The 274,945-nt window shown below is 42.3% G+C and overlaps 10 protein-coding genes across 16 annotated transcripts; 5 read left to right on the forward strand and 5 right to left on the reverse strand.

The window, feature by feature from the left end:
- Positions 1-45,892: 45,892 nt before the first annotated feature.
- Positions 45,893-64,117, reverse strand: trhr2 (thyrotropin releasing hormone receptor 2; the record flags this gene model as incomplete). Its single annotated transcript, XM_079163573.1, has 7 exons — positions 45,893-46,574; positions 47,042-47,150; positions 48,885-49,377; positions 56,436-56,559; positions 57,155-57,306; positions 58,045-58,177; positions 63,735-64,117. 7 exons carry the CDS (start codon positions 64,115-64,117, stop codon positions 45,893-45,895), a joined length of 2,076 nt encoding a protein of 691 aa, XP_079019699.1.
- An 11,923-nt stretch (positions 64,118-76,040) lies between these two features.
- Positions 76,041-113,930, forward strand: zc3h18 (zinc finger CCCH-type containing 18). 5 transcript variants are annotated; one of them, XM_079162374.1, is made up of 18 exons: positions 76,041-76,186; positions 77,326-78,315; positions 79,911-79,995; positions 82,190-82,338; positions 82,512-82,607; positions 83,829-83,971; positions 84,417-84,446; positions 85,463-85,577; positions 87,233-87,498; positions 95,464-95,646; positions 97,161-97,286; positions 98,338-98,430; positions 98,761-99,039; positions 108,696-108,901; positions 109,623-109,837; positions 110,137-110,236; positions 111,740-111,836; positions 112,809-113,930. In XM_079162374.1, exons 2-18 carry the CDS (start codon positions 77,362-77,364, stop codon positions 113,035-113,037), a joined length of 3,366 nt encoding a protein of 1,121 aa, XP_079018500.1. In that variant the 5' UTR covers positions 76,041-76,186; positions 77,326-77,361; the 3' UTR covers positions 113,038-113,930. The 5 variants fall into 5 exon arrangements, with proteins under 5 accessions (XP_079018500.1, XP_079018502.1, XP_079018503.1 ...); XM_079162376.1 differs by having other exon boundaries at positions 110,140-110,236; XM_079162377.1 differs by having other exon boundaries at positions 95,467-95,646.
- A 9,764-nt stretch (positions 113,931-123,694) lies between these two features.
- Positions 123,695-125,721, forward strand: il17c (interleukin 17c; the record flags this gene model as incomplete). The annotated part of the gene is made up of 3 exons (XM_079163576.1): positions 123,695-123,703; positions 123,818-124,053; positions 125,472-125,721. 3 exons carry the CDS (start codon positions 123,695-123,697, stop codon positions 125,719-125,721), a joined length of 495 nt encoding a protein of 164 aa, XP_079019702.1.
- Positions 125,722-127,820: 2,099 nt separating this feature from the next.
- utp4 (UTP4 small subunit processome component) lies at positions 127,821-136,514 on the reverse strand. The gene is made up of 16 exons (XM_079163586.1): positions 136,106-136,514; positions 135,309-135,491; positions 135,104-135,188; positions 134,618-134,707; positions 134,233-134,444; positions 133,967-134,138; positions 133,352-133,443; positions 132,566-132,662; positions 132,347-132,411; positions 131,053-131,169; positions 130,673-130,829; positions 130,084-130,190; positions 129,904-129,999; positions 129,510-129,695; positions 129,302-129,412; positions 127,821-128,077 (listed from the first exon to the last, which is right to left on the reverse strand). Exons 1-16 carry the CDS (start codon positions 136,262-136,264, stop codon positions 127,961-127,963), a joined length of 2,046 nt encoding a protein of 681 aa, XP_079019712.1. The 5' UTR covers positions 136,265-136,514; the 3' UTR covers positions 127,821-127,960.
- Positions 136,515-136,560: 46 nt separating this feature from the next.
- chtf8 (CTF8, chromosome transmission fidelity factor 8 homolog) lies at positions 136,561-139,482 on the forward strand. The gene is made up of 3 exons (XM_079162508.1): positions 136,561-136,698; positions 137,290-137,413; positions 138,861-139,482. Exons 1-3 carry the CDS (start codon positions 136,679-136,681, stop codon positions 139,140-139,142), a joined length of 426 nt encoding a protein of 141 aa, XP_079018634.1. The 5' UTR covers positions 136,561-136,678; the 3' UTR covers positions 139,143-139,482.
- A 7,600-nt stretch (positions 139,483-147,082) lies between these two features.
- Positions 147,083-152,494, reverse strand: has3 (hyaluronan synthase 3; the record flags this gene model as incomplete). Its single annotated transcript, XM_079163379.1, has 4 exons — positions 152,383-152,494; positions 151,676-152,226; positions 148,146-148,247; positions 147,083-148,012 (listed from the first exon to the last, which is right to left on the reverse strand). Exons 1-4 carry the CDS (start codon positions 152,474-152,476, stop codon positions 147,083-147,085), a joined length of 1,677 nt encoding a protein of 558 aa, XP_079019505.1. The 5' UTR covers positions 152,477-152,494.
- A 15,116-nt stretch (positions 152,495-167,610) lies between these two features.
- On the reverse strand, positions 167,611-191,664 carry tango6 (transport and golgi organization 6 homolog). Of its 2 annotated transcripts, none has more exons than XM_079163108.1 (18): positions 191,544-191,664; positions 188,924-189,582; positions 188,710-188,832; positions 186,820-186,979; positions 186,438-186,544; positions 186,125-186,287; positions 184,604-184,671; positions 183,949-184,061; positions 182,655-182,831; positions 182,296-182,422; positions 181,785-181,988; positions 178,093-178,236; positions 177,276-177,809; positions 175,673-175,730; positions 175,376-175,534; positions 172,186-172,337; positions 169,975-170,088; positions 167,611-167,984 (listed from the first exon to the last, which is right to left on the reverse strand). In XM_079163108.1, the coding sequence occupies exons 2-18, from the start codon at positions 189,443-189,445 to the stop codon at positions 167,808-167,810; spliced, it is 3,102 nt and encodes a 1,033-aa protein (XP_079019234.1). In that variant the 5' UTR covers positions 189,446-189,582; positions 191,544-191,664; the 3' UTR covers positions 167,611-167,807. The 2 variants fall into 2 exon arrangements, with proteins under 2 accessions (XP_079019234.1, XP_079019233.1); XM_079163107.1 differs by lacking the exon at positions 191,544-191,664 and adding an exon at positions 189,828-189,978.
- Positions 191,665-194,199: 2,535 nt separating this feature from the next.
- Positions 194,200-210,059, reverse strand: LOC306698677 (protein NLRC3-like). Its single transcript, XM_079163109.1, has 10 exons — positions 209,978-210,059; positions 209,768-209,902; positions 206,776-206,872; positions 206,176-206,254; positions 205,792-206,020; positions 203,825-205,628; positions 203,555-203,728; positions 202,979-203,152; positions 195,183-195,229; positions 194,200-195,043 (listed from the first exon to the last, which is right to left on the reverse strand). Exons 2-10 carry the CDS (start codon positions 209,790-209,792, stop codon positions 194,415-194,417), a joined length of 3,258 nt encoding a protein of 1,085 aa, XP_079019235.1. The 5' UTR covers positions 209,793-209,902; positions 209,978-210,059; the 3' UTR covers positions 194,200-194,414.
- Positions 210,060-224,332: 14,273 nt separating this feature from the next.
- On the forward strand, positions 224,333-249,525 carry LOC306698753 (cryptochrome-2-like). Of its 2 annotated transcripts, none has more exons than XM_079163222.1 (13): positions 224,333-224,632; positions 226,473-226,581; positions 230,042-230,184; positions 234,122-234,303; positions 235,845-235,933; positions 236,357-236,497; positions 236,676-236,801; positions 238,154-238,339; positions 238,471-238,622; positions 243,283-243,485; positions 243,706-243,786; positions 243,924-244,492; positions 247,092-249,525. In XM_079163222.1, the coding sequence occupies exons 1-12, from the start codon at positions 224,475-224,477 to the stop codon at positions 244,484-244,486; spliced, it is 2,133 nt and encodes a 710-aa protein (XP_079019348.1). In that variant the 5' UTR covers positions 224,333-224,474; the 3' UTR covers positions 244,487-244,492; positions 247,092-249,525. The 2 variants fall into 2 exon arrangements, with proteins under 2 accessions (XP_079019348.1, XP_079019349.1); XM_079163223.1 differs by having other exon boundaries at positions 243,939-244,492.
- Positions 249,526-254,820: 5,295 nt separating this feature from the next.
- Positions 254,821-260,532, forward strand: LOC306699264 (uncharacterized protein). Its single transcript, XM_079163825.1, has 2 exons — positions 254,821-255,051; positions 258,804-260,532. The coding sequence occupies exons 1-2, from the start codon at positions 254,859-254,861 to the stop codon at positions 259,988-259,990; spliced, it is 1,380 nt and encodes a 459-aa protein (XP_079019951.1). The 5' UTR covers positions 254,821-254,858; the 3' UTR covers positions 259,991-260,532.
- The last annotated feature ends 14,413 nt before the right edge of the window (positions 260,533-274,945 follow it).

Genomic DNA, 274,945 nt, shown 5'->3' on the forward strand with positions numbered 1-274,945 from the left:
CAGACTTAGTGGTAATGTTTCTGAGAGGATATGCAGCTGGATAGCGTGTAGCCTGACACATCACTGTGAACAAAAAGTTACTACCAGCTTTGGAGCGTGGCAAGGGACCAACACAGTCAATGATCAGATGCTCAAATGGTTGCTCAGCAACTGGAATATGATACAAAGGAGCAGGCTTTATTGTTTTATTTGGTTTTCCAGTCAACTGACATACATCGCAGGTTTTAATGAAAGCAGAAATGTCTCTTTTCAACAGAGGCCAGTAAAAGTGTCGCTTAACTCTACAATAGGTTTTTCTTACTGTTGAGGCTGAAGTTTCCCAAACAGAGGAGAAGCAGACCACAGAGGAGAAGAAGCAGCCCCCCCCCCTGCTCTCTTTGTTCCATCAGCAAGCAGGGCCAGAATCAAATGGTTCAGAAGTATTTAATATTCTTAACAGAAGCTAAAACAAATGCAAACTGAATTACACTATCGACAGTAAAACAAACATAATATTCCATGAAATATGAGGCCCCGTTCACACCACAGGACAGAATGGTGTGTCTGTCCCATGATGCGGAGGAGGTCTGAGGATCTTCTGCAATTCGAAGATCCTTTGTTCCTGCTGAGTCTCTCAAAAGTATCATGTTTCACATTCCACAGCCAATCGATAACCTCAGTGATTGGCCGAACCCTTCGGACTTCCGTCGGCCATCTTCTTGACCCATTCCATCAGAAGGTCACTGCGGACATTCAGACAAACAGACACTTTTTTTCTCTGAATGTTCAGAACTGGACTCACCACTAGCTTGGCTCATAGCACGTGTCACTGTACAGATGGGATGTATAGTAAAAGGTGTTTTGGAGGACTCAGACTTCTACCTGGGAGACTAGAGTATCCACTGACAGATCAGGCCACACCCGATTGCCAGCCAGGTCATTTCCTAAGATGACCTGTACTCTCCTCATAGGCAACGAAGGGCACACTCCCATGATCACATCACCTTGGACCAGATTGATACTAGCGTCAAATTATGCTGTGGCGCAGAAAAGACTGTCAAACCCATCCCTTGGACCGCAACCAACGTCTGTTTCAGAAGAGAAATTCAAAAGTTTGGGGTCACCCAGACAATTTTGTGTCAATTTTCAGTTTCTTCGCAATGTCTCGCATGGAATAGCCTTTATTTCTAAGAACAAGAATAGACTGGCGAGTTTCACATGAAAGTTTCTGGCCATGTTGAGAGTATAATCGAACCCACAAATGTGATGCTCCAGATACTCCTATGTAGATATTTCATTAAAAACCAGACGTTTCCACCTAGAATAGTCATTAACCACATTAACAATGTATAGAGTGTATTTCTGATTAATTTAATGTTATCTTCATTGAAAGAAACAGTGCTTTTCTTTGAGAAATAAGGACATTTCTAAGTGACCCCAAACTTTTGAACGGTAGTGTAATTGGTTGAACACTGACAATCAACAATATTGTCCTGTTACCACCTGGCTCAAGGCTGGCAACAAAAAGGGAGGCCACACAGAGATCTTAACCAGAAAATAGTTTATTTAGCTGCACAACTGCCACATAACGAACAACGCGTGAGGCTGGTGCAGCAGGCCCTGCTGTGAGAGAGAGACCTAGCCTCCCAGAAGGGCTGTCTTTTATGCCTTCCTGGAGGCTCCAATCAGCTGGGCTGGCTGGTACAGGTGATTGTCCCAGCTCCTCCCACCAGGAAACCATCAGCGAGCCGGCCCACGTCACAGTCCCCATTCACTTAATTAAACTGCAAAGGGATTCACTTGTGAAAATGAAGGCCTCGGGCCTCTCTTCTTACCTAGAGACACAGAGGTGAAATCTGATTGGATAAAAGCTCTACTTAAAACAATCTGCACTGGAAGCAGAGCAACTGAGGAAGACAGTAGCTGTGCAATGAGAAAATAAGATAATGGAAAAAATATTTTTATAAATCATAATACATTTATGAAAAATTATAAAATAGCTATAACTTGGTGATTCTGTTGAGGCCAGCAGAGAAGGCCTTGCTGGCCCTGACGGCCCACCACTGTGTAATATCCATATATAATAGTAAAACACTGACAGGGATCATGTTTCTTTTAGCACTATTGTTTGTAGTCCAATTACCTCATTTTCTGTTTGTCAGTTCAGTGAATGAGTGCACTGAAGTCAGGTTGAATGTGTGAGGTGATATGTGAAGGACAGCTGATCGTCAGTGAGAGAGGATCTGGATTGTTAAACTTCATCACAGAGAATATTTGTTCACATATGTAGGTCGATCCAAAGAGAACGAACATCTTCTGAGCATGTTGCTTTTGCAGCTTAGCTAGCAAAGCCTCAGAGGTCCGTGCCCGCTCTGAATCGCCAACACATTGCAGTGTGTTGCTGCTCGCACACATTCACGGACGTACTAACGTAAGTAAATTGAGAAAAATAAAACAGTTGCCTTCAAAATAAAAGCAATGCAGCTGTATTCCGTGCATGATGTACACTTATTTACGTTCAATTCCTGATTAACCATTGACGTCCCGCGGGCCAAAGACAGCCAAAGGGCCGGGTCTGAATTTGAGTGTTTTACTGACGTTGATCAGCAGGTTTTTCTCTGAGCACCACTCAGCAAGTTTGTAGATTTCCTCTCTATGAAGTCCCATTATCACTTGTAATCTGGCCAATGAAGCTAGTGTCATCTGCTAAGCTTCCCAACAGAGTTCTCTTCATGTTGGGGTAGAGGCCAGTTAAACGTTCCTCACAGTAACTTTAATAATCTAGGTAGGGCTTTGGTGAAAGTTAAAGGTAAAAGTTTAACCAAATGTTACCTGGGGTATATTATTCCCTGGTTTCATTTTCCTCTGCCCCCTCATTTTCATCTCTTTTTATCTCATTTATTCCCACCCGACTGCAGAGAAAGAGTATGTGGGAGCAGGCTGTTCCTCTGTGGAGGAAGACACTTGGCTGTCAACAGGATTTAGTTTTGGTAAAATATTAATGCCAGAGGAGCAGGAAGACGGATGTTTAATGTCCTGAGCCCCTACAGTATATCTGCCTAAAGGCCACTGCACATCATTTTATCAACAGCCACGCCGACTCTGATAATACAATGTGCTTTCAGAAATAATAAAATAGTTGTATTTGTGAGGAGAAAAAAAAATAAGCCACACAAAATATGGAAATGATAGATGATAAAATAACTGAAGGACAAAGCACAATAATAACAGCCTGAGTTAAAGCCCCAACCTGTCACTTTTGGACCATACATTTCAGGTCTGTTGACAAACATTATTGAAGGTGTCAGGATCCCTGTTGGACCGTGTGTGTAACCTCTGTTTTCCCCCAATCTCCTCTCATGTGGCTGTCATTTCCCTGTGTGTTGTGCCATGTGCTCGGGGATTTTTCCTCTGCCTCCAGTCACTCCCATGGCCACACCCCTGACTGGTGCAGGGCTGCAGCCACTCAGCCAATTACCTCTCGCAGGCTGACACACCAGACTCTAATTACACTAATCCTTTCCCCTGCCACTATAATAACCCTGGTCCTGCAGTCTGGGGTTGTCAGTTCGTCCCGTCTTTCACCCGCTTCAACCCCGTATCGCCTGCTGTCTCGAGCGTCCGCTCTCCGGTGTCCTACGGTCCGGGAATCCCCCGTTCCTCTGTTGTGTCCCAACAGTTCTTCTCGCGGACGCTCTGCCTGCCTACGGTATCTGCCTCCGGTGTCCTACGGTCCGGGAATCCCCCGAGCCCCTGTTGTGTCCCCACTGGATTGTTCGCCGACGCTCTGCCTGCCTCCGGGGTCTGCTGATCCGGGAATCCCCCGTGTCCTCCGGTGTCGTGCCACGGGACACACACCGTCAATCTGCCTGCTCTCCGTCGATCCAGCCTGCACGCTGTGTCGGACCACGGGCTCCACACAGCCTTTCCTGTCTGTAATCAGCTGTGTTAAATAAAGACTGTTTTCCTGACTCTATCTCCTGTGGTTTTGCAATTGAGTCCTAGTCCTTGCATTCCCGTGACAGAAGGGTGAAATAAAAAATCTGCCAATCATAAATCAGGATTCATTAGCTAGGACCCCGCCTCAGCCGAGGGCAAACCATCAATTATTTGGAGCGTTGAGGGAGATTAAGCCTGAGCGGTTTAGGGAAGGCTTAGTTGAGGATCCACTGCGGCTCCCGGCCTTGCAGATCCTCAAAAGAAGCCCTCCTAAGAAAGCAGGGCATCCTGCCTGTTGCACAGGTTGTTGAAGCTGTGGCAAGTGTAAAGTTGGTAGGCATGGGAAGATTGAGGTAGGATTTATTGGTTTAATGACAGTGTTGATGGCGAAACCGATGTTGGACAGGTGTCTGCAAGAGGGCGGAACTTCTGGAATGAAAAACAAGAAAGTAATAGCGTTGCAGTGGCCCAGACATGAGCTGCATCGAGAACGCACTGGTAAGTAGGAGGGTGCTGGCGCTGCCCAATCCAGCACCCTTGACGGATGGGTGTTGCAGCGTCCTTTGATGATTGGGTAAACGATTGCTAGGTTGTTAGGAGTTAAGAGCGGAAGAGGAGAGAGGGGACTTTGTTTTCGTTGTCTACATCTGGGGGGTCTCCCTCTGCCACTGAGATGTGAGTTATTGGAGGACAGCCGTTGATCTGAATCTTCGTAGACTCTTGTAGGATTGAATGGAGAGCGGGATTCTGGTGGGTGGATGCGGCTGTTCGGCTTGTTGGAGATCGGCGGGTTTGGCTGCGTTGAGCTGCCTGGGCACTCCCGGTGGCGGTTGCCGGCGTCTCATGGGAATCCCTGTGGTTTTTGGAGAGGGCAGCAGATCGAGGGCTTCCCTGGAATGCATGGGTGGCCTCTGTGGAGGCAAAAGGATTGTCGTCGTCAGATGGGCTGAGGAACAGGAGATCCGTGTCTAAGGCAAGGGAAGATAGTTTTGTTTTTTGTTTTTATCTGTGTGGCGTTCTGGTTCCGAATGCAGAAAGCGCGAACAGGCCGAGTCTTAGAGTGGGTCAATATTTATAGAAGTGTGGCCGGAAGTGGGGGAGTGGTTGAGGCGTGGTCCTGCTCCTGAAATTCAGCTAAAATGATCTCCAATAAAAAGAAGTTTTTACTGTGATGTCTGCAAACATTTCGGATGTAAACAGACCTTTAACAACATGAAGAAACACCACTAGCTCTATTTGTTATCTTCTGCCAGTCTGTGTATGAAAAGTCCTGTAAATGAATTTAGTCAGCGTCAATGTTTTTCTATTTGGATGAGGGGTTGGGCCTCTAAAATACTGCTCATCTAGTCTTCCTCTTAACAAATTCCTAAGTCGAAGCGTAAATGTGAATTCTGGAACCTTTTATATGTTTGGAAGTTTATTCATGATTCTAGGAGTATTCAGGAAAAATAATCCAAGTCTAAATGTCTATATTTAGTTATTCAAAATAAAAAAAGCTTGGCACAACATGAGATGTTCAGGAGATGTAAAATAGTCTCTTATACCCTATGACGTATCAAACAGGAACAGATTTATTTGTTTTGCAAATTAAGGCACAAGGACAAAGTTATTTGCATGTATATTAATAAATGTTGCTTCATTTTGATAAGACAAAAAGTAATACATAGGATTACTATTGGAAATATTCCTTTCTCATTAACCAACCACAGACCAGGCAAAGGATTGCTATTCATTCTGTTAATTAGACTGGACTATTTTGTTTTGCTTTCATTAGATGCAGCAGAGAGGCTCAATTGCAGAATATCAAAGCTTCAAATAAATATATTAACCTGAAAAAGACCTTAACAGGATATTGTTACGTCTTGATTACTTCCTGCAGTGTGTGTGGATTACTGAACAGCCATTGAGATGTTGTTATCCATCTAAAATGCCACCTCATTTTTGTTTCTGTTCTAGGGTTTATTCCACCCAAATGAGAGTGTTTGTGTAAGCAGGCTGTCCCTCTGTGGAGGAACACTCTTGGCTGTCAACAGGATTTAAAACAGACACACCAAGGGCTTTCTGGTCTGCCTCTGAACTGTTAAAGCATTTTAGTAAAGTTCAAGGGTGTAGTGCAACCAATTATTTTGGAGGGGGAACCTTTTTTTACTGCTGGACATAAATAGCTTGAACACATTTCAATTCGTTAAACAGATTAAGCCAACTAATGTTGATTTGGGAGGTACATATTGGTTTATTGGGTCTACATTTCTAAACATTTCAGGTTTCCTGCAGCTGATACAATTATACATTATAGAAACACCTATAATGACCTGAGAACCTCCACGCGTCTCTGTTCAGCTAGTGTTACTGTTTTATTCAGAAACAAATCAGTCAGGCGTCACTCGCTACTTTGCATATGTTAATTCTTTAACAAAATTACTTATCAGTAATGAGCTGCTTTAGCTGCTATGTTTATCAACAGATCTCACTCCTATCAGTAGCTGGAACAATAATTGCAACATGAATATGTGAAATGCCGTCACATCAGGGCTAGAAAGCTCACATTCTCGACACATTTCTTACTGAGGACTACACTATTTCACTGCTGTCTAAAATAAAAAGAAGAGTTAGAAATGCTCGAAGGCATTCAGCGCTGTGATATCATGAAAACAATAATATGGGCAAAAGACTAACTTTGCAATTAGACTGAATTGCCATTTCACAAACCAGTGAACCAATCAGATATGTGGCAATTAAGTGTTCTGGAACCATCTAGCCGAGCCTATCCACTTACCAAGTGAATTCACTTGTGTTTTACACTAGCATTATCGTGTAATAAGTGTATGAGTATGTTAGTTATGTTTTATGGTGATATAACCAAGTATATGCTATGTGAGTGTATGTAACTGTTGAAGTAAAGCTTACTATTTACAGTTATGCTGTGATGTAATGCTTGTGCTTTGTGCTGTATGCTATGAATGTATTAGCTCAATATGCTTCCTAGTGTATAGCTATAGGGCAGTGATGAGTCTTTTCACCGAATCGGTACCTTTGATTTGTAAATAAGTCAAACCTTTAAAGTTTTGATAGTTTTTGCAAAATATGGACAGTAGGGCTGCAACTAACGATTAATCTGTCGATTATTTCTTCGATTGATCGATGAATTGGATAAAAAAACAAAGCATTAATTTCCAACCGAAAAAATCGCGTGACGCTGTGGCGCGATAGCCTATCAGCGTTGAGATGTTTCTCCTGTCATCACTGACGTCCTGCCGTTGTTGAATCAGGAAATTAATACTGTATCCGTCTGTGTTCACCCAGAGCTCTACGATCCCTCATATCAATAGAGACCGGACCAAACTATGTGTATAAATGTGTGTATAAACCATATAGTGCAAACAATGAAATAGACACTGCCGTATTTACGTCTAGATGACGTTATTATGAGTGTTGATGGAGCTGCTATAATGTTAGCATAGAACAGCACCGATCGATCCGAGCTCCATTGAGAAAACAAGTACAAATGGGCATCATTACGTAGTTATTTCGGAGTCCATTTTTGTCAGTTTATTGCCGTTAAATCACAGCCAAATCAGTTTATTTTGTGTTCATACAGCTGTAGTAAACAGCCGACGTGTGGCTCGCTAGACACAGTGAGCTCGATGAAATCCACGGAGCTCCTCTGGACTATGTTATGAACCAGACATGATGGTGTTTAGTTTCCCGTGATATCTGGGTCTTCCACAACACGTACTGAGCAGAAATAGAGGTGATTTTTTCCATGGTTGATGGTGGACAGTTGAACGGCCCTCTCTGGCGCGTCCAGCGCGATTCACGCGAATGAACACAAATAGTCCCCGGCGAGACCGGTGACGCGAATGACGCTATTAACGCCGTGTTCATCGCGTTTGGCGTAAACACAGCATTATTGAGTGGCATAATAATCGCGCAACACAACGAATCGATAATGCAATTCGTTGCCAACTCTTTTAATAATCAATTATTATCGATTTTATCGATTCGTTGTTGCAGCCCTAATGGACAGCTTCTCTTTGACATGTTATAGCACTTGCACATTTGACAGCAAATGCTTCCCACCCCAGAAAAATGTCTTTCAACCCAAAATCACAGATTTGCCTCGGAGGGCTTTACAATCTGTACACATTCAATATCCTCTGTCCCAGGACCCTCACATCGGAACAGGAAAAAACTCCCCCCCAAAAAACACTTGAATGGGTAGAAAAAATGGAAGAGAGAGCAACAGAGGAGGATCCCTCTATCAGGATGGACAGAAGTAATAGATGTCATGTATACAGAATGAACCTCACCAGTGTATCATGTATACGTTAACATGAATAAAGATAAATCAATAAATGTGTCACAGCTCTGCATGCCCAGTCACCCAGCTCCCATTCAGTACTTTTCCATTGACCCCGCCTCCTCTCCACTCTGCCTGCTAGCCACTCCCACATACATCATTAGCAACTCGTTCACCTGCTCATGCAGCTGCTACCCATCTCCAATCAAGTTGCATGCTGTCAATTGTGACAGGTGCTGGAGAATGGACGGACTCTAACGTCGTGATGTGGGTTCTCAGGAAAGATGGCGGCGACATCTGCAGGACGTGAACGAGGAAAATCTAGTCTGCAAAATGCGCGACATTTAAATCAAAAAAGAGCAACTTCTTTGGAGGCGGTTGAGCATGACTGCTTCGTGAATGGATCAGACATAGGCAGTTGGGCAGAAATGGATTGTTGTCATGGGAGTGAAGAATGAGGGGGAATTAAGGGGGGGAAATGAAAATCGAGGCAATCGTGTAAATACTAATAAACGAACAAGAACTGACAATAATGAGAGTTCGGAAAGTGAGAGAGGACATGAGCAAAGGCAGAGAGAAAGACCTGATAAATGTATTGTCATAGTAAGGTTCCATGAAAAGGCTAAAGAGAACATGAAGAAAATCAGTCCGTTTGTGCTAACAACAGCTCTGGCAAGTAAGATAGGGGAGATAATCTATGCGAAGGTCCTAAATGATGGCAACCTACTGGTGAAGTGTGCAAATGAAGAACAACTTGAGAAAGCACTCAATCTAAAAGAAATAGGAAAAATTAAGGTGTTGAACACAGGGAGGGTGGGAGCACAAAATGGTGGATGTAAAGGAGTTATCACAGGAGGGCCAGTGAGTGTTGGTATGGAAGATCTAAAGAGAAATTTCAAAGGAGGAACATTAGTGAATGCTCAAAGACAAACAATGACAAGAGAAGGAGTAAAAATGGACATTGAATCAGTACTGATTGAGTTTGAAGAAAAGAATGTGCCAAAGAAGGTATTCCTGGGTTATCTGAGTTACCCAGTGAGAGTGTATGTGCCAAAGCTTTAATTACCAGAGGTTTGGGCACACAGCCAAAAACTGTAAAGAGAAGAGGAGATGTGCTAGATGTGGTGGCGACCATGAGTATGGAAAGTGTGGAACAGGGACACAACCAAAATGTTGTAACTGTGGAGGAGCCCATAATGTAGCATATGGAGGGTGTGAAGTGATGAGGCGGGAGAATGAAATCCAAAAAGTAAGAGTGGAAAGAAGGATCACTTATGCAGAAGCTGTAAGAGAAACAAAAGTAAGGAACAATGTTACCAGGATTCAAGCAACAATGGGGGACCAAGAGCTACAAAAAACAAATGACAGGATATATGTGGACAAAAAGCTAGGAATTCAAGCATTTCATTAAAGAAATGGATGTAAAACCGGATGTAATGTGTGTACAGGAGACTTGGTTGAAACCTACTTTAGATTTTGTAATACATGGATATTCAGTGATAAGGAAAGACAGAGATCATGGGGCAGGAGGAGGTTGTGCTACATTCATCAAGCAAGATATTCTATATAGGGTACTGGAAAAGGGAGAAAGTCAAGAGTATATAGTGGTGGAAGTATGGGAAAAAGCAGAGCAGGTGGTTACAATGAACTACTACAATCTATGCAAACGGTTGGATTTGGATAGCCTACTAAAAATACAAGGACAACATGGATATAAAGTAGTATGGTGTGCTGATTTCAATGCTCACAGTACAATGTGGGGGGGGGGGGGGGGGGTCTGCAAAACAGATTCAAATGGAAGGATAATTGAAGATTTGATAGATGATAGGGATTTGATCTGTATGAATGATGGTAGAGGAACAAGGATAAACATAACTACAGGTACAGAGTCAGCATTATATATCACATCAGTGTCTAATGCTTTGGCTGCTGTCAGTAAATGGGAAGTTTGGACAGATACAACAATAGGCAGTGATCATTACCCAGTATCATGTTTGATAGGAGAACGAGTGGAAGTCAGACCAGGAGGTGGAATCCCAAAGTGGATCTTTCAAAAAGCAAATTGGGAAGAGAGAACAATGACAAAGATTGCCTTTGCTGGAGATATAGATGACATAAACAAGCAGGTAACTTCAGCAATTATTATGGCCGCCAATGCATCTATAGCCAGGAGTAAAAATAGGATAAATAAGAAACTTGTTCCATGGTGGACAGAGGAGTGCTGCCAGGCTGTTAAAAATAGGAACAAAGCATTCAGACAAGTCAGAAGAACCCATAACATGCAGCATTTGATTCAATACAAAAAAGGCACAAGCAGTGGTGAGAAGAACAGTACGACAAGCTAAGAGAGATAGTTGGAGACATTTTTGCAATAAAATAGGAAGAACTACTCCTGTGGGAGAGGTATGGGGAATGATAGAGGATGGGAGGAGACAGAAGGGAATGGGATTACCCAGTCTTGACATCTGACAAGGAAACAGCGGTCTCCAACAGGGAAAAGGCAGAGATGATGGCCAAGGCATTTGTAAAGATTCATGGCTCCGATAAGTTGTCGAAAGAAGGAGAAAGGAAAGAAGAATGAATCAGCATCCAGATGTGTTAGACAGGAGGGAGAAAACACATGATAAAATTGATGAACCTTTTACTTTGGCAGAGATAGTGAGATGGCAAAGATCCATCTAAACCTACCAGCTACAGACCAATAGCATTAACATCTAATATGTGTAAGATAATGGTAAAGATGATAACAGAAAGATTTTCATATGAGCTTGAGAAGAGAGGAATGCTGGCAAGTTTTCAGAGTGGTTTTAGGAATGGAAGGACCACCATGGACTCTGTGATAAGGCCAGAGACTGAAATAAGAAAGGCCCAGACAAATAAAGAGTCAGTCATTGCAGTGTTTTTTGACATAGAAAAAGCCTATGACATGATGTTCTAATTAAGATGCACAAAATGGGAATTGGTGGGAGAGTTTAAAACTGGGTAAAGGATTTTCTGTTTGGAAGAAAAATTAAAGTACGGATTGGGTCAGACATGTCAAATCAATACTTAGTTGATATTGGTACGCCTCAAGATAGTGTGATTAGCCCACTACTCTTCATCATTATGATTAATGACATATTCACAAAGGTACCAGTAGATATAGGAAGGTCTCTGTTTGCTGATGATTGGGCCTTGTGGAAGAAAGGAAGGAACATGGAACGTGCAGTCAGAAAAGTACAAGAAGCAATAGATGAGGTGGTATGAGTGGGGGTTCAGGTTCTCAGTTGAAAAAACACAAATGGTCTTTTTCACCAGGAAAAGAATGAAGGATGGGATGAAACTAAGGATGTATGGGAAAGATTTAAAGGGTTGGAACATTTACATTTCTGGAAGTTCTTTTTGATGCACGGTTAACATGGGCAGACCATATCAGGAGAATAGAGGAAAAATGCAAAAATGTAATAAATGTGATGAGATGTGTGACTGGTAGGGAGTGGGGAGCCAGTTGTTAAAAACCATGTATGTGGCCTTGATTAGATCTGTGTTGGATTACGGCAGCATAGCATACGGATCAGCAGCCAAATCTGTAATTGGTAAATTAGATGTGGTTCAGGCACAGGCATTAAGAGTATGCAGTGGAGCATTTAAAACATCGCCAATACCTGCCCTGCAGGTAGAAATGGGAGAAATGCCGCTGGATTTAAGGAGAACGCAACTAATGGCAAACTACTGCGCTAATTTACAGGGACACAATGACTGTCACCCTGCAAAAGGAGTATTGCAGGTGGTCTGGGAGAATGGGAGGAGTCAGAGGGATCACTTTGGTCGGGTCGGTAATGAGCTTGCTAGGACTGAAGATGAGTCCAAGCATATCAACACCTTTTCCTGTCTTGCTTTTTCCACCCAACGTAGTGCAACCAGCACTGCCACCATCTCCACTGTGTAAACCCCTAGACTATCAGTTGTTCTTCTGTTGATTTGAATTCCTTTAGCTGGTATTGCCACCCCAAATCCTGTCACTCCTGTCTCAGGTTTCTTAGCCCCGTCCGTATAAATCTGTGTATAATCATTGTATTCTTTCATTGCATGATATTCAAATGCACTTACCAAATCAACTATACCTTTTTCTTTTCTTTTGACATCTAACAAATACCAGTCTATATCAGGCCACACGAGTGTCCATGGAGCCATCACCAAACTACAGAGGGTCTTATACTCAGATCAAATACTTTTAATTCCCTTGCTGCCTTTAGGTCCACTGGGGCCCCGCTCTGCCATTTTAATGGCCTGGATCCATAATCAGCTGTTTAGAGCTATGCTACATTAATAACCTGAGGTGGCTAACCAAGGCAACAACACAAAACCATAGCACGGTAGGGACACTTACAAGCTACGGTGCTTTTGAAAACCTTTGCTGAGACCCGAACTAAACCGAACCGATGTTCTGTACAACCGCGGTATTAAACTCTGTGTTAACAAAGAAAGGAGGATGGACTTTGTCTTTAAGTGAACAGCAGCTTTGGTATGTGAAATGCTTTTGTGTTTTTAAATCTGCAGTAGAGTTACCACTGTGTTCATTTGTCTATGGTGTCGTTTTTGTGATATGGTTAATATTGTTCCCTCTGTTGTGAATAATATTTGAATGGCTCGTGCTCTTCAGTGTGTGGATGAATGCGTGTTTTAGCGCTGCAGTGTTGCTGGATTGATTTGTTGTTTTGTTGTCATAAATATATGTGACTGGTTCTTGTGAGTTTGTTCTTGTCATTGTGTTGATTTTGACTATATGCATTGTCCGTTAATGATCAAGCATCCCGTCATGCGCGTATTCATGTATCTGTTTTCTTTAACAAAGCAAGAATTATGGTCCGTAGAAATGGGGATTGTGTGGCGATTGCTTTAGCCCTGTTTGAATCAGTACAGTAAGGAACAGAGTTTGTAGCTTGTGTGCTGCTGTTGGTTTTCCTGCTAAACTAGTTTAGCATAGTGTGCCTCCCAGAACACACGCGCCTCACAAGGGTACAATGTTTTGTTTGCGGGGTCAGTGTCTCTTACAAGATGGGTTGCCAGTTTGAGCGAAGTCCACCGAAAAACATTATATTTCCCACAATTTAAGCTTCTGCATTTTCCAAATGCACTAGTATTATTCAAACGTATTGTTCGGTTTGTAAGCCTCGTACAGAACGGTTTAATACGTATATAGTTACAGCGCTGGAAACGAATAATAACCCTAGCTGTGGCGCTATCATGAGTTTATAAGGTGGTATTTCAGCTGCAGAACAGCAGTGAAGGCCCAGGTATAAAATGCACGGCCCGCCACTGCAAATACGAGTCCTGCAGAAATGCCCAAAGACATGTAAAAACACATTTATGCAAGGTAAGTATGCAAAACAGCACTATCTAAGGAGACTTTAATTTATTACATATTGTACTATATTATCGCCGCTAGTAATAACAAAGATGAGTGCATCTCCGACCCCATACGCTACTCTGTGCCCACAGTGAGGGGATGAAGGCTAACAGAATGGACAGTGTGTTTGGCTAATGGCTAACTGAACTACCATACATACACTGCTGTGGACCTTTCTGATGCTCATTTTTATTGTTTTGGACGGTGGGTTTGGCAAACCACTAACAGCTGACAGAACTACCAGTAGTGGGTGTCTTGAAGCGGGATTATATGAGTCAGTGTGGTGAGGACTCTCTCTGCCCTGTCTACCTGTTACTCCGTTTGTGTGGCTACTTTCCCTGCAGGTATTGGAGGTGGGCGTGGCAGAGTGGAAACACCTGAGCTCAACAGCAACACAACTTTTAAAAACCCTCTTTGAGCTCAGTTGGCTTCTCTCTCCTTCCCGAGACACCCATTTGGTTTTTGGTTGACGTTATGGTTTGTTTCTAAACTATACAACATTGCACACAAACTTTCTACTCATGCACTGACCTACATTGTGTTGAGGCTGAAGTTTCTCTAACAGAGGAGAAGAAGAGCACAGAGGAGAAGAAGCAGCCCCCCCCCCCCCCTTGCTCTCTTTGTTCCATCAGCAAGCAGGGCCGGAATCAAATGGTTCAGGTTAAAATCAAAAGTATTTAATATTCTTAACAGAAGCCAAAACAAATGCAAACTGAATTACACTATCGACAGTAAAACAAACATATTCCATGAAATATGAGGCCCCGTTCACACCACAGGACAGAATGGTGTGTCTGTCCCATGATGCGGAGGAGGTCTGAGGATCTTCTGCAATTCGAAGATCCTTTGTCCCTGCTGAGTCTCTCAAAAGTATCATGCTTCACATTTCTCAGCCAATCGATCAGCTCAGTGATTGGCCGGATTCCAATCAGCCCCTCCTGGGCCGATGACCCATTGTTCTGTTCTTCACACCTAGGTCAGCCAGCTTCGTTCCAACCCCCGCTGGCAGACACCTCCTTACATTCTTGGGGCCAGTTCCTTTGTTTGATTCGCCAAACCCCCGCTTCCAGTACACTCCTCACACCTTCCTCTTACAGTATGAAATTACCTCTGATGATGAAATGACTTCTTGGTCTAAACTCTTACAAGTAAACACACTGTAACATATAATATCCAGCACTAGGAATGCTCTAAAACTTCCGAAAATCCCTCACAATTGCTGAACTTACTGACTCCACACACCGCTGTTAGTTTAAGGTTGTGTCGTGTAGACAAGTTAACGAATTGAGTTTGAGGCATTTACTTAGATTCAAGGTTCCTCTCCGATTGAGAGCAACGTGAAAAGGCGCTTGGACACGGCAGCGCGGTAAGTTTTGTAGGTTCTCCTTAAAGGAGCCATTGGTCAAAGTCAAGGTGCAGGCGGGATCGATTTTAGCAGAGCGACGGCCTGGTTAGAGCACTGAGCATATCCGCTCGCACCGGCTCTCGTCCGGGAGCCTCCTCGATGCGTCTTCAGTGTGTGTGTATGTTGTGAAAGCCTAGCCTAACAGGCTCCAAAGTGTGTAGTCTACGTTTTGCTATCTCAAGCTGTGGTACGTACTGTTCTCAGCTGGCAGTTTACTCCAAGATTTGATATCAGTGTATAGTTGCCCAAGCGTGTCCTTCAGAGCTACAGTTTTCTCATTCCTTTGTACAGGCGAGTGCTAGAACGCCCCGCCTGGAGTTTTAAACCCTTCATAACCTGTAACTCGCAACTCCGCTAATTAGCACATAACGCTCTGATTAAGTGTATTTACATAACAGTTGCCTCTTATGTTGCTTTTTGAGTGAATAAATAATTTGGTAATTTGCTTGGTTGTGTGCATCTCACTCTTTTGTCATGGCCGTGTTTGTGACAGTGTGTTACCTAAAGTAGACGGCAGTCGGAACAACCCCAGTTTGGAGAAACAGACAGAAGATCCAGCACTGGAGCAAAGTAATGTACTACTGTGGACGAGTGCAGCACCAAAACGTATTTTAACATGGAACTGAACTGAAAGTGAAACTTATCTAAACTTATTTTTTCATGGTGTAACGGATTGTTGCTGATCCCTGATCCATACGGATCCCCCTCACGGTTCAGCACACATGTGAACCACACCACTGACTTCAGAGTGGTTGAAATGATTTTTGGGACGGTGGCACAAAAGCCTGGATCCTTGTAGACCAGCTGCTATAATCAAACAACAAACTGCCAATATTGATCATCAATATTCTGCAATTAGTATCAGAGGCAAAATAAACAGGATCAGGGATCTCTAAGAGTTCATTTTCTCGCTTTTTTCTTTTGTGCTGATCAATGGAGTAGAAACTTTGAAGAGAGCATAGATAAGTTTCACTTTATGCCGACCACGCCTTTCTGTGGCCACTGTCTTTTTTTTGTCACTGTGTTAAGCCGTCTGACTTTACCTGGTCTTTACGTTTATGTTGGCCAACACCCAGACCATTATTTAAACAACACATTTTACATGATCATTTGCCATATATATACACACTTATACCTCTTTAGCAACATAAATGTATTTGAAAAGAATCAGCAGGAAGAAAAAATAAGAAAAAGAAATGTTTGGGGTCTGACACGGACCTCAGGGCCTGTACAAGGCCCTCGCACAAGGCCCCATGTGCTTTCAAACAAAGGAAAATACCCTGGCCTTTCAACAAAAGGCCTGATCTGGGTGTTGATAAGGCCAGGCTCCAAGGAAGGTGACCACACCTAACAGCTCCAGCCAAACTTAAATGCTGGCCCCTCATTGGCCAAAAGGGACCCCCCACCGGGTTTATGACCTGAGGACAGGCATCTGATAAAACCAAGCGCGAGTTTCAAATCTCCCCTTTCCGTCCGAGCTCGCTTTGTGCCAGGAGGTCCCCAAGGAAACGTTTGCCTCTCTATAAATCCTATTAGGTCTCAAGTCAAATTCGCTGGATGAACATAGACAGTGTTTTTATATTTTTGTTTTTGGATCCTCCAGTGAGAGAACGGATAACTTCTACGACCTGTTCTCTCACCATTAATGTATACAGTGCCGGCCAAAGGACGACAATTCCCTTTTTCTTCACTGAAGAGCCCTCTCTCTGCAGAGACGGAGGCTGATATCGCCCACGCTTGGAGCTGCGCAACCGAGTGGAGTTCCCCACTCGAAGGACCGATCCAACCAAAAGAAATCTTCTCATAGTAAGAGTTTATCTGGTGTCTGGGCTTAATTTAGGTAATTGAGTGTGTTATTCCTTTAGCTTGTTTTGTTTAAGTTACTGTAGTGTTTAGAACGTGTTATTGTGCAAGCATCGCGGACCAAGTCCTGTTATACTATGTGTTTTCTGCTGCTGTAACCGTGTTGCATTAGATCAGTCACTGCTAGTGGATTTGGAAATTGAGATTTTATTACTTTATAGACCAGAACCACGGCAGCCGAACCTCGATTCACCAACCGGGTTCCGGGGTGATAAGAAATCAATATTTGTATTTCACTGCGGTGATAAAGGTGATCTGCTTTGTTTTGGGGATTATCTTGTTTTGTATGTTTTTGTTTTCTCTTCTTTTAATCAGCTCCGTGAGAAGGATTTAGAACCATGAATATCACTGTATAAACGTGGCTGACCGGATCCGAATCCGACCGCAGAGTTTTTCGTGATCGAGAAGCTGTTCTCACATCTTATGGCAGCGCTAAGTGCCTTGCTTTAGAGTTTGGCTTTCCTTTCTTTCTCTCTCTCTTTCATCTAACACGCACAGACATAGTTAGACACATTTAGCAAACCATCTCAGACACGTAGGTACGTCGTCTATTGTCTCAACCCACATTGTGCGTCGATCCATGTGGTTTCCACGTGGTTACGTGCGTAGCCACCTCCTTCTTTCTTCTTTTACCTCCGCCATCTTGTTTGTAGGCCTGCTTGAGATTACATTCTACCACTGTCTGAGTAGTTCACTCCTCCCCTACACACATACACCCCCCATATACATACATGCACATACACATATATATATATTTAGTATATACTCTCACCAGTTTTTTCACTTGATGTTAGGTATTAGACATGCATGATAGTGTTTTTTTGGCTTTTGATATTTATTATTTGGATTTAATAAACTGTTATATTTTAAAGAGCAGTCTTCTGTGATTACTTGTGCATGTGTGTGACAACAGCTGGATGTAGTGGCTTGTTCTCGAATTCAACCTTCACTGTTCGCTCTGAGTGTAGAACAGTACTTTGACTGTGGACATTCTGAGTGAATACTCATTTTGAGACTCAATTTATAGTTTGGTTATCGGTCCCTGTTCGCAGGGTGGTTCCCCATTATTATTATTAGTAATTGTTAATGAACTTATTGATGTTAATAACTCCATTGATATTGATAGCTTAGTTTCATATTTGCTGATACCCAAACACGCTCCTTTTTGTTCCCAACAGAAACATCCATAGCATTATACTAAAATATAATAATTTTTTTTATTACGGCAGCTGTTTACGTTTGATGTTCCCCAAACTGCAGGTCAAAGTTGGTCACGCTCTTTTTCCAGCTGCAATGCCCTTGGTACAAACAAGCGTTGACTATGGATAAAAAAATACCATGATGAAAATAGTGGCCAAATTGGAGCCATGAGGTAGAAGCACAATGCACTCACACCAAAGTACTCCAGTCTAATTGAGCCCTGTGTTTTCAGCATTTACGTGACTCCTTCAGCTTGTGTATTGACATGGAAACTGTGGTGAAGCCACGGTTGTTTCCCATGCATTCAGCGGAGTGGACATCGTTAGATGGATAACACTGTCAGCCATGGTAGTAACAAACGAGTCGGAGGAACAAAGAGGTGCTCAAGGCCTTCTCTGCCTTCCTGTCCTACACTGAAGTGGAATCTGTTTATGCTGAGATTATGGTTCTCAGCACACTTCACTACACTGCATTTCTGCTCAGAGAGAAGACTTGTGTACTTCCATTTTACAGAGAACAAATTCTCTTGAAACCACCAAGAGGGAGTCTTGTGTTTTGGACATTATTATAATACAGTCTGTCAGTGATGTGTAGGTGTTTTTGTTCCAGTGTTCTGACCAGATCTGATACCTGCCCTCCCGTCTGCTCTCACCCCTGGCTGTCTGAGGCTCTTTGTGTCGCATTACCTGGAGACACTGTTGACTGCACGGAGGTCCCTGGGGACCGCCGGTAGACAATAAACTTATATGAATCATGAATATGGTTAGTTTCCGCAAATTGTTAATCTATATCAAGCAGTCAATCAAGTTGCTAACTGTTAGTGACTGGTCTCCCTCAAAAGAATTACGTTAGTGAGTTGTACCTCCTTAGTTAGACTACCTACTACGGCAGTAGCTCAGACATACAGCGGATTGACGATTCGATCCCCGGCTCATTTATTCCATGTCGATGTGTTCTTGGGTAAGTGCCTTCGGTATATGAATGGGTATGAATAATTAGTTAGAGTGGTACCTTGCATGGCAGCCCTGCCATCAGTGTATGAATAAGTGTGAATGGGTGAATGATGACATGTAGTGTTAAAAGAGCTTTGAGTGGTCGGAACAATAGAAAAGAGATATACAAGTACAGTTCATTTACCATTTACTATAACGATAACACAATGGTTTGCCTGTACTGCAGACGATGGCACCAGATGTTGGCGGGGCAGGAAAAGGAAGGCCGGGGAGGGAGATAGTCAGTTCGGCCCCATTCACAAGCGGATAATCCATGAATCTCAATAAAATGAATCAATAAAATGTTCACTGCAGAGGTGGAAGTTGGTGGTGAGCCTCAGCTCTTGAGCAAGGAGGCTCCTCACAAAATGACTACCTTTTATGTCATCATATGTCGTTAATTTGAATAAAGTGACCAAGCATTTTTTCTATATCCTGGCATCCAGGGAATATGCATTTGTGGGAAGTTCAGAAAGGCATAGATAGCTAACTGTAGGCTGTAGTAAGTTTGTAGTTGTAACTCACGACTGAGCAGTAGATCCACTGATGGTACACGCTCTAGTTAATGTATAGTGTTAGGGGTAGGGGCCTGGCTAAGAAAATAAAGCACAGATAGACTCAGATCACAACACACACAGTAGAAGAGTGACTTCATTGTCTGCTCAGGTAGACACAGGGGCGTTTCTAGGATTCAAAGAAAGGGGTGGCTTAGCCCCAAGGAGAGAGACATGGTTGCGGGCGCAACGTGCGGCAATTTATTTTGGGGCCCTTTTGGGGTCGCGGATATCCATTGTTTCAGACAGTTCATAGATTGGTTCAATCAGAAAGAGTGCAATGTTTCCCTGTCGGCTAGTTGCCTGGTAGCTTTGCCATGGAACAACACTGTCCCTGTGTGTTTGTGCCATCTCGTGCTTGCCAGTTCTTGCAACCACTACTGACCAAAGCATAATTTTTTACAATATACAGTGGGTACGGAAAGTATTCAGACCCCTTTAAATTTTTCACTCTTTGTTTCATTGCAGCCATTTGCTAAAATCAAAAAAGTTCATTTTATTTCTCATTAATATACACTCAGCACCCCATCTTGACAAAAAAAAACTGAAATGTAGAAATTTTTACAAATTTATTAAAAAAGAAAAACTGAAATATCACATGGTCATAAGTATTCAGACCCTTTGCTGTGACACTCATATTTAACTCACATGCTGTCCATTTCTTCTGATCCTCCTTGAGATGGTTCTACTCCTTCATTGGAGTCCAGCTGTGTTTAATTAAACTGATTGGACTTGATTAGGAAAGGCACACAGCTGTCTATATAAGACCTTACAGCTCACAGTGCATGTCAGAGCAAATGAGAATCATGAGGTGGAAGGAACTGCCCAAGGAGCTCAGAGACAGAATTGTGGCAAGGCACAGATCTGGCCAAGGTTACAAAAGAATTTCTGCAGCACTCAAGGTTCCTAACAGCACAGTGGCCTCCATAATCCTTAAATGGAAGAAGTTTGGGACGACCAGAACTCTTCCTAGACCTGGCCGTCCAGCCAAACTGAGCAATCGTGGGAGAAGAGCCTTGGTGAGAGAGGTAAAGAAGAACCCAAAGATCACTGTGGCTGAACTCCAGAGATGCAGTCGGGAGATGAGAGAAAGTTCCACAAATTCAACTATCACTGCAGCCCTCCACCAGTCGGGGCTTTATGGCAGAGTGGCCCGACGGAAGCCTCTCCTCAGTGCAAGACATATGAAAGCCCGCATAGAGTTTGCCAAAAAACACATGAAGGACTCCCAGACTATGAGAAATAAGATTCTCTGGTCTGATGAGACCAAGATTGAACTTTTTGGCGTTAATTCTAAGCGGTGTGTGTGGAGAAAACCAGGCACTGCTCATCACCTGCCCAATACAATCCCAACAGTGAAACATGATGGTGGCAGCATCATGCTATGGGGGTGTTTTTCAGCTGCAGAGACAGGACGACTGGTTGCAATTGAAGGAAAGATGAATGCGGCCAAGTACAGAGATATCCTGGAAGAAAACCTCTTCCAGAGTGCTCTGGGCCTAAGGTTCACCTTCCAACAAGACAATGACCCTAAGCACACAGCTAAAATAACAAAGGAGTGGCTTCGGAACAACTCTGTGACCATTCTTGACTGGCCCAGCCAGAGCCCTGACCTAAACCCAATTGAGCATCTCTGGAGAGACCTGAAACTGGCTGTCCACCAACGTTCACCATCCAACCTGACGGAACTGGAGAGGATCTGCAAGGAAGAATGGCAGAAGATCCCCAAATCCAGGTGTGAACAACTTGTTGCATCATTCCCAAGAAGACTCATGGCTGTACTAGCTCAAAAGGGTGCTTCTACTCAATACTGAGCAAAGGGTCTGAATACTTATGACCATGTGATATTTGTTTTTCTTTTTTAATAAATTTGCAAAAATGTCTACATTTCTGTTTTTTTCTGTCAAGATGGGGTGCTGAGTTAATGAGTAATAAAATGAACTTTTTTGATTTTAGCAAATGGCTGCAATGAAACAAAGAGTGAAAAATTTAAAGGGGTCTGAATACTTTCCGTACCCACTGTACATGGAAAGCAGAAAGTGTCATTATGGTTGACTGAATATTCCAACCAACTCAAACCAGCTGTGGTGAAATGACCTGTTCTGAGCACCAAAGCTGTCCTGTGGGTAGCTCTTTAGCTTCACCTCTCTGGGCCCTGTGTCTTTTTCACCTAAATCATTAGTTGCTGCAGCTGCTTGGTCTGTCTCTTCCTCTCTCTGACTTGAAAAGCTTCCCATTTCTGCCTCAACCTCTCCTTCTGCATGACTCTTTAAGATAAGTTCAAACATTGAAACATTAACTGATCGAATTCCCGAAGCCAATTTTAGGAGAATTTTATTTTGAATATGAGCTTTAGCATTCTGGTGTACTCTGAGAAGAAAATTAAGTGATAAGATGATTTACTTTAAGCAAAAAACTAATTTATTATTCAGTTATTAATCAGTATTTCAGCTCTATTATTATTAACCTTGAACATTTTTAGTCATATAAAAACAAAGATAGCAAGAGTAGTGAGAACCATCGCCTGTACAAATAAAGTGATTAGTTTTCATTACTGTATGGCTTAATACAGGGGTATTCAATTAAAATCCCGAAAGGTCCAGATTGAGAAAATCTCCTTGTGCAAAGGTCCGGAACATTACAATAATATCTAACTTGCGCTATTTAGTGTCATATATATATATATATATATATATATATATATATATATTTAAGAAGCCTAGTAGTAGTAACAAAGTGTCTGTGTAGTCAACAACTGTCAAATCAAATAAAGAAAGTACATCAATTACATTTTAAAATCTAATATATAATTACGTTTTCAAATTTAACTGGATGGATACATAGAAATACATAAATAAATGTTGTTCTCTCATTTCAAGTAAAATAAGTGATCAATCTAAAAATAAAATACACAAAAATGAATATTTGAAAAGCTTGCATCAGAAATTGCTTGATTTTAGAAAAATGTATGAAAAGGAAAGTGTGGCTGGAGTGAACTCTTTTCTTCTCTTTTGTTAAATCCATTTCACATCATAACGGTCTCAGTGAACTTTATAATAAACAATCTCTACACATTTCAACATCTTGCCCTCAGTTCAGACTGGAGTGTTTGTAAAGATGTGTGTTTGGTCTCGTAGTGGCGTTTCACATCGGCGCATTTAATAATGCCCACGGTATCTGAACATACGAGTCGTTTAGTAGCGCCAGCAGGAAGAATGAACAAATAAGAGTTTGTCCATTCTTTGTTAAAAGCTCTGTTTTCGTGGTCCACTTATCTTTTTAGAGCACGTCATGTAAAATTATCCAACTTACTTCTCGCCTTCTCTCCATCTCTTGTCAAACTAAAGATCTGATTGGTTGAACACTATGACAATCAACAATATCGTCCCCATTCACTTAAACTGCACAGGGATTCACTTGTGAGTCTGCAGGCCTCGGGCCTCTCTCCTACCTAGAGACACAGAGGTGAAAAAAGTGCAAACTGAGACTGTCATCAAATGATTATATCAATAACAACATTCTTATGGATTTAGCATTACTTTGTTGTATTTCATGTTGTCATGTAGATAGACAGGACCGTGTTTGTGTGTATATAATATATATTACTCAAGTTTGTTTCATCTTGTTAAATTGTCATTGCCTCTACTCCTCTCCCCTCACTTCTCTTCCTCGCCTCCTCTGCTTGCATCTCCCGCGGGCGGGACTGAGACTGGAGAAGAAGAAGAAAGAAGGCGAGGAAAGGAATTGAGGATGAAAAGACTGGGAAATGAGAAAGGGCCAATCACACAGCCGGGAAGTTGTCTGCAACAAAAAAGTAGGAGAGAATGGAGAATGGTTATCTCTATCTTTCAATAACTTTTGACTATTGTACCGAGGACTGAGACAATTACAGGGATGAGGACTGAGCGCCACGCCGCTCGTTGTGTTTGTGTCAGAGAAGGATAGAGAAGGTGGACTGTACTCACTGTTTGTTATTCTATTAAGTTATTGATGGTAATAATTTGAGAGTCAACAGTATAAATAATGCTTCAAAACTTCTAACTATTCGGCACATGGTAAACAAGTGAAACGCAAAATAAGCGGGGATTCTCTACCGTCAAAGTCTGAATGTGTCCATTTATCAAATTGTGTCCACCAATCAAAAGAATCAAAACGTTTCTGCAGATAAATGAATTCAAGTTGTGAATATTGTCATTTCAAGTCCACTGCTCACTGTCTACCGCAGTTTAAGTTTCTCTTCTTTCTGCACCATGTTTTTGGTTAAGAAATCCCTATTTTCATACAATATTCATACTAGTTTAAATCAACAAATGTACTTTGCTGAGCAAAGACACCTGTTCCAAATATACGCTGGTTGAGTTCAGTAATTGAAGCAAATAAAAGCTGGGGCTATTAACAGGCTAATTATACAGTAGTTTCGCCAAAATGAGCAGCAGGAAGGCCATCTAACTGCATTGCTAACTATTCATAGTGTCAAAATGTATCTCTGCTTCTCTATGGCTTTATCCACTAAGCCCCGTCTGCAAGCCAGTGATAGCACAGGGAGAGCAGAAATCAGGGACACTTCTCAATCCCCCGTTTTTTTCTCCTTTCTCTGCTACTGCTGCTCTCCTGATGTTAAGATTGCTGCTCTCCCGATGTTAAGATTGGGTGGCTCTCATCTGCTCAGCAGTTGGCTGGATGGTTGCTTGGTAATCGACAGTAGGGGATCGTAGGGCTTGCTTTGTCTGGAGATTTATGTAAGCTCAAGAGCGAAGATTTTTCTGAGAGCGACCTCAGGCTATCACGTTCATCGCGTCTTATGATGGGAACACAGAAAGAGGGTGAAAGAGGGAAGAAAAATGATTTGTTCCTCTTTCATTGGATTTGAGCCTTGTAAGGGGTGTTTGAAGCCAACGACAAATGCTCCCACCACGATCAGTTGCTCCACCTTAATAGCACCCAGACTAGCCCCTGCTGTTGTACTGTATGTTTCAAAAAAGTAGCTACCGCATGTGGGTAGGAGGAGTAGGGATAATGTTCCTGGCACTGTGATGAATGGCTTTAAGACTTTGAAAGAAACTGAGAATCAATCGAAGCATTGGCTTTTTATCTGTCCACCAGGGTAGCAAAAGATCTCCATTAATTGAGTAACATGTGACGTGGTCGGACTGTTTTTGTTCTTCTGCTTTTGTTGCTAAGGTGGGTGGGACAGTGCAGCGGCGTTTGTGTGCAATTTTGGTGATTTTTTTTTTTTTCAAATTGTGTCTTTTTTCTGCCTGCTTAATAGTATGTAGTAGCTTTGTATGGCAGAGGGACACACAACAAATTTAGAAGTGCGAGTTTTATGCGTTCTCTTCACTCATTTTTCATAGTGCACATTTTAATGCACAACACAACTCCTAAAGGATGGGCTTAGGTCGGTCCACCCCTTTGGTACGGACTGATTTATCTCAACAACTCTGATTGATTAAGTAGCATTTTTTACAGACATTCATTGTCCCCTGAGGATGGACCCTACTGACTGGTGGCAACTGTAAGTGGGTCATTCCTCAATCAGAAGATCAGCGGTTCTATCCTCAGCTCCTCCAGTCCATGTCGATGTGTCCTCTGGCTTAGCAGTAATCAGTAATGTCAGCATGTGTGGAATTGTCTGGCGGGTTCCAGACACCGTTGTATCTGGACCCTGTACCTACAACCAATAGATAATTATTTAATTTTGACGGAGTGCTGCTATTATAACCGGCACAGCTTTTCTAGACTTCTGGACCTCGTTGAATTTTAATTGAATACCCCTGTTCTAGGACAGGCAATTGGCCCATTCAATTGGCCCATTCAAAATAGACACACGCTCCTAACAGCTATGCCCCAAAACGAGCACTGCACTAGTTACAAGATAGCAGCAGTGTCACAGGAGTTCAGGATCAGGACCCAATAGCAACCACAGGACACAGAATCCGGTACAAAACAGATTGTATTGCTACCGGACAGATGACAGGAATCGCTGTGTGGTACCCGTGGTCCGACACAAGATTGCAGGCCGGATCGACGGTGTGATTTCCCGTGGATCGACGCCAGAGGGCAGGCAGATTAGCAGGCACTATAACCCGTAGCAGAGAGGAGAGCGATCAGAACAGGCATTGTCAAACGGGAAACTTACAGATGGCGGTAACGGAATACCGTGGCAGAATACGGTACGGACTGACAACCCGGGCCTGCAGGACCAGGTTTGATATACTGCCAGGAGGTGATCAGTGGGATTAGGATCCAGTATGTCAGACTGCAGGTGGTAATGAGCTGGATTGTCGGCAGCTGTGCACCAATCAGGGGTGTGGCCATGGGAGGTGTCTGGAGGCAGGCCGAGAAAACAAACACAGAGCACATGGCATACAAAAACAGTGTCCAATGACAGACACATGAGGAGAGGAGATCAGGGGAAACAGAGGTAACACACAACGGGTCAGACAGGGATCCTGACAAGCAGGTCCCCACCGATAACATTATATTTCCTCAGCTAGCCCTTCATCTAGCTATTAATATAGCACAGTTATTTTGAAATGAACCTTAAACAATATCAGCCATAATTGGCTAGCTAGTCAGCTAATGTCAATGAGAAGTCTGTTGCAGTGTATATGTCACTATTTGGGTGTAGTGAATACTATGCCGATAGCTAAAGCCATAGGTAAATTTACTTTAGTTCTTTTGCAGTTACAGGTCACTTTACATGTCCCACATTCACCTCATTACTTTACAACGATAGTATAGACATGCTTTCCTTATGAAAATAGACTGAACAAATCAAATCTGCTTCTGTAAGCCACATATAACAGTATTGTAGTTCTACTATACCTATAATCTGAGAAATAATGTTTTGCGTGTTCGTACTGTAGTTGTTATAATTATTATATTCCCAGCCTTATTACTGTTTTTCTTGAGCTTTTCCTCTGTTCATCCCTGGAGGATCAACAAAGTTTCACCTTATCATATTAAACCCAGGTCTCTGGCCATTACTGTCATTTCTCTGACAATGCAAAGTCACAGATAAAGAAGGAAATAACAGAGTTTCTGTATTCTCCAAGTGTTGGCTGGAGTTTTCTTTTTGTTTAGATCACAGAGCCCTTCAGCTGCCTTGTTGACCCCCAGTGAGAAACGCTGTCAGAGAAACAGCTCGTTACCATCATGGCCTTGATGTTGCGTCCTGAACTGACTGACTCAGGGCCCAGAGAAGGAGCAGTGTTTATACTCAGTAGGACAGAAAATCAAGTTCTAATCCAAAATGAACCAGAAACATTTGCTATTTGCTAATACCCTCACAGCAATTGTCCACTCAGAGCTAAGCAGCTTTGGATCTCTTACTTGCATGTCTTCAACATGTTTCTACATTACTTTTTGCCTGGGACCTGTTACCTTTAGTCCCAGACTTTTTTGGCATCATTCTATGGCACTGAATTAGCATAATCTCATATGTAGCCCAGGGGGCGCCAGAGTAGGGCTGACAGCTCTTAAGCCCCAAATGTTTTCATCGCACACGTGTGCCTTAATACATAAATTACCCAATTTGTTCATTCAGTCGCGGTGATAATAACTGTTCATTTATTAACATTTTGTTGTATTGCCATCAAATTTGGTACATGTTTATTTTAATTGCTCTAATGTGTAGCCTACCTTGATGGCTTTTTTAAATGATGTTGATTTTACTTATTGAATTTATTGTTCCTAAAGGCAAGCCACATGAGGTCGGCTTTTACACTGAAGTGAAATGGAATGAAAATTCAGTCACGTTACAGGCCGACTCTCTAATGATGGCATAGTGAGAAGTGTGCTAACCCAGTATGTGACTCAACTGTTGGTCACTCTTTCTGAAATGCCATGTGACAGAATTTAGGGCTCAATGTTTTTGTTGTCAGGGTCTAAAGCTTGAAGTTTTGAATACAAGATATGGGCTGCAATAATAGTAACAGCAACAGTAGAAGAATAACAATGTAAACAACATGGATGTACGGCATTGGGTTAATAATGTTATAGTGTAATATGAAATATGCTGTTCATTATCATTACCAATGAACATGGCACTGACCCCTGTCAGAATAAAGTCCCAATAACTGTAACAATAAGCGAAAATTATATTTCAAAATGCTCACGATGGCCTTGTAAGTCACATCAGATCTGGCCAGCTGGCTGTATTTTGCCAGGTCTACCTCAACTGACATTGACATTTTAACCAAATTAAGATTTTTATTTGTGTAATAAGAGCTGTAGAATTGATAAAACCCCAGATGAGAGGGTCATGTACAGCTAATGTGTCAGGTGATAGTTTGCAAAGCCAACAATGCATTGATGTTCTCTCTGGAGTTGGAGCCTCCAAGGCTATGTCCTCTTTCAGATCCGCAAAGACGTCAGCAGAGTGAAATCACTCTGAATTTGCGGCTGTGACTCCAAAGACCTTGGCAGTGGGAGTGAGTGACAGGTGGGCGACACAGTGAGAAATTCTGCCTGATGCAGAGCGTCTAATGCAACCTACACAGTGTGACACACACAATAGTGTACTGTGAGTCGCATTGAGCACAGGCTGGTCTACTGGCTCCACCAGGACCGAGCCATGATAAGATATACATTATTACTGCTGCATCACACAATACATTGTGTACATTATTGTTGTTCCTTGTTGATTTCCCAAACATAAAATGTTACAAATGCAACGATTTATGGCAGATGAATGGTGAAATTCCGTCATAAGACATACATGAACATTCATCACCAGGAAGGACTCATAGATCACTCCTTGATTGAAACATTAACAAAAGTCTAGAATTAGGTCACTTTCATGAAAACCAGTGCTGATTTGTGTTTCTCTATGATGCAGGTGTTACATTAGGCAAGTCTGTGCAAGTTGATTTTGATAGCATACTAAAATGAAGCCAATGAGAAAAGGCATGTATAAACAGCACCACTAGCTCCTGAATTGGGAAAGGGTTGTGTTGTAATGGAGATAGAGTGTTGCAGCGTAAGTCATAAAACCCGGAAATGAGTCGACATCTTGTGCACTTCCGGTTTCCATGTGTCAAAGTCAATGTTTTTTTTTAATGGGTTTTTAGTTTGTCTGAAAAAAAGGTCTGTGGTTAAAACTAGATTAACATCTTTTTATGTTTTGGTAATATAAGTTGTAAGCACATACGATTTACTGGGCAAAACCACTGCTATGGTTCTTTAAGGATTCCGCAGTTGCCTTGGGCCAAGGTGACTCATTATTTAAGGAAAATTCAGTAATTAGTAATTCTGAATTTGCAGAATTGTCAAAGTTTGTTTGCCAAATGAGGTGCAACTCGCCACAACCTGCTGGCAGCCGCTGTCATTTGACCATGACCCTATCAATCTCATTCCGAGCCCGACAACCATCCAGGTTGTGTTCATATGCATGTTGCACACTTAGACTGTCCAAATATTTTTGACAGGGAAATATATGTCTGCATGTTAATTCCACTGACTGACTATAGTGCAAGACTAAGTTAGGTAACAATCTGCTAAAACATTGAAGCCAAACCCAACAAACAATCAGGATTGTTGTTTAAACAGAATTTCTGCAGCAGAATGTTGCTGTTCTTCGAGGGGTAAGGAATCCTGCCTGCTACACATAACAGCATGCAATATTCATAGCCTTGTACCATATGATGCATATAAATGATGCATCAGTTATGCTACAGTACCACCTGTAATTCTGGAGAGCCATCAAGGAAAAAAACCTTAAGTGTTAATCATTCCTCCTCACACTTCATGTATTAATACGTCTGTTTCACATGGTAGTATGTTCTGCATGTAATGTATGCTCTAATGATTTTTTTTATATCTGTACATTTTAGTTACACAAATGTATAAAGCTGATCTTAATATATTATTCATAGCATATGTTTTACTATTACATTATCATTGACTTCATTTCTATTCTTGAATCACTGCAAATCTAGTTTCAGTTTTTTTTTTTTTTTTTTTTTTCAAGCTTTATTGTCACATACACATTCATACAGCATAAAATGAAATTCATAGATGCCTAGCTCCCGAACACATCTAGCAAAAAAACGTGGCAGGCACAATGCCTGCCTTACTAACTAGTGCATACAACACACACGCTACAGTGCTATTCAATGTTTTATGAGTGCTTAAATGTGCATCAAAGTTGGCAACACATTACAAAGAACATTTAATAAGTATGAAAGAAAATGACATTGTACAAAATAAATGTGAACCAACACAACATATGCAATGTTGCTAGTGATCATGTGGTCTGATCACAGTGAACTGGGAGAGAGGTTAGGGATTCCCCCCAAATGTTTCTCTTTAATGTGACACTTTGAAAACACTTTACAAAGTGCTATATTATTTTCTTAAAAATAAATAAAAAGAGAACCAGCATTGCGATACATTATAAAAACGTATAAGGGATATTTGGAACTACTATGGAATTATCACTGTAATTATCATTAATGCATTCTGGACATTTTTGACATAAAAGAAATCCCCAAAGCTTTTTTTTTTCTGAGAAAATTGACATTGCCTCCTCTTTGGCTGGACTTAATCACTTAATGACAAGATAAAATGTGGTGTTGCTTTTTATTGAAATGTCTTGCAAAAGAAGTGGTTACATCATTCCTCTTAATAGAGCTCCTTTGTCCTGTATGCTCTTTAGGAAAGGAGAACATCTGTCTCATCAATGTATATTTTACCACATGGGCAACATATATAAAATAAAATACTATTACGTTTTGTAATAAAGCCCTCAGTGATGACAATATTCCCATATGACACATCCTATGTGTCAACAAGAGAACAATACTGTCTATAACGCCGACACTCTCTAAGCCATATTGAAGCTGAAGGAACGCTTCTCTGTCTTTGAACAGTGAATAAATTAAAACACGGCAGACATTAACGAGGTAAAAGGAGATGAAAATACTTGTATTTCAAGACAAAGGAGACTGAGGACAAGATGGAATCTGCGTTTCATCAGCCTCCGGGAAAAAGAGAATGTCTGAGATGAAACCTGATGGTACGGAGCAAGATTGCACTCTATATTTACATATATATATATTAGTGCTGGGTAACGATTACAATTATTAATCGCGATTAATCGCATGATTTTTTTTGCAATTAATTGCGATTATTCGCATTGTTATGCGCAAAGTTCAATACTGAATTCAAAAATAGTGTATTGCGCACTTTTATTTTAAAAGTACTGCTATATGAACAAAAGTGCAATAACATTTGGTTTGCAAACACTTTAAACAAATAAGGTTATTTTTAACAGCAGTATTCTCTTTACACAGTAGCAGTTATAACAGTTATAATGATTCTGATAATAGATTTTCTTAGAAATAACTTTATTTTCATGTGTAATAGATGCAATTTGAAATACACACCATGAAAACTGCAAACCTATCTACGTCATCTACGGCAGCAGCAGCAGGAAGTGACGCCACACAAACACAGCTGTTCACCGCACGCTGCCCAGTCCTTGTGTTAAAAATGGAAAAAAAAACTGCGTAAGATAATTGTTCGCATAATGAATGCGTTAACGCGATAATAACGCGTTATCTTGCCCAGCACTAATATATATACATATATATATATGTATATATATCAGTGGTGGGCCGTCAGGGCCTGCAAAGCCTTCTCTGCTGGCCTAAACAGAATCACAAAGTTATAGCTATTTTATAATGTAATAATTTTTCTTAAATACACTACATCTATCATAATTTAAAAAAACATTTTTCCCATTATCTCATTTTCTCATTGCACAGCTACTGTGTTCCTCAGTTGCTCTGCTTCCAGTGCAGCTTGTTTTAAGTAGAGCTTTTATCCAATCAGATTTCACCTCTGTGTCTCTAAGAGAGGCCTGCAGACTCACAAGTGAATCCATGTGCAGTTTAAGTGAATGGGGACGATATTGTTGATTGGCATAGTCTTCAACCAATCAGATCTTTAGTTTGACATGTTGGGCATATTATTTGACGTCAGAGCCTTCTAGCTGGCCTACTAGTACGTCAGCGTTAACGTGCAGCTCAGTTTTCAGGAGCAGCTCAGCAGTGAGGTGCAGCGTGTGCTGTGATTGGTCAGTGGGCGAGCACGTGACTATTGTGAAACAAGACTTAAGGTAGCCAGCAAAGCTTAGTTGAAGTAGTAAGAGTTCAAATTGAAAGCTGTGGAAGAAATTATAATTTCTTTTACCTAGCTTTGTTTTTTAACACTCAATGGCTGAAGGAGGAGAAACGGATTTGTGAGTTGGGATTTAACCGTGGGATTAAACTCTTTGTCAACAAAGAAAGGATGGATTTTGTTTTTAAGTGAACAGCATTTGGTAAGTCAATTGCATTTGTTTTTTTACATCTACATTTACATTTAGCCCATGAGTGTGTAGCAGAATGCGTGTTCCACTGCAGGTCTGCTGGATTGATTTGTTGCTCTGTTGTCATATGAATATATGTGACCGGTTCTTGTGAGTTTGTTGTTGTCATTGTGTTAATTATATTGATTTGTACTATATGCATTGTCCGTTAATTATGAAGCATACCGTCATGCGCAGAGTTATTGTCCAGACAATTGAATCTGTTTGGGGTTTTGTTTTCTTTAACAAAGCAAGAATTATGGTCTGGAGAAATGGGTATTGTGTGGCGATTGCTTTAGCCCTGTTTGAATCAGTAGGGAACAGCTAAACGCTGCGGGAGTTTGTAGCATGTGTGCTGCTGTTGTTCTCCCATTAAGCTAGTTTAGCGTAGCCTCCCAGAACACATGTGCGGTGCTTCAGCTGTGTTTTGTTTTGGTTTGTGATTCTGTTTAGGCCAGCAGAGAAGGCCTTGCTGGCCCTGACGGCCCACCACTGATACACAAGTGGTATTAAAGGAGAGGACTACAAAAGCAACAGCGTTACAACATGCACCAGCTATTGCTCTCACTGGAGACTACTGGACATCGCTGGGTAACAATCATCACCTCAGAGTTACAGCATTATATTGATAAACAGTAGAGCTGCATTCACATGCTCTGACTGTCATGAAGACACAAGACACACATTGTGATGAAACGTGCTGAAACGTGTTATTCATGTTGCACAGCAGTGGAACGTTTCACATAAAGTCACACACTGAGCACAGAGATATGATCACTACTGTGTAAAGGGAATACTGCTGTTAAAAATAACCTTATTTGTTTAAAGTGTTTGCAAACCAAATGTTATTGCACTTTTGTTCATATAGCAGTACTTTCAAAATATAAGTATGCAATACACTACTTTTGAATTAATTATTCAAAAGTAGTGTAGTGATTAATCGCAAAAAAAGAATGCGATTAATCGCGATTAAAAATTGTAATCGTGGCCCAGCACTAATATATATCTATATGTATTGTATTAATACATTTGTAACACAAACTTACATCTTGGTATTTAATATTACTGAGAGGGATAGTAATGCATTATAAATACACACTGAAAAAAATGTTGTGTTGGATTTACTTAATTTTTTTAGGTAAGTGGTTGCATGAAATGGAGCTCAAGCGCAAGTTCAGTCAGGAAGACACTAACTGGTAATCTCAGGGCCTTTCTCAATACCCAAGTTCACAAGTACGGACTTGTGAACTTTTGGAGTATGGACTTGAAGTCTGGACTCCAAGTCCAGACTTCAAGTACAGAGGACGCAGTATGGACAATTGGAACAGCAGCTTACTTGATGACATCACCACCTCAGCTAGTCTTGCTAATGAGTTTAATCCGTTTTTTACTGTAAAGTATTTTTACAATCGAACTAAATATGACAACCCTGCTTTTTTCGTTTTCATTTAAAATAAAATACAATATTTTTTAAATTATATTATATACATACATATACACATATATACATATATATATATATATCTATATATATACACATATATATATATATATATATATATATATATATATATATATATATATATATATATATATATATATATATATATATATTAGATCACAAAGTCTTGTTCAATATATATATATATATATATGTGTGTGTGTATGTGTATGTGGATCAGATCCGGATTGCTGTACTCTTTGCCGACGAGGAAAACGCTACAGAGACGTCAATACCAGCGGCAAGTTTCAAAAAGACTCGCCGAGATCAGGCTGTTCTAGGCGGGCACCGTGAGCGCGGAGCCCCCGGTGCTGGCGTGGTTTTACTGCCGAGATCAGGCAGTTCTAGGCGGGCATCGTGAGCGCGGAGCCCCCGGTGCTGACTGGGTTTTACTGCCGAGATCAAGCAGTTCTAGGCGGGTAACATGAGCGCTGAGCCACCGGTACAGGTTTACTGCCGGTCCCGCTAGCAACACCTCACATCTCCGAAATCGTCGGAGCAGATTTTTTAATCGGCTGAATCTTGACAAACCGACCACGGATTTGATGCTTAAACAACTAACTTCTCGCCTAAAAACATCCTCAAATTACTTTCTGTGACTTAACAACAGTAGTATTTCAAACATTTCAACTTCCAGTTGTGTGATTTCTCCTCCACCATTGTTTCCTGTTGCTGGTGCAAAATGCATTCTGGGATATTTGGCTGTCCCAAGTACACACAAGTCACCTCCGATGCATCCCCGGTAAAATGGGCGGAGCGAGCCACATCCGGGCATTTGGACCTGGCTTGGCTTGATGTGAACTTTGAATTGGAACAGTACTTGGGCTGAGACTGATGACGTTTCACAAGTCCACAAGTTCACAAGTACAGAGAAGTACGCATATTGAGAAAGGCCCTCTGTCTCTCCTCTCCTTGTAATTACTCTATCAGCTGATTGGGGGCGTGCACTTTTAACTATCCAACCAGATGCGGCACAGTTTCCTTAAGCCAATCATATCTGTGCGGTCAACTTTAAAAGTGTTCTCTCTGCTGCTGTCAGTTGTCATTTCAGGTAAGCAGACGCGACCCTCCTCCACCCCAGTCACCTCCAGTCAGCATCACAATCATGCTCCTGATTCATCATCAGATTGGAGCAACTCCCTTCACCACCACCACCAGTGTCTGGACTCCAGGGGGGATTAGGCCTATTGGACCGCAGTATCCCTACCCTCGGTGATAGTACTTCATGATGGAGTCCAATCGCCAAAGACTTTGCACTTTTCATATTTGCATGTGTAATAAATCATTGTTAAACTATAAAACAAGTCTCTCCTGATTGAAATAAATCTATCTAAATCCAGATATATATTTTAAGTTGACTTTACTTAATTTATATTCATAATTTTACCTAAACTATTTTGAGTAAAGTTTACTCACTATGTTCATGTTCAGTATACTAAAATGTATTATGTAACCTCAATTACTATTTACCGTTTTTGTAGATTCAGATCAATTTAATGGTTTAATTTCTACAAACTAAAATTAAGTTCGATTTAGTTAAACATTTTTAGCTATTACTAGTATCTTAACTTTCAATACATTCCATGTTTACACAAATGAAGCAAACAAAATACTCACTTTTTACAATTTATTATCTTCATTAACAGCAATGTAAATAAGTACATTTACTCAAGTATTGTACTTACATAAAAATATAAGGTACTTATACTTTAGTATTTCTATGTTCTGCTATACTTTCCACTTCTCCTCCCATACATCTCAGAGGGAAATATTGTATTTTAACATTCGTCTGAAAGCTTTAGTTTCTTTTCAGATGAAAAGAAACTAAAGTTCTATTGTGCATTTACTGCACAATACTTTTGATAGTGCAGTAAATGTAAAAGTACATTTTGATGCGAATACTTGCTGACAACACTTTTATTTAAGACTTTGAATGCAGGACATTCATGCTAACAAAAAAAAAACAATGCACCGGTACCATAGCTGCCAGACAGCGAACACGTACATCCAAAAGATGCATTGAGTGAATATAATACCCAATGTCTCACAAAAACAAGCCCCTATGTCCAGGGTTCACACTAGTGTTAATACAACAGTCCAACACATGTTTTTCAGCCTGCAACATCTTCTTAAGCTGTATTTCACATTATAGTAAATGTTCTCCGTCACCTCCAAACCAGAAATAATAATGCAGCTTAGAGTTCACATGAACGGCTGAAGAAATCCACCAGTCCAGCACTGACTTTGGTCAAAGTACTTTGAGGGAAACCAAGAGCACTTTTTGAATGAATTCACGTGTTCAGTGCATAGGTGACTCCTGGCCTCATTGTAAGGAGCTCGGGCTACGGATCCAATGTTGTCCAGAATGATTACTCCTTCAGCATTAATGTCACTGTCATCATAACGTCCAGCTTCTCCACCCTCTTGTGATTTCATGAATGCACATGGTGGATATCTTCAAGTCTCTCAGGATGTCATCTCCTTGATGTCCTGTATACTGAAAGAGAATATGAGAAAAAAGTGTTTATGTTATATATTTAATTACATACAGACAACAGTCGAGTGTGAGGTTAAATCAGCATTGTTTTTGTTACTCAAAATCACAGACATTTTCTATACCTATTCAACAGGTGTGAACTGAGTTATTTGTGCTGTCGCAATGACTTGTTGTAACTATTAGTGATATTAGGATGAGGGTTAGGGTTAGGGTCATTTTAAACAAGCGCAGAACATTTTGAGATTAATTAAAAAAGATTCGTAGGATTCAATTACACATTAAAATCGATGAAATAAACTAGATTAAGTCATGTAACATTTACAGGGGGGCCGAATCATTTTTTTCAGTGCATGAATTGGAACAAAGGATGATGTGATTGGTCAGAAAGGATCAGCATTTACACAGATAAACAGAATTTTACTTGTATTAAATACACCTCAGGGGCCCCCTAACTAATTAATTCTCAATAAATCTCAATCTAGAGGTTATGTAAACCCTTGACTGGTAACAATGACGGTAATACTTCATACACACAAACCATGTGATCAAATCCTTCATCAGTGAAATGTTCAAAGAACTACTAACTAAATGCAACGATGATTGACCCAATGAATACAGTGTTAGGCAATGAATGAATGATAACCACTGTACTCCAGATAAAGCAGTGAAGGATATCTTGGCAGATTGGAGTTACTTGTGAGAATAGCCACCAGGTGGAAAAAACTACAACATTCAATCTGAGCTTGGGTGGCCGTGGGGAAAGCAGATGATAAGCATTGACTCTGACGTGAACCAGTCCCTGGAGCTCTTGGGTTTCCTCTGGCTCCATCGGTCCAAAGGGGGCATCTCGGCCTGGTCGCTCTCTCTCCCTCTCTCAGCAGGTCTGTTGTAAAATCTGCCTCAGGGTTCAGATTTCTCACCAGTGGCTCTGTGAGTCCTGTGGAATCGTATTTTTTACCCTCGTGAACAGAAAGGTTAGGAAAAGTTGACTTGGTTCTCTGTGGAGGGAACTGGTCATCACTTGCTACAGTGACAGAAGCCAATTACATTGACAAAAACCTGCAGTCAGCCCTGCTACCAAGCAGGACCACGGCCCGGTTATCATTAATGTATTTGCTTTATCCTAAAGCTGTGCATCAATTAAACAGCTCAGCAGCTGACTGAGCAAGGTGCCAACCGGTATCCATGGTGAAGGATGTTCATGTTCATGTTCCAGGTTAAAAACATTTAACCTGTTCACGCGCTCCACGGCCATATGTGACTACATACGGTGACACTCCAAAGTTAATGGCCACTTGGAAAAGAGTTCATCAGAGATTCAAGATCTGTGTTAGACCTACACCACTCTCCGGTCCCCTCGGCCTTCAGGGGTCTGTGAACTAGACATTCAGTCACATTTTCACAAATAGAGGAATAAACTGACTAATTAGAGCAGAAATGGGCTAAGTCTTTTCATGTCCCAAATGAGATTACTGCTGCTCCACTTCAACCACAGAGTATGTGTGAATGTCAGCTGCAGTTCTGTCGCATTGAACAGATCATCTGTCAGTCCAAGTTCAAAGCTGATATTGAAGCCATAGCACAGGCGCTGAAGGGCCCTCTTCACCTTGCTACATTTTCTTATGCTAATTTGTCCTCATTGCTAATTCAAATATCCATAATTTAAATCCCCCCACTTCCCCTGTAATGAAAGGACAAAACAAAAAGTTTGCTATGAATTTACATTAATTGTTGAGTGTTGATTTAATGTTTACCATGGAGAATAATGACATCTATCACAAACTTCTTTCTTTTATTGTCTTTGTAGCACATCTTACTTATCTATTCAGAGACAATATAACAAGAGAAGTCAATGTTGGCCTTTAAAGCTACAGTTGGCAACTTCAATCAAAGCAAATTTCAACACAAGGTAAATCTGTTTGCATTTGTTGTAAATCAATATGATTGATGGTTCAGAAGGCTAATAAAGAATGTATCTTCATTATGGCTATATGTAATGGCTAGTTATGACCGTGAATCTATTTGGTCTCTAGTTATGATGTTCTTTAGTTAGCTTAGTTTTGCTCTCAAAATGCAAGAAAACATTACCATTATACGTGAGCGGTTAAAACTTGCAGTTCTGAAAGTTAAATTGCACAACTTCAAGGCAATGTGTATGTCTAACTTTTTCTTTTTAATTATATCTTACCCGATTACTTGATTATTTGATGGAATAATCTGTAAAATACTCGATTACTACAATAATCGACAGCTGCGGTCTTGTCACAGCTGACATTACAATACTCTTGTGAACTATATTGTGTCATTGTTTCAGAAAATCACCACTCAAAACAGTGTACCACTAGAAGTAACAGTCCAAAAGAGTTGTGACTGAGAGACACTTCAACAAATGGCTTTTATTGACTTTTTTCAAAATACTGAAAGAAATCCACTGCACTGCACGTACTATAAAATCACAGCCAATCATCAGAGCGCATTGCTTGTATCTGAAAACATCAACCAAAACATCATCTTGCTGCAGATAAAGCCACTTTAAAAAATCAATACATTTGAAAATCAGTGATTACAGATCATTTAAAACACAACAAACCAGCAGCTCTCCAGGGCTAAATAATGACAGAATTAGACACACACACTCACACTTGCAGGTCCACGAGAGATGTACAATGCTAGTATCAGCCAATTCACACACTGTAATCATCCAAGGCAATTATCCTTTATAACAGTCAAAGTCTTTTCAAAGTGTGTTTTCAAGTGTACAGAAATAAGTGGGTGAGTCACTGTGCTCTGTGCCAAGATTCTAGAACTAATTCAATATTGTCATTCAACTGTTGTCCCTCCAGTAGCTGTCAGAGACTTCTTAACCATAGAGGACGTTTCACTTGAATTGCATTTCCTTGTTTATGTGTACTCTTCTTTCATATAGATAACTCTCTGTAAGCAATGCATATCCATCCATACACATCCAGACGTATAGAAACTAAAGACTTTATAATTACTTCATCACCAAATGAATTGCTCCACTATATATATATATATATATATATATATGTATACATCTATATATCTATACATATATATACATCTTAATATATTTATAAATATGTACTGTATGTAACATTTGTACTCATGCTATAGCTCTGTACAAAACAAGGTTTTACCTTTTTGCATTTACATGATGTTATTCAGCTTTCCTTCCACCCTCTTACAGTCCCAGTCTAAAGCTTGTGAATCCAAAGGACAATTGTTGAGCATAAAGGGAACGTATTAGGAGAATGATGGGTGCTGAGGCAAGCAAAAGATATTTGTAGATGAAGAGCTTGTCATTAATACACAGGTAAAACAATTCCACTTTACGAATCTATCATCACTTCAATATCATGCAGTTTTGTAAGAAAATAAATTACAGTTAAAGAACTTTAAAGCTGCCCTAATCTTTTTTCCTTCCTTTCTTGTAATTGATCATATCATTATGTGCAGTTGGAAAAGAGGTTGCTCGTGACAAACCCACAGAGAATTATCTCCAACTCTGCACTTCCCCTCAATTCCATGGAGCGTTTTGAAATATTTCAGCTAATTGTTTTGATTCACCAACCACAAACTCAGCTTTTATCAACCTCATTTCCAGTCGGAGACGGATGCTGTTTTCAGCAAGACCGCTCTGATGAACCCACTGCACGCTACATATCCAGCACCACCAACAGACAGAAGAAAAGTTAGCAACTAGATGCTAAACCTATTGGAACATTTAAAGAACTTTAGATACCCTTTTACAGCCATGTCATGAAAAATATGCGCGCGTGTTTTCTACGGATGTGGTATTTTGCGCCAGCCAATCATACAAGTTTCAGCAAGTTTTAAACACTGAATTAAAACTATATGGTTGGTTGCATGTTCGGTTGTCAGAGCGGACTCAAGATCTACAGAATTCAGTCAGGATCACGATTCTTTAAACGTGCAAGCACGACGCATTCTGGTCACCAGTGAACACGGTCATTCATTCAACTGTTCTTAGCGCCCATATTAAAAGTGAATAAAGTCAAACCTCTGAGTCTCTGTCATGGTGTTGTTCTGCACATGACCACAGATAACAGAGTTGATCATCTAGTGACTTGTTTCTTCTTGTATATATGTGGACACTAAATATTGGACCACTTGCTAAGGTATTCTATCCACCCACTGATAGCACATGGATCTTTGGTGGTTTATGTGCTTGCAAAGCTATTGCACTCTGGCGTACTTTGGTTGCCAAACTGCGTGCGCACACTTACCCAAGTCATCATTGTTAACAGTGCAAAAGGCTTTATAGGATGATAATATGTCATTGTTGTGATTACAGCTTGTTATGCTCAAAACAATCATAACATTTTTCCTAAAATTATAGTAAATCTGCAAATGTTTTACACTATTTATTTTCATTTAACATCAGCACTGCTACATTCACATAGCACATCTTATAAAAGCTAAAGTGGCCTGTAAATAAACTAGAAGAATTTCTGCTTACTCAATAGTAATGAAGCAAACTTTTGGGAACATAAAAACACAAATACATTTTGTGTACTAATTACGTCAAAAGCCAACTAGGTCCAGCAAGATCAGTGTAGGCATGCAGTAACTTACATATACTTACATTCATCACTTACTATCATTTACAGTAACTATAATGACAGAGAAAGGAACAAAAACAGGTTTACATGCAGAGCTTCATTCGTAAAGTCAGACTTTTTTAACTTTTCCTAATTTCCCCTTGGAAATAATAGCTTCAGAGTTTACATTTAACGGACAAGCTGCTAACTAGATAAAAACAAAGTTATCTTAATATTAAATGAAGTTATTTACACTCACTTTCTTACATTGAAGATAATGCCAGGAAGCTAATACCGCTCAATACATCATATTCAAAGGTGTACAGTATGCTAAGGTTTTGGAATGAGAGTGATTCTTCGTTCACCGTGGATGCATGCATTCAATAACTGAAGGTAACACAAGGTCAGTTATTGGGTAAAGTATTCCTTTGAACTAAATAAAACATGCTAAGCTAGGGCTGGATTACTGTGCTGGCCTTATTGGTAAGATAGCAAAATCAATGTTCTTTTCAAGATGTGTTCCCTGTAATGAAATGCTATGAAGCATGCATATAAAGACCAACTCTCAATGCAGCGAAAAGGAACAGGTAGTTCAATGTAAATCTCTATGTCCTGAGATGAGGCTTTTATCCTTACTAAAGAACTGATAATAAGTTCTCTAGCTGCGCTAAGGTCAAAGGCAATGGAGTGCAAATGATATACAATGTCAAAAAAATGCACTCCTTAGCTGTACAATATATTTCTTAACATATACGTTGTCTTTGTCAGTGAGGATAAGCAGGGTGACTCAGGTTTATATGGAAAAATATCTCAGACCAAGTATCAGTTCTACAGTATCAGACAGATTGGATGTCTTTGGAATCCACGGGAGTTGAAGGCTCACTCATTAGAATTACATATCTGCGTTTAGCGCGTTAGCATTCTGACACAACAATACAGTTCAGGAGGAAACACCTAACATCTTTTTTATATTTTGGAAAAAGAAAAAAAGTTAAAATATCAAAGTCTTGTTTACACATGTCAGGTTTATCCATATAAAGGAGCAAATAAACAGCACGACACCAGTCAGTGTCTCCATGTTTTCCACACTCGTGAAATTTAATGATGTTGATGATGTTGATGATGATGATGATGATGATGACACTGATCATGATAATGATGATACACATAATGATTATGCTGATTATTTAATGTACTTTTATCAGCACATTTTATTCAACAGATCAGTATTTTAGATTTCTAAATCGCATATCTGGCTTAAGGCTAAAAAAACATTGCAATGTTTGTTAAAAATACTCCTGCGAAGGAAGACTATGTCTCCAAAAAGTTATATTATGTTCCTCTCAGGGGATTCAGAATTCACCAACAAAGTAACTTGGCAAATCATTTTGAACATGCAACAAAAAGGCAAATGTGCCCTTTGATTATAAAAGGTTTCATGCAAAGCCGTCTTAATGCATGGGCTTACCGCAGCCCGTGACATAAAAGGGCCCACAAGGCTTGGGGGAAACAGATAAAATAAAATTTGCACAGAGAAAAAAAATTCCTGCTTGATATGTGCGGTAGGTCTACTCCTGACTGAACAGGAACAGGACAGAGGGCGCTGGGCTACGAGTTTCTTTGCCCGACAACCTGCCAGCTGATTATTGGACTGAGATCTGTTTGTCATACTGTCTGACTGAATGAAGGGTGACACTCAACTCATTACCAATTGACAGCAACATCGCATGCAATAGTACGAAAGTTACGAATTAACTACGGTTCTATGAAACCTGGATGACCGCCAGAGGCAGTGCTTAACACTGGATATCTTCTGTCTCGCGCATGCGCAGGTCGAGTATTTATATCAACAAAGTCACCCCCGTCGTCTATAAGTTCCGGTGTCATCCTGAGATCAGTCCTACGGAATCTTCTCGCGAGTTCACAGGATTCCGAGTGACCAAGAACTCTGGCGGTCATCCAGGATTCATAGAACTGTAGTTACATTCATAACTTTCGTTCTATTTCATCCTTACTGACCGCCAGAGGCAGTGCTTAACCCTGGATGACTTATACCAAAAGAGTCACGAGGAATCACAAGTACCTACCTCGTATAGCTCAGGCAGAGGAACTCTGTAGTGTCTGGTGAATGTGCTCGGTGATGCCCATGAGGCCGCAGCACATATATCCTCCACAGTCACACCTCTCAGGGCTGCCCATGACGTGGACACACTCCTGGTAGAGTGGCCCTTCACTGCGGATGGTAGAGCATGGTCGCTCGCCTTGTATGCTTAGGCAATGGCCTCCACTATCCAGTGGGACAGGTGTTGTTTTGACAGCCCTTTTTAGGCCCACCATAACTGATAAAGAGCTGCTCCGACCGCCATATATATATATACTGGGCACAGCAGCCTTGACCTTTCCTCTCCCGATGGGGGGTCAAACTGCGCCAGCTGGGTAGGCTGGTTAACATGTGAGCGTGTCAGCACCTTTGGGAGAAACGCTGCATTAGGCCACAAAGTAACACCCGAGCCATCTGAGTTCCACCTCAGACATGATTCACTCACCGACAGGGCATGCAGTTCGCCTACACGTTTAGCTGAAGTGATGGCAAGGAGAAAAAACGTTTTGGTTGCCAGCTATCTCGGCTCCGCCTGTGCCAGGGGTTCAAAAGGAGGCAAGCATAGGGTGTCCAATACCAAATGTAGGTTCCATGTAGGGACCTTCGGCGCGTTCGGGGGACGCAATCGCTGAGCCCCTCTTAGGAAGAGGGACACCAGTCTGTGGCTCCCTACTGTGTCATTGTCGACCTTAGCATGGTGCCATGAAAGAGCGGCCACATATACCCTCAGGGTAGAGGGAGACCGGCCCTTATCTAGGAGGGATTGCAGAAACTCAAGTACAACAGGCACGGGGCACTGCACTGTCAGAAAACACACACCAGTCACACCAGTCAGAAAACAGCCTCCACCTGTTTTCGTACTGCAGACGGGTAGATGGTGCCCTGGCATTCAGGATAGTTCTTCTGACTGGTTCTATGCAGCCAGTCAGCAGCCGGTCGGGCCCTCCAGCGGCCAGACCCATAGTTGGAGGCGGCTGGGATCGGGATGCCAAATCCGACCTCGTAGTTGCGACAGGAGGTCCTTCCTGTCGGGGAGGCGCCAGAGTGTCCTGCAGCAGAGTCTGTGCAGTAGGGAGAACCAAGTCCTGGCTGGCCATAAGGGGGCCACTAGCAAGAGTCTGTGGCCCTGTTGAAGAACTCTGAGAAGCATTGGCAAGATCAGCGGGAATGATGGAAAGGCATAAAGAAGCCCTTCTGGCCACGTGTGAGCCAGGGCATCCTGACCCAGAGGACTGGTCCTCTCCGTCAGGGAGAACCAGTGGGGACAGTGGGTCGACATCTCCGAGGCAAAGAGATCCACCTCTGGCCTGCCGAAGAGACCCCAGATGTTCTGTACTACATCTGGATAAAGCCCCCACTCCCCTGGTGGAGGCTTGTGACGGGACAGGAAATCTGCGACCTGATTCTGTTCTCCTGGTAGGTACATTGCCCGAAGGCTGGTAAGGCGAGGGGCAGCCCAAGTCAGAAGGGCACGGGATACCCGTAGTAACTCTGCGGATCTGGTGCCCCCTTGATGGTTTATGTGAAACACAGCAGAGGTGTTGTCCGACCGGACAAGCACATGCTTTCCCCTCAAGTATGGCAGAAAATGTTTGAGGGCTACATGCACGGCCCATAGCTCTAGAACAGTGGTTCTCAAATGGGGGTACGTGTACCCCTGGGGGTACGTGAAGGCACTCCAGGGGGTACGTGAGATTTTTTTTTAATAGATTTAAAATGAGCATCCATTCAAAAATCCTTGAAAAATAGTTATTTAATAAATATTCAATAAAATATAAGTGTAAGTTCATAAACTGAATTTTATATTCAGTAGGCTATTCAATTTCACTATCCTAAACCAGGGGTTGGTAACCCGCGGCTCCGGAGCCGCATGCGGCTCTTAGGCCCTTCTGTTGCGGCTCCCTGAGTCCTCCGTCCACACGGCGTTTAAGCATCATTTTCGAGATGATCTCCGTCCAGACTTAAACGCCTGAAAACGAATATCACGTGACTATTCTCATACACCGGGCATGCAGTGGGTGCCGGTCCTACTGGTTTTCAAACCTACTGGTTTCCCTTCCGTGCGTGTTTTGTGTTCGCGTAACAGCAGCAGCTGTTTTCTGTCTCTGTTGCCAGATTCGTCAAACATTCACAAACATATTGCTGGAGATCTAAAAGCCACATTTCATATATATTGCAGGGATTACGATTGTATAAGTGAGCACTACATCACAGCCACATATGAAGAAATACATTGAAGAAAATATATTTATGGAAAGATCGCATCAACCTGGATTCGAACTCTGTCGAGCAAAATAGTAAAATATTCAAAAGCGGCTGCGCTATCTTACGTCGCTGTCAAGAGCCTTTCCCTGCAGCAGGTGGCTGATCATGATTTTCAGACCCCTGCCCTCGGTAAACTATCAATGGATAAATCCCAAAACAGAAAAGTCAAGGAGGAAAATAGAGAGTTTAATTCTGCGTGGACGTATTCATTTGCTTTCACTGCCAACAACGCTGGCTTACCTGTATGCTTGATATGTGGCGAGAAATTTGCAAACAACAAAAAATGTAATGGACTTGGAAAGTGGAGAGACGCTTCCAGAACAAGCACACAGCATTTGCTGGAAAGTATCCCGCTGGAGACGAGAGAAAAAGCAAAACTCTCTGCAGCAAACTCTCCTCTTCATAAGAGTTTGATATTGTTATAACAGGTAAAATAGCAATAAAATGTCAACAAGTGTCTTTATTCTTGTTCTATAATTTCATAAATACAACAAACTATAGTTTTTGTATATATAATATAACTAAATATAAAACTTTATAAACTGTGACATCAAATAGCTCCAGACGAATTTTATTTGGTGGAAAATAGGGCAAAATGGCTCTTTGGATAGTAAAGGTTGCCGACCCCTGTCCTAAACAATGCATTCTTCAGTGTTGACAGTTTAATAAATCAGACACTGATGATCTTTTTTTCAACCAACAATGCTTGCGGCGAGTCTGGACCAGGGTGGACATCAGCCGTCCAAGTTCCCTCGACATAAGCGCAAACGCCTGCAGTGAGGCATCACTGAGGCTGGTGGCAGAAGCGTCGGAAGTAGCCTGCTGCAGAGAAGCTGAAAGGGCAAGCATGAGGTGGGAGAGGGAGTTGCCAATACGGCCCATGCTGTGTCATAAGTCCTGGATAACATGTCATCTGTGACCCGACATTGGGGTTGAGGGCACCTGGCATCGGGCCTCAGGGTCTCCTCAGGGGAAACTATGAGGGATGCAATAGTCGGCTGGCATACGGGCGAGGCCAAATTTTGCAGCGTCTTGCATGGCCACAAGGGTTCGTCCATCCGATATAAGACGGGACAGAGTCCCGGTGTCTCTCCAGCATGCATGCAGCTCCCTCAGATATTCTTCGGAGGGAGAAACAGCAACGGTGGTGGGGGCAGTAATGCGCCTGAAGAAGGCACTCGCAGGCGGACGTTCTGGCTGCTGTGTATCCAACTGCAAGCGTGCCAGCGCCATGCGAATGACAGATTCCATGGAGCTATCGACTGCCCCTTCCGAAGAACTCTGGGCTGAGGAACGGGAGCCAGGCCCAGAAGCATGGGAGGGCCGCTCTTCACTGTACTCAGGAAAGAGATTGGCTGATGCTGCCAGTGAAATAACGTCCTCCTCTGGGCCAAGCTCAGCCATAGCTGGATCTGGTGCTTCGGCCCCCCCTGCACCTTGGTGGAGGGTCAGGAGAAGCGACTTCATTTGATCTAGCTCGGTGGTCAGCAGATCCACTCTAGAAGACAGCCTGCTGGACTTAGCCCTCTTGGGGGGAGCCCCTGCGGCTTCTGTGGCTCTGCGTTTGGAATGGGTAGGTTGGGCTGGATCTACCTGCCCTGACAGGGGAAGGTCGGCCACACCCATCAGGTGTTCCGCCTCGGCGAGCCTGGCAGTGAGAGGGGAGCGAGGACATTCTCTTCAGTAGGCTATTTACTGCAGATATTGGTGTCCCACCAGTTAGCTTGAGCGAGAGCACTCTGCCACTGTGGAAACAGTGAGGGGAGTTAGCCTGAGCGAGGATGCTCTGCTAACTGTGACAGCCGTAGTGTTTACCAAAATTAATCGACACAATCTGAGTATTAGCTTAGTCTAGTTAGCCTGAGCCAGGACGCTCTGCTAACTGTGACAGCCGTGTAAGGAATCAATAGACACAATGTCAACGTTGATCTAGTCCAACTAGTATCTCACCAAGTTTACTTGAGCGGGAACACTCTGTTAACTGTGAAGGGCGGCCCAACAGCGTAACTCTACGCTCACGTTAGCACACCACTCTATTAGCTAGAGCGGAAGCGCTCTGCCAACCGAGGAAAAAACGAACAATGGTTATAGACAAACAATGTTAGTCGATCTCACCGATTGCTGTCTTCACGGTTTTGGTGGCCCCTACAGACTGAGTGCGGGGCTCGATGGTCCGGACGGCGAAACACGCCGTTCCCTCCTAAGAGGGACAGCTTGTCGCAGCCTTTGGAGGGCGAAGATCCGTAACTCCGACCGGTGGTCACAAGGCTACCGCGACAAACTCTAATATGTCTTGATCGTAGACAAAAGAATTTCTTATTCTTGTTTAGTTTCTACTACCATGGTAGTTAACCTGCGTAGCGAGAAGATGAAAAAGGGACTGATCTCAGGATGACACCGGAACTTATAGACGATGGGGGTCATCCGAGGTCACAGGTGACTTTGTTGATATAAATACTCGGCCTGCGCATGCGCGAGACTGAAGATATCCCGTGTTAAGCACTGCCTCTGGCGGTCAGTAAGGATGAAATAGAACACCCTCTCTCTCGCGCACTCTCACACACACACACACACACACACACACAATAAGCGATGCAGCACTCAGTCCTTGTCCCAGTCCAAAAGTCAAGTTGTTATATAACGAAATATTCTACTTCAATCCCTATTTGTTGGCGTTTAGCCTAATGAAAAATTCTTCACAATTGGTTTATAATGATTATATGACTTGTATTTTGTGCAGCAACAGATATCCAATTTCACCAGTCATGACTGATTGTTGATCCAGTATTCAATGCTTTGCTGATGTTTGACGTGGCAATAGTTAAGTCCTGATGGTTCTTGGGGGAGGGCCTTGAAAAAGTCTTACCCCCGAAGCCCATGGTACTTTAATGAGGCCTTTACCTCAGGTTTGGACTCTTAGAGCAGTCCTTTGTAGTCATATATGATCACTATGTGTTCCAAATAAAACAGAAACATCACAATATACAGTGTATACTGTGGAGCACACAATGAATTACCCCTCTACCTAGCCTTTAACACTGTTTGGTAAACTACAAAATCTTCTAAACAGAATTGTCTTGATCTACGCTCAAGTATGAGTCAGTGACTGCTATTGTACTAGAGGAATAGAAGGTGTGTTTCTTTTGAAGCTGTCTTTACTCTGCCTTTTTTAAACTGTATCTCACTGTATCTGAACAATGAATCCTAGTTGACTGGAGCATGCGTAGTGGATTAGAAATTCATAGCATTTGTGCTTTAATTAGAAATGGTAATGTTAAAATATCATTATGCCTTCCTTTTTATCCATGTGTGTCGAGGCAAAGATATGTGATTGGACAAATTATTTAAATGACAGTATATACAGTCTTTTCAAAAAGCAAATTATTCATTTTTCATTGTATATACTTCAATTTAAAATATCTGAATTCTTTAAGGTCTTGGTTCAGAACGAGAACCTGTCGAGAACAGGTTATGTATTCTTGGAGAGTAAAATCAGCTTTTAACGAAACATATGCAGCCTCTCTTCTACAAACTCTAATTCATTTATGAGCCAACATTTTGACATGCAATTTAGTCACCGAACCGAAGAAATAATGTTTCCATACTACAGTATGACATGCCATTTACTTATGATCTTTCATCTATTTCCATGTGATCTCAGTGGTCAAGGTGAAATCTACCACTTTTAAATCATAAAATAAACGCTCATGTTTCTTGTCAGATTTAGTTTTGACCGAAATTGTATCCTGCCCATGAACAATCCACTGGATGGAATCAGATCAATTTTATAGTTTTTTAGTTTTCACATTGAATTTAAGTGGTGCTTACAAATCTATAGATATCCTACACTGTGGCCATACAGAAGTTTACATACTCTCCTGCTTATCGTGTGCTGTAAGTCTGTCTGCTAAATAAACTGTAGTATCATTTAATGAAGGCAAAACCAACTCGTCATCACCAGATGGCGTCGTCTCAGCTGGACCCACACCAAAGCTAGTAGCTGGGCTTATGTCGATGGGGTGGTCTGCTTTCTTGTCATTGGCTGTTGCTGTCTCCTGATGACCACTTCCATTCTGCTTTGTAGTTATATCAGTGTCAGTATTCAAGAGGTCTCTCCTTGCATTTTCATTGGTTCCATTGCTATTGGCCTGGGAGGCTCGGGGGTCTCGAATGGTGCCGAAGCCCGTCTGGATCATTGACAGCGTCCTCTGATTTCCCTCTGGCGGTTGGCAGCGGTAAAGCCCGCGAAATGCTGAGCGAAACTTCTGAGACATGGCATTGTATATCACAGGGTTTATAGCACTGTTGGCATAGATGCATGTCCGACAGAACAGGAGGAACCAGGCATCCAGATAGGGAGTGGACACAAAAGAGTTGATCAAAACTAAAGTCCGGTAGGGCATCCACAGTAGAGCAAATAGGATCACCACTACTGCCAGCATCTTTGTCATCTGTAGGGAAGAAAGAGAGATACAGCCCATTAAAACCACATCAAACAGATGTGATAGGAATTATTGTGTTAATAAAGCCTCTACGGCTGGGTTGCACCAACAAGGATTCATTTTAAACATGATTCAATTATGGTTTAACTTTAAACCAAACTTTAAAACAAGCTTCAAATTCGGAAATATTGAATATAAACCTAACCACTAAAACTTTAAACTCCAATTTAAAATGATATCCAGTATAAACCTACCCTTGAGGAGGTTTAACTTTTGAAAAAATGGTTGCCATTTTGAGAGGGCTTCAAGCTAAATAATCAAGTTCCTCGAGGAAAGTTAAGGGACTGACTCAACATTTGAGTTTGCCGACATGTTACCCACCATTGAGGTCCTGACCTCATTATTTTCGGACTCAAAATAACAACGCCAAGATAAAAAACTTGCTCATCTGATTGCTGTCATTGCTTGTGTGTGTGTGTGTGTGTGTGTGTGTGTGTGTGTGTGTGTGTGTGTGTGTGTGGGTGTGTGTGTGTGTGTGTGTGTGTGTGTGTGTTGCTTACATGTATGTGCTGTTTATAATTTTCAGATTTTTGCAGCAGAGACAAGTGAGGAGTCAGAGAAAGGGACAGGCAGTAAATACAGAGGGTACGCATACATGGCCAATAAAGCTGATTCTGATTCTGAACAGTAGTGTGAATTTGATTAAACATAGTCAACAATGATTTTCAGATGTTTTATTTTAGTTGGTGCAGGCCTGTCCACATTGACGCAGGGTCATTGGTTGAAAACCGGTTTTCCAACTTTTCAGTAAAGCTCATCTTTGATACCCTGATCTCTTTTGTCAGTGTGTTTCTGGTCTGGTTGTACAGGATCCTGTCCCCACTTCAGAATCAGAATCAGAACCATTTATTTTCAATGTATGTTGCACATACAAGGAATTTGACATGTCGGGTGGTGCCTAACATTAAACAATCAACAACAATCAACAATCAACACAGTGCAAAAAGTAGAAATATATTAAAATGTACAATAAAATATAAAATAAAGTAAGTGGGGGTCCCAGGCTTTGTTGATGTGCCCAACTAAAGACAGGAAAAAACTGTTCATGTGGCGTGAGGTCTTGGTCCTATGGACCTCAGCCTCCTGCCAGATGGAACGGGCATGAACAGTTTGTGTCCAGGGTGAGAGGGGTCGGCTACAATCTTTCTTGCTCGCTTCAGGGTCCTTGAAGCGAACAAGTCTTGGAGGGACGGCAGATTGCACCCTCTCAGCAGAGAGAATGATGTGCTGCAGTCTGCCCTTGTCCTTGGCAGTGGCTGCAGCGTACCAGATGCTGACGGAGGAGCAGAGGATGACTCAATGGCTGTGTAGAAGTGCACCATCATTGTCTTTGGCATGTTGAATTTCTTCAGCTGCCTCAGGAAGTACATCCTCTGCTGAGCCTTCTTGGTGATGGAGCTGATGTTAAGCTCCCACTTGAGGTCCTGGGTTATGATGGAGCCCAGGAAGAGGAAGGACTCCACAGCCTCGACAGGGGAGTCACACAGGGTGATAGGGGCTGGTGGGGCTGCATTCTTCCAGAAATCCACAACCATCTCCACTGTCTTTAGAGCGTTGAGCTCTAGGTTGTTCAGACCGCACGGTCACCAGATGGTCAGTCTCCCACCTGTAGGCGGACTCATCCCCACCAGAGATGAGTCCAATGAGGGTGGTGTCATCCGCAAACTTCAGGAGCTTGACGTACTGGTGACTAGAGGTGCAGCCGTTGATGTACAGGGAGAAGAGCAGAGGGGAAAGAACACAGCCATGGGGGGAACCGGTGCTGATGGTCCGGGAGGCTGAGACATGTTTTCCCAGCTTCACGTGCTGCTTCCTGTCAGACAGGAAGTCTGTGATCCACTTGCAGGTGGAGTCGGGCACGAGCAGCTGGGAGAGCTTGTCATGCAGCAGAGACGGGATGATGGTGTTGAAGGCAGAGCTGAAGTCCACAAACAGGATCCTGGCATAGGTTCCTGGGGAGTCCAGATGCTGGAGGATGAAATGAAGGGCCAAGTTGACTGCGTCGTCTACAGACCTGTTGGCTCTGTAGGTTAACTGCTGGGGGTCCAGGAGTGGGTCAGTGAGGGTTTTGAGGTGGGACAAAGCGCTCAAAAGACTTCATGACCACAGAGGTCAGGGCGACGGGCCTGCAGTCATTAAGTCTTGTGATCTTAGGTTTTTGGGGGACGGGGATGATGATGGAGGCCTTGAAGCAGGCTGGTATGTGGCATGTCTCCAGGGAGGTGTTGAAGATGTCTGTAAACACTGGAGACAGCTGATCAGCACAATGCTTCAGGGTGGAGGGGGAGACTGCTTTGCGGGGTTCTGTTTTTTAAAATGCCTATTGACGTCTCTCTCCAGTTTCTCAGAGTACAGTTGTTTAGCGTCTCTCACCGCCTTACTAAACCTGTATTTTGACTCTTTGTACAAGTCCTTGTCCCCACTCCTAAATGCCTGTTCCTTGTGCAGCCTTAGCTGTCTGAGTTCTGCTGTAAACCAGGGTTTGTCGTTGTTGTAACTCACCCTGGTGCTTGTTGGAACACAGCTGTCTTCAGAGAAGCTGATGTATGAAGTCACAGACTCTGTGTACTCATCCAGACTGTTAGTAGCAGTCCTGAAAACATCCCAGTCTGTACAGTCTAAACACGCCCGAAGATCCTCCATCGCTTCACTGGTCCACTGCTTGAATTTCCTCACCACAGGTTTACAGAGCTTTAATTTCTGCCTGTAAGCAGGAATCAGATGGACCATGACGTGGACTCAGTGCAGCACGAGGGACGGCGTGATAGGCCCCGCTGATTGTGGTGTAACAGTGGTCTAAAATGTTCTCCTGTCTGGTTGAGCATTTATTAAACTGTCTGTATCTCGGGAGTTCATGGCTGAGGTTTCCTTTGTTAAAGTCAACAAGGACAATAACTTCTGTAGGCCTCCTCCTTAGCCCAATGAAGCTGCCTGAGTTTTGCAGTAAACCAGGTTTATTGTTGTTATATGTGCAGAAGGTTTTAATCGGCACACATATGTCCTCACAAAAACTGATGTATGATGTCACAATGTCAGTGAACTCATCCAGGTCTGTAGCAGCAGCCTCAAAAACACTCCAATCAGTGCAGACAAAGCAGGACTGTAGCTCCAGCTTTGCCTCGTTGGTCCATCTCCTCACAGTCTTCACCACAGGCTTTGCAGATATTACTTCTTGCCTGTAGGTCGGGAGAAGATGAACTAGACAATGACCAGAGAGTCCCAAAGCTGCACGGGGGACTGAGTGATATGCATCCTTTATTCCAGTGTGTTTTTGTCCCTGGTGCTACATTTAATATGCGATCTGTATTTTGGCAGTTCTTTGCTGAGGTTTGCTCTGTTAAAGTCCCCAAGTACAATGCGCAGGGAGTCTGGGTGTGTGTGCTCCGTGTTGGTTCTCTGCTCAGCAGGTGTTGGAGCGCCTCACTAACAGCCCTGAGGTGGGATGTAAACACCGACCGGAATGAATTAGGAGAACTCCCTCTAAGTGAGGGCTGCATGATTTCTTTAACACTGTGACATCTGAACACCAAACGTCTTTAATGTAGAAGCAGATTCCGCCTCCCCTCATTTTTCCCGATAGCGCTGTTTTTAGCTAGATGGGAGTCACAGAGGCTCTGTCCATGTTTTATACAGTTTTATTGCTCCGATATTTTCTGAACTCCTTTGAGACAAGGGAGGGGAATAGACCGAGTCAGCCTGTAAGACTCAAGTGATTAGTCTTATCAGTGGCAAATAACACACCTACCCCCTCCCAGACCCAGCAGCCACGTTCACCAGGTATCAGGCCAACGCCTCCTCGCTGCAAAATGCTTTTTGAGATAAGGGTCCGTTAGCCAGTGACAGTCACATCCGCAGGTAGTTAAAAAGGATAAACTCATCAACAACAAGTGTTTAATTGAATACGAAGGAGGCGGGGAAGAGAGCTTTCTAATTATCTCTCCTCTGCCATAATGAGACAGAAAGCATCGGAGTGACATTTTGAATATGCATATTAAGACTGTAATTATGTGGCAGCAGGATACTTGACTCCGGCATTACAAACAAATCAGAGTTTTTTTAGCTCGCAGATCGATTCCAGATTCCAATGGATGCACTGTTCAGCCCACTGAGCCAAAGAACTCACATTTAGCTTCTCATGCTATCGACTCGCCTGGGGAAACAATGACCATGCTTCCCCATCTGTCCTCCTCAACATGCACTTGAGGAGATCACAGACATGAAGAGACTCTCAGAGATTAAAACTATACAATCTCACACCACACTGTATTAATATCTAATCATAAAAGTGCCATTCTTTGGCATACACAAGTTTATCAAACTCCTATCAGATTGAGTTTGCCTATCAAAAGAATAAAAGAGCATGAAGTGCCCATTGAAGAACTGAGAGAGCAAAACCATCTGCGGTATTAAGGAAACTTCAATGTAAATCCTAAATCCCATTATGCAAATCTTCTGCTCCTAGATGAAGCCCCTTGAACACACGAGATTAGGATCTTCTCTCTGCTCTCGCAAAAGAGTTCAGTTTCACCCAGGCCCGATTTCATGCAGAGACACTCACAACGAACACAGTGACACAGAAACAACCTCTGCTGAAGGTTGCATGGGAAGGTAAAGCATTCAAGACCCATTAAATTAAAGGGTTATCGTGTAATCTGGGATTTTGCACAACCTGCAGATGCAATAATTCTTAGGAGAAGTCCTTTTAAGGCATCCAGCAGGACAGAAGGAAACATGTTTTTCTGCAGAGACATTGTTTAAGTGACTATAGCAATTAGAGCACATTCACAGCTCAGATGGGCATAAAACAAAAGTACAAAACATGAACAACAGTGTTAGAACATATTATTTGATAAAAAGTCAAGATTACAAGCCTATACGTACATTAAGCTACTAAAACAAATTGTTTAAACAAGTGGATATAAACAGGACTCCAAGGGAAGGCCATCAAAGAAAACAATGATTTTCAGTCCATGGAAGTGATTCATTTCACTTAAGGGTTAATGATTGATGATTTCATTTTATACATTTTTAAATAAATAATGAAAAGCAAAATATTTCACAAAACAATGTATTGGTATTTACAATTTCCCAACATTTGTAAGAATTGTGTTGTTGTGCTGTAGCCTACAGACAAAGTTAATACAGTTAAAAGTCCAGTTACGAACATGAATTCAACATTTATTTTACTTCAAAATACAGTTTTAGTATTTTTTATGTTTGAGTAAAAAATACATGCGTCCTCATAATTATTTCTTATCTAAATGTCACATACAATGCCTGATAGCAGAAGGAGGATGCTCACTTGAGATATAAGCTGAAAACAGGTCATGTATGATATGAATACCACTTGAATGCTTGCTGCAAATGTATTCGTTCACCTGGACTGCAAAGGTTTACACCACATTTTCCAACCAAAGAATAAGTTGTTTGTTTTTGTTTTATGGAGTGGAGAATTATTTACTGGAGAAATTATCTTTGATGTATAGTCTGCATTGAAAAACATAAGTCAGCTGTATAACGATAGTTTGTAAAACATCTCATCTTCGCAGATCAATTTGCCGAAAAAAGTAGTTCAAAGTCGGCCAAAACGATTAATCGGTCAAACCTCTAATTCAGGGGTCCCCAAACTACGGCCCGCGGGCCGGATGCGGCCCGCCTCCACATTTGGTCCGGCCCCCTGAACAATACCAGAGACGCATTATGATTTTTTTTCAGTCTGCACAATTAATCGAATTTTAATCAGCCAACCACCAGAGGGCGAACGAGATGAGAGCTGTCATGCGCGCACCCTGTAGAAGTAGAAGAGTAGAAGAAGTAGAAGAGACGGGAGCTTGTATCGCGCACGGCGGTGTTCCGCCCCGATCCGCGTGCACGATGCAACGGTCGCTCACCTGCGAGTGGCACGCGAGTAGCACCCCCCCCCCCCCCCCCCCCCCCCCCCGCGCGTAAACTACTTTTGTATTGTTAATGCTAATTCTATTCTTATCAGTCTGTACTGTTGAGCTTCATTGTTACAGAACCACACACAGAAACTGTAATGGACTTTTGAATTTGACACTTTAGCATTAGGCTAATTTACGCCCCGTTATTTTGTACCTGCTTTGAACTGCATCTAGATAAAAAGCCTCAACTCTACATCTGAGTACATCTGTACATCTCTGCATCTCTCTTGTTCCCCTCTCACCTGAGGACAAAAATGGTGTCCTGATCTGACACCCGATCTGAAGTAATTGCTGCCCCACTTATCGATCCATAATAGACACTCTCTCAAACAAGTTCAAAACTGATACTTCTTTACACTCTTTTGATCATTTTAGTTATTTTCTAAATGTTTTAAAATAAAATTCTTCCCAGATCTTACACGTTGAACCTTTCAGAGGAACAAACCTTTACAGTGATTCAGTCATGACCTACCTGGGTACAGTTGAAGGAAATACAGTACATTTATAGGCCAATCTCTTGTTTATTTTTTTAGAATATGGGAATATTTTTATAGAAAAAATTGATGTCAATTTATTTCAATTACTTTGCCGTAACCTTTGTGAGTGGCTTATGAAGGTAGATACTTTCAAGACGGTAAAGCCTGAGAGAATGTATTCTACATCTGAGAGCACAGAGACAAAGCAGAAATGCAGCACGTGTGCAACCCAGGAGAGAGAGAGTTTTCTCAGTAAGAAGGCTCTTTGACTGCTCAGCCTGTGGAAAAGAAGCCATTACCACCACGATTGCCTTCAGGGTGTTGTAACAGCCAGGACAGCGGGCCGATAAGAGGCCACTTTTCTGAGGCAATGGGTAGCAGGGACATCATCACCATGCTGTAAAGAGGGAATCACGGCCTCTATATTCCCAGCAGATCACACACACAGCCAAAGACGTGACCGGGGTCAAATGTGACTAAAGCTATCACACGGCAATTACTTGATAGATAAGACAGCAAGAACAGCAAGAAAGGAGAGCGCAGAAGGGGTTAATGGGAAAGGGGGGTAAATGTTGAATAAGGTAAAAACCTGTTTCCTGGAGGAGAGCGCGCTCTTTGGCCGGGCCTGGCGACCTCCCTTCCCCGTCTCTGAGGTTTCCCTGCAGCTCCGACGCAGTGTGGTGGTGCTTGTGTCACAATGGTTGGACAGAGGGCTGGAGGGACACAAGTAGCATGTTAGATGTGTTGGTTGGTTTGGTTTCTTGATTAAATTAAGATGATAGGAGGTGCTTTTCATTTAACATGTGCTGTTTTCAACAGGTCTCGAAATCCTGCAAAAAGGCTTAACTAATATAGGGTTTTGAATGCAGGCCACAGACCTTTGAGTTAATACTGACCTTGATATTTCATGTCATAAACACTGTGTATTTCTATCAGTGTTGGTTAGTAAAGGTCATCAACCTTTCATCCAAAGCAAGTTTTCAACTCTGCAAGCCTAGTAACATTTTGTCCATAGCATGGTTCATTATCCAAAACCACTGGAACCTAAAGAGTCTATCATTTCACCTGTTAGGTACCGGTCTCTTGCAAGCTCCATGCCAGCAGTTTGTATTGCAGGCTTTTTGATATAAATGTTTAAGCTCCGAGGCCAAGCTGACATAAAAAATCATTAAGGTAATTCTCTCAGGCATGACAAAGCTCTTCCAGAGCCACAGAAGACATTGTACAACTCTTTTATGATGAATAAACGGATACATTAGATGCATGAAATTGGTAGAGAACCCTTATAGTTAGACCTTTTTACTGTACCTGAGGTAGAGGACCCGCGCTATCAAGCCATACAGCACGATGGCGAGAAGCAGCGGTATGACGTAGAAAATGGCAAAGTCGATGAGGTAGATAGGCAGGTAGAGCTCCCGTTTCACTCTGTAGCCGCACTGCACATGTCCGTCCTGGCTGACCTGAATGTCACACAGTTATCACAGAACACTGTAATATGGCTCTGGGCTGAAATGCTAAATAATGCATAATAATCTTTCACATCTCAACACAATGATGCTACTCTCAGAAATGTCACAGAGCTCTTAAAAAGCTTTTCACATTCCACCTGCAGTTGAACCAGCATACGGACAATAGAGGCTTGGTAATCACAAATGTTAATGACGCATGTACTTCTTGAAACACTATGCAGTCGCTTTGAAGGGCACTATTTATTATATATATAATAAGTGACGACCCTCCTCCTCCCATACACTAGGTGTCCCTGTTGTGTGTGTGTGATGATCTGTTACAGGTGCTGACTGGAGGGTCTTCAGCTGGATGAGCCACACCTGAGCCGTTGTGGTTCTGCGTTAAAAGCCCTCTTCATTCAGCAGCCCGGGGCTGGAAGGAAGAGCCTTGTTGTCACTGGTGTAACATTGTTGCTTCGGTTATTGTTTGAGTGCTGTTATATTAGTTTACTTATGTTTGCTACAAATAAATTGCTTTCTTTTAGCAGCCAGCTTGTTGTCACCCTGTTTTTGTCTCAGTCTCTGAGCTCAACAATTAATCTGACCTGCATGTCTTTAGACTGTGGTAGGAAGCCAGAGACCCCGGAGAAATAATACTCAATGCAGAAGGATCAATCAGCAGGTCAGCACGTCCCAGATTAAACCAGTAACAGACTAAATGTAATGCAAAATGCAGTGTATGTATCTAACCTGGATGTCCACCAGGAAAAACCACAGCATACAGTAGACACAGGTGAAGATCCAAACCACAGCAATGATCCGCTTGGCCCGGGACACTGTGCACACTGTCTGAGCCTTCATTGGATGGCAGATAGCTATGTACCTGCATGCAAAGAGGAAATGGAGGGTTCAAACACACCGTGACTGTCAATGTTTTAACTGCCAACAATCTGTTGGTAGGAAGATACCCATGTGTTATTTATGCAATGTTTTTCCTGTTTTTAGACAAACATCTTCACTAGAGCACTGACCAATGTAATGACAGCCAGACATTAAGCTGAGGAGTTTTGCTGAATATTGTTTTATTCATCCATAGAGTTGGCTTGATAATTGAAATTATAGGAAGAAACTATTGGTCAGATTATTTGTACGTGGGAGAAGAAAAAGGACTGATGTGATATATGAAGAATCACCTTAACAACTTAACATCGACTCTTTCACAATGTATCTTAGTTTAATAAACTGATTTTTTTCCCTCTATTCATAAGAGATCATAAGAGAATTGAGGTGATGTTGGGAGACTGAATAAGAGGCACATTTCTCTCTCTGATTGCATATTTTATTCGAGCCATTACGTTAATTTAACATTAAATTTGTGGCATTTTGAAAGTGATCAGAAATTCGTAATAGATTGGACCTAATACAACTGTTGTCATGACATTTACATAACGGAGCTCATTCAGAAATGAGACAGACATGTTAAATTGATGTAAAGAGGTACCACAGTGACCAGTCAGTTCAGACTTTTAGTTCATAGAGGTGTCCGAAACAAAATGGATTATGTGCAAGATTTTAAAGGACAAAACAAGTGTGTTTGTGTTGTTGAAGTTACACTTTCTATTACCGTCAACCTTTTTCCAAGTTGCATCATACTGTCTGTTTATGTCTGGTTTTATTACTTGTCATGCAGCTATAGGTTTACATTTATTTCAATACAGCATGAAAGGTTGTACAGTCTGATATCAACAGTTACGATATTGTAACCTTGGTTCTATAAGCACAGACGGAGACCTTTACTGGAGGTAGGTAATAATCTACTCTCTATTTAGAGCATGGATTTGCCCACTGAAAATTTGCATAAACGTAGCCAGCCAACGAGACAGGCCTACCTTGAATATGTGCTCCCACAATATACATGGCAGCGCGCCCCTCTGTTAAACTATCCCACACCCTCTTTAGCGAACAACTTAGGTGCAGCAGGGCCCCCTTGGAACAAGGCCCAGCCTGTGCTCATAGAATTAGCATTACAACATTCTAACCTTTTTTGGAACTCACATGTTTTGCCCTCTACTGGATTCTAATAATAGCTGGCCTGGGAACGCCTCGGGATCCCCCAGTATGAGCTGGAAAATGTTGCGGGCGAGAGGGAAGTCTGGGTCAGCCTGCTCGGCCTGCTGCCACCGCGACCCGACCCCGGATAAGCGGAGGAAAATGGATGGATGGATGGATGGATGAATTCTAATGCCATGTTCACACCAAATGCAGCCCACATTTTTCACGTGAGTAGATTACATACAAAGTCAATGCACAGACACGGATAGATGGGCGAACTCTGAGCGCTGTGTCGCGAAAGCCTATCAGCGTTGAGATGCTCCTCCTGTCATCACTGACGTCCTACCGTTGTTGAATCAGGAAAAAAATATTGTAGCTGTAGGTGGGCACCCAGATTATTAGTAGAGACCGGACCAAACTATGTGTATAAATCATATGGTACAAACAATGAAAAAGACGCTGCGGTTATTTTAAGTGTTGATGGAGCTGCTACAATGTTAGCATACCCTAGCACTAATCAAAGTATTTTAAAAGTTATTTGCTTGTTGTCTTGCAGAGAGAACTAACAAAACATGAATTCAGACTTTTTACAAATCTGCATCATTATGTAGTTTTTTTGGCATCCCTTTTTGTCCGTTTATTGCAATTAAATCAACAAAATCTGTTTATTTTGGGTTCATGCAGCTGTAGTAAAAGACACAGTGGATACAGCTCGATGAAATCCACGAAGCTCCTTCGGATGATGTTATGAACCCAGACAAGATGGCGTTTAGTTTCCCGGGATATCTGGGACTTCCACTGTAAGTACTAAGCAGAAATAGTGGTTATTTCTTCCATGGTTGATGGCGGAAATAAATGACTTAGTTGATAATAGCTTCCATGGACATAAACCAATGGAGCAAATTACCACAAATGGTCCCGCGAGTAAACTCCCGCGAGTAAACTGGTGCAGTGCAAATGACGCGAATTTGCGTCAATCCAGTCTCATCGCATCTGTGCGTAGACTTTGTAATCTACTCACGCGTTTGGTGTGAACGCAGAATTAGGTGGTATAGGTGGAAAAAATACATTGAGAAATCTAAAACACTACAGCATGGTTTGGGAAATGTTTGCAAATAAAGTATAATTTGTTGTACAGGAAGCAAATTTGGTGTTATCACTCTTGATTTCTGTGGCTACCTAGATACAGTGAAGGTGAATGGACTTTTGGTCTTGAAGGAACTACTTCCTTGATAGAGAACAGTTCCAATTAAAACTAGAAGGATTATCCTTAAGTTGTTTTGAGCGGCACAAAGTAAATTCCATTAACCTCCATTGCATTGGTGTGGAGAAAGACATTTTAGACACAGGTATCTCAAAACATAAATAAGTAAACACTAAATTATCTGCATGGATGGATTACTGCAGATATTTAAGAAAATTCTTTTTTTTTTTTAATTTTGGAGTGTCCCAACAGGTCCTAACTACTTGTTGAAAAGTCAAAAAGCTATTTTTTACCGCCCAGCTATCCAGGAGAGGGTTGCATCTACGAGAATACTGTTTCTATTGTGTTTAACTGTTAATGTCGGCACAGATGTCGGCTTCCCTGGAAGGGATGAAACCAAAATTGACATCCAATATTTTCAAGACTTTGTGACTCTACTCAGCAGACTTTAACACATGTTATTGCAGAGAAAAGGAGCAATTGGAGCAGCAGAGTACACAGTGCTGAGTTCCAACAAGTCCGTCAAGTTAAACAATAAATGCATTGTTTGTCCATGCCCTCCAGAACGATGCAAAGGACAGTTTCCTGTCTGAAACTACAGTGAACCTCAGAGAACAAATCGCTCTGTAAATTAAGAGTGCACATGCAAATAGACAAAAAACTGGCAAATGAAGAGAATGTCTTGATAATGCATGCGCGGCATTTAGACAAAACACTACAAATACAGAAAACAACCAAATACAGAAACAGTTAGGAATCAAGTTTTGTGAACCTGTTTCCCAGTTCTCCTTTGTCTCCCCCTCCCTCCTGTGTCTGTCTTCCTCTGTGTTGTCTGTGCGTGTGTGTGTGCGTTTGTGTGTGTGTGTGGATGTTGTTTTCCTTACTCAGATCTACTTTAACTCACCACATCAGTTCATCACTCCGCCCCGCCAACACACCTTCCATCGGCCTCATCAACCGAAGGCCAAATCCCAATGTCCCCCGTAGGGCCTTAAACCCTGAACCCTTTTGGGACTTACTGACATCACCTGGTAGATGGTTAAGTGTGAGAGGCTATAAGGGCATGACATGGTGTAAATACGAATGGGACAGCACTTTGCTGCAACATATCACGTTACCATGACAATGTCAAAATATTATGTTCAATTGTGGGTATTTATTTTATACTTTTTACTCCCAGATTTCAATGTGTTCCAGGCTCTTTCCTCTCAAGATGAGAGGTAAATTAAAATATTCTATTTACTTGTTTTTGTCAAAACAGCCTCAATAACAAAATGAAATGTTTGTTGAATAAATCTCTGTAATATAATCTCTGCTTCCATTCCTCTGATTTCATGTGTTTTTTTGTTCCATCTTTAATCCTTAATGATTCTGAGTAAAATGTTATATTCCAGGCTGAACACACATGTGCCGTCCACTTTGTTTACCTTTTTTTTACGTCTCCATGCTTCTACTTGTTACCCCGTGTTTCACGTCAAATTGCTATGAATTGTGGGTAATTCCCTTGGACAAAATCTGCAGAAATGTTGACTCACATAAAGTCTTCACAAAGGGCTCAAAATGTCTGAGAGTGCCCTCAAACACTCAGCGATTTGAAAGTGGGTTAGAACTAAACCCTCACAGACTTTACGGGAGCCTCAACGTGAGTGTTGGGATTGGGACTGGGCCACAGTATATAGCTCTTCACCCAGTCTGCCAGGTTGATAACAGCCCTCAGTGGAGTACTCTGGGCAAAGTCCTCATGCTGAACTTTTGCGTCGACATTTTGGATAATAACGCCATGTTAGTTTGCCTCACTTCTAACGACTCTCTGTGTAGGATCATTGCTCACCTGCCTGCTTCATTGCTCACACCATGAACTCTGTAAATCTACACTCCGCCTTGCTTGCCCTCTCCACCATTCCCTCCTGCCACACCAGACATTCATCGCCGTTCACCTGGCCACGCCAACTTGCCTGCCACTCTCCACCATCACCGCCACGTCATCCTACCCCGCCTGTTTTGGGGTTTTGCTCGTTCCTTGTTTTTTCCCTTGGCTTTATTTTTTGAGGATTTTAGAATAAAACAAAAAATGTCCGAAGTAAAACTTGCAGTGCAAGGAAGTCCAACAAACGTGTAACAAAAAAATCCAAGGGAAAAAACAAGGAACGGGAAAACTCAAAAACAGGATAACGATATCAAAAAACAATCATGAGGTAAACTTGACAAAACACAAAGCAGAGCTGCACAGGAAAAGGGGCAAAACAGGGAACATACCACGAATGATCATATCCGGGCACAACAGATGAACCGACACTAAGACAGGGGACACACAAGGCACACACAGGGGACACACAGGGGACACACACGGGACACACAGGGGACACACAGGGGACACACAAGGGATACACAGGGGACACACAGGGGACACACAGGGGACACACAGGGGACACACAGGGGACACACAAGGGATACACAGGGGACACACAGGGGACACACAGGGGACACAGGGTTTAAATACACTGGGAAGGTGCAGGTGATTAGACACAGGAGGATTCAATCAAGGGCGGGCAGACAAGGGCAGGAAGTGAAGTGAACACAGGACACAAGAGGCAGGGAAAATCTAAATAAAACGGAAGAAACAATTAAGCAAAACCCAAAATCATGACAGCTTAGGTTAGTGGAGTTAGAGTTAGTTAGTTTGTTGTCGTGGTTACAATAACAAACACATGGTTAGGTAAGGGAAGGGAATCCTGGTCAGTAGGAAACAGGTAAATAAACACCAGTCTCCATGTTTATTGACCTATTCATCCATCACAACCTCACTACACAGATTTTGTGCTCAACAACGATGTCTCACTACTTCCTTCTTGCTCCCGTCATACTTTCTACTGCCACTTGAGGGCTTTGTCACTTGAAATATATTGTTTTGGGGAACTTGCTGATAGTCCTTGAACAATGTGTTAGCATTGGCTTCTGTTTTAAAATTAAAATAAGCCGAGACCATTGGTTTGCATCAGATGACATCACTGACCCCCACATTGTTTACCTTGTTCACATGTAGAGCATTAGTTCAACACTTGTCCTCTGATACCGATGCAAATTAAAAGACAAAGCATTATCCTGTAAAAGTAAAATGAATGCCAATACCAACTCAAAACTACAATCTAGCAAAAGTTGTAGTTGGTTGTTTGTCCATCCTCACCTCTCCACAGTGAAGGCTGTGATGGAGCAGGAGGACACGTTGATGCCCAGGTACTGAAGGTAGGTGATCCCCAGACAGCCGGCGTGGCCAAAGATCCATGTGCCCGTCAGACTGTCCGACACGTTGGGCAGCCCTGCCGCCACCAGCACCGTCAGGTCGGCTATGGCCAGGCTGACCAGATAACAGTTGGTGGGTGTCCTCATGTGACGGGTGGTGAGGACCACGAGGACCACCATGATGTTCCCAACAATGCCCATGCCAGACACCAACAGCACCAGGAACACCGACACTGTCTTGTACTCCAACGACTCAGAGACGGCGTCGCTGGCACTCAGAGAGATGTTGGTTGGGGTGTCGATTCTGGAGCTCCCGTTGTCGGCCATATCTGCTCGCGGTTTGTCTTTTTATAACTCAAGTGTTGGTTAATCACAGGTGATGTTCACTTGACTAAAGTGATGAGGGGCATGACTCTGACATGTCGCCATGGTATCTCTCCTTCACTCTTATTTAAAGGTGGCATGATATTGACTGTTGTGAAGCTTTAGCAGCTCACACGTTTTATTGAGTTATCACTTCGGGGGACGTAACAGTTGAGAATTAGCTTTTTGACAAGTCTTTATATATAAGCATTGTGCTTGTTTTCTCATCTTTGATATTTCCTTCTGTCCTTCAGCTATAACGCCCCGCTCTCTATCGTCCTTTTAACTATTTAACTGTCAAAAAGAATACACGTTGAATAAGATCTCAAGACTTGCACTCAGGGCCCCATTGAGTCACCTAGAAATAGAAAGAGAGTTCAATTAATTGGACAAACAGGGAATTGAATTGACAATTGCCTTTGAATTGGCTTTGGATTTTTTTATATGGTAATGTCAAACATACTTTACCACAGTTTATCTCTCCCTCAGGATTTACCAGAATCAGTGGTTACAAAAGCATATGGTGGTTAAAACAAAGGGGGGGGGTGATAGAGCAAAGCAAGCTGGTGGTTTCAAATGGCAATGAGATGCAGTAATTGGATAATATAAGTAAAATAGAGAGCAGAAATAAGTTCATTTTTCTTTGGACATTTTTCGAGCTTATGAGATATCTTGTGAACAAAGTAAACATTTTGTCCAGAGGATGGTGCTAGAGTAAAGCTCAAAGGTGTCATCCTCTGGTGAGTACATATGGATGTTTTTATATTTCATGTGTTTGGCTGGATCAGGGTGCTAAAGAAAAGCACGTCACAGGGGATATTAGGATTAATTCTCTCCATCAATGTAAACTGTCATAATTGTCATGATAGCTTGCATTTATGAGGACATAATCATCTGTTCATGTCTGGTGACTACAGCTGATTGCAAATTTACAAAAGTGTCATCAACACAATACCGCTTGTTTTCCATTCACCGTCTATAGGCATTAACAGGCAATATTCAAATGAGCCATTCTGGTGCTGCTGAGCATGTAGTGTAACAAATAACCTCTAATACAGCACTCTAGGTGTAAACACACTCAATGAGTGCATAAAGATTATTTTAATAACACACCCCTCATAATGCACTTATGATACCTCCTAGTGCAAGTTACAGCCACAATCCTGAAATGAATTTGTGATTAAAGCCATTTTACAAACTTTAAATACGTCAACAGATTTTGAGGGTTATCAGGGGACAAAGTGTGAACCTTTTTTTCATCTAAAGAATCCTGAGGTTTGTTTTGAGGTTTCTCATTCTGCAAAAAGCTAATTAACCAGTGTGCAGCACTGTGAAACTCTGCGGGGCATCTGTTGCTCTTTCACTCACCTCCCAGCCCAGTCACACACACACATATTGGACCTCCTCTCCTGAGGGCTGCCTCTAGTAAATTGAGGGGCACACGAAATGAAAAGTAATTTAGTTTGACTATTCTGCCATCAGTCAGACTGCATCCACTCTCCATTCCATTGCACACGCACATCGACTGAGTGAAGCGGATCTTCTGCACATTTCTGACTCTCCATCATGCTTCACTGAGTGAGGTGCTCTACTGCAGTTTACATACATATATGCATAAAGGAGAAATGGGCAATTTATCAATTTAACATCTTACATAGAAATATACATATTGATGAATTTTGTCTTACAAAAATTGTCTAGCGTTCCTGGAAGTCTCAAGGACGTATCTGTACTATCGATATCATCACCTTGAGGTTGCCAGACAAGCAGCGGAACTCCACAAAGAGACAGTTCCAGGCCAGGAAACATTGTTCCTTCATAGCACAACCAGTCATTTTTACACTTCCATTTTGTACATATTAATAAACTTCTGCTGAACAAAAGTTGGCTCCAGCGAAATATTTTTCATACAGACATGAGAGTGATAACAATCTTCTAACTCGCTGCAAGAAAACATGTCAGGAACATTTTTGAAAATTGTTTTTTTTGGTTTAACTAAATCCACCTGCTATGCACATTATCTTGTTTATTTAATCTGTGCAAAGAAATGAAAAACCACACAATGTTACACTTCAGTTTTTGTACAGATCAAACGATACGTGTTAATTAGTGAATTTTAGATTTCCACTAAATTGTCGACACCATAAACACCCGACTGTCAGTAATAAGCCCCGTTGTTTCCTGCCTGAGTGGAATTCTTGTCCAGTATTTACTTTCAAGATCCAATGATTACAGATATCTGGCACTTAAACGTAGCAAACGCGAGGTGACCAGACAAGCTGAATGTCAGAGAACGTGAATGGGTTAACCCTCGGAGTTAAAGTTGGGCTGTTTGAGCCAGTGGCATATCCACACTTTTTCAACTTGGTTAGCCCAAGTGGGTGACTGACTGCAGGACGTGGCATAAAGCAGGTGTGTACATGAATTCACCATTTGTGTCTCCATTAATCATAGCTACTTTAACCACTAACAGTACAGTCTTACAGTGTCTTACATTCCTGTTTAAAAGATGATAGACCTACCAACACACCAAACAAATGTAATAGAAAGCTCTCATACTTTATTCTTTGAGTCCTCAAAAGGAAATAAACAGAAGAAAATAATAGACATTGAAGAAATACCATCACAGTACAAAGTACCTACAAAATTGAAATAAATAAGCCTGGGCAGATAGCCAATCATCATTTAAGATAACGAGGTGACACCTGGGCTGGCCAATCAGATTTCAGAGGGGCCGTGCCCCCCCACTGGACACGCCCCTGCTTTATGCAAGGCACCAAACCTACAAGTGTCCCCGTAGCCATTGGTACAGGACTGTGTGGCACAGGTGTAACAGCTTAGCTGACTCACAAAACAAATGTCAACAACATAAACAGCTTGATATTGCTCAGGAAATGTATTCGGTTCATAGTTCAAGGAAATATTTTGACAGGCGTTGGGAGAAATGGATATTGCCATGAAACAAGATGAGGAATAAGCAACTTAACTGTTCAAATATAAAAAGAATGAAATCAGAATGGACATGTTCTCAAAAACTTGTTCTATGTTATCTTGTAGCCTATTCGTGCTAATGTCACATTCTGTTGTTTCCAGATCAGAAATGATCTTTTTTAAAACATTACCATTTCTTTCTCCTTTCTTCATGTACACCTTTGTTACACAGTGGGCTAAATGATGGATGACATCTGTGTCAGAATGCCATGGCTTAGGCTAATGAAGACTGCAATAGAGATAAACAGATATAACTGATTGTAAACTTCTAATTATTCTTAAATAATGAATTACCTTTGCATCATGTCGGCTTCCTCCGGGATTCTCTTCCAGCCTGTTTCTCTCTTCACTAATTAAAATGCGTGATTTGTTCCCTCGAGTTTTGATGGTGTAGGTCGCTGGTTAAACGCAGGTCGTCAGCGTGGCCATGCTGTTGTCTACATACTGTACAACACAGCGCGCACACTGCTGAGCGCTGTCACACTCACACACATTAACGAGGAAACAGCACGTGTGCCTTCAAAATAAAAGCGCAATACTCATTTTGGAATTAGGCAATGTCTTTTCAGAAATAACTACATTTAAATCTGTGGTGGGCTGAATTTCACTCGGTTCTACATTTATTTTTGTTTAGGTGGATGTTTGCCTCATGTTCATCACTGAATGGAGGTTATCATCATCTCCCTTTTTAACAAAGGCTTGTTGGTGGGCAGCCACCAACAAACACATGACAAAGAAAACCAAACCAGTTTTACATTCCTGTAGAGCATCTTTTAAATGTTCATCATAAGGAAAGTAAACAGCAGCAACAGAAACAATTCTCTGACCAGATAATATGGCCGACATCTTCACATTCAAAACTCAACATGAGGAAAACATTGTCCATCAACTCTGACTGTGTTTGAGCACCAAGCATCATGATGTGAACACAGAGTCCTCCTCCTCTGGTCCACCAGAGTCCTGCTCTCTGTCCTGACCCGTCAAGTGCAGCTTGATCCTGGACCACGATGGATCCAGGTCTCTGTGAAGATGTGGGCTCAACAGTCACCGACCTCCCGCTGCTTTCATCCATCTTATTTTTCAGCGACTGAACATCAGAGAGCCAGGAGCATGCTGGGTAGAGGAGTAGCCTCAGGTCCTAGCTGGGTTAGCTTAGCTTCCATCTTGGCTCCCTCTCCTCTGGGGCATACAGATGCCATCTGTATTTGAACAAATGTGGTGTGGTCATTTGTGGTGAGAATGTCTTGTTTGTATACCTGTAATACAAATGTTTTGTAGAATGGTGGCTGCAAGAGGTTTCATGTAAATGGAAACTATAACCATGGCATAGCTTGTGTCATGATGTATATTTAGATCATGCTGATATTTCCATCTTATTGATACCATTTCTTTTGATGCTGTTATTCCACAAAACACAGATATTTATAGCTTGATCTGGCAAGAGAGAAATCATCATTGTTTGCAAGGCAGGGACTACTTCTATCCATTATGTCTGATAAAGCTCTTGTTACTTGTATCCAGAAGGTATTAACCCTCCGACATATTGTGAACATTATTGCAGTCTTGGAGTCAATTGGAGTTGGCAATGTTTTGTTGACTAAATAAAACCTTTGAATAAAAACATAATGTTGTGCCGTACAAAAGCCCTACATGATAGAGAACTTGATGTGCAGCTGGAGCCCCACTGCAGGCAGCTGGTGGCCTTTTTATGTCTCTGCCCCTCAGGGTCCACCACTGTCTCTCCATCATTGTTATGGATATCTGAAAGGTATGAATACCACAGGGTCGTATTTCTGGGAATTGTATTGATTTTTCACCAATTTGTATTATTTGACACATTGATCATTATTTTTTAATTGTATTAGAAGTTATGTTTAAATGTGGTGTTTTAAGTAGTGCAGTATTTTAAGCTCACTGTTAGTTGCTAAAATGTAGCCTTCCACATATGTTCTCAGTCAGGACAGAGATACTATAGGAATATTATAGGAATATTATGCAGGGCTTAAGATGATCAACTGTGGATCAGCTAATGTTCCTATTTTTTATGATTGAATAGGCATACTTTTGATAATCTGCCTGATGTTCCCTGAAGGAGAGGAATGAAGTGCAACACTATCCTTCACAATGACGCTCGGCCACCCTGACAGAAGAGGACAGAGCTATGGTAGTGGTCCCTCTTCCCCAGTCACTGTATAAAATAATCAGTTCATTTCCTTCCCTTTCAGTCAGTTCACTCGCAGGTCTGTATTCAGGGGTACGGTGCACGCCTCCCAAAAAACTGATGATTTCCCTGATGTAAATGTGTGGCTTTTGGAGATCAAAAATTAGATAACGATAGCTTTTCAACCAAATCATTGGGCAGTAATACAAAGAAATCTGGTTAAATGTTGCAATCAATCATTCACACAACAATCTGATATCCCATGCTATGTGTGGCACATCGACTGAGAGGGAAACCAAACTGTCAAAACTGGAATATGATATAGTTTTACTTTTTAAATTTGTGAGAGGAAGTCATGTGTCGTCTATCCTCCAGCTTGACAATTCACCCTCAAAGCTTCTGGTAGTGCTGAGTGTGTGCATGTCAGGGATTCGTGTGTTTAAGGGAAGCATCTCCGACAAACAGAACCATTCAGCTTAATCTTCAATGGGATCCAGAGACATCAAGAGGAAGACAAGAAGTCCAAGAAAATGTCAATTAGTTTCATTCACTATTTTCATTTATACAGCAAGATATTAATAATAATAATAATAATAATAATAATAATACAGCCTGAATTGAAAACCTGATTACTCCAAAACCCAAACTGTCATCTAAACATCACTGAACTTCAAATCATAGAAAACAGAACATACCAACATTACTGACATTGATATACTAATGACTGCAGTTACCTTATTGTTGTTTGCATGACAGTCACACTGCAGTTTACATGTTCTCTCTGTGATTGCCTGTTTCCATCTGCTGTCCAAAGATAAAACATATTATATAAGTATGAATATGAGTGAATAAATGTGAGATGTGAATCAGAGAAGATTTCACTCATAAAAAGTATTTATCGTGCTCTCTGCATTCAGTGTAGACAGTGACGTAACAAATATTCACTTCTATCACATTCACTTCTCGCTGAATGCAGCATGTGTGCGTGTATAGCATCAGTCAAAAGTTTGGAGATATCTTATTTAATGTTGTTTTGTTTTTTTCAAATGTTCTACATTGTAGATTAACGCTGAAGACATAAACTATTAAATAACACATTTGGAACCATGTAGTAAGCAACAGAAAAATGACGTCACTTTGCCTTGATGACAGCTTCGCACACACTCGACATTATCTTAACCAGGTTCATGAGATTGTCCCCTGGAATGTTTTCCATCAGTCTTGAAGGTGTTCCTTTCTATGCTGAGCACTTTCTTTCTCTTTGCATCCCAAACCATCTCAACTGGCTTCAGGTTGGCTGCTTGTGGAGGCCAAGTCATCCGATGCAGCACTCCATCACTCTCGTCAGCAAAGCACCATCACACCTGCCCTCCATGCCTCGTGGTGGGAACCACACATGCAGCTCCATCCGTTCATCTTTTCTGCGTCTTACAAAGACATGGAGTTTGGATCCAAAAATAATAGAATTATGACTCATTAGACCAAAGAATATCAATTCTTTGTGTTTCTTGGCCAAAATGATTCTCTTCTTGTTGTTGTCAGCAATTCGACCAGGAAGACCTGAGTCACACCGTCGCCCCCACGTTGAGATGTGTCTGTAACGTGACCCCTGTGAAGCATTTATGTGGCTCTGATCTGAGGCTAATTGGTGATTTCTGGGGCTGTTAAGTGTAAAGGACATATCCTTTGCAGCAGAGGCAAATTTCATCATAATGTTTGATGTTTTTTTAGCGACTGCACTTAAACATACATTGAAAGTTCTTGAAATGTTGCAGATGAACTGACCTTCATGTCTTAAAGTGATGATGGGCTGTCTTTAGATGAACAGTTCTTGCCATAATCTGGATCACTGCAGTGGTCAAATAGGGCTACTCACTGTATACCTACACTATCTCGGCACACAATAACTGATGGTCTCAAAGGCATTAAGAAGTAAAGAAATTCCACAAATTCACTTATGACAAGACACACGTGTTGATTGAAAATGATACCAGGTGACTATTCATGGAGCTGGTTAAGATAATGCCAAGAGTGTGCAAAGCTGTAGTCCAGGCGAACGCTGGTTACATCGAAGAATCTTGAAGATAAAACATACAGTGTTTCGGTTCGTTTAACGCTTTTTGATTTACTACTTGATTCCGTATGTGTTATGTCATAGTTCTTTAGTATTAATCTGCAATGTAAAGAAATAATAAACCAAAGAAAAACCATTGAATGAGAAGGTGTGTTCATACTGTATACAAACTAAACATCTCTGTCATTTGCTGTCATCATTAGATGTCAGGTGACTGCTGGCATCACCTGCTGGCTACAAGCTGAAAGACGCAGCCTTCCTGTGTGATGTAGAGATGCATGTCATCATGCGTTTGAAAATACTACTTTAACACAATCATTTGAAATGCTATGCAAACTGTAGTTACTCTTTAGACACCTTGTATGATACTGTATTTGCATTGTTAGCATATTTAAAGGAGAAAATGTGTTTTTATATTATAACATATTGTCACTTTTAAATAAAAATCTAGAAAGTCATGCACTAGTTTAGTCATTAGGTTGCTTGTGAGCCCAGCCTCTGAAGCATCTGTAGGCTGTCATCATTGGATGGAAGGTAACTGCTTCCATCTAGTGGCTAGAGGCTGAAAGCAGCCTTCCACAAATCAGATATGATCAGGGAAGAAAGAGACCAGAGAAACCAAAAGCTTTAAAAGTGCAAGAGTATGAACCATTTATTAAGGCTTAATGGATCGATAAAATGCCATTCATACAGTGGAAGAAAGGATAATATAATATATGATAGCATAATTCAGAAATATTGGAATAAATGAAAATGAAAAATTAAATAAACTAATTATAACTGACATCCATAAGATAAAATCATCCAGGAGAAATTCATGTTTCTATTATTTGGACCATTGAAGACATCATTTAATAACATTTTCAAATTGTACATTTTCTCTCAAACTTTGTTGATGAATGAAGAACACATTTAAAGTTATGCATTCAACACTCAATGTGAAAAAAAACACCACTACATTTGCAAGCGCTTGGGGGAATTGCTGGAAACAACAAACAATGGAGGAGAGAGTAACTCACAAGAGGGAGAAAAGAGAAAAACCAAGAGGGAGACATGGAAGATCCAGAAAGGTATGTCCAAAATGTTAAATATCTGGCAAGACATGTATCCAGAACGGTAAGTGACCGGAGAGTTCAGATGGATGGAAGTATCCACAAGAATAGGTTCTAACTCACACAGGCTCCGTCCTCTACTAGACGTTATGGGTAATACTCCATTCCAATCACGAGCATGCATTCACACACTGAAAGGTTGTATTACCATAGCCGTTGAGTCTGTATCATAGTTGGAAAAGTGTCTAATGGCGCAGTCGTTTGAACAGAGTGCTCAGAGGAATACAGGAGGAGTTGATGGGACACTGATCTGTTGATGGCTCGCACTAAAGGACAGTCTACAGAAGGATTGACACGTACCATCATCTGGATATTTCACTAGTTCATTTGGTTAACATTGGCAGGCGAGACTAGAGAAATGTACTGACGTGCAGACAGAATAATTAAGGTGTTGAAACCACAGATTTTGTTGTAGCCTGTCGTCAATCAGGGGCATATCAAAACATTAACAGATATTACCCATAATGGTTTACATATGCACATCATTAATCCATAAGGCAAAGGCATTAGCTGTGTTTTCAGATTGTAAGCAACTCTATGTTGTAGCAAGCGAGGGAATGTTCACATAAACATGGCAAGATAAGTCTCCTGAGATGAGGTGAAACACAGACGCTGGACCTCTCTGTTGAACTGTGTAAGAAGACATATCAGTGAGTTTCAACAATAATCAAACAACTTAAACAATCTGTAAGCAATTCTATCATATTACCATAATAAACATTCCGAATCAATTGTCAATTGAATTGATTCCTTTATCAAGTAAAAATAAAAGAAAGCACTAGCTGTTTTCTTAGATAGCAAGCTGAATCTAACAGCGAGGCCGTGGCTCAGTGGTGAGCAGGTCCTTCAATCAGAGGATCGGCGGTTCGATCCCCGGCTCCACTAGTCGCATGTCGATATTTCCTTGAACACGCTCCTGTAGCTGTGCCTACGGTGTAGAAATGTGATAGAATCTGAATTGTAAGTCGCTTTGGATAAAAGCGTCTGCTAAATGACTGTAATGTAATGTAACAATAAACAAAGGTATGACACAGAAATGTCACTTTCAAAGTCCTGCTCATCTGAAGGAGGAAAACAGTCGGGCATTGGAAACAAGTCAGATGTTGCAGGTTCGGCCTTTTTTGGCTAACGGCATGTCTAGGGCCCATTTAACTGAACTAAGTGTATTCATATCACATGTTATTCACTGTTTGGTTCAATGGTTTTACAAATCGTTTCTTTAATATGATGGTTGCTGGTTTTTGGTTCTATGTTATTTGGTTGCCATGGTTTCTCATATGATAGAAATACAATTATTATTGCACAGAAGAACAGAAAACACGTTTAACCTCTGAGGCCACACCACCCCGGGCCGCGGAATGGGTGCCATGCTGATGGAGATCTGCCTTCCATCGCCGTTACTTAGGTGCTCGATGCGTTGTTAGCAAACAATACATTTTCTACAAAATACAAAAGAAAACCTGTGCACTCTCTTGTGTCCTGAATTAATAAAATAACATACCATCATTTCTTTGCTTTGTTTCTACTGACCGTTACTTTAAGTCATAAAATCCTGAGATCTATGAATGATGCTATTCAGTTTATTCTGATAAATGCCTGCTGTGATATATCGTATTGTAATTCCTAAAACAATAACCTAATAAAATACAAATATTTATTGTTGCAGTTCTTTTACATTCCCTAATGTCAACTAACAACTAATTTGAATACAGTGATATTCATATTATTTACTGTAGAGGCCTACGTCATCTTGAGAGTTTGATATAGTATAAAATGTTAAACGTTAAAACTGGGGGGCCCAATACGTGGATCGCGGAGGCAGTGCCGGTAGATCGCATGCCATTCAAAAACAATGTGATGTCCTCATGGCATTTACCACTTGATTGACGTACAGTGCAGCCAGTCTGAGATCACGTCTTTTCTAACACACTGGTCACCACGTATGCGCGATCAACCGCGCGAGCTACTGCAAAACTCCGGTGAGCTAATTAGTTAGCCTTCCAATGTATTTCTACTAAAGAAGCTAAAGCTGCAGCGCCATGATTTGGGGAACTTCCAAAACCTCGCGCCAGAGCTGGAGACGCAACGGAAGGCGTGTGCGCAACTTGACAGTGCGCGCTACACAGAGCAGATTGACAAGTGTCTGTCAGAGTTTGGCAAACGCTTTCAAGACTTTGCTTTACTCGAGCCAGTCGCTACATTTATGTGCTGCACATTTCAGAAAGATATTGAGGTTGATTCACGCACATCAAAAATTGCAACGCTGTTTCACCTGAACTCGTCTGGAGTGGAGGATGAGATTCTGACACTAGGCTGACATTCAGCGGAAGTCCAGGGCTCATGGACGGTTTTACATCCCAAACATGAGGAAATGTGCCACCTTCCTGTCTGCATTATTCAGCTCTACTTATTTATGTGAGTCAGCCTTTTCCCACATGAAGAATATTAAGTCCAAATATCGTTCCACCATGACTGATGATCATAGAAGTCTGCTTGAGGCTGGTGACCAGCAGCTACTGTCTGGAATATGCAACCCTGGTTGATTCCATTCAGTACATCAGAGTAAGGTGATGACCAAACATGTACATTGTATTGTGCCATAAGGGTGATGAATAGATATTTAGCATTTTTAATGTAGGTAGATCATTTTGACTTGGTCATTTTAAAAGTAGCCTGCAAGCCGAAAAAGTGTGGGCACCCCTGCTCTAAAACATTTATACTAATTGTATTTTATTTTTTATTTATTTGATAAGGGACAGTGCACATAAATCAAAAACATTGCTGCAAATGGGCCAGTTATATTTTTCATCTGTAGTCTCAAGAGTCAGATTTGACAAAGTAAACCTAAAAACAGAATATTAGAATACATTTACAAGGTTATACAATATTGACCCTTTACAATGTGTGCACAAACAATGAAAGAAGTGAGAATATTAATGTAAGTAGAACTATCATTCAGGAGACTCTTATACTACATTGTCAAGTAAGACAACACAGAGGCTCTTAAATGTAACACACAAAGCAAAATAAAATGAGGGATAACTACGTTAAAATAGAAACATGGACTAAAGACAAAATGATGCTGCATTGTACACTAAAAAACATTCATGTCAGAAAATTGTAATTTTAGAGGTAATCTTGATGGTACATCAATATTTTGATGACCAGTTGAAAGGGATTATTAGTGTACTACTAGAAGAGAGCGCGTGGCAATTGTCTGGACCGTTCTGTACATCATTTTTGTAAACTACCAGATGAGGCCCAACACTTTCCCTCTGCAGGGGTAGCCAATGTTTGCAATCATTTGATATCATAAGTGAGGGATATTTCTGAGCTGGAAAGAGTAAGCCGAAGAAATCGCTTACTTAGTCGCAGCATCCGCTGCAGCATTTCCTGTTGAAATGGGATCAGAAGCGTTAGTGTGACATTACTAGGGTCAACAATCTGACCCACATAATGATCTCAGATCGGTCCTTATTCATTTCCGGGTTTTTTTTCTAATGGGTTGTCGTATGTTGATGACGTCGAGGTAATGGCCGCTCTCGCTGTGGCGTGAGGACTGTAATATTTTCTCCACCATAGCTGTTAAATTAACCCGTAAAATATTTATTGTACGCTGTAAAAAAACAATATCAGCAGGAGAGGGCAGTTCTTAACGCAGCAGCGCTGTCTTTGAAGAGCTCCGGGTCGGCAAGGTGAATGAATAAATGTGTGGTTGTTAGCAGCTAGCAGAGTGTAGCTGCGCGTTTAGCTTATAGTTAGCTACAGGGATGGATGCATTCTTTATTGAAAGACAGACGAGTGCGCTGCAATGACCGATCATTGTTCAAGTGGCGGTGTCCGGTTCGTTTTGCACCAAGGATTAGCGGGTTAGCTGTTTATATTCTTCTAGGACGATGTGCTGCTCGGTGTGGACAGTGTGCTCGGTGGTTAGCAAGCTCTCCGCGTTGACGTTGAAGTTATGGGCCTTGTTGCGACCCAGTTATTAGAAGTGTAATACCAGTCATTGTACGGCGCAGCTGAACTTCAGTATTTACAAACTTGGACATGTTGTGTCTGCATGTGCACGTTAGTAGGTAACGTGCACTTTCTCATGGAACCATGGAACCCTTACGAGACATTTGCAGTAACGTTTTATGAGGTTTTTAGCTCCTGCCATTTGCAGATAACGTTAACGATAGTTGTTAGCTAGCTTGCTATTGCTAAGATGTTCCTTTGCTGTTAAATTAGCAGCACTGGAATCTAACTTTCATTAAGAAACGGCTGTTGTCGATTTTACCTATATTATTATGGCTTACTGTCACATGAGAGGTTTTTAAAATGAACGTTATTGTCCTCTCAATTGATATGACGTTAGCCAGTTTGTTAGCAAGCTGGCTAGTTTTATTTGCTCAGGCAAATTCCAAAGCACACAAATACAAACCGTTAGTTTGCTTTCGTACACTGCTGTGTTATTTAGTCCAATATTTGAGTCTACTTTATTATGTAGAGTCTCACATGTACCAAACCCAATTTGAAGGTATGGCAATTATTTGCTCATTTGTGTAAGATACATACGATATTAAGTATCTGTAAATACTCGCATTATACATTCTGTTCATTCTGTCAGTATTTTTCCATCAACAAGTATGTATTATGTATACTCAGATTTTCTTTGGTTACATGATTTGTGTTTTGATAACTTTATTGGTTAGTTAATGATCTGAAATCCTATTCTACCTTGTATGTGACCTATGATATGGAGTATGGAATAATGTATTTTGATAATAGAAAAGTTTACTATCAAGAGTGTGGGCGCAGTTAGGATATTACATGTTTATTGTTTTTTTTACAGACTGCGGTTGTTCTGTTTACACCAGAATATTCCCTGATGGATACTCCTGAAAGCCCTACCCAGTCCCCTCAGTCTCCTGAGGAGGAGGAGAAGGGCCTTTCTGACAGTGAGCTGCTGGATTCTCCTGATGAAGAGGAGGACGGGCTCATCTCTGACAGTGAGATAGTCCATGAAGAGGAGAATGGGGGGCTTGTCGAGGAGGAGGAGGAGGAGGAGGAGGAGGAGGAGGTGTTGGAGAGCCAAGGAAGAAATTCAGAATTAGAGGAGGAGAGGGAAGAAGACGATGAGGTGGTCCCTGACTTTGTCTCTGACGCAGAGGATGAGGAGCTTGTAGCAGAAACAGAAAGGATGGGACAGGAGGATGGGACCATTGTGCTGATGGAGGGGGATGAAGATGGTCCACAGAAGGAAGGAGAGGAGCAAGAGGATGGAGTCATTGACACCCCACAGTCTCCAGACTCAGAACAGGGCAATAGCTTCACTCCTGAAGATGATGGAGAAGATGGGGAGGAAGGATACGGGGACTACAGAAAGAACAACTCTGCAGATCCTGAGACAGCTGAGGGGGATGATGAAGAGGAGGAAGACAAAAGCAAGGCTGAGGAGGAGGAAGGGATGCGAGCTGAGCAAGAGGAAAGGAGGAGAGCTGTCGTGGTGAGGCAGATGAAGGATGACCCAGCGTCTGTTTCCCGGGAGCTGGACGAGCATGAACTTGATTACGATGAGGAGGTCCCAGAGGAGCCCAGTATCCCTACACACGAGGAAGAGGAAGATGAGGAAGACACAAAAGTGGAGGGTGGGGAAGAGACTGTGGACAAAAGCAGCAGCAACAAGAAGAAGGAGAAGAAACCAATTCTCCCCCCATCTCCTAATGACAGTGAATTCAAGAGGTCAGGTGACTCCAAAGGGCCTGAGAGGATGCGCAGAGACTCCTTCAGAGACAAGAAGAAGGACGAGGATGATGGAGAGATTGATGAAGGAGAGATTGATGTAAGTGATCATAGTTTGGATTATATGTTGATTAGTGTGAGGTGAATGGGGGAAAAAGTGGCGTTCATATTCAGAAGTATCGGTCACTGTTCTCGCGTGTGGAATTCTTTTTTTTGTTTTGTTTAGTACAACATTTTAAAAACGATAAGCTTTTAAATGTATAGATTGCAGTTATGGCTTGACTATAGAGGTATTCAAATCCAGTCCAAAGTTGCAGCACTGCTCTCCTGCTCTGCAGCCTACGTTGTATTTCACTCTTACATTTAAGTGATAGGCACACTGTTGCAGGTGAGTCTGAATTCTGTCGTCCAGTCAGCGTTAGATCTCTCTTTCTCATTAGCAAAGCTTACAAAACATCCGGTAGCAGCTTCTGATTTGTAGCGGGCGCTGACCGTCTTAACCTTGTGAACTTTATAGTTTTGATATTTGGTATTTGGATTACCTTGTGAAATACAGGTGTGACAAAGTCAGTGGGCTACCCCTATTTTAGTGTGCCAGATACATATTTAATCACCACTGTATCCTGCTGTTATTTTGATATAAGTATTGGATCAGACCTTGTATCAGCAAATACTCATTATAAAATGACAGGTATTGGGATTTGATCCATACTGAACTTCATTTACAAACAGGTGCAGTTATATTTTGGCCAATACTTCATTCACAGTACATCCAATACTTTGAATTATAATTGACAAATGACCATCAGCCAGTGGCTGACTGTAGGTCAACTAATATCAATCTCTCTCACACATAATGCACTCTTGCACACACAGATGGAGAGAGAGAGAGCCTCCTCCACTTTGTAAGTGTCAGTAGCCCATCACCTTCCCCACAGTCACTCCGTCAGTATGAGAAACAGATCTCAGTCAGACATACAGCCCCTGGCTCGTTGTGTCAGAGTAAAAAACTCTGCTGCCGTTGTGTCTTAGCTCACGGAGCATCCCGCTTCTGAGGTCAGGCTTGAGCAATAAGACATATAGTCAAGAAATATGTGAACCGTATGTTTTCCTAAATATTGGTATTGTCGCTCTTTACAGAGGAACAGTATTTTCAAAAAAGGAGCTTTTTCTTTAACTTTGATAAAAACAAGACTCTTGTGGCAAGTGTGTCTTGTGGCAGCTTGCTAGTAAAACACGTTTGTAAGTAACTTCTTGCAATCTCAAATGATTAGAATCTGCCAAAACTGTACTTGGAAACGACCGCCTGCACGATTGGATTGCACACTCAAATCAGATTCTGCTCTTCTCCGATGTTGACTAGTAGACTGAGTAGAGCTATGAATTAGCTTTGTGTGCCATCACATCTTTTGTTGTCAATATGCTTCCATCTTTATTTCACCTGTGATGTTGTGTGACAGCGCAGTGTCACATACTGGTTATGGTTCCTGATTCAAAGAAACAGGCTGTTCCACTGTTTCATTTCTGAAAATGTCTTTGCTCATCCGTTTTATGTCGGATATAATGAATAGTGCTAAATGCACTGCAACCCTGCAACAGATTGTTGTTAATAACTTCTTTTTTAGTGTGATATCATGTTAGGATACAATGAGGTGCTCTAAGATGTCATGATTTCCCTTTTGAATGTGTGGGCAGGACGATGACCTGGAGGAGGGGGAGGTCAAAGATCCCTCAGACAGAAAGATCCGACCACGTCCCATCTGCAGGTTCTTCATCAAAGGTAGGTGGTGAAGAGCAGCTCTCACCCCAGCAAGGCTGATATTATCTGCCTCTTTTAGCTTATGACAAATGTATTGTTATATTTGTTTATGTAACAACAACTTGCACATAATTAGTGCAGCCATTACGATTGTTCACCAGAGTGCACTGAGTGGTTTATATTTCAACAGTGAAATGTCTTGCATAACACAATATGTGTGTGTGTGTATATGTGTGTGTGCAGTGCTGTGAAAAAGTATTTGCCCCTTCCTGATTTTTCACACTTAAATGTTTCAGATTATCAAACAAATTTTAATATTAGACATAGATAAATGATGATTTCATTTCTTAAGGGGGAAAAGCTATCCAAACCTACCTGGCCCTTTGTGAAACAGTAAACCTAATTGGTTGTGCCACCCTTGGCGGCAACAACTGCAATCAAGCGTTTGCGATAACTGGCAGTGAGTCTTTCACATCGCTGTGGAGGAGTTCTGGCCCACTCTTCTTTGCAGAATTGTTTTAATTCAGCCACATTGGATGGTTTTCGAGCAGAAACGGCTTGTTTAAGGTCATGCCACAGCATCTCAATCGGATTTAAGTCCGGACTTTGACTAGGCCACTCCAAAACCTTCATTGTGCTTTTGTTGAGCCATTCAGAGGTGGACTTGCTGGTGTGTTTCGGATCATTGTCCTGCTTCAGAACCCAAGTGCGCTTTATAGCTTGAGGTAACGAACTGATGGCCGGACATTCTCCTTCAGGATTTTCTGGTAGAGAGCAGAATTCATGGTTCCATCAATTATGGCAAGAAGTCCAGGTCCTGAAGCTGCAAAGCAGCTCCAGACCATCACACTACCACCACCATGTTTGACTGCTGGTATGATGTTGTTTCTTATGAAATGTAACGGGACGCACACCTTCCAAAATGTTCAACTTTTGCCCCGTCAGTCCACAGCAGTGGCAGGCCGTGCATTTTATACCTGGGCCTTCACTGCTGAAATACCACCTTATAACCACATGATGGCGCCACAGCTATAAATAACCTATATTTCTGCTTAGTCCGTGTTGTGGAAGTCCCAGATATCCCGGGAAAGTAAACGCCGTCATGTCTGGTTCATAACATAGTCCGGAGGAGCTCCGTGGATTGTATTGCGCTGTATTCACTGCGTCTAGCAAGCCACACGTCGGCTGTTTACTACAGTATGAACACAAAATAAACTGATTTGGCTGTGATTTAACTGCAATAAATGGACAAAAAGGGACTCCGAAATAACTATGTAATGATGCCGATTTGTAAAAAGTCTGAATTCATGTTTAGTTAGTTCTCTCCGCAAGGTTCACACACAAACACACACGTTTTGGCGTCACTCCAGTCTCATCGCGTCTGTGCATAGACTTTGTATGTAATCTACTCGCGCCGCGTTTGGTGTGAACGCACCTTTAGAAATGGCTTTGCAACCCTTTCCAGACTGATACATGTCAATTACTTTGTTTCTCATCTGTTCTTGAATTTCTTTAGATCGCGGCATGATGTGTTGCTTTTTGAGATCTTTAAGCCTACTTCACTTTGTCAGACAGGTTCTATTGAAGTGATTTCTTGATTCAACAGGTCTGGCAGTAATCAGATCTGGATGTGGCTCGTGAAAGTGAACTCAGCTTTCCAAAAAATGCTGTTAATCACAGGTCATTCATGATTTATCAAGGGGGGGGCAATTACTGTTTCACATAGGGCCAGGTAGGTTTGGATAGCTTTTTTCCCTTAATAAATGAAATCATCATTTAAAACCTGCATTTTGTATTTACTCTGGTTATCTTTGTTTAATATTAAAATTAGTTTGATGATCTGAAACATTTAAGTGTGACAAATATGCAAAACAATAAGAAACCAGGAAGGGGGCAAATACTTGTTCACAGCACTGTAAATGTATGTGTATGTGTATATACAGTACTAACATTCATGTCCGTATTGGTCCAATAGCTTTTTCACTGCTGGTAATTAGTACCAAGATTTATACAAGATGGTATGTTGATATCATTTAGGATATCTCGTTTGCAATTTTAAAAGCAGTAATGAAAATGTCTTCCTCTCATTTTGTGTTAACCCAAGAAAGTAAGACAAATAATACATTTTTGTTATTCTCTCTTGGTAACTGTGCCTGCGTCATCAACTGCCTGCAAATCATTTTTAAACCACACTGTAACATTTCTTCTTCTCCAGGAAATTGCACTTGGGGTATGAACTGTAGGTTCATCCACCCCGGAGTCAATGACAAAGGGAACTATTCCCTCATAAGTAAGCCGGACCCCTTCTCACCTAATGGAGCGCCTCCTGGAGGACCTCACCCACTCATACCCAATAATCCCTGGGTAGGTGTATAATACTGTCACAGTGTTACAGTACATGAGTCTAGATAAAAAAAACAAAAGGAGCTGAATCTACTCAGTCTGCAATTCTACTGATGGTATCACTGGACCTCTGCATCTCTCTGAGCATGTGTGTAATATAGGGAATCTAGTGAATTCATTTGTTGCTGTTTTAGGCTGGACCTGCAGTGGAGGAGCTCCCTCCACCACCTCCTCCAGTGGAGCCTCCTGTAGAGAGTGCCTGGGAGCGAGGTCTAAGGCATGCCAAAGAGGTAAACGCTTCCACTGCTTCTCACGGAAACCAAAATGAGCCTGTGCCAAATTGAACAGCTGTCATGCTGCTGTGAGTGTGTAAACGAACTATGACTGTAAACCTGTGTTTGACACTCCAGACACAATTGCAATGCAAAAAACTACCCTTTACTGTCACCTGTTTGGAAAGCTAAGATATTCCCTGAAGCCTATTGAAGCCAAATGGGTTTTGATCTTTACCTTGTCACAGAAGGTTTTCATGTAGAAGATGGGACCAGCATTACACAACATGTAGAGCAGGGGTGGCCAACCCGCGGCTCCCGAGCCGCATGCGGCTCTTTGCCCGGTTTCATGCGGCTCTTACGTTCATATCGAAGTTTGTATTTGTGTTTTTTTAATTTTTGTTTCGCTTGAGTTAAATACGGTATTTTCGTCAAACGCGCATGTGCGGCCACAGATTACGTTCCTCGTCGACCCATTTAACGCCGAGACGGACTGTTTGAAAGCCCCGCTAGTCACAGATGAGGCTGCGGCTGAGTTGGAGATGATCGATCTTTGTGAGGAGGACCAACTCAAACCTGCTTTAAGGGAAGGGACCATTGAGTTCTGGAAAAGTGTGCCAATGAAAAAATACCCCAATGTCAAACGGGCTGTGCTTAAGATACTGTCAATGTTTGGGTCAACATACGTCTGCGAGTCTGTGTTTTCTACCCTGAAACACGTGAAATCAAAGCATCGATCTGTTCTGACTGACACCCATGTGAAAGAATTGCTTCGAGTGGCAACAACGGAATACAAGCCAGATTTGAAGAGGATTGTTCAAGGCAAGGAATGCCAGAAGTCCCACTAAGTAACATGCATAGTAAAAGAAAAACACTATTGTAAATTATTATATTTTTGTTTGTGGACTTGGTTGAACTGAGAGTTTGTCTGTGTGAGACAATGCACACAATGTTCATTGTTGAAAATGACTGGCCTGTGGTCTTAGGTGTGTGTGTGTGTGTGTGTGTGTGTGTGTGTGTGTGTGTGTGTGTGTGTGTGTGTGTGTGGTAAAAAATGTGGCTCTTGGTCTCTGACTGGTTGGCCACCCCTGATGTAGAGCAACATAGCCATCAACGAGAACAGCAGCCATAGACCTGTTACCTATCTTCACATCAATGTAGAACTTGCAGACGTAAGCAAACTTCCCGTTTACCGTCATTCATAGCGGTGGTTTCATCAAGTTGTTGCGTGTCCCATAGGTGCTGAAGAAGGCCACCATCCGTAAGGAGCAGGAGCCGGACTTTGAGGAGAAGCGTTTCAATGTGACCATCGGAGAGGACGACAGAGAGTTTGACAAAGAGAATGACTTCCTCCGAGAACGCAGCTACCGCATCATCAGAGAGTAATACCACATTGTTTTTTAGTAAATGCAAAGCTTTTTTCTCTGTTACCTTTAGTTGATTTTAGTAAAGCTTGGTGAGATGACAGACGCACTACAGAATCATTCTCACAGGAATAATCTCTGATGCTCCCTGAAAGATTTGTATTATTTATTTTGTTATCAACTCTGTGCCTTTGTCAGTAGTTGTTTTTATATTGGATTATCCTCCTCATACTAGTCGCATCATCCCAGTATATCTGTAAATGCTGGTGTTCTTTAATTCAGTGAAATCTCCATTTAAGTATTCATAGTAAGGGCCATTTCTTTCCTACCCATAAGAAAAGATTTTACTTTCTAATGTTGCAGCAAAACACAAACGCATACTCACAATTAGTGTGTAGTAAATGTACCAAATATGATATGATTGATATTTCATTATTGATACTAATCTGTTTTCTTCTTTCAGTGACATAGACTTCAGAGATCCTGTTTATGGGTAAGTATAGACTACCATAGACAGCCTTCATACAACTCCTAACAAGTCCATAGTGTAGACCAGAGGTCACTTATCAGCGGACCCTGTCCCTTCTGGACAAGGACCTATAACTGACAGATTGTTGACAATTATTACATTTTGACAGAGCCTTTTTATTTTAACAAGCGTTAAACCTACCCACTGAAATCTGAACTGAGGACACAGAAAAAAAAGGATCTAAGCCGCTACGACAATATATATGGCACTGAATCAAAACGCAAGTTTAAGACATTATGATGTTCTGGACCTTTACTTGAAGAAATGTCCTCTAATTAGACCTCTTTGAATTGTATTATTATAACACCCCCTATTATTATTATTATTATTATTATTATTATTATTATTAATAATACTATTACTATTGTTACTATTATTATTATACCCCTGGTGTAGACAGATACAGATGTAACTTGAGTAGCACGAGGGTTGTCTTTTGTCGCAAGTACAATTTTGAGGTACTTTACTTTAGTATTTCAATGTTATGTAACTTTATAGTACTGTAGTCCACTGTATCTCATAGGGAAACATTGTATATACTTTTAACTTCACTATGTTTATTTGACAATATTAGTAGCTAGTTGGGCTACTTTGTAGATTCAGATTTTTAATTCAAAATATAAATTAACTATTAATCGATGACATTATTAAATTGTATATCAGAAAAATATTAAGTATATAACATAGTTAAAATGGGCTCAAGCTTTACCAGTTGCAAGTAAGTGACGAACACATTTAAATAATATAGGCCTACGGTAAAAGAAAGTGTTGAAGTGAGGGTGGTGTAGAGCTGACACGCCAAACTAGAGCCGGTCACTGCGCACCGATCTTGAGCCAGCCCACCCGTTGAGAAGTATTACGAAACTGTGGCGGGACAAAATAGACTTTGACGGGCAAAACAAACATGCCCTCTGTGCTGAATACACATGTAAGTAACTTTTATGAGGTATCGTACAATTGAAATGCGTTTCCCTCCACAGTGACCAATATGCTGATCCATACTATGACTATGAAATGGATGCCCTCTGGCGAGGTGGCCAGTATGAAAACTTCAGAGTGCAGTACACAGAAGCTCCGCTTCCTTACCACTTCACTGTGAGTATCCTCCACCGTCTGCTCACAATGTTCTCCCTAACGTTAAGGTTTTCATCGCCAAAGTGGCTTTTTCAACAGCACAAAGTAAAGCATAAGGTCCAAACAGGGAACAACAAATGAATGGTATAGTGCAGGGGCTGCCAACCCCTCCGGAGCCGCATGTGGCTCTTCGGCCCTTCTGTTGCGGCTCCCTGAGTCCTCCGTCCACACGGAGTTTAAGCATCGTTTTTGAGATGATCTCCGTCCAGACTTAAACGCCTGACAACTAATATCACGTGACTATTCACGTACACCGGGCATGCAGTGGGTGCCGGTCCTACTGGTTTCAAACCTCCTGGTTTCCTTCCGTGCGTGTGTTGTGTTCACGTAACAGCAGCAGCTGTTTTCTGTCTCTGTCGCCAGATTCGTCACACATTCACAAACATATTGCTGGAGATCTAAAAGCCACATCTCATATATATTGCGGGGATTATGATTGTATACGTGTAGCACTACATCACAGCCACGTATGAAGAAATACATTGAAGAAAATATATTTATGGAAAGATCGCATCAACCTGGATTCCAACTCTGTCGAGCAGAATAGTAAAATATTCAAAAGCGGCCACGCTACGCGATCCGCCACTTGCATCTTACATCGCTGTCGCCTTTCCCTGCAGATGGCTGATTATGATCTGCAGAGCCCCGCCCTCAGTAAACTATCAATGGATAAATCCAAAAACAGATAAGTCACGGAGGAAAATAGAGAGTTTAATTCTGCGTGGACGTATTAACTTGCTTTCACTGCGAACGATACTGGCTTACCTGTATGCTTGATATGTGGCGAGAAATTTGCAAACAACAAAAAATATAATGTTGAAAGATGCTTCCAGAACAAGCTAGGGCTGCACGATTATGGCCGAAATCATAATCACGATTATTTTTGCACAATATTGAGATCACGATTATTATTATTATTATTATTATTATTACTCGCAGGAGGGATCGGGGCGGAACAGCGCGATACAGAGAGCAGGGGAATTGTAAACGCGCGACCATGTAGTGACAGACGTGACATGCCGGCGTGTAAATAAATTAAACAAAATTAAGTCGTCCTTCAAGGGGGGCGGAATGAACAAGAACACTGCTTCCACTTCCATTGTTGTGCTACATTCTGGCAAATGTACAAATCTTTGCATCAGACTGGTCCTTATCACAGTGCATCTCGTAGAAGGAAAATATAAATAAAATAGTATCAACATTTTTTACCCAAAATTGTTGTTCTATAATTTCATAAATACAACAAACTATAGTTTTTGTATATATAATATATCTATATATAAAACTTTATAAACTGTGACATCAAATAGCTTTTGGGGCTCCAGACACATTTTATTTGGTGGAAAATAGAGCAAAATATCTCTTTGGATAGTAAAGGTTGCCGACCCCTGGTCTAGTGGATAGCACAAAGACATGAGGACAGTTATACAGACAGAAATAGTCCAAAATGAATTCACTATTTACTCCTGTTGGGAGTGACGCTAAAAACTACAATTTCCAGTTTTTTTTTTTTTTTGTTTCTAATTAGGAATGACACTATATATTTGTGAGTCATACGAATTGAATAGGAACAAAATAATTACCACGGACAAAAGTGTACATATCCCTCTGGACAGGAGCGTGAACGGGAGCGGGACCCTCGGGAGCGGCACCGGGACCGAGAGAGGGAGAGAGATCACCGGGAGAGGGAGCGCCGGCAGAGGGAGAGGGAGAGAGAGCGGGAGCGTGAGAAGGAGAGGATGAGGCGGAAAGAGGAGTGGGAGAGGGACCGGATGAAGCGGGACGAGAAGGAGAGGCCGAGGATGCGTCCCCCTCGAGAAGCCAGGGAGAAAAAAGACGAGGACAAACTGAAACCACGCTCTCCCCTCAGCCTGCCACCAAAGTGAGTGAACTTTCAGTTGGCTTTAGATTGATTGTTTTATTTTGCAAAAACATTTGTGGTCATGTCCTGCTACACCAGGAAGGAGTGAGGACAGTAAAACCCAGTCCTTGGGTCCTTTAGTTGTATTTGTCACAGTTATGTCTTTGTGATTATTGGGTGTAATGGACGCAGACGGGCATGCATCACTATTATAGCCCAGTCGACACTGGTATCACTGTTGGTTAGTCAACAATATGTCAGTGATGGCCAATGTGAATCGGATCCGTTAAATCCCTTTTATTTTAAGAATTGTGAACAAGATACATAAGCTACTAAGCACTAACATTTTACAGTTGAAACATCTTTTTGTCAAACTAATGTTGAACTATCAGCCTGGTTATTGGTCAAAGTCTGATCACTACCATATATGGTTTTGTCCGTCACAATGAAAACGTTTGTTCATTGTATAAATTATGTATTATATAATTATATAATTCTATTCTATTTTAGGTTAGAAAGGAAGTCTGCACACTACTTCTGGATATTTTGAAGAAGTTAACTTTGTTGACCTAGATTGTGTGTAGCCATCTGAAATCTGCTACAGAGATTCAATGATGATTGGTAGTGTGAGAGGTTGAAGAATAGAAGAAGGGAATGTGTGAAACCATTAGTGATTGTTTCCTTTTTTCCTTTGGATGTTTAAGCAGTTAGTACTACAAAGGTTGTCTGGCACGAGTAGTGTTACATGTTACAAGGTTGTTATTTGTCTTTGTTCGACGGGGTTGCACAGCAACATTTAGTTTGTAGTCCCAATTTGCTACATAGGAAAGAAAACAGACGAGAACAAAAACTATTATATGTGGAGGATGAATTTAGGAGTCTCAGAGCCTGAGGAAAGAAACTGTTCTGAAGTCTGCTGGTACGACAGCTTCTGTATCTCTTTCCAGACGGCAGCAGGGTGAACAGGTTGTTGCTGGGTGGGTTTTGTCTTTTAATATCCCTTTAGCTCTTCACAGGCTGCTCCTGTCACCAACATCACTGATGCTCAGTAGATGGTACCAATGATGTTCTGAGCGGTTCTAATCATCTACTTTAGAGCCTCCTGTCCTGGGACGTTGTTCTCTGAGCTCCACTCTGTAAGCGTGTTGGCTTCAGAGTTCACTTCATGTACAATATTTGGGAACATTACGATACCAGTGCTTATATATATATATATATATAGTATTAATTAATGTTCCCATACCCTGGGTTTCAATGAAGCGATGGAAAATTCGGTGAGTTCTTTCAGAAGAAGAAAGTTGTAAATGTTTGCTGTTAGAGTATCAGTTTTTTATTTCTGCACGTTTTTCTAAAGAATGGGTGTCTGTCTTCATATTGTATTGCTTTGTAGTCACTATTCTGCTTATTGCATCTGCATTGAGCCGACTATATGATGAAACGGCTGACCCCAATGACACGATGGAAAAGACCTTCTGTTGTACAGGAGTCTAGTGGTCTTCCTTGAGACAAATCCAATCTCCTGGCAAGTCAAAGATCCTCGTCTCAATGATGCTAAAACCATGAAAAATTGCAGTATTACCATAAATCAGCTGCGCCCATTTATTCGCAACATTGTCAGCAATGGTCTAAAATCTTCCAGAAATATTAAATGGATAGCCACAGTGTTGTTGACGTTTTGAAGTTGGATATCTTCACATACTGGAACCCAAACCTAGTTTTATTGTATGACTGCCACGGTTCCTAAACCAGGTTCCACAAAATGCAAATCATGCACCAACATTGTCTTGTTTATGTGCTCTTTTTAGAGACTTGGTTTTATATTTAGTGTTTGCTTTTCCCTGTCACAAAAGACATGAAAATTGGTAATTAGAAAATCTGCTTACTGCTAAAAGGTATTCTTCTCAATGTACCGGAAAAGTACTACAACTCGGTCCGGAAAAGTACTACAACTCGGTCTTTCAAGTCCTCTGTAAAGTCAATGGAAAACGCAGGAACCTTCCCTCCTTGTGATTTAGAATTGACTAATCTTAACACAGTCTACCAGATTATGACTGAAAACATATTCTTGGTTTCTGGTTATGAAATTGTGGAACTTCTTTTGTCAACAACTCCAAGCCAACACCCGTCTTTAGCTATTGTTCACTGATGAGTTACGTACAGAACTTAGGCAATATTACCCGCCAGAGGCGATGTAGAAATCCTTCCAGGTTGAACAACTCATTTCTGGGGGAATGCTTAGTCCTCTGAGGTCTACATGGTTGGACCTATCTGCACGTAGTACTTGGAAAATGTAGACATATTGAGCGTTATTTTTGTTACGTTACTGCAACACAGTATTGGAACATGACCTAATATTTTGTTTAATAGTATGGAGAAGTTCTGTATTTTCTCTTATTGTTACTTAGCAGTAATAATTGATATGCATACTAATTATATTAGTGCAACACCTGTGCCTTGCCAGAATAATGAATTCATCAAAAACTGGTCTTGTTGATTAAAAGAGTTAACCATAAATGTAAAGTATATTCCTAATTTCCCCTTTTCTCAGTTAATGCAAACTCAGTCAGTCACTTCCTTAGTGCAACAATCGGATCAACTCTTACACACTACTGTTGCTCTGAGTCTCTGGAACAGAAATACCGGCATGCGGAAAATATATCCACATTTTTATCAGTTTAGCTACCAATAGTGAATAATCGGTTTAGTTAAAAGATGTTGCCTTCCCACATGTGTAATTACATTTATTTTAAGACTATAAAAAGTTGTGAATTTGGAACGATTTGTATTTTACAATTAAAAACGGGTTAATGCAAGACGGTTGGTGTTAAATGTCATGTCTCAACGCCCTGAAGTCACTGTGTGTTTTTAAGCACCTGCTCTATAATAATGAACAAACCATGACGTTGGGTACAGAGGGAGTTCAACAGGTTGAAGCCTCCTTTCTCCAGAAGGCTCCTCAGGCGGAGTCACTAAACCTACAAAAGCTCTGCAAACATCCGATTACCTTTTGTTGTACTCTGTGGGCCTTATAGGTTTATTGGCTCCACTTCCTTTTTTCATTTCTTCCTCAAAGGAACCGTTCTGTTAATAAGAAAACATATTTGAGAGCTAAAAATAGCTCCTGTGTTGTGATTCTATTTTTAGCTCTGACATCACTCATTTGCTCTTGCATCACTCCTGTGGAATTTCTCATTCGCTGGGGGATATGTGCCTGTTATGTACTCGTGTACACTGAAGGACAGCCACTCTTTAATTGTGCTTAAGTAGAAGACTATATTATTCCCGTTACATGTGATATTAAGCTTCACACAGTTTATGCCGCACATTATCCGAAGGCAGTTTCTGTTTCATAGTCAACCAAACATACCAGTATTTCCCTTAGGGTTGAGCTAGTACCAACACTAACATCACAAAGTCCAGTCTCTAATGTAACGCTTTCTTTAAATATTAATCAGTCACTTTTCGAAATCCACATGAATCACTCTTCACGTTGACATAATGACAGGACTGCGAGTTTTTATTAAGACACAACTATGACTGGGGTTGTTGACTGCATGCCAAATTCATCAGAACACACTAGGCCACATTTTATAAGCCATATATATTGCAAATAGGAATGTCGGGATTTACCGTTTTTCCATAACCACAGTTCTATAAGTCACGTTTTCATAACCATAAGAAGAGGTTAGATATATATGGTGTCCTGATTACTGCATTGAGACATGTTGTTTTGTGTGTGCAGTGACATCTGTTGAGTCACTTTGTGCGTGTGCACACAACGTCAGTCCACAGTGTCCTTCCCCACTCGTCTTCTCCCGATTCCACCTCAGGCCGTCACAGCGTTCTTCCCCTGCGTTAGAAATCTCGCCCTACTCGTTTATCTACGTCATCCCTCTATCTTCAGCCGGGCTCCAAGGCCGCTATACTAGACTCCCTGTCTCAGTGGCGTGAACAACATATGATAATGATGCGGCCAATATCACAGTATGAATGTAGATATGCATGGATACATTTCGAATTATGGATATGATTGATTTTACACAAATATATTTCAAGACAAATACATTTTTCCTCCCACAGAGGTTAGTAATTGTGAAAAAGTGAAACTGATATTTCCTCTCATATAATTAACAATTAGTTAACAAAGGCTTTTCCAGTTCACTAGAGGGTGCTGGGTTTTTTCTGGTTCGGTCAAAGTCAGCGGGATTACACGATATAGACTGAAATACAAACACTTCAGTTTGGCATGATGCAGCATTTACGACAGTCTGTCTGCTTGACTCACAAAACCATTTTGCTGCCATAAAAATGGCTGAAGTGAGATGACCAGAGTGAAAACGTTATTTTATACGGTAAAACAGAAGTTGACAAACTTCATCATTTGCAGTGTAAATTTACCTGCAATTAATTAGCAGGTAATATATGTTGGAGCAAAATGTTTAGAATCGCAATAAGATCAGTTCATGACTCAATTATGGTGATAATATCGTAACATGGGGCCTTTGGTTGATTCCCAGCCTACAACCAACAGTGTTGTCATCACTTCACTTGTCCACCTGACTTTAGCAGTTTAGAGAGCAGACACTAGACCGTGCTGCTGTCGTCACACACGGGAGCTAAACCAACCGGTGCTCCGCTGCAGTGTATATCCTAACGCAGCAAATGCAATCTTAGTTCATTTCAAATATTTAGATACACCCTTGAAGATTAACTTGTTTTGCAAAAATAAACATCAGCCTCTCTACTAGGGAAAGTCCCATATATGTTGATTTGAAATGTCTTAGCTGGGAATATCCAGTGTTTCTTTGCAAATCAGCTCCCATGTGTATATGTGATTTATCGTATCAGCAGTTTGCTGCTTTTAATCATTTTCTCTAGGGTTGAGTCACCTGATGAAACACAAAGTAAGATTCTTATTGAATTGTCTGTTAAACAGTAGAAGCTGGTATCGATAAAATCCCAGCGATACCCATCCCTACCGCTGATACCGTCCCGACCCACGGAGTCATCGCGGAAAGAAGACTAGCAATTATCCAGGTTTCCAGTGCCAGCAAAAGGATGAAAGCCCTACTTGAACCCGACGAGTCACACCCATCTGGAGCTGTGGAGCTTCACTTGTCTCCCACAGTCCGATCACACTTGAGATGGGTGGTGCGAACCGAACCTGGAGTTCTGTGGTCTGTCTCCAAACCCAATGTCCTGACTGCTCACAGCTGGGCTTTGTTTAAGTTCATTACGATTAATCAATATCCACATTGCCCACCCCTACTTTGCAGTCCTTTTTGTTTCTATCCACATGCATTTTGGGCAGTTTCGGTTGTTGGTGGCGGAAAAATATCAATGTGTTGCGTTGCAATCCAATTTTCAGCATCATGGCACAAATTTCCTTATTGACAGTCAGAGAATTCACCGTGGAACTGGTGGCTTGATAGTCTGCTACTCGCTTTGGTCTGGCTGCTTTTATACACTGTATTGAAGTCACATTTTATGGAAGATGGGGTTCTAATCATCAACATTATTCATTTTAGAACTGGACCAAAACTATCCACAGTTGCAATTCACGTCCTGAATCCCACTGGTAGAATGCAGAATGATTCTACAGCTCTTTTACATATGTTTCCAAATGTGCATGTTTTGAATTTTATGAAGTAATAGAAAAACAAAAAATCCATCAATACGCCTAACATGCAAAATCATATGACAGGCTTCGGTCGGAGGAAAAACAAGCTGTTGTGTATGTCAAACAGCAAAGCCTCACGCTAGTGTTTAAGCAGCACACATTTCACTCATGTTAAATATTCATGCTATGCGAATATGTTTATTGTGAGTGTAAAATCACTGCCTCATTACTCTTAACAAAAAAGACAATTACAGAGAGAAGATGATAATGTAAAATATAAACATGATTATTCAAAAAATCTGATTTTTATTGCTTATTTAGAGGAATTATCTCTCTGATCAGGCGAAGTTAAGTATATGGAAGGAACCTTGGGGAGAACTGAGGAGGGATGGATGTCAATTGTGCAATAGATGTTGTCTACAGAATGAATATATTCAAATTACTACAGCATCAATCCATTTGACAGAAATTATACATTTGATAGTATTAACAAGAGTAGCACTTACAGCAGAAATAATAATGGAAAAATGATCACCACTAATAATAAAAGCAGCAGTAGTGGATATATGATGATAATAAAATCATTAAGAGTAGCAGTAAAATAATTGACTCTAATAATAATAATAATAGTAGCAGTGGGTGTCAGTCAGGGCATAACCACGATTCGTTAATAGGACATGAACGCATTCAGATGGAGAGAGGTGGTCAGTGTATCCTAGGAAGCCCCCCGGCAGTCTAGGCCTATAGCAGTTTATGGAAGGGCTGGTCCAAGGCAAACCTGAGCCAGCCCTAACTATAGACCTGAGCCAGCCCTAACTATAAACCTGAGCCAGCCCTAACTATAAACCTGAGCCAGCCCTAACTATAGACCTGAGCCAGCCCTAACTATAAACCTGAGCCAGCTCTAACTATAGACCTGAGCCAGCCCTAACTATAAACCTGAGCCAGCCCTAACTATAGACCTGAGCCAGCCCTAACTATAGACCTGAGCCAGCTCTAACTATAAACCTGAGCCAGCCCTAACTATAAACCTGAGCCAGCCCTAACTATAAACCTGAGCCAGCTCTAACTATAGACCTGAGCCAGCCCTAACTATAAACCTGAGCCAGCCCTAACTATAGACCTGAGCCAGCTCTAACTATAGACCTGAGCCAGCCCTAACTATAAACCTGAGCCAGCCCTAACTATAGACCTGAGCCAGCCCTAACTATAGACCTGAGCCAGCCCTAACTATAAACCTGAGCCAGCTCTAACTATAAACATGAGCCAGCCCTAACTATAAACCTGAGCCAGCCCTAACTATAGACCTGAGCCAGCCCTAACTATAAACCTGAGCCAGCCCTAACTATAGACCTGAGCCAGCCCTAACTATAAACCTGAGCCAGCCCTAACTATAAACCTGAGCCAGCTCTAACTATAGACCTGAGCCAGCCCTAACTATAAACCTGAGCCAGCCCTAACTATAAACCTGAGCCAGCCCTAACTATAAACCTGAGCCAGCTCTAACTATAGACCTGAGCCAGCCCTAACTATAAACCTGAGCCAGCCCTAACTATAAACCTGAGCCAGCCCTAACTATAAACCTGAGCCAGCCCTAACTATAGACCTGAGCCAGCCCTAACTATAAACCTGAGCCAGCTCTAACTATAGACCTGAGCCAGCCCTAACTATAAACCTGAGCCAGCCCTAACTATAGACCTGAGCCAGCCCTAACTATAGACCTGAGCCAGCTCTAACTATAAACCTGAGCCAGCCCTAACTATAAACCTGAGCCAGCCCTAACTATAAACCTGAGCCAGCTCTAACTATAGACCTGAGCCAGCCCTAACTATAAACCTGAGCCAGCCCTAACTATAGACCTGAGCCAGCTCTAACTATAGACCTGAGCCAGCCCTAACTATAAACCTGAGCCAGCCCTAACTATAGACCTGAGCCAGCCCTAACTATAGACCTGAGCCAGCCCTAACTATAAACCTGAGCCAGCTCTAACTATAAACATGAGCCAGCCCTAACTATAAACCTGAGCCAGCCCTAACTATAGACCTGAGCCAGCCCTAACTATAAACCTGAGCCAGCCCTAACTATAGACCTGAGCCAGCCCTAACTATAAACCTGAGCCAGCCCTAACTATAAACCTGAGCCAGCTCTAACTATAGACCTGAGCCAGCCCTAACTATAAACCTGAGCCAGCCCTAACTATAAACCTGAGCCAGCCCTAACTATAAACCTGAGCCAGCTCTAACTATAAACCTGAGCCGGCCCTAACTGTTTGCGTTATCCAAGAGTCTTACGCCTCGCTTGTAGCCCAGCAGCTAAACTGACGCTTGTACCTAACCAGCCATTGCTCATCTTTTCAATATTCTCAGCAGGCCGATGGAGCCTCCCTCCAAGAAGGAGGATGTTCCAGTAATGAGGCGACCAGATGAGTGGAAGGACCCCTGGCGTCGGTCCAAATCCCCCAGGAGACGCCCCGGGCTGGGTTCCCCACCACGAGGGCGCCGCCGACATCGGCCCTCGGGTTCCTCCGTCTCTCTGTCCAACTCCTCCAGGTAGGAACTCCTCCTTTAACTCGGGGTATCCTCTGTGATCATGTTTGGTGAAGAAGTTTTCATGTAATAAGCAGCTTTCACGTTATGCTGCTGCGGAAAAAAACCCAAACATTTTGGCTGAAAAATAAAGCGGAATTCAGTCTCAAATTCAAGATGTGGAACATTGTAAGGTTAAAGTTCCGCTCAGTCACTTCAGGCTGTTATGGACAAAAGTAAATTTGTATGAATGAACACAGATTTCCCTACCTGATATTATGTCTGAAGAGTGAAAATTGTGGGAATGTGTGCAAGTTTCAGATCATTTTTTTAGACTTGGCGGGCATCCAGAGTCTAGCTATTCAGTAGGAACCACTGTTAACTTAAGTCAGGTATATGCTCACTTAAAACATGAGGAAGTAGATGAAGATAAATCCTTTGTTCAATAATTAACTATGATTCCTCTTGAGTGAATAATCACCCGAGTTATAATTTCATTGTTAAGTGCAGATAGATTTGTGTATTAAACAGGTCCATTAGTTGTTTTTTTTGTTATTGTTAAATCAGTAGTCACTTGAGCTGAGCTGTCATTTAGTAATCATTTTCATAACATCAAGTTGACATTATCTTAATGAAAGATCTGAATGCATTTCCTCAGACAGTGTATCGTGATCTTTGTACAGTACAAAAAACACGATCCTTTAAAAGAAATCTTACTGCTGATGGATACACCAATGCAGAGTGAATGCACAGTACTATCATACCTTTCACTCTAATTGTAATCGGGCAATTCAGCCCTAATATAAGGGTGGAAGGGTGGCTATGATGCAATGAAAATGTGGGCTAACCCTTTGCGGACCCAGAGAACAGCTGGTTTTACAGCAAGCTGATAAGTGGTATTCACATCGGTCCAGGTTCCAGTTCATTTCTCCCCACAGAAGTTGTCTCTCCGATAGCTGTCTGACTAGTTTCCTACTTTCACTGTTCACCCGTTCCCCACCTGAATATGACGTACGGTGTACCCTGGTGGGGGCACGCTCATGTGATTGGTTGAAAATAGAGGAGACATCTGATTGTCCCCAGATAATTCCCTATTGTTAAAATCAATAAATCTCAAATCCTTTTAGATACATATATTTGTAGAATTTCATTTCTTCAAAACGAGAAATATTTTTTGCATCAGAAATATATTTTGTGAATCTTATTTTTTTTTTATGTGGATATTAATTTTACTATTTTTGTTTGAATTGAACAATATTTTTGTGGAGAGTTATTTTCATATAAATCACAAAATACATTTGTCTGATCGGACCCCATAATCGATAGGCTCGTTCTCTGCCATCCTGCATAATGAACACTTTTATGTTTGGTACTTAAAGTATATTTTGTTGCTAATACTTTTGTACTTTTCTTAAGTGCCAGCTTATTATGCATTGTGAATAAAAAAGTAAACATTCAATGAAACATATTTGTGTTAGAGTTTGCAGGTCTGTTAAGTCTAACTAAGTTGTACATTAATCTTAACTACTTTGTCGCAGGTCTTCGTCTCGCTCTTCATCCTATACAGGTTCTGGGTCATCTCGCTCCCGCAGCCGCTCCTCCTCGTTCACCTCCTACTCCAGCCACTCCTCCCAGCGCAGCTCCTTCAGTGGCAGCCGCTCTAGGTGTGTGTGTGTGTGTGTGTGTGTGTGTGTGTGTGTGTGTGTGTGTGTGTGTGTGTGTGTGTGTGTGTGTGTGTGTGTGTGTGTGTGTGTGTGTGTGTGTGTGTGTGTGTGTGTGTGTGTGTGTGTGTGCGTGCGTGCGTGCGTGTGCGCTTAGAAGTTCCCAGGCCGTTCAGTCAAGTAGGCTAGAAATGTGTTCCATATCAAAAATCAAACAGTATTTAATGTGTATGCCTCCTCACAGCACGGCTGTGGCCAGGTTGTCTGCATGTAGACGATATCTCAGGAATATTTCTCCATACCTCAATAATTCATCTAATTATGATAATTCCACACAAATGTCGAATGGGATAAAATGATGGAGTGATAACATTTTGGACTTAGAGGTAAACTGTCAACCAGGATTTAAACTGTTCTGGATTTATTTTATTCCAAAGCATAGAATTAATTTATTGGCAATTGCCCATCAATACTGAATTGCTGCAATCTCTTAAAAGTTGCAGTGTACACATTTTTGGGACCAACCTAAGATTACAGTTTCTGGATCTGGAGTTAACATATATCATATGTGTCAGAGTTGCACAGGAATACCTCTAACCATACATGTTGTTGTTTGGAACAAAGCCAATGACCGAGGACCCCTCACAAGACTAAAAAAAAGAGACGCAGGTGGACATGTTGAGTCAAGATCACTACCCAAAGATCTTTTTCGACACTCATCGCTCTCTTAGGGACATTTTCGCAAACCCACTGTACACTACCTGTACAGTGGGTTTTGCTACATAGTTAGCAAATAATTGTTGAGCATAGTGGATCATTAAGCAATTGTAGATAATAAAGTCACAATGCTAACGACGTCACACATTAGCTTTATTTCCTCAATTGCTCAGTTCAGCTCACACTTGAAAATGAAAACACATCGAAGCACAACTCTTTCCTTTTGTTTCTGAATGACTTAATGCAACATTGTAAACCGTGTTATACTTGTGTGATGTTATCTAATCTTGAAATTAAACTGGATAATTCCATTTTTCTGACTACTGTTGATTTTTAGGTCTCGGTCGTTCTCCACATCCCCCTCACCGAGTCCAGCAGCACAGAAGAATGCAAAGAACAAACTAGATCTTCCCCCCGTGTTGCCTAAAGGGTAAATCTTATCAAATCAAATTCATTTGATCCATAGTCAGCCGTGCTTCTGTTATCTACGACCATCCTTGTTTCTCCCTAAATACATATTCTCATTAGTGTACTTTTCTTTTTCAGTGGTAATAAATAATGTTAGTCATAAATTGTCATAACAATAAAGTCTCTAGTTTGTGCTCGTTCCAGCATCACATTGCATCATTCGTGTTTATTGGTTATTATTTATTGATCATTAGCTAGAGCATTGCATGTGCTCTGCTGACATTGTAGTTGCTAGCACATGCCTGCCCATCACTGTCTGCATGCTTGAAAAAGTGCTTTTTCCATCCCTAAGCATGCCGCTGAAGCCGGGTGCCATGCCCCCTCCTCGCAGGGAGAAGCCTGCCATGAAGAAAGCTCCCAGTCCTCCTCCACCCGGTGGACCGCAGAGCAGACCCCCCAAACCCCTGCCAGAGGGAGGGAAGCCTCCCGCCAATCCCCGGGAGCCTGGAGGCGCAGGTGGCGGACCGGGCGGCGGTGGAGCGGGCAGACCCCCGCCTCTAAGGGAACCTGGAAAAACTCCCAACCCGAGGGAAGACAGACGTAAAGAACGGCAGCAGCATCCTCCACGGAGGTAGGTGTCACACCTTCAACCTCTCTGCGCATTTTGAGGCAGCAGTACTGTTGTAGTAAGTGCTGTTACAAAACAATGATGCATTGATGAATTACATTTGACATTGTCTGCTATGGGGTCAAATTTCACTGGAAATCTGTTGGATTACGTACATTGCTAAGGGAATTTGATTAATGCCAGGAATCAGGAGAATTTCTTTCAGTTAGTCTATTAAAACTCTGTAGTCTGAAGTTAGTCCTGGCCTTGTCAAAATGCCTGTTACTAGATACAACCGTTTGGGGCATTTTTGAATTTGTGACACTGTCAGATTTTATTTGACACTCATCCAAATGTGTATCGCATATCGGTTAGCAAACCATTTACAAGAAGACAGGCAGATTCTGTTGGCAGCTGGCTCTCCTGTAACTTGGTCAACTGGTAGAATTACGTTCAAGACCAAGCAAAGCATCCTCCTATCGGCATTAACAACTTCAGTCTTTGAACACGATAAAGTCAACAAGAAACATGCCAACTGTTGGCATGCAGTTTCCCCAGTCATAGCAGGAAAAGCATGTTCTACTATTAACATGAATGATTGCTCTGTTACATTTTAAGTATCCCAGTAAGCCATGTCAATGTGTCAACATGGACTATGACAGGACTGCATGGAATGCAGCCGTTATTGTTATTAATTAAACCTGTTTTCAAAAAGTCAATACTGTGAGAAAGAAACCATGACTCCATTTCCATCATCCAGCAGTATCACAGGCCCCACTTCTACCTGTCATTTAAATTCTCCCACACCAGGAAAAATCAGGATACAATATCATATTCACAAATGCGTGTTTTTGTTTGCCAGATCAGAAATGAGATTACAAATTTACAATGTTTAGGAATTGGATACGCGCTAGAACAGCACATTATCCCTTCTAAATGACAGCATGTCTTGAAATGCACTTTGTTTTTTCACACATCTAAACAGCATTTTAAAAGTTAGATAGCATAGGGTGCATATAGACTTTGTCACTTCAGCTGCCATTCATACAGTGACGAGACCAAGAGGATACTTCCATAAATCAATTGACCCTTCGCTAAGTCCCGGCCCTCGAACGCAGACTGATCAATTGTAGCGTAGCATTGGCCAGCTCCGACCAGGGTCCGACAACTATCCGGTTCTTCTCCACAGGCTCTTGTGCAATAGTTTTGGGTTTCCTTCATTTTCAGGCTGGAGTGGATTTCGAGCGAGCTATGGTCAAATGTTTTTCCTCGGGTATGTGTAGTAGTAATCCTCGGAGAGGCTGGAAGGAAATATTTGTTTCTAAAACGTTACGTTTCCATATAACATAAGCATAAGCACAACATAAACTAGCGTTAGCACTTCAATGCTTTGCTAGCTACTGAAGTTATACTGAATGTAAACACATGCAGCTTTTGCTTTTTAAGGATCGTTACAGTGGATAAAGACCTACCTATACGGGAACAGTGCATTTTATTGTCCTCCGTCACTATTGCAAGGTCATGCAGCGGTCGACTTTCACCCTGTGATGTGATTTGTAGGCTTTATTGTTTTACATTGTGGATATATCATTCAAACATAGCATGACTCTGTAGACTCTTCAGTCTGCTTCTCTCTAAAGTTATCTTTTTGTTTTCCAAAAATTCGATATTTATCCAGGCGTGTGCAGTTAGTGACAGTGTGGGCTTCATGGTAGCAGCAGGGGGCGGGCTCAGCGAAGGGCCCCCCTGGTTTGGGCTGCGGTAGCCAAAAATCACAAATATCTTCTTCATTGTTGGATTATTGTACCCTTTGGCTATTGTCCACATCACTGGACCTCTCCAAGCTCTCTAGCCAGTACATCCATTGTTTATAAAAGCATGTTCTGCATTTTTTTATGTTCTCCTTGCACGCCTGTGGTTACTGTGTATACAGTGTTGTGTTGGGCAGTAGCGACATTACTGGTTTAACTACATTCTCTGAAGCTCAACCAGCTGCTGCAGGGTCTGTAATTGGCACCCGTCACTAGAAGGTTAATGTTGTCAAAATTACCTAAATATTTTCACCTCATTTAGCTCATTTAGAAGTAGCAGACAAAAAATAAATCTTTCCTGCCACCGTACACTGGCATATGATGGTGACATCACTTTAAAGGTCACAGAAGTTGCAGATATGAGTTTCTGTCTCGTCACACTGGATTAAAAACCTGGTTAGGATTCCTTAAAATTTTGTGTGCGCCCAGTGTGGGCGTACAGGGAAACTGTGCCGGAATGCTGTGCCATCAGTTTCAGGTGCAGGCATGTGGGTGGGAGAATGTGGGCCTTCCTGCATGTTTGTTTACCCGACTCACATTTGCAAGGAAGTAAGTCAACAGTGGATGGCATTATAAACAGATAGATTTGCAATAAGCAGAACTGTGTTTCCCAACACATCCACATTTGCATATTTTTGTTTGTGTGTGCCATAACGTGATACCAGGTGTATCCCGCATGTTGGGGAAAGACCATAGAGATTGGGTGTGTGCGAGAGAGTGGGTGGATGGCTCGTGGAAAAACAGCACTTTTGTGTGTGGGTTTGAGTGTAGGCAGAAAGGGTGACACTGGAACTTATCCTGGAAAACCAGTTCCAACTCCTCTTTGCTATTCAGATCATCAGAAATGTAAGTTAGTGATACATTACATTACATCACATTACAGTACAGTCATTTAGCAGACACTGTTATCCAAAGCGACTTACAATAAGTGTATTCAACATAGGTATTCAAGAAAACTACTAGTCACCAGAAGTCATAAGTACATCTCCTTTTTTAAACAAGCATCTAAGAGCATAAACCAGAGCAAAAGTGCAATGCAGAAACAAACTAATACAATAAGTGCCGAGTGGAAGGCTCAGGGTCGCACTTCTTGAAGAAGTGAGTTTTCAGCCTGATGAAAGATGGGCAGCGACTCTGCTGTCCTGACATCAGTGAGGAGTTCATTCCACCATTGTGGGGCCAGGACAGGGAAAAGCCGTGACCGGGTCGATCGGCCACAGGGACCTCTGAGCGACGGGGCAACCAATCGCCCCGAGGCAGCAGAGAGAAGTGGTTGTGCGGGGGTGTAGGGCTTGACCATGGCCTGGAGATAGGAAGGAGCTGTTCCTTTCACTGCCCTGTAGGCTAGCACAGGAGTCTTAAACTGGATGCGAACGCTTACAGGGAGACAGTTTAGGAAACAGAGAAGGGAAGTTGTGTGGGAGAACTTGGGGCGATTGAACACCAGGCGAGCTACAGCTTACTGGACAAGCTCCAGAGGTCTGATGGCCGACGCCGGGGCTCCGGCAAGCAGAGAGTTGCAGTAGTCCAGGCGGGAGATGACCAGAGCCTGGATGAGCACCTGCGCCGTCTCCTCAGTGAGGAAGGGGCGAATCCTCCTGATGTTGTACAGCAGGAATCTGCAGGAGCGTGCAAACGATGCGATATTTGCTGAGAACGACAGTTGGTCATCCAGGGTCACACCCAGGTTCCTCACAGTCCGAGTTGGCGTCACCACAGTATCGTCAATGGTGATGGACAGGTCTCGGTGCGGGCAACCCTTCCCCGGGAGGAACAGTAGCTCAGCTTTGTCCAGGTTGAGCTTGAGGTGGTGTGTCGCCATCCACTTCGAGATGTCAGCCAAGCACGCAGCGATGCGTGCCTCCACTTGGGTGTCACCGGGGGGGAAATGACAAGACCAGCTGAGTGTCATCGGCATAACAATGGTGTGGAAAGGAAGGAGTTCAGTCGCAATAGACTGAAGAAGAGGGGAAGGGATCGGGTCAAGGGAGCACGTGGTGGGGCGGTTAGATGTAACAAGGTTTAGGACCTCGTTAGGGGAGAGGGGAGCCAGGTAGGGTAAGATGGGGCATGGAGAGGGAAGGAAGAGCTGGACAGGGTAGAGATGGAGAGGATGGACAAGGACACTGAGAGAGGGAGAGAGAGGGTGGACAGGGACGGGGGCTGAGAGGAAAAGGATCTGATATCATTTACCTTCTTGTCAAAGAAGTTGGCAAAATTATCAGGGAGAAGGGAGGAAGTAGGAGGAGGGGGTGGGGGTTGGAGGAGTGAAGAGAAAGTTTCAAAGAGTTTTTTTTAGGATTGGAAGCAGAGGTTAGGATTTTAGAGAGGAAGAACGCAGCTTTAGCAGTAGATAGAGAGGAGGAACAAGTGGAAAGAAGAGCTTGGAAGTTAAGAAGGTCTTCCGGCAGTTTGCCGTTTCTCCATTTACACTCAGCCTCTCTTAGACTCCGTCTGTCAGTACGCACTGAGTCCGACAGCCATGGGGCAGGTGGAGTTGGCCGTGCAGGCCTGGAGGTGAAAGGACAGAGTTTGTCCAAAGAAGAAGAAAGGGTGGAGAGGAGGAGATCAGTAGCAGTATCAGGGGATAGAAGAGAGAAGGATTCAGGGTCAGAGAGAGCAGAGGTAACAGAAGAGGAAAGATCAGCGAGGGAGAGGGAGCGGAGATGACTACGGGTAGAAACCATGTGGGTAGGTGGAGGAAGTAAGGGGGGAGAGGAGAGGGAGAGGGAGTAGGACATGAAGTAGTGGTCAGAGAGCTGGAGGGGAGTGACGGAGAGGTTAGCAGTAGAACAGTGTCTAGTGAAGATAAGATCCAGCTGGTTGCCGGCCTTGTGGGTAGGAGGAGAAGAGGAGTGGTAGAGGACATAGGAGGAGAGGAAGGAGAGAAGAGGTTAATTTATCAGTCTGGATGTTGAAGTCGCCGAGCAGGATGAGTGGGGAGCCATCGTCATGGAAGTGCGAGACTAATGTGTCGAGCTCTTCCAGGAACTCACCAAGAGGCCCTGGTGGGCGATACACAACAGCAATGGTGAGCTTGATACTGACTGGCCGTGGGATGGAGCAACGTTCAGAAGACGTTTGAGGAGACAGCTGTAGTGTGTTACTTTGTATGTGGATGGCCAATCATTGTTGATCGTAAATGAAGTAGGATTGTGTTTTACTTTCTTAAAAAAGCAAACAACAGTTTGGGCAAATAATAATATTGGCGTGTGCCCAAACACCGTGCGACACCGACGACCGCAAACAGCCCAGATCTCAGCTTTCCCTGTTTTTCGGTTATTGCTTCGATTGATTTCATTTACCATCAACACGGATTGGACTTCTACATAAAAGGTGGTGAATTTCTCCCGTAGGTACTTAAAAAGACCCCCGATTGCTGCAATGCGTGTTAAAAATCCCATTCCGTGATTTGTTTTGTGTTGGGGGAATTTGGAGGTAGGAACTTCACATGTACAGTGTATGATTGTGTTCTTTGTGCTTTTGAGAATAAACATAATATACAAAAAGACAACTCAGTCAAATCTGAAAACAAACGTGCTATCCCACCTATATGAGTCACTGTGACTTAAGACGCATCAGTACATCTGCACCCATTGTTTTCTACGTGTGCACATTGGCGGTGAATTGAGGCATCATCGAGGAGAGTTCATTGCCCTATTTCCCTAGAAGAGCAGTAATTTCATCACATTCGCTCCCCGGAGTGACTCATCACAACTACTAGGGCTGCCCCTCCCCCACAAGTATGCCTGGACAGATGCAGAGATACCTCTGTTTATTCTACAGTAAATCATTTCGGGAGAACCTTCAACAGTTGCTGATTTGTCAGCCATCAGGTGATGATTTGAATGTCTTGTTCTTTGTTTGTTCTTAGTAGATCTTAATCTTGGTTTGAGGCTTTAGATTAAAAAGTGTCCTCAGACTTAGTGCTGGGCAGTATACCGTTTCAACCGGTATACCGGTTTCTATTTCCCGTACGATATGAATTTCCACATACCGTCATACCGGTGCATGGCCAGAACACTGCTGACAGTCTTCAACAGGCTGCTAAAGATGATGTTTGCTACCGAAAACTTTAGCGGTGGAGCTAGTTATCTTATCTGTTTTGAGACGGACCCCTAGTCATGGTCATAACTTTATAACAATTAACAACCCACAACTAACGCTCTTTAACAGAGCAAAACACCACAACACAACAGTCTGTGACACATAAACAATTTGTAACACTAATAATTGTACATTTATAAAATTTCACCGCCGAACTGCATGCTGGGTACAACTCACTCGCCTGCTAGCACAACAGTCTGCTAACAGCTGGGAGAGGCTCCGTCTTCCAGTAACGTTACATTACAGAACAGCGATGCAGGATGAACATAGACAGACCGGAGATGCACCGATAGAGTTTGACACATATGCAACGCTGATTACTGTAATATGTGTGGTATTTGTTATAAATGTACGTTGGTACGTAGAGGGTGATAAGAAGCTGTACTTGGAGGGGCTTAGGACCCAGGGGAATGTAGGTGAAGGAAACCGGAAGAGACGGAAGACACGCCACACAAACAGCTGTTCACCGCTCGTCACGATCCTGTAGAACAGATTCTCAACTGTCGTGGACCCGTTTTCAGTGGGTCGCGGGCCTTTGCCTTAAAGCAGCGGAGTTATTCACGCTCCTTTCCAGCATTTACGGCACTTGTTCAGCGGTGCAGGAAAAACACAGGCCAATGTGTTGTAAATCACGTCACGTGATGCAGTTTAGCCAATCAAATAAGGGTATTCTGATATGTTTCCTTACTCCAGTGAGATGTACCCACACCGTGACACAGGGAGGAGAGACAAGGAAAGACATCATAGAGCAGATCTCATAAGAATCTATATGTGAAAGTCAAATATCTTTGGTCGATTTTAACAATTTAAATGCATTCCGCAGACCGCATTCCCAAATCAGTGCTGCCTTTTCCGCACACTTGAACTTGTGGTGAGGTGTATGAGTTCGAAGAGAATACCGTGATATACTGTGGTACCGCTAGAGTTAGGCAAAATACTGTGATATACATTTTTGGTCATACCGCCCAGCACTACTCAGACTGTTGTTGGCATCTTGCTCAGGCTTTTCTTTTATTTCAGATATTGGTCAGACGCACCTGGTCTGTGTTAACACCGCTATATGATGTAACACGAGGATATCATTCAATGTCTATTACAAATACACAGCCATACATCTGCTTTCCAGAACTTGTGAATCATCACATTTTCAAGTTTTCTTTGGTGTCAAAAATAATCCAGTGATGGTTCTATTTTAACACATCGGTACATTGCAAACAGGAACTTCTAAAAGCTAATTTAATATACTTTTAATGGTGCCAATTCAACAAATGTAAACAAGTAAAGACTAAAAGAAATCAAGCTCAAATTGTAGCTCACAGCTATCTAACTGACTCCATGACAACATCATACTTCCTGTTTACATCCCCCGAAGCGTAGAGGAGGCTTGGAATATGAGTCTCCCCCAATTCATAGTAAGACAAAGAATAATAATCGGAGTGACAAAAGTTGGGCTACTGATGGGCACAGTTGTCTCTATTTTGTGGGGATGCCACAGTGTCAGACTTTGAAACGGCTGCTGGAATGGAAGTGCAGCAAAATATTTTTTGGGTTGGAGTCCGCGGGGTCTGCCCCGGTGATTTATCTCGGTGGGTCAGGGACGGCCGTTAGTGTGGGAGGATCCTCTCGTGGGACCTCTCCCCGGGACGCTGGCCTTCACCGGGTGCGTTTCCCCCGTGGCGTGCTCCGAGACCGGCTCTAGTTCAACTTGGAAAAGGCCTGAGGGGGGTAAGGTGGCTCACAGCTTCGGCCCCTCACCCGCACCTTGCCACTCCCCCTTGGTCGTGGACTGGTTCCTCCCTCCCTGTGGGGAGGGACTGGACTGTCCTCAGTGCGTCAGGGGTTTGCAGCAATGTCTGCAACCCACCTGACCCGTCTTAAAACATAGACCCCGTCTTGTTTACCATGCCTTGTGGGTGTGACTTTTATTCCGGAATCATCACTATTTATATCTATACAACCAATGTGTTCATGATTAAAACGTTTCCAAGAGCACAAACTCAACTGAGGGGTCACCTACGGAGTATTCGACAACCTTGACTCTCAGGGTTGGAAATTGGCACCAGCCACCAGCCAAATGCTGGTAAAACAATGGTAATCAATTGAGTGACTGTGGTCACAGTGGCAGGAGGACAACAAAAAGGTTGGGCCAACCCGTGGGCTGGAACGTATCCTTGTTACACCCTCCTTTGAGTTTTCCATTGCTGACCGAGGAATAGAAGCAGCCGGTGATTCCAAGCGTTGTGAAGCTGCCCAATGTCTTCCCGGGGCTACAGAAGAGATAGCAATGACTGGATGCATAGGGCATTTAAGTAAGGAGAGACCTGTAATGGTCTATAAATCTGGTACTACTCCATTTTCTTCCATTTCAAAATGTGTTGATTTATGTGTTAATTGCTGAACAAGGAGCTTGGTAGTACACCTTGGTTTTCATTTAAAAAAACCTTCCTGCTGTCTTCTCACTTGTGTGTCTGTCTCTTCCAGGCGAACTGTGAGTGGGAGTGTTAGTGGAAGTGGTAGCAGTTATACTGGTTCTAGCTCCAGATCCTCGTCCAACTCCCTCTCGCGCTCACGTTCTGGATCCAGAAAATCCAGGTACTCGCCACGAACACCCTCATTGCCATCAGAACTGCAGTTTGCCAACAATTTCCTTTTAAAGAGAAGTTGTTGACCATATATTGCATTTTGGGGGGGCATTTATTTCTGTAAATGACCTTGTTTGTGGACAAGCAGATCGATGCAGGCGGCATTTATAATAGTTTACTGCAACTACAGTTGGCTGCTTTTTGGTTTCGGTACTATCCGTATTGCATCTTAATTATCTTTTGCATTCATCTTCAGTGACTGTGTAAATCTGCAAGTAAATATCAAAAATATAATATTAAATGTTCTTGTGCAGTGCCTGTTCAGAACGGGTTGAGTGATTGGCCGTTGGTGTTGCTGCTTGAAGGTTTTTTGAGAACCGCTCAAACACAAAACTTGACACGACACTTCTTTGGGCCCTGAGCTATTCTTCTGCCCTGGCACTCCCCCCCAAGTCTACTCGCGGTCAGAAGCATTGGTGTGAAAGTAGAGCATGGCTTTAATTAGCAACCTTTTTAGTGTTGTAATACACTGGGGAAATTCAGTCTTACTGACGGGGAAATACACAAGTCGCGGCTTACGAACTTTCACACCAGTGAAATACACGATGGTTCCATTTTGCTTCCAGTTGGCTATCTGCTCGTGTTGACTCCATGGAAGTGAAGGAGAGTCCGTTTTCTTATGTTAGTATATGCAGCATCCCGCAGCAGAAGTGATGAAGCGCTCGCTACTGAACAGAGCGCTGTTTGCTTGTTTATTCAGTTTATTGATATTGAATGTGTCGCGTGTCCAAATTCGACAAAGCACTCCCTTGGGTCTCCAGCAATACACCCGCCAAATGTGTAGATGGGATCGATGGGAACAGTTGTCGAGATTTGTGAAGGAGATGCAGGCAGGCAGGCAGATATTCCTTGCTTTATAGGTAAATATTGAATGGTTTATTGTGATTACACAGCCTAAAACATATTCATTCTGTGTTCTTCTGTCTTGGTTTCATGTGCTGTCTCTGTTGGGAAACCCTCCAGGAAATCCAGGTAAAATAGTTATTATTCAGGGTGTGTATGTGTGCAGACATGTGGGCATGTGGCGGAGTGTACACACAATGGTGATGACGGCGCTCAGTTATCTTCCCCCACTCCAAACCAGCAGCTCGTGGTTGACCTGTTGTCTTTTTTGCCGCAGATCGCTAAGTGTGAGCAGCGTGTCATCGGTGTCATCGGCGTCGTCCAGCGGCAGCTCGGTGCGTAGCGCAGACTCGGACGACATGTATGCTGACCTGGCCAGCCCGGTGTCCTCCGCCAGCTCCCGCTCGCCCACACCAAATCACCCTCGCAAGGAGCGAGGGCCTGCGCGGGACCGGCCCCCACACGGACGAGACAAGAACAGGGGTTAGTATGGGCAACAAAGACAGGCTGCTACACAACTGCTTAACATGTCAAAAATTCCCAAATAATGGCCGAGTTTCAAATGACAGCCACCACGAACAAATAAATAATAATAATAATACTTTAATTTTATGTAGCGCTTTTCTAAATACCCAAAGATGCTTTACATAGGGCAGAGACAAACAGAACAAACAAAAAAGAAGAAAGACAGAGGAGCAAACAAAACAAACAAACAAGAAAAAAAGAAAACTGGAGAAGCTGCAGAATGCAGAGTGCAGGGGTTAGCATAAAAGATGACTTATTATTGAATTATTGAGGGGGTGGAATTATCTGTGTGGGCTCTTATGTTTAATTCAGCACAATGTAGATTTAGCCACAGCACTGTAATCAGTAGATCAACAGTGTTGTGTCAAGTTTGACTTTCATTGACGGTTTAAAGGAAATGAAAAGAGCAAAAAGTAGATGTGACTGTAAACTGTCTGTTAAAGAAGAGATCAAATGACCACAACAGACATTTTTACACTTATTCTTCCAAATCAGCTTTAGTAGTATCAAAAGTACCGCAGACATGTGTTTAAGACAGATATTTCCATGTTCATACATTTATGTATTTGTTGTAAACAAAAACTGAATTTGACATTTTTCTCCAAACGGGGATTATATGATTGATGATTAGCGTTGCATTGTTCATCAGTTCTCATGTTTTGTCTTGTCTGCGTCACAGAGAGACCATCAAAGAAAGATGAACCCTTCAGAGAGGACCGCAGGAAGATCGACCCATCTGGTGCCCCCCCGAGAGGCGGCAACCCCATGCCCAGATCTGGACCTGGTAGCCGGGGTGGCCACCATGTACATCCCCCGCCTGGCACCATGGGCCCCCCAGGAAGCTACGGAGGTTCTGGTTCCCACAAAGACATTAAACTCACCCTCCTTAATAAGGTTAGTATTGCTGCTCTTCCTATTCTAAGGGGTCTGTTTCCTCTGCTCCCAGCCAAGTGATAAACCAACACGGGGGGGGGTTTTGTGCCTTTTTTCCTTTTGCGTCACTAAAATGTTTCGTTTTAGTACAGACAGATTTTCTCTGAAAATGAAAATGCAATTATTGAGGTTGAAATAGATATTATTGCACTCAGATGTAGAATAAATCACTTCAACTTTGACTTGCTTATTGGATTGAAAAGCTTAAATGTCCGTCTGTATTTCCGTTGCTTGACTCCTCGTGTCCTTTCATCTCCCAGCAGCAGGCTGATAAGAGCAACAGGAAGAGGTACCTGCCTGCAGACAAAGACCGGCCCGGCTCTCCACTCAGCAAGAGGATGGCCATGTCTCCAGACAGAGGTGAGCAACCTGTTACTGCTTCACACACACACCAGACTGCAACAACACTGGCTTTTTATTAACAATCAGGTATATGATGCGGTCCATCGCTCTGACATGATGGATGTGATAACATTCAGCATACGGTGTTGTTTGCCTGAACTCATTCTAATCTGACATTTGGGTCAGATTCCACACAAGTACAAATTGGACATGTTGAATAATTAGTATAATTTTTAAACATTGACATTTATTCTTGATGTTGCAATACCTGGTCTGATGTAATGTTTGATGCTAAATTAATGCCCAAATTTGTACTGAAATTATTTGTTTCATCTTTAAGATAGAAAATGTCTTAACGAGGTTTAATAGTTTCTACATAATTGTATTATTTTATTTATTAATATGACAAACATTAGCCTTTGATTCTAATCTTAGACGAGCTGTAGAAAAGCTTCAGTCGGTTTGTATATGAAGTAATTAATGTCTTTGATTGTTTCACATGATAGTGTAGAAGGAAAACGTCACTTTTAGTGCTGAAATGATGCAGAATTCAAACCTCTATGAGCAGCACTGCTGACCTTTTTAGCCTCCTTGAGCTCATTGTTTTCATTTGAAGGTGCAAAGCAGTACAGCGTGTCATGAGCACCCTGCTTACATGTTCAGATACCTTACTTTGCCATTCAGCACTGCAACCAATGCATGTCATGTTCAATGATTAAATGGGAAACTCGCCACCTCTTATGTTGATAGTAAATGTAAATTCCTCAGTGTGTGCTTTATTGACCCAGAAAGCCCAGAGGCGGAGCCTAGAAATCCAAGCTGAAACAGCCGGTAGTCTCCTGGCCTCCAAGTACATCACTAGTCATGTCTAATGACATCACTGGGAGCGCTGCGTCAGTAGAGCACACGCTGAGGAATTTATTGGTTCAATCGACTACATTTACCATCAACGCTGATTAGATGATCTTCATGCAAGGTGGCACATATTTCCCTTGAGATAGCGCCGGCTAATGTTAGTCTACCAGCAGGGCCGGGACGAAGGATTATTAAAGAATCTGCAGATTATAATTGTTTGGTCTATAGAATGTCAGAGAATATTTTGCAGAGGGGGGTTTGAAATGGCTTGTCCAAAACCCAAACATATTTAATATACTACATCGAAAGCCAAGAACAGCAGTGAATATTCCCATAGAAGCTGTATTTTCAGTGGGTTGTTTGAGCTATACGTGCCGGTACACTATCTCCTAATGAGCAGTGTGTTAAGATGCTCTTGAGTTGTATTACAGGGAGCTGCACACATCACAGAGGTCTCCATGATTTGACTACTTCTTGTTCCGTATTGGCTGGTTATGAATAGAAATGTCTATTCTTTCCATTACATAGCCCACATCCTAATTTTCCTCGCTCAATGTGGAAGTTGAGAAATTTCATGAAAAGTTAAGTAAGTTAGCCGTTTAGTCTCCAGAACAACAGACATCCAGTGTGAACAGCCTCGCTAACTATGAAACTGGTGTTTTTCAGGCCGGGACAAGAGGATTCCTGGCCGACCCATGCTCCCCCCTCGAATGGATCGGCCCAGAGGCCAAGGGCCACGACCCATGCCCCCCCAGGGAGACAGGTTGGTGTTATTGCTGTGTCTGCTGAAATGTATTCTTAAAACTTGTATTATACATCAACAGGAGTGAGAAATGGTTAAAAAAAAAAGAAAAAAAGGAGGCTGAAGTGTGGAAATTCTAAAGTCATCTTTTTGTCCTGACTCATCGTGTGTGTGTGTGTGTGTGTGTGTGTGTGGGGGGGGGGTGGAAGCCCCATCTCTCCTAATAATAGTCATGATAATATACATGCGCTGACTCTTCAGGGCTCCTGAAATATTTCACCTCTGCGTTTGGCAGAGCAAGAACACATTGTAAGCGTTACCTTTTTGGTCCGCTCCCATAGACATTAGACACTTTCATTACATAGGTGGTTGTAAACAAAAATAATAATATCGTCTGTATAAGAGTTCTTCTGTCAGCAAATCTTGTTTACAGACCAAAACCAGCAAAGTTCTTTTGTGTCTCCCTCCTCTCTTTGGCTCTCGGCCCATTGCTTCCTGTTGAATCATGGGATTAAACTTAAACAGGCTCAGAAACAGATGGATGGAGTTGAAAGGAGCTATTGGTAAATACATCACCAAGTATTGTTCCTGCTAGCTGGTTCCACCACTAACACCCTTTAGTCGTGTGTAAATCAGGTGTTTTGATTTAGTGATAAGTAAATCTAGACTTGAATTTAGAAACAGGAGGAAATGGTGCATTTGTACAGGACTATTTTAAGCAGTGCATTAATCTACATTTGTGCTGAAGTGGAGCAGCAGCACGCTGTATGTGGGGCAAACTCCAGTGTGTGTGTTTATGGTAATGAAGGAACAAGTCAGCAGAGCAACAGCGTGGCTCATTGATGTTGTTCAAGTCATTGAATCGTGTCTGGACAACAGTGGAGCTCTATGGCGGAGCAGAAACCACATATTTCATGCCTTGTGTATCAAACATCATACTTGTTAGTGGGAAAGTCAAAATGTGTACCTAACTCTTTTGCTCCTCTTCCGCAGGAAACGTCCTCTGTCACCGCCCGCCAAGTCATCTGGAAAAGGCCCGGCGGCGCCGGTGGGCAAGCCGCCTGCTCCGGGCTCCGCTTCAGCCGCTGGCTCCGGCTCCGGCTCTGGCTCCGGCTCCAACAAACCCAGCAACACACTGTCCCGCCGCGAGGAGCTGCTGAAACAGCTGAAGGCCGTGGAGGACGCCATCGCCCGGAAACGAGCGAAGATCCCCGCCAAATAAATGGAAGCCTGCTCCGCCGCCCGTTCGCCCGGCTGCCTGCCGGTCTGCCCGCCCGTGCGACCTCGTGAGCCGGGACGACAGTGAGGGCTTTGAGGGATTGAGCGGTTTTCCCCTGCCATCAATGGACGTGTAAAAATGTTGTCTGGTTCATGTATAAAGGCTGTTGTGTAAGTGAACAGGAAGTGGTTTGGCTCTGCTCCCGTTAAAAGTCTTCGAGTGTCTCGGCTGCTGTTCACCTCATCAACGAGAAACGGGAGGAAACACTTGGGCATTCGGTGAGGGACATCTCAGCCATGGAGTGTACTTTGTGTAGACTTCACCGTACAGATACAGAAGGGTAGTAAGGTGCACTTGATCACTTGCTGCTCACTCTGTTCCCTTAGTCAAAGGAAGCATTTTCCTCATCTGGTGTGATGAAGAACAGATTTATACACCTTGAATCTTCTACTTCTGTCCGTCTTTCTCTGCCCCTTTATCGTCTTCTCTCATCTTTTCTTTAGTTCCCTCTGTGTGGAGGAGTGGAAGTGTTGGCTAATGACGGCCTACAGGGCGTCGCAGCGCTTCTTTGTATAAATCGACACATTCTCGAGCATCCATACTCTGTAAGCGATCACGAGCCCGAGCTTTGTTCAGAGGAGGGCCATGTTTAACCAACGACTTGTCTGCGTTCTGTTTGAGGGCAGTGTTCACTGTCACACCTTGTACAATAATAGCAAGTCATCAAATTCTTTCAAGCATATGATTATAGAAAACAGTTATGTGTATTGCTTTTTGTTTCTTTTTTAAAAAACCTACAGCTTTGTTTTCTTCTAAGCTCTTAAGTAATAAACCAATGTTTTATTTGTGTAACATTTTTAGTTGGGAGTGTGAGAAGTGGAACGGGGACATTTAGAAACGAGATGTCTTGCTTTTGTGACAAAAGCCTTCTAAATAAACTATTTTGATAAAGAGAGTCAGTTGCCTGTTTTTTCTCTGCTGTTGTGCAAGACAAAGGAGTGGCCGTGTTTATGGACGCTGTCGATAAAGCATTGTTCAGCAGCTCCACCCCCCCACCCCCGGTTGCATCAACATGTTGTAAACTGTCTGCGCTCATTTTGCTATCATCTGTTTTCACTCATGCCTCGACCACAGAAAGGTCAAATTTGGTTACTACTGGTTGGATTTACATGAAATTTGTTTAGACATGAATGCGGATGAATTGTGATCATTTTGATCCCCTGACCAAATTACAAACGTAAATACAGCTGGAGTCCATCCCAGCTGACACTGGGCGAAGGCAGGGTTCACCCGTAGAGAGACGGACTCCCATTCACACCTACGGGCCGTGTCCAGCATCCTCCACACAGAAGGTGATATAGTCCGTTATACAATATGTGTGTCATGTCCCCATGAGCGTCACTAAAAACTTCCTGCATAGTTGAATCCCCTCACAGGCATCAGCAGTAGGAGAGGAGGTAATATACACCGCTACCGTGATATCATGCAGGAATTACCCTGGTTGATGCTAACATCAAAATCAGCTAACTCCTCAAAGTCCTTACTACAGAGTTGTTCTTTCTAGTGATATTCTCAGAGTTATTCCAACTATCTAGGTACGCGCCTGGGTTCACACTACTATTACATATCAAAGATGGCTCAGTGATGGAGCGGGGCTGATCTCTACTAGTCCATGTGTCCTTGGGCAAGACACTTAACCCCAAATTGCTCCTGCAGACTGTTACAAAGTAAATACACAATCATCACATCATACAAGCACAATATGCCCACAAATCAGTGATGTCTATTGTGTGTCATGATTTAGTGTCTAGACCAAGAAATACTGCTAAGAGGGTATCAGGCATAGTTTTGAGCTTCCCTAAGTACGTCAGAACCGGGTCGCAGGTGGAGAAGAATGTTCCTTGACCCCCTAAGTGAGTATTTTATTTTCTCTAATTGTATGAATTGCATCAGGTCACTAAACCACACAGTTAGGTGGATTTGTTGATTTCCAATTCAACAATATTCTCCTACGAGCAAGAAGTGTTGTAAACGCTGTGATGTTTTTATGTCTTTTTCTTCTTGTAGAGTGTCTATCTGTGACACCAAATATAGCTGATGTTGCATTGGGTTGGAGATCAATATTAAGAGCCTCAGATAGTGTTTTAAAGATCACGGAGCAGTAAGATGCCAGAGCTGGGCATGAACACAACATGTGAGTATTATGACATCTGTTACAGCTAGCATCTGAATCAGGGAACATTTGAGCTAATCTTGCTTTTGAGAAATGAGCTCGATGCACAACTTTGAATTGTATTATGTTCAGTTTTGCACAAGAGGAAGTGTCATTCACTCTTTGTAAAGCAGCGTTCCACATGTCTTCTTCTATGTCACCCCCTAGCTCACCTTCCCAGTCCGCCCTTATCTTCTCCAGGGTTATGTTTTTAAGAGAGGCTATAAAGTCACGTATTCTTGAAATGAGCCTTTTTGAGTCGAATGGGAATTCTAGCATATCATCTAAGCCTGCCACTGAAGAGATGGTTGGAAAGTTACGGTCATGACACTTATGGAAGTGGCGGAAATAAGCTGGACCGAGGAAGGCTACATTTGTGTGATAAATCCTGAAGAGGTGGTTATTGCATGTGGGGCTCATGTTAAGAAGATAATTCAAACCAAAGTTCCGTCTAAATTGAAACCATATCTTGAGGGTATTGATGACGATTGGATTGTTTGTGAAATATGAGATAGAAACTGGAAGAGTAACGACTTTAAGGGTCACATACACAGTATAGTCTAGAAAACGAGAGAAGTGTTCAATTGATTGTAAAGTGTTTTGCAAAGACCATGCAGCCGATAAACAGTTAAAAACAAGCTGTTTACAAAAAAGAATTACCACCAACAAAGTTTGGGAGTTTTATTGTTCTCCTTCGGCTTAGGTTGCCTCTTCCAAATGATGCTATTGTGAAACCGTGGTTATGAAAAGTAACGATAGTTCCTGTTTCTGCCAGAGGGAGGGCAGCTTGTGGCCACGCTAACCATTGAAGTCATACCGTCCACTGTTAATAAAGGTGCTTCATTCAGTTCAGAGCACGACTACAAACTGAGTTCACTCCGTCAGGGAGTGGGAGTGGAACTGGGCTAAATGTAGTGCGGAGCAAAGTTAGACTGAGATCAGTGCTCTTTAACTCCTCTGTGAAGCCCCTGCAGACGTAAACACCAATGTCTTTGTGCATGTATGCTGAGCAGGGACTTCTGTGGAAACTGTTGGCAGCCAATGACAGTGGAGCCAGTGGGACTGATCACTGTTGAATACTCTGGAAGGGGACTGACCAGTGGAAAGTTCAATGTGAATGCCCCGAACACATTCATGTTGATAAGAGGACGTGACCCTCTGTCCATAGACGGACCTTTGTGTAGATACAATATCCCACCATACACACAAACACACACTGTGACATGTCCACTACACACCACATAGATCTATAAATGAAGCTTAAGTTTCATCTGCATTACAGTTGCTTAGTTATAATTGTTTCCCCTTGTGTCTGCGCATGTTAGTCCGTGTGTGTATAAACATTGCATATGCATGCACGATGCATGTTATTGCATATAAAACATGCATCGTTTGTGAGGTGGCAACATCGTTGTGTCATAAGACAGAAGAAGTCTTGCGTGCATAACCTTTCTAAAGCAAACATAAATAAAAGTGACATTTGGGTTTAGGAAACACGATTCATGAAGCTCTAGTGTGAGTTCCGTTAGGAAGACGAGACTCTTGCATGCTGAAGCCCGTAGTTCATTTCTAATTCATCTGCCATCACTTCTCACACAGGCTCACTCATTATTTCCATGCTGTCATTGTTCGGGGCTGTCAATCATGATGTCAGCTGTTTAGATCAGCTGGTCTCTTCTATCCAATCGCACAACACAATGACATCGTTAGCCTATCATGTTGCTGCCGTCTCTTTTAAATATGATTGTCTCTCTACCTTCAGTACGTTCATGCTGCTGTTACGCACTCCTCCACCTCCACCCAATCTTCATCAGATCCATCATCTTCATCAACTCATCATTTAATTTGGACTCCATTTATCTTGCTGCAGCTCAGAGCAGACACCCCTCCCTGTAGAGTCCAAGCACCAAAGACTCTGTCAAGACTTTTTCATCACGTCAGCTGTTTTTCATCTGACTTGTCTCTCCTGATTGAAAATATTTTCCCGTGAAATAGAGTAACGGTGAAAACTACTTACGTTCTATAGGCATAAACCAAAAAGGCTTATACATACAAAACATAGGTTTCACTACAGAAATAGGATACGTCCATTCACCTGGTTGTACGGCAGTGTCCACCAGCACACCAGGATCCAGCCAAACGTAGGACACAACAGCTCATTCTAATGTTGACTGACATTAATGGCTTTCTTTAGCACAAAAACACAAAATAAATAAGAAATAAACCCGAAGATGTAAACATAGTTCTTCTTGTTGCAGTTAGTGTGCCCAATGCGTTTCGACTGAATTTGTATCTTGAAAACAAGTCAATATCCTGGGATTCCTGCAATAGTGTGGTTCTGCTCCCGGGACAGAAAATGTCTGGGAATATGAATCCCACGAGAAATCTTAACAATCAAGGTTCCATGTGAGAGGTTCGGCATCGGAGCAGAACTAGAGCTCCAGGAAGGAGCCAAAGCAAAGAGGATCTGAGGATCTCAGAAGGTGATCAACAATACGAGACGGATTAATGAAGGGGAAAGATGGAGAAGGTTCAAGACTGCTCCAGTCGTTTCAGCCAATCTCTAAAAGACACATTCATCTTCAAAAGACAAAGCCCTGCAGCGACCATCGGACTTGTAACTCTTGTCCATCAAAAGCAAAGGAGGAAGTTGTGTGACGTCGTTACAGAGCCACAAAGTCCACAGGAGGAAGTTGAGGTGTTTGGATATGTTTGTTTCCTCATCATTCAGTTGGTGGGGGATGCTGCTGAAAGATTTTTTAGATGGTGCTTTTTAGGCCAAGAGGAACTGCTTTGTTACATGCAGGCATTTCCTGCCTCTGATGTTGAGGAGGTTATGGAACCGAAGTCATTTTAATGCTCAAAACCCATTCAGGGCAGTACAATGAAAGACAACCAGGGAGGAATTTATGCGTTTATGGGATATGGATTAGTATATTTGAATGATGATAGACCAGTGTCTTTTGATATTAAGCTGTAATATTTGACACAGTAAAGTAAAGCAGACTGGGAGGAACTCTCAAACCCTTGAGAGAGTAAATGCAGAGATATGGATGAACACTACTGTGCATGTGCAGTGGGGCCGCACGATGCAGAATCAAAACCGGAAGCCAGAGAGCTTTTTTGGCTCATGTGCTGTGACTCAAGTACCATCCTACAGTTTAAAGCACATCCATGCTCCAAACCAAGCCAGAGTAACAACTGCACAGACGTTATCTGTAGGCTAGATAGCCACACACTGTTTGCCTGCACTCAACTCAACCTCTGACTGATCTCAAGTTTATTAGAGCGAGAGTACGAATTTTTCACTCAAGTTGGGTTGAGATACCAGTTCATGATTTTATAGAGCATGGCTGACGAAGGGGTGCGATTGACCTTTAATACGCGACAAAAGGCCTGTGAGTTCCCGCTCAGACCATAGAATTCACGTCGTGACGACTTCACCGATTTTTAAATTGCTTTTCTCGGCTCAAAGAAAGTTTTACAAAAATGAAACCTCCATGGACCTAATAGAAAGCTTCATAATTGACCCTTTGCTAAGCCCCGCCCCCTACTGCTACTCCATCAAACTGTAACAGCTACCATGGAGCCACACTGTCACTAACTGCACTTTATGGATGAATATTATTATCAAATGTTTGGAAAAAACGAAAAAGCGATTTCAGAGAGATGCAAAAAGACGTGTCTACAACATGCGTCTGAAGGATAAATCCTGGACGTCAAACTGGTTCAGCAGCAAAAACAGATCCCAAGACTGAAGGCCTCATTCACCAATGTTTGCGTAGAAATGTTCCTATTTTGCGCACTAAATAAGCGCACACTCAAAATGAACATATATTCATGAAATGTGCCCACCGGCCGATCCTGTCCTGAACACGCACCACCATTCCAAAATTGACACGTACACTGCCACGCCCCCATTTCTGAAAAGACAGAACAGACAGAACAGAACAGACAGAACAGAACAGACAGAACAGACAGAACAGACAGAACAGAACAGACCTCCAAGGGGTTTCCACACGAGTAACAATGATTAAAAGAGAGGCTCTGGCTGCGAGGCCGTGAATGCTGTGTCGCCTGAAATATGGACTGTGGCTTGGGTCAAAGAAAAATATTTGATATTAAAGTTTATGCAAAAAACAGATGAACAGACCAGAGGAGGAAACAGGTGGAGGAGGAGAACAAGGACCACCTGGTCTGTCAGTTTGAGGGACGTCCTACTTCCACCCAGAGGTCATCGGCGCTGCACCAAATAGTTTGACGCTTCATAAAGTATTCATTCAAATTCAAAACCAACATTTGATTGCTGCGCAGCTTCTTTCTATTGCATGTCTAATTCATTCTGTCATTCTGTTAATTCTATATTTATCTAATTTAGTATTTTCTATACTTTTTATTTGTATTATTATTTTATTATTATTATACTATTTGTAGAGTTACATTTCAGTTGTGGCTGTGTTGTTTCCAACTCCTGTGATCCAAACATTTCCAATAACTCCGGAGCAAAAAGGTCAACATTTATTAATAAAAAGATAGATGCAGCCTAATCATTTTTAAAATTCACAACATATTTTTTTCGAACAGAATATTCTGCTTTAATCTATATTTGTTGGCATTTAGCCTCAGAAGACACTGGATGCTCTCCTGCTCCTGTATGAACTGGACGATCGAGCAGCAATCTAACAGCAACAATAACAGCAGATCATATTCTGCTTTTGTTCAGTGTGATGGCTTTATGAAATATGTGGACAGACATTTGAAGCTTCATTTGAAAATCTCAATAGAAGCTTTGAAATAAATACTATATTTGAATTATGACAACAATAGGTGAGGATAGAGGGGTTATAACTATAATCAGAGTTATTCAGTTCTTTTTTAAATCGCCTTTTTTTCATGAGATCATTCTGAGATGAAATGTGCGTTACGCTGTGTCGTGAAAACGATCAGCGTTGAGATTCTCCTCCTGTCGTCATCGAAGTCCTGACGTTGAAACATCTTTGGGCAGCGATGGGCCCCCAGAGCTCTGTGGGGCCTCATATCTGTACAGACACCGACTCTATGTATAAATGTATGTGTATGCACCACCCTCAAGGGCGTCTCAGGCGCTGCACTCTCCCTGTTTGCATCCTACCTGACAGGTCGATCCTACCTGGTGACATGGAGGGGGGCCGTGTCGGAACCACGCTTGCTGACTACGGGGGTTCCACAAGGTTCAGTCCTGGGCCCCCTTCTCTTCTCGCTCTACACAACATCTCTGGGTTTTGTTATTCGCTCACATGACTTTTCTTACCATTGTTATGCCGATGACACCCAGCTGGTCTTGTCATTTCCTCCTGGTGACACTCAAGTGGAGGTACGCATCACTGCGTGCTTGGCTGACATCTCGAAGTGGATGACGACACACCACCTCAAGCTCAACCTGGACAAAACCGAGCTACTGTTCCTACCGGGGAAGGGTTGCCCGCACCAAGACCTGTCCATCACCATAGACAATACCGTGGTGAGGCCAACTCGGACTGCGAGGAACCTGGGTGTGACCCTGGATGACCAACTGTCGTTCTCAGCAAATATCGCATTGGTTACACGCTCCTGTAGATTCCTGCTCTACAACATCAGGAGGATTCACCCCTTCCTCACTGAGGAGACGGCGCAGGTGCTAATCCAGGCTCTGGTCATCTCCCGCCTGGACTACTGCAACTCTCTACTTGCCGGAGCCCCGGCGTCGGCCATCAGACCTCTGGAGCTTGTCCAGTAAGCTGCAGCCTGCCTGGTGTTCAATCGCCCCAAGTTCTCCCACATAACTTCCCTTCTCCGTGCTCTACACTGGCTCCCTGTAAGAGCTCGCATCCAGTCTAAGACTCTGATGCTAGCCTACAGGGCAGTGAAAGGAACAGCTCCTTCCTATCTCCAGGCCATGGTCAAGCCCTACACCCCCGCACAACCACTTCTCTCTGCTGCCTCGGGGCGATTGGTTGCCCCGTCACTCAGAGGTCCCTGCGGCCGATCTACCCGGTCACGGCTGTTTTCTGTCCTGGCCCCACAATGGTGGAATGAACTTCCCACTGACGTCAGGACAGCAGAGTCGCTGCCCATCTTTCATCAGGCTGAAAACTCACCTCTTCAAGAAGAACTACCCTGAGCCTTCCACTCAGCACTTATTTTATTCGTATTAGCTTATTGCACTTATTGTAATCATATTAGTTCGTTGCACTTATTGTATTGCGGGTTTGCTCGTTGCACTTATTGTATGTTTGTGTCTGCACTGTACGTTTGCTCTGATTTATGCTCTTAGATACTTGTTTAGCAAAGGAGATGCACTTATGACTTCTGGTGACTAGTAGTTCTCTTGAATACCTATGTTGAATACACTTCTTGTAAGTCGCTTTGGATAAAAGCGTCTGCTAAATGACTGTAATGTAATGTAATGTAATGTATGAATCATAGACTGGCTATGGCAATATTTATGCCTATATGATGCTATTTTGAATCTTGATGGAGCAGGAACAATGTTAGCCTAGCCTAGCACTAATTGTACGGACTTCTACATTTCAATAAATGTCTTAAATTTAAGAACAAATTTAGGTATGAAAATATTGATGAATCCCTGATTTGTGCGTAAAATGTTTTGTGCACACAGTTTAAGCAGTGATTTGTGAATAGGGCCCAATGAATCTGAGAAACATCAGTGTTCCTGTAGTTAGGTTGGTCGTCAGTCACTGTTACAAACATGTGCAGACATCCAGTATACCCTCAGTAGCTTGCAGAAGAACACATCCTGTGTTACTGTTAGTTGCACAGGGTTTAATGTAGAAACGGAATGTTTTAGAAACAACTTCCAACCAACCTCACAAAATCCAAGAAACCAGCCTGAAAATGAAGAAATTGCATGAGAGTAGTCTATGGAGCAGGACTGTGATTGGCCAGTGTGCGTGAGGGCAGAACTTGACCTTGTTCCCAGTTCTACAGAAGTCTCTCTCATGAAGGTGGTCTATGGGGGAAACGCTCTCTGGTCACAGGGGCACTGTTGCTAGAATACCACGGGTGGCCACCGGGCAAAGTTACTGAGGCGCCATATCCAGTTGTTTTTATATCTCCATGGTGCAGTAGTACCTTCCATATTACATGTCAGTTATCATATTATTATTATTGACGTGAACATGTTGATTAATGCAGCTTTGAGTCCTATGTCAGTTAATAATAAATGAATGACCCCATGACTTTGACTGGTGGGAGAAACACTGACGTGGATGTCATCCACACAATAAATGATATTAAATGATGTTTTCATCAGATGGTTGTGAGAGAGAGGGTCTCGATCCTGTGTGGTGGGAGTGACTCTCACTTGGTGCTGAGACTGTGGAGCCAGTTCATTGCATCACAGCAGAATTGACACAAAGCAAACAACAGAGACTTTGTCGTGCCTCAGTGCCGTTGAGATATGATCACAATGGTTTGCTAATAATAGCTGTCACCTTATCGCTTTCAAAGGAGACTTGGCAGTGTTACTGGGTCAGCCATTCAAACGTCTGCTGGAAATTCTCTTGGCATAAGAACCCAAAAAACAAATCCTGCTATTTTTAGATCTCATAGGTCCATGGCATTTACAGTTGTGTATTCAAACTAGTGTTGCGTCATTACAACTGACACATGGGAGGGTTGTTTTCTGGTGGGATTTTGTGTCAATGACTCATTTGTATTTCTTAATGTTCTGAAATAAATAAACAAACAGATGAAGCGTGACCTACCATGCCATCACACACACGCACACACGCACACACACACACATAAACACGTTTCCATCCATGAAACCTTGCGCTTAAATCTTTGTGAGGACACTCACTGACATAATGCATTCCTTAACCATCTCAACTAAATACCTGAAAACTAAAAATGTCCTCACTTTTCATAAATGTCCTCACTCTGAAGGTCTAAAACAACAAACATGTACATAAATAATTCATGTAAGAAAGGATTTAATCGGTAGCAATAATTGCCTTGCTCAGCAATGTTTGTAAATGCGTTATGTATAGATTGATATATTTATACAGCACCATAGCACACACACAGCTCATGTTGGGTCAGAGGTGGAGAGGGCCGCTCTCCGGTTTCAGCGCTGTTTGTGTTTGGCGACATATTTGCAGGATGTCGTCAGCCTCTCTGCACTCAAATGTGCGTGTGTGTGTGTGTGTACGTAGTAAGAAATTTCCTAGGCCGCCCTCTCTCCGATGACAACAGCACGCGACCAGCCCTCACGCCCTACCTGCTGGGCTCCTTTCACTTAGGAAAGAGGAAGTTCAGGAACTAAATAGCGGTTCCATTTCCTCATGCTGCCGGTTTTTCCCACCTGTGCACCGACTCAATAAATAGCCGCCGGGTGAGCATGGTTGCTGTTAAAACACAAGCAGGTCCTCTTGTTAATAACAGTCAGAAGAGAGACAGAGGATGGACATGAAGCAGGTGAGTGGGACACAGACAGACAGGGCAGTGCTGATACTGGCCGCTCTCTATACTCGCTGTCTGCCTGTCTGCCTGTCTGTCTGTCTGACTGTTTGCTTGTCTGCCCCTCCACAGATTCTCATCTTTGGACTTTGTCTCGTGCCCGTGTGGACGTGCAGGATGAACCGGTGCTATGATGACAGCGAGCTGAGCGAGGCGGCGGAGAGGAAGCTGCGGAACTACTACCCGCAGTCTCTGGAGCTCACGACTGTGGCGGCGCCCGACTCACCCGTCTCTTGCCCCGTGGCGCTTTTCCCGCAGCAGCCGCCTCGGCACATCAGCGAACGGTCCCTGTCCCCCTGGAGATACGTGTGAGTATCCTCGTGACGCGTTGCACGCGTGTTTCATTGAAGACAGTTTTCAGATGCAGCACGTGAATGAAATCAGTGACTTTAAAGGGTTGAACCGCTCCATCAGGAGGCAAAGACACATGGAGACGATTTGAGGGAAATGAGTTCAATTCAGAGACTCTGACCCTGAACATAGACTTTGTGATGCGGATTAGTCTCCGTGATCAGGTGTGACTCTTGAGCTCGGGGGGACTTTTTGCCCCCCCGCTGGGATTGATTTGCTCCTCTGATGAGCTGCCAGTTAGACTGGAAACTCTCAATGAGCTCATAAGGTAGAAACCCCTTCAGTGGCTGTACCAGGAGGAGTCACAGTTCAGGATTGGCTCGAGGAAGTTGTGAGAACGAGATCCTAAAGTTTTTAAAGATACAAAATCATGTCAGCTTCAAATGTGGAGAAAACCTTTGTTTGCATGTGATGGCAAGGTGCAGCCATAAAACTCAGTTATGTGAATCTTCGGAGAAAAATCAATTCATATTTGCACAATATTTGCGCACCTCCGCGCATTCTTTTGACCTCGTATAGTGCTCGTGCTGTGGTGCACCTTGCACCAGGCTGTGCCCGCCGATGACGCGGTCGTGCTCCAGAGAAGGGAAAGTCCCCTCTGCATCCACGGACCGCAGCTCTGCCGGCACAATCATCCGCTGGGAATAACGTGGATTGCTTCACTGAGTAAATTCTGCAATCTGTAATCCGTTGCAGCATATTATCAGCCTGTTTGTCAGTGATTGGGGATTTTTCCTCTGCATTTATAGTTTCCGAAGCTTTCTAGTCCGCTTCCAGCTCTGATTGTCATCTGTAGGAGATCAGTGAGCAGCCGGAGATGTTTCTCTGAGGATTCATGAAGGTTCACAAACGTTATGATCCATGGCCGGTTTCATCTGTTTAGGAACTGCAGGGCAAAACAAACGGTGTAGTCTGTCACCTCCAAGTGTCAATCCCAGGCAGAGCACACGCTTGTGTAGCAGACTGCTCTCGGCCTGCTACTTGCACTTTACTTCAGTGTTTCCATTTTATACTACCTTAAACATCTATATCTATATCATATCCTACTTTTACTACATTACTTCACGAGACTAACTTATTTGTTTGACAGCTATAGTTAATTTTCAGAGTAAAATTTTGCATTGAAACGTTTATAAGATAATAACACATTGTTAAATATGACCTCTCACACTCTGGTTGGGGCCCCTACCACTAGTGACAAAGTGAAAACAGTGAATGAGAAACAATGTCGGGGCCCCTGATGGTCTGGGGTCCTTGGGGAGTTGGTAACTCAGCCATGATATGAGTCCATGAGGAAAGCATGATGTTATTGGATGTCACATGTCCTCGCTGTCTTTGGAGAAGCTGCTCACTGAGTCCTCTTGTTCCTTTCCAGACTCGTAACGAAGAAGGATCACTTTCCTTCCACCTATGCCGAGGCTGAGTGCTTGTGTACAGGGTGCATCCTGATCCAGGACAACAAAGCCCCAGTGGAGAGCCACAACTACAACTCCTACCCCGTAAAGCAGAGCAGGGTGTTTCTCAAGAGGGAGCTCTGCGACGACGGGAAGAAATACCATTTGAAGCCGGTTACTGTGAAAGTAGCTGTTGGCTGCACCTGCACCAGAGCCAACACCTACGACTAGAAGGGATCCAGCCACACCAGCTGTCTGGGGGGCACACTACACTTCATGCTGCGTTTGTTTTAAAACGCACTAAGTCCTCCGGGAAGTCGAACCTCGGGGTGTCAGGTCTGAAGGTGTGATTGGTGAGCCGACATCGGACAGCAGAGGGAACTTTGATCCAGCTCTCTGATGGAAGTTGGACTTCAGCCGACACCCCTGGGATCATTTATGAGGCTTTACAAGTCAAATCACATCAGCCTTTTTTATAGGCTTATTTATTGTCATAATGGATGACATCATAATTGATACATTTATAATGTGTTTTGTAGGATTTGTTTACAGCTGTGCCTAGTGCAGCTAATGTAAACTGGGTATTCACGATGTACGTCTTTTCATAATGATGGCCTCGTCATCGGAGGAAATAGCTATTGTATAGTTTTGTAAAATAATAATTTAACCACGTCTAATATTTGAATAATTATCTATTTATTTGGTCTGTTTTGTATTTGACATGTTTGAGCATTTGAAATATTTAGAATGCTAATGAGTGGATGAAGAAAACTTTGTATTTACATGTTGAATATCTTGGAGGGTTTGTCCCTGTGGGACTTAATACGTCTGATAAAGACCAAAGGTTTAGCTTCTTTGAAGCAAAATAAAGGAAAAATGATTTAAAACAAATTCTTCTGTTTCTCTATTCAAAGCTGATGTGCAAAGGTGCAAAAGTCCCAGATGTCAGTGGGTTTCGGTAATTTCCGGTTAGGGAAGCATGACTTTCCCTGAAGGATGACATAAGAGTCGGGTATTCCGACACATTTATTCAGGCTTTGCAAGTCATTTATGTGTTGCTGCTGGTGATATTTTGTTCAAACATGTTTCTAGTTCCTACACTTAAATTAATGTTCAATAATTATTATGAGTGATATGGTTATACCTCGAGTGATGTGAGATTCAGCAGATTTAATGGTCAGATTTCTGTAAAGAAGAATATAATAATATACAGTCTTTAACAAATCACCTCGAGATACTAAACCTACTCCCATTTAACATCATTCATTGATTCAATCCATGTGAATACAGTCTGTACTTATGATGCAATATAATATTATTGTATTATATATATATATATATATATATATATATATATATATATATATATATATATATATATATATATATATATATATATATATATATATATATATATATATTTAGTGCTGGGCAACAATTACAATTTTTAATCACAGTTAATCGCATGATTATTTTGCGATTAATCGCAACGTTCAATAATGAATTCAAAAGTAGTGTATTGCGCACTTTTATTTTAAAGTACTGCTATATGAACTAAAGGTCAATAACATTTGGTTTGCAAAGACTTTAAACGGTTCTTGTAAACAGCAGGATTCTCTTCACACAGCAGCGGTTCTATCTCTTCACTCTCTGTGCTCAGTGTGTGACGTCATGTGAAACGTTCCACTGCTGTGAACATGAACCACATGTTTCAGCACGTTTCATCACAATGTGTGTGTTGTGTCTTCATGTGAATGCAGCTCTCCTCTTCATCACTATGATGCTGTAACTCAGAGGTGATGAAGGTTACCCAGCGATGTCCAGTAGTCTCCAGTGAGAGCAGCAGCTGGTGCTCGTTGTAACGCCTCGCTGTTGTCGTCCTCTCCTTTTAACACAACTCGTGTGTTGTTCTTGTGACGGTGCGTCTTGAGGCTCATACCTGATGTCATTCGTTGATCCTAACGGTGCGTTCACACCAAACGAGACGTGAACGCACCGTGAGAGCGTTCCTCAGACCGACATCTTCCACAACACGAACCTGCAGTTTGTCTCCACTTCTCTGTAGCATCTGTTAGCTTGTGTTGCTTTAGTTTCTCTAAACTTCTCCCACGCGCTGCATCAACATAGTCTGAAGACTTCCTCCACCGCTGCCAGTGAGCAACGCACTTTCAAAATAATAATAAAAACGCGCAATAAAATAATTGTCGGTGTTAATTAATGCGTTAACTTGCCCAGCACTAATAAATAAATACAATATATATATATATATATATATATATATATATATATATATATAAATAAATAATCTTTCAACCAAGTCAAACAATAACTGTAAATTGTTCCATTTATTACTTTATCAAAGCAATTTCAACAAAGTGGTGACACATGAACACTTTCATTGAAAATGGTTTTGGATGTGTAGTTGCAGTGAGAGATCCATGAGCATCTGAGCGGAGACACCTTCACTTCTTTATGTAGCAAACTTCTTCTGACGGACCGGTGCAGGCAGCTGAGACATGATGTCCAGCAGGGGGCGCTCCACTACAACCAGAGACTGGTCCTCCAGTAAGCTCACACACATGAGGTGCTGAAAATCAGGGGAACAAACCATGTCAGAGAAATATTGAGCTTTTTTCTCAATAATCTGACAGAGTGTAGGTAACAGAGTCGTTGCTGGTTTAATCATTTAAAGATTATGGTTTTAGGCTGAAGGCAGATGTTTTCAGAGCGATATTAAATAGATATTAGAGATGAATTATGACCTGTTCTAACACTAGCTCTAAACACTTTAGTTTACTTTAATCAGTGCCAAAAAAAAAATACAATCATTTAATTCCTAATCATTTGAGTCGTGTGTTTTTATGCAAACAACCACTATATATGAAATCAGGTCAAAGGAGAACACAGAGAGCTTTTAGATGGCTTTTGGATGGTTGACATTATTGTTCAGGATGGCGATGATTGTAGATTTGTTTTTAACGCACTGGTGGTGATCACAAGGTCAGGAACCGGGAAGGAATAAAATGGCATTGCAAGATCTCTACTAAAAAGTATTGATCAGACTAAAGAACGTAGGATAAAACTTAAAGATGCTGATTGGTAACTGGCCGGCTGGACACAAACAACTGACGAGCGCAGAATCTAATGTTTTTTACAAGACGTGGTTAATGCATGGTTTCATTTTGGGCAACATTTGAAGTGAGAAATGTAGAACAAAGTGATTTTGTTGAAATATCAAATCTAAAGGTTCGATTTTGTTTCTTTTTTAGACTGAAGAATTTGTACACATGATGTGTTTAAGGATGGTCAGAAAGTCTGACAATGTCTGAAATGACAGGAGCTTTTGCCGACCGTCCTCGGCTTGTTGGAAAACAAGATGCCAGGAGTGAAATCTGGAAGTACTTTGGCTCCATTGCAGACAGTGAAGCAAAGCCCACTGACACACAGAGACCCGTCTGCAAAACGTTCAAAGCCACACAGACCAAAGGAGGCAACACGTCACACATGGCAAAGCACCTTTCAGACAGACACCCCCAACTGTTCAAAGAACGACAGGGAGTTTTCATTAATATCTTGCTGTAGGCTAATACTAATATTAATGCCATGTGTTAGGTGTTCAAAAAGCTGGGCAGGAACAAGCTGGTAAAAAAGGGAACCATACAGATGTTTTATTTATTACTATTATAGATAAATATACCAGAATCGTATCGTAAGTATCGGGTATCATGATATTTATGGCAGGTATCGTATCGACCCTAACTAGCAGAGCACTAGTTGAAGTAGAGCTCCTCTGGGCTCGGGGTTACCCTACCTGGAAGTTCTTGCATATCTTGAAGGCGTGGCTGTGTATGATCCTCTGTGGCTCAGGAAGACTCCTCAGTGTCATCTGATTGCAGAGCACATTCTTAGCTTCAGGGAGGGGCTGCATGTGGAGACATTACACAAAGATGTAGCATGAGGATTATTTAACCCGTCACTGATAAAGCTGCTTTTGTATGGACCTGACAGTTTGAACATACCAGACTCTGGTCGATGATACAGAACATGAACATGTCGTGCAGAATGATGTGAGCTGGATTTTTGGGATTGAAGGCGACATGGGTGATGGGGGTGTCCCTCTCCAGCCACAGAGAGTGCAGTCCTTGTTTCTGCAGCCTGCGACTCCACTCTGTGTACTCCTTCTGCACCAGAGAGTACTCAAAGATCTGACACACACACACACACACACACACACACACACACACACACACAGACACACAGACACACAGACACACAGACACACACACAGTAAGGAGACCTGGAGAGTGTTTCTGTCTCAACATTATCTCTGAGAAACTTTATGTTGTACTCTTCTTAGGATGTGGTGAGCAGAGCACATTATCATCAGATAAAGGGGTCTGATGCTGTGTTTACCTGCTGGTCAGCGTGCACCACCACCAGGTTGCTGGTGGTCGGGTGGATGGCTATGGCAGTGGGACACGAGCTGTACACTGGAACTGTACAATGAAGCTGCAACACACACAGACATTTAGCCGTTTACTGTTGCTGCTTTGGCTACAAATTGAAATTTGACCCGAGAGAGTTCAAACTCACCGTTAGCTTGTCGAGGCTGTAGACGTGGATCTCACAGTCCGTGTTTGCTGTAGCGAGCCATTTGCCGTCCTCACTGGCAAACAACAGGTGGACTGGCTGTCTGGAGCCTGGAGACCACACAAGCACTTGTTACACACTGAAGCAGAAGCTGCAGGGTGAGTCACCTTTCACTTTGTGTCATGAATGGAGTTCTCACAAAGAGGATTTGTTCTCTTCCACATCTGAAGCAAGATTCAACATCTCATAAAAATGAAACAAACACATTTTCTTGAATATTGGCCATGTGTATGAACACTGAGCAGCCTTACAGCCAACATACATTCATACATATAGACATTCCCTCGAGGCGTTTTCAGAGATATCCCTTTCATAAGAACGGGACTTATGTACAACCAGAAACATCTCAGCACAATAAAGTGACTGAATACGATCAGCTCAAAGTGGATTTAATGCACGACTATGGAGGTAAACAGTGTAAGTAGCATACAATGCTCATACATTCTGGTACGTGACTGTAAAGTGACCCTCGTTTTCACTAAAATGATCACTTTCCTGACTCTACGAGACTACAGACTGGACTCAGGCTCACCTGACTTGGGTTTTAGGGTACGAAGGTATCTGCACTCCGGCTGGTTGAGGGCGACGACGACGACTGAAGCATCGCTGGAGGAAGCAAAGAGTTTGGAGGAGTCTGTGGAGAAGCACAGCTGGTGGGCCGAGCGCAGGTCCTTAGGTAGTTTGGACACCTAGAGGGAGGAAGAGGAAGGAGACGAAGAAGAGTGAGCTTCATCATGGTCCTCATAAGCTACATGCACACAGTCTATTACAGTGGAACAATCACACATGGAACTTTACATGTAGCTCACGCTCTAACGAGGTTTGCTTAAGATCTCATATACGTTGATGTGTGAACACGGACTGATCCAGAGAGGACTATAAGGGAGCAGCAGTCCGTGTTGAGGAGCCCACCTTGGTGATGCTGATGTTGTTGTTCTGTAATCGGTAAAGACGGAAACTGGTGACGGTAGAGTATGCCAGCCAGCCGCCGCATGGAGACAGAGCACTGCAGCAGATGTGATCTTCTCCCTGCAGAGATCAGCACACAGTCAGCTCTCTGTTTCAACGTCCTCAAAACGCAAAGAAGACATATTACAGGTAGAAAACAACCAGGGGCAGTGAGGTCACCGGACTCATAATGGGGATGATATGGACCTCCACAACAAATGTCTAATTTTGAAGACTAGAAAATAGGTTGTTGTTGTGGTGGAATTATGTAAGAAAGTTTATCACACAAATAATGTGAGAAAGTAGATTAGTTTGTGTCGTACTCTCTACTGGAAACAGGAGACCAAACAGAGGTAGTTTGCATCAATATGCCTTCACTAATGAGTTGTACTCGTCTTCACCATCGGGAACAGGCTGTAGCCTCTGGGGAATGTTTTGGATATTAGTGAGTGATGCTAGCATTCATTTGGAGAAGTGTTTGTGTTCACTTGATAAAGAACATTACAATAATCACTCTCCTTTTAGCTACGTTTGGCTAAATGCTCCACTATGTTCACCACCACGTACTTCATTACATAGACGACAGGGAACGAAGGGAAGAGAGCGATGGGTAACAGCACGCTGCAAGCTAGTCGCCATCTTTCACTCTGGGTTCATTCAAGCTTTGTCACAGAAAATGTGATTTATGAGAGCACTGTTGAGGCTGGAAAAGCAAAACAGCCACTGTAACTAGCATAGATATATCTATAGATATAGATATATAGATATATATCTGTATATCTACATTAGCCAGCGGGTCTTATAGTAAAACCCAACTATATCTTGACCTGGATGCATGAGCCAGTATCAGGTGAATTCATGTAACCGTAGCTACTGTACATCGAGTAGTGGTGAGTGGATTGTGGCACCACAGCGCCGGCTAGTGCTGGGATATGGAACTGCACTCCCATCTATACATCTGGTACATGTATGCTCTCTGGCCCACGTTATTGATGAACTGCTGATTCTCAAAGAATCAGAGCAGCAATGAAAAACCATGTTCAATGACCTCGTGCTCACATACTAACAAAGCTGTTTATGTAACACTTAATACATACGAATATGTATCTGTATCAAAACATGCAGAAGAGGTGGAATTGTTTTCACGGTGTACTCGTGAAGATAAGGGCCTGAATAAAGACATGTTGAACACGGATGGTGAAGCAGAGCTAAGCTTCCACTGAGCCACACACACACACACACACACACACACACGCACCTTCCTCTTCAGCTGGATCAGCTTCTCTGGTTTCCTCTTCACAGGAAGACTGTCACCAGGCTTCCCTGTTATCAAACACAATGAATACAGTTCAGATCAAGACAATTGGTCAATATCGGTTTTGCTTTTCATGAGATCTCCTTTAAATTCCACCATCACCGCTACTGTTCTCGCATTCTACTGCATCACTATGCATGTGTGTGTGTGTGCTTTACTCACCATGTCCATCGCTCTCCCCGAGTCTCCACAGCTCCAAATGATCAGGGAACTGGAAGAGCAGCAGTCCTGCTTTCTTTGCACAACACACCAGGCTTCTCTACATGGAAGAGGCAGAGGTCAGCTCTGTGTCTGCACATGATCACATGATCACGTGATCACATGATCACATGCGTCGCTTTATTCTCGAGAGTAACCGAGAAAACGCCATAAACTAACCAGGCTTTGTAATTATCTGTAATTGAATGCATCATAAAGGAACATCCTGCAAACTATTTCATTTGGCTGCAAAATATTTACTGAAACCATTTTTTAAAATGTTTTAAGACCTCTGGTTCCTAAAGCATTGAGGAACCAGAGGTCTGCTGCGTGTGCACGAGCAAACACGGCGACCACGTTCAGAGCACGGAGCACCGGCTGGATAACCTCATTCTGTGGAGCCACACATCACGACCATAAAGTACACTTCATGCAGTACAATCACAAAGTATTCACTTTCTTATTATTATGTATTTTATCATGTTGCAGCCTTATGCTAAAGTTGATTGAATACATTTTGCCCTCATCAATCTGCACTCAATCCCCCATAATGACAAAGCCAACACAGCGTTCAAAGCCAGGACGCGTTTGGCAGCGATTACAACCGTGAGTCATCTCGGTGCAGCTTCTTCTACTTTATCAACATGTAACACCACCAGTTATACAATCTACTTTAAATGTCAATATTGAATTGATTACAAGACATTTGAGAGGTGGAGAGATATGGTTCTCTACTAAGTTTGTACTCACATGAGGGAAAGCTATTTTGCGCATGGCTGACTCCTGAGTGTTCTTCTCCACCTTGTCCAACAGGGGGCGCACGACCAGCTGGGTGTCCATACCTGACAGATTACAAACATCATCACGTGTCATATAACAAGTTCACATTTTAGACCGTGTACTTCATTGTGCAGTAAGTATTCCAGTGTTTAGGACAACTCTAAAACACACAGGGTGTCTTAACACTGAAATATCTAAACTCATATCAGCATTGTTGTAGATTTCACTTGGTTTATAGTAAAGACGATGCGAGGGCTCACTTGCTTTGTTTGCTTCCTAGTAGGATTGATAAACTTGTAACTTGTCCCTCTACTGTTAATATTCCATCTCAATTCATAATGTGACCACAAAATAAATATATACACTCCACTCAAAGGTGTGGGGTCACCTGCTACACTGAGTTACCTTCAGTCAGGACTATTTCACCAGAGACCAAACAAGATCGTTTGGGCCCCAAAAAAAAGAAGAAGAAAATGATTAAAACAGTGTTTCACGCCAACAGGGGAGAACTCTGTCGTTACCATTTCCCCTTAAAATACCGTTCCATGAAACGAGATCATTAATTAAGGACGTTTTGACACTGACCTCCAGACACCACAGCAGTGTCGGTATGGACGAGCGCCCTCACATCATGAGAGTGGTTTTTAAAGGTCCTGGTTCGGACCCAATCTTTATCCTGCCGGTCCACAGTGGAGGAGATGAACTGAAACTGGACGACCGTGCCCTCTGACGTCCCGGCTATCAGACTGCTCTCATCCTGTTAAATATTAAGGAAGGTTGACATCACTGGTTCTCTGTGGATGTGTACCTAAAACGGCCCTCAGGCCAGAGGTCATGTAATGTCCTAATACCTGAGAAACAGACAGAGCCAGGACGTCCCACTTGGTGACCAGGTGAGTTCTGACCAGAGTTCCTGTGAGTCCATCCCAGATCTGGACCTTTCCTGCCGAGTCACTGCTGATGATGGTGTGGTCAGACAGGAAGACAACGCTCCAAACCACCACCTCTTTGCTCTTGGAGGCTCCGACACCTCTCTCCACCAGCAGCCTGTGTGTGGCGCGGCCTGAAGTCCGCAAAAGCAAACCAACATTAATACAAGTTTACAATCATATCATTGGGGGATATTTTAGGAATACGTGGGAGTTCAGAGTCAACATTCACACATCTCATCTTCTAGTGTTCCGTTTGATGGTGGGCTCTGTGCCAATAGTTCAGGATCAGGTTGTATCTACGTACCCGTCTCAGCATCAAAGATTCTGATCATGTCCATCATGCCGGCAGCAATCAGTGTACCAGAGGGATGCCAGGAGAGCGATATAATGCGACCTAGAGGATCACATCAAACTAAATCAAACTCTGAATGTCACTAAGGGGGTCTTCACACCTGGAGTTCATTTGTTCCACATCAAGGGAAAAAACAATACATTGTTGCATTATAGTTCTGGTCCGGTTCCAAACAAAATGAATAATTATCAGTACACAAAGTTAAAACCACACCAGTGGTCCCTACTGGCCGTGGTTCTCTGTGTAATCTGTTTTTATAGTTTCTAGATCAAAAATGTGCTTTCCACATTTTGGCCACATCCAGGAGCTCAAATAATAAGAGTAAACATCTGAACACAGGCGTGAATTAATAAGGTAAGCACATGCATGAATATGAATTAATGAATAGAGCTGCCAGTTGAAAAGCAGAAACACCTCTGAATCAGCTCCTTCTCTTACCTTTCTGCCTGTCAAGGTTTCTTTGAAACTGAATCCTCTCCTCCAGTATTTCAAACATCTTCACTGTCCCGTCCTCACAACCGACCTGACAAGGAAAACATCCATTCAATGAATAATCAAAAGATAAAGGCTTCAATTCCAAACATTACCCTGGGCGGAAGAATGTGAGCATCGGGCATAGAATATCCACACGGGCTTGACTGACCGCTAGCAGTGTTCCCTTGCCACTGATGGTCCAGATCGGTCCTCCATAGGCCTCCACCGTGTACCTGGGCCTCAGGTTCTCCAGGTCATACTCTGTGATCTCTCCATTCAATCCGGCACTGAACAGACGTTGGCCCACCCAACACAGAGCCTCCACAGCCCTGCCCTCCTGTCCTGGGATGACCTGTACATCAGAAACAAAAACCGGTCTGGAGGTTATCCTCTACACATTAGTCTGAGGATACCTCTCTGATCCAGAGCAGACCGAGGAGACCTCTCCGATCCAGAGCAGACCGAGGATACCTCTCTGATCCAGAGCAGACCGAGGATACCTCTCTGATCCAGAGCAGACCGAGGAGACCTCTCTGATCCAGAGCAGACCGAGGAGACCTCTCTGATCCAGAGCAGACCGAGGAGACCTCTCTGATCCAGAGCAGACCGAGGAGACCTCTCTGATCCAGAGCAGACCGAGGAGACCTCTCTGATCCAGAGCAGACCGAGGAGACCTCTCCGATCCAGAGCAGACCGAGGAGACCTCTCTGATCCAGAGCAGACAGAGGAGACCTATGTCGATGTGTCCTTGGCCAAGACACTATACAAGTACAGGCCATTACCATTTCATACGGCTACATTAAAATACTACAGCGGTTAACTAGTTTATGTTTGATTGTTTGGCATTCTTCAGACTTTCATTACAAACACATGGAACTCCATTCATTCAGTGGACTCCAGCGTGCTGTTCGGTTGTTAATACTTTAGATGCTCCACACGTGTGGAGGCTGTGAGGGCTTCTTCTACCTTTTCTTGGAAGTAGTTGTCAGCGAAGTTGAAGATCTCCAGAGTTCCGTCAGTCCGGGCCACGGCGAGCCGCTCCATGCGCGTGTTAAACGCCATGGCTCGGATAGCGGTGGGCATGTAGTCGAAGAACCGAACCCGGTGCACCTTAAACTCACCCATTGTGACTATTGAGAGCAACACAAACAGGAGGCGGATTAAAGCGGGTCCGGCGGCAGCAGAACACGTCCGTTAAACCCGCTGTTTGGTAGCAAAACCAGCGACCTCACGGTCAGACACACCGGAGGACAACGAGCGACTCTTTGTCTTCACCGGGACTCACAGAGACCAGAACACGCCGTTCACCGCTGGGTCACTAAACTGTCTCCGCTCTTCACGCCACACGCTGGAAAACATCAGCGGCCACGTTGAGAGCCTTTGAACCGGTAGTGAAAAAAACGGAAATACGTCATCACACGGACTGTTCGCACTACGCGGGAAATACTGGCGGAGTATAAACACGGAGTGGACGGTGCTGGTTAGAGACACCACAACAGCTGTGTTGGGATCAGTTGGTTACTGTTACACGACAGGACGATGGTTCAGATCGTCATACGGTGAGAGATTTGTATTCATTCATAGACACGCGAGCGTTACTTCCTCTTTCTAATGTCTGGAGGACGTCCGCAGTGAGGTCACGAGTAAGATATGGAGATAACTCGGACTGTCCATCACTATCACATTATTCTTTAGAATGTGTCAACTCTGTATTACAAATGGCTTCAAATATAAATGAAGGTCTTCTTTATCACATGAACAAATAATAATGCACATAAAAATACTTTACTGACACACACACATATATAACGATATATAGAATTACTATAGATTATTATTTGAGGGGCTGAGATTGGCCAATATGTTTTCCTGACTATTAATCACGTCACTATTATGATATAATACAACACAAATATAAATCTTTTTTCAAAAGTTTTGAGGTGGGATGTTGACCCATGGTGAGGTGATTTAGTTCTATTGATGTCTGACATGAACAGGATACACTAATGGAAGCTGATGTTTGAGGGCGCTCTGCTGGAGAGCTCAGGGCTAATGGGACCAGCTTTGACACAACATCATGTTCTTCTGGAGATGAATGCTCTCCAGGTACGTTGAGCTGATGTTGGTGTGTATCACTGTCGGCTCTGCAGGGGCAGTGTGGATGGCAGCAGTCCTCCTGAATGGCTGATGGTGGAGCTGCAGGGAGAAATGGTCTCCAGACACGACTCTGGTCTGGCAGCCAATGTAATGGGAGACCTGCTCTACACCGAAGAGGTAAAGACTGAAGCTCACACTGGTGCTTTTCAAGTACAATTCTTGGCTTTTGATTGCAACCAGTGGCAACCACTTGTTAACATGTAACAAATATGCACAGCAATATGCGCACTCCAAAATAAATACATTTTTAATATTTCCTGCTTTAGTGATATTTAAATGTTGCTGTTGGAACCCATCAACACTCCACCTGTTTTACAGACAATGAGGAAGTAAATACGTTGTTTGATTGTGAGGAGAAACTAAGAGGAGATCATGGCATCATATGGCTGTGCCAGGTTCATCTTCACATATCTCAAATTCATTATTAAACACGGGAACATTGCTATTCGTCATTTTTTTCTCCAACCATGTTTTCAGTTCTATTTGTTTACAAACAACTATTTTCAGAATCGATTTTAAGCTAATTCATTTCTCAATTTATTGATTAATTGTTTGGTTGTATAAAATGACAGGAAACAATAAAATGCTCATGCTTGAGCTCAAAGAAAAGATATTAAACTGACACGATCATAGAAGAGGAAGAACATCAGCAATAGATAAGCTGGAACCAGAGAATTGTTGCTTAAGAATTACTTTTAAATTGCAGATTAACTTTCTGTCGACCAAAATATTAAATTAATGGACTGTTTTACGTATTATGTTTTCACTAAATTATTATAGATGATACCTACCCAAGAGCAGGTTGTCAATATGTATTCTCTGAAGGGTATCCACACCTCTTCATCACAACGATGCCTACGCTGTGTGACTCACCCATACAGCTAACCATGCTAATAGCACAAACAGAGCTAACGATGCTAATAGCACAAACAGAGCTAACAGTTTGAAACTGTTACAATTACTCAATCGATTCGTCATTTTTTTTTTAAAACAAAATTCTCAAACTCTGGTTCCAGTTCCTCACTTGTGACTATTTACTGCAGTTCTCTTTCTTACTGAAAGCAAAATGAAAATCTTTAGGTTTAGAACTGTTGATCCGACAAAACAAGCTATTTGAAAACTTCACCGTAGGCTCTACAATATTTTTATGGACAGTTTTCACTATTTTCTGCCATTTTCTTAATCAGTAAACCACCAGATTTATGGATAATGAAAATAATAGTTAGTTTTGGCTCTACTTGTAGCGGCCTTTCTTTGATTGCCAACTCTTGTCCTCAAGGCTCAATATGTATGCACATGTATGTTTTACCAGCCCATGGCACCGGCAAGTGTATAGATTCTGCAGAGGTTCGGTAGAGCCGCTGATCATCAGTTAATAGATTATTAAGTGTTCAAAACCTTGTTCTGCAACCATTAAACTTCCATGACCGTCGTATCAGACACTTCTGTAGGAGAACGGCTCCGCTCGTGTTGCTTTAGCTCTGAATGCAGCAGACGTTCATGTCTCAGCCGATGCTGTCAGTCTTCTCGTTTCACTCAGCTGTCTGTCTTTCCCCTCCACCAGGGGACGCCAGTGCTTATTGTAGGACATCATATTCTCTATGGCAAGCAGCTCAAACTGGAGAAACCCTTCGCCGTCCTCACCAAGCATTCCAGCCAGTTGCAGGATAGCCTGGGCAGCCATGACCACGACGATAGCAGCGAGGATGTCACACAGGTAGCTATGGAAACGAACCAGCAAGGACCCGCCTCCACCTCCTACACCGTGTCTGCTCTCATCAAACGGAAGCTGATCTTTAAGACGCGCCCCAAACCCATCATCACCAACGTACCCAAGAAGGTGTAGCGATACGGCGTTTCATCACGGGGTTGGACGAACTGATCCATCCCACCTGCTGGACACTACCGGAAGTGTACTTCAGCTAGTGTTATCTCTGATATGCAGTTTGAGACATTTGTTGTACAGTTGGTCAATACAACACCTCACCTTATTGATCATTACTGCCAAACTCTGGCCTGAACCGATTCCCAGAGAGACTTTAATGAGGCTATGAATGAATGTTGTATTGTTTTCCTGAGATCTGTAGAAAAAGTGAAATCATCAGAGTCTAAATGCAAACGGACGAATGACGGTGCGGATGGAATACTGATGTTTTCTGCAAAAACAAAAGAAAAAATAAAGAATATTTGAGATCAGCAGCTTCAATCCATAAGTATATAAGTCCCCACTGCGGGACTAATAAAGGATTATCCTATCATGTGTATATATACATAAGCGATACCCACAGGCAACATTTCCACCAGATGGCAATGTTATCCTTTTACTGTGACTGGATCAGACATCTCCACTGCAATGCATGTAGAACCACTGGACATTGTTACCAGATAAACTTGAGCAAATGTCCGCAGTGTAAACTGTGACAGCTCAATCATTTCATTCATGAAGAGTTTTTACCTGATATCAGTGCACCTCTCTATTCACCCACCACGTCTACTGGTACCATTTCCTATTTCCCACAAGGCATTGGTCATAATTGAATGTATTTTGTATGCCCGTTAGAGATAATCTATTGGTGGCAGGTCGTAGGCAGGTTAGGGAAATATTACCACATAATACACTTTCACTTTTGTTAATACTGCTTTGAAGCAGTATTTAGAGGTTTAGCGTATCCCACAATTCACCCTGTTCTACTGTGCTGTTTTGGTGGCAATGCTCCTATGAGCTGGTTTGAGGACCGACAATAAGCAGACATGATGTTTAAGTTGATCACATGCTGGATTCAGCATGAATATTATTATTCTTTTCCAAACACGACTAATTTATGAGAGAACCTCCACAGATGATTGATCTGTTCTATCTTGATGAGACCGAATAGAATCATAATAAGATTGCTTATCTGACACTGTCGAGATAAATATATTCCTTGATCAAGGATTTATCCGTCCTTCAAAATGAAAGAAACCATTCTTAAAATGTCTTAATGCTTAACACTGTGCAATTACTGGTAGTATGTCACAGAAGTATGCAACTCATAAATAGTGTGTTGGAACAGACCCAAGGCTCAGAGGTAGAGCCGCTCGTCCTTCCATCAGAAGATCGGCGGTTCGATCCCCGGCTCCTCTAGTCCCTGTTGATGTGCCCTTTGGCAAGTAACTTAACAGCTGAGGGATCAGTTTGGTGAAAAACATTCACAATATTTGTCTCAGTCTTCGAGCATACAGCATTTGACATGTTGCCAGAATATTTACAGCGTGCAAGTGTGTGTGTTTGTTTGATGAAGGCGGGTCCTATGCTGCGCTGCTACCCTGAAGTGAAATGCCATCCTGTTGGTACATGGTGACTGAAGGGACCAATTCATTCATCCTCTTCCCTCAGCACTCAGACACCTCCCACTTTTAAACAAACAGGCATTCTGGCAGCATGTTTTTAAAGTTCTTCCAAGAACCATGATGTCAAAGCTCAGTTATTTCCACCAATGACTGATATTACTCACATAACTTCAGTAAAACAGCTCTTATCTGTATTTACTCTCCATACTGGTTTGGAATGAAATAATAGTAGCTTTTTATCAAGAGGTCCTGTAAAGAAGTCCCCATTCAGATCAAATAAGACTACGTTTAGGAATGTGGGCATGATGGTGGTGATACATAGTGAGACATTAATATGGGGTGATATGTGGGGATAGTGAAACATTAATATGGGGTGATCTGTGGGATACATGTTGATACGTGTTGATACATGGTGCTGTTAGCAAATACGACTCAAGCCTATCTAGACATCTGACACCCTCAGAGTGGCAGTATTACAGTAAGAAACTGAAGCAGGTAACATGACATCAAGCTATATTTGAAAAATAAGTTACTGTGGTCCTTTATTGCATCTTCTCTATTTTTAAACACCAACATTTCAATGTCAGGCAGGCGTAAAAATACTTTTTCTATTGTCTCCACTCAGGATTTTTATGTAGAAATATTAAATGAACATAAAAACAGGTGAATGGAAATGTACACTTTATCCTGAGGATGGCACTTACAAAAAATAAATCCTCAGGAGACCATTAATATTTACCGATGTCTACAGCAAGTTGCATTGAAATCCAGCCTCTAGTTTTCAATATTTAGTACCTTGTGATTGACCAACTGTGGAAACTTTGCCCGGATGATGGTGCTCAACAAACCTACAGGAGCTCAGCATGTGAAATCATCCTCTGGGGACCAAGACACTCACAGCAAACCTCATGAAAAGACAGCCAGTAGTTTCTGAGATTGTTTTGTGTAGAACTAAGAGTAGGACAGACTTCCAATAATCTTAACAGGGTTAAAGGTGTTGAGTTAACTGGTGCGTCTGGTGGCCATACATACATATAATTGATGGATGTCATTCCTGTGCTCTGCCTACATTTCTTGTCTGCATCTCTACAGTAACTACTGAATGAAGGCAAAACGCCAAAAAATTGGGAAAGCTTGAGTTAGTGAAAGGAAGGATCTTTTTCAGTTTGCTATGAAAGTACTATTTTGCGCTTGAATAGCCTTGTCCTTCTGTAATTCTTCTTTAGATTTATACATGCTAAATGTATTTCCTACAAAATGCCCTCCACTACATCCTTGGGTGTAAAAGAAAAACTGTATTATTTGTCTGCTAAAATCAACTATTTATTATCCAGTTTCCAGTTTCTGACAGTTTCCTCACTGTTACATCAAACACATGGCAAAGGAATTCATGCCTCTCACTTCAAACTAACGCTGCACTCTCCAGCTCCTCAGCACCAGAGGCCGATTCAAAGCCAAATTAACTGTTCAATTTAGGCAACTGCTGCTTCATCCCAATTAAGAGTTTACATCCAATAACACGAGAGAAATTATAACAAAAGAAGATCGATCATTACAATCCTGTGGGTGCAGGATATTACATCTTAGTATTAATGTTTAAACATTGATGCTCTAGTCCGGTTAGTTTCTGTGAAATATATCTCTGTTTTTTTAAAAGTGAGCATACAATACAGTGAACAAAACAATGTCAATGTAGTCATTTAAATCACGCGGCATTCTCTATTTGGAATAAATGGGAGGACGGTGTCTGAAATAGGAAGCATTTTTAATGACTTTGGAAAATTCCAGTATCTTGTGATGCCCTGAGATGGAAGCAGCAGAGGTCAAGAAACAAGTCCTCTCGCATCGCTGGTTGGCCATCAGAAAGGAAAATCAAGCTTATATAACACAATTTCCTTTTTACTATCCGTCTATGTGTTTGAACTTTCAAGTTTAAATTCATACAGCCCACCCAAAATCAATCAATACGATTATAACCTAAATGGCACAAAGAGAAATGTTAAAGCAAAAAGACATCTGTCAGTGGAGGCACAGATATGCTGATGGTGCTCACACCTGACAAATGGACCAGTTCTTAAGTTTTTGAAACATACAGTACCTTCAAAACTAACTTTGTCTCTTTAAAAATATGAAAGAAAAAAAAAGCTCTTCCGCTCTTCTCTCGTGTTATTGGATGTAAACTCTGAATTGGGATGAAGCAGCAGTTGCTCAAATTGAATCAGTTAACTTGACTTTGAATCGGCCTCTGGTGCTGAGGAGCTGGAGATGCAGCTTTAGTTTTCAAAAGAAATCTCTTTGGTCTTCAGTCTTTACACTGTTGATGGAATGAATAAACAATGGTTCCATCTACTGTATAAAAGGACACAAATGTCCGAAGTTAAGAGAATAGTTTCCTTTAGTAAACTATACTGTTACATAATTTGACACCTTTACAATATATAAAAGTGACCACATACAAAATCTCTGAATCACTGAATGAAACTATGACCAGCTGGTGACTTAAACTGAGAATTAGTAAATGTACATCATTAAGTTACACGTTTGACACTGCACCAATACAGCAAACACTAAAAAAAAAAAAAAAAAACCCAGCATGTCACATTTTTAGAAACATTTGATTATCTGCTCATCTTAAATCATACTGCTCCACAAAATGCAGCTGCAACTGTTCATGGCTGATGAGAGTAAATGAAGTCTGGTCTCAGAGCTGAGGAACAGTCTCCGCTCTGAAGACTTCCACACTATTACATCCATCTGCATGTAGTGTGTGGCCCATACGCTGACGAAAGAGTTTTAGGTCACTGTAATCATTCCTCCTGTCCACACTGGCTGTGTAGCAATACCTTCCTAACGTAAATGGGGGATTAAGCATCCCTTAGCTGTTGCTCACACAGTGGAAACACAAAGAGGGATCTCATAGTGGAAACAACCCTCAATCTGTTGAAGCCTCGTATTCAGTGTTGGGCAGGAATCAGTAAAAATGATGGCGGTCTTGGGGAGTCAGAGAACCCTTGATTGACCTTTGACACCACCTGAAAGCTTAAACTTGAAGCATTGGTATTCATTATTCATTATTCAAACTGCTGGTTGCTGGTTGCCTTGGCTTGCATGAAATCTTGTAGCTTGCGTTTATGAGTCTGTAAGACTTCAGCATTAAACCGGACCACTAGGTAGGGGGGACCCCCGAATGCCATAGGATATTTTGCACACTGGCAAGAAGACATTACTTGGTAACCATAGACTGCATAAAATATGGACGTAGTAAGTAGCTGCTTGGTAGTAACGTGTTACAGTAACAAGTAATATAAGAATTACAATTTGAAATTCTGTTGTTTCTTTGACGTTTAGGAGTCAGCTTGTTTTCTGTCTGTTTGTTAATATCAGTTTGGTTTCTGTGTGTTCTGTGCAAGGGGCACCCTCTGGTGCTGAGAAATGAAGCGAGTCATTCCCCATAGACCTCCATGTTAAAATGCCAGGTTTACAGCAGAAATAAACACGTTTAAAGCCTGGTACAAAAATGTTTTGGTCTCTGTAGCTAATATTCTTGTTCATGACAACTGTCCGGGGAATTCATTTTTATATAACTAACCCTTTAAAATGCTATTAAGGCTTAAAGTTACGCATAATTGGGTGCTCCACCGGTGGGTGACATTCCAGGTCACAAGCTGCTAGTTGATATTTTATACAGAATACGGGTACATCCCAAGTCTCTTAATTGCATCCCCGTTTCCCTCACTTGCGTCCTTTCCTTGCGTCTTAGTCCCTCCCACCAGGGATGCATGGAGGAAACCATGCGAGGAGAGAGGAAACGAGGAAATATATTTTAAGAGACATGAGACGTCCTTTCCTCAGTTGCGTCACGTGAAGCGACGTCTGTTTCTGATGACGGAGGATCAGCTGATCACAGCTGGATCAGCTGTCAGTCGGTTTTAACAGCTGGAGAGACTTTTGATAGTTTGTGTCTGTTCACATGATCACTGTACTTAATAATAATATCTAATAATATTAATAACTGATAAAGACACACAGTGGTCATCACTGTAGAGGTGTTGTCTCTGTAGGCTGTTACGTCTTCAACAAACTGTGTTCTGTTTAGAAGCGCAGGATTGATTTCTACCGACGGAATGCGTCTGACTTATTTCTGACTTATTTGCGTCTGTACGTTTTGAAAATTGTGACTGTGACGTCATTATTAAATAAACCAGCATATGATTATGGTTTCTCTTAAATGATAAAACTCATCAAACCCGACACTCAGGAATGATCAGCCTCACGTGACTGAATGAAATGATGATACATGATGTAAAAAGCTCTCTCTGACTTTAATTGTTTCCATAATAAAAGTTATTGAGGGAAATATCAGATCATGAAAAGACAAATCTTTCTAATTAATGAAGAAAGTTGTTTGTGCTCCTTTTGTTGTTCAGTTTACGATGAACATATATTTAAACCAGACAGTGAATTAGAAAACTAATAAAATATAAAGCTTGAGTTTAATCTGCGATCTGTCTTCACTGTTTACATGTTGAAAAAGATCGTATCAGTCCGATCAGCTGCAGCATCCAATCACATAACTGATGAACAGTGAGGGGGCGTGTCGGCCATTAAAAGACTTCCTGGAAGGCTGTTCTCTCTCGTCCTCGCTCATGGCTCCTCAGAGATCCCTCCTCGCTCCTCACTCCTCAGAGCAGAAATAAGAGCTTTGGGACGGCCGGAGCAGAACAACTTCCAGTTCAAGGATCGAGGAGCGAGGAAATGACAATTGAGAGACTTGGGATGTACCCTATGGTTCTGTTGAGAGACTGATCAGGGACCTTGGCACAGCTGGGGTATGTGGATGGGGGGGAGGTGGTAAGCCTCTACGAGAAGAGGAGAAATGTGACTTCTGGGAACGAGAAATGTGGCTTTCAGGTGTTTTTATTTACAGTGCCCTCCTAGTTGGCTCGTAGCAGGTAGGTATAACAGCACACAAAGCTGGAGGGTGTGAGAACCGTACAGTTAAGGTTGGGAAGTTGTCTCACTTTCATTTACATAAGATGCAAGGTATGGGTGTTAAGGGTTTGGAGGTGTTAAGAGGCATGTTTGACAGCGCTGGGCTAAGTAACAGTATTGGTTTTGAAAAGGTAAATCTTTGAAGAGATATTACTTCACGGCCACTGGATGATTACCGCAACCAACAACTCTTTGAAAGACGCCATATGGCATGTGAGTATTGTACTAAGATAGACTAACCTATGCTTTATGATGTGTTGAGACAGAACACAAACCAAATCTTCACATAAACAGTCTATGTTTATTGTTCACAAACAGTAAAAGAGATTGTTCGGGTGTTTTGAAATGGGGTTCTAAGAGGTACTTATCCATAGTCAATGTATCAAGTCTACCTACTGTCAATGGCTGTCGGCCTGCCCCCAGTTTGAAGAAACGGCCAGGAGTACTGACACGAGAGCAAAGTAATATACTGCTGTGGACAGGGGCAGCAGCTAAATTATTTTAGCCACCTAAAGGAAAGGCCCACCTCAAAAAAATAATTTGACCACCTTATCTTGCCATCAGACCTGAAAGTGAAAGTTATCTATGTTCTCTTCAAAGCTACAGGCCTCCGTTGACAAAAACAGTAAAGATAAGTTTCACCTTCAGTTCAGTTCCATGTTGGAAAATATTCTAAATACTACACTTTATTACACTCGAGTTTAAACATTTTAAACTTTCTCAGATGTATTTTGTGCCACATAGAGCAAATTTGCATCTATCATGCCAGTTCTTTCAATTGTCTCTGGCAAGTGCACCACTTCTAAAATGTGCTTTGCTTTGCGTTCTGTCTGAACACATTTGAGACACACTCTTATGACTAAATGCATCTAAGGTGCCCTCTTCTTTTCTGGTATAGAGGTGCTTAGACTTGAGAGAATTGCCTTGCTATTTTATCTATTGTTTATTATAGAAGTTCAGGTCTGTCGCATTTGACCCCATCTCATCTCTATTAAAATGAGGGACACGAAAAACTGACCAACCAATAAATAAGACCTATGTCTCCAAGTCTCATTTTGTCCCTTTTCCTACTTTATATTCATTAAAAGCACTGCACTGCACCCATTTGTCACAGTTTACAGCTAACCTGTTCCCATACACTAATGTTCTTCTGAGCACGTCGTTACTTAGTGTGTGAACACTGGATCCGTTCGTTTGGTTTGGTTTTTCAATGTGAAGCACCGTTGAGCATGATATAAATTGGCGAACTCTGTGGATCTACTCATCACTGAGTCTCCCCCAACTGGATTAGATTCCTACTGCTCAGATTTCAGATTCACACCTTTTTAGCACCAATGATGAAGATGAAAGTGTTTGTGATTCTCAGCTCATCACTGTAGCATTTCACAGGTTCAGAGACATTGCTAGAGTCACACTGCAGTGAAACTTGGTGTGAATGTCCTACCAGTCTCCCTGGAAGAAGAGTTATGCCTCCGCATATGGCAAGTGATACTGCTCTTCCCTCTTGTTACACCGTTTGGCTACGATTGCCAGGTAGAGCACCAGCAGAATGAGCCAGTAGCAGGCGTAAAGTATTGTCCCTGCTATCAACAAGGCTTTCTCTGTCTCACTAAATGGCTCCTGTGTTTCACAGTAGATTGTATACACCACACCCCCGAGCAGCACCATAGCCCACACTGTGACAGGCACAGCGCCAATGAAGTTTACCACAATCTTCCTGCGGCCTGAAGTGCCCCATCCAGCCTTGTTGATGGTGAGCAGGGCAAATATCTTGGCAGGGAGCAAGCTGGACATGTAGAGCAGAGAGTACAGTGACATGAAGATCATCACCAGGCTGCCACGCAGGAAACAGGCGTAGGTGGCCTTCACCATCCCAACCAGTTGGACCGTTAATAAGAAGAGCAGGATGTTCCACAGCCTTCCACGGTAGAAGAGATGGATGACGGTGGCAACCAAGAAGAAAGGGAAGAAGCCAGTGACCACGGACTCATAGGTCATCCAGAGGCTGTGCTTGTGGAACCACAGGGCATTATACAGCCACTCACGGAAATAAGACTTGCTCCATCGAGTCTGCTGGTTTAGCCAACGCAGATACTGGGTCGGTGTCTCAGTCTGGCACTGCGATCGCGCTGTGAATTTTGTCTTGTAGCCGAAGCTGAGCACCCGATTGGTGAGGTGGCGGTCATCACCGAAGCTGCACTTGGAGCCTAGGAAGGTCTGGTGGTACCAGGGCTCCAGGAAGCGCTGGAGCAAAGAGTTCCTATACATCCCCAGAGGGCCACTGATACACTGGACGCACCCAAAGTAGGACTGGCAGGCCCGCTCGATGTTGAAGGCCATCCAGTAGCGTACGCTGCTGAGGAAGGAGATCCAGGAGTCGTACTTGTTAAGGATCTGGAGGACAGGAAAGTAAAGGGAACATAAATCAACAAAGGAAGAAAAGGAAAATGTACTCTCGTGACACGTAGTAATGATCTTTCAATCAACTCCCTTGATGGCCCAAGAGTTTTTAAGTTGACTTTCAAACCTGCACGTCTCCACCGACCCCTCCCACCATTGGATCTTCCTCAAGGATCTTCAACATTTCTATGGTACATGCTGGGTCTAGAACTGTGTCCGAGTCACACACCTGAAAAAGGACACAACAAGCACAGGGTGACAATAATGCATAGAGTCACAGACTCAGAAATATACATCCATTGGTCAAGTTAAGGCTGCAGATGTTGCAACACTGAGTGAAATCCATTAGAGAAATGAGAGGCTGCTGACAGATCCCAGCTGGTTCATTCTAACTACATTGAACTGGGTCAGCTGTGGACATGACCATGACCCACAGCAAGGGCACAGAGGATATGAAGAATGAATTTGCTGTTCAACAACTATTTGCGATGTAAAGATCCATCCATTATCCGTAACCACTTATCCTGTTCATGGTTGCCATAGCCAGGCCTGGCTGGTCACACGTGCTTAAAGTGCATGTTTGTGCATGTGAGGATGCCCCACTTGCTAGGCCAGGGTCGCTGATCTTCGCTGCTCTCATATAGCGAATACAACTCATAAGACCGGCACGACCAACTAGTCATTCCATCTCAGGTAAACATTGTTAGCTCTGTCAGCAGGTTTGCCTTAGTTTGTAACGTTAGCACTACTAGCACTGTGAGGCGTCGCCATGTTGAGAGCCGTTGAGAGGCAATTGAAATGCTACCAATCTCGTATCTTGCACCTTTAAGTCCGATGTTGATTTTCTGTTGATTTGGGTGGCTATTGTTTGTTCAATGGGTTTTATGTGAGACACAAAAGTTTAAAATATAGTTCAAAGATTGGTTTAAATTTAGGATTAGAATTAAAATGTGGTTCTCACTATGATATCCAGAGCAGCATAGAAGCAAACAACTATTTGCAATGTAACAAAAAATATATTGGATTAATGTCTAACTGAGCAGATAATTAAGTCACTTTCCCTCTGTGTTGTAATCCGAGTTTTTATTTTCTTTGTTTACATAGCTAGGCCAGCCGCAACTGCATGCTTGTGCATAGTTAGTTGCATGCCTGTTGCCCCTCTTTGTACTGGTCATACTGTTAGCACCATTAGCTGCTAGCACCATTAGCTGCTAGCAGCCACCTCCACTGTTGCCAATATGAGAGCCAGGGAGAGGCAATCCCTCTGCTATGAATATGGTATTGAGAACCATTAAGGGTGTGATATTCTGTGAAGACTCAACACATATTCAAGGAAAGGCACCCATAGATGCACATTTACCTTATGGTACTTTATAGTGCAGCTGGTATTTCTATTAAATTAAGAGTCTGACTTAAACACTGTTAGCATTCATAGTTTGCAAACAATGTTCAGTTTTATTTATCAGTATGAGCCAGCACAGAAGCAGGACAGATATCCAAAGCACCATTAATACAGCTGACTTTAATGATATCTGGTTAGAGAGTGCAGATGAATAGAAATTGTCCTCCATTGATGGCTTTGTAATGTGATTATTGTTGGCCACTGCTACACACACTCAGCCGTCCCTATGTTCACAGTTGAATTGGTTGTCAATTTTTGGCCTGCTGCCAAAATCTGCGGTTAACTTAATACAAGAAAACTTTCTGGAAGATCTGAATTCAATGCTGTAACTATACAGCGCAATGGAAAAGGACAGACTCTCTTTCCGCTGTTACAAACCACACAGCCACAAAACATAACCACCAGTGACATTACAAGATGACAAGCTTTTATTAGGACAATCCCTGATGGGCTAATGTATTGACAAAGATGGTTGAATCTGATCAAAACATTGAGCAGAGAAATGTGTTGATTCCTTCTTTCTGCACTGATTACAGGCCTTGCAGTGGGATACAGTTTGAGAGTGGGTGTTCTTTCATTCTTTCAGGTTTTATTTTGTCACCATTTTGGAATCATGAGACTCTTGAATTTTTTAAACGACACATTGAAATAGGTTGAGAAATGTAGACTCGCCATCACTATTTGTTTACAGGACAGTCCTGCCTGCTCCAATATGGCGGCAACGTTGACGTATCGCGGCAACGTTGACGTATCGCAGCAACGGGATAAAGTGGCCAATGCGGCGTCTAGGTGTATTATATGTATAGTTCTCCCAGCAGAAGAAGGAGGGTCCAACACCAAACAGTAGCTTATTTTAACCATACATTTACATTTATAGGCAACTGAGTATATAGAGGGTAAATGTATGTGTTCTAATCGAGGGGTGAAGAGCTGATCTGTCAATTTAGAAAATTTTGTTTCCCACTTTGAAATTACACAGAATTTCACCGAAAGACCAGATGTCCCAGTTTTCCACTAGTCCTTAACCACAGCATGAATTTGTGCATCTGTGTGGAGCTGGAGACAGCTCCATGCACAAATGTAAGAGTAGATTGAAACACAAAGTTGTGAATACCCAAAATGACATACAAATTGTTGCAGACATTTGCAAATCTTATTTTTTATTTGTAGATCATGTAATACACATTTGTGACCATTACTGTATATGTGCTTGTACTGTAGGAGGGTTTGTTCTGCCTGACGCATGCTGCAGCCTGTTGTAATGTCTGCTCTGCTGTAATGGCGTACACTTTTATTTTGCTGTGTATTGGTTTTGTCTATACTATTGCTATCCATTTGTCTATGAATTTTAATTCCGTTGCCATTTGATATTTTGTTATTTTAGGCTGCCTTGAAACATCTGGCCGGGGACTGCAGATGGAAATTAGCCTCTCTGGCTAACTCTGGCTCACTTACAGTTCTACTGTTGATTGGTGGGCATTGTCCCTGCAAAATAAATAAATAAACAAACAAACAAACCATCAATTTCACTACAAACTATCTGCCTGGAATACACTCATGTCTATTAAACTCCACACTAGGAATGTCACAAGAACCAATACCGCGGTACAAAGTCGATGCCAAAACCCTGAAAAGCTACCGTGAGGGCTCGAGACCCGTTGTCCCGCGAGCGATAGAAAATGTGTTTGGGACACAGTAAACTCACCGTAGTTGCATCTGGAGGATGCAACCTATTTTTTCTCTGCTCCATTGTGAACAACAAAGGACGAGAGCTAGCTAGCGTTAGCTGCTAGCAGCCGGTAAGCCACACAGTCCTGCATGGAGCTTACAGCTAAGGTTAATGGGTGGTTCATTGATTTACATGATATTAAGTTCATGCTCCATTCAGTTAAAATGAGTATTGGGCGAAGGGGGAATTCTAACGTCATCATGATGTGTTCAAATGTAATCTTTTTGCAAAAACTTGAAGAAATACAGTTGATTGTATTTTTGAGGTAAATGTGATTTCCTGTTTTACTCTTGTTTTTTGGTTTCAAAATGGAATTGAGAACAATGGAATACACTGTATCATCCTTACTCCACACATACACTTCGTAACACACACTGTCTGTTGAAAATAGGAAGTCTCAAGAGTATAGTATACCTTATGGGGAGGAAACGGATCTTGTGAATGTGTAAAATTGGTCAAGTGGCCCTCTAAACCTTTTTTAAAACCCTCAAATATGCCTACTATTTTCGGTGTCTGTGGACCTTACCTGCACATAATCCACACTGTCCCCCAGTGCTTTAAAGGCAGTGTACATCACCTCTCTTTTCCCTCCCCACTCCTGCATGATACAGGAGTAGCGGCAGCCTCTGGCCAGCCGAGCCACTCGTGCTGCCTCCTCCATGTGCACTGTGCTCCTCCCTCCACCTCCGACTCCTCCTCCTCCACTCCCATCACTGTGGTAGTTTCCTTTCCACACCATACTGCCAGCCTGGTCAGCCCCGCCCATCACCTCCTGAAAAATGTCAATCATGTAGCGGTCCTCTGGCCGGTTACCATCCACCACCAGCACAACCTTCAGGCCAGGGAAGGAGATTCGGCGAACACTGCGCAGGCACTTCCTCAGGTAGTCTGGGTCCTCCTGGTAGGCAGCAATGCAGAGAGCCACAGAGCGTCGGAGGTGCTGTGGCCGTGAGGGGCTCCTCATCTTCCGATGCTCCAGGAAGGCGAAAAGGCTCTGGAGGAGGAGATGGAGGGAAAGGAAGGCACCATAGAGGCCAAAGGAGAGGTGGTGCTGATCAGTGTGGATGAACTGGTAGCCTTTATAAGGAAGAAACACAGTAGAGACGAAGTTAAGAAAAAACAAACCAAAAAACGTCACTTGTTATCATCATCATCATCATCATGACCATCACTTATTTTGATTCTGATGTACATGTTTGTCTATGTGTATATCATTGAAATTCACAAGTTAACCTGTGACATAGGCCAGCAGAATGGTGAAGAGGACCACCGCAGCAAAAAGGGTGGTGACCACGATGTTCAGCGCATTCCTGCAGCGAGAGGGCATCTGGAGGTGGAGGAGAATGTGGGGTAATGTGGACCCCAACATATGTCAAAGTGAGGATCACAAAGTAACAGGACACATGTTCAGGTACAGGTTGAAGGATTTATTGGAGTGAAGATGAGGTAAGAGGAGGGCAGAAATGAGAAGTTTATTTTATAGAAAGGGTGAAAGTGTAAGGAGAAGGCAGGGAAAGAGAAAAATAAAACAAAGTGGGTAAACTGTGTTTGAATTGACTTTCACAAGAAGAAATAGTTTAATTTATAGCAATGTTACTTAGTTTTGCACGTTTGCTACTTGAATCCACGTATGGACACACACATGATGAACTTGAGCATGTTATTCAGTACATGAAAGGGTGGCGTATCAACACGGGTCTGTTGTACAAGTCAGGTTCGACAGATATTGGGGCCTCTGGATTCCAGAGACCATGCAACATTTCCTGTTTTTTTACAAAACCTTTTACCGGCCAGCATCAGCTAAAAGGCACCAGCATCAGTCGTTGACATCATGGAGACATGATGCCAGAAGCAAAAGAGAACTGTTCAGTGTAGCAGTTATTTACAGCTACTAATAATTATAGAACTATTGCTGATACTAGTACTAAACCCACTATTAACCTCCACTATAGTTGTATTACAACAGTAGTTGAGCTGAAGGCTTTAACTGGCCAGAACACGGAGACTGGTTTTGGGTTTATAGAACTTTACTGAATGATTCAGGCATCAGGACCTGTAATGGTAAATGTTTACTTAGTATATATTTCTACTCAGTATATGGTATTCATGCATATGTAATGTTTCTCTGAACTTTGTTGAACTTCACCGTGTCTCTGTTGTGCAGAAGAAGAATTCTCCCTTGCCTGTTCACAAAGATAACTAACTGTGTTGTGTGAGAATGTTCCAGCACCAAGGCCTTTGGGCCGCTTGTTGTGGTTGCTGGCCGTTTGTTTTACATTGTTGTCCTATCAGTCTGAGACCAACAGTCTGAGACCAACAGTCTGAGACCAAGACCAACATGTCTGAGACCAACATGTCTGAGACCAACATGTCTGAGACCAACAGTCTGAGACCAACAGTCTGAGACCAACATGTCTGAGACCAACAGTCTGAGACCAACAGTCTGAGACCAACATGTCTGAGACCAACAGTCTGAGACCAACATGTCTGAGACCAACAGTCTGAGACCAACAGTGAGACCAACATGTCTGAGACCAACATGTCTGAGACCAACATGTCTGAGACCAACAGTCTGAGACCAACATGTCTGAGACCAACAGTCTGAGACCAACAGTGAGACCAACATGTCTGAGACCAACAGTCTGAGACCAACATGTCTGAGACCAACAGTCTGAGACCAACATGTCTGAGACCAACATGTCTGAGACCAACATGTCTGAGACCAACAGTCTGAGACCAACAGTCTGAGACCAACATGTCTGAGACCAACAGTCTGAGACCAACATGTCTGAGACCAACAGTCTGAGACCAACAGTGAGACCAACATGTCTGAGACCAACAGTCTGAGACCAACATGTCTGAGACCAACATGTCTGAGACCAACAGTCTGAGACCAACATGTCTGAGACCAACAGTCTGAGACCAACATGTCTGAGACCAACATGTCTGAGACCAACAGTCTGAGACCAACAGTCTGAGACCAACATGTCTGAGACCAACATGTCTGAGACCAACATGTCTGAGACCAACATGTCTGAGACCAACATGTCTGAGACCAACAGTCTGAGACCAACATGTCTGTAACATTGGCCATCGGCCCCCACCGTTGCTCCTTCTGTATAAAGAAAGCTTGTTCACTTTTTTCGTGGTTCTTCCTCACTGAGACTGATGATTGAACCTTCTCTGTGCAGAGAATAAATACTTAAAAGTATACTTTTCGGTATTCCTTATTTCAGCATTAGAAGACTCACGCAAAGCGGGTATGGAATTTTTCCACCACAGTAAATAGGCACAATTATTTACTATCTTGTCCACCTGTCTGCCACAACACCAGATTGGAATGTGTGGGTGTGGTCTAAAATGTGTATAAGTACCTAATTAGTAATAGGGGAATAAACACAAAAGATAGAGCAAGTAACTCGTAGGTGACATAACCCCGAACTGAAAGAATCGCTCATCCAATAATTTGTACATGGCTTATCATTGAACTTAAAAAGGCTCTCTAGCCATAGCTGATATTAGCATGTGTAAACACATAGTAACAAACTACCGTAACACAACACAAATGATCTCTTTCACATCAGCATAATCACATAACAGTCTATTGAACAGTGCACTTTATTCGCAATCTATGCACACAACAAGTACAGTTCACTTGGTTAAAATCCTTCCACAATGAGCGACTGAGGAGAGTTTCTGCCGCATGGCACGAGGATCTTGGAGCCTGCCTGGGTTAGAGTTGCTTTGATGATAAATTGACCAGAGACTTTTCTACAGCTCCTCAGAAGCATCACAAAAAATATGGAGCGCAACAGAGGCAGACTCGAGATTGGCATCAGATGGGTTACAGCTGCGGGGTAGTCTGACAGAATGGAGGTATGGAAGCTCACCCTATCACGTTTCCCAGGCCTTTAACAAATCTGCTGGTAAATTGGGGTCATCCCGTCCCCGGTCTTTTGCCCAGAGCCTCTGCACTAGCACCTTGGCTCTGGTTGTGAAGAGCAAGACATATGCCAAAGGATCGTACTGAGTCGCTAATATCTGGTAGATATTGCACATAGTTCTTTCCTCAGAGGCTGGTAACCGTGACTTGTAGTACATGATGTCAGAGACGAAATGCCAACTCAGTCCAAGGGTCCGCTCTTGGGCCTCATCCTTGCTCTGCAACACCAAGTGCTCACTACTACCGGACCTGGCTTCAGTGGGAAGGTGGCTTATCACGTCAGCTACATTTCAAATCCTCCTGTTTCCAATAAAGCTCTAAGATGATCCAGGATAGCTCTTGCTTCCTCTGGACTTGGGAGGCTTTGTAGACAATTGTCGCCATAGAAACACCTTTGGTCACTGTGTTGGATGTCTTCATCTGGAGGGTTTGGTAGGGCAACATGCCTCTACTCTAGAAGGTGAATGTTGCACAGCAGGGGCTTATCCTTGTCCATCAGTCGAACCTGGTGAAACATCTCTTTGATGTAACCACATCAAAAAAAGAAATTAACAGTACACTTACTTTTTAGCAATCTACGCACACGACAGGTAAGGTTCACTTGGTTAAAGTCCTTCCACAGTGACCGACTGAGGTGAGTGTCTGCCTCATGGCATGGGGATTTCCGGAGCCTCTGGGCTGGAGTAGCACTGATAGAGCAACTAGATGTTGTTGCTATTACTTTTACTTCTGCTGCAACTAGTACCACTCTTGATATCATTGCTGCTTCCGTTACTATTTCTACTTCTACTACTCCTACTCCTACTCCTACTACTACTACTACTACTACTACTACTACTACTGCTGCTGCTGTAATTACTACTACAACTACTACTAAAACTACTACTATAGCTGCTGCTCTTACTTTTTCTACCTCTACTACTACTGCTGCTACTTCTATTTCTACTGCTGTAATTACTACAACCAAACTACTAAAACGACTACTACTGCTGCTGTAATTACTACTACTACTACTACTACTACTGTTACTGAAACTACTGTTACTACAATAGCTTCTGATGTTACTATGTTTACTTCTACTACTACTGCGGCTGTAATTACTACTACTAATAAAACTACTACTACTCTTGCTAAAACTAGTACTGCTACTACAACAACTACTACGAGGGTTGCTGCTATTAGCACCGCTAGGTAACGCTTTAGAACACAGCCGACAATGTAGAGTTTAATTCTTCCAGTTACATTTTACAGTGTTTACGTTTTTATGTACCACTGCTAGATACAAGGGGACAAGGTGTGTACATAGGAAATAAGAGGGTAACAATCTGGGAACTTAAAAATAATTCATACTGTAGGAATGTTTCGAACTAATGGGTATCTATTCCATTATCATTAGGTACAATATGACCTACTTAACAACCATTTGACACTTATTTTACTTGTAATATAAGTATGTTTAACTACTATTCTAATGTACAGAGATGGAGCTAGAGATATTTTGTAAAGCTATTGCTGTGGTTTTGACATTTGGTCTGCTCAGTTTTGGATGTAAGTTGAAATTGTCCAAAGATAAGTTAGAAGATACGTGCTGAATTTGAAAGGCATGACATGACCCATTGATATTTGTATCATATTCATATTGTGTCAGTGTCGATCCACATAAACCTGAAGTCTGTAAGTACAATGTTTTACCCCAAGAAGGCCTGCCTTTCGTCATGCACTAACATATAGTTTATAGGCCTACAGTATGAACCTCTTTTCCCTGCACCGCCAAAAAAACACACAAGTGTACCCTGCGCTTATTTAGTACTCCAAACGATAGTTTACCTCTTCCATTTTGTTATTGTCTGTAACGTGCCAGTTTTGGTAAATCACAGCCGATTATGTTCAATACGTAACTAAGTACATCTTCCCCCAAACCTCTAACTCTGTTAATCGGTAATGAAACTCAAACTTATTTTCTGACTTCACATCAAGTTCCCTTCTACCGATCAGTATGTACTGTACTGGTACTCAACAAACTTACACTGTAAATTGGGAAGCATTACACCTTACGTTGCTTACCGTATTCTAAAGTGTCACCACTACTTTTACTCCTGCTGCTACAGTAGCCTACTGCTACTACTACTTCTACAACTAGTACTATTGCTATTGCTACAACTACTACTACTGTTAACAACTCGGAAAAATAAATTATATTACTGCTATTAATACCACAACTAGAATCATTACTACTACTGTTGTTAATATTGGTAGTATTCCAAAGGAAACTGCTTCCAAAACATTTGTCTATAACTATATCTATATAAGCACATATACTGCACAGAATAATACCTTGTCAAAGAGTATCTGGCTTAGATTTGGTGGACATTCAAGCTCTTTAAATGAAGAACTTACAGTTGAACACCATCTGCCCATCTGTTCTACCCTCGTTCATCTTCCTCCCTCCTTCCTCTCCCCTCGCCCCTCCTCCCATTAGACCCTCTGGCGCTCCCTTCTTCCCTCTCTCTGAGTTAATAGTTCTAATCAAAGGCCATCCGGGGTTTGGCCAGTGCTTGGAACAGTTGAAACGGAGGAACAATTCTGTCTTTTCATGGCCCTCCTCACCCTCCACCCCCAACCCACCTGGCCAGGCCAACGCAGGAGAGACAGACATATTTCTATTACATTCAGCTCTGTGGGACACACTGGCACAGACGCATCTATCCACCTCTCTGAGTGGATGTATAGATTTACATCCTGGCACTGGAGAAACAGTCTATGTGGTATCCAGGTTGTTACAGAAAGGGGGATTTTGGAAATAGAGGTTTTGGAAAAGATACTAAAGATTCTCCTTCTCGAGCATTGTTTTCATGTGTCATCACTGTCATTTAGAGGTTCTTTCCACTGACAGCCCTATTCCTCTAAAATCTCAATTCTCAAATGTTCTGTTGTCTTTCTTATCCTGCACTCTTGACTGTTAGTCAAAATGTTGGAAAATCCCACCCATGAGGTCAAATGTAATCCCTGACATGTTCAAAGTTACAAGGCTACGAGGTTCATTTATTTTCATTGTTTAAAACAAAGAATTGCATTCCCATTTTGCTACAACAAAACACATACACAAAAAAACCTGCCGCTAAACCCTCCTTCGAAACCTCATTTTTTAGACCTAAATCTCTAAAATCCTGCACAGGCTGGAGAATGACTGGAGAACCAGTTTGTCGAAGCATCTCATCACAATGGGTGTGAGTGCCATGGAGCAGCAGTCATTCAGACCGGACACTTCAGGTACAGGAATGATGGTGCATTTATTAAAACAATGGTTTACCAAATTTCAATTGCAGTTAAATGAAATTGTCTGTTTTTATTTGCCCAGTTTTTAAAATATAGTTTGTCCAGGGCAAAACACTAAACAATTTGAATTTAAAACATTTAAAAGCTGTGATCCTTTTTTCTGAAATAGTGGTTAGTCTGTAAGCACACAACACTCCGTCAGATAGAAGGAGTGCCACAAGGTCAAATACTGCACTGTATGTCATTTTCTAATATGTATATATATATATATATATATATATACATATATATATATGGATCTGCTGAAAAAAATACTGTTATCATTATTATTACAACTGTTTGTTGACACTGAATGTAATGTACTGGAAGCCACGCCCCCGGTGCCTCCCCTCTTATGACTTTCACCAGTTGTCATCTGGTCATAGGAGCAAGTGAAGGATGGAGGGGAGACAATGCTTTTCCATTGTTTTGTGAGTTCTAGAATGTTCTACTTTTGTGTTGTGGTACTTATATCTGTTGTATTGGTTAGTCTCAAAGAAAAACACACAGCAGCTGTATTCAACACATCTGGCTCAAGGATGAACTGATGACATCTTGGTGGTCAAAGGTCACTGTCACCAAAACATGTTTTTGGCCATAACTCAATAATTAATATGCTGATTATGAGAATTTCCCTCAAAAGTCTAATAGGATAAGATTATGATGATGATCTTTCACTTCCTGTGATATTTACTGTGCTTCATTGTTACGTGGACTGAATAACGTCTTGGAGGAAAACATGCATTATTTTGAATCATGTTTTATAAATTTTTTCTCAAAAGATGAGAAAATGATCGTCTCTTGAGCTGCTGAACGTTCACCAGCCGCTCTCTAACTGCCTATGGCTGTTTGCTGCTGAGCAAGCAGTGTACTCTATATCACAGCGGTTTCACTGAACATGAGGTTGATGAGAACAGAGACAGTGAAAACCAAAATATTATCTATTAGCTTTTTGCTACATTCAAGCTGTGTGTATTGGAGTGGAAATACATGCTGTGCCATGACATGCCAAGACATTCTTGGTCATCTTGGAATCTTCTCACATATTCTTCAATGCACCTGTCCTTATAGTGTTGTTCAAAATTAATCATTTATTCAGAAAAAGTGTCTCTCTACAGCAGTATACCCAGTGAGAAGGCAGACGTGGAGGTCAGATGGCAATAAGTGAGGGAGGGATGACAGCTGGAACTGAGAAGTATTGAGGAAGTGTGGTTGGTGAGCACCCAAAAAAGGAACTAACGTGTCCAAGTGTCCAGAGGACAGGCTGGGGAGAGGACAGGCCCTATACATGTCCACGTTCATCACATGAACAACATTGAATATGTGATGAATTACACCAATTAACCTGCCAGCTCACTTCCTCACTTCTTGCTAATGTTAGTTAGCCTTGGCATTATCAATGAGATGAGTCAAGGTTAAAGCTGGGCAGGGCAGCAAACGCAACACATTTTTAATATGAGGAGAGAGTTATGATGTGAGACACAAAATACAGAATAAAAAAACTGTAAAAAAAAAGAAATGTCTGGGACTTCAGGGTAATCCTCTCGGTGCCTCCACATTTCTCCTGGTAGAGCAGCACAAAATCATCTTTTACATTTCTCATCACATAATGAAGGAAGTGATGGAGCTTGGTCAAATCGAAGCTGAGGAGATGTGTGTCACAGGATCCCCATTCAAAACAAACACAAACAAGTAATGCATGAATTGTATGTCAGTTCTGTTTGATGAAGTCATTTTATATTACTTTCTATTGAAATGGGCCCAGTGTAGCCTCTGGTCCTCCACTCGTATCTTGTGGTGAATAGCTCAGATTAGCGATCTTTTAACCTTTGAAACCTAACATCAATCTAAACATGCATTCTAATGAGGTCCTTATGATGTTGATGCCAGTATCATTCAGTTGTCTTTCATCCAGAACTATGGGCCATGATATTAACTGTATCATTCATATTCATCAAAAGATAAATGCTTTCCGTTTGTGACCTCCTCTAGCACAAGCCTCGGGCCCACTACTGGTTAGGAACAGAACAAGTGTCAGCATGTTGCTTGTTTTCTCCAAAACGTTTTATTATTAATTACTCTTAGTATTATTGGCATTTTCACCTTTACTGGACAGTTTGACAGTGAAGATGCAGACGGGATCAGAAAGATATGAATCAAACGGGGAGGCTGCGTTTATATGGCTTGGAGCCATTTGGTTCTTGACTATTCTCAGCTGATAACTGGAGCAACGCTGCGTTTAACTGCTGTGACACTATCTTCAATGTGACGCTCGCTGAATCCCGTCATCGGCTTGGACCACAATCAGTGGTCTGCAGTGTTTGAACCGTCCTCCTTCTAGTATCAGCTCAGCTCTCTTGGAACCTCGACCAAGAAATGCACCGGTACTATCCACAACTTTAGCTCATGGAGATGCAGAAATAACTTCTGTAATGTGTAACAAACTGAGCTGAACTGGACGGCTTGGTGGAAATGAAGCTTATCTCTGAGTCCTGTTTGGTGATGGGCAGGTAGTGTACAGTTAATGAAAGCAGTGAAGAACCAAACTGTAAAAATGACTTCCCTTAAAGCCCAAAAACACTGAGAACGAGGTGAATAGGAAACAACAAATACGTCTCCTGGCAACCAAAGCATTTTATTAACCTATCTGCCATAATTCGTAGATATCCCACGAAATGTTTTCATATGTTATCCACATAAAGAGCTATAAATCCTACCATGCAGGAGGGGAGGTGTGTGGAACCAACAAACGTTATTTACTACCATATTTCAGCCAGGAGACCGCAGAACGTTCCCCATGTGAAACAAAGTCAAGGTTGATGGTTTCGTCACGTAACTTTGTAACTTCTGTAGTTTGTTTAAACCAAACGACGATCCAAACCTAACAAAGTAGTTTTGTTGCCCAACACGGAAGATCATTTGGAAAAGACCGTATGCATGTATAACGAGCAGAAATAGCAGAAAGTGAGGCTGTAGCTGCAAATCCCTGAGTGTGTTGAAATGAGTGGTTATGAATTTAACTTTACATTTGCAGGAAGAAGAATTTGTTATTTCTTCCCTCAAGCTTATGGTAGCCATCGACTAATCCACCTTTTTGACTGGAGCATGGCATCTATCTAATCTATTTCACCTGAGGTCTCATAAGTAGCCTGTCAAATACTAGCAGGCTTTGTGTAAAAAGCAACCAGACCCGGCAGGTCCGGCATGGAAAATCAAACAGGCCAGCGTTTTCTTTGGAGCAGGCAGAAGCCTTCAAACGGCCGCTCTGAGGCGTTCCTGTCAACCGTTTCCTACCGGTCACCGTCTACCTCCAGAGAGGGAAAAAGCAGCGCATGTACATGCCAGGAGGCAGCACAAACAAACACACCCACACACACACACACACACACACACACACACACAAACACAGTGATCATGTACAACACCGACACACACACCTATTCCTCAGCTATTACTGAGTCATTTTACAACTTCCCCCCTTAAAGCAGAAAGAGCAGCAGTTCTGGAATTTATGTAGTCCTGTTCAAGTTAATTAGTTTACACACACACACACACACACACACACACACACACACACACACACACACACACACACACACACACACACACACACACACACACACACAGACACACACAGTGTCAAGCAGAAGAAATATTTTCTCTACCTCACATTGCAAACACATTCACCACACAAGCCAGAACACACTCAAGTCTTTGTACAGATCTTTCTGACTAATGTTGCTTATTTCAACGTTCCTAAAACTTCAGTTTATGTCCCTCTTGAACAGGTTTGAGCTCACGCGAGTACTTTCATTCATTCTCTTTTTCAAAACCTTAACAACTATTGATTTAATCCTAAACCCAACTTTAAATGCATAAATAGTCCTTAATGCGGACCACCAGAAAACAGATGTGTTTTATCTTTCTGTGCTAGTAGCAGCAATTTACATCATAAAGACAAAAGAGGTTTTAAAACCCTTACCTTCCTGATCCAGTGGACCCTCTGTCTTTGTCTCCCCCTGAGGACTCCCCCCAAATCTCCGTCCGCCTGGTCCGTCCGTTGAGCCGGGACGTCCAGCCCTCTACTCTCCTCAGCACAGCACTCTCCTTGTTCTTCTACTAGCTCACACTACATCTTTATTCCAGCCTGCTCACTTAATTCAGGAGATCCCGCATCCAAAAATACAGCAGGCAGCTGAAACCTCTACCCTCCACCACTTTTCTGAGCCAGCCTCCCCGCTGCCTGCTCCTCCCCCACCTCCTCCCTCTATCTCCCAGGACTGTCCCAGGGCATGAAGCCCCCCAGCTGAGATGAGATCAGAGGTGCTCAGCCAGCAGCTGATGTTGGTATAGTCTTACGTCTGTAGCTCACAGGTTGGGGGCAGTAGCTGCTCTGGTCTCTGCCTCTGGTGCTCTCCATCCATGCTCCTGATTTCCATCAGCATGGGGCCAAAGTGATGGTGAAGGTGAAGACCGCGGGCCAAAGTGGGGTCCTTGAGTCTGATTTCTTCCTTGCGCCCTGCAACAAATCATCCCCAGGTTTCCTCACCTCCCCCCCCCTTCTTCCTCTGTCCCGTGCTGCAGTACTAACTCGTCTCTGCATCCCCTGTTTGCAGCAGAGCCTAAATCATTTTCCTCCTCTCCCCCTCTGTCACACTGTCCCGACTGGCTGGCAGACTGACGCTGCTGAGCTTCTCCTCCACAGCTCCCCTCTCTGTCTCCTATAACCCCCTTCTCCTCTCCTCGCTCTCCCCCTTCCCTCCCTGGACACCCCAGCTAGCTCCCTATCTCTCTGCAATGCAGCCAGCAGCCTCCAACAAGCCTGGGGACTGTTTGACCAGAGCCCCCTCTACTCTCCACCTCTCCGCCTGCTCAAAGCATCCTTTATGGTCTTATTTATTTACCCTCCCTCCCTCTCCTCTCCTGCTCTGAAGCTAAGCTGCTGACGTCCTGCAGGTTCCATGGCTGGGCTGGCAGCCTCATACAAACACTGCACTACGCCACTGAGAATCGGTACATCACAACGCATTTCCTTTACGTTAGGTCATAGAATGCATACGACTTCAAACAGGCTAAAATTGTTCAACTCAACCACCATACAAGTACAGCATCTCTCACGCTCTACATTGTCCTTTCTGGCTCCCTGAGCGTAACACATGGTGAGCAAACGTCATCACTTTAGACTTCTCATGGGTTTATCAGCTCTGTCAGTGGGAAAACAGAGGGTAAAACTAACTGTAGGTCACTTTACAGGCTTTGAATTATGCTTCTGCAGAGATACACCTTTTACTTTACATTGTGGTTAGCTATAGGGCTGGGTATCTATACCTTTTGTGAATAAGCAGAAATAAACTAGTACCAAGTAGTATCAAATGATATCTGCAATTGATCCTTTTTCTGCTCAGATCTAGAATAAAAAATCTATTTGTATGGTTCTTCCATTTTACGTAATGTGTTATTGCTCCACTACCTCAGCAGCTACAATCCATACAGCCAGGACTGCCTGCACACAGCGCTGAACACATAAATCTGAGCAGGCGGATAGTAACGGTGCTAACAGCGCGACCAGTGACAGCAGTGCTGACAGAGCTAACAGTTTTAAACGTCACGGTTAACAGCACATGTCAAGGGATTTTACAAAGAACGGCAATTTGTTTTGAGACATTTTAGAAACAGGAGGTCTTCAAAATCTACATTGGAGGAAATAGTTTACAGGATATTCAACCTTCGTTTCTTTATAATGCATTTAATACTTGACTTCTTTCTTTACAGGGCTTGTAAAAAGGCAACATAATAGGCCATGAATATGAGATATGACTTTACAGATAATTACAATCCCTCCTCTGCATTGTGGAGGTTGTTTTATGGCGATTGTAGTCGTTGCCTCTTTGATTCTTATGTGTGTGAGTATCCTCTGGTGTATTGTGGAACAATGCAACAAATAGCACAATGAGCATAAACACACATTCCTTGTTTGAACGCCATCTGTGGATGCTCAAATTACAATGATACAAGGATAAACACATTCAAACTCAGAATGATTGATCACTGATGCCATTTCTTATATATTCCCCGAAAGTTGAAACCAATTCCATCATGGTTTTCATGTTTTTGTAAATTAGTCAGCAGCGATAACTAAATGTAAGAATTATAAAAAACACCTGTTCAATTAAAAGAAGTAATTCTTGTTTTCTTTGGTATTTTGGTCATATTCAGATATGCCATGATGATTGCTGGGTAATATGTATGTAGATATTGTCCATTGTCAAAAGGTTGTTGTCTTGAATTAAATGGAAACAACGTAAACATACCTTATTGTTAGTGTTAAAAATCATAACCTCCAGAGTTAACACAGGTGGTGGCGGCGATGTGGAGAGGCCGAAATCCGCCACCATGATTAAAGCGTGTGTTTCTACGCTGCCTGCCACACAGTGATACCTTGACTCCGAGTTGGGTGAAACATCCATGGGTCGCACACAAAGGTGATGCTCGTGTTTGCTGTATGTTCACACAGACGGAGGGACAGAGAAGTTCATACCTCATACAGTTAGCCTGTCGCCCAATGGGAGAAACAAAAGAAGGAATGTATCATGCGTCTCTGTCAGCCTGACTCTGTTCAAACCCTCCTGGACTGTTATTTGGCATTGTTGACATAACGTAGTTCAGTCTCCAATTCAGGTTTGTGTTAAAATGTGCCAAAGAAGAAATTATTCAATTTACCACTGGCCACCATTGAACTACACATACTATGTGTATGTGTATGTAGTTTCTCTACAACCGTTCCTCTGATTGTCTTCATACTGCTGTGGTGCATCGCTGAGGACCCAAGGAAGTGCAGTGTTGAGTGTGAGCTCTTGAGATACGGGACATTATTTACTATTACTGTGTTATGTACATGCTGTGTAGTGTATTGAGAAGGGACCCCTATTTTCTGTTACACCGCTGAACGGCATGCTGACTACAGCGTGCTCTCCGTCACTCGATGCAATTGCTGAAAAGCATGCTGGGTACAGTTTGTTTTCTGTGAATGTTTGTGTAAGCTTCTGCACCCAAATGATACGTATACTGTAGTATTGCTCGGGGTTGCAGCTACGTCCTGGCTGGTGTATTGCTCAGGAACAACGCGGTGTTGAGTGTGAAGCAAAGGCCAAGCAATCGGCCCGTTCTGAACAGGCCCGTTTGAAATGGCCGTTGCACTAGTTTTCATAGATATAAAGATGCAAATACAGTTTTGTACAAGTCTGAGTAGACAGCTAAAGTAACGGTACCAAAGCAGGCGCACTTGACAGAAGTATAACGGTTCCTTCAACCTAAAACCTTTATTCTGTATTTGTCTCAAGGAGGTAAAAAGACAATTCTGCATTAACATTTGACTCTTGCAGTCATTTTATATAGAAACAGATTTGCATTCACGAGTAATTAAAAGAACTTGTTGCATTCAATAACTCCCAAGAAAATCTTCTCTTTGATACTTACACAGTTCATGTTTCACCATAACGTAATGGTGTGTTTGTTGAAATCCAGTTACTCTTGCTGGTGGTTCCAAAGTCATCAACCAGCTAAATGTGGGGATTGGCAACTTTTCAATTTTTTTATTTCATGGGCATGAATATTTAGCGCGTCCATTTCAGTAACTGTCACATCCCCTTCACCACCTCCTCCCAGCCGCTCTGCTAAAAAATATATATTTTTGTCATTTATCTTCATAAAACCATTCCCTCTACATACAAGTGCATCTCAATGAATTACAATATCATCAAAAAGTTAATTTATTTCAATAATTCAATTCAAAAAGTGAAACTCATATTATATAGATTCATTACACAGGGTGATATATTTCAAGCGTTTATTTCTTTTAATTTTGATGATTATGGCTTACAGCTAAGGAAAACCCAAAATTCAGTATCTCAGAAAATTAGAATATTACATAAGACCAATTAAAAAAAGGATTTTTAATACAGAAATGTTGGCCTGCTGAAAAGTATGTACATGTACAGCACACAGTACTATGCACTCAATACTTGGTCGGGGCTCCTTTTGCATGAATTACTGCATCAGTGCGGCGTGGCATGGAGGAGGTATTATGGAAGCCCAGGTTGCTTCGATAGGGACCTTCAGCTCGTCTGCATTGTTGGGTCTGATGTCTCTCATCTTCCTCTTGACAATACCCCATAGACTCTCTCTGGGGTTTGGGTCCATAGACTCTCTCTGGGGTTTAGGTCAGGCGAGTTTGTTGGCCAATTAAGCAGTGATACCGTGGTCATTAAACCAGGTATTGGTACTTTTGGCAATGTGGGCAGGCATCAGCATCTCCATAAAGCTTGTCAGCAGAGGGAAGCATGAAGTGCTCTAAAATGTCCTGGTAGACGGTCCACTGACTTTGGAATTGATAAAACACAGCGGACCAACACCAGATGACATGGCTCCCCGAATCATCACTGATTGTGGAAACTTCACACTGGACCCCAAGCTACTTTGATTGTGTTCCTCTCCACTCTTCCTCCAGACTCCTGACCTTGATTTCCAAATTAAATGCAAAATTGACTTTCATCTGAAAAGAGGACTTTGGCCCACTGAGCAACAGTCCTTTTTTTCCTTAGCCCAGGAAACCTAGCCCAGGTAAGACCCTTCTGACGTTGTCTCTGGTTCAGGAGTGGCTTGACACGAGGAATGAGACAGCTGTAGCCCATGTCCTGGATACGTCTGTGTGTGGTGGCTCTTGAAGCACTGACTCCAGCCGCAGTCCACTCCTCGTGAATCTCCCTCAAATTCTTGAATGTCCATAGAACAGGTGCTATACGTTGAGTTGACATGAGTGATTTACAACAAGCTTGTACAGTAAATAGACTAACTCTGACTTGGGACGCTTGTACTAACAAACCTTATTTCCCATAATGCCCCAATTAGGTTGTTCTTGACAAAGCTTCTCTAGAGGTACAGAAGACATAAAAGATGACGCATCGCAAGCTGCAGCAATGGTTTGACATACACTGTCTGTGGGAGCGGTCAAATGTATTTATATTTGCTTTTGATAACATTAGACATCAACACAGCTAACAACATTGGCTGAAATGTGATCACTAATAACTTCCTGGGTAAAATACTGGCAGTATCGGTATGAACAGTTACCTATTTTTTATACTTTGTATATATAATAAAAATTGAGAACAACATATTTTTAGAACTTTATTTTGGAAGTGGATTGTTGGTAGTACGGTTACTTTATAAGGAAATACTTCCTGCATACTGCTGTTACAGTAGTGTTGCTTGTAGCTCGGAAATATCCAGAGCCATAAAATCCACATCACATGGAGGCAGAACTCGTGCTGCCTATAAGCAGAGCATATACAAATAAGAAGTCCAAACAGTGAAGAGGTTATGAAGAGATACAAATGTAGCTCTATGGCAGGACAACAATCTTCTTCTCCAGCTTCTGCTCAGGGAAGATGAACCTCCTCATTACGTCATCGATCTCCTCCAGAGCCAGCTGGGCATGGAGCACGGCGACATCATCCGGGTCCGAGCGCACCACCCACTTTAGAGCTCGGTACAGGTCCAACAAAACGTCACTGAGAACCTGGAGGAGCGGGGGGAGAGACAGAGGTTACATTGTTGAAACGGGTCTGTAGACTGGAATGGACAGTTTGTTGCTACTGATTGCGTTTCTTTTCTCATCCAATCAAGTTTGGCAACTAATTTGCTGATTACTAATAGAATTGATCTAAAATAAGAGCCAAGTTGTATGTAACTAGAATTCCCCTCGAAGTTAACTTTAAGGTGTATTGATCACAAACCGAACGGAGCACAAAGAAACCTTTCACCAAAGAGAGATAGCATCACAGCTTACAGTTTAAAAGTGACCTCATAATCGCTCTGTAGCACATCCCATAAGAACAGCAGAGATCAAACACACTGACACTATCAGTCAGTTAATCACTTAGGCCATACAAGAAATCAATCGGATACTATTCGGTTTATAAATTGATTTCTTTTAGTCAATCAAGAAAAAAATGGCAAGTTCCTGCTCCTTAAATAGAACGTCCAACATTATGATGATGAAATAACTTTGGGTCCTTCACCCAAAAGGCACCTTGGTCCACGGGGAAAGTTCTCACTCTGCTAGATGGCCTGTGGTCTAACATTTGAGCTCATGTCTGCCCCTCTCATCTGTTCTCATTGCGCTCTATCATTAGCCATGTACATCTGGTGCTGTTCCAGTAATGACAGGACCTGGCCTGGGAACAGCAGCTGGACATCTGACTGTAGTAATGGCAGTGGCTCAAGAGCCACATCACACTTGAGACTGCAGCTCACATATAGGTGCGTTTTCACTGGGCTACCACAGGAGGAAGAATTCAGTGATTTTCTGTTCTCAACACTGCTAGGTTTTATATGAGACTGGGTCTAAAGATGAGAGCCTGTATTCATTAGGTTTTGTTCCTGGTATTCATATTAAAACCACTGATTGTGCTCTGAACACATACACCAACAGAGCTCCAGCCATGTTGTACCCTCAAACCTGCACAGGGATCAGTGAATTCAGTAACACCAGTCAGTGATCCTGCCTTGCTGCTTCCATTTTAGGAAGCCGAAGAACTGTGATGTGATCAGCCAGGACCCTGCGGTGGACTATCTAAGAACAACACTTCAGCAGGGACGGCAACAGTAACCACACACTGAACAGTATGAGGAATGTGAAACTGTGAGAAAGAGGCTCAAACATGGTGTTTGGAGGGAGCCTCCTTCCTGTGCTTGGTGAGAAGCTAACATTTGGTCTATTACCCCAGTGATGACCAACGGGAAACTGGGACTAGATTACAGGACCCGTCAGAGCTCTGGAACAGCCTCTCAGTGTTGAGCCTGCTCAAAGCCTGAAGATGAACAGGACTAAAAGGAGCACCCTGTTTCTTTGTTAATACAATGAGACAACACATGCTCCAATCTTCCATTCAGTCCTAGTTACTGAGCAAAGGTCAGTGTGTTTAATAGCAGGTTATAGAACAATGGCAGTTAATCAGCGGAGGCCTTAGAGCAGGGCTGTCAAACTCATCTTCACTCTGGGCCACATCAGCATCATGGTTGTAAATGTCAGACTGTGTAAATGTAACTACTCCTAACATATTGGTAAATAACTGTCTCTGCATTTGATTATTGTTTATTCAAGTGTAAAAATATATTTAAGCATATTTCTATTATAACTTATAATCCTTTTAATTTAGAGTTAAGAAACCCACATTGCTCTATCAAAGATCAAACTTTTAAAGAAAATAACAAATATCACATATTACAAATATCATCAAACACAAGTTATTACAATAACTTTGTTCAATGCTTAAAATCCTTTCAAGGGTGCGTTTGCACAATCCCACGTGAAGTATTTCATCTGTTGTAAAGTCACGTTTAAAGTCGTCTTCAATGTACTCACAATACATTTATGTGTTAAATGTAGAGTAACCAGCCAACGACTTGTTCCAGTGTATATATTATGTATGTCTGTTTGTGGTTAAATGGATAGCGAACAAGAGTGTATCATGCATACTCAGTTGTGAGCGTGTGCGTGTGCGTACCTGGGTGGTTTTGTCGCCGAGGCCTCGGAGCAGCAGGGTGATAACATGGACAGCAGCTCTCCTCACCTCTGCCTCCTTCTCGGTCTTCATCAGAGCAGTCAGACAGGAGCTGAGCTGCACACAAACACATTGGTATTTGCAGTTATCTATAGTGGTATAAACATGAGGACATAGGCAAAAAGCTGAAACACAGTTGATCATGTCTGACTACTAGGATATACAGCACAATCTGGAGCTGTGCTGTTTGATGTGGCATGTTTGTCACAAAGACTCAATCAGCTGAAAGCCTCCACCGCTGAGGTCAGAACACAGTAAACTGGATCGATTGATATATTGGACAGACATCCAAACCAACATGGGACGCACTCCCACGCACACGCACACAGTAAAAAGCGGGCAGTGTTCTTACAGCTGACGGGGCTGCTTATTAACGGCAGCAGGCTTCAGTGAACACACACACGGCAGCATCGTTATTTGAGCATCTGACCACTGCAGCGGCCGGAGTGCACGTGTGTAAATGTGGGCTGAATTTCTGTCAGCTCAGCCCCTGGTTCAAGTGAGTGGGCATGTATGTGTGTAGACCATGGCTCCACTTAAGCACCCAAAAGGTACTTTTGCAAAGGATCACGCTGTACTGCTGTGAACATGAACCACATGTTTCAGCACGTTTCATCACAATGTGTGTGTTGTGTCTTCATGTGAATGCAGCTCTCCTCTTCATCACTATGATGCTGTAACTCAGAGGTAATGAAGGTTACCCAGCGATGTCCAGTAGTCTCCAGTGAGAGCAGCAGCTGGTGCTCGTTGTAACGCCTCGCTGTTGTCGTCCTCTCCTTTTAACAGAACTCGTGTGTTGTTCTTGTGACGGTGCGTCTTGAGGCTCATACGTGACGTCATTCGTTGATCCTAACGGTGCGTTCACACCAAACGAGACGTGAACGCACCGTGAGAGCGTTCCTCAGACCGACATCTTCCACAACACGAACCTGCAGTTTGTCTCCACTTCTCTGTAGCATCTGTTAGCTTGTGTTGCTTTAGTTTCTCTAAACTTCTCCCACGCGCTGCATCAACATAGTCTGAAGACTTCCTCCACCGCCGCCAGTGAGCAACGCACTTTCAAAATAATAATAAAAAAACAAACTGCGTTAACGTGCGATAAAATAATTGTCGGCGTTAATTAATTAATGCGTTAACTTGCCCAGCACTAATTATTTCTTATCTAAATACACCATAGAGTGCATTATTGCATTCATACTATGGTCACTTCAAATCAATACAGGCAAATTAAACATCTTCCTTCCATCCAGGTTTTTTTTTAACTATTTTGTTCAATTTACAGAGTATCTTGGATTAAAGAGAACTTCACCATTTATGTAGTGTAAAGCACATGAATTCTTGTTCTGGTTATTCAGTCTCAAACTGTCTGGGCTTCCACGTGCACTGATTTTGCGATATAACTATTGACTGGACCTGTATTTGGCGTGTCCTGGTGTATGATTTTGATGGTAAAGTATTTTCCACAATGTCCTGCAGCTATTTTTTTTACTCGGGGTGTAAGAAAATATTGATACACTTGAGTATCGCGATATTATGTTTTGTGATATTATATCGATTATCAAACACATTATCTATTTTCAACTAACATGCAAAGGTTGACAATGCAGATGCAGACAGTGGCTCAGTGTGCGATGACGTAGGATGCTACAGGGACTGTGATAAATGCAAATCCCACTGATCTGATATGCACACAAGTATTTTTGCAGTATGTTTTCATGAACCAGTCAAGTTGCAGTCTACATCCATGTCTGTCCAAAATGTCAGGACTTCTTCATTTGATCCCATTAGACATTGGTGTGAAATTGTCATATTAAGCATATCAATTCTTGAGTTATGGCCAAATATGTGTCTCATGTGAGGTCACAGCAACGTTTGACCAACAAAATCTAATAACTTCACCCTCGAGTCCAGGTGGTCATTTGTGCCAAATATGAAGAAATTCCCTCCAGGCATTCCTGAGGTACTGCGTTTACACGAATGGAGGGTCAACCCATAACACGATGCCTCAGGGAAGAGGCAATATATCGTCCACCGTATCATAACCCGTATGGCAAGACCGAATTCTTGCCAATACACAGCCCTACTCTTTACTGTGTACTGCTGAAAAAACCCAGTTCCTCCAAGAGGCGCTAATGTCAGTGTGCTCCCTCTCACCTCTTGGGCCAGCGTTCCCAGAGTATAGTCCAGTCTCTGACAGAGCTCCCCCAGGTTGGACAGACTGCTGGCCCGGACACTTTGGTCCGGGTCCCTGGTTCCTTGCAGGAAGACGCCGATCAGAGGATGGCCGAGGTGGGCCGCCAGTTCCCCTTGAGAAGGAGAAGAATGGACAGGTTAGTTCCCCAGTAATAATATATAGAAATTATTTATTATATTATATATTATTCAGGTTCCTGGAACATGCACCAGATAGATTGTTTGTCTGCAAATGTCCTAGGGCATCTATAAGTTATTTTCACAGGGATGTTGAAAATGTCTGTCTGGTCTGACCGTAGTTAAATGCGGAAGTAAGCAAATAGGGACGGGGACCCATGGAACATCAGTCTATGCCTGACCGGTCATTTCCAGTCACAAAAGCTCCTTTGGAGAGGCACCACAACAGCTTTGTTCAGGTGGACACCGCCTGAGCCATTAAGTTCTGTTTGTTCCCAGAAGACATTAAAAGTATCAATAAAATCCACACCGTGAGCAATACAGTCAAGAGACGGTCAATACAGTCAAGCTGCACCGCCTGCTGAAACGCCCCACTCTACGGCCAAATATGGGAATAGGTCTGGAAACGTGGATTCTACTTTTTTTAATGACTTGAGTGTAAGAATTTTTTCTTTGAAGAGTACAGACTTTTTCATTGCCAACACAAATGATGATGCTGTCAACTTCTTGATGAGATTTTATTATGTATGGATTTGGTCTACAAAGTTGAGTAACTTTCAGGTTTCCAATGGTCCAGTCTGCTTATTGGTGTTGTTGGGGGCTTACGGGGACGTTGTGGCGACCAGCTGCAGCTGCCCGGTGAGCCAGCCGGCCACTCTCCCTGACTTTGTGAAGGAGACGCGATGGTGGAGCTGGACCGTGCTTGGAGCACTTTGATCCCGACTATAGGATGGATTGCCATGACATTTTGCAAAAACATCCATGGTCCCCAAAGGTTGAAGCTTACCAAGTAAGATGATCCCCGACTTTACCTTTGACCAGTAATGACTACCAGTAGGTTGAAAGTTGTGGTTTTAAGTAACATATTTCAACAACTAATGAATAAATTGCAATTCAATTTGGGTTAGTATGAATTGGTTTATGACTAAACTGATAATTGGTTTGCCAAAATAATGCCATTTCCATTTTGCATTTAGTGCTACGTAGCAAATGTGAGCATGCTCAAGCTAAACAATGATGGTTAACATGATAAACACACCTGCTTGGCATCAGCATGTTAGCTCAAAACACTGCTGTGCCTTAACACAGCCCCACCAAAGCGCCAGCATAGTGGTGAACCTTGTCCCATAGTTGGGACTTGTTTCCTGCACATCACCACCAGTATATCACCGAGTGGGACCTTCTCTAGCTTCACGTCTGTATTTCAGACCAGCTGCCCCACCCCCGATATAATACACTGCAGGAAACCATGCATGAATTCAAGTGTCATCCAGCCATTTAAATTGACATGTTGACACAAGACTAATATTGTTTACAGAATGTAGTCATACTCAGTTTAACAAGCTGCGTGTGTGTGTGTGTGTGTGTGTGTGTGGTGACACTGTTACACAGGCAGACATACAAAGAACAGAGCCGAACACAACTGCTCCTGCCAGGCAGCAGGGAGGACAGCCAGAGGCCTCCAACGAGAGAAAACAGCTGACTGGCTAGTAGTAAGACCCGCTTCACCCATGTGTGTGTTTGTACGTTTGCTTGAACCAGAAACGCCAACAACGCGGGGCACACACAAGCACACAAACTTTATGTCTCATCATGTCTCATCATCTCGTCTGTTTGACAACATTTTCTGCCCCTCACTGCACACTGTGGGCTTTTACAGGACTCTACAAGGGCTTGTCTACCACTCTAGCAGGCGAGTCAATTAAGAAAAGCTTCTTATTTACAAATGACAGACTGGCAAAAGGCAAATCTTGGCGACTCAGGGGGGTTCAAGACAAACAGAGGCTCTCTGGATGACTGTGCAGCAAAGTGATGGTCTATCCAATCTCTCAGCCAGGATATAAACCCCCGATTGTCCCAAGGAAGTGGTACGATGGCAATCTGGCAGATAAAACCAGAGCTGGGGAAAAAATACAAAACAGGGTTTTCAATCAGGGAAAGGTTCTGATACAGAAGGTCCCTTCTGAGCAGAAATCTGCATGGGAAACAAGTCTGCACTGTGGCTTTTGTAGTGTGCTGGTTCTATGCTGATAGCTGTCCACCACAGACAAATAATAATAATAATGTAAACAAATATGGACACATAAATAAACAAGCATATGTTATCATTAGAGGTGTGAATCTTCTCCGGTTTCACGATTCGCCTGTCAATGATGCATCATCTATTAATAGTTATAGTCATTCAATCTGAACAACCTTCACAGGGCAACACTGTAGGAATCAGGACACCATCGATATCGTAGCTTCTACAATTTATTTCTTCTATAATCGCGGTTATGGCTAAACCGATTATTCCTGACATCCCTATTTCAAACAATGCCTTAAAGAAACAACTTGTTCAACACAAAATATTGTGCATAAAGATGGCCATTCAGATTTGTTAAAAACCTAAAGTGCAATTATATACTTGAACGTAAGCAGACAATGGATTGAAAAAAATATTTACTTATTTACTGAAATAAGTGGCAGGCAGATCGTACAAACAAAGAATAATAAATACAAAATAGCAACAATAAAATACCTAAAATAGGCCAAAACGTTATTCTAAATATATTTTAATTATAACCCCCCACTATGGAGAACATTGCCCAACTGTAATACCAAGTTAGGAGCCTTAATTGTTGAAATGAAATCTATAAAGTCTCATCCACTATGACCACAGGATCTTATCTGTAAGACAGACGCTCAGACAGTAAGAAAATGACAGCCGGGTGATTGATAATCATCATTTTTTATTATTTACCGTACTCTCGTCGATACTGAGTTTACTGCGTCATTTCAGATTACCATGGGTCACAGACAGGACACATACCTAGCAACATCACTGTAACATGGAGCATAATGTATGAATTTGGTCTCTAAAGCTATGTTATCACATTAGTGAATGCCCTCTTAGGAGTCATGATATGGGCCCCAAGCCAACCGAGTATCTGGTCACACAAACATGTGTGAAGAAACAACAGAGGATGCTCACCCATGGCCCGACTCGCTCTCATCAGAACTTCTCCCACTTTGAGGCGGAATTCCAGGGAGTGCTCCTGGTTGGATGTAGGGAGGGAGGGTCCATGTTGGAAGTCTTTTAGGAGCCTTTCCAGAATCCTCTCGGGGTATGAATCAGCCAATGCAGACAGACCTACAGACAATTCATACTCAGACCATCTGCTTTCAGGAGTCCCTGACAGCTTCAGCTGTACAGTTGATAGTATCGGTGTGATGGATTGGTGAAAATCAATCATAGCATCGCATTTGGCCAAGCTGCATCATATATTACCTTGAATGGCCGAGAGGTAGATGAATGAGTCTTCATGCTCCAGGTTTTCTAAGAAGAGCTGGAAGACATACCATGAGCATGATAAATCACAACATAGACTGGACGATAAACATTCGGCTATTCTGTATGAGTAAATCTCACCAATATCTCCTCTTTCCAGGAGAACAAAAGGATGACAACACTGAAGACATTAAACACAATACAACCAACGACCAAAGGGAATATTCACAACCAATCCCTAGGTGCTCTCAGGGGTCCTGGGTGAATGGAAAAACAAGCTGAATAGAATGTGCTGGAGTTTTGACAAAAAAAGGAGGGAGAATACAACATATGAAAGGTAACCTGTACAATGCTAGAGAACTCAACCCAACCATGACACAAAAGGAGATAAAAAATCAATAAAGGGGTTTCTGCTGTAGCAGCAGGGGGTTGAAGGTTATCTAAGGTGCCCACAGGAGGGGGTGGGAGGCGGCTTCTGATTACAGAGAATACTAAATGAGTTGTTATCCTTTCTTGCCCGTGCCACCTTAACAAGGCCCTAGAGCCACCATGGTACCCTCTGGCTCACAACCGCCTCATTTATTATACATGTTTGCTGATAATGTCCCAGGAGACAGATAATACCACTACCTACACGCTCCTGATGCACACATACTGTGCATGCAACAATAGCACCATGTCCAATGGCTGGCTAAGGCAACCCAGCTTCTGATTAATCAGGCACGATCCGACATGGCTACATGGTGACAGTGTGGAAGCATCTTGACCCATCTCAAAATATGAAGTCAGTGAGTGCTCAGCCCAAGAACAGACTTGCATTAAAAAAAACACAAGGGATTGCATCAGTACATGGGTTAGCTAGGAGCTAAGCTACAGGGGTTAAGCTAACCCAGCTAGGCCCTAGGGCTATTCCACTATCCATGCTGCTTCAGATAATGGACTACAGTCCTGCACAGTGGTTTCCAATACTATGAAATGGCATTTTACATCTCACAGCCACAATCATTTCAAGTTGAACCAGTGCTCTGCGCTGTGACCCCTGCTGCACAAACACTATGAACTCAATGAAATTCACTTTGGATTGAAGTGCTATTGTTGGTCCGAACACGACCTTACGGTGTGCTCACATTCGCTTTCCATTAAGCAAGTTCAGCCCCGAAAAAGATCAAGATGCCACCAATAGAATGTGGGTCAGTCTGATGTGTGCATCTGCTGGAGCTTGTACAGAAGCATTAAATGTCTTTATTTGCATCTCTCTCTCTCTCTCTCTCAAGGGGAATCCATCAGGGCCAGAGAGGCTGCCTGATACCCAGAAAATGAATATTACACTACAATGGTAATGATGTAGTAGGAAAAAAAAGGCTAACCATTACATTGCATTCTTATGACATAAGCTGAAGTGGGAAGAAAGAAATATCAAAAATATCATCTGAATGTCATATTTGGGTAAACTACCCCATTACATGTATTTTACTTTACCATCTTTGACATGTTTGTAAAAAGACAACTTCTCAGAAAAATAATAATAAAACGTGTAACGATATTTTCAGAGCATAACAGACAAGAATTAAAAAAAAGTGAAGTACTTAACCAAGCAACCCACCATGAGGACTTTTTCCTGGGCCTGGACAGCCTCTGGGTTTTCTGTTTGCACCATCTGGGTCAATACCCTCAGGGCGAACGCTCTGGTTGGCACATCCGGGTCACAGGCCTCGAGCAGCCAATCAGACAAGGGCTTGGTAGGAAGGTAAAGGTTACTGGTTCCAGAGGTCCTACCTACACCTTTTGGGCTTACTCCCGCTGCAGACCTTCCAGATGACGCTGGATGTCTGTTGTGGGTGTTGCTAGGTGAATTACAGTCTGGTAGGGATGATTGAGGACTAGTCTGTGAGTCGTTAGCTTCGGTTTGCATATTCTGCTTTTTCCTCAAAGGCACACTGTTGTTCTTGACTGTTTTAGGGTTTCTGGAGGGTGGAGCGACAGCGGTGAAGTTTTCAGGCCGGTAGGCACCGTGAGTAGCAATGACAGCTCTGAGGTCAGATGCCAGCTCCTGGATGACCGCCTCAGAGTGCTTCTGAGACAGCAACTCCAGCGGGGGGAGTAGTCTCGACATAGACGAGTAGTCCTCTATACTAAGCTGTAATATAAAAAGGGGAAAGGTTGTTTGGGAGAGAGCAGGGTGTGCTTGAAGAACATATTTGACACTCAAGATGCTAAGGCAACGGCGGCGCATGTACATGCTGCGGCTGGTAGCTCCAATATATTTCACTACATTTCTGTCATTTGTTTAGTTGTTTCGTGTTTATCACTAATGGCCAATGATCTGAAAAGGAAGCGTGGGTATTGAATTAAATTCAGCGGAATTTGAGACGATCACCGCTCAGTTTAATAGTTTTAAATAGTTTTTAGTCCCCGAGTACCTCGGGTCCAGACAGCAGAGTAGCCACAACGCCCATCCCCATGCGCAGCGTCTCGCTCTCTACTGGGTTTCCAAGATTTGGACCAGGGGCCTGATCCAGACCCACACAGGCCCTATGAAGCAGGGACATCAGGAAGTCCACCACCTGGAGAAAAGACAAACAGAATCATGGACACAAATTATAGACAGAGATTTAAGGGCCTCAAATGTGTTCAATATTAAAGTTAAATCTCAAGGTGGAGATTGTAGAAGGACTGATAATACAAACAGCCGAATTGAATAGGAAGTACAACATTTTATTAAAGTTTTGCTAGAAATCCCTAGAACACATTCAGTTCTTTAAGACATCCAAAGGTGAGGCATCTACAAATATGAAATGATACTTCCAATGAGGAGAAACAAGTTTATCAGAGAAGTTTCCTAACCTGAAAGGAAGCGTTTGTTGGTCCAGCAATAGTAGCCAGCCAGGCAGCCAACTTCCTCTGTAAACTTAACTCCCTATCACCCCTTCCACAAACGAAGGAATTAGGCTATTTTTGTGTTGCAGCATCACTCAACGTGGCCTGCTTCCATTACAAAGAACTCCCAGAGGAACCCAGACAGATTTGAAACTGCAATAAGCTGGAGGAGAGCTACAAACCCAGGAGGATGATCTAACACCTGACAGAGTTTCATCAGGGGAGGGTCATGAAATGTAATCCTCTAACAAAGCAAACCCACAACATACATTTAGGACACAGAGGCTGTCACAACCAGGCCAGACGTCCTGTACAGTTCTACACACAGCCAGAGTACATTGATAGGTTTTGTTCCCCATTATCTAATAGAAGAAATTATCTTTTATTTATTTTTTCTACAGTCAAGAATGTGTGACCGTAGACACTTTGTGCACATTTTTTTTAAACTAAAGTAATCTTCAGTAAGATCTGCTAGATTTGTAAATGTTGACTTTCTAGGGCTAGACATTTGTCTTGTTTGTGTTCTGTAACAAACGAGTAAGAGTTTGATCCCCACAGCAGCCAGTGTGTACAGTCAAAGTGAGAATGAGCTGGACATTGATTTTCCAAACACAGACACTCTCTGTACCCTGCCTTCATTTTTAAGTACAACTGAAATCCATGTGTTTTACACACTTACAGTACCTTCCAATGGTAATTACTTAAATTATTGAAAGACGTTATTTGGCATCAGAAATGCTCTAACACTCTAACCGGACCCAGGAGACATTTGAAGGTATGTTTACTAGGATGCAAGTTTAATGTACAGCTTAGTGAGCGGAGGGCTCCGAGCTAAACCTGCACAGGTAACTGTAGCTTTAAAGCCAAGGACAGACCAATTTAGGGTCAAGTTGGCTAATTAGCCAACTAGCCTGCAAACTGACAGTTATCCCGTTGTGGCTTGTCCAGCAAACTAAGGTGCAACACAAACGGTAAAAAGACTTGCAGTCATAGGGTGTCTTTCTGGTCTTCCGACCACTTACACCACATCACACTACATTTTAACGTTCACACACTGATGGCAGAGGCTAGCATACAAGGTGCCACAGCTTTCAAGAGCACACTCCAACATACTAACCACTAATCTTCCGATGAATGGACGACCCTTCATCTTTGCAGATAAATAAATAAAAAAAGAGCGGTCTTTAAGGCTAACCAGGGTTGTTTAGCATGCTGCTGTGAGACGGTTACCCGTTCCATAGGCTACTCTGTTTGTGCTCTCATTATAGTCTATTATAAAAGAAAGCCACCGTCTCAAGTTAGTTTTTGGGGGCACTTGAGACAGACAAGGATTACTTAACTGAAGAAGCCACTACGTGTATAAATACCCTAGATCAGAGGTCTTCAACAGGGGGTCCGCGGAAGTACTGCAGGGGGATCGTGACATTTTTGGTTGATAAGACACATTTCTTTTTTCCCCACAAATTGTAATGTCTTTAAATACACATTAACATGAATCCAACATATTGTAGTGAATGGATAAATGGAGACAGAAGATATTATCTTTCAGTCAGAAATGCACACATTCAGAGACACACAGGAGCTCTCTGAAGCTGGGCACCGGTTCACTCACAGCCAGAGACTAGCCTGTCCCTCCAAGCCTCCTGCACACAAAGAGGAGGACCCGCCCCTATCGCTGCTGTGCCAATCACGAGGCCGCATGTTCCATGCTGGCTCTGTCAGGTTCCCCGTGATTGACCGAGAGCCTTTTCAGTCCCCAGCTGACTAAGATCCCACACACAAGGACGCACGCTGCAATATTATTTGAAAAGAAGATACCGTTGTCAAAAAATTAATATATATATATATATATATATATATATATATATATATATATATATATATATATATTTTTTTTTTTACGACATTTACTTCACCCACAAATCCTTGTGCAATCATTTTTGCAAGATATTCCTGCTAAAACACTGCAGCTCTTATCCACAACAGCCAACTACTGAGGCCAGTGTATTATTAGAACAGGTGTTTGGACATCGTTATGAGCGAAAATGGATCAAAAAACATGAATCTGTCCATTATTTTAATAGTTCAGTATTGTATGCAAGATAACAGGTATGTTTATGCATGGCAGTGGCACTAATAGGCCATCACTCATTTTTCGTTTGCATGTTTAAAATAAAAACATGAATATATTGAATAGCGTAGTATTGAATGCACAATAACAAGTTAACATGTTTATACATGGCACTAGGCCCAGTTTAATATAAAACACTATTTTATACAATATATATATAGCCGGGGGTCCCTGCTCCATCTCTCTATCAGTTTGGGAGTCCTTGGCCTGAAAAACGTTGAAGACCCCTGATCTAGAGTATTTAATGATGAACGTGTTAACACAGAGGGCGTGCATGCTGAAGGCAGTGAAGTATAGAGTGGGGGAGCATTAAAGCTCCTTAAGGGTACCAGCATATGTATCTCTGTTCTCTCAGTATTAGAGGGGGGGGGGGGGATTCTTAGATGATCACGATTCTCTCTTGAACGATTATGACTCGATGCAGAAAACTCAATCTGAAATGTTAAACTGAATTCTCAACGTGTAACAATTCAGTGACACCGGGCTGTCCGTTCCTCACCGCTGCCCCTGAACACAACAGACGTAACACACGTGTGTCTTGTGTACGTGCTAAGCTAGGCTAAATGCTAGCAGAATGCTCATTGCCCATAATAGGAGGATATGTTGCTTGCTGAGAAATCTTTATTATTGATGTGTGAATAAGAGCAGCTTTTTACATCAAATGACTGAGGACATGCTGAGTTGTGTGTTTTTACTCCAGGACGCTGCTACAGTCTCTCTTTGCTGAAATGTAACCCTCCAGTTCATACAGCTCTCCTGTGTTACTGATGATGAATTAATAAAAGAAATTCATCTGTTTCCTTAATTATGAATCATTACAAATATGCTGTGTTTTAAAAAATAGCAGATAGTCAGTGAGAAATAAATAAATCATGTATAGAAAAATGTTGATGAATCAATAATCGTATCGTAGTCCAGGTTGGTATTAAAAGGAATAAATAGCTTGTTGTAACCCAATTGGGATAATATGCAGTGCGTTAAAACTCAATGATTTTGTGATTTTAACCCAACTACTGCTAGTTAGGAGTTAATACAAAAACACAAAAAAGCCTGGGTTTTGCAATTAAGCATTTCTGTTTTCCTTCTGCATATCTCTGCACTGACCTGTGAGGTTTTCCTTAGCAGCACAGTATGCTGCAGACAGTCAACCATCACAGCCAACACCTGGAGCAAAGCGAGTCTCTGGCCTTGCCTCGCAGACGGAGCCAGCAGCCTCTGTTCCACCTCCACAAGTGTCATAGTTGACACGTCCAGCTCTGGTTCATCTTCCTTGTCTCCATCTGCTGCAGCTGACCAGCTGGCCATCTCCTGCAGGAGAAGCAAGTCAAATGATGGACTGTCGACTGAGGTTACCTTCTCTTCCAAGTGAAAAAACAAACAACTGAAGCACTGTACAATAGAATACAATCCGCACACACCACGACCTCAAAATGACCACAGATGTGAACAAACTTCTCTACCACAGTCTAAGCATAACTAAACACAATGAGAGTATGTATCACACTGGATTGAATCACGTTTTACAGGTGTGTGTGTGTGTGTGTGTGTGTGTGTGTGTGTGTGTGTGTGTGTGTGTGTGTGTGTGTGTGTGTGTGTGTGTGTGTGTGTGTCTTACCTGCAGCAGGTCAAGGAAGAAGTCTCCAGGCAGGTCAGAGTCTTTGAGTTCAGACAACAGTTGCATAAGACACTCCAGCCTCCACTGCTCTCCTGACAGCTTCTCATACAGAGCATCGTCCTCTTCACTGGGAGACAACAAGAGAGAAGTGAGGGATGACACTGAGAAACGAAGAGAGCCCATACAGTCACCATAGCTTTGAAGGGAGAGTGTGATAAATAGAAAGTGTCTCTTTTACTGGTTGGCCCAAACAATCTAGAAAAAGGTACTGTGCTATTCTGCATCATGTATTTTCCCTGCTGGTCCTTTCCTAGGATTAGGGACGACATGTCCATCATGTGTTTCTCTGTGTCATTCACCTGAATCTCTCCCTGGAGCTCAGTCTGGCTCCTCCATCACTGCCCGGGGCGAAGTGGAAGTCTGCTGCCACCTCGTTCTTCTGTCCCTGCAGACCTGAAAGCTGTCTCAGTGCTGACGGGGCCGCAGACGTCTCAGCGTGGCTCAGGTACCACAGCAAGACCTCCTGACAGGGGGCGCTGTGGAGCACACACAGCTCATTTTCAGTGTCCTACTTTAGAGCAGATTCACTACGATTCATGTATACTTTACATTTCTGTGGACTATTTTCTACACACTAACACGTTTCTGAAATGATCTGTCTGGCAGGCAGCCTTTTTGGCAATTCTGTTTTTCACTCTGTTTTGCATAATCATGTCATGAGTTCATGAAGTTTCAAGCTCTCCAACATGGAGAGCTTGTTTAAAGGATAAGACTGCCTGTTCTATATTTCTGTAATTGGCAACAAACCCCAAACAACCTTGTGTTAGTCCATCTCTCGATACTTTCATTTCCCTACCCATCTCTGGCTGAAGACTAAGGGCACTTTCACACCTGCCTCGTTTGGTCTGCACTTTCAGACTTCACAGTCATTTCCTAAAATTCCTGGCCACTGCAGTTTTAAGCCAATGTTACTCAAACCGAACACATAAGTGCATTTGTTGCGGACTATATTCAGCAGTGGATGAAACCAGCAGGACAGTGTCTGTGGAATTGAGTCAGAATAAACTACAGTGTTTGTGTTGATAGTAATGAAGGTCATGAAGTGCCAAAAAGTGGCTCATTGATGAGTTTTTATTAGCTTTTGTACTCATAATTAAAGAATCTGTTGACTGCATGAAAACATGGTCTTGGTTTTACTTTGGCAAAAAATACACTGCGATGAATGTCTCAACAATTCCTTTTTGTAGTAAAATAATAAATATTTCAAAAGCATGTCAACATGCTTTTGAAATGTATTGTTAATAGTGTTCTCTTTCAGCTGGAGGGGTGTGTCTGCGTGTGATTGACGGCAGCTGGCAGGCTGTAGCCTTCATGTCACGGGCAGACAGCGGCTTGTTAGTGGTACTGAACAGTTAGCGCACCCAGGGGACATTTAAAGGTAGGTTTACTAGGATGGGTTGAAGGCAGAGGCTACATTTCGCAGTGCGACAATAAAAGTAGATTTCCATTTCCATCCATTGGGTTTAAACATGGTCCAGTCCTTCTTGAAGGTCTACTACCTTTACTTTGTGGAAGTAAGGCTGTATTCGTTGTTATTTCTGAGAGTAACAGTGTTTGTACATGAACACTCCAGCTAATAGAGAATAACATTACCGTAGGTGGGAGACGTTCTGCTTGGTGAAACAGAAGAGTGTGAAGAGAACAGGGAGAACTTGTTCCAGAGCTTCAAGAAGAGAAGCTGACGGACTGTTTCCAACCACCCAGATCTGACGGCAACAAGAGACACAATAGCAGAGACGATGTGTGAGAGGCATATTAAGGATTACATACAGTATTGGCAGGGAACATCAGTGTTACTACATATGCTATTAATAACCAATATCATCTACATCAATATAATTATTCAGAAGATTTGTGATTTAGTTTGTCAATGCGAACATCTGTCTCATTTACAAAACTCCTCAAGGCTGGACAGTCCTTAAATATTAGGAATTACTCATTTTAACAGACCTCAACGCATGATCAACCGGCTGTATTCTTACAGGATTCCATAAAAGTCATTTAGCTAGTTTTACTATTCATTATGACACCATGCAGAGCGGTGAGCATAGATCGCATTCCTGCATATTTGAGCAAATATCACTCAATGTCCCGAGAGAAATAACTCCATTGGATTCTTTTCATGAATATTGCCCACAAACATACACACAGTCTCTTTGACTACACAAAGTCCATGTCCCCTTTCCAGTGAGCTATGGTCATTTCATTGAATTTGAATCACCACATTGTAGTGTTCAGTGGTCCTCACCTTGTACATGTCATTCATACAACGTGTCAGCTCCCATTCCTCCACAGCAGCTTGGAAATGACCCTCATCTGGAAAACACACACATGCACCACAGAGTTCAGTTGGTATCCGACCTGCTGCTTCTGAGACAAAGTGAAGACAATGATACATTTTATAACTACGTAGGAGCACCGGAGCGACGAATTTCAACTGTATCATTAAGAGTGCTTTCACATCAGAGTTCACTGGACCCCCAAAGTCCAGTTAGTTCGGTGTGAACACGGTGTAGCGCACTCAGGAACAGTTTGCATCAGGTGTAAAAAGCAGCTGTGTCCAAAACAAGGAACTGTGCCGCTATTTGGAATATGTTGTCATGACTCAGCTTCTGTCTCATTTAGGATGGCCACTAAAGGATCTCTCTGTTCTAACGAAGAAATGAAATGCTTGCTGGAAATTTGGACGGACAAAATAATCTAAACACAACTGGAAAATACACACGAAAATGCAAAATGAGATTTATGGGATAATTCGAGAGTATTGACATGCGCGTGGGTACAATTCAACAACAGAACAATGCCATGAGAAACTATGAATTCATGCGTTCTGATGGATCTATCATATTGGGCTCTAAAGGTTTGAATTTATAAATCCAGGTCGGGATACAACGGCGTCTGGGTGCAGGCCCGGTCTACGGTCTGCCTAATAGTGACCCCTGCTCTATATAGTCTTAGATTGTGGATATGTGTATATAGTAGTCGGGCAGAAGTGTTGTCTTTTGTTAGTTTTAAAGGCTGCATTACAGTAATGCAATTTTCTGAACTCAACAGACTGTTCGAGCGTTTGTCTTTACCCAATAAGTCATAATATCCACATTACTGAGGATGAATAATCAGAAATCTCACTGTGTAAAGATTTAGTAAAAGCTCCGATGGTCAACCCAACAATCATCGTCATAATAATAAAATATTTGGTCAAAAATATAATTAGATTTTCTCCATATTACCCAGCCCTAGTGTGGCAGCTCGACTGTAGAAGAAGACATTTTCCATGGTATGACGACATGGACAGCATAATAAACAAGTGTGCCTAAACCCATCACACTACCGCCTCAAACTTCATGAACATCCTCTCCACCCTCCGATCCAGAGAACATGGGTCCGGTTAGTCCACCACGGAGCAATACGGAGTACTTTAGCGTTAGCATCCGTAATATTCTCATAACGCCTTATTTTGAAATGATTTTAAACTGCATGCTATGTTGAGGGGATAGTCTGGTAGCTGTACACATGGCCGTAGCCAGCTATGAGGTCACGGAGGTGTGGACCTTGATAATGACTTCCTAAAAAGCCCACCGTCTCTCTGCATCTGAATGACATGAAACTGCTGTAAACTGACAGCTATCAATAAGACTGTGGTGGTGTAGAACGAACTAATACTATTTACCAAACACTGGAAGTCTCTGGGACCAAACATAAACCCAATACTAGCTCTACTCTGAATGTAACCTCTAACACACATGGATATGATGGCCATGTTACTGACTGGAAGCAGTGGTGCAGCGGTGGAGAGGTCCGAGCAGAGGCGTGAGCAGGTACTGCTGGGCAAAGCTGGGCTTCTCCTGCACCATGAAGAGCACCGCCCTGGTGGCCACACGTTGATGCTGCTGCGCTGTCAGCTTGTCCTTGAAGTGCAGGAGGTCCAGGATCTAGATGACAACAACAAATACAACTGTGTTAAGTGTTAGTTAAGCCAGACAGCATAAGGATACCCCGGGTATTTGGAACTCTCCTCGGCCTCTGTGTTTTTAACGGCATGTTGACATTCTGACTTTAGTGTGTCTGTGAATTGAGCTGACCTGATGACAGACTTGTCTGTAGTAGGTGTCTGCTGAGGCAGACTGTTGAGGGCAGGTCACCAGGATCCTGGCCACGCAGTCACATTTCCTCCAGTCTGAATCGCCCCCTAGAGGACAGAAACAGTAGAGGTTCCTCTCTATAAAAAGATTCAAAATCTAAACGACAACATATTAAGTGATTGATACAGAAGCAAATGGATGGAGACAGATAAGTCAGTGAAACTAATGGCACACTGATGTTTAGCTTTAGTGCTGTTATTGTTCAGGTTAAACAATGAACATGCATTACGTTTGAGTGGATATCTACATCTCTACTTGTTTCAGTCAGACTGTGTTCATCACTACTTTTCCTTCTTCCATCGTTACCTCCCCTCCCGCTCACCTGTTCCTCCCTCTAAGATGGCTCTGACTACAGCCTGGACACCTTTAGGCTGCATCAGGCGCTCAGACAGCAGCTGACCACACAGACGCTTCAGCCAGGTGGGAGCTGATCCCAGAACTGCCCTGCTGCTGGACCCAGGGGAGCTTCCTCCTGCACCAGACTACAAGGAGGGACAGCACTTAGAAAGCAAAGACTCACAGACCTGTGAGCCTAACAAATACCTAAATTGGGAAATCTGAAAGTAAAAATATCCCTATTATTGTGGTTCATGTAAAGTGGGAAACCTTTTAGAGATGTCTGATAAACAAACACGAAGGCTTACCTGGATCAAGATTAAAAAAAAACTGAATCTGAAATGTACCCCGAGGCAAGTAACCACGAACGTTAACGCAGGTTTCAAAATGTTCTAAATGACTTTGCAAATGTTTTACAAGGATGGAAATACACTCCTCAAGGATACACACAATCGACCCCCATTCACCCATATGTGCAGAGAAATGGTCTCACTTTGCACACAAATAAGTGTTTATTTCTCCACGCGCGCACGCGCGCACGCACACACGCACGCACACACGCACACACGCACACGCACACGCACACACACACACACACACACACACACACACACACACACACACACACACACACACACACACACACACCTTGAGGTTTATTGGGGAGAAAGCGTCAGCTGTTGTAAAAGAGAGCAGCATAGACCCTAACATTTGTTTTTTTTAAGCGACAATAAAAAGAAGGCTTGAGCTGCGAGGCGGTGAATGTTGTGTCTCCTTAGATACGGACTGTTGCTCATGGTCTGATGTTAAAGCTCATGTCAAAAAAAGAACAACAGACCAGAAGAAAAATGGAGGAGGACAAGGATCAAGTGATCGGTCAGCTCAAGACGAGGGACTCGCTGCAATGACAAACATCCATGAGTGGGATATGTCCAAGAAATGAGGGTGAAGGTGAGGACTTTCACCCAGAGGTCATTTATTTCATAATTGGATGAGGGCCGAATATTGTGAAGCCCGATTCATATCGTTGACATTCCAATTCTAAGTGAACTTTGAATGCTGTGCAGCAGCTTTTCCGTCGATTCATTCTGTTGAATCTGTATTTCTGCAAAGTGTCAGATAAAGATCAGGCTACACCAATATTATTAGTATTATACTATCTGTAGAATCAGATTTCAGTGGTGGCGGTGTTGTTTCTGACTCGTGTGATCCAAACATTCCTAAAATCCTCAATCTATTTTTATCTGGACAAATATTCAGCTTAAACCCGTATTTGTTGGTGTTAAAGCTTTCAAATACATTTTCACTGCAGTCAAAACGCAGCCCGCGCTTAACAGGACGGTCAAGCACAAATAAGTTACATGTTTACAACCACAATAACATCAAATCAAGGCTTTTTTTCAGGTGACCAATGCAGTAGTAAACAAATGATTTGAAATGTTTTTTAATGCTTTTTTTAATGAATGTGCTTTTAATATTTGGGGTTAAGTGTCTCGCCCAAGGACACATCGACACTACCTCTGAGCCACACTCACACACATGATGATTCCCGGATTTGTGCGCAAAACGTTTGTACAGTTAGAGCACAATTTTGTACACGAGTGAATGAACTCCAATATGTTAAACTTGCAAATAAAACGTCACAACCTAAGAGTGGTTTTGATGAAATGATTTAGAAACTCAACACTGTTGCATCTTTTTGAAACAGAAGCCTCTTTGCTTCCCATTCTTTCAGGGCTTGGACAACATTCCCATCTTGACATGGTGCAGCAACAACACAATGTAACAATTTTAAATATTCATCAAGTAAAAAAAAAAACCTAATTCCAGTTGCCTCTTCCATACCCCCCTGCCCACCAAACATAGACATGCACACCTGTTTGGGTCCACCTTGGAGGATCAGCAGCTCCTTGATAATCATTGGCTGGTAGACTTTTCCTAGAAGGCTTTTGAGGGCCTCCTTGCAAGTTTGACATTCCTCAGCACTGAGTTCCTGCTTCTGAAAAGGTTAGCAAGAAAGACAAAAAACAGGTGCCTTTTATTTGTCTTGACTTCATGCATCAAAACCCTGTCATATCCTGACTTGTTACCTTCCCCTCTTCTGTGCCGCTTCTCTCTGCCCGGCGTGGCTGGTAGCCAAGCTGGCACAATGCCGCCAACACGTCCCCCAGATGCCGTGTGAACACCAATGTGGCGAGACATGACAGCTCCGACAACTGCAGTAGAATGTTCGTGGTGGTCAAAAGGCGGCGTCCAGCTGCTGGCACCGCCCCGCCGCGGACAAGTTTGTCCACCATGACTCCAAACGCTGACCTGCGACCCAGTGACACACCCACTCCAGCGGCCAAGTACGGGCAGAGCCCCAGAGAAACCACAAACTGAAGGGCCGTTCCAAGCGTCTGCTGCTGGGCAACACTGAGGACATCAGGGGGTAAAGGTGGGGCCATCTCAGGGGTGCGTTGTCTAGCTGCTGACGGAGTGGGGGTCTGCTGGAAAAGTTTGAGTTCAGCGGACAGGTGTCGCGCTAAGGTGAGGAGCAGAAGGAGACACTCTTGGACAAAACCCCAAGTGGAGTCTTCTGTGTCACCGCCGAACCAGTCTGCCCCCACCATCACCTCCTCCCTCAGCCTCCGCACCTCCTCAAAGCTGCTCTCACTCTGAAGCCGCTCATGAAGAAGGGCCCTGTTGGCCCGCAGCACTGCCAGGAGAGCCTCTTGGTGTGAGGACTGAGCATCGTGCGCAGACGCTTCTAGAGACAACACAGAGCATTGCATTGTGGGTTGTGTGTGACTAACTCTGTACAGGGTTGTTTATTGTATGTAGCCTGTTTTCCAGTGTCACACTGCGTGTTCAGTGTAACTGTCACCCAACAACTTCTCATGCACCACCAGGCTAATCATTATGTATCTCAGAATTGCTTGCTGTAACGGTATAGTTTACGTTACTGTTACCTTCGTTACATTCTAAGGCTGTCATACTGAGTTATCCACTTACCGCCAAGAGGTTTCGTAAGAATATTTATCGCTGAGAGGATAGCTGGAGTCATCGGAGTCATCTCGCCATCACATGTACAACTAACTCACTTACAGCCCTCGTTTCTGATCGAGGCCAACCTCGCCATGCCTTGGATGTACTGCGCTGCTATCGGCTGCTATAGACCATGGACGTATGCTAACAACATCTCTAAATGGCGCTGAAGTTAAACGTCATCACGCATCGTCCCGTAGCTATGACGTGGGCCTGCGCCCCAATCGGACTCCATGGAAGTCTACAGAAAGTCCGCTCGAGACCCCAGTAGACTGGATGAATTGAATATAAGTGAACACGTGTCCATCACACTAATGAACCTGATATTAAAGTGTTTTTAAGGAGACAGACTCTCTGCTTTATAAAACCAGTCATCAGCTCAAACATGCTGCGTTGGTAAAGTGTCCGTTAGGAAGGTTTCACACAATCTATACTCACAACAATCAGAACTCACAACAATACTCTCAGCTTTGGTCACTAGAGGGCAGCAGAGGTCTTTCCTCACTAAATCATTCAGAAGATCTCAACAAACTTGTCCCCGTTAGATTCACACGTTCTGACCTTTGTCACCACATATTCTCCATCAGCTGTGAAATCAGTCAGAGTGAACAAAACTCACTTTATTAATAATATAGAAGGAACTTCTTTTTACAATATGGTGGATTATGAGACAATCAGCCCCTAAAATACCTCAGCAGCTCTCCTTCATAGGAGCAAGACACACACTTTATAGTTAGATATAGACAAAGTATAGCCATGAATGTTAAAGCAGTCATACCAACCACCATGTGTAGTCCAGTGTATGTGGTCATCACAATCAAATCAATGCAACGGGATTTTCTGTCATCAAAGTGGAAATAGGAAAAGCAATGTAGATGTGATTCTGAGCTGTTTGTGTCACCAATGACGGTAAAAAGTACTGATTATAAAGGACCTGTCTACTCACTGGTATTGTGCCTTGTACTTCAGTAAACATATATATATTAATACCACCACATGGTGTAAATACTCTTTTACAAGTAAAAGTCCTGCATTAAAATCTTACTTACTCAAAATCTGACTTAAGTAAAAATACAAAAAATAAACTTTAAGGAGCAAAAATAAAAGTCATGATGCAGAATATTATACATGATATATTATAGTATTATAATTATTATCATTATCATCATCACTTTATATACTGCTGGTAGTTTAATCTGTAATAACACATCATCATTTATTAGTTGAGTATATTTTGTCTGATATCCTTAATCTGCTAAGTAACTCGTAACTAATGCTGTCAAACACACGAGGAGCAGTTAATGTACATAACTATAAACTACATGCATTAATGACATCATACAACAGAGACGTGCGTGTTTATTTAACGTTAACGTGACGTCATTCACATGAAGCACTGTTCTGACGTAATCATACATCTGAATGCACGTTTGTGTTAACTTGTGATACTTTCGGCCACAAAAACGCATCAAAGTCGGAAATGAATGAACCGGTATGAACCGTTACCGGCTTCAGGTCACGTTACGTCAGCATGTAACAAACTCATACAGACGTCCGACTTCAACACAATAACACTGAAGAAACACGACGAACTTTATCTTTATAGCTTTCAAGTGAATGTCAGACACCCCAGTCTAAATATCATGACATTTTAATTCATTGTTATTCATCTTAATGACTTACCGTTTAACGTAGCGTCCACACAGCTAAGAGCTCCAGTCTGTGGATCCTCTCTCTGACAGACAAACACGGAGAAAGTCCTTCACCCACAAAACGGCTCCACAGTGCCACTAACGGCCAAAGATATATTACATCCTTTAGGCTCCACAGCGCAACTAGCGGCCAAAGATATATTACACCCTTTAGGCTCCACAGCGCAACTAGCAGCCAAAGACATATGACATCCATTAGGCTCTACTGCGTAACTAGCGGCCAAAGATATATGACATCCATTAGGCTCTACTGCGTAACTAGCGGCCAAAGATATATGACATCCTTTAGGCTCCACTGCGTAACTAGCGGCCTAAGATATATTACTCCCTTTAGGCTACACAGCGCAACTAGGCCTAAATTATTTTACACCCGATGGGCTCCACAGCGTAACTAGCAGCCAAAGATATATGACATCCGTAGTGGTTTAGAACTACCATTGAAAATGAATGGAATCGATGTGTCCTTGAGCAAGACACATAACCTCAAAATTGCTGATAGACTGTGAATTGTAAATCACTTTGGATAAAAGCGTCTGCTAAATAACTGTAATGTAATGTTTATTTAAAGTCTGTCCTCCTGGTTCTCTGCTTCTTGTTTCCTGCTCCTCTGACGACACCAGCTCTCCACCAATCACAGCTCCTCGGGGGCGGGCTCTTGTGGTGCCTTCAGGTGCTGTAGGAAACGTCTTATATCAACGTTTTTATTTTGTGGAATAAAAAAATCCCCTTTACAAGTTTACAAATCAAACACTAAATTGACAAAATGTTTGAAACAATATGAAACAAAACAGGTTTTTACATGAAATATCAATAGAATAACATTAAAAATCAAGTTCCATAAGATCAAGTTAAAATGTGAATGAACTCTGTTGTTGATTACTTTTATATGTTTTAAGTCTATAATCTATTGTTCTGTAGTCTGAACACTGATCTTTGATATTTGATCTTCTTCTTGTGAACTACTTTTTCTTTTTGTTCTTTTCTTTTAAAAGCATCAAATGTAAAACATGTCACATGTGAAAAGTCCCTCACATATTCACATGTGAACTGTGAGACAACACATGTACACAAACATATATTTAAATAGTTTAAATGTAAACTACTTCAAACCACTTTAAAATAAACTCTCCAGTGAAGAAGCTCATGAGATGCGGTTAAAAGCTCTCGTAAAGCTCATTTAAAGGACTTTGATTAAAGATTTATTTACATGTGATGAAGTAAAATATCACATTTATCTATTTTAACATTATATCTACTCTCAACACTTTAACCCTGTGAAGCCTGAACCATCACATAATATTCAGAAAATTCTGAATTTTTGATATTGAATTGTTTATTGGACCTTTAGTCCAAAAATATATATACATTTTTTTTTTTATTTACCTATATGATATTTTTTTTGTATCACATTTGTTACATCAGGTATAAGAGGGCAATTTATTTATCACAACAATTTTTATTTTACAAACAATAACAAATGATGTTCATTGCTTTTTGAACATTTGGAACAACTGAGAAGCCAACTGAGAGTCCAGAATGTTTTTATATTGGGTGCTCTGGCACACAGGGCCAGTGTTGCTAATGGTCTCAGGTGTTTCCACTCTGCCTGACGACCCTCTGCCACACCTGCAAGGAAGGCAGCCAAACAAACAGGCAGACAGGGCAGAGAGGGTCGTCACACATGTCCCACAACACTACCTTTTTGCCATCTAAAAGTAAAAACAAAAAAATTGTCTACTCTGAGTTTCTTTTTTTGAAACAAGCAATATAACAAACGATTTTGATAGCCAAGGATTTGTTATTATATATATATATAAAACATAAATTTCCACTCAATATATCTTGCTATGACATTTCTACCTTAATTAGTTTAATTAAATAATCAAAACAGTGTATTTGGCATTGTGATATGGCATAATCCAGATTGCATGATGAAATACAATACAAGGATTTACAGGTGAATTCTTACTTTATATACCTGCTGTCTCATATTTGATACCTATATTTTCAACATGATTTTACTGTAAAAAAATAATTAAACATGAATTAATTATAGGTTGCTTCAATACAGTAAATATTGATATTGAAATATTAGTAACACTATACATTTTATTCTTACCGTAACTGTTTCAAAATTAGCAACGATTACCCTGCCGAAAACGGAACGTCATGACGGCTGCCATTTTGGAAATGGAATTGAAATACCTGCTACTGCCTGCAGTGCATTGAAAATCCACCAGATGGCAGCAGACATGTAAAGGATTGTATACAATAAGTTTTTCCAGGAAAGTATTGCTCATGTTACATAAAGGTCTCTGAAACTGTTGTAACAAATATGATACAAATGGCTCTACAGGGTTAAGTTATTTTTTATTTTAATTTGTTTTCTCAAATAAATGTGTTTTCATAAAAATGAAGAATCTCTTTAAACAACATCAACACATTCAAAGTGTCATGAAGTTTGTGTTTCTATTGTTTGTAGAAGAAGAAAAGACTCATGGACACGTTGAGGTTAAAATAAGGAGACTTTTTTATTGCACTTCATGTATAGTATTGCTAATAACACATCTCTGTTCATTCAGAGAGAAGATAGGGTTGTAATAGAGTGAGACTTGCTCTCTCCGGGGACAAGGAACATATGATGTTCTGTTTGGACACATAAGATGAACGACCTTCAAGAAGGAGAGGAAGCTTGTTGAAGTTCCATCACTCTGTTCAGAGTATTGTTTCATCAACCTCTAGCATACTGGAAAGAGAAGACTACAAACACCACCCTGAGGATAAACTCCTACCCACATTCTCCTAACTAACATCAGCTGTGTGTGATCCTGTACACACTGAACTATCTGGTCAGCAGAGAGAATGTTTCTCTAGCAGGAGGAGACTCTCCCTCCAGAGAACACAGAGACACTGAGGAACCAGAACCAAACCAGAACCCAAAGCCAGGATAAAGAGGTTCAGTGAATGTGGTGTTGAAGGTGTGGAGGTGGATCAGTGTGTCAGAGGAGACTCTGTAGAAGGACAGAGAGCCAGCAGGACAGTCCACATACACTGCTACTCTACCAGAGGAGGAGGAGGAGGAGGAGGAGGAGGAGGAGGAGGAGGAGGAGGAGGAGGAGGAGGAGGAGGAGATAGGTGTTCTTGTCTTATTGTGATAGACAGAGTAACCAACATCAGAGCACAACAGACTCCAGGACTGATCATTCCATCCAAACACACAGTCATCACTGCCTCCTTTCCTTCTGATTCCTCTGTAACTCACTGATATATAAACCTCTCCTCTCCACTCGACCTCCCAGTAACAGCGACCAGTCAGACCAGTTCTACACAGCAGCTGAGCACAGTCATCAAACCTGTCTGGATGATCAGGATATGACTGAACCTCCTCCACACGTGTCACCTTCCTGTTGTTGTCAGACAGTTTGAGGTTTCTGTTCACTGTGTTTGTGTCGAGTGCGAGTTCACAGGAATCTGATGGAGAGAACAAGACACAACACAGCTGCAGTTATTAATCTATCATCTGTTTGATGATGACATCAGAGATGTGAATGAGTGATGTCACAGTCTGAAGATGCTTTGTTGTCATGAATCAAACTCAAAGCACACTTACACTTCCTCAGACCTGGTCTGAACCATCGGACTCCAGCAGGCTCCACCCTGAGGAGGAGGGGGGTCAGAGCAGCATGAAACATGGACATTACATCGCTCTCACACACAGAGCTTTGTTATTCATGTTCACATGGAGCACTTATTATTCATCAGCTCATACTCTTTGATTTCACTGGAGCTTCTTCTGATTGGCCCATGACGACAGCTCATGATGTTCACTTGTTCATGATATATTATTATCAGTATTATATTGACAATCATCCATTTCACACTCAGTTTCCTCCACCAGTCAGTCAGTAAATCACATGTTTAAACCTGCATCAATTGATTTCTTTGTCCACTTGTGGTTCAGTGAAAACAAGCTGTAAACACAACATGTGACATATTATCAGCTCATAAAGTAGTCGGTTCCGGGTCGTGGTCTCACGTGTGTGAGTCTCACTGCATGGGCTGAGTCACTTTGTTAATAGAACCTCTAAGAGTTCAAACCAACGGATGTACGACCTTTACACTAGTGAACAAGTAGCTGATCACCTGTGAAATCTCTGACATCTAAACCCAAAGTATGGCGACCAAAGTCAAGTCTCCCTTCAGTCGCTCATGGACGCAATCAGCCAGTGTGAACCAGACTTCATATCACGGCGTGATGCTTCCACTGAACCATGAATACGGCGCTGATATTCATTATTATCTATTATATATTATAATATGAGGTAAACAACAAACCACTGCAGTACAACAAAGAGTCAGCTGCATGAAGACGACATTGAGGACTTAAAAACCTGCTTCAGTCACATTGAAAAAGAAAAGAGCTGAAACAGAAGGCGGTCTCAATGGAGAATTACAGCAGACGCTCCAACATTGGTGTCGTTAAAGCTCCAGAAAAGGCAGAAGGCCGGGATGTCATTGGGTTTGTGCAGCAGCTGATCCTACACCTCTTGGGTCAGGAACACTTTCCTAATCCCCCGGTAATGGAGAGAGCTCACTCAGCCACACACAGAGAAACCACAACACAAGCTCAACTGGTCCAAGGCCAATCCTGGTAAGATTCCTGAGTTTCAGGATAAAGTTCAAACTCTTCACCTCTCCAGACAAAAGGACGAGCTCCTCATCATCAACACCAGGATCCACTTGTACCCCGACTACAGTGCAGAGACTTTGAACACATCAAAAGGAAACTTGTGGACATGAACATGGACTACTCGCTTCTCTATCCCTCTGTTCTTCACATCAAGTGTGGAGAAGAAAAGGATGCAGAGGACTTTATGAATGAGGTGGAGAGACGTCGCTCTCACATTAACTTCAAGCCACATGTGAACCAACAACCTTCTGCCTCTAAGGGTCAAAACGCGGCCTATTCACCAACAACTGATGATATGGAATTAAAAACAGCTCAGCAGATTACTTTTCCACATCAACGCTTCTGGAGATTCACGCTGCTCACCATATCCACGCTCATCATGTCTCATCTCGAGCCGGAAGATGACGCATGATGCATTCACTGATGCTAGCACCTCGGCTAAGAAGAGCTAGACTCCATCCTTACGTTACACTTCAGGAGAAGGACCCGGTCCTCTCCTCACTAACATTCAGTCCTCTCTAGCGAGACGGATGTCCGCTTCCTGGTTCTGGAAACCCGCTCGGTTCTGGGACATCTAAGGCCGCAGCTACGGAAGCCGGAGCGCTCTCTATTGACGTCATGCCGCATAGAACGCTGGGTAATGCAGTCCCCGCAGCTCCAACTGGAGTCATTCTTTCCACCTGCAGCTACAATTTCTCCTCAGCAAAGGAATCAAATCCTCTCAGTGATGATGTTAATTAAATTAAATTATTCTGTGTTCAAGAAATGAATAAACATTAACCTGAGAGAGGGATCCCTCCTCTGTTGCTCTCCCTAAGGTCTCTTCCTCTTTCTCCCCGTTAAAGGGTTTTTGGAGAGTTCTTCCTGTTCTAATGTGAAGGTCCTGGGACAGAGGATGTTGTTTATGTAAAGATTGTAAAGAACTCTGAAGAGAATTAGTGATCTTGGGCTGTACAAAAATGAATTGAATTGCAGTTCAAAAGGCTATGAGCACTACCTGGGAGACTACCATTAGTACCCCAATGCACCATAATAAATGAAAATAATAAGTTCAGAAAATGCTGCAATTGGAAGTGGTTGGCTGGGTTTCACAGCAGCATGTATGTAGTATGACCTCTTTAGGATGCATGCTTGCTCCTTTTATTCTGAACATAATGTCTGCAGAGGTCTGCAGCATGCTTGCTGCTACACAGAGTTCAATAGTCCGGCTGATGCTTCACATGGGCGTCTTCCAGACTTGGCGTTGGGTTCCGTTGTTCATACCTGCAAACTTGTCGCTTTTTGGTGAAATTCGCCGTTTTGAATCAAAATATATCATCCACGTGAATCGTGTAGATCCGTAGAGTTGTTTTTTTTTGGGGGGGGGGGGGGGGGGGGGTCAACTGGGCAGCCAGCGTTTCTCCGATTGGAGTGAGACGAGGAGAAAAGGTGATGTGGTGATCTTCACAATAAAACATCTTTGATGTGACGTGTCGAGTCTTGGCCAATCAGCGCTAAGATGTCTACAGTGTCTTCATTTCGCGCCGTGAACGTTAAGCTACGTTATGTTCCGTTACCGTTCACTTGTTGGGTTAAGTTAACGTCCACTGCATGCGGACCTTTGTGGACTGTTAATTATAACTGTCATTATCGCGAATTAGGAGGAACAACTGTAACGTGATGAAACATATCCCCCCCCGTGTTCCGGTTCAGTTCACGCGGTCACTCGTTAACGTTAAACCAGAACACCGGCGGATCTGGTTGCAGGTTGTTTGTTTTAACTCAAAGTAGAATGAAAGGCCCAGATACTGATGAGATGATGAGGTCAAAGAGCTTCAGAAGAGAACGCTGTTAGTGTAGTGCAGCTTGATGCAGGGCTGAGATGTGAAGGAGCTGGGCCTGGATAAAGGTGGAGCTGGGTCTGGATAAAGGTGGAGTTGGGCCTGGATAAAGGTGGAGCTGGGTCTGGATAAAGGTGGAGGTGGGTCTGGATAAAGGTGGAGCTGGGTCTGGATAAAGGTGGAGGTCTAAACAGACAGGGTATGCTGAATGCAGCCTCTGCTCCAGGGGATGAAGTACAACAAGGGCTCATGTGCCCTCTCATCACACTGCAGACACTGTTCACTGTGATGACCACAGACAGAGTAGATTATCATTTTCATTTAAATAATTGAACTGGATTGAATGCATATTAATTGCAAATAGAAGATAGGCCACAATCCTAACTTCACAGTAACAGTAGAAGTTAATATGAAGCCATACAGTAACAGGGTTCAATGAAAACTAATCACTTTATTTGTACAGGCGATGGTTCTCGCTACTCTTGCAATAGTTGTTTTTAGCGCCATTTGTATCATATTTGCTACAAGAGTTTCAGAGACCTCTATGTAATTAACATGAGCAATACTTTCCTGGAAAAACCTATTGTATACAATCCTATACATGTCTGCTGCCATCTGGTGGATGTTCCATGCACTGCAGGCAGTAGCAGGCATTTCAATTCCATTTCCCGTCATGACGTGACTCGTTCCGTTTTCGGCAGGGAAATCGTTGCTAATTTTGAAACAGTTACTGTAAGAATAACATTTATAGTGTTACTAATATTTCAATATGAATATTTACTGTATTGAAGCAACCTATAATTAATTAATGTTTCATCCATCCATTTTCCTCCGCTTATCCGGGGTCGGGTCGCGGTGGCAGCAGGCCAAGCAGGCTGACCCAGACTTCCCTCTCGCCCGCAACATTTTCCAGCTCATACTGGGGAATCCCGAGGCGTTTCCAGGCCAGCTGGGAGATATAATCCCTCCAGCGTGTTCTGGGTCTTCCCCGGGGTCTCTTCCCAGTTGGACGTGCCCGGAAAACCTCCAGTGGGAGGCGTCCAGGAGGCATCCTAATCAGATGCCTGAACCACCTCAGCTGACTCCTTTCGATGCGAAGGAGTAGCGGCTCGACTCCAAGTTCCCTCCTGATGTCCGAGCTCCTTACCCTATCTCTAAGGCTGAGCCCGGCCACCCTACGGAGGAAACTCATTTCGGCCGCTTGTACCCGCGACCTTGTCCTTTCGGTCACGACCCAGAGTTCGTGACCATAGGTGAGGGTAGGAACGTAGACCGACCAGTAAATTGAGAGCTTTGCCTTCCGGCTCAGCTCTCTCTTCACCAAGACGGTCCGGTGCAGCGCCTGCTTTACTGCTGCAGCCGCACCGATCCGCCTGTCGATCTCCCGCTCCATCTTACCCTCACTCGTGAACAAGACCCCGAGATACTTAAACTCCTTCACTTGAGGTAGGCACTCCGTCCCCACCTGGAGGGAGCAATCCACCAGTTTCCGGCAGAGCACCATGGCCTCGGATTTGGAGGTGCTAACTCTCATCCCCGCCGCTTCACACTCGGCTGCAAACTGCCCCAATGAATGCTGGAGTTCACGATCCGAGGAGGCCAACAGGACCACATCATCTGCAAACAGCAGAGAGGTGATCCCGAGACCCCCGAATCTGACGTTCTCCACCCCCCGGCTGCGCCTAGAAATCCTGTCCATGAAAGTCATGAACAGGACCGGTGACAAAGGTAGCCCTGGCGGAGGCCAACACCCACCGGGAACGTGTCTGACTTATTGCCGAGAATGCGGACACAGCTCATACTGCAGTCGTACAGAGACCGGATCGCCCGTTGTAACGGGTCCAGCACCCCATACTCCCGCAGCACCCCCCACAAGAACCCCAGAGGGACCCGGTCGAAAGCCTTCTCCAAGTCCACAAAACACATGTAGACTGGTTGGGCAAACTCCCAGAATCCCTCCAGTAGTCTTGCGAGGGTGAAGAGCTGGTCCACTGTTCCACGGCCGGGATGGAATCCGCACTGCTCCTCTTGAATCCGAGGTTCGACAAACGGTCGGAGCCTCCTTTCCAGCACCCTGGCATAAGCTTTCCCCGGGAGGCTGAGTAGTGTGATACCCCGATAATTCGACCCGACCCCCATGCGACACTGAAGAGGCGTGTCAGCCAAGACAGCCCAACAGTGTCCAGCGCCTTCAGCATCTCAGGGCGGATCTCATCCACCCCCGGCGCCTTGCCACCAAGGAGCTTTTTGACTACCTTAGCGACCTCTGCCAGGGATATGGGTGAGCCCCCTAGGTCTTCAGGCGCTGCCTCCTCTGCAGAGGACATGTTGGTCGGGTTTAGGAGTTCCTCAAAGTGTTCTTTCCACCGCCCGACGATGTCCCCCGTCCGGGTCAACAGTTCCCCCCCCCTGCTGAGAACAGCCTGGGGTAGGCCCTGCTTTCCCTTCCTGAGCCGTCGGATGGTTTGCCAGAACCTCCTTGAGGCCAACCGAAAGTCCTTCTCCATGGCCTCCCCGAACTCCTCCCATGCCCGAGTTTTAGCACCCGCGACCACCGCAGCTGCAGTCCTTCTGGCCTGCCGGTACCTCTCAGTTATTGCAATTAATGTTTCATTCATTATTTTATAGTAAAATTGTGTTGAGAATATAGGTATCAAATATGAGACAGCAGGTATATAAAGTAATAATTCACCTGTAAATCCTTGTATTGTATTTCATCATGCAATCTGGATTATGCCATATCACAATGCCAAATACACTGTTTTGATCATTTAATTAAACTAATTAAAGGTAGAAATGTCATCGTAAGATATATTGAGTGGAAATGTATGTTTTATATATTGTTGTGGAAATTTATCATATCGTTCTTTTAGATATAACTTGTATCGCTTAAACCTGCATATATGTAGATGAAGCCAACCAGACTCATTTAAAGCCTAATGATAAATGGTCTCATAGGTATTTGAGCATTTCTGGCTGCTGTAGTGTAATCCTGATTTCACCACCTCACCCTCTTTACAGGAAAAGGCTGGAACCTAACGTGGCCTTGGTGCAGCGGCAGATAGAGGAGGACGACATCTGCAAAGGGGGGGTGAAGGGAGGAGACGAGACAATGTGCATATTTAATAATGTATATAATGTAATAATTATGTGCGTAATAATGTGCATATTTTCTGTTTTTGTCTATTCCTTGTTGTTAGACCTCCGAACCATCTGTGGTGAAAGAGCTCTATCCATTCAGCTGAATTATTATTAGTGTCTGTTCAATAAATATGTTTTTATATTTTAAGAGGTTTCTCATCTCGATTATTTCTCACCGGGAGGTTCAAAAGATTATTTTCCACCACAATTATAATAACAAATCCATGGCTATCATAATCTTTTGTTATATTGCTTGTTTAAAAAAAAGAAATTCAGAGTAAACAATCTTTTTGTTTTTACTTTTAGATGGCAAAAAGGTAGTGTTGTGGGACATGTGTGACGACCCTCTCTGCCCTGTCTGCCTGTTTGTTTGGCTGCCTTCCTCGCAGGTGTGGCAGAGGGTCGTCAGGCAGAGTGGAAACACTTGAGGCCATTAGCAACACTGGCCCTGTGTGCCAGAGCACCCAATATAAAAAACCCCTGGATTCTCAGTTGGCTTCTCAGTTGTTCCAAATGTTCCAAAAGCAATGAACATCATTTGTTATTGTTTCTAAAATAAATATTGTTGTGATAAATAAATTGCTAAATATGCCTGATATAGCAAATGTGATACAAAAAAAATCATATAGGTAAATAAAATAAAAAATATATATATATTTTTGGACTAAAGGTCCAATAAACACTTCAATATCAAAAACTCAGAATTTTCTGAATATTATTTGATATGTCAGGCTTCACAGGGTTAAATGACTAAAACTTTTGAAAATGAGACCTCGTTCTCAATGGATTTTGTCTAAATAATGGTTAATAATAATATTGATTTAAAAAAAAAAGAAGCTAACTATCCAGCTGTTCAACTAGAGCTGAAATACTGATTAATCACTAAATAATTAATTATTATTTTGCTTAAAGTAAATATTGTCTTATCACTCAATTTTATTCTCAGAGTACAGAATGCAACATTTTGAAGCTCATATTTAAAATATGCTTTGGCTCATCCTGGCTACTGTTCCCTGACTACTTCTGTCTGTGTTGATGGTCTGATGTGGGACACAAACAGTTTGATGAGTCTCTGGTAGTTTGAGGTCAGCTTGGTGTGTCAGGGTCATTGTAGTGGCAGCTTATTTTACCGTCCTTCTTGGCCACTTCTTGCAGGATGTAAAGGGTTCTGACTCGCGTAGACCACCATGAGCTATTGCAGGCTAAACTTGTCTTGTTAGCTGTCCAAGGATGAGGCACGTCGCTCGTAGTTAAAAGTTTTATTCTTCGATGTAAACAAAAGAAACAAACAAAGTCCTTGTGCAATAATTGTGGCTAAAACATTGACCTTCTGCTGGCTCTAATTTTAAAATCTTTAATCTGCGGTCTTCTGCGGTCAGAAAAATTGTTGCTCCACATCCTGCTTCATCAAAACCTAACTAACACTGAAAACCTACTTAAAGGAGTCAACCAAATATTAGCCAATAGCAGGACAGAGTAGAGGAGCTTTTATCTTTATAGGGCAAAAACACACATTTGAAGCCCATTCTACTACATGACCAATTACCTTTACTAATTACCTATATTATATGGTGAACATTCTAAAGAGCATAACACATACTATTGCAATAAACATAAAATACAAAAAACTGTTAAGAATACAAACTGGCTCTTACAGTCATATTAACCAGGCTGATGGTGTGACAGAGAAAAAGTCTCCAGCTCTACCTCCTCTATCAGACTGATTGTCTGTGGCTGCAGCAGGCCTCTTCATACCTGAGAGTTTCCAGTCTCCAGTGTGGATCATTCAGTCCAGCAGACAGCAGCTTCACTCCTGAGTCTCCTGGATGATTGTAGCTCAGGTCCAGCTCTCTCAGATGGGAGGGGTTGGAGCTCAGAGCTGAGGCCAGAGAAGCACAGCCTTCCTCTGTGATCAGACAGCCTGACAGGCTGCAAACACACAAAACAACACACGTCTCATAATCTGAAGGAACTGTGAGGGCTGGAAAGTTACTGCAGTACTGAGATACTGTGGGCTACTGTGGGGTTATGTTAACATTGTTACTGATTGTTTTCAAGTCACAACCAAACACTCACTAACGTCCATCAACAATCTGACATTATTAGTGCTAACTCTTTGATTCTTCTCTGAAATTTCAAATTAAGACGGCAGAGTGAGAGAAAAGAAGACGATAAAACATGTTCAATTCATATTCTTAAAATAATAGAAACAAAATAAACACAATTGGTTTAAAACCATGCAAGCACAGACACAATCTTATGCAGGTTAAGAGTTTATCCATTAATGTAAAACAGGATTAAGGTGATCATCAGTGGAAAATGAATCCAGACCTGAGAGTTTCCAGTTCACATTGTGGACTCTCCAGTCCAGCAGACAGCAGTATCACTCCTGAATCCTGCAGGTCGTTGTTACTCAGGTCCAGCTCTCTCAGAGTAGAGGACTGGGAGCTGAGAACTGAGGACAGAGCTTCACAGCTTCTCTCTGAGAGGTTACAGACACTCAGTCTGAAGAGACAATGATGAAGAACAAATGAACAAAAAGTAGAAAAGATAACAGCGTAATTAAGAATGATATATGAATCTCACTCTTTCTGTACTTACAGAGCTTTGTTGGAGGCTTTGACCACTGGCAGCAGCCTCAGAAGAGCCTCCTCTGAAGCAGAGTATTTCTTCAGGTCAAACACGTCCAGATCTTTTTCTGATGACAGTAAGATGAAGACCAGAGCTGACCACTGAGCAGGAGACAGTTTATCTGTGGAGAGACGTCCTGAACGCAGGGACTGTTGGATCTCCTCCACTAGAGAACCAGCATTCAGTTCATTCAGACAGTGGAACAGATTGATGCTTTTCTCTGGAGACACATTCTTTCTGATCTTCTTCTTGATGTACTGGACTGTTCTCTGATTGGTCTGTGAGCTACTTCCTGTCTGTGTCAGCAGACCTCGTAGGAGAGTCTGATTGGTCTGCAGTGAAAGACCCAGGAGGAAGCGGAGGAACAAGTCCAGGTGTCCACTTGTACTCTGTAAGGCCTTGTCCACAGCAATCTGGTAGAGACGTTTTGGTTTAAGTTTGTCTCTAAAGACCTTAAACAACTGGGAGGGTGTTTGTTCTTCTGACAGCAGATTGACACCAGAGTTGATGAAGGTCAGATGGACATGAAGAGCAGCCAGAAACTCCTGAACACTCAGATGGACGAAGCAGAACACCTTGTCCTGGTACAGTCCTCTCTCCTCTCTAAAGATCTGTGTGAACACTCCTGAGTACACTTCGGCTGCTCTGATATCGATGCCACACTCTGTCAGGTCGGATTCATAGAAGATCAGATTGCCTTTCTGCAGTTGATCAAAAGCCAGTTTTCCCAGAGACTCAGTCATCTTCCTGCTCTCTGGACTCCAGTGTGGATCTGTCTCAGCTCCTCCATCATACTTGACCTTCTTCAGTTTGGACTGAACCACCAGAAAGTGGATGTACATCTCAGTCAGGGTCTTGGGCAGCTCTCCTCCCTCTCTGGTCTTCAACACAGCCTCCAGAACTGTAGCAGTGATCCAGCAGAAGACTGGGATGTGGCACATGATGTGGAGGCTTTGTGAGGTCTTGATGTGGGAGATGATCCTGCTGGCCTGCTCCTTATCTTTGAATCTCTTCTTGAAGTAGTCCTCCTTCTGTGGGTCAGTGAACCCTCTGACCTCTGTCACCATGTCAAAACACTCAGGAGGGATCTGATTTGCTGCTGCAGGTCGTGTGGTTATCCAGAGGCGAGCAGAGGGAAGCAGTTTCCCCCTGAAGAGGTTTGTCAGCAGCACATCCACTGAGGTGGACTCTGTAACATCAGTCAGGACCTCATTGTTGTGGAAGTCCAGAGGAAGTCGACACTCATCCAGACCGTCAAAGATGAACAGAACCAGGAACTCTTCAAACCTGCAGATTCCTGCTTCTTTGGTTTCACTGAAGAAGTGATGAACAAGTTCCACCAAGCTGAACTTTTTCTCTTTCAGCACATTCAACTCTCTGAAAGTGAATGGAAATGTGAACAATATGTCCTGGTGGTCTTTGTCTTCAGCCCAGTCCAGAGTGAACTTCTGTGTTAAGACTGTTTTCCCAATGCCAGCCACTCCCTTTGTCATCACTGTTCTGATTGGTTCCTCTCTTCCAGGTGAGGCTTTAAAGAGGTCTTCTTGTGTGATGGTTGTTTCTGGTCTGTGTGGTTTCCTGGATGCTGTTTCAATGTGTCTGACCTCATGTTCATCATTGAGCTCTGCAGTGCCTCCCTCTGTGATGTAGAGCTCTGTGTAGATCTGATTCAGAAGGGTTGGGTTTCCTGCTTTAGCGATCCCCTCAAACACACACTGGAACTTCTTCTTCAGGTTAGATTTGAGTTCACGCTGACAAACTGCAGCAAGAAGTCCTGAATGAACACACAACAAAGAAGATCAATGAGTCAAAGAATAGATTTCAACATGTCATTTCCTCAAAGAATGAGTCTATGAATATGTGTTGGTCCATCTCTTGAGACATTAGTAAACGTCCCATTTATCCAGCATGTTAAATCTTTAGAGAAATCCTCTTACTGCTCTGCAGACAGTCAGCCAGCTCCTCCTGCTTCATTCTCCTCAGGAAGTGCAGTGTGATCTTCACAAATGCCTTTCTGCTGCTCCTCCTCTGCTCTTCATCCTCACCGTCCAGCAGCTCCTCATCCTCCCTCTGACTCTCTAAGCATCCTGGGTAATCTGAACTCACAACTTTCTGGATCTTCTTCAGCTCGTTCTTCACAAAAGTGACGATATTCTCCTCCAGCAGCTGGAACAGAATATTCTATGAATGACACAAACTAAAACCATGGAACCAAACATCAGATCCATGTTGACAGACTGACAATCCACTGGTCTACAAAGTGCAGCATGGAGATGATTGTGAACAGAATAGATAGTAAAGGTAGTTGTACATGAACAGACCATAAATATGGAGTCCAGGTGTGTTTGATGCTGCTGGGCAGACTGACCTCCGGGAACCTCTGAGCTCTCCTGGTCCTCTCTGTGGAGGAATCAGGAAGAATCAGCTCACATGGTGTTTGTTCACACAGAGACCAAGACAAGGTAAAGGTCCATGAAGTGATATGTGGATGTGGATCAGATGAGTCCCTGTAGTGGTAAAGGTTTACTAGTCCTGCTGATCCCACTGAGAATCAGCTCAGTCTTTCAGCTCACTGTTTTCTTCACCAGTCAGTTTGGTTTAGTCCCAACAGCTCTCACCAAGCCCTCCATGGAGCTCTCCCTCCCTCACTGTACACTGCTGAAGTGCCCTGGAGCAAGGCACCCAGAACCTCCAGCTGCTCCAGTGGAGCGTCTCAGTGTCAGACTGGTTGTACTGGGCAGCTCCTAGTGTGAACGTGTTTCAATGAAGAAGAGTGTTGGTGCTCAGAGAACTTCATCTGAGTCAGTAAAGGTTTAGAATCTGGAGATCTCACAACAGAGAGTCTGATAGAAACACATCATCACCACATCACCATCATCATCATCATCACTTTGTTTTCATCATCAGTTTGAAATCCTCACCTTTGATCAACAGAGTGGTGTCCATCTTTGAAGACTATAAAACGACCCATAGACTGGTCACTCTTCATGGACACAGAGCTGGGTTCAGGTTCAGCTCCTGATAGAAACACCAGATACATTCTGCACTGAGACAAAACTTGTCAGTGATTTAATAAACCTACTGTACAGAGGCCGTGTTAACCGACACACACACACATACACACACACACACACACACACACACACACACACACACACACACACACACACACACACACACACACACACACACACACACACACACACACACACACACACTTCTGCTGTCCAAACACTGCCCTGTAAATCTGCTTCGGAGGGTGTTTAGTGTTAAATTATAATTATTCTGATATCCAGCCCACAGGGCAAAGTTGTGACCAGAGTTCCCAAAACAAACTGGTTTGTTAAGTTCAACAAGGAGAGCCTGATATGAGCTCATCAGTGGAAGCTCCAATACTCTGCACTCAACTCTGTCATCAACACAGTGATGCAGGAAGCCAAAGCACTCTCCACAATCACACACTCTGATATCATGACACACAGAGCTTACACTGCACGACACATCTCTCTTTAGGAGCAGACGGAGAACTTGAAGACAAATGGAACAGACAAGGTCAACATAAAGACACACTCAATGTGACTGGTTGTACTGGACTGATAGCCAATGTTCTGTCTCGTTGACTTTGTCTAATCCACTTTTTCAGACTTTGTTCCGAGTGCCACACTCTGACCCTCATATCCCGTTGGTCAGACCTCAGCATAGGAGGTGGGAGGATCTGGGACCTTGAACCAAAGCCTGTAATGAAACTACTTGGTGGAAAAAGACATCAAACCCAAATATTGACTTCCACAGACATTTAAAGTTGCACCGTAAAAGATTGTCAGCTTTTATAACTGCAGTAAGAACTGTTGAGCTCATTTAAAGACACACATTTTCAAACAACAGATCCAGCAACAATGGTCTACAACACACCTGAGATAAACTATTTCTTCAATGTGTTTCATGAGAAATACACGTTTGTGAAAAACGTCTCAAATCCCTGAGCTGAATCAGGTAGAGCATCGTGTCTGTGGGCGCAACACAGATATGATGTAGGTCTAATCAAAGGCATTGAGCCGGTTGTGATCACACCTACATCTTCATACAGACCATGTCACAATCAATACCCACTGATAAAAGAAGCAGTTGAAGGCATCAAACCAGTTGTTGAATCTTCCTTACAGCTGGAGTGATTGTTCCATGTGAAAAACCTGTTTGAACACCAATCTTCCTGCTTAAGAAGACCAGAGATGCTGGTCAGTCAGAAGAGTGGAGGTTTGTTCAGGACTCGCAAGCAGTAAAATCTGCAGTCGATGCACATTCCTTTCTCACGTTCCATCTGACAGAGAGTGGTTTTCTGTTGTTCATCTGGCAAACGGCATTCCAGTTGACCCCGACAGACAGTTGTGGTTTACATTTTCTTTCGAAGGGAAAAGTGGATACATTCACCAGAATCTGCCAAAGCTTCTGTGAATCTCCAACTAAACTCGTTCTGCCGGCAGTGAGCGCTCTGTTGCAGTATGTGAATGATTTAATGATCTGTTCTCCCACTAAAGAGCCTTGTGGACGGTTCAGCCTCAAGAGACCCAGTAACTGATCAAAATCTGACAGGTTCTGCATCACAACAACACATGAAACAATCATGGCTGAACCACTCCCATCAAAGGACTCTGCACAGGCAGCAGATGAGGTTGCATTGACAGAAGCATGCAAACTTCTCAAGATAAAACGGTGAACATCTATACTGACAGTACATATGCATGGGGCGTGGCACATGAGTTTGTCCTTTGTGCGCTCTGATATCCACAAACAGGTAACAGAAGCGCTACAAAGAGCCACAGAAAAGAGACTACACAACCTGGAGCCAGCTGATTGGATCGTGGTAACAGACCTGAGGAGAAAGAACTGGAGAGCACGCAGGTGGAACGGACCAAACCAGATCCTCCTCACCACGGAGACGGCAGTAAAGGTGGCAGAAAGAGCAACTAGGAACCACAACAGCTACTGCAAACGAGTTCCTAAGCCCACCAACGACGCCTCATCAATCGTACATCAACTGAAGGGAGCCAGAGCTTTCCCCACCTTGTGTCTGCAGGGACAGACGGGTGAGGGTTGTCATTAGGACAATCCCTCGTGCTAAAGCTATGATTAGCTCTTTGATCAAGTCAGCTGTCAGAGAATGACATCACGGAATGACCCCCAGAGAGGACCCTCCCCATTACAATGAAGAGGTCATTGAGCTCTATTGTTTCTTATTTCATGCTTTGCTGTAATCACACACAATGATGCCACTAACTCTTCATATATGACAGTAATAATGGTTCAGCTAATGATAAACACGACTGATGATCCTTTTCTCTGGAATCATTTATATCTCATTCCTGGTTTCAGGATTGATTGGTGAGCATCAAATGCTCAAAGTGTGGAATGTAATGTAAACTTCTGGATGTGATGAGTTCTTCCAGACCTTGTGACAGATCACTCAATGACCCAGCTGACTACAGACTTTATCACAGCGACCAGGCAGTAAATGTGAAGAAAGCCTCCGTTAGACCTCTCAGTAAAGAGAGACTTGATGAACCTTACACAGTGTTGAAGGACCAGATGAAGTGGAACTCATCCTCTCTCTCTCTCTCTCTCTCTCTCTCTCTCTCTCTCTCTCTCTCTCTCTCTCTCTCTCTCTCTCTCTCTCTCTCTCTCTCTCTCTCTCTCTCTCTCTCTCTCTCTTTCTCTCTCAGTCTCCAGAGGATGAACCCCTGGCTTCTCTTCTGTCCTTTAATCATTTGTGCATCTCATTCATTTCACTGTGCTGTGAGTCTGGCTGCAAACGCTTCAATGGAGCTGACTTTGTGCTTCATTCAACAGACATTAACCCCACAGAGTGTCCTTCTGACTTCATCATCATTATCATTATCATCAGTTTGAAATCCTCACCTTTGATCAACAGAATGGTATCCATCTTTGAAGAGTATAGGATGACTCATAGACCCGTCACTCTTCATGGACACACAGCTGGGTTCAGGTTCAGGTCCAGGTCCAGGTCCAGGACAGTCTGGTCCCTGATGGGTCCTGGTCACATGTAGAAACAGAGTCAGTGAATGAAAGACTTTGAGTCAGAGTTTGAGTTAGAGACGGTCATCTCACCTCTGAGCTTTGGTGTGGCTGGTTTTAGAGGGAGGGACTCCCTCCTCTCTGTCCTCACACTGATTCATAGCAGAGTCCACACCTTCACACAAACACAACAACATTATTTCTCTTCATCATGACAAACACACACAGCTCATTCACCTCAATACTAAATACTAAAGACACTCATGGGACAGTTTCCATGTTGTTGTCACTTTGAGCTGCAGAGTCATCTCTAAGAAATGACGTTCACAATGCTCTTTAGTCTGTTGGCTTGTTTGAAGACTAGAGGAAGACTCTTCATGTGGCTTTTTATTGGCCTTTCTTTGGGGATGACGTCACTTTTCACTTCGATTTGACTGACTTTGAAAAGCTCTTCAACGTTTGAAATGTTCCTCTGTTTCCACGTCTACTACATCCAGCCAGAGCATGAAGCAGCTGGTACAATAATCCAGAATCAGTCATGTGACCTTGTTAGCTGCTGCTGAATTCACATCACTTTGTACCTTCATGTGTAGAGGAACCACTGAGAGCAGAGCTGAAAGCATCCGTCCAATCATTGATCAGCACATCAGCACTCATTCCTCCTTTACATCATCTCTCCTGTATCAGCTGCTCCTCTCTGTTTCCTATCAGTGTCAGCTGAATCCCTTTGGCTTCTTGTTGCTCACACTAAACACTGAAGTGAACTTTCCTTTTGTTAATTGTGACTTCAGTTGTTTTTACAGTGAAAACTCAAAGCACACGAGGAAACATTCTCTCTCTGCTGCTCAGCTCCTCTTTCACTTAGAAAAGTCTGAAGAGAAAAGTTCAATAGAAAAAGTGTCTCAGACAGTTGAGTTCAGAAAAGGTCGACTACAAGCTGCTGATTAATGTGCACACTTTGAAAAATAAATCTTTATAAAATGGTGAAATGTCTGACAGCAGAAGTTCTCATTAAATTACAGTAAAATAAAATGTATTCTACTCCAATTAAGTAAGTAGATTTGAGAAAATACACTGCCTGGCCAAAAAAAAAGTCGCCACCTGGATTTAACTAAGCAAATAGGTACGAGCCTAGGTTCAGCAACAGTATGTGCTCAAAGAATGAGGTCAGCTGACTACCTGAATATACTGAATGACCAGGTTATTCCATCAATGGATTTTTTCTTCCCTGATGGCACGGGCATATTCCAAGATGACAATGCCAGGATTCATCGGGCTCAAATTGTGAAAGAGTGGTTCAGGGAGCATGAGACATCATTTTCACACATGGATTGGCCACCACAGAGTCCAGACCTTAACCCCATTGAGAATCTTTGGGATGTGCTGGAGAAGGCTTTGTGCAGCGGTCAGACTCTACCATCATCAATACAAGATCTTGGTGAGAAATTAATGCAACACTGGATGGAAATAAATCTTGTGACATTGCAGAAGCTTATCGAAACAATGCCACAGCGAATGCGTGCCGTAATCAAAGCTAAAGGCGGACCAACGAAATATTAGAGTGTGTGACCTTTTTTTTTTGGTGGCGACTTTTTTTTTGGCCAGGCAGTGTATGTTAAAGGTATCAGAGAACACTGCAAATTGAATTTAACTCATTTAACTTGATTATTTTGTATCTATAACATCTGTGTGTTGAAGTTGAGATTTCTGGAGATAAAACAAACTTCACTTTTCCGTCTTTTAAACCCGTTAACAACATATTAAAATACATCATTTTAAATGTTAATCCTACGATCCTATTTACAGTGTTTTGCAAGATAAATAGTGTTCATCAACCTCCAACAAATGGAGGTGAGCTGTTTCTAGACAACAGGGACCGATAGACCCAGGTTGCTCAGTCTCACCCTTAAACCTCCAGACCATGAGGTGCTGACCCAGAATTGGTGGTGAGAGGATGCAACACCTCTGCTTGACACAGAGCAGGGGGCAGATGCGGTAACGGACACGGGTCCACCACCGCTAGTGATGCAAAGCGCAGCAACAACCTTGTGCCTGGACTCTCTGGAGCTACCAGTAAGATGGACAGGTGCGGCTTTGAACCCTGTTGAAGTTGCATCATCAGGCGCAAAGGGGGGAGGGCATTCAGCAGGCCAGAGGGCCTGGTTGGAAAAGACTAGTGCATCTATGCCCAAAGGGGGACACTGGGTGTTTTCTCTCATTTTGAATAATACAGAAAAGTTGACGATCTTCCCACGTCAGGACGGACACCACTGCCCTGTGAAGGATAGGGTGTCCGAGAACCTCCTGTCTGTTGAGGTACACCTCCACCTCCCACCTCAACATGTTTCCCCCCATGGAGTGAAATGGTGCAGCACCTTCTCGACAGCAACAAGCTCCAACAGGTTGATGTGAAGGAAGGAGTTTGGCGATGTGCCTACCACCCTGGCTTCCTCATTGTCCCGCCCAGACCTGCCAGGGTGCGGCCCATGAAAACCTGGACGTAATGAGGGACGCACCCCAGGAGTACCATCTCACCAAGATGTCCCGAATCCTATATAACCGCAGTTGTTCAGACCATTGCTGAAGGTTTCTCATGTGCAGCAGACCCGGCCGCACCACCGGGTGAGCTGTTGACATCATCCCGAGGCTCCACATCAGTAACAGTACTGACAGACCCCAGATCAGACTGAACTCCTCTTCTTCATCACAGTGTCATCATTCAAAGCAACACTTCATCTGGACTTCAACATTCAAACTAACAGCAGCTTCTCTCTGCCTGCTCACACAGGCGGCCATCTTGTTTCCCAGCTGACGTTTGTGTTTGAAAGCAGCTTTAAAAAATCACACGTTCACAACAATCAATGACGTCATTTCAACCAATCACAGCTCCACTTACTGAACTTTCAGCATGAACTTCATCCGTGTGCAGCTCTCTTCTGTCCTCTGCAGGTCTGTGTAGAAAAGGAGCTTCGTGCTTCACTTCAACTTCAACTTCCATCAGACGAAGTGAAGTGACGCAGCTTCTTATGCTTCATGTGTGTCCTCACGTCACCATCACAGGATGCAGTCGGACTGGTTGGACTGAGTCTCAGTCTGAGCTGTGTTCACAGGATCAAATGTCATTGTGAACACAAACCTCCTCACAGCTCAAACAAGAGTCTTTCAGGATCAAACTCAGCATCTGTGGACAAATCACTTCAACTTGTAAAGAGTTGCTTTGACAACAGACTGGATTGTGTTGTTGAGAGCAGATAGTTTAGAGGATCCATGCACTTCCCTCTTTGTCACCTTGTCTTCTTGTAGATGTAGACTAGTAGGGAACAGAGGATCAAGCAGAAACCTTTGCAGCAAATGTTGTGTAGAGTTTATCTAGAATAATACATTCACTAAGACAACAGAGTGACCTGAGAGTGTTGTTATTCTTCACTCCACTTTGTGGATCTGGTTGAACCTGTTGGGGCAACTTACCCACGTATCAGTCTGAAGCTGCGTTCTAAATCATTTACTTTTTCTGCAGTCTGCATTCAACTGGGACAGACTGCTTCCTCATCACATGGCACCTTGAACTCTGACCCTCTTGCTCAAATATCTGCTGTGCAAAGGATTGTGGGTCAGAATAGGCAGTAAAGCATGCTGGCTTGCATACTGCAAAATTTGACCGAATGTAGAACACAAACTGTTATTCCTGCAGCAAACACCCCCAAGGTGGAAACAACACGACCACCTTCAACAACAACCTGCAGGAAAGACAAGATGTCCTCAAGGGAGCAGGAAGGAGGAGCGAGGCCCTTCATCTGCATCAGTCCACCAACGAGTCAAGTAATCCCTCTAACAGGAGGAGACATGTGCATTCTGATACGTGTAGACAACAGGGACCGGGAGACCCAGGTCACCCAGTGTCACCCTTAATCCTCCAGTCCATGAGGTACTGCCCCACAATGGAGCACTCTGCTTGATGCAGAACAGTGGGCGGGTCCGGTAACGGGTCTTCCAACTGGATCCTGAAGAAGAGAACAGATAACTTCTATGCCCCGTTCTCTCCCCGTTAACGTCGACATTTTGCCGGTCGTAAGGACGAGAATTCCCTTAACTTCCGAGGAATCCTCGCTGCCGTATACGGAGGGTTTATCACCGCGCAGCTTGAAGCTCTGGACCCCGAGTTTATCCAAGAAACTCAGAGAACTACATCAACCGCTACGAAGTCATCTCAGAGGCTTGCGTCTGGGCAGAGTTAGGTCATAGTGTGTTTATTACCTCGTTTGTTTAAGTTTACTGTATTGTTATAACGTGTTATTGTTTATGTTTACCGACCGCCGAGTTCTGTTAGTGCTGTGAAGAAACTACTGTGTGTTCCATGCTGCTGTAATAGTGTTGTGTTAGATCATCACTGTGAGTGAGGTTGGGAACTGTAACCATCAGGTAGAGGACCAGAACCACGGCTGAGTGTCTGTGTGACAGAGAAACACTTCCTGTATTTTACTGTAGCGCTGAGGATCTGCCTCGTTTAGAGTGTTCCTTTGTTCTCTTTGTTCTCTTTGTATGACTAACCCAAACACACACACACATACAGGTTTTTCTACTGATCTCAGACACACGTGGTGTGTAAAGGTGGCCTCTATCGTGGCCCCGCCGCCATTCTGTAGTCTCGCGCCATTTTGTAGTTTTGCATGGTGTGGTCACGTATTAATTGTTCATAATCTTATGGATATTAATAATTATATTCATGTCAATAATGTAGTTTTATACTTGCTGATAACCAAACACGCTGCTGCCAGATCCCAACAATGGCGTCTCCTCTCAGCCGTCACTCATCCTGAAAACAACCACCTTCATCAGCATGTTGGTAGGTTTCAGCTCAGCCTTCAACATGAAGCTGCTGCTAAACTGAGCACTCTGGTCTTGAGTTGCTCACTCTGTAACAGGTTCTTAGACCTCCTCACTAACAGACCAGCACCTCCTCCACTCTAGTGATGAACATCGGAGCCCTCCAGGGCCGTGTGCTGGGCCCCCTGCTGTTCACGCTGCACACCCTCGACTGATACTCAAACATGAAGAGAACTCTGTTTAAAGTGTTCAGATGACACAAAACAACAAGGAGACTTCATATGGAGAAGAAATCCACAACGTTACAGAGCGGAGCTCAGAGAACAACCTGCTGCTCAACGTCAGTGAAACCAACGAGATGATCGTTGAGTTTAGGAAAAACACAGTTCAGAAGTATCAGCTGCTGAACCAGCAGAGTTCAGAGCAGCTTGTCTCCTCAGACGGTGAGACTCCATATATATTCATTATTATTCAATATATATATATATATATATATATATATATATGACAGATAAAAAGGCCTTGTAACAGTGTGTTTGCAGCGGTAAAGCATCACAGTGGATGAAGGATGTGAAAGGTTAAAGGATCACCTGTAGTCCTCCCACACAGGTGAGCTCACTGCTGCTTCTCTTTATTGTGATTAAATATGATTTCATGTATTTTCCAGCAGCAGCGACCTCCAGCGGCTGAACTTCAGACTGCAGTTTATTATTATAGCGTCATCAAGTCATCAGTAAAGACCGGAAACGATGTTTTTAAAACTAAACTTAAAAACGTGTGGTTTGAAAACAATTTGTCCTTTAAATTAACAAAAACTAACACAAATAAATAGAAAACTTAACCCTTCATTTCTTTACTCTGTTGCTTACAAATACAACCATAATATTGTCTTAAAATATAAATATAATAGAGTATTTTATTCTACTACATATTATTGTGTGACTATGTTTTCATATGTTTCTATTTATTTCTCTACTGTATGCTAATAATATAATAACTCATCATGATTTAATAGTTTATTTATTTATGTTTTGGATATAATTTGAGTTATTTTAGTCTAGTTTGTCATTTACAGTTATTGTTATTATGGGATGTATCTTCATGAACCATTTACTTTAACCGTTACAGTTTGTTCACGTGCAAATACACTAAAACATGACGTCATCACTCATTACATTAATGTTGATACAATTTGTGAGTTTAATCCCGGAACGTTCTGAGCGGAGAATGTTTCAGGCGGAACAAAGATATTTATTTTGAAACGCTTGACCGGAAGTCACCTCTCCGTCTGTTTTTTTGAGGCGGCGGTTTGTCGTGACGGTGGAGGAGGTGAACTGTTCCCGCCGTAACAAAACTTACGTTAACGTCTTCCAGTTACCGGAGAGACGAAACACTCTGTATTTAAGCCCCCCCCCCCCTATAAGTGATCACGTGTCCATCACACTAATGAACCTGATATTAAAGTGTTTTTAAAGAGTCAGACTCTCTGCTTTATAAAACCAGTCATCAGCTCAAACATGCTGCGTTGGTAATGGTTTCATTTTTCTAAAGATACATTTTATTTTGTAGCGAGAAACGAAGGTTTCAGGGGAAATGTATCGGAGTCAAAGTATTAGTTTTCTTTGCAAAATGTAGTGAAGTAAAAGTCAACAGAAATATAAATAGTAAAGAAAAGTACAGATATCCAAAAAAAACGACTTAAGTACAGTAACGAAGTAGAAATACTTCTACACCACTGGAATTGGCTCATATATATATAGACTACCGTTCAAAAGTTTGGAGTCACTTAGAAATGTCCTTATTTCTCAAAGAAAAGCACTGTTTCTTTCAATGAAGATAACATTAAATTAATCAGAAATACACTCTATACATTGTTAATGTGGTTAATGACTATTCTAGGTGGGAACGTCTGGTTTTTAATGAAATATCTACATAGGTGTATAGAGGCCCATTTCCAGCAACTATCACTCCAGTGTTCTAATGGTACATTGTGTTTGCTAATCGCCTTAGAAGACTAATTGAGGATTAGAAAACCCTTGAAAACAGTTATGCTGGTGAGAGAAGCTATAAAACTGGCCTTCCTTTGAGCTAGTTGAGTATCTGGAGCATCACATTCGTGGGTTCGATTATACTCTCAACATGGCCAGAAAAAGAGAACTTTCATGTGAAACTCGCCAGTCTATTCTTGTTCTTAGAAATTAAGGCTATTCCATGCGAGAAATTGCGAAGAAACTGAAAATTGACACGAAATTGTCTGGGTGACCCCAAACTTTTGAACAGTAGTGTGTATATGTGTATATATATATATATATATATATATATATATATATATAAATTCTTGGTTAGAGTAATACAAAAAAAAAAAAGTAGATTTTGCTATAGATATGGATAGTAACAGTAATATTGCTATAATGTGAGCCCAGCGTTTATTCATTCTTCTTACTGCCTTGTAAAATATCTGCCATGGTATAATAGTTTAGAATGTCGGGAAAAACTATATATACATATATCTATATCAAACACCAAAGACTTTGGGACTTAAAGCTACATTTTTGGCAAGCTTTTACAATTCTGCTGTTAACTACAGTGAAACATTCATATTTAGCTAATTTTCATTTAAAGTCACACATTACTTCGGCCTATATACAGTGCATCAGCAGGGTTGTGCAGAATTGCATAAACCAATTTTACAGTTTTGTACAGCCAAAATTAAAAGTTTTGAAAACCTTAGGGCTGCATGTTTATACGAGAGACTACAAATGCAGCCCTAATCTAGAAATACATTAAAGAAACCGATTGAACATTGGGTCATACAGGCACACGTTAAACAAAATTAACCTACAAATTCACCTGAGAGGGATTCTCAACATAGAGCATCTCAAGACCCACTGGGGCATTAAGTCACTCAATTAACTGGGCTGTAATTTTGTCTTAAGCCTCTGTTAGCTTTGATGACCTGAATACAAGTTATGCTTCATCACTGCCTGCCATTATGAATCGAAATATTGCCACACGCTTTGGAGCCTTTACTGGTTTTCTCCCACATCAAAACCTATCCAATTTGTGTGTCACTGCATCCATCATTATAATCCTGAATGAGGTCATGAGTATTTGCGGTGCAAATTGTGCACTTCTTTTTTCATGTGTTCAGTTAGGCAATGAAATTAAATCCCCATCATCAGGTCATGACTAGTCTCCAATATTAATCTATTTTATTGATAAACATATTTGACTATTACATGCTATAAGATTATAGTGTCCCTACAGCACTTTATGAGAGTTCACTGGAGGACCAGTCTGGCTGTAGTGGAGTGCCCCCTGCTGTACATCATCAGAATCAACACAATTGTAAAATGTAGTAATAATGCAGATGTAGGATACACACACACCAAACGTTGACACCATTGAGATTACACTACCCAGTAAGTGTACCATAGACTAACAGAATATGATACAGATAATGTAAAGTCCGTAACGATAACAGTTAGTGAACACGTCGAGTGGGTCCTCAGAAGCTTTGCTCTAGAGTTTGTACATATCAATATGAGAGATTAAAAAATAAAAGGTTCACTACATTGTAGAAAGAAAATATCAGCTGGAATCGGCTGCAAACTAACCCAAAAGTACATAGGAAGTTTGCCTAGATTCTACATAGCAGTTAGCTGCTCAACCATACATTTAAGATGAAATGTCCTGCAAGTAATGATCTTTGTAATTTAACCAAAGTAATAGTGTTGCAGCATTCCAATACAAAACCTGAGGGAAAGAAATGTGTGTATATATATATATAAATAAAAGTAGAAATGTCACTGTGAAGCAACCTTTTATTGGTATCAGTTTTAACAGAACCAGTAGCAAGTCATCTGGAACACAAGACCTGCAAAAGCAAAGAAATTAGTGAATCAAATGCTTACTATTGATCATAGGCATTTGATCAGGTATAGTAAAATGCATCTTACCAGAGGACTTTAGAAGGCACCTTTGGTTGGAGCTTTAGCAGGACCACTTTGCTTAGAAGTTTTGCTGGGTTTTCCTGGGTTGTACCGGGTTTGAGCAAACACTCTTCTTCCTCGCTGGTAGCTTGAACGAGAGCTAAAAGAGTAGACTGGCTCCAGATCAGACACGTCACTGAAGACTGGCTCAGGGATTTCTTCAACGGCATCGTAGCCATCAGCCGGTTCAGAGCTCCAGCTGTCACCTACATAAGCACTACCCAAGCTGCCATCTGGAGCACTACTGTCATACCCATACCCTGCATAAGCAACTTCATATGCACTGACCTCAGGACTGTTGTGGTGTCCATCTTTAAAACTACTGGAGCCACCGTCAAACGCATTACTGCTGAAACTGCCAGGTCCAGCACTGGAACTGCCAATTTGAGGAGCAGGATGTCCAGTAGCTTTGTTAGAGCTTGGGTTGGGTAGACTTGGTAGAGGAAAGTTGCTGCCAGGGTCAGAACTCACACCCAGTCCACTGAACCAATTGCCCAAAGAAAGTGGCTGCCGCATGAAGCTTGTCTCAGCACTGTTTGCACCATATTCTGGGGTGAGACAAAAGGTTTACCTCAGTAATCAGCTTTCATTTAAAGCTGTTCAGCAGTTTAGAGAAAAATCTAAGTTTTCCAATAGTCATTCCATCATCCAGTGTTGTCTTACCTTTCCCCATAGGGAAACATGCAACGCTCCCAAATAGCAGAAACGAAATCCACAACACCCTACAAAGAATAGACATGACTTTAGATTCATAAGTTTTACAGTACCAATTTTAGATTTTACAGTAATAAACTTACATCATTCTAGCACAACTAAGTTGATAAATTGAAGACGGGGTTAAGGATTTCTAAGCACCCCAGGACTACCTTCAAAGGATGAGAATAAAGTTGACATTTTATGCTAACAATGAGGTTACACCAATAGTGAGAGAAAAAAAATCATAGCCAATCATAAAACCCATCTCATACTTGTTAACAAATGTGCACATTTCAACAGAAGCCTCTCTATAGCGTTAACCTACAAGAGCTCCTTTTAAATGATTCTGAATGCTGTGGGAGTTGATTACTCAGTGGTAACAGCTGGTGGTAAAGAACACATGTGTGGCTAATTGACCTCCTTGTTGTAGAGTAAACACTGGACTAAAGTGGGTCTAGTGGGTGAAAAAGAACACTCTGCTCTTCTTCCTGGCACTTCGTCCTCTGTATAACTCTGTGTTTTGTGCTTGTTTTAAATGATAAGGCTGCCATTACTCTATATTAGTCTTATTGTCAACAAATCCTATTAGAAGACCCATACCAACAATGAATTGATCCTACTGACAGGTATTGTCAGCGCATCCAAAGCCTGAGCTCCATTAAAAACATATCAATGAGCAAGACTGTTACACTGTGGGACATGTTCCTTCATGACCATGAACACACACTGTGGTTCACTAACTAGGACCACGCTAATAGCGATAAGGGTTATAATGGTTTACTGCACGTTGAAGTCAGGGATGGACTTCAGGAGCGAAAGGTGGTTGAGAGTTGTGGGATGAAAGGATGGAGGAATTAAATTCAATTCAATTTATTTCTATAACCCAAAATCACGAATCACAAATTTGCCTCAGAGGGCTTTACAATCTGTACAGGTACGACATTCTCTGTCCCAGGACCCTCACATCAGAGCAGGAAAAACTCCCCCTAAAAACACTTTAACGGGGAGGATCCCTCTATCAGGATGGACAGAAGTACAATAGATATCATGTGTACAGAATGAACAACAGAGCAGAGTTACAAAACATTTAATGCAGGGATATAAATTATTCATATAATTAAAGTGGTAAGCAGAGTAATGATGGAAAAATGATGATATGTCGTTTTTATGATATGGTTAATATTGTTCCCTCTAATGTGAATCATATTTGAATGCCCCGTGCCCTCGTGTGTTTTAGCGTCGCAGTTTTGCTGGAATGTGCAGAGGCCTGTTGAATCATGTTAATTGTGTTTTATGTTATTCTACCTGCTTTGTTGTCATATACATATGTGTGACTGGTTCTTTTGAGTTTGTTCTTGTCATTGTGTTGATTACATTGATTTTGACTATATGCATTGCCTGTTAATGACAAAGCATCCCGTCATGCTGGCGTCAAAATTAGGTTATTAGGAGGTGGTTCAGCTGTAGTAGGACAGCACTGAAGGCCCTGGCTGGTGGGAACTGGGGGAGTGGAGACTCTTGAGTGGGGGCTATCTCTTCAGAAGCTCTAATGCTGCCGAGTCCCCAAAAGATAGCTATATGAAGTTGGGTGCGAGTGGACGGAGACGAAATAATGTGCAGATATACTCTGTTTTGTGTATTCCTTGTGGTTAGACCTCCGAACCATCTGTGGGGAAAGAGCTCTATCCATTCAGCTGAATTATTATTAGTGTCTTAAATAAATATGTTTTTATATTATACCCTCTTGCACCCGAGAGTCCCCCAATTGGGGGGGGGGGGGGGGGGGGGGGGGGGGGGGGCGAAGAGTACACACATGTAGTACAAATCACTTCTCAGAACGAATGAAATGATATTTTAAAATATTTCAAAAACCTACATGACGAAGAAATTCTGATAAAATGGACCATGTAACCTATTTTAATCACTCAAAAACATATATATAGACAAGGTACTTCAAGATACTACAAGTACTACAACCACAATTTCACCTATTTTTCGCCAGGAGAAGGCGAGCAGTGTTCACCGTTACCGATCCCAGGTGCGACCTACGGCACTTTCACACACACACCGCATATCCAAGAGCACGAGGACAACACACTGAATCGAACCATAGCTTCCAAATTCTTCTACTTCAAACCATTAGAAAGTTACAATTATTCTCCCGCAGATCAACACTCTGCCCATGATCATGAAAACTGAAACCCTCCGTAGCTTTTAGATGTTTTTCTGGAAGAAAATCGCCCCCAAAATGTTGTAATCCTTTTCCTCATATGCAGCTACTTTCTGTCCTCCTTCTTCAAAAAAACTGAGTCTCTACGAGCTTCTATGACGAATGAGTAATAATTTCAGTTTTGGCCAATGGGTTTGACCCATGGGGGCGGACCACGGTTTTCGATTATTTTATTTTACACTCTTCCAGGTTCAAATCTGCGTCAAATGCGCAAATCGGCCAATCACAGGCTTTGGTAAGGTTCAATTGCATTCCGTAAAACTGAAATTCAGACGAAGATGAGCCATGTTTTGCAAGTTATTTTATGGCCCAGGCTCTCAAAATGATGCCACACTGCTGTATTAGATAGATTGAACACTATTAGTGAAGAAAGAAGTGAAATATATAGTTATATAGTATATAAAAGTACAATAAAACAGCTATATGTGCTGCTTCCAAAATCAGACTTGACGTTGGCTGACCTCAGCTGACCTGTACACCGGCCTTGATTTCTCAGGCATACTTCACTCTATCAAAGCCACATTTGTTTTTAAAAGGACTGCTGACGTGTTGTGATATGATTTGGGAGAGTTTTTCAATTATTCAAATAGACCTTGTAGTTAGAGATTTACACTCTCTTGAGTATGGGTATGACATTTTCGAGCAGAGGTCTCAAAATAGGCTGTGGGTTTACTGTAAGAGGTTAAGGGGTTTCTCATCTCGATTATTTCTCACCAGGAGGTTAAAAAGATTATTTTCCACCACACGGGGGAAGACCAGCGGCCGAGAAACCTTAATGATATGGTCTGGGTCGGTTGAAGAAGGTTGCTGAAAGCTGTGGGACCGCAGTTGACAGGGGTCAGAGGCTGGTGCCCATGGGCTGAATATTTTGTATGGGAAAGTGAGTCGGCAATCAAGTTTTGTGACCTGGGATGTGGGAGGCTCGGATGCCGAACTGGTGCTGAGCCGAAACTAAAGTGAGCCTCCGCGTGAACTGCATTATATCGAGATGAAGAGACCGTCATTTGTTTAGGATGTCTATGACGGCGCTGTTGTCTGAATAGATTGCGATGATCTTTGGACCATGTGTGCTCCTAAAGAATGGCTGCTTTGACAACTGGATACATTTCGGAGATCGTGGAAGAAGGGGCAAGTGATGAGAATTTGAACCTTTTGGCTGATAATTAAAATGAACAAACACAGGTGGAAGTTTATTTAACTGGATCATGTTTTGTTTTTTAAACAAATACAACATTTAATATGATCAGAAATCTTTTCAAGTTTTTACATAAACGGGATAACTCAAGATAGCGTCATTAGTCCAATTCTTTTTTAATATATCTATGAAAATAAAGGAAAATGAAAACAATCATCTTACATGCAGATGATGGAGCAACAGGAAAATCAGCAACACACAGAATAATGACATCTTGGCAGGAAATATAGAATATTGACACTGAGGGTGGGGATTTTACTAAAATTCAGATGTCAGTCAGAGCGACAAGTAATAGTGGTAAGTGGAAAGACAATTTAACTTTTTCTGGCTTACGGTTAGTACATACAGCTCAATTCAATTTCCAATTCAATTTATTTGAATCGCCTAGTCTGTGCATACAACATCCCCTGCCACACCTTCACCTCCACGGGAGAGATTGAGCTGCTGCAGCTGCTCCTGAGGAGATCGGTAGTGATGGGGGACAAACACCTGGAGGCTCGCATCTGCTATCTCGTCTCCAACCTCTTCCTGCTACGCAGGAAGACTGGTGACGCCCTCCCCTTTGTTGAGCGACTCCAGTTCCTCTCGGTGGCGCTCTCTGTCGCCGAGGGCTGCTGCTCCCCGTCCAGATTGTGATTGACCTTCAGCAGGCCCTGATTACAGCAGAGCAAGGGGAGGACATGAAGACCCAGAGGGACCTGTGTCAAGGCTTGGCCACTGTCTACCTGCAGTACAATGCTCTAGATAAGGCGGTCCTCTGTGCTCAACAAACTGTGGAGACAGGTGGCCACATCAATGAGGAGGAGGGCTTTGAGGCCTTTGTGCTGCTCGGGTGGCTGCTGGTGTTGACGGGCCAGGCTGAGAAGGCCCAGAGTGTCCTGCAGCCTCTACTCACATCACTCCAGGTACATCAAACAACACCATTCACCTGGATAAATGTTGTAGAAGCGGTTGGTTTGAAATGTCAGTTTATCTCCTCTATATGAATATCATGTGTAATCTCTCCAGGGCACCGACAGTCCAACGCAGTGGAGGTGATCCACAACCTCTTGGCTCTGTGTCTGAGGTGGCAGGGTCGCATCCCAGAGGCAGGTTGGCATCTCCACTCTGCCTTCGTGATCTCAAGGTAAAGTGGAAACCAGAGGAACCAGGCCTTGGCACTGGCCAAACTGGGCTGCCTGGCACTGAATGCGGGGGCACCTTTGGTGGCAGAACGCTTCTTGGTCAGGTCAGACATTAGTGTTGTTGTTTCCCCCCCAGGGAACTCAACAAATGTATGATTGAAATGCAGGGATCTGGTACAAGGGTGCTTGTCAGAGGCTAGACATTTTATTTTTATTTTTTAAATGTAATTGTTATTATTTAGTTTGTTTGTTTTGGTTTGGGGGAAATATTGTAAGTCTATTGGCTGATCCACACTCCGGAGCAGAAGGTAGCGGTAATGCACCAATGCATTGCTCACCACCATAAAACCAGAAGAAGAAGAAGAAGTCGCTACCCACGCCCCCTCACTGTTGGTTTACGTTTGACAGCAAGTGGAGTTACTCGGGATTCGACAAATGGTGACTGTTTTACCCTTTAAATAATTGGAGTTTTGGCTCAATTTTGACAGAACTCTCTGGATTCTTCTCTGTGATGGAATAAGAAGTAATCATGGCGGTGAATTCAGTGCACTGGTTTCGCAAAAGTCTGCGGTTGCACGATAATCCGGTGCTGCAGGAGGCCCTCAATGGAGCGGACACAGTACGCTGTGTTTACATCCTAGATCCGTGGTTTGCTGGTTCCGCTAACGTGGGAATCAATCGATGGAGGTTTGTAATTGAACTCTATCTGTTACACATGTATACGTTCCATTAAACGTTGTTGTACATCGCTCGATATGTGAACACAGTTTATCAGGTCGCTATTTGATGCCTTATAAATGTGCGACGCTTGGAGTTAAGGTTTGGGCCTCCACTCCAAGTCAGTTAATGTTAGCTGAGGCCCGGAGAGAATGCCATGCCAAGTAGCCTACCATAGAAGAATCAATTACAAAAACAAGTTATCCTTGTACATCGACAAAAGTGTCCCACATAGAAGAACAACACTTTTTTGAACCAGTACTGTCCATTGGTATGTTCGGCATACAGGCTAACTGCTATAGTTTGCGAGAGATCGTGTTGGTGTGTTTACAGTCAGCAGCGGGGGGCGGTAGCTGCAGTCAAGTCGAACAGTTTCCCGCAGCCTTCAAAGAATATACAGGAATAGTAACATCCTGTTAAATCCGATTTGTAGGCTACTTATAGTTTGCAGACTACGTTTGGATAGTATCATTTATTTATATATATATACACACACACACACACACACACACACACACACACACACACACACACACACACACACACACACACACGTGCATCTCAATGAATTATAATATCATCGAAAAGTTAATTTATTTCAGTAATTTAATTCAAAAAGTGAAACTCATATATTATATAGATTCATCACACGGTGATATATTTCAAGCATTTATTTCTTTTAATTTTGATGATTATGGCTTACAGCTAATGAAAACCAAAAATTCTGTATCTCAGAAAATGTGAATATTACATAAGACCAATTAAAAAATGATTTTTAATACAGAACATTTTGCCTACTGAAAAATATGTCCATATACAGTATGCACTCAATACTTGGTCGGGGCTTCTTTTGCATGAATTACTGCATCAATGCGGCATGCCATGGAGGCGATCAGCCAGTGGCACTGCCGATGTGTTATGGAAGCCCAGGATGCTTTGATAGTGGCCTTCAGCTCGTCTGCATTGTTGGGTCTGGTGTCTCTCATCTTCCTCTTGACAAAACCCCATATATTCTCTCTGGGGTTTAGGTCCATAGATCCTCTATGGGGTTTAGGCCAGGCGAATTTGCTGACGGTCAAGCAATTTCCCTTGGCGTGCTCTAAAAAGAGAAAAGTGCACCGTGAAAACGGCTTTTAATAAAGAATGGACAGACTCTTCATTCAAAGTGCCAACATTAAAAGTGCCAGTGTGAAATGCCACTACGAGACCAAACATACATCTTTTGAGCAAACATACCCACTCCAATGTGAACCATAGGCAAGATGTTGAGATGTGTAGAAATGTGTTATTATAAAGTTGACTGAGCTCGTTATAGTGTGAAATGGAGTTAACAAAAGAGAAGAAAACCGTGAACTCCAGCCACACTCTTTCATTTTTCATTCATTTTTCTAAAATCAAGCACTTTCTTATAAGTGTCTCTTTTTTGTGTATTTTATTTTTAGATGGAGCCCTTTTTTACTTGAAATGAAAACATTTATTTATGTATTTCTATGTATTATTTATAATCCATCCAGTTAAATTGTGTGCTAAAATATAATTAATGTGTACTTTCTTTATTTGATTTGACAGTTGTTGACTACACAGATACGTTGTTACTACTACTAGGCTTCTTAATTATATGCATGGCACTAAATAGCGCAAGTTAGATATTATTGTAATGTTCCGGACCTTTGCACGAGGAGATTTTCTCAATCTGGACCTATTGTAATTGAATACCCCTGATCTATGCCATCACAGCTCTCCACCCTGCTGCCTTTTAGGTTGGAAACATTTCTGACTAATTACATTTCTCCGGTGTGTCTGTTTGCAGGTTTCTGCTGGAGGCTTTGGAAGACCTGGACAGCAGTCTGAAGAAGCTCAATTCCAGATTGTTTGTAATCAGAGGGCAGCCTACTGATGTTTTCCCAAGGCTTTTTAAGGTATGTACTCCTATCCACCACCTGTCCGCTCTGTCTGTCACGGACCAAAATACCAAAGGACCTTGACCAAAAGAACAACACAGTACTGGCTGAAAAAAATCTTTTAACAGAGCCTTAAATCTTGTTAAATCATCCGTTTTTGCTGACTACTACTTTGTTGTTGTCAATGTTGTGGTTCATTTTGTAAAAAGAAATCTTCAGTAAAGAGGTAAAAATGAAATCACCAATGTATGGTTTACATTTTTTACTACCTTATCATTTGAAATTGTCTTCATAATTTCCACTGTTAACTGTAAAAATGAACCCCACTCGTGATATTAGTCCATTTTTTTTTTTTTAATTATTACTTTAACAGCTCAGGGATGTTCGAGCAACCTGTTTCTGAAGATTTTTTGCACTGTGAATTTGCACTGTCAGTTCTGTTTTTGAATAAAGGGTTGGAAATTAATGCTATTTTGTATTTTTATCCGATTCATCGATTAATCGAAAAAATAATCGACAGATTAATCGATTATTAAAATAATCGTTAGTTGCAGCCCTAATATTTAGAGACGTATTACCTGAAAACGTATGAGTGGCAGTAAAACTGTATTTCACACTGTGATGATTAAACTCTAAAAAAATGTTTTTAAACGCAATTAATCCGCGGTTCATGTGTACCGAACCGCGAGGGGTAATAAGTACGGATCACAAATCGATCTGTGATCCGTTACACCATTAATAACTAGGTTAGGGGATATAAATAGTGGTAAAATAGCAAAGAAAAAATATATAATTATATATTTAAAATAATTGAACACAAATGCTGAAATTTAAACGTAAATGTGTACATAAATAGATAATAATTAATTGATGCCTACATATGTTTTTTATATTTTGTTGTGCATATTAATTCATTTATTAAGTAATTTCTTTTCATATTTTCCCAGGTTCACTCCTCCATACATATTAATTAATAAGCTTTGTTGAAACTGTCTTATCAATCTCCTCCACTGCGTTTCAGTACCTGGGATAGCGCCGCTGCAACCGCTCGCCTACACACAACAAAGAGCTAACCATCAATTAAGGTGGAGTCGGTTCTAAATTCTTATTGTCGGTTAACGGATAAACAGATAATTATGAACATCCCTAACATAAGTCATTGTACTAATACATTTACCTGATTTTACTCTCAGAATATATAATATATAAAATATGATGCATTATCATTAACCTATCCAGCATCATATGAGAGTTGGAAGCCCCACCTTGAACAGACATTAAGTAAATTCAAGTGTATTGTGCTAATAATGGCTTTCTTTCACTCCTTACTTAAAGACAAATTTGAGCGCAGCATTTTTACTATACAATATTGTGGTATTAACAGTTTTGCTAAAAATAGTTAATAGTTATACCATTGAATAAGCTATAAAAGGTATTCAGAGCATGTCTATGATTTAGTCTGTCAATTTTCCCAATTACCTGGGAAGAATAGATCACACAGACAAAATCTCTCTGGCCAAGAAAAGCTTGTAGTCAGGATGTTTTCCTCACATCTGGTCCAAAGAGCTCATTTTCCAATTCATAAGGGACAAATCAGACCCAAGCAACTGCTAACATGATAAGCGAATAAAATAGGGCCTTTGCAGCCCGACGTTGTCGGGGCTCAAGCCCTAATCTAAATTTGTCTTAAAATATTAGATAGTTTCATTCAGCACTTTGCTGCAACATATCACGTTACCATGAAAACGACAAAAAATATGATGTATAATAATGAGTATTTACTTTATACTTTGTACTCCATGATTTGGAAGTCTTCCAGGCTCTTTCCTCACAAGATGAGAAGTAATTTCATATAATCTATTTACTCGTTTTTGTCAAAACAGCTTCAATGACAAAATCAAATATTTGATGAATAAATAAATATCCTCTGATTTCATGTTTGTTTGTTCCATCTTTAACCCTTAATGTTTCTGAGTAAATGTATTACTCCGGGCTGAACACACGTGAGCCGTCCTCTTTGTTTACCTTTTTTTTACGTCTCCATGCGTCCACTGGTAACCCCGTGTTTAATGTCACATTGCAATGATTTGTGGGTAATTCCCTTGGGCTAAGTCAGCTGCTGACTTACGGAAAGGGTTCATAAAGGGCTCAAAATGTCTGCCAGAGAGCCTCAAACATTTGACGATTTGACAGTGGGACATCCCTAAACCCTCACGGACTTCGCGGGAGCGTGCCTCAAAGTCCGTGAGTCCGTAAGGGGGGACATTGGGATTTGGCCAGAGAGAATGAGAGAGGAAAAAGAAAAATGGCGGCCGTGATTTTGTACGTGTATGTCTGTGCGGGTTAGTTTAAGCAATAAGGAGAAGGAAAACACTCAAAACAAGGCTGATACTCACAGCGCATTAAAATACAGCAACAGCCGCGGTACTGGACCTTTTAACTAATAAAGTACAGTTTACCAACTTTAGTCGCGGTGGTTGATCTAAACTCAACACTATTATAGCCGCATGGAACAGCACTCTTACAACAGCATTGAAACGACACAATAATCGCAGCAACAACTCAACAGTAATCTTTTACACAGCGCTATTGGGACTTCACCATGTGGTTGGAACAAAGGGAGTTGGGCCTACCTCGCAGTTCAACTGCCTGATGTGTGATTTTTAGTCCAAACTCAACACTGAGATGTCATTGGACAAGGGCCATCAGCACCAGGGGGGGGTCCCTGTGATACGGCCATGACGTCACTGAGACTACTATAAACAGCAGCGTTACCTCCAGGCCATCCTACATGATTCAGTTCGTATGAAAGGCAACGCACAAAGTTGATGCTGTTATAAAAGTTTTGTGTGAATCATGTATTTTCGGCCATTTTTAGGTGCTCTACTTTCACAGAATTCCTCCTAGAGAATTTATTCGATCTTCTTCAAATTTGGTCAGTATTTGGTCAAAATGTTCCATCATCTCTAGCACCACATAGTGGACACAGGAAGCGGTGAAACATTTCCCACATTTAATATCCTGTGCCACGCATTCCACGCAGGAAATCCCGTCTTACTCGGCATACAGTGTTCGAAGATAATGGAAGTGCATGGCAGCGTCAACTGGCATCCACCCAGTACCACCTCAAAGATGCATTCATTGCAGCTTTAATTTAGAATTTTTTTTTGCAAAATGTTCGATAGGCATTCTGTTCTAAAAAAGCCAGAGTATAGAAAAACACACCTCACCCTTATGCACTAAAAGTAGCATCACTGTCCCTCAAACCTTTTCCATGTGATATTAAGCATAACTTATATTGATTGTGAATGGGTAAATGACATAGTGTAAAAGCACTTTGAGTAGTTGGAAGACTAGAAAGGCGCTATACAAGTACAAGTCCTTTTACCATTTGTTTTTGTTATGTTAAGAATAGTGAGTGTTAGGTCAGATTTTGTTTCTTCTCTTGGATTCAGTTTCTTTTTTTGCCTCGCTGCAGGAATGGAAAGTGACCAGGTTGACATTTGAATATGACCCAGAGCCTTATGGAAAGGAGAGGGATGGGGCCATCATCAAGATGGCCCAAGAGTTTGGAGTGGAGACCATTGTCAGAAACGCACACACCCTCTACAACCTGGATAGGTTCGTAGCACACATTCATACATTTATTTATTTATATATATATATATATATATATATATATATTATAATTAGTGCTGGGCAAGTTAACGTATTAACGCATTCATTAAATAACGGCAACAATTATTTTATCGCATTAACAGAGTTTTCTTTTTATTATTAAGCGGACATTTTTAACACAAGAACCAGCCGGCTGGCAGCGAGCGGTGAACAGCTGTTTGTGTGGCGTCTCTTCCTGTTTCCTTCACCTACATTCTCCTGGGTCCTAAGTCCCTCCATGTACAGCTTCTTATCACCCTCTATGTTCCAATGTACATTTATAACAAATACACACATATTACGGTAATCGGCGTTGCATATGTGTCTGTCCAAAATACCAAAAAAAGCAAAAAAGAAATTATTCATTTAAATTAGTATTTTTGATTTTTTAAAGTGTTTTTGTTTTGAATATGTATAATAAGTATATCATTTAGTTATTGCTGCTGAGAATTTAACAAACAAAAAAAACATGACATGATGAGGTTTGCAGTTTTCAAGGTGTATATTTCAAATTGCATCTATTACACACATGAAGATAAAGTTGTGAACACCGGCTGAATATCTATGATCAGAATTATTATAACTGTATTATAACTGCTACTGTGTAAAGATAATACTGCTGTTAAAAAGAACCTTTGTTGTTGAACCTTTTAAAGTGTTTTCAAACCAAATGTTATTGCACTTTTGTTCATATAGCAGCACTTTTTAAATAAAATTGCGCAATACACTACTTTTGAATCCATTATTGAATTTTGCCCGTAACAATGCGATTAATCGCAAGAAAATCATGCGATTAATCGCGATTAAAAATTGTAATCGTTGCCCAGCACTAATATATATATATATATATATATATATATATATATATATATGTATATAATTATTATTATTAGGCAAAGATTACAATGTTTTATCGTGATTAATCGCATTGTTGTGGGAAAATTCAATAATTAATTAAAAAGCAGTGTACTGTGCACTTTTATTTTAAAAGTACTGCTATATAAACAAATAAGGTGCTTTTTAATATTCCCTTTACACCGTAGCAGTTATATTTCTTGCACTATCTGTGCTAAGTGTGCTGACTTTATTTGAAACGTTCCACTGCTTTGCAACATGAATAAAATGTTCCGCGCATGTTTCAGCAAAGTGTCTTCTGTTTTCATGACAGTCAGAGCATGTGAATGCAGCTCTACTGTTCATCAATATAAAGGTGCTTTCACACCAAACGCGACGCAAACGCACCTTGAGAACGTTCCCCGACCGACATCTTCCAGAATACTAATCGGCTGCAGTTCGTATCCACTTCGCTGTGGCATTTGTTAGCTTGTCTTCCTTTTGTTTATCTAAACTTCTCCTACACGCTGCATCCAACGTAGTCTGACGAAGCCTCCCTCCACCGCTGCCAGTGAGCAACGGACTTTCAAAATAATAATAAAAAATGCATTAAAGCGCGATAAAATAATTGTCTGCGTTAATTAATTAATGTGTTAACTTGCGCAGCACTAATATATGTATGTATGTGTTTATATGTATGTGTATATATGCATTTTATACCTGGGCCTTCACTGCTGTTCTGCAGCTGAAATACCACCTTATAACTTCATGATGGCGCCACAGCTCCATTATTATTTGTTTCTAGGACTGTAACTATATACGTATTCGTATTAAACTGTTTCGGTACAAGGCTTACAAACCGAACAATACGTTTGAATAATACTAGTGCATTTGCAAAATGCAGAAGCTTAAATTGTGGGAAATATAATGTTTTCTGTGCTTATGTAGGAGACGGCAGTCTGTGTGACCTCTGAACCAGAACAAAAAAAACCACAACAAAAAACAGCTGGGTGTTCTAGGAGGCTACGCTAACTAGCTTAACGGGAAAACAACAGCAGCAACTGCTACACACTCAAGGGCCATTCAGATATTAGATGTAAAAAAACGAACCAGTTGACTTACCAAATGCTGAACACATCCTCCTTTCTTTGTTGACAAAGAGTTTCATCCGAGTTAAATCCCAACTCAAAAATCCGTTTCTCCTCCTCCTTCAGCCTTTGAGTGTTAAAAAATCAAAGCTAGGTAAAAAAAAAATATAAATCTACACCAAGCTAAATGCAAAAAATGTCATAATTTCTTCCATATCTTTCAATTTGAACTCTTACTACTCCGACTAAGCCTCTGATGGCTATTTTAAGTTTCGTTTTCCAATAGTCACGTGCTCGCCCACTGACCAATCACAGCAGACGGTGCACCTCACTGCAGCTGCTCCTGAAAAATGAGCTGCACGTAATGCTGACTTAGTTGTAGGCCAGCTAACAGGCTCTGGCACGTCAAAGAATACGCCCAACATGTCTGTCAAGTTATGTTCTTAGTGTGTGCATTTTCCCCACTTGAAAGGGATCGACGAGTCCGCTCGAAGGGTCCAAAGGATTTCACTCAAATGACCAAACAGTTTTTTTCTTTTTCCTCCTTTTTCTTTTGGTAGGTTTGCAGTTCATCAAAACTTAACCACAGTGTGGCGTTGTGTAGTGCATTGTAGTTTAGCTTAGTTCAGTTCAATTCAGTTCAGTTCAGTTCACTTAGTTAGCTCAGTTCAGCTTAGCCATCTAGCCGTTCAGTTCATTTAGCCATTTAGCCGTCTAGCCGTTTAGGTCTCTAGCCGTTTAGGTCTCTAGGTAAAAAACCTTTAAACAGAAAAGAACAGAAAACAGAACTCATATTAAATATACAAATTAATGTACACAGGCAAAGCTTTCATAATGGCTTGATTATAAAGCACCACATCCTATTCTAAACATGCTCTGATCTTAATCAATACAGTTAATGCTGTACGTCAGTAAACAAATTAAACCATTTAAACTACTACAATTTACCACAACCAGATAGAACCTATTCCCGGACAATCAACCACAACAAACAACAGTATTACACAACAGAGGGCCAGACTATTGGCGTATGCATTTGCCGCAGATAACGCTAATGCTAACGCCACCCAACCGATCTTCACATCAGCCCCAATGTCTCAGTTGTTGTGCAGTTCAGCTTCCTTACCGGCTGCCTCTCCAAACCTTTCGGACTCGTTAGTCATGCAGTGGCATCGCAGATCTCCACTGTGATCCCCATCAGTCCGGTGCTTGCCCGACGCCGGACCGTATTGTTTGCGACACAACGTGTTACTGCGTCTCTGCTTATATAAACCTCCAGGCAGATTGGTTCCGCCCTGCTCCCCTCTGAACACTAGTTTGAACTCCTTTCAGTTATTTATGTTGTTTATCCTTACATAAAAGAAAACCCCTGTTTGACTTCACAATGTCAAACTAAAGATCTGATTGGTTGAAGACTATGACAATCAACAATATCATCCCCATTCACTTAAACTGCAAAGGGATTCACTTGTGAGTCTGCAGGCCTCGGGCCTTACCTAGAAACATAGAAATCTGATTGGATAAAAGCTCTCTTTAAAACAAGCTGCACTGGATACAGAGCAACTGGGGAAGACCGTAGCTGTGCAATGAGAAAATAAGATAATGGGAAAAATATTTTTATAAAATAGCTATAACTTTGTGATTCTGTTTAGGCCAGCAGAGAAGGCCTTGCTGGCCCTGACAGCCCACCACTGGTGTGTGTGTGTATATATATATATATATATATATATATATACATACATATATTTATATACACATATCTATATACATATGTGTGAGTTTGTGCATATATGTATGTATATATATGTATATGTGTATGTATGTATATATATGTGAGCGTGTATATACGTGTGTGTGTGAGCGTGTATATATGTGTATGTATGAATTTGCACCACAACCATCACATCATAGGTTAAGTCTGACTTTTACCTTTTGATACAATTAAATCATTTACAATTTTATTTCTGTATTGGTCACAGGATAATAGCGGCGAACAACAACAGTCCTCTGACCTTTAAGCGATTTCAGACCATTGTTAGCAGACTGGAGTTGCCCAGGAGACCTCTGCCTCCCATCACCCAGCATCAGATGGACAAATGCCGCACTAAAATAGCTGACAACCATGATCAGCTATACAGTATACCTTCACTGGAAGAACTAGGTATACATGTTTTATTTCATTCTTAGAATTTAATATCACAGCTGTATGACTCTTAATGCTGATGAGCACAGCATGGCTCTCTGGGTATACTGAAAGACAACTAAAAGACAGGATGTGATTATATTTATGATTTACTGTTAGTCGTACCTTAGTATGTATAGACATACAGTTGTTAATAGTCACATTAAAATACCACATTAATCAATGGAGTTTACTGTGTATATTACCACCATGCAGTAGAGAAGGTTTGGTTCACTAGATCAGTGATTTTCAACCGCTGTGCGGCACACCAGTGTGCCGTGAGAGATCGTTAGGTGTGCCTTGGGAAAATGTCCAATTTCACTTAATCAGTCAGAAAAATATTATTTAGTTGCTTCAAATAATTTGCCATTGTTGAGCGTCTGATCTGTAATATAGTGGCTGGCTAAGTAATAAATACTCTTCTATGCCAGTGGGTGGCAGTAGGTAGCGCAATAATGACCTTGATAATTTAAGACGGTAGAATTAAATGATGTGCGCGAGAGGTTGCGGTGACAAGACGAACAGTGATGGAGAAATAAATGCAGACTCTGAACTGGGCCCTGGACAACATTCTAACCCAGATGAAAAGCCTCGTAAGGATCAACAAATTGAGTGACCTGTCAATAAATTGTCAGCATACTGTATATGAGACATGTCAAACTCAAGCTCAAATATTCGGACCCTCGGTACAATTATATCCGGCCCGCGAGAATCGTATGTCTATCATAACTGGCCCGCCACATCACAGAGCTCCGGGACGAAACGTGGCGATATGAGCTGGCCTTTTTGTGCGACATAACGAAGCATCTCACTGTGCTAAACCTCTAGCTTCAGGGATGGGGACATATGATCACAGACGTGTATGATGTAGTAAGAGCTTTCCAAGCCAAGCTGCGCCTGTGGGAGACTCGGATGCAGAGAGGAAACTTGGGTCACTTTCCGTGTTGCCAAACCGTGTCTCCACCGCTGTGTTCCCGACTGCGCATTTTGCTGATAAACTGTGCGCACTTGGCGCAGAGTTCACTCGGCGATTTGCCGATTTTGCAGCTCAGAAATTTATATTTGAACTGCTCCCACAGAAGTCGTCTCACTGATGCACACCTTCACTACATCGTGAGGGTTTCCACAGAACCTAACCCCAGCCTAACCCCAGACTTTAATGAACTGGCCGCCAAGAAAAGATGCCAAACATCTGGCTCTGGTACATATGCATAAAATAATGTAGCCTATTTCTTTTTGCACTTTGTCCAATATCCTTTCTATCCTGTTTATTAAATGTTGACGCTGTTTGGCCTTCAACGTAGTCCCAATGTTGTCCCTCTCTGGGATTGAATTTGACACCCCTGGCATATATGCTGTATTATGCTAAAAGGTGTCATTTTGTATCCGTTTTGGTTGTTGGTGTGTCGCGAGATCTTTTTAATGTAAAAAATGTGCCGCGGCTCAGAAAAGGTTGCAAAACACAGATAATAAATGCTTAATATTTGACCATTGACCTCTCCATGTAAATATGTGTCCAGGCTTCAGGACAGAAGGTTTACCTCCAGCCGTGTGGCAGGGGGGAGAGTCAGAGGCCTTGGACCGACTCAACAAACATCTTGACAAAAAGGTAAACCATTTTAAGTCTATATTAGTTCTTTAACTCTTAGTTGTGGGGGCAACCTATAATGTGTCTCTCCAACATTGTGGCTATGACCGTTGACCCTATTTGTTGGTTCTGTTTGAGTTTGTTTGCAAGCTCGATTTTTGTCTTTTAGGGATGGGAAGACATTCCGTAAATTCTTAAGTAATATCCTGTATTCAAATAATGACAAAATCTCAAATAATAACCAAACACACCAGGAGCTAATAAAGGCAATTCGCTAATAAATGTTTGTTTGGTAATTTGGTGGAATTACCTGCCCCCATTTAGAACACTTGGTAAATGAGGCACAGTTGAGACGGCAACATTATAAGTGAAAAGAAATGACATGACGATGTCTCAGATAATCACTTGTAAGCCCTCATTGTGTGTGTGTCTCTCTCTCTATAGGTGTGGGTGGCCAACTTTGAGCAACCTCGTGTCAACATGTGCACTTTGTATGCAAGTCCTACTGGCCTCAGCCCCTACCTGCGCTTTGGCTGTCTATCCTGTAGGGTTTTGTACTACAACCTCAGGGAGCTCTACATGAAGGTACTTTGGATACTTTGTTCTCTGTCAATTCTAATAATGAAAGTCACAAGTTAAAGTGTTGTATGCTTCTGTACAGTATTAAATTGTTCTCTTTGACCATCAAATTTGGAATCGCAACAATTGCAATGATCTTTCTTCTTTGTTGTTCTTTACTTCTTTCAATCTTGTGCTTTGTCAGCTTCGTAAGCGTTGCAGTCCTCCTCTGTCCCTGTTCGGCCAGCTGTTATGGAGGGAGTTCTTCTACACAGCTGCTACCAACAACCCAAACTTTGACCGCATGGAGGGAAACCCCATCTGTGTCCAGGTGGGCCTTTGCATCACTCTATTTAAAAGAAGAGGTTCACACTTAACAGGTCATACTATTGTCAGCACTCTAGCCTGTGGATATGTCTCCCTTTATATTGTCTTATTTAAGGGCAAATGTGAGTTAAATATTCTATTCTATTTTATATGTATAGCCCAATATTATCAATGATGAATCTGCCTCACAGGGCTCTATTATCTGTACAAGATCTGACATCCTCTTTTCTTGGACCCTCACAAGGAAAAGCTGTTACAGAATATGGCAGAAATTATAGATATAATGAGATTGGTGATAGCATAAGTATTGCGTAATACAACTACAATACAAAAATACTACAAAAAATAACAGCATTAGTGAAAATACTGGAATGATATCACTAATAATCATAATCATAGTGGGTGTCAGCCAAATGGTAGCAATGGGTTGCAGGCAGTACCACGGTGGCAGGCGCAACCACGGTCCAGGTGTAACCACAATCCATAGAAACATGCAAGGCGAGAAAGCACAATGACTCTGGGTAAGAAGCCAAGTTAGTAACCCCCAGCAGTCTAGGCCTATAGTAGCTTATCTAGGTGCTGGTCCAAGACAAGCCTGAGCTAGCCCTAATTATAACCATTATCAAAGTGCAAAGTTTTAAACCTACTTTTAAATGTGGTGTCTGTCCCCCAAACTGAAACTGGGAGCTGGTTCCACTGGAGAGGAGCTTCATAGCTGAAGGCTCTTGGTTTTATATCCTTAAAATAGACATTTTATATAACATTTTAAATAAAGGGCAACAACTTGTTAAGCACTGTAGTGCAAATGTAAGGTTCTAACTACATTATTCTTATTTTCAAGGTTATGTTTTTTGCCACAATATATTTGCAGTATACTGTGTTTTGAAATACAGTACTGACTCATCTGTACTTCAGACACAAGCTACAATTTAAACATAGACCCTTATTGATATTTTTGGAGTAAATTGTCAAAAGTCAGTAACTACAGATTCGCCGCCCTGTGGTTATGAAGTAAATGCAAATGCAGACCACATACAACCAGCTATAGCTAAAGCCCTCCTCTTGCTCGATTTGATTGACCCAAGTGTGACTGTGACAAGCGGTGCGACTCCACGCCTGGTGCTTAAAAGCTGAGAATATTTAAACTTGTATGCCCGTCTAAAAGCCACTATAAAAACCGAGACGCATGGCGAGAGGAGCGTATGCCCTGCGCACCGTACCATAGGAAAACAATGATTTTTCAGGCGACACGACTTGTCTTGGTGTGATCGGGGCCTTAGAGATAAAAAGGATTCTCCTGTAGAGAAAAAGAAGAGTATATAGTTAATATCTGTTGCACATATGTTTTGTTGTCAGATCCCATGGGACCAGAACCCAGAGGCACTGGCCAAGTGGGCTGAGGGTCAGACTGGTTTTCCCTGGATTGACGCCATCATGACTCAGCTCAGACAGGAGGGCTGGATCCACCACCTGGCCCGACATGCTGTGGCTTGTTTTCTCACCAGGGGAGACCTGTGGATCAGCTGGGAGAGCGGCATGAAGGTACAACGGAAAAGTTTCTAATAAAGTAATCTAAAACACAAACTCAAGTTTTGCAGCATCAATTTTCACTTTAAGACCAATTTCTAGTATAAATCAAAATATTATATAAATATATTTGTGTGTTCCTGCAGGTTTTTGAGGAGCTATTGCTGGATGCAGACTGGAGTGTAAATGCTGGAAGCTGGATGTGGCTGTCCTGCAGTGCCTTCTTCCAGCAGTTTTTCCACTGCTACTGCCCTGTTGGTTTTGGAAGGAGAACTGACCCATCAGGAGACTACATCAGGTAGACTTAATGCTGCTACTTATACATCATCTTCTACCATACCATGTAATTTTCCATATTAATAATATTAATATTATAGTAACTACCTTTGACTACACAAAGGTGTGTCTTTTATTTCAGCACAGCTAACTCATGAATAGCTGGAATCTTCAAAGCTTCATTCGTAACATTGACATAAGAATTTGTTTCATTAATAACTTAGGCACAGTGTCCACATTAGTATTTTTTTCTGAGCACCAGCCAGCATCTTTTAGAGATCTTTAAGAGTTTGTGTGGATGCTTCAAGCGCTTTATATCTCTGAACTTTCCAGAAAGGCGCTGCACCCTGCCAGCACTTTTCTGCAAAAAGAAACACTATACAGACACTTGGCCTGTTCATTTGAACATTGTCCACCGTCTTTTCCCAGCTCTCTCTCTCTTACGCACACAGCGAGCACTACGGCACGTCGTCGTCTCTGTAGTTGTCCGTCTTGTGTCCAAAAGTCAAAATGTGTTAATAAAACATTGACGTATTCATCATTTCCAAAATTCACAACATGTTTTTACAGAGCAAAATATTCCATCCATTTTTGTTGACGTTTAGCTTTCATAAACAACATTTTCACACAAAGGGAGGCTCACACCTGTATTAACGGACTCTCAAAGCTTTATTTGAATACCTCAATGGGCGCTTTAAATTTAGAAAATGACATTCTGTACAGGCCTATTGTTGCGAGTAATGATGACTCTTATGACTTTGCGTCACGTACGTGTGTTGTTGGTGGAAAGGAAAACAGACAGTGCGAAGTTCAATGCAATTACTGTACATATAGCCTTTAACGTCATATGTTTATTATTCAGAATTTTTATATGCCTCCATGGCCGTAAGCATTATGATTTTGGTCTGTGTGTCTGTCCGGTCCATTCTTGCGAACACAGTATCTCATGAACACCTTGAGGGAAATTTCAAATTTGGCACAAAAAATTTGTAATTTGTAATACAAAAAATTACTATGACCTCATGTGGTTTTGGCCATAACTCAATAATTAATTTGCTAATTATGACAATTTGACACACATGTCTAATGGGATAAAATGATGAAGTGATGACTGTTTGCACGGACATGGATGTAGACTGCAACATGACTGGTTGGCAGAGGCATACAACTGCGACGCTGTTATTATAGTTCCATTTAATTCTTCCTGACCAAATGGCGGCGCTTTAGCGCAGGTCAAGTCCTTATACCAACAAAGTCACCTGTGACCAGGCGATGAAGTAAGGTGCCTCAATTTGGCTCGTTGCTTGTAGCTTCGTAACCCGAGGGTTGGTGCTTCATTTCTTCGTCCACCAGAGGCTGCGGAATTTGTGTTGATTTCATATGTAGTTCCTTAAAAGTATCAGCTTAGTATTGGCTATGTAATGTTTTTGGGTTACTCATCGAGTCAGTGTTTTTATTTGGGGGGGGGAGGCTGACCCACTTCATGGTGGAGGATGACCATGCACCCGGCCTTTCTGGCAATTGAACACCTCATGGGGGGCTGTAGTTTTAGGCCACTGCCAGTAAGAGTGGCCCAGAATCACCAGGTGGTGATACTGGGCTTCCACCTGCTGTATGGCTGCAGACCCAACAACATCAGAGAGGCTCAGGGTTGTCCACCTGCTCGCCCAGGTGGACAACCTAGAGCCCCTCACTATCCTGGGCACATTGATCAGCGCAACCGTGCTCCTTCCCAGCTGGCATTTCAGGTGCCTGGAGCACCAGCCCCATGTGGTCACCCCACCAAAGGCTTTAGGGGTCCAGACCTGAGGTGCGATGGACCGGTGTCGGACGCTTTTCTCAGCAGCACCTCAGCCACTGGGAGAGGGAGAACACAGACCCTTGGGGGGTGTCCACACTCTCCAAGGGATACATATTACAGTTCCGATGCCGGCCACCCACTTTCTGCGGCGTCTGAGAATCCGTTGCCCTCAGGCAGGATATCGTTGCCCTCTTAGACAAAGACGCAATCAAGCCTGTAGAATGGCATACACGGCTCAGTGGGTTCTATCCAGTGTATTTTTTATTTCCGAAGAAGGATGGCGGGTTTTGCCCAATCCTAGACCTGAGAGGGTTAAACAAGTGTTTAAAGGCTCTGTCATTTTGAATGTTGCAAATGGCAGACATTCTCCAGACAGTGGAACAGGGGGCCTGGTTTGTGTCAATACACCTCAAGAATGCCTATTGCACCTTACCACTGGCAGTTCCTAAGGTTCGCCTTCCAAGGACAGGCTTACAAATACATGGTAAGCCGTTCTTTCAAGAGGCTTGACTATCTTACCTGGACTAATGATTGGCTAATCATTTCAACTGGGCTGCGGGGAGTCATAGATACAGCTATGCTCCTTGGTCATGTAAGCTGACTGGGCCTTACGGTGAACTACTCAAAGAGCAATCGCACACCCAGTCAGGGGGTAGGTTACCTGGGCATGACACTCGACTCACAGTCAATGAGAGCCTTCCTTTTCCAGAAGAGAATGGAGGCTATTCAGCAACTTTAAGGTTGCTTCCAGAGTGGCAGGGTTTTGAAATACAGCCTCTTTCTCAGCCTGCCAGGCCCCCCTTACTTCAAATCTGGGTCAACAGGCTCCACTTGGATTCCAAGTGGCACCGGGACAGGAACGTCAGGGTGTCCAGCTTTTGTTGCCAGACAATGAAGCCTTGGAAGAGAACACTATATCTTCCTCTAGGAGTAATCCCTTCCTGCCGAGAGGTGGTGGAGACAGACGCCTCTCTATGGGTAAGGGTGCAGTCTGACAGTGCAGGACCATCAAGGGCCGATGCAGCGTGAAGCAGGGTTTAGAACACATACCTGCAATATATCTGGCTCTGCGACATTTTCTCCTAGCACTGACGGGCCGGCGTGTTCTCATCTAGATAGGGAGCCTCTCGTCAGTGTATCATATCAATCATCAGGGAGGCAGGTCCAGGCAGGGTGTGCAAGTGTCACAACATTTCCCCCACTTCTTGAGCCTCAAGGCCATTTATCTCCCCGGGGGTGCAGAAAATTGCAGCAGATGTGCTGTCCCACCAAGGGCCACCCCTCGGCGACTGGGGGCTCTCTCGCTCTCTCTCGCTCTCTTTCATATATATATATATATTACAGATTGTGTGTTGATTCTAATAGCATGCTCATAAATGTATAGTATTTGTTGTTAGTTTTAGATATTAGTTGACTAGATCATTATTATTGGAATACTTTAAAGAGCAGCTGTCTGTGATTACTTTGCATGTGTATTGTAATAATAGCTGGATATGTGGCCTGTGCTCAAACTCAAACCTCACTCTGAATGTGAAATAGTACTTTGACTATTGACAATGTGAGTGAATATTAATTATGGGACTTGTTGTTGTAGTCCCTGTTCTCAGGGTGGTGCCCCGTTTATTATTAATAATTGTTAATCTTATTGACATTAATAATTCTATTGATGTCAATAATTTAGTTTATCATATTTACTGATAACTCAAACACGCTCCGCTAGAGTAATTCTGAATCTGGGCGAGAATATTCTGAAAGATCAGATTGCGTGATGAAGTGAGGGTTTTGTACAGGGGTGGGCGCCCTGCATCATTCCATGGTCACAGGGGACTTTGTTGATATAATGACTCGACATTCGTAACTCTTGTTTTGTTTTAGTTGTTACCGGCCATTTCCTCGCGTCTGGTAGGAAATGCTTTGTGGCCGGGTACCGCTGTGATATAATATTATTTATTTTGCACTCAGCAGCTCACTTGACCGCAGTGTTTAACAGTGGCATCTGAGGTGTGATGAGTTACCTTGTGAAGTGAAGCAATGTGGTTCCTTGACAAAAAATTAATTAAAAAAAATTATTTTTCTCTTAAATTGTTTGACTTTGTAAACACAGAAAAACATATTTTCTCGGAATAGGACCTACGGCATCATTGTTTCTGCGATGTTATTGGCATGTGCTTTTAAATTTCAGCATAAAATATGATTAAAGTTCAAATTATTTGAACTTTTCTTTTGAAATGTGGCTCAGTGGTAGAGCAGGGTTGTTTTTCAATCAGAAGATCCACGATACGATCCCCTGCTCTGCTAGTCCAATGTCCATGTGTCCTTGGGCAAGACACTCAACCCCAAATTGCTCCCGCATGCTGTTCCTGCGGTGTATGAATGTTAGAGTCCTGATGGGCAGGTGGTATGGTAGCCCAGTGGTTCTCAACCTTTTTTCAGTGATGTACCCCCAGTGAAATATTTTTTCAGCCAAGTAACCCCTAACCAGCGCAAAGCATTTTTGGTTGAAAAAAAGATCATCAGTGTCTGATTTATTAAACTGTCAACACTGAAGATTGCATTTTTTAGGATAATGAAACTGAATAGCCTACTGAATATAAAATTCAGTTTCTGAACTTACACTTATATTTTATTGAATATTCATTAAATAACAATTTTTCAAGGATTTTTTTAATGGATACTAATTTTAAATACATATTTTTTAAATCTCTCTCTCTGTAGTGCCTTCAAGTACCCCCATTTGAGAACCACTGTGGTAGCCCATGCCATCAGTGTATGAATGGGTGTGAATGGGTGAATGACATGTAGTGTTGAAGCGCTTTGAGTGGTTGGAAGACTAGAAAAGCGCTATACAAATACAGTCCATTTACCATGAAATTTCCTGCAGGCGTTACATCCCCATCTTGAAGGACTATCCCAACCGGTACATCTATGAGCCGTGGAATGCCCCGGAGTCGGTCCAGAAGGCAGCCAACTGTGTGGTGGGAGTTGATTACCCAAAACCAATGATCAACCACGCAGAGGGCAGCAGGCTCAACATTGAGAGGATGAAACAAGTTTACCAGCAACTCTCACATTACAGAGGACTTAGTATGTCAACTAACCTAAGATATATATATATATATACACACACATGGAGATATTTATTCTTTGGACTTTGGTCCATTTTGTGTGTGTGTGTGTGAGACACTCTCACTCACACACTCTCTCACACTCTCACTCTCACAATCTCTCTCACACTCTCACTCTCTCATACAATTTCACTCTCACACTGTCTCACACTCTCACTCTCTCTCTCTCACTCTCTCAGGTCTTCTAGCATCAGTACCAACGATCCAAGAGGAGGCGGAGCCACCAATGACCGATGGCTCTCAGACCAGCAGTGACCCTGGTAGGAGAAAACACAAAAGCAATATTCTCGTTTTCTTTGGAGGATATATACAAATATTATTATAACTATTGCTCAGGTATATATTTCACAGTCAAACTGTTAAAAAAACTGTTAATTATTATCTCATGTTATCTTAGACTCTCCTCCCAAAGGTCCTGCTGATTATGAAGCAGCTGGCTGCTCTATAGCTCCTGATTTGTCCACAGTCTATGCATCCTCCACCTTTGCCCCATACCCAGAGCTGGAGGGTGCAGCAAACAGTCACCCATCCCAGACACCCTGTGGCTCCTCAGGATCACACATACCGCCCTCTGTAGCCGCCGCAATGTCTACATGTGCCTGCCATCCACTGTCCACAGTGGCTCCTCCCTCCTCAACATCAACTCTGAGCAGTCTTTCATTGTCCAAATCCTCTTCCCCTTCATGTCCCATCATGTCCCCATCCCCCAGTACAGCCATGACAACGACTCAGCCCTCCTCTCTAGGGCAGAGGAGTAAAGGCCTTGCTCGCAAGTTGCGGCGCAACCAGACGCAGCGAGGGCCACACAGCTGCACTCCAGCAGCCAGGGAGGGAGAGAGGAGAGCAGAGGAGGAGAGAGAGGAAGCAGGAGGGGAGGAGAGGATGGAGGAGGACGTTGAACAGGAGGATGAGAGAATGGAGGAAGGTACTCCTGAAGAGATTGCAGAACATCAGCAGTGATTCTAGGTGAGCATCTAAAATATCAGTTAGAGTAAAAAAAGTTGAAGACAATGAATGTAATATATAAAACATTTTCTAAAGGGCATCATTGTTGACAATGGCAAGCCTTGGTGTTTGGATTTTACTGCTAATATAAATAGCATAGCCTCAGCTGTCCACTCACTAATTAACACCTAGTATCTAATTTGGTTAACATGTACAGAAAAGGAAATGTACTGCTAAGTTAACAATTTGCATTAAGCAATTTCACAACAGAACAAGCTTGAGGACTAACTCTGAGAAACAAAGATACTGTTGGCTCATCAAGAAGTTATAGCTTATGGGTTGACATAACTTGCCACATAAACACTAGTGATGCTTTCACACCCAACAGGTTTGGTTTCGTTGAAACAAACTCAGGTCCGTTTTCCTGTACGTCATTTGGGCTGTTGTTTTCAGATTGAGACAGTTTGAAAAGGTGGGTCTCAGTACGTTTCCAGGTGGATTCTGGTGCGTTTTAATTTTTTTAGTGTGGAAGCAAACGAATGAACCAGGATTGCGGTGACGAACAGCGATAGAGAAATATTGAAAAAGGAAAAATGCAGACTCTGAACTGGGCCCGGGACAAAATTCTAACCCAGATGAAAAGCCTAGTAAGAATCAAGAAATTGAGAGACTTGTCAATAAATTGTCAGCATATATCAGACATGTCAAACTCGAGGCCAAATCCGGCCCTCAGTACAATTATATCTGGCCTACGAGAAAATATCATATGTCTATCATAACTAACCTGCCACACCACAGAGCTCCGGGATGAAAAGTGGCGATGTGAGCTGTCCTTTTTGTGCGACATAACGAAGCATCTCACTGCACTAAACACCCAGCTTCAGGGACGGGGACGTGTGATCACAGACATGCATGATCACAGACATGTATGATGCAGTAAGAGCTTTCCAAGCCAAGCTACGCCTGTGGGAGTCTCAGGTGCAGCAAGGAAACTTGGGTCACTTTCCGTGTTGCCAAACCGTGTCTCCACCGCTGTGTTCCCGACTGCGCATTTTGCTGATAAACTGGGTGCACTTGGCACAGAGTTCACTCTGCAATTTGCCGACTTTGCAGCTCAGAAATTTTAATTTGAACTGTTCAGCAATCCGTTTGCAGTTGATGTTGAAAGAGTACTTGTGCACATCCAAATGGAGCTGATAGACCTCCAGTGTAATGACACACTCAAGGCAAAGTATGACTCTGAGGGCGCTGCACAGTTTCCAAGCTTCATCCCCGAAACGATGCCTCAACTCCGCCTACATGCTGCTCCAATGCGCTGCATGTTTGGAAGCACATACCTGTGTGAGCAGCTTTTCTCTGTGATGAAGATGAACAAAAACCCACACAGGAGTCGTCTCCCTGATGCACACCTTCATTCCATCTTTAGGGTTTCCACAGTACAGAAACTAACCTTAATGAATATTAATGAACTGGCAAGAAAAGAAAACAAGAAAAGATGCCAGACATCTAGCTCTGGTACATATTAGGGGTGGGGGAAAAAATCGATACAGCATAGTATTGCGATATTTTGCGTGGCGATATTGTATCGATACACGGAAGCCAGTCTGTCTGCTTGACAATCCCATTTTGCTGCAATCAAAATGATTGAAGTGAGATGAACAGACTGAAAACTTTATTTTATTAGATAAAACATGTTGACACAGTTGTCCTTTGGGGACATCATTTGCGGTTGAAAAAAGTTAATAAATCACAATAAATGTTATCGCAATAACCAGCATATCGCAGTATCGTGATAATATCGTATTGTGACCTAAGTATCGTGATAATATCGTATCGCGGGATCTCTGGCGATTCCCACCCCTAGTACATATGCATAAAAGAATGTAGCCTATTTCTTTTTGCACTTTGTCCAATATCCCTTCTATCCTGTTTATTAAATGTTGACGCTGTTTGGCCCTCAACGTAGTCCCAATTTTAGATTTTGGCCCTCTCTGTGATTGAGTTTGGCACCCATAGCATTTATGCTGTATTATGCTAGAAGTGTAATTTTTTTACTTTTTTGGTTGTTGGTGTTCCTCGGGATCTTTTTCATGTAAAAAACGTACTGTGGCTCAGAAAAGGTTGAAAAACACTGCTTTAAGCCAATTGAAAAGTTTGTGACAGCGATCCCACAGTAATACGCCCTGAACTCTTACTGTCTCTACCTGTTACCTGTAGTAATGAGTACTAGACAGTAATGTCAATCACATGAATTGATTTCCCCATGTGAGTTCTCATGATGTAGGATGACAATCAGAAAAACTGTCCAATCAGCGAGTTTATTGTCTGTGTGAACTCCTCTAAAACATAATGCAACAAAGTTTGTGTTTTTTCCCTCGGACCGGACCAGACGGCAACCTCCTGTTCTGCCGAGTGAAGCTAATGCGGAAGTGTCTTAAAACTTCCATTCTCTCTACTGACCAGCAGGGGATGACTCCTCTGGTTGCAAAAAGAAGTCTGACTGTATGGAAGTCTATATGAGAAAATGACTCTTCTTCTAATTGTATTTATTTATTCCCTCAGTAAACATTGTAAACTTGAGTTTATGGTCTCATGGTCTTTTTTCTGGTTTCTCTTTCAGGTGGAGATCAAAAGAACAATCTTCAAACATCCTTCCCAGAAAACTGGACTCAAGAAGACACACAAGGAAAAGTGTTGTGGATATATGCGGACAGCATTAATATATACAAGCATGCATACAACACAAGTGTAAGCAGTACAAAAGCATTTTATTCATATTTTCTACATCGGGGACATTTTTATTAAATTACCCATTTTAACATTTTTTTACAGAACCAGTCCAGAATGACTAATGATTAAAAAATACAATTTATTTTCAGGAATGGAGGTCATAAACCTAAACAGTATTTAAGATGAATAGTAATTAATCTTCTCTTATACAGTTACATCTCTGACACGCACCGTTAATAAGGAGCAATATAATGTACTACAACTCTTCCACAACATATCCACATTGAAACCCCTCTCTGCTTGTCCACTAAATGTCCTTACCTTAGAAACAAGGTAGTGCAGGAGCATAAATGTCACCTGCCTAAACGCACTGTCCCATCCTGCTTACACTACACTTTCTATGCTCTTTTCTGAAAAAAAAAAAAAAGTAATTCAATGAAGGAGTTTATTTTTACTGGTGAGAGATTAGTACAGGTGACAACAGAGTCCCAGAGTGAGGGTCTAAACCAGTGTTTTTGGGGTCCTGGCCAGGCCAAAAAACTGACTGTTCTTAATTAGAGGCATGCAGGAACACTGCTAGAGGTTCAGAGAGATTTACTAACCTGCAGTGAAATGTATTTAAGTTAATGTGGTTAATGTGGCTTCAATGTACAGGAGTGGACATGTGCTCATTTATAATCAGGACTTTTTTTTCAAGCCACTTCTCACCCCAGGAAAATAGAAGGTATTTCTGTTTATTGGCCCTGATGGCTTTGTTAAAGACGTTCTCCTGATTTTACAACATATATAGAAAAAGAAACACTTAGGAACATGATTGAAACTCTACATGTAAATGGCCGAATATTTTGGAAATTACCTGATATTTTTGCTAGCAACAGTGACTGTTAATTAGTGAAGGGGATCATAATGTTAATGTCCTCCCTATTCCCTTTCTGTTTTGGAGGTAGACCAAATTGATAAGCTGTGAGTGGTAAGAGTAAATGTTATGATCAGTGGTGGAATATAACTAGTATATTTGCTTAAGTACTGTACTGTTACGACCGGCTCGGGAGCCGCAACATAAGGAGGGACACAACACCAAAGTAGATGCAAAACCCAAAGGTTTATTACAGAACAAGCATAATGTGCTAACTGACTGAAGACCAGGGTCTGGTGGCAGGCAGATAAGAAAGAGCGAGGGCGTAGCAAGGAGGCGCTTATATAGGTGAAACCCACACCTTCATCCAGGTGCCTTCAATCACTCATCAGGGAGCTGCACCTAGAACTCAGAGACATTGAATACACATATGCACACACATACCCAGCGGGGCATAGAATAATATGTAACAGTACTTATGTACAAATTCAAGGTACTTTACTTGGGTATTTCCATTTTATTCAACTTTGTACTTCCACTCCACCTCAGAGGGAAATATTGTACTTTTATACTCTACTACATTTGCAGCTTTAGTTACTAGTTACTTTGCACATTATACATTTTCAAACCCTTCCCAACTACCCAAACTGAACAACAGAGTATAAAGTTGTTAGATTACATGTCGCCTTTATTAAAAATGTCTCTGCTGCCATCTCCAGAAACTCTCTGGTTAGGAGATGGCTCCATGTGGAGGAAGAGAAAGGGGAAACTGAGACAAGGTCCTGACTTCAAGTTATTATACGGTGGAAGAGTCTATCAAGTAAATCTATCTATAAAAAGATCAATGATTTTAAACATGGTGGACTTGTTAAATATACAAATTTGACAAATGGCGAGGGTGAGGAAGTATTACAAATATTGAAGGATAAGAATCTCTCGGAGAGCATCAGAGATGTCCGATGGCTCATGGCAGTGAATAGACTCGCTGTAAGAGCCACTGTGTCATGGAGCTGCTATGTCACCACGAACAAATGTCCCATGATGCATTGTAACGAGGACGAAACACAAAATCACCTGTTCATGGACTGTTACAGAGCGCAACAGGTCTGGGCCTCACTTCAAGGCCTCGGCCTAGTCTTCAATGTGAACTATAAATCTGTAATGTTTGCTCTGTTTGATGAGAAGATGTCCGTTAAACAGAGAGAACTTTACCAGCTCATTGTTAGCATCACATGTTTCAAAATATGGAAAACCAGATGTATAATGGTAATAAAACAGACTGTAATGGACGGCATCATGGTGGTGAAACATATAGTCACTGAAATCAGGAGGAGGAGAACTATTGATAAGAGCCGTTCCCTCCCGTGGCATTTGTTGGACTTTTGAACCGAGCACACAGCACTTTTCTTGTATCTGTCTTTGTGTTTGTATGTCTATATACTTGTGAATCATGTATGTATTTGTGGAACTGTAGATCTGATGTAAATTAAATAAAGTTTTCTAAAAAAAAAAGAAGGAGAGAATTGTCTGAGACCAGTCATTAATTAAGAATGGAGAGACTTGCTTAGGTGAAGGTCTGTTTAGGAACAGTAAGTCTCATTTGGAGCAAACGTACCCACTCACATCTGAAATGAATTCACAGAACATAAACCTAAAATCCCTATATGATCCGAATTCTAACACTTTAAGGCACTGTCTATCAATGATGTTAACAGAGAGGAATAGAGCCGAAACAAGTGGTTTAATAACCACAGATAAATTCCATGCACACTAATATCTACATTTAGAAGATGAGAAAAATATAATATTGTGGCTTTTTTGATTGACATCACCTCACATCTGAATGAACTGAATGTAAAGCTGCAGGGCAAATCAGTGAAATAGATTTTTCTAAAATGAATTACTTCATTTTAAGATACACATTAAAAAGTTTTCTGTTATGTCAGTTATTCGTTAATCCAGCCATTATTAGGGCCCGAGCCACCGACAACGTCGGGCCAGTGAAGGCCTTATTGAAATTGTAGGCGTCCGCGTTTTTCTGCCCAGGAAGGGGCTTTTTGGGGATACTTGCCATGCATGAAAACTCCCAAAATTTTGCAGACTTGTCAGGTCTGGCGAAAATAGAGGTGTGATATAGGTGTCATATTTGTGTGTAAAAAAATGGCTCTCTAGTGCCCCCTACAAGGCGGATTTGCGGCGCCTCTCGGCCAGTATGTCCGATTTACTTGAAATTCAACACACATGTCCAATCATGCTAGATCTACAAAATAGCCAATCACACCCCTAAGCTCCGCCTACTTAGATTTTCAGCCATCTTGAATTTAGTGAAAATCACATTTTTGCGAACTCCTCCTACACGCTGGCTCCGATTGCTACCAAATTTGCTGTGGATCATTATTGGATGTAGATCACTCAGATTTATCAAAAGCTCTTTGTGTTGAAAATATATGGACTAATGAACTTCTTAAGGGCGTGGCTTAATATCAATACACATAACTTCTCAACCATTTGTCGAAAATTCACGAAACTTTCAGCATATGTGCACATCGCATCCTGTAACATACCCTGAGATTTTTTTTGCATTCAACCAATAGGGGGCATTTTCATTTTTATGTCATTTTTTGATCGATTTTGGCCTATTTGTAGTCGCTATACTTTAACGAACTCCTCCTAGGGACTTTGTCAGATCCACTTCAAATTTTGTCAATACAATCTCAAGACCATTGTCATTAAAAATTATCAAAAGCTTTACTTTTCACAGAACGGCTTAGCCGTAGCGGGCGGCTACTTTACGTGATTCCCCATGCAAAAAACTAATGTAACTCAACTGGACTTGTTCCAAATGGACCCAAACTTCACATGCTTGATAACACTCATGGCCTGAGGATGTCTACAAGCTAATTTTCACTAGAACTCACAGCGCCACCTGCTGGCAAAAGATACTCTGCATTTTCTGACAAACACCATCTGATTTACATGACTTTTACACAATGTGGTTTACATTTGACATAGAGCAACATAATGCATGTTTGCAAGTGTTCTGTAGCGCCAGGCAGCGGATACAGGAAGCATTAGACTATTTGCAAAGCATCATTTCCAGCAGGACCAAAAACGTCTCACTCGCCGACGCTCTGTCCGACGGTCGTGGAAGTTCCTGGCCGGAACCCGCCGGCACCCCGACACGGCGGAGGAGGTGAGGGCCCGTTCATCGCGTGTGGTTGAATGCAAAAAATATATCAGGGTATGTTACAGGATGCACATGTGCTGAAAATGTGGTGATTTTAGGACAAACGGTTGAGAAGTTGTGTATTGATATATAAGCTATGCCCAAAAGGTTTATTGGTCCATATCTTGTAAACGCGAAGAGATATCAAAAAGCTTTTGAAACATTTTGATGCTGTAGGTCCAATAATGATCCACAGCAAATTTGGTAGCAATCGGACCCAGCGTGTAGGAGGAGTTCGCAAAAATGTGTTTTTCACTAAATTCAAGATGGCGGAAAATCTAAGTAGGCGGAGCTTAGGGGTCAGAGGCTTTTTTTTAGATCTAGCGGATTTGGACATGTGTGTTGAATTTCAAGTCAATCGGACATACTGGCCGAGGGGCGTCGCCGGTCCGACTTGTAGGTGGCGCTAGAGAGCCATTTTTTTACACACAAATATGCAACCTATGACAGATGGTTTTCTACACCAGACTTGACAAGTGTGCAAAATTGGTGAGTTTTCATGCATGGCAAGTACCCCAAAATGCTCCCAACCCACAAAAATAAATATCATAATAATAATAAAACCCATACAATTTCAATAGGGCCTTCGCTGGCCCGACGTTGTCAGTTGCTCGGGCCCTAATAATACCCCATCGAATTTCAATAGGGTCTTCGCTGGCCCGACGTTGTCGGTTGCTCGAGCCCTAATAATACCCCGTACAATTTCAATAGGGCCTTCGCTGGCCCGACGTTGTCGGTTGCTCGGGCCCTAATAATACCCCGTACAATTTCAATAGGGCCTTCGCTGGCCCGACGTTGTTGGTTGCTCGGGCCCTAATAAATGAGAGCAAAGGATAACCTGACTGTACAAACACACTAAACTTGAACACATTGGGGTGAAAATGTGTTGCAACTTCAGCACCTCTAAAGCTAATGGTGTTGTTCTCCTACGCACAATTGACTATTTTGATAGAGTTTAAAACTAAACATTTAAGTCTTGGTTGTAAGCAATTCATATACATTCACATTTTAGTTGCACAAATCAGTTAAATTTGGCATACCATATTTGTAATTGTGAATTAAACTTAGGCTTCTGGAAAGGCATGCTACTGTATTTTATTGTTACAAGAGAGAAGCTATAAACTTTCAAAAAAGGTATGTTTTAACAAATACATTGTTTAAATCTTGCAATAAATATTGATTTGCCTTTTCTGTTGAGAAGATAAGACTTCTGTGAGTTTTGTGGCGCTGCTAGCCTATCAATATAATTTAAGCATTAGTCACTTATCTATACAAAATAAATTGTATTTTGTGTGACCACACTTTAGATGAGGTCACACAAAATGCTTAACTAATGACTAGTAAATGCTTTCTAACTACCTGAATTAACCATAAATTGCTGTATTAATAAATGTTTATAGAACATCGGTTGAGAAAATATTTTGAATCAGTTATTGCTAGCCTTTCAATGTAATTTATAAATGCTTTGTAAGGCATAAATAATACTCACTTTAGATGAGGTCACACAAAATACTTAACAACTAGTAACTACCTGAATTAGTCATGAATTGTAATATTAATACACGTTTATAAAACTTCTATTATCTTGCCCACTAACTATTATTGCATGTCTAAATCATTATTTGTATAAATGTACATCAAAATAATTTCTTAATTATTAACTTACACTTTATAAATTATCTCATGAACCATTAACAACTACTAAATAATTGGTTTGAAATTGATAAATAAATTCATTTAGAAATGGAGAATACATCTTTTTTAAGACCCACTCTCCCCAGCAAACAGTGGAAGCATCAGGTACTCATGAAAATGTGCTTTTCTGAGGGGCGTTATTCAAGTGAATCATGTAACATGATTTTTTCAACATATTTTCCACTTTCATGTACGTTTCATGGATAACGGGATATAACACACAGTATATGATTTTTTTTCAAGTAACTGCATCTAAATAGCATATTTTCCACTTTCATCAACTGTTCATGAACAACTGTAGTTTCCATCACTGTACTGCCTGTACCATTTCTTCCTTAAAGCTCCCAAAACACCTTTCAGTAGGCGATACACTCAAATCTGGATAATGTGAAAGAACACACAGTATGATTTTTCGGCAGGAGATATACTCAAATATGGACAGTCAAGATATTCAAGAACTGACTATATCAAGAAATATATATCGGTATCACAACATCATTTTAAAAGGGGTGTCACGATTCTCCAAATCCATGATTCGATTTGACTTTAGATTTTTACGTTTTTCTTTCAAGACGTGATTTGCAAACATCAATAGATCATTGTTGGAATGCTGTTAAGCATTCCAACTATTGTTATCTATTGTTATTAACTATTGTTATCCTGTTTCTCTATCCTGTTTCTCTTTTATCAAATCCTTCTACTTCCTCATACTTTCAGCTACAGACACCATTTCAACTTTCAAATGTTGAGTAAACCCTAATTGTATGTTATAATATTTTTGATATCTTTTATACTTTTTGAACTGTCCCATTTTAACCTTTATGATTTTTTCAGTCCTTTTCTGCCTTTATAATGGGTGTGTATTGCGCAGCTTAGAGTGCGTGATGTCACCGCTAGAGTGAAGAGCAGCTTCAGATTCTTGTGAAAAAAATATTTGTGTTTTGCCTTTGCCTCCACAATTTTCACTCTTCATATATATTTTTCAGATTTTACAGTAGCTAATCCTGTTCTTCTTGAGAGGAAAAACAACTTTCTGCTCCATAGAGCCCAATGTTAAATCTTTATGCAAAAACATCTTCCACAGAACACGGTACCCCATTTCTACATCGCCAGTTTAGCCAAATTTTTTACACTACAGACACAATTTTCACCGGATCTGTTGTTCAACTCATACTTCCTCTGATTTATTAATATCGGAGCAATAGGAACTACGGTTATGGGGTTTTTGAGGATTTGTTTGAGAGGTGTTTGCCTGTCTGTTCTCCATGAACAGGCTGCAGGCACACAGGTGTTCGTGATTAAGGTAATCAGCAATGTTGATAAACACACAGACTCCCAGACTCACAGACACACTTTCAGCATTCCAACGCATTTTCAGCAGGAAATGCATTTTCTAGTTAATTTTGTGCCTTGACAACAGTCATTTAAATGTTCTAATTCTTAAGCTATATGATATTAAGTGTGATATGACTCATTAAGTGTTATGGCTTTTCTTTTGCCTTATGTTTTGATGCTTTTAGTGGTTTTATGTGAAGCACTTTGAATTACCTTGTTGAAATGTGCTATACACATAAACTTGCCTTGCCTTGAAACAGGTCAGGAGACAAATAATTAGTTCTATAATTGGTTTTGAAATAACTTCAGTATTCAGCGTTTCCGTTCAAAGTTACATATTAAATGAATGATTCAAAAATATTTGAAAAACAATGTTCACCTGTGCAGACTTAAAGGTTTCGATCCAGTTAATGTTAACGGGGATGTAGAATTATTCTGAAAGAGTCGGTCCGGAAGTCGCCCCATCGCTACTGCTCAAAACACACGGAAGTGGTTTAAGCTTCTAAGTTCTATCTGTACAGCGCTGTCCAGTCGACAGTTTAAATATGTCTAAAGTGGAAATGTTGAGAGTGGTGGTGACTGAGCGTCTCACCACGGCTGCCGAGGAGATATTTGGACTTTTTGAAAGAACCTTAGCGGAGTACGAAGAGGAACTTTGTCGTTCGAAGCGAGAGAACGAGTGTCAACGCAAACTACTGGACGCTGTTTTGAAGCCTGAAGTTCGGTTACACAGAGTAGGTTAGTAGCATATAAACGTCATTTAGCTACACGTTATTTCACTCCTGCCACTCATTTTATGTTCAGAACGGGCCGAATGCCCTGTGGCGTAGCTGCTTTTATCTTTCTCAAGAGCCGCTCAAACAAACCCAGAGCTGGCTCTAATCGTGGCAATGGCAGCTAGTCGAGGCTATTCCTGTTGCAAGCTCAGCTGCTGTCCTTGAAGGTATGACTGTTGGTAGTTGTAATTGGTTTAGTAAAAAAATGCTGAATTGTAATAGTATGGCTACTCGTTTTTATTAAACTAAGCTAATATAGGCTTGTAAATATGGATAAGATGCATTGTACTGTTTAGAATGATGACAACCCATATAACCTATTGACTTGGATATACAGGTGCATCTCAATGAATTATAATGTCCATATACAGTATGCACTCAATACTTGGTCGGGGCTTCTTTTGCATGAATTGCTGAATCAATGCGGCGTGGCACGGAGGTGATGAGACTTTGGCACTGCTGAGGTGTTATGGAAGCCCAGGTTGCTTTGATAGTGGCCTTCAGCTCGTTTGCATTGTTGGGGCTGGTGTCTCTCATCTTCCTCTTGACAATACCCCATAGATTCTCTCTGGGGTTTAGGTCAGGCGAGTTTGCTGGCCAATCAAGCACAGTGATACCGTGGTCATTAAACCAGGTATTGGTACTTTTGTCAGTGTGGGCAGGTGCCAAGTCCTGCTGGAAAATGAAATCAGCATCTCCATAAAGCTTGTCAGCAGACGGAAGCATGAATCTGGTTTAATGCAAACGAACGTTTAAAATCAAACTCTGCCTCGGCTCTTACAGGTCTTACTAAGTCATACCTTCAAGGACCTTAATGTATTGTCACATATTGCCAAATTATGAAAAATAAAGGCTAAAGTGGCAGCTACCAAGGTAAGTGGAAACTGCCGCGAGAAGTTGTGGCTGAGCTTGCAACAGGAAGTGCAGCTGACCTTGCAACAGAAAGTGCCTCTACTAGCTGCCGCTGCCACGTTTTGAGCTTGCCCTTTCTCAACAAACAACTTCACACACTGCACTTCCTTGTGACCTTTCCTTGTGGTATGGAAAACACTAGGGACAGACTTTACCGTTGTTAATCCCCAACTAGTTTTCAAATGTATCATTGTGGTCTTTTAAACAGTGACCATAAGACAATACTGTCAAGATGGACTAAATATTTTCTAACACTGAGCCACCGGAAGAAAGAAAACAAGCAATGTTCTAGCCGATACTGAAGGCATGGACTTAATAATAGTCATGATGTTTGGCTTTACAGTGGCATAGTGGAGGAGGGAGTCTCCTTCTACGGGCTCTACTGGTTTGAATAAGAACAATTTCCTCAAAGAGACCAGGGCTCTCATTTATAACCGTTGCGGTCTGAAAGAGGCACCACTTGCCACGCAAACGTGATCTATAAAATGCCACAGTCCTGACACCTGACTGACGCCTGACTGACGCTTGCCACAAACTTGCCACATGCTTGGCTGGCTTCGCATAGGTCAGAGTTTCCATACAGGTGGAGAGACAGCGAGTGGCGTCTTAGTGGCGTGAATAACATATGACAATGATACCGGCCAATATCACAGTATGAATGTGAATATACATGGATACCTTTCAAATTATGGATATGATTGATTTTACACAAACATATTTCAAGACACTAATTTTCCTCCCACAGTATCGATACGCGTACTCTCATCGATACTGCTTATCATTTTGGTTCCTTATCGATACTCTAATCGGTTCTTTTTGATTGATTTGTTTTTTCCGCAGAGATTTAACTCTGTAACTTCTAAAGTACCGAGAGCAGAACCGTTATCACCGGACCTTATCGATACTGCATGTTTTTACTACTGTCTTATTGGTTCCCGTTTACAAACCAGGTATCGGGGGGGGGGGGGGGGGCTCATCTCTAACTGTATTATTTTCTTCTTTTGTCACTGACCACTGTTATGTTCAGAATTTCTCAAACAAAGGAAAAGAAGCCCCCCCCCCCCCCCTCCTTGCACTTCTTCGTCTGTCTGAAACAGGGCCGAATCAGCTGTTTCAAGTTAAAATCAAAAGGTATTTAATATCTAGCAAATGCAGTTACAAACCGAATCACACTATTAAAAACAAAATATCCCATGGAATAGAGACCTAATGTGTTCTACCCGACAGACCGGCAAAGTCCAGTTAGCTGCCCACCAGAAAACAGGAGCTCTGACGATTTCCGGGGATTGACAATCCTTTTGTCCTTCAAGAGTCTCTGAAATGTCTCGTATTACACATTCTTCAACACATCGATCAGCTCAGTGATGGGCTGAAACCTGATCTGCTCCTCCTGGCCTATGACCTGTTTGTTTGGTCAGACACCCCACTTCGAAGCCAGCGTTCATCCTCCCCCGCTCCTGGCACTCATTACCTTATATGGTCGTGACCTGAAATCCCCTCTCTCACAGACACTTGATACATTCAGCAAATCTTCTTCACAGTGTTAATACATTCAGTGACTATACTTTTGGTTTAAAATTTCTACAAGTAAATATATTGTGACATATAATATCCAGCACTAGGTGTGCTTTTAAACATACTAGGAATGCTTTTAAACATAGATTTCTCGCCTGTACTGCTCTCGTGATGTGGTGTGACGTAATCATAACGTTCAACTCTGTGTTCTAATCATCTAACATCATCTACAAAAATGTATCAATAATGCATATCGATGCACTATTGTTAAAAAACATATCGTGAAAGTAAGCTATATCGATATTTTTGCACAACCTTAATGCAGTGAAGAACTTTACTGGCCTCCCTGATCACACACTTTGTGAAACAGCTTCCTCCTTTATGTCAGCTACAATAACAAGCTTTTGGATGAGAGCACATGTAGGAAACCCCTCCAATAACAAATGTTCTACGCAGTGACAAATTGGTAATGTGGAAACAGGCCAGCCCTTTTCACCTATTATTTCATTTTATTTTTTTAATAATATCTGTATATAGAATGTCTCTTCCCTCCCCGACTGAAGCCGTCCAGAGTTCTGGCCTGATCATCTCCTGAACAACATAGATTAAGTTGACGTTTTAACTTCAATACCACTTGTGCTTTTTAATCCGACCCCATCATTGCACAAAAACAGACCCCAAAAGCCAATGTAGTGAGAACACTGAATCCATCCAAAGTCTACCTAAAACTGAGTGTCTGTTCTCTCTGTCAGCCCACCAACAGACACACACACATGCTGTAAGAAGTGTAAGTGGTATTTTAATTTGTTTAAAATGGTTTGTGTGTCACTGCCTGGATGTCACATTTCATAAGAGCCATATTTTTGCAATTCGACAATTATTGTGTACAAATCAATACATTTAAGAATACATCAAGAACCTGAATCTCAGGCCTAATAATAATATCTGATTCTCTTTCACTTGGTTTTGTATTTTGTTGTCAATAAGAAAGCAAGATAAAACAATGTAATTTCTCACATTATTTTACCAGCCTTTTCTCTCTGTCTCTCTTAAGGTTAGATAATGACTGGTCATCGTAAATTATAAATATACTGTAAATGCAAATTTCCAGTCTGAGATGACGTCTCCATACTGGATGTCAGGCTGGTGGTACTGTGATGCCCAGTAGTGTCCCCTCTTCTCACACACACTTCGCTTCTGTCATGCTGTACTTGGTGTGTTTAAACTGTGTTGAACGTATAATCAAATTTCCTAACTTGTCTGCATTCATTTGTTTTGTTATTTCAGTGTTATCTGCAGATGCTCAGCAGGACCCAGAGCCCCCACATATTAAAGAGGAACAGGAGCAATGCTGGAGCAGTCAGGAGGAAGAGCAGCTTCAAGGACCATTTCCTGTGAAGAGTGAAGATGACGAAGCTCAGTCCTCACAGCTTCATCAAATGCAAGAAGAGAACAGCGGGGCAGAGCCTCCAGCTAGCAGCTCAGCTCAATATAGGGATATGGAGAGTGCTAGAGAGGACCGTGGAGGATCAGAGCCAACCAGGAGCTTAGATCCAGATAGTTATTCACAACCAGCTAATGATGAGACTCTAGAGTCTTCTGAACAAGTGGACACTGTGAAATCAAAGCAGACCCAGACGGGTGTTTCTGTCAGTCAACCAGCTAGGGACGACGGGATTTCAGACTCTTGTGAGCCTGAGACTGAAGACCGTGATGGGGACTGGGAGGAGATAAAGAAACAGTCAGATTTAAAAACACTGACAAACAATGGCGTTGCTGAAGGTGATAAAGACCATAACACCAGCAAGAAGTCTCTGAGCTGCTCAGAGTGTGGTAAAACATTTAAACCCAACGGAAAAAGCATTCCGGGAATGGAACCATCAGCTTGCTCACTTTGTGTTCAAAGATCCACACAAAGTTCACGTTTAATCACAAATAAGAGAACTCATTCAGGGGAAAACATCTTCAGATGTTCAGTTTGTAAGAGACAATTTAGCTACAAAGGAGATGCTGTGAGACACATACGAATTCACACCGGAGAGAAACCCTTTAGCTGCTCAGTGTGCAGTAAACGATTCACGCAGAGCACAGGCTTGGGCTCCCACATGAGAACCCACACAGGAGAGAAACCATTCAGCTGCTCGCTCTGTCCTAAACGGTTTATCCGGAGTGGAGTTCTGGACCGACACATGAGAGTTCACACAGGAGAAAAGCCTTACAGCTGCTCAGAGTGTAACGCAAGTTTTAGTCTAAGTCAGTCACTGTTAAAACACATGAGGATCCATACAGGAGAGAAACCATTCAGCTGCTCATTTTGCAATAAAAATTTCACTCAGAAAGGACATCTGACACAACACATGACGCTCCACACAGGGGAGAAGTCATTCAGTTGCCGTGTCTGTGGTGGAAAATTCACTAGACATTCTCGTGTGAAAAATCACAAGTGTGTTTCTGAGAGCAGCAGCAGTAAATGAAACTCTTAATGAGAATTTTTGCACTTTGAATGTCTTACTATCTGCCCAATATGGATTAAGTCGTTATGGTAGGAACAGCATGAATGCATTTGAAATATGTACGCAATTGGGCTAATTCTTTTGTAAAAGATCTAATTTGAATTAGAACTAACGCATCATTTTTTTATTACGTTGCTGCAAACTAATGATCGACGAATTATTAACTGCAATATTCAACATATTTAAGATAATAGGAATCTTTATTATTTTATCCAATTGCAGATATAATAGATTAATTAAGAAATATGCCACTTCGCCTCTGATGCAGCTGCTCCAGTATGTGAGCGGTAGCCGATAATTCATGTTATTGGACGATATATTGTCCCAGAAATAATTGCAATAAACATTATTGTAATTTTTACTGATAAATTCCTAATATATTAGTATAACAATGCAAGTACACCTTTAAAAAGAGCAATTAACTTTTTATCACGAAAGCACTTCAGCAAGACACAAGGGATGGTGGTAAAGTAATGTATTTATTGTTCACTGAATAAAGAAGTAATTACCTTTGTGAAATGTGTCAGTCAGTATATCAGTAATGTGAACATTGATGCATGTGTGGGGTGTTGTCAGCGAAACCAAAGAAGACCAAACCAAAATATAATCGGTAGCCACTGGCAGAGATCACTCCAAGTATGCCAGAGAAAGACCAGGGCAGAGCAACACTGGAGAAGGGCTTTTATGCAGGCAGGCAGGCAGACAGACTGTCATTTGTACTGAGTGAGTGAGTGAGACAGGCAACAGACAGTCATTTGTACTGAGTAAGTGAAATATAACTGTCACATATGTGATGAGTGAGTGCGTGAGACAGGCAGACAGACAGTTATTTGTACTGAGTGAGTGCTTGAGACAGGCAGACAGTTATATGTACTGAGTGAGTAAGTCAAATACAACTGTCACATATGTGATGAGTGAGACAGGCAGACAGACAGTCATTTGGAGTGAGTGACTGAAATACAACTGTCACATATGTGATGAGTGAGACAGGCAGACAGACTGTCATTTGTACTGAGTGAGTGCGTGAGGCAGACAGTTAGGTGGAGTGAGTGAGTGAGACAGGCAGACGTACGGTCATTTGTACTGAGAGAGTGAGACAGGCAGACAGTTATATGTACTGAGTGAGTGAGTGAAATATAACTGTCACATATGTGATGAGTGAGACAGGCAGACAGTTAGAGGAGTGAGGTAGTGAGTGAGACACGCAGACAGTTAGATGGAGTAAGTGAGTGAGACAGGCAGACAGACAATTTTATATACTGAGTGAGTGAGACAGAGAGATAGACACAGACAGGCAGACAGTTAGGTGGAGTGAGTGAGTGAGACAGGCAGACAGACGGACATTTGTACTGAGTGAGTGAGACAGGCAGACAGTTATGTACTGAGTGAGTGAGTGAAATATAACTGTCACATATGTGATGTGTGAGTGCGTGAGACCGGCAGACAGACAGTTATATGTACTGCGTGAGTGAGTGAAATACAACTGTCACATATGTGATGAGTGAGACAGGCAGAAAGACAGTCATTTGTACTGAGTGAGTGAGTGAAATACAACTGTCACATATGTGATGAGTGAGACAGGCAGACAGACGGTCATTTGTACTGATCGAGTGAGTGAGACAGGCAGAGAGACAATTAGATGGAGTGAGTGAGACAGGCAGACAGTTATATGTACTGTGAGTGAGTGAAATATAACTGTCACATATGTGATGAGTGAGACAGGCAGACAGTCATTTGTACTGAGTGAGCAAAATATAACTGTCACATATGTGATGTGTGAGACAGGCAGACATTTAGAGGAGTGAGTTAGTGAGTGAGACACGCAGACAGTTAGATGGAGTAAGTGAGTGAGACAGGCAGACAGACAATTTTATGTACTGAGTGAGTGAGACAGAGAGATAGACACAGAGACAGGCAGACAGTTAGGTGGAGTGAGTGAGTGAGACAGGCAGACAGACGGACATTTGTACTGAGTGAGTGGGACAGGCAGACAGTTATGTACTGAGTGAGTGAGTGAAATATAACTGTCACATATGTGATGTGTGTGTGTGAGACAGGCAGACAGACAGTTATATGTACTGCGTGAGTGAGTGAAATACAACTGTCACATATGTGATGAGTGAGACAGGCAGAAAGACAGTCATTTGTACTGAGTGAGTGAGTGAAATACAACTGTCACATATGTGATGAGTGAGACAGGCAGACAGACAGTTTTATGTACTGAGTGAATGAGACAGAGAGATAGACACAGAGACAGGCAGACAGTTAGGTGGAGTGAGTGAGAGAGTCAAATATAAATGTCGCATATGTGATGAGTGAGACAGGCAGAAAGACAGTCATTTGTACTGAGTAATTGAGTGAATTATAACTGTCACATATGTGATGAGTGAGAGAGGCAGACAGACTGTCATTTGTACTGAGTGAGTGAGTGAGACAGGCAGACAGACAGTCATTTGTACTGAGTGAGTGAAATATAACTGTCACATATGTGATGAGTGAGTGCATGAGACAGGCAGACAGACAGTTATATTTACTGAGTGAGTGAGTCAAATACAACTCACATATGTGATGAGTGAGACAGGCAGACAGACAGTCATTTGTACTGAGTGAGTGAAATACAACTGTCACATATGTGATGAGTGAGACAGGCAGAAAGACAGTCATTTGTACTGAGTAATTGAGTGAATTATAACTCTCACATATGTGATGAGTGAGACAGGCAGACAGACATATTTGTGTCTGATCGAGTGAGTGAGACAGGCAGAGAGACAATTAGATGGAGTGATTGAGTGAGACAGGCAGACAGTTATGTACTGAGTGAGTGAATGAAATACAACTGTCACATATGTGATGAGTGAGACAGGCAGACAGACAGTCATTTGTACTGAGTGAGTGAAATATAACTGTCACATATGTGATGAGTGAATGCGTGAGACAGGCAGACAGACAGTTATTTGTACTGAGTGAGTACGTGAGACAGGCAGGCAGACAGACAGTTATATGTACTGAGTGAGTGACTGAAATACAACTTACGCATATGTGATGAGTGAGACAGGCAGACAGACTGTCATTTGTACTGAGTGAGTGCGTGACACAGGCAGACAGTTAGGTGGAGTGATTGAGTGAGACACGCAGACAGTTATAAGTACTGAGTGAGTGAGTGAAATATAACTGTCAAATATGTGATGAGTGAGACAGGCAGACAGACAGTCATTTGTACTGACTGAGCAAAATATAACTCACATATGTGATGTCTGAGACAGACAGACAGTTAGAGTGAGGTAGTGAGTGAGACATGCAGACAGTTAGATGGAGTAAGTGAGTGAGACAGGCAGACAGACAATTTTATGTACTGAGTGAGTGAGACAGAGAGATAGACACAGAGACAGGCAGACAGTTAGGTGGAGTGAGTGAGTGAGACAGGCAGACAGTTATATGTACTGAGTAAGTGAGTCAAATATAACTGTCGCATATGTGATGAGTGAGACAGGCCGAAAGACAGGCATTTGTACTGAGTAATTGAGTGAATTATAACTGTCACATATGTGATGAGTGAGACAGGCAGACAGAAGGTCATTTGTACTGATCGAGTGAGTGAGACAGGCAGAGAGACAATTAGATGGAGTGAGTGAGTGAGACAGGCAGACAGTTATGTACTGAGTGAGTGAAAAATAACTGTCACATATGTGATGTGTGAGTGCGTGAGACAGGCAGACAGACAGTTATATGTACTGAGTGAGTGAGTGAAATACAACTGTCACATATGTGATGAGTGAGACAGGCAGACAGACAGTCATTTGTACTGAGTGAGTGAGTGAAATACAACTGTCACATATGTGATGAGTGAGACAGGCAGACAGACAGTCATTTGTACTGATCGAGTGAGTGAGACAGGCAGAGAGACAATTAGATGGAGTGAGTGAGTGAGACAGGCAGACAGTTATATGTACTGTGAGTGAGTGAAATATAACTGTCACATATGTGATGAGTGAGACAGGCAGACAGACAGTCATTTGTACTGAGTGAGTGAAATATAACTGTCACATATGTGATGAGTGAGTACGTGAGACAGGCAGACAGACAGTCATTTGTACTGAGTGAGTGAGTGAAATACAACTGTCACATATGTGATGAGTGAGACAGGCAGACAGACAGTCATTTGTACTGAGTGAGTGAGTGAGACAGGCAAACAGACAGTTATATATACTGAGTTAGTGCGTGAGACAGGCAGACAGTTAGGTGGAGTGATTGAGTGAGACAGGCAGACAGTTATAAGTACTGAGTGAGTGAGTGAGACAGGCAGACAGTTATATGTACTGAGTGAGTGAGTGAAATATAACTGTCACATATGTGATGAGTGAATGCGTGAGACAGGCAGACAGACAGTTATTTGTACTGAGTGAGTACGTGAGACAGGCAGGCAGACAGACAGTTATATGTACTGAGTGAGTGACTGAAATACAACTTACGCATATGTGATGAGTGAGACAGGCAGACAGACTGTCATTTGTACTGAGTGAGTGCGTGACACAGGCAGACAGTTAGGTGGAGTGATTGAGTGAGACACGCAGACAGTTATAAGTACTGAGTGAGTGAGTGAAATATAACTGTCAAATATGTGATGAGTGAGACAGGCAGACAGTCATTTGTACTGACTGAGCAAAATATAACTGTCACATATGTGATGTCTGAGACAGACAGACAGTTAGAGGAGTGAGGTAGTGAGTGAGACATGCAGACAGTTAGATGGAGTAAGTGAGTGAGACAGGCAGACAGACAATTTTATGTACTGAGTGAGTGAGACAGAGAGATAGACACAGAGACAGGCAGACAGTTAGGTGGAGTGAGTGAGTGAGACAGGCAGACAGACGGACATTTGTACTGAGTGAGTGGGACAGGCAGACAGTGTACTGAGTAAGTGAGTCAAATATAACTGTCGCATATGTGATGAGTGAGAAAGGCAGACAGACGGTCATTTGTACTGATCGAGTGAGTGAGACAGGCAGAGAGACAATTAGATGGAGTGAGACAGGCAGACAGTTATGTACTGAGTGAGTGAGTGAAATATAACTGTCACATATGTGATGAGTGAGACAGGCAGACAGACAGTCATTTGTATTGAGTGAGTGAAATATAACTGTCACATATGTGATGAGTGAGTGCGTGAGACAGGCAGACAGACAGTTATTTGCACTGAGTGAGTGCATGAGACAGGCAGACAGTCAGTTATATGTACTGAGTGAGTGAGTGAAATACAACTGTCACATATGTGATGAGTGAGACAGGCAGACAGTTAGGTGGAGTGATTGAGTGAGACAGGCAGACAGTTATAAGTACTGAGTGAGTGAGTGAAATATAACTCACATATGTGATGAGTGAGACAGGCAGAAAGACAGTCATTTGTAATGAGTGAGTGAGTGAGACAGGCAGACAGTTATATGTACTGAGTAAGTGAGTCAAATATAACTGTCGCATATGTGATGAGTGAGACAGAGAGATAGACACAGAGACAGGCAGACAGTTAGGTGGAGTGAGTGAGTGAGACAGGCAGACAGTTATATGTACTGAGTAAGTGAGTCAAATATAACTGTCGCATATGTGATGAGTGAGACAGGCCGAAAGACGGTCATTTGTACTGATCGAGTGAGTGAGACAGGCAGAGAGACAATTAGATGGAGTGAGTGAGTGAGACAGGCAGACAGTTATGTACTGAGTGAGTGAAATATAACTGTCACATATGTGATGTGTGAGTGCGTGAGACCGGCAGACAGACAGTTATATGTACTGCGTGAGTGAGTGAAATACAACTGTCACATATGTGATGAGTGAGACAGGCAGAAAGACAGTCATTTGTACTGAGTGAGTGAGTGAAATACAACTGTCACATATGTGATGAGTGAGACAGGCAGACAGACGGTCATTTGTACTGATCGAGTGAGTGAGACAGGCAGAGAGACAATTAGATGGAGTGAGTGAGACAGGCAGACAGTTATATGTACTGTGAGTGAGTGAAATATAACTGTCACATATGTGATGAGTGAGACAGGCAGACAGTCATTTGTACTGAGTGAGCAAAATATAACTGTCACATATGTGATGTGTGAGACAGGCAGACATTTAGAGGAGTGAGTTAGTGAGTGAGACACGCAGACAGTTAGATGGAGTAAGTGAGTGAGACAGGCAGACAGACAATTTTATGTACTGAGTGAGTGAGACAGAGAGATAGACACAGAGACAGGCAGACAGTTAGGTGGAGTGAGTGAGTGAGACAGGCAGACAGACGGACATTTGTACTGAGTGAGTGGGACAGGCAGACAGTTATGTACTGAGTGAGTGAGTGAAATATAACTGTCACATATGTGATGTGTGTGTGTGAGACAGGCAGACAGACAGTTATATGTACTGCGTGAGTGAGTGAAATACAACTGTCACATATGTGATGAGTGAGACAGGCAGAAAGACAGTCATTTGTACTGAGTGAGTGAGTGAAATACAACTGTCACATATGTGATGAGTGAGACAGGCAGACAGACAGTTTTATGTACTGAGTGAATGAGACAGAGAGATAGACACAGAGACAGGCAGACAGTTAGGTGGAGTGAGTGAGAGAGTCAAATATAAATGTCGCATATGTGATGAGTGAGACAGGCAGAAAGACAGTCATTTGTACTGAGTAATTGAGTGAATTATAACTGTCACATATGTGATGAGTGAGAGAGGCAGACAGACTGTCATTTGTACTGAGTGAGTGAGTGAGACAGGCAGACAGACAGTCATTTGTACTGAGTGAGTGAAATATAACTGTCACATATGTGATGAGTGAGTGCATGAGACAGGCAGACAGACAGTTATATTTACTGAGTGAGTGAGTCAAATACAACTCACATATGTGATGAGTGAGACAGGCAGACAGACAGTCATTTGTACTGAGTGAGTGAAATACAACTGTCACATATGTGATGAGTGAGACAGGCAGAAAGACAGTCATTTGTACTGAGTAATTGAGTGAATTATAACTCTCACATATGTGATGAGTGAGACAGGCAGACAGACATATTTGTGTCTGATCGAGTGAGTGAGACAGGCAGAGAGACAATTAGATGGAGTGATTGAGTGAGACAGGCAGACAGTTATGTACTGAGTGAGTGAATGAAATACAACTGTCACATATGTGATGAGTGAGACAGGCAGACAGACAGTCATTTGTACTGAGTGAGTGAAATATAACTGTCACATATGTGATGAGTGAATGCGTGAGACAGGCAGACAGACAGTTATTTGTACTGAGTGAGTACGTGAGACAGGCAGGCAGACAGACAGTTATATGTACTGAGTGAGTGACTGAAATACAACTTACGCATATGTGATGAGTGAGACAGGCAGACAGACTGTCATTTGTACTGAGTGAGTGCGTGACACAGGCAGACAGTTAGGTGGAGTGATTGAGTGAGACACGCAGACAGTTATAAGTACTGAGTGAGTGAGTGAAATATAACTGTCAAATATGTGATGAGTGAGACAGGCAGACAGACAGTCATTTGTACTGACTGAGCAAAATATAACTCACATATGTGATGTCTGAGACAGACAGACAGTTAGAGTGAGGTAGTGAGTGAGACATGCAGACAGTTAGATGGAGTAAGTGAGTGAGACAGGCAGACAGACAATTTTATGTACTGAGTGAGTGAGACAGAGAGATAGACACAGAGACAGGCAGACAGTTAGGTGGAGTGAGTGAGTGAGACAGGCAGACAGTTATATGTACTGAGTAAGTGAGTCAAATATAACTGTCGCATATGTGATGAGTGAGACAGGCCGAAAGACAGGCATTTGTACTGAGTAATTGAGTGAATTATAACTGTCACATATGTGATGAGTGAGACAGGCAGACAGAAGGTCATTTGTACTGATCGAGTGAGTGAGACAGGCAGAGAGACAATTAGATGGAGTGAGTGAGTGAGACAGGCAGACAGTTATGTACTGAGTGAGTGAAAAATAACTGTCACATATGTGATGTGTGAGTGCGTGAGACAGGCAGACAGACAGTTATATGTACTGAGTGAGTGAGTGAAATACAACTGTCACATATGTGATGAGTGAGACAGGCAGACAGACAGTCATTTGTACTGAGTGAGTGAGTGAAATACAACTGTCCCATATGTGATGAGTGAGACAGGCAGACAGACAGTCATTTGTACTGATCGAGTGAGTGAGACAGGCAGAGAGACAATTAGATGGAGTGAGTGAGTGAGACAGGCAGACAGTTATATGTACTGTGAGTGAGTGAAATATAACTGTCACATATGTGATGAGTGAGACAGGCAGACAGACAGTCATTTGTACTGAGTGAGTGAAATATAACTGTCACATATGTGATGAGTGAGTACGTGAGACAGGCAGACAGACAGTCATTTGTACTGAGTGAGTGAGTGAAATACAACTGTCACATATGTGATGAGTGAGACAGGCAGACAGACAGTCATTTGTACTGAGTGAGTGAGTGAGACAGGCAAACAGACAGTTATATATACTGAGTTAGTGCGTGAGACAGGCAGACAGTTAGGTGGAGTGATTGAGTGAGACAGGCAGACAGTTATAAGTACTGAGTGAGTGAGTGAGACAGGCAGACAGTTATATGTACTGAGTGAGTGAGTGAAATATAACTGTCACATATGTGATGAGTGAGTGCGTGAGACAGGCAGACAGACAGTTATTTGTACTGAGTGAGTACGTGAGACAGGCAGGCAGACAGACAGTTATATGTACTGAGTGAGTGACTGAAATACAACTTACGCATATGTGATGAGTGAGACAGGCAGACAGACTGTCATTTGTACTGAGTGAGTGCGTGACACAGGCAGACAGTTAGGTGGAGTGATTGAGTGAGACACGCAGACAGTTATAAGTACTGAGTGAGTGAGTGAAATATAACTGTCAAATATGTGATGAGTGAGACAGGCAGACAGTCATTTGTACTGACTGAGCAAAATATAACTGTCACATATGTGATGTCTGAGACAGACAGACAGTTAGAGGAGTGAGGTAGTGAGTGAGACATGCAGACAGTTAGATGGAGTAAGTGAGTGAGACAGGCAGACAGACAATTTTATGTACTGAGTGAGTGAGACAGAGAGATAGACACAGAGACAGGCAGACAGTTAGGTGGAGTGAGTGAGTGAGACAGGCAGACAGACGGACATTTGTACTGAGTGAGTGGGACAGGCAGACAGTGTACTGAGTAAGTGAGTCAAATATAACTGTCGCATATGTGATGAGTGAGAAAGGCAGACAGACGGTCATTTGTACTGATCGAGTGAGTGAGACAGGCAGAGAGACAATTAGATGGAGTGAGACAGGCAGACAGTTATGTACTGAGTGAGTGAGTGAAATATAACTGTCACATATGTGATGAGTGAGACAGGCAGACAGACAGTCATTTGTATTGAGTGAGTGAAATATAACTGTCACATATGTGATGAGTGAGTGCGTGAGACAGGCAGACAGACAGTTATTTGCACTGAGTGAGTGCATGAGACAGGCAGACAGTCAGTTATATGTACTGAGTGAGTGAGTGAAATACAACTGTCACATATGTGATGAGTGAGACAGGCAGACAGTTAGGTGGAGTGATTGAGTGAGACAGGCAGACAGTTATAAGTACTGAGTGAGTGAGTGAAATATAACTCACATATGTGATGAGTGAGACAGGCAGAAAGACAGTCATTTGTAATGAGTGAGTGAGTGAGACAGGCAGACAGTTATATGTACTGAGTAAGTGAGTCAAATATAACTGTCGCATATGTGATGAGTGAGACAGAGAGATAGACACAGAGACAGGCAGACAGTTAGGTGGAGTGAGTGAGTGAGACAGGCAGACAGTTATATGTACTGAGTAAGTGAGTCAAATATAACTGTCGCATATGTGATGAGTGAGACAGGCCGAAAGACGGTCATTTGTACTGATCGAGTGAGTGAGACAGGCAGAGAGACAATTAGATGGAGTGAGTGAGTGAGACAGGCAGACAGTTATGTACTGAGTGAGTGAAATATAACTGTCACATATGTGATGAGTGAGTACGTGAGACAGGCAGACAGACAGTCATTTGTACTCAGTGAGTGAGTGAAATACAACTGTCACATATGTGATGAGTGAGACAGGCAGACAGACAGTCATTTGTACTGAGTGAGTGAGTGAGACAGGCAAACAGACAGTTATATATACTGAGTTAGTGCGTGAGACAGGCAGACAGTTAGGTGGAGTGATTGAGTGAGACAGGCAGACAGTTATAAGTACTGAGTGAGTGAGTGAGACAGGCAGACAGTTATATGTACTGAGTGAGTGAGTGAAATATAACTGTCACATATGTGATGAGTGAATGCGTGAGACAGGCAGACAGACAGTTATTTGTACTGAGTGAGTACGTGAGACAGGCAGGCAGACAGACAGTTATATGTACTGAGTGAGTGACTGAAATACAACTTACGCATATGTGATGAGTGAGACAGGCAGACAGACTGTCATTTGTACTGAGTGAGTGCGTGACACAGGCAGACAGTTAGGTGGAGTGATTGAGTGAGACACGCAGACAGTTATAAGTACTGAGTGAGTGAGTGAAATATAACTGTCAAATATGTGATGAGTGAGACAGGCAGACAGTCATTTGTACTGACTGAGCAAAATATAACTGTCACATATGTGATGTCTGAGACAGACAGACAGTTAGAGGAGTGAGGTAGTGAGTGAGACATGCAGACAGTTAGATGGAGTAAGTGAGTGAGACAGGCAGACAGACAATTTTATGTACTGAGTGAGTGAGACAGAGAGATAGACACAGAGACAGGCAGACAGTTAGGTGGAGTGAGTGAGTGAGACAGGCAGACAGACGGACATTTGTACTGAGTGAGTGGGACAGGCAGACAGTGTACTGAGTAAGTGAGTCAAATATAACTGTCGCATATGTGATGAGTGAGAAAGGCAGACAGACGGTCATTTGTACTGATCGAGTGAGTGAGACAGGCAGAGAGACAATTAGATGGAGTGAGACAGGCAGACAGTTATGTACTGAGTGAGTGAGTGAAATATAACTGTCACATATGTGATGAGTGAGACAGGCAGACAGACAGTCATTTGTATTGAGTGAGTGAAATATAACTGTCACATATGTGATGAGTGAGTGCGTGAGACAGGCAGACAGACAGTTATTTGCACTGAGTGAGTGCATGAGACAGGCAGACAGTCAGTTATATGTACTGAGTGAGTGAGTGAAATACAACTGTCACATATGTGATGAGTGAGACAGGCAGACAGTTAGGTGGAGTGATTGAGTGAGACAGGCAGACAGTTATAAGTACTGAGTGAGTGAGTGAAATATAACTCACATATGTGATGAGTGAGACAGGCAGAAAGACAGTCATTTGTAATGAGTGAGTGAGTGAGACAGGCAGACAGTTATATGTACTGAGTAAGTGAGTCAAATATAACTGTCGCATATGTGATGAGTGAGACAGAGAGATAGACACAGAGACAGGCAGACAGTTAGGTGGAGTGAGTGAGTGAGACAGGCAGACAGTTATATGTACTGAGTAAGTGAGTCAAATATAACTGTCGCATATGTGATGAGTGAGACAGGCCGAAAGACGGTCATTTGTACTGATCGAGTGAGTGAGACAGGCAGAGAGACAATTAGATGGAGTGAGTGAGTGAGACAGGCAGACAGTTATGTACTGAGTGAGTGAAAAATAACTGTCACATATGTGATGTGTGAGTGCGTGAGACAGGCAGACAGACAGTTATATGTACTGAGTGAGTGAGTGAAATACAACTGTCACATATGTGATGAGTGAGACAGGCAGACAGACAGTCATTTGTACTGAGTGAGTGAGTGAAATACAACTGTCACATATGTGATGAGTGAGACAGGCAGACAGACAGTCATTTGTACTGATCGAGTGAGTGAGACAGGCAGAGAGACAATTAGATGGAGTGAGTGAGTGAGACAGGCAGACAGTTATATGTACTGTGAGTGAGTGAAATATAACTGTCACATATGTGATGAGTGAGACAGGCAGACAGACAGTCATTTGTACTGAGTGAGTGAAATATAACTGTCACATATGTGATGAGTGAGTACGTGAGACAGGCAGACAGACAGTCATTTGTACTGAGTGAGTGCGTGAGACAGGCAGACAGTTAGGTGGAGTGAGTGAGTGAGACAGGCAGACAGACAGTCATTTGTACTGAGTGAGTGAGTGAAATACAACTGTCACATATGTGATGAGTGAGACAGGCAGACAGACAGTCATTTGTACTGAGTGAGTGAGTTAGACAGGCAAACAGACAGTTATATATACTGAGTTAGTGCGTGAGACAGGCAGACAGTTAGGTGGAGTGATTGAGTGAGACAGGCAGACAGTTATAAGTACTGAGTGAGTGAGTGAGACAGGCAGACAGTTATATGTACTAAGTGAGTGAGTGAAATATAACTGTCACATATGTGATGAGTGAGACAGGCACACAGACAGTCATTTGTACTGAGTGAGTGCGTGAGACAGGCAGACAGGATTTGTTTGAGAGGTTTTTCGTAGCTTCATCTACATTTAAAGCTTGCAGTCACACAGGTGTTTCTAATCAGCAATGTTGATAAACATACAGACTCACAGACACATACACTTCTCTCCCGCTATCTCTCTGTGTGTGTCTCTCTCATTCAGTCATTCAGGTCTTGGATACTTTTAGAGGACCCGCACACACACACACACACACACACACACACTTATTCTAATGCTACTAATACTTCTACTCGTAACTATGACTCTCTTAAGGTAGTGGAAGCTCAAGAAGCGCTAGCGCTTCTGACTAACCGTTAGAGCGGATAGAGAGTTCAATATGCGCTGGAACCTTCAGGGCTTCTACCTAACAGTTAGAGCGGGCTAGGGAGAGCCAAATAAGCGCTGGAACCTTCAGGGCTTCTGCACTCCCCCCATATCCCGTTATGTGACTTCGCAAAAAAAGAGCGCACAGACCCGCGAAGCACGCCGAATTGTTGGCCTGGAAGTCCTCTCAACGCCCATTCAGGTTAACCCAGGATTGGACACTCACAGCCCCGGGAAAACGTACTTGACTACCCCCCCAACACACACCGACACTTTCCCCTCATTCACCCCAGAAAGGGGGCTCTTACCCGGGGTACACGTCCTACAGATACTGTCCTGGCCCAGAAAAAGAGGGGGAAATGAATAAAATACCCCTCCAACACCAGCACAACCGTCCCCAGAAAACACGCACCTTCCCTGGCAGAAAAAGAGGGGGAAATGAAGAAAATACCCCCCCAAACACCTACCCAGCCAGCCCTCACCTTAACCCCGCAGAGACACCTCCGAAACCTACCCTAAAGACCACGTCCTCCAGGAGGTCCCGGGCCCCCACACTTAAGCCCCCTCCCTGGGTAAACACCCTCCGTTCGCGCCCCCAGAGCTTCATGCCCTTGGTAATCTAAATCTGGTTTCATGCCCTTGGTATTCCAAAATCACAGATAAGCGCTGAACCTTCCAGCGCTTATTCTTACCTAGTAGCCCTTAATGGGTTTCTATTCAGAATATTTTCAAATCCTCTTAAACTTTTTCAACTTTCAAATCCTTCTACTTCCTCGTACTTTCAGCTACAGACACCATTTCAACTTTAAAATGTTGAGCAGCAGGGTTAGTTGGTCATTTTTACTGAGTGAGTGAGACAGGCAAACAGTTACGTGGAGAGAGTGAGTGAGTGAGTGAGTGAAACTGTCTGCCTGCCTGCTTCACTCACTCCACCTAACTGTATGACTGTCTCTGTGACTATCTCTCTGTCTCACTCACTCAGTACATACAACTGTCTGTCTGCCTGTCTCACTCATCACATATTTGACAGTTATATTTCACTCACTCAGTACATGTAACTGTCTGGCTGTCTCACTCACTCACTCACTCACTCAGTACATATAACCTTCCGTCTGCCTGTCTCACTCACTGACTCCATGTAACTGTCTGCCTGTCTCACTCACTCACTCCATATAACTGTCTGGCTGTCTCACTCATTCAGTACAAATGACCGTCTGTCTGCCTGTCTCACTCACTCCACCTAACTGTATGCCTGTCTCACTCGCTCACTCAGTACATATAACTGTCTGGCTGTCTCACTCACTCAGTACATACTGTCTCACTCATCACATATTTGACAGTTATATTTCACTCACTCAGTACAAATAACTGTCTGGCTGTCTCACTCACTCAGTACAAATGACCGTCTGTCTGCCTGTCTCACTCACTCCACCTAACTGTATGCCTGTCTCACTCACTCACTCATTACATATAACTGTCTGGCTGTCTCACTCACTCAGTACATATAACTGTCTCGCTGTCTCACTCACTCAGTACAAATGACTGTCCTTCTGCCTGTGTCACTCATCACATATTTGACAGTTATATTTCACTCACTCAGTACATGTAACTGTCTGGCTGTCTCACTCACTCAGTACAAATGACCGTTTGTCTGCCTGTCTCACTCACTCCACCTATGCCTGTCTCACTCATCACATATGTGACAGTTATATTTCACTCACTCACTCAGTACATATAACTGACTGGCTGTCTCACTCACTCAGTACAAATGACCATCTGTCTGCCTGTCTCACTCACTCACTCACTCAGTACATATAACTGTCTGGCTGTCTCACTCACTCAGTACAAATGACCGTCTGTCTGCCTGTCTCACTCACTCACTCCATCTAACTGTATGACTGTCTCTGTGTCTATCTCTCTGTCTCATTCACTCAGTACATAACACTGTCTGTATGCCTGTCTCACTCATTCGCTGAGTACAAATGACTGTCTATCTGCCTGTCTCACTCATCACATATGTGACAGTTATATTTCGCTCACTCA

Source organism: Pholis gunnellus (assembly GCF_910591455.1).
Source record: "Pholis gunnellus genome assembly, chromosome: 7".
Lineage (NCBI taxonomy): Eukaryota > Metazoa > Chordata > Actinopteri > Perciformes > Pholidae > Pholis > Pholis gunnellus.

Coding starts and splice junctions, on each gene's coding strand:
- chtf8 (XM_079162508.1), top strand. CDS start 136,679: ATGGTTCAGATCGTCATACG. Junction 136,699..137,289: donor ATGGTTCAGATCGTCATACG/GTGAGAGATTTG, acceptor TCGGCTCTGCAG/GGGCAGTGTGGATGGCAGCA. Junction 137,414..138,860: donor ACCTGCTCTACACCGAAGAG/GTAAAGACTGAA, acceptor CCCCTCCACCAG/GGGACGCCAGTGCTTATTGT.
- LOC306699264 (XM_079163825.1), top strand. CDS start 254,859: ATGTCTAAAGTGGAAATGTTGAGAGTGGTGGTGACTGAGCGTCTCACC. Junction 255,052..258,803: donor AGTTCGGTTACACAGAGTAG/GTTAGTAGCATA, acceptor TTGTTATTTCAG/TGTTATCTGCAGATGCTCAG.
- zc3h18 (XM_079162374.1), top strand. CDS start 77,362: ATGGATACTCCTGAAAGCCCTACCCAGTCCCCTCAGTCTCCTGAGGAG. Junction 78,316..79,910: donor TTGATGAAGGAGAGATTGAT/GTAAGTGATCAT, acceptor ATGTGTGGGCAG/GACGATGACCTGGAGGAGGG. Junction 98,431..98,760: donor CCCCCCGTGTTGCCTAAAGG/GTAAATCTTATC, acceptor TCCATCCCTAAG/CATGCCGCTGAAGCCGGGTG.
- utp4 (XM_079163586.1), bottom strand. CDS start 136,264: ATGGGTGAGTTTAAGGTGCACCGGGTTCGGTTCTTCGACTACATGCCC. Junction 133,444..133,966: donor CACTGCTGTGGTGTCTGGAG/GTCAGTGTCAAA, acceptor GTAATCTGTCAG/GTATGGACACCCAGCTGGTC. Junction 132,412..132,565: donor CGGGGAGAGCGATGGACATG/GTGAGTAAAGCA, acceptor GTTTGATAACAG/GGAAGCCTGGTGACAGTCTT.
- LOC306698753 (XM_079163222.1), top strand. CDS start 224,475: ATGGCGGTGAATTCAGTGCACTGGTTTCGCAAAAGTCTGCGGTTGCAC. Junction 234,304..235,844: donor ACCTTCACTGGAAGAACTAG/GTATACATGTTT, acceptor ATATGTGTCCAG/GCTTCAGGACAGAAGGTTTA. Junction 243,787..243,923: donor TCAGACCAGCAGTGACCCTG/GTAGGAGAAAAC, acceptor ATGTTATCTTAG/ACTCTCCTCCCAAAGGTCCT.
- LOC306698677 (XM_079163109.1), bottom strand. CDS start 209,792: ATGGATACCATTCTGTTGATCAAAG. Junction 206,255..206,775: donor CACCACTCTGTTGATCAAAG/GTGAGGATTTCA, acceptor ATTCCTCCACAG/AGAGGACCAGGAGAGCTCAG. Junction 205,629..205,791: donor GGCTGACTGTCTGCAGAGCA/GTAAGAGGATTT, acceptor GTGTTCATTCAG/GACTTCTTGCTGCAGTTTGT.
- tango6 (XM_079163107.1), bottom strand. CDS start 189,888: ATGACTCCGATGACTCCAGCTATCCTCTCAGCGATAAATATTCTTACG. Junction 184,062..184,603: donor GTATGAATGACATGTACAAG/GTGAGGACCACT, acceptor TGTTGCCGTCAG/ATCTGGGTGGTTGGAAACAG. Junction 175,731..177,275: donor CCCAGGAAAAAGTCCTCATG/GTGGGTTGCTTG, acceptor TATGTCTTCCAG/CTCTTCTTAGAAAACCTGGA.